Below are 210,639 nucleotides of genomic sequence, written 5' to 3' on the forward strand. Positions count from 1 at the left end.
GAAATCTTGTTTTTATTATTTGTAGGCCGTAATTTTAGTAGCCTGATTTTTAGCGCCACCGAACGAGGTGGCGCATGGTTAGCACACTGTACTCGTATTCTGGAGGACGACGGTTCAAACCCACGGTGGGTACGAAAACGATTAAAGTCGCAATTGTGTGGGACAGGTATAACAGCGTTAGATGTTGAGTGATCATTGTGAAGGACATGGAGATACCGCGTACGCGTATGATGCAGCGCTATCTGCACCTGACAGTTTCAGGGAGGCTTAAGCATGGGTCTCCTCTGGGCCGGCTGGTCGGATCGAGCAGTATCCAGAGTTTTGGAGCATCCGGATGTGCCAGTGACCCGGTGTTGGGCTGTATGGGAACGTGACTTCAGGCATACTCGTCGCCATTGTTTCGGCACGTCTGACCTCAAGGAATTATCACCGTATTGTGCACCAAGCACAATGTAACTACACTACTGACCATCAAAATTGCTACACCAAGAAGAAATGCGACGATAAACGGGTATTCATTGCACAAATATGTTATAATAGAACTGACTTGTGATTACATTTTCACGTGATTTGAATATATAGAACCTGAGAAATCAGTACCAAGAACAACCAACTCTGGCCGTAACAACGGCTTTGATACGCCTTGGCATTGAGTCACACAGAGCTTAGATGGCGTGTGAATGTACAGCTGCCCATGCAGCTTCAATACAATACCCGAGTTCATCAAGAGTAGTGACTGGCGTATTGTGACGAACCAGTTGCTCGGCCACCATTGAGCAGACGTTCTCAATTGGTGAGAGATCTGGAGAACGTGCTGGCCAGGGCAGCAGTCGAACATTTTATGTATCCAGAAAGGCCCGTACAGGACCTGCAACATGCGGTTGTGCATTATCTTGCTGAGATGTAGGGTTTCGCGGGGATCGAATGAAGGTTAGAGGCACATCGGTGTTACTGCTGGGGTCAAGGTATGACTTCAGGTCACAGCTGTTAATGACTGAGGGAACTCTGACGACACAACCGTATATTACGGACATCTTGTTTCCTCACACGTTTCGTGGAACCATTTTTTACAGGAAGACGCTCTTCCATAAATGGCACGCGCCTCTATGAAATGTCTGCGTGATGTTGAGGTAGTTCTGTGGCTAGCAAGCTTCCCAGATTTGTCCCCAATATAAGATGTGTGCGACCAGCTCGGACGTCAACTGCATCCCATTCCTTATACCGACGATGTCAAAGACCAGTTACAACAATTGTGGTCCAGTTAGCGTCAGGAGAGGATACAACGGCTTTGTGAAACCCTTCCCAAACAAATCACTGCATGTGTCCAGGCCACAGGGGACGCATCATCATACTGATAAGAGGGCTCGTATTTCATGGTCTTTTTAAATTTGATTCGATTTCTAATCAACGATATAACGTCACATACCGTTTCAACCGGTGACATTTCATTTCGGTTCTTCTTTTCCTTCTGTGTTCTTCACTGTTTTGGAAACCTGACTAAAGAACTCCCCCACCCCCCTCCCTTCTAACAGTAGTTTATAATGGATTGTTGGAGCAACGAAGTGTTCCAAGCGAATGAGAAAAGGTGCAGGTCCTCCCTGTTTTCATTAAGGATCATCAGACACATTCACATAATTATGTGCCTATGTCGCTAACGCCAATCTGGACATCTTGAGACCTCATGTGTTACATCTCATGCTATAGTTTTGTGGTGTCGTTTTTCAGCAGAACAAAGCTCGTCCACAAATGGCACGTATCTCTATAAACTTCTGGTGTGATACTGAGATAGCCCAGCTGCCAGGAAGATGGCCATCTCTATCCCCAACAGAGCATGAGTGGCACAAGCTCGATCGTCGACTTCAGTATCATTTCTAAAAACCCTGAATACGAAGAACCAATTACAAAAATTGTGGGCGAGTTTGCCTCAGGAGGCGATATAACGGCTTATCACATTCTTCCCAACCGAATCAGTGCATGCATCCAGGCTAGGAGGTGAAACATCATACCGATAAATCGGTATGATGTTCATCTGCGACTTAAACGTACGCACAAAGCGTTTAGCTACGCCGTTCGACTGGGGGTGGAACGGGGCTGAGGTCAGGTGGCGAATGCCATTAGCAAGAAAGAACGCTTCAAACTCTGAGGACACAGCTTGGGGGCCATTATTGGAGACAATAACTTCAGGAAGGCCATCAATGCAGAAAATAGATGTCAAAGCCCGAATAGTACTGGTAAAAAATGGTTCAAATGGCTCTGAGCACTATGGGACTTAACTTCTTAGGTCATCAGTCACCTAGAACTTAGAACTACTTAAACCTAACTAACCTAAGGATATCACACACATCCATGCCCGAGGCAGGATTCGAACCTGAGGCCTTAGTGGTAGCTAGGTTCCAGACTGTAGCGCCTGGAACTGCTCGGCCACCCCCGGCCGGCTAATCGCCGAAATAAGATAACATATCCTCTCAACATGTGAAGTTTTATTTAATACGTCAGAGATTCGCCTCAGTTGCAAAAAGGTACTGGTCTTTACCCAGGTTTCAGCTAGAGTAATCTACCCTTCTTCAGAAGCATAAAATAAACTTCTGCTTCTGAAGAAGTCTAGATTACTGTAGCTGAAACCTGGGTAAAGACCAGTAACTTTTCGCAACTGAGGCGGATCTTTGACGTATTAATTTATCACAGTTGATGACAGAGCTGCAGCGTGTTAAAAATTCTTGAAATTTTATTTCGTTTCCTCCGCCGCTTCTGGATGCTTCACTTTTTTGTGAGGCAGTGCAAATTTAACGAAAGAACTTTCTTCCATCGCAGGAGTAGACGACTGGGGCAACGAAGTGTTCCAAGCGACTGAGAAAAGACGCAGATCTTTCCTGTTTTCATTAAGGATCATCGGACAGATTCACATAATAATGAGCCTATGTCACTAATTTCAGTCTGTAGAATTATGTAACTCATTTTACAGCTACGTTTAGGTGCCTCTTTAGTAAATGAAAATCTCATCTATACGAACCAACAACGATTCCAGAAATAGAAATCTTGTGATCCAGAAGTTGGCAGATAGCGGCTACTAGATCAATGTCGTGTCCTTTGACTTCCGGAAGGCTTTCAGTTGAGTCCTGCCCTGTCACATAGCTAGCAGCTTGTGGAATATTGCACAAGCTTTGTGTCTACATTCAAGAGTTCCTAGCACAACATGTTCTTATCAACGACGCGAAATTGTCAGGCCCAAAAGTAATTTCGAGAGACTGCAAAGAGAGTGTTGTAGAGACGTTAGTGTTCACGCTGTATATAAATGATCTTGTGGATGACGTCAGGAGCTCCGAGCAGCTATTCACGGAAGATGTTGTGAATAGGCTGTCGCAAAAATAAAGTATCAAAATGCAGGGAAACTTGCGAAGGGTCGACACTAGATGCGGAGACTGGGAGTTGACTCTCAACATAAAGAAATGTGGCGTATTGCTTGCAAATAGACACAAAGGCCTTTTATTTTCCGATTACACTATTGCCGATAAATCACTGGAAACAATAAGAGCAGTAAAATATCTGAGAGTACTCGTCCGTAGCACTAAGGTGGAACGACCACATAAAACAAGCTGTAGCAAAAGCAGATGTCAGAACGAGATGAATTGTAAAATTCCCAAGGAAACATAATTAATCTACGAAAGAAGTAACTTACAAAACCCTCGTTCGAACGATTCTTGAGTACTGCTCGTCAGTCTAGGAAAGTCGCGAAAATGCTCATCGAGCTCCAGTGCCTGTTGCTGTAACAGAGGCGTTGCGCTCAACGAGGGTTAATTTACTTTGAAAAGTGTCCAAGAAGTGTCAGGAAACACGTTACTCCCTAACACACATATCGCGAGAATGACCGTGGCAGAAAAATTAGAGATTATACGTTGTACCGAGGACTTCGGACAGCTAGTCTTCCCACCCAAACACATTTGTGATTGGAACGGGAAAGAATTAAGTCGTAGTGGTAATAGACTAACCGTGCACTAAATTCCTAAAGGTCACTTGCGGGAGATAAATGTACCTGTAGAACAACACTAACTCATTACACGAAAGGATTAAGGTGAGAGTCGTAGGACATGTTGAAAAATCGTGCTGGCGTCAACCTGCCCTAATTTAGGAACAATCTAAATCATTGCACACAAGTCGATATTTCACTTCAAATGCTGTCGAAGGCAAGACCAGATTTCTAGTGCTAAGCAAATACATAAGAAGAAGTGTCTCAAAATGAGCATTTGCCACAAGAGTTACATATGTTTTTAAACGGCAAACTTGATCTCATGCTCCCATTTTTTACTTAAGCTCTTTTGATTATCTGTTGTTTATATCTCCGTCATTTATTTCGGAAGCTAATACTGCAATAATCACGGCGTACATAACAGAAACGTTCGCATTAGCAAATCCAAATCTCTTCGAGTTACGTATTTAACCAACAGATTTTCCAAGCAAAAAGTACAGCCAGGTGCACCGACAGGAACAAATGTTGTACATGACTCATCATTCAAAGACCCTGAATATCACTTACATTAATTTAGTAGTTCGGTACATGGCCGTTTTTTACGCTGTGGGACGCAGGAATCTGTCAGAGAATCGGTGAAAGGTTTTGTCCAATCACATAGTTGTATTTAGACCTATTTTTTGTTTTAGTCCAGTTACCATTGTTTGAAACGGACTTTAGGTTCTCCATTGCAGAAATAACATGTATACCTGCCTATCACCTATTAGTAAAATTTTCTACGAATAAGAAAAGTTTTCAGCCAGGTATAGTTTCAATTTATTTCTAAAATCACTTTATTTATATCCGTTTGATGTTTCAGAACTATGAGTTAAATTGTTAACGATTTTTAACCCGAGCGGTGTGGCGCAACCTTTAAGCAATGGACCCTCATCCGGGAGGAATGTTGTTAAGATTCCCGTATGCCTACCCAGAGCTACATTTTACGTATTTACCATAAATTACATAAGGGAAAAGTAACAATAGTTCTTTTGAAAAGGCTACAGCAATTGGCTGTCTCGTCCTTGTCTAGCGCGAAATGTTCTCTATGTCTAATGAACTCGTCTTCGAGAGGGCATTGACGCCTAATCTTCTTCTCTCTGTGTTCAGCGCTTTAGTGAGAATCAGTGGTGGATAGTGTAGGTAATTTTTACGTACTGTTGTTTTCGAATGGTGATTGGTTGGTGAGGGGACATTATAAGGTAGTAAATCTACGTAGGCAGATATTAGTATTCCCAGAAGTGTAAATAATGTTCTACATTTGATTCTGAGATGGTTCAAAAATGGCTCTGAGCACTATGGGACTTAACATCGATGGTCATAAGTCCCCTAGAACTTAGAACTACTGAAACCTAACTAACCTAAGGACATCACACAACACCCAGCTATCACGAGGCAGAGAAAATCCCCGCCGGGAATCGAATCCGGGAACCCCGGCGTGGGAAGCGAGAACGCTACCGCACGACCACGAGATGCGGGCTATTCTGAGATAGAAGCCACATATTAGACTACCTTATTCCAACCAATGAATAGTTTTTTTTTCCTCAGCCAAGAATATTCCGTTGTTGTAAAACAAAATTTGAAAGTAAAAGGACAAAATAATCTCAGTTTTTGTTAATCTCCAAAGTCTGTTATTAGATGCCATAGAGCTTAAGGGTTACAGAATACGTAGCACTTGTCAACGTGGCCTATCCGAGGGGAGTGTACATTTGGACGTTGATGTTAGCCTGTGAGACCAATTGAAACAATGTGATCTGGAGGACCACAGAGGAAAGGGAAAGTCATAGGGGAGTGTACATTTGAACGTCGATGTCAACTTGAAATATTAAATCACTTGTGGCTATGGTAAGTGAACTCGAGTACCACAGAGGGAACTGAGAGTCATGCTTAAAGCATAGGGGAGTGTACATCTGGACTCTGATGTCAACTTGTAAGATTAAATCTCTTGTCGTTATGTGAAGTGATTTGGAGGACCTCAGAGGAAATGACGAGTCGAGTTTAGAAACACGGCTAATAAAACGATTAGGTACCTGGTGGTTCCTAATTGAGATTACGCCAGAAAACTGGCAATTCTCGACTTACGCAATGTGCGTGGTGAGCAGTTTTATTGAGAGAAAAAATGGCGATTCAAAATTTTTCAAAATTTTTCATTTTGGTTTCTTTCGTATGACACGAGGTACTGCCTCTTTGACAAGACAGCGGCTGAACGTGGACTGGCATGGTAGCGAATGTTTTGCATAACACCCACGCTCCACATGAACATCGTCCCACTGTGGTACCGCTGACAATGGACGCGGCGTTTGAGTACCGCCGAAGGAAGGGCCCCCACTTAAGCACGTTCTGTCGGCCAATGGGATGACTGGGGGAGCGGTCACGTAGGCCGCGCGGTACGGGTTGGTGAGAATGCGTCGGTATTCGGAACGCGCTCTTGCCTGCTAGCTCGGACCGCGACCAGATGTGTCCACTAGTTCCTCCCTTTGGGGGCGCAATGCCTGTCAGTTTAACTGTGGCAGCCTCCTGTTGCCGTAGCGAGTTTGAGTTTGGTGTACCCTTTAGATGTATGAATTTTGGAGAAATAAAGCCTCCACCAGTTACTGGAATCAGTCTTTTCCTTCGAAGGTTTTCTACCAACACCACCGAACGCGCCACTTTTGCTCATTTCCGATCACGAGCAAGTCCACCACGTACAAAGTGGTGTCAGCTGAAATGGGATGAGCTCACCTCTACGTCCGGGTGACACGTTTCCGTCTGCGAATTGTTGCCGCTTCAATCTGATGGATACAAGCTGGCACAGCCTGTTGGCCTGGTAGTTCGTATATAACCTGGGCCATGGTAGGAAACTTCGACACTCTGTTTGCGCCTGAATGCGCACACTGGGCACTCGCCGCGTGTCAGCGCGTGCCGAACGTACCGTTAATGCATTAGGCCGTAGACGACGTCTTTGCAGCGTGGGCGTGCTCTCCCGGACCGCGCCACGCTTCTGCCGCAGTCTGCATCGGTGCGAGCGTACAGTCTGACGCACGCCAACGACCACGCCGCTCCTGCATACTGTCGTGTGTCTCCTCGTCGCTCCGCCGAGGGTCTATGCAGTCTCGCCGCCGCAAGCAGATGTCGCCGCCGCAGCCGCTGCCGCTTCCCCCGTCATCTCGACGTCCGTCGCTGCCTTGCCGCTAGTCCGCCAACACCATCGCCTTCGCCGCTGCCTCCGTCGATACACGACGTTGATGTAAGTGTCGCTGTAACGCGTCCTTACTTCTCTCCACTGTCTGCGCTGCGAGCTTCAGCCGCGGGAACTTAGTATAGGTTACTATCGAGACCCCTCTTATGTAACGTTGTCGATCTACACAAATCTTGGCCCTAATACTGTAACCGTGTCTGATACACGTTCGCGTACTTTGCCAGAGCGGCCAGAAACGGCTTCTGCAGAGACTGTTGCTTCAAATAATGAGATAGACTGTCTCAAGCTCCACAACTTAATCAAATATAACTTGACAAACAAACTATTATCGTCACATACAGATAAATATACGACATAGCAGCAAATCACAGGACTGCAACAATACTACAAGTAATATCTACATGAAATTTAGAGATACGTCAGAAATAACAAATAAAATAACGATTTTCCTGTTTGTACAAAGGAATACAAGTAATTCTCTAGCATTTTGGACAATTATTTTCGAACATGTAATTGTGTAATACGTAAAATATATGGGATGCAAACTGTAAAACATGTGAATTTTGTAATATTCCACATAAACATACATATGCAGTATCATAAGACTTAATTACACAATCACGAACGCTCGACACCGATGAGATATGCCTTTCGGTGAGACGGGGCTCGAAGTCACCCTTCCGAGGCTCCCCTTTCGCTTATGGCGTGGTCAAATGGAGGAAGTAATTGTAGTAACAAATAGTACTGTTTAATCTCACACACAAGCCAGGCAGAGCTAATCTCATGAAATACATACATAAAATAGTAACCATAGCAGAACAGAACATGCTACTTCAGATGAGACAGGCCGGAAGTGTTTACCGAAGCCCTGCCACTTGAAATAGCCAGGTAAAGGGACCTCTTTTATTATCTAAAGCTTTCCTTTCTTCTGTTATTTCTTCTTAAGAATATACCGGGTGATCAAAAAGTCAGTATAAATTTGAAAACTGAATAAATCACGGAATAATGTAGCTAGAGAGGTACAAATTGACACACATGCTTAGAATGACATGGGGTTTTATTAGAACAAAAGAAAATACAACAGTTCACAAAATGTCCGACAGATGACGCTTCATCTGATCAGAGTAGCAATAATTAGCATAACAAAGTAAGACAAAGCAAAGCTGATGTTCTTTACAGGAAATGCTCGATATGTCCATCATCATTCCTCAACAATAGCTGTAGTCGAGGAATAATGTTGTGAGCGGCACTGTAAAGTATGTCCCGAGTTATGGTGAGACATTAGCGTCGGATGTTGTCTTTCAGCATCCCCAGAGATGTCGGTCGATCATGATACACTTGCGGCTTCAGGTAACCCCAAAGCCAATAATCGCACGGACTGAGGTCTGGGGACCTGGGAGGCCAAGCATGACGAAAGTGGCGGCTGAACACACGATCATCACCAAACGACGCGCGCAAGAGGTCTTTCACGCGTATAGCAAATTTTTTTCGGTTCCAATAAAACACCATGCCATTCCAAGCATGTGTGTCAATTTTTACCTCTCTATCTACATTATTCCGTGGTTTTTTAAGTTTTCAAATTTATACTGACTTTTTGATCACCCGGTAGTTAAAAATTTTCCTTTCCCTAAATGTACTTCATGTACCACATTTTTCTTTAATTAATAATGTAACTATGTAAAAGGAAAGAAAAACACGAGCAACACCACTGAGAGAGCTGTAGAAAATGATAAAGAGTTTGTCTCTGCAACTTGTTGCTAAATTTTAATAGCAAACGACCCACCATAATAACCAAGGCGGTGGGTCACTCTATAATGTTAATAAGTAAATAAATAACTAAATAATAACTTGACAAATTAGAGTTACAGAGAATCTCGATGAAGCTTTACGTAAGCCCCACAGTGAAACCAGGCGCGCGTCGATACGGACAGCTGCGAGCTCCTCCAGAACTCCTGCAGTGGATCCCATCTTACGTGTGCCTAATGTTGCCAGTTTCCTGCCTGTAGTTACTTCTGTACCTTCATTTTATGGAAAACTGGGTCAAAATACGAACTGACGCATGGTGCAAGGAATGGCAATTGAATCTCAATGTAGACAAGTGTAATGTGCTACGAATACATAGAATGAAAGATCCCTTAACGTTTAGCTACAATATAGCAAGTCAGCAACTGGAAGCAGTTAATTCCATAAATTATCTGGGAGTAGGCATTAGGAGTGATTTAAAATGGAATGATCATATAAAGTTGTCGCCGGTAAAGCAGATGCCAGACTGAGATTCATTGGAAGAATCCTAAGGAAACGCAATCCGAAAACAAAGGAAATAGGTTACAGTACACTTGCTCGCCCACTGCTTGAATATTGCTCACCAGTGTGGGATCCATACCAGATAGGGTAGACAGAAGAGATAGAGAAAATCCAACGGAGAGTAGCGCGCTTCGTTACAGGATCATTTAGTAATCGCGAAAGCGTTACGAAGATGCTAGATAAACTCTAGTGGAAGACTCTGCAGGAGAGACGCTCAGTAGCTCGGTACGGGCTTTTGTTGAAGTTTCGAGAACATACCTTCACCGAGGAGTCAAGCAGTATATTGCTCCCTCTTACGTATATCTCGCGAAGAGACCATGATGATAAAATCAGAGAGATTAGAGCCCACACAGAGGCATACCGACAATCTTTCTTTCCACGAACAATACGAGACTCGAATAGTAGGGAGTACCGATAGAGGTACCCAGAGTATCCTCCGCCACACACAGTCGGGTGGCTTGTGGAGTATGGATGTAGATGTAGATGTAGAAATCTCATCACATTCCTCCAAAATGTCCGTGATACAAGGCGGACATGTTCTTTGCCTGACAGCTTTCTTTTGAACATACCAAAATTAAAACTTTCTGGTGATGCACGCAGGTATGTGGAATCAGTTGATATGTTGCGTGACGCAGTCACTTTCGAAGTCCTGCCCAATGGGTTAGCTACTCCGACGAACGAGGTGTAAGTTATTACCGAGATCGGTTTTCGACACTTCGACAGAAGAAAGGAGAGGAGTTCGAAGCGTTCGATGATCGCTTTAGAACGGTATCTTGCGGCGCTTATGCCTAAGGGAAGGATCAAACCTGTAGTTATGTGCCATTCGAAGAGACAGAAGCGAGAGCGATTGATGTGTTCATACGGGGAATTAACCCACAGATTGAGAGATAAAAGTAGCTTCCCCCACTTCTTTGCATGAGACAGTGCGATTGGCGTTAATATTCCAAGAAGTAGGATGACTCGTTGCGACCGCTCCATGAAGTAATGAACTGCGCCGAGTTTTTGTCAATAACACCGTTTGTCAGCGGTGTGGAAAGCCAAACAACATCGCAAAGCGTCGTCGCGCTCCTTGTTGCACAAAATGCCTCACTACAGGGCATCCAAGCGATAATTGTCCACAGCACAATAGACGATGTTTTCCACAGAGGGCTTCTCTATAACCAGCGTGGAACAATACTCAATGGAGTGAGAGGCAGACCCTGCCACTCACTCTCGCCCCCAGCCAGAACTATGAACCTTGTTAAGAGAGGAAGGATTAATGATGTGTGAAAGTTAATATTCGAAAGTAAACTCAGAGGAAAGAGTGTCCGTATGTTGGTACATACAGGAGCACAAACTAGTATTTTATTTGTGCCCTAACATGAAAAACGTGCGCTTAAGCCGTCGTGGTACGATATAAATGACTTAGGCGAGAAGGTAATAATAAAGGCTGGGACTGCAGATCAACGGGAAAAAATACGGGTTTGACATAGAAGTAGTGAGGAGAGAGAAACGAGATTTTGATGCCATTTTAGGGAATGATATCCTGCACCGTTTTCAGGCGGTGATAGGTCACAAGCCACAAACTATTCAATTCACTGAGGCAACCCACTGTTTTGGCAGTAAGTCGCGAGGAATTTGGGGTATGAGGCGTCTTCCTAAAGTTCCGCGAGAACCACGTACATGGGTATTAAACCTCCCAAATCTGACAGAATCAGAGGAAGTATGTGAAAAGTTCCCAGAATGAGATTTTCACTCTGCAGCGGAGTGTGCGCTGATATGAAACTTCCTGGCAGATTAAAACTGTGTGCCCGACCGAGACTCGAACTCGGGACCTTTGCCTTTCGCGGGCAAGTGCTCTACCATCTGAGCTACCGAAGCACGACTCACGCCCCCTACTCAAAGCTTTACTTCTACCAGTATCCGTCTCCTACCTTCCAAACTTTACAGAAGCTCTCCTGCGAACCTTGCAGAACTAGCACTTTCTTGCAGACGTTCACCTATTATCGAAATATCACAATAACAATAACCATTAATGAAATGAAGGTAAGGTAGGAGACGAGATACTGGCGGAAGTAAAGCTGTGAGTACCGGGCGTGAGTCGTGCTTCGGTAGCTCAGATGGTAGAGCACTTGCCCGCGAAAGGCAAAGGTCCCGAGTTCGAGTCTCGGTCGGGCACACAGTTTTACTCTGCCAGGAAATTTCATATCAGCGAACACTCCGCTGCAGAGTGAAAATCTCATTCTGGAAACATCCCCCAGGCTGTGGCTAAGCCATGTCTCCGCAATATCCTTTCTTTCAGGAGTGCTAGTTCTGCAAGGTTCGCAGGAGAGCTTCTGTAAAGTTTGGAAGGTAGGAGACGGATACTGGCAGAAGTAAAGCTGTGAGTACCGGGCGTGAGTCGTGCTTCGGTAGCTCAGATGGTAGAGCACTTGCCCGCGAAAGGCAAAGGTCCCGAGTTCGAGTCTCGGTCGGGCACACAGTTTTAATCTGCCAGGAAGTTTCATGTGAAAAGTTCTCTGGATTTGTGTGAAAACTCGAAAACTGCCGAGATCTGACTTTCTGGTCAATATGCACAGCCAGAAGGCCGTTCTTAACCGGTTGCAAATCCTTGTGAGAGAAGCATAAGTAAATCAGAACTTTTAGGAAGGAAGTTTAGAGTACCAGTTTGCACTGACAATTTCAGTCAACGAGATATCGATATTCCACGTGGAACAATATTGGTAGGTGGAGAACAGATTACAGATACAGAAGTTCACTATGAAAACAGTTTAAGCAACGTAGGAAGAAAAATTTGCCAGTGAGAAAGGTTTGTAAAATTATGCTATTGTTAAGGAATCAGTTACGAGACAAGTTGGCACATTTGCCTAAGTCAGATCAGAATCTTTTGTACTCAGTTCTAGAGGAATATGTATGGCTATTCGAGGAATGGTAGTATTTGCCAGCAAATGACCTTGTAAAGCACGAAATTCCCACGGGAGATGTTAGACCGACCGCTCAGAAACCGTAGAGACTATAATATCATTTACAATAGGCTGCTGAAGAAACTATTCAACAGCAGCTGGCTGCAGAGATAATTGAACTCTCTACAGGCCCATAGTCATTACTCATCGTCTTGGTCCCAAAGAAAACATTAAATGGAGGAAAATCCCATCGTCTATGTGTCTATATGAGGGCAGTAAGCAGACTCACCACCCCTAAAACTTATCATGTACCCTATTTCGACGAAACATTGGACACATTAGGGAATTGTAAGCATTTAACCACCCTTGACATGCACTCTGGGTAACACCAAATTCCGATTGCGCCACAAGATCGACCCAAAATCGCTTTTGTAATTATGTTTCTCTGTATGCCTTTTAATCTAAGAAATATGCCTGCCACTTTTCGAAGGTTCGCTGACGTACTATTGAGAAGTTTGAAGCTTACTATGTGTCTTGAATATGTGGATGATATGATAATTTTTTGAAGGACGACTGAGAAATACGTAGAGAGATTAAGGCGTGTGTTGTCTAGATTGCAAAGTGCATACCTAAGATTGAAGACAGAGAAATATTCATTTGCTAAGTCACAGGTCCAGTACCTGGAAAATATTGTTAGTTCAGATGGCGTTAAGCGAAACCCTAGGCTGACAGAAGCTGTAGACAATTTTCCGTTATGTGCAAACGTTAAAGGGTTGCAATCGTTTTTCGGCGTTGTAAATTATCATCGCTGTTTTATGAGGGACTGTGCTATGATAGCAAATCCGTTGACGAAGTTGTTAAAGAAAGTTGTTGAATTCGCGTCGACCGAGAAGTGTGAGATAGCTATGAACAAAATTAAGAACGTTTTAACGAGTTCACCTTTGTTAATCTTCCGATATTTTTAAAAACCATTTATTATTTCCACAGATGCATCTGATTACGCCATGGGCACAATTCTTTCCCAGGAATACAATGGTGAGGAAGGGCCTATAGATTACACCTCTCGGCAGATTAATTCAGCTGAGATTAAATATACACTGGTGTCCAAAATCAAAGCAACAAACCGAAATTTTGCAAGGTTGCGTTTATTTTGTCACGAAACAGCATAAACAGGTGATAGTAAAGTAGAAATAACGTAAAGAATACAGAACGTAAACAACTGAAACATGAATAACGGTAGACAAGTATGTTCTTCGTTTTTTCAACCTAACGGATTTGCACACACATTCCGACAACTGGTTAATGTGCTCAGTATGGGGTATGACCACTTCTGGCAGCAATACAGGCCTCACAACGACTTATCATGCAGTGAATGGTGTCATCGATCTCATGTTGAGGCAATAACGCCCATTCTTCCTGCAGAGCTGTTCGCAGTCTTGGAGAGTGGTAGGTGGAAGCTGACGTGATGCAACCCGCCTCCCTAGTGCATCCGAGACATGCCCCATGGGATTCAAATCTGGAGAGTGAGCAGGCCACGCCATGCGTGCAATATCTTCCGTATCCAAGAAAACATCAACCACCCGTGCTCTATGAGGTCGAGCGTTATTGTCTATTAGTATGAAGCCTGGGGCCACAGCACCTCGCAAAAACCGCTTCTGATGTCCCAAGATCTCGTCACGATACCAGTTAAACCTTGCCGATTCACCTTTACAATATCACGAAGAGGAGTTTGAGTGGTAAACATAATCCTGCCCACACTGTTAGAGATCATCCTACATATCGGTCTCTTTCCACAAATCGTGGTCCACGTTCGCTCCAGATGCGAATCCATCGAGAACCACTCTCCAGACTAAATTGGGACTCATCTGTGAAAACAACATTGGCTCACTGTTCGACCGTCCAGGTGGCATGTAAATGTTCCCTTTTGTGAAGACGCATCAGAGATTGACATAGAGCAGGTCTCCGACAGTAAAGGCCACTCCGCCGAAGCCTTCTGTACACCGTTCGCCTCGATACAACACGTCCAGTGGATGCTGCGAGGTCACATGCCAGTGGGGGTACTGTTGTGCCCTTACAGCCAAATAACGGTCCTCTCTTCTTATGTCACACGTGTTCGGCCCTGTCCTGGTCTTCAGTACATAGTTTCGACCTCTATAAACTGTGGCTGCATCCGAGAAACAACAGAACGATTCACATTAAGCCATCGGGCCACATCAGTTTGAAACTGTTCTGCTTCCTTTCTTTCTATAGACCTCCACCGCAGGATCTGATAGGCATCTCCTTTGTGTCATACTGCACCATCTGTGGCTGTGTACGCAGGGATTTTGGACGTGGGGCTATTCGGCAAACACTACCTCGTTTCATGGGTGCCCTGACGTCATCGTTGGCATGGTTGTCCGTTTACCGGAGTGCCATCTTCCGTGCAGAACACGATCGAGCGGATATCGGTTGTCAGTTTGTATGATTGTATCATGAATTAGACACAGGGGTGGGAAATAGCGGTTTGCTGCTTAATTTTGGGAGCCAGTTTAGTACTACCAAGAAACAGCTTTTAGTCCCTATGTTTGGAGTTACTTATTTTATACGCTACCTATATAGACGCAGTTGCACTGTGGTCACTGACCACTACGCTCTTGTATGGTGTTAAGTTTAAAAGAACCTCGTACTCACGTAATTCGCTGGGATCGAAGTTGGCAAAGTATGAATACACAGTAAGTAACAAGTCCCGCTTAGGTAACAGAGTGGTAATATCTAAACAATTACAGTAGCTGTTACGGCACAACGCCATGGCAGTTTACAGGCCTGCCATAATGGGGGACGTGCAACGAATGCTAGGAAAGGCTCTCGCTTTTGGTGGAAAGAAAGACAAGCAGAGGTACGGAAATATTCTACATCTACATTTATACTCACCAAGCCACCAAACGGTGTGTGGCGGTGGGCACTTTACGTGCCACTGTCATAACCTCCCTTTCCTGTTCCAGTCGCGTATGGTTCGCGGGAAGAACGACTGCCGTAAAGCCTCCGCGCGCGCTCGAATCTCTCTAATTTTACATTCGTGATGTCCTCGGGAGGTATAAGCAAAGGGAAGCAATATATTCGAAACATCATCCAGAAACGCACACTCTAGAAACCTGGAAATCAAGCTACACCGCGATGCACAGCACCTCTTTGCAGAGTCTGCCACTTGAGTTTGCTTAACATCTCCGTAATGCTATCACGCTTACCAAATAACCCTGTGACGAAACGCGCCGCTCTTCTTTGGATCTTCTCAATCTCCTCTGTCAAGCCGACCTGGTACGGATCCCACACTGATGAGGAACACGTCGAACGAGTGTTTTGTAAGCCACCTCCTTTGTTGGTGGACTACATTTTCTAAGGACTCTCCCAATGAATCTTTACCTGGCACCCGACTTGCCAACAATTAATTTTATATGATCATTCCATTTCAAATCATTCCGTGCGCATACTCCCAGATATTTTACAGAAGTAACTGCTACCAGTGTTTGTTCCGCTATTATGTAATCATACAATAAAGGATCCTTCTTTCTATGTATTCGCAATACATTACACTTGTCTATGATAAAGGTCAGTTGCCACTCCCTGCACCAAGTGCCTATCCACTGCAGATCTTCCTGTATTTCGCTACAATTTTCTAATGCTGCAACTTCTCTGTATACGTACTACACCACCATCCGCGAATAGCCGCATGGAACTTCCGATACTATCTACTAGTCATTTATATATACTGTGAAAAGCAATGGTCCCATAACACTCCCCTGTGGCACGCCAGAAGTTACTTTAACGTCTGTAGACGTCTCTCCGTTGAGAACAACATGTTGTGTTCTGTTTGCTAAAAACTCTTCAATTCAGCCACACAGCTGGTCTGATATTTCGTAGGCTCTTACTTTGTTTATCAGGCGACAGTGCGGAACTGTATAGAGCGCCTTCCGGAAGTCAAGTAAAATGGCATCTACCTGGAAGCCTGTATCTAATGTTTTCTGAGTCTCATGAACAAATAAACCGAGTTGGGTCTCACACGATCGCCGTCTCCGGAATCCTTGTTGATTCCTACAGAGTACATTCTGGGTTTCCAGAAATGACATGAGACGCGAGCAAAAAACATGTTCTAAAATTCTACAACAGATCGATGTCAGAGATATAGGACTATAGTTCTGCGCATCTGCTCGACGACCCTTCTTGAAGACTGGGACTACCTGTGCCCTTTTCCAATCATTTGGAACCTTCCGTTCCTCTAGAGACTTGCGGTACACGGCTGTTTGAAGAGGGGGCAAGTTGTTTCGCGTACTCTGTGTAGAATCGAGTTGGTATCCCGTCAGGTCCAGTGTACTTTCCTCTGTTGAGTGTTTTCAGTTTCTTTCCTATTCCTTGGACACTTATATCGATGTCAGCCATTTTTTCGTTCCTGCGAGGATTTAGAGAAGGAACTGCAGTGCCGCCTTCCTCTGTGAAACAGCTTTGGAAAATGGCGTTTAGTATTTCAGCTTTACGCGTGTCATCCTCTGTTTCAATGCCATTATCATCCCAGGGTGTCTGGATATGCTGTTTCGATCCACTTAGTTTCTATATTAGTCAAATGTAGTTGGTACTCCGGAGAATTATTGATTCTTACCTTTATCTACGATAATAATGTAGGCCAAAGCAATGAATTAAAATTTTTAGCAGCACCGCGCCTGCTTAAGATGGTTCAAATGGCTCTGAGCACTATGGGACTTAACATCTATGGTCACCAGTCCCCTAGAACTTAGAACTACTTAAAGCTAAGTACTCTAAGGACATCACACAACACCCAGTCATCGCCTGCTTCAGAGGCGGATGAACTATCCATTACATCATACTGCCACTACAGGTACCACACCTGCATGGACCACCCTAGTACGTCTCCCTCACCAATATAAATTGCAGCTCATGCCGCATCCCATTGCTACACTATGTGAGCAAAAGTGTCCGGACACTCCCAAAAACATACGTTTCTCATATTAGGTGCATTGTGCTGCCACCTACTGCCACGTACTCTATGTCAACGACCTCAGTAGTCTGAAACGTCGTGGGAGAGCAGCATGGGGCGCTCTGCGGAACTCACGAACTTCGAACGTGGTCAAGTGATTGGGTGTCACTTGTGTCATACGTCTGTACGCGAGATTTCCACCCTCCTAAACATCCCTAGCTCCACTGTTTCCGATGACATAGTGAAGTGGAAACGTGAAGGGACATATACAGCACAAAAGCGTACAGGCCGACTTCATCTGTTGATTGACAGGGACGCCGAGGGTCGTAATGTGTAATGGGCAGGCCTCTAACCAGACTATCACACAGGAATTCCAAACTGCATCAGGATCCATTGCAAGTACTATGACAGTTAGGCGGGACGTGAGAAAACTTGGATTTAATAGTCGAACGGCTGCTCATAAACCACACATCACGCCGGTAAATGCCAAACGACGCCTTGCTTGGTGTGAGGAGCGTAAACATTGGACGATTGAACAGTCGAGAAACGTTGTGTGGAGTGACGAATCACGGTACACATTGTGGCGATCAGATGGCAGGATGTGGGTTTGGCGAATGCCCGGTGAACGTTATCTGTCAGCGTATGCAGTGCCAATAGTAAAATTCGGTGGCTGTGGTGTTATGGTGTGGTTGTGTTTTTCATGGAGGGGCTTGGACCCTTTGTTGTTTTGCGAGGCACTATCACAGCACAGGCCTACATTGATGCTTAAATCACCTTCTTGCTTCCCACTGTTGAAGAGCAATTCGAGGATGACGATTGCATCTCTCAGCAAGATCGAGCACCGGTTCATAATGCATGGCCTATGGTGGAATGAATACACGACAATAACATCCCTGCAATGGACTGGCGTGCACAGAGTCCTGACCTGAAGCCCATAGAACACCTCTGGGGTGTTTTGGAACGCCGACTTCGTGCCAGGCCTCACCGACCGACATCGATACCTCTCCTCAGAGCAGCACTCCGTGAAGAATGGGCTGCCATTCCCCATGAAACCTTCCAGCACCTGACTAAACGTATACCTGCGAGAGTGGAAGCTGTCATCAAGATTAAGGGTGAGCCAACACAATACTGAATTCCAGCATTACTGATAGAGGGTGCTACGAACTTGTAAGTCATTTTCAGCCAGGACCGGATACTTTTGATCACATAGTGTATTACCCTTCAATATTGCCAAGGCTCTCCGTTATTGGTATAGCGCCTTAGCAATGAGTGAAATGGGATTAATCCTGCCTGCACCTCAAGCGTAGGTGATGTAGTAATAACATATAGTTGATATTTCTTAATATGCTTACTCCTGCACATCCTAGAATACCTACATCGGACTTAGTGGCAGAAAGCACCACTCTGAAGAGTTTTTACAAACTCTGAGCTTGTAGCTAGCCTGTCCCCTACGCGTCAGAATTATGAAGCCCCTGCTGGACAAACATGTCGGACTTAATCAAACTTTTGAAGAAAAGAACAGTAGTACAAGACACCGGAATAACGCCTTTGGGTACATGATCGTCATTTAGTGATCAGTCACAGTGCCAAAGCTATTGCAGGTTTTTGACAGTTAATACTGTAATCAACCACAATGGAGATATTCTTTTGCATTTCTACATTCTGTCCTATTATATTGTACATTATGACATTTGAGTACTCAGGCAACTACTGCCAACAGGACGATACATCACATGTCAGATCACTTCTAGTAAACCCTATAGTGAAAAACTAATTGTTAATTTACCACTAGTGCCATATACACCCTACACTTGAAGACGAACTAGATACCGTACTCATAAGCCAATTTTTTTTGTTTATTCGCTTAAATGCAGACGCAACTTACATATTTCGTACCGAGTCAGTCCAGTGCTACTTTAAGAAGACATACTGCATATTACGATTATTACTGAGCTCTCATTATTCATCGCATTAATATGAAACTTCTCATCTACACAGGTGGGTTTGTCACCGAAGAACTACCGACGCCGCCTACGAGAGTCACTGATCCAGCGTGGATGAGCTGAGCACAAGTAAATGAAGTACGAAAACGCATGAGGATTCGCAATTGGAACAGAGGTGTGCTGATTCACTAACATTAACGACGTTGGGAAGTCCCATAAGGAAACACATAAGAGTGCAAGTAACAGTTTAAACAGATACAAGGAAACAGTTTTTTTTTTTTTGTAACAAGGGTCAAGAAGCAATGATAACATGAGATGTAAAGATGAAGAAGTGCCCTCAGAGGAGGCAAATACTTTTAAAGTACCTTCACAAGTTCCAGAGTTTGCGAAATAAAAGATAGGAGGAAGCTGCATCAGAATTAATTATGGGAAGAGTCGACTACGTCCACTACTGGTCTAGCTACTAATAATGTTTATTGTGTTTAGAGTAAGGTTCTTGAGTTATGCCTCGCTATTTGTGCATTTTTGAGTATTAGATATTATGTATTTTGGTGTATAAAGAGTGACAGTTTTCCACTCCCTCTGAGCTTGGTCATAGACGTAAATGCATTTTTATCATCTGAATACAGACAATTAATTAAAGGTACTGCCGTAATGCAGCTAGATACGCCTCAGCATGAGCGAACATGTGTTGATAAAAGTAGATAGAGTGCGGCAATTCTTATTTGTTCAGTTGTAAACACTATAGTTAGGGAAAACCTTCCCTCTAACTTTAAAGTTACTCCTCCCGTTGTGAATGATTCAGTGATTCATTAGTCCCCATTGGGAAAGCTCATACCCTGTTAGGGTGTTTGATTTGAAATGGAACATGTGCACTTTTATGCGAACTGCCACATCACCCATTGATTTGGATTACGGCAGCAATTCTAATCAGGCATGGGGTAGAGTAGGTTATTTCCATAATAACTAACAGCAGAAGTAGTAGGAGAAGTAACTAACTGCGTCAAGGGGAGTTTATGATGGTTCATTCTACTAATAACACAACAAAATTGCTCTAGAGGCACCAGTTGGGATAATATCAACTTACCATAACTTCACTGGGTAACAATGACGCTTGATACTGATGGAATGGTTAATTTTAGTGACACGGCATTTGCTGGAATGAACTACTGGTAATAAGGTTCCTTACGCTACTGGCGGGGCTCGGTGTGCGTGTATCCGTTCTGCCAATGAAAGTCTGCTGACTAATACCCGTAATCGCCACAGTTATTTTTTGATTCCACCGCAGTGTTTCGTACCCTAAAGCCACGTTACCAACTTTATTCTGTACTTCCTTCTTCTGTAGAGGTTAATCTGGACCGAGTCTCTCCTACAGTACCAAATCCATCTCATTTTTACCATTCAGCAGCAACGAGGTATTGCTCCTCCCTTGCTGCAGTATTCCATGCTTAGTTTCAACCTGGTTTCCCGTAAGGCATCGGTGTTTCGGATTGTCAGCCAAGCAGACGGCCGGTGTTTTGGGCGAAACAACGTATTGATGATCAGTCAGTAGTGTTTGGGCAATTCTAGGGAAAAGCCCTTTCATCTTGGCCTACACTAGGTCTCCAACACATCTTTCCCTACCTACACTTCCGGCTTCCCTACTTTCTACCGACGTTACTTTGGCACCCTACCTTTTGATCATCATAATTACGCATGAATGTCTGTCATAGATCTCTGCTTTTCCCGTCAGTCATTTTTATTTTGAGGGAAACTGAGTGACCTACCCAGTTGTTGTACCCTTGTACATCTCTTGTAGACCCTACTCATCCTGACCTACACGTGCTGAGAAAGTATCCTCTCAACACTTCAAGAATATACACAAAGAGCAATAACAAACACGATAAAATAACAAATTAATGTCATGTGCACGAGGGCAGTTTTAGTTGTTTTCTGGTTACTCCTCCCTTTCTGAGGTGAACTCTGATCTCGTCTATGCATTGGCGGAGTGTTTGCAACTTAATCCTCTATCACTTCCTCTAGGTGGTGGCTGCGCAAATGCGTACCGATATTCCCAGTTCCTCTGAGACTTCTTGTTACCTCTGTACCTCAGTGGGACCTCTAAGTCTACTGTCAACAGCTTTACTTAGCTCTTGAGAAACCGAGTAAAATGCGAGCGTTTATAGCAACAAAACAACTTTAAGGATAGCCGACGTTTGGGAATCCTACTACTTTTACATGCAGGAAACTAATAGACTGAAGTACCTTGGGGCTAGTAATAAGAATTTCGTACACGGTAATTCAACGTAATGAAACACCGCATACCCAGTAGGCTTTAGTGTTGCAAACTCTCTTTCTACACTTTTGTTCGCGCCTCTGGTCTTCGTAACCTCCTGTGGACATAAATACTGCTCATTGATCACTGACATGATACGTTTATTCAACACATCTGTGTGAACTTTGGTTACGTCTATTATATAATTTGCAAGCGTTGAGCAATCACACTCAGTCACGAAGTACATTACCTTGTGTACCATCTTATTTCAGTTCCTCCCTAGTCGGTTACGCAGCCATTGTTTCCAGGCACATGAATCACTAGCCTGGGACTTTCAAACGAGAAAATGTCCGAAAGCAGCGTAATCTTCTCTCAAGGTAATATCTGTTGTATTTAGTCATGTATGATTGTAAATACACTTTTGGAATCAAGGAAGATGCAAGCACACCACGGCCTATGCTGTTCTCCACTCGAGTACCTATATACCCTATGGAAATGTCGTTTACCTGACCCATCAGGTAGCAACTATTTCTGTTACTTCACATGTGTACATCTCTAGTAGTCCTTACTTACTGAACTGCGACCTACGTGTACTACGAAAATATCTCCTCAAAACTTCAAGAATTTACCCAAGGAGCAATAACTAACGTGGCGAAGTAACAGATGAATGTCATGCCCGCAAAGGCAGTGTTATCTGTTTGCAGTTGCACCGACTTTTCTGAAGTGACCTCTCCTCTCGTCTATACCCTTGCGGAGTGTTGTCAACTTTATCCTGCATCACTATCACCATATGGTGGCTGCGCATATGTGTAACGACGTTCCCAGTTTCCAGAATATTTCCACTTATGTCTATACCGCGGTGAGACCTCTAGGTCTAGCGTCGAAGCTCTTAAGAAACCGAGTGAAGTATGAGTGTTCACAGCAACAAAACAACTTTAAGGTCAGCCTCAACTAACTTGTGTATCGAACGACATTTGATGGCAGCAAACTAACAAAGTGAAGTACCTTGGAGCTAGCAATATGCATTTCGTACACGCTGTTTCGACATAATGAAACACCACTTATCGCGGGGGGTTTACTGCTGCAGTCCCTATTTCTACATGTGTGTTCGCGTCCCTGGTGTCCTTCATCATCTACAGACGTTTCTCCTGCCCATAGATCACTAACGTGAGACATTGGTTTAACACACCTTCATGGCCTTTTGTTACGTCTCTTATACAGGGTGTTACAAAAAGGTACGGCCAAACTTTCAAGAAACATTCCTCATACACAAAGAAAGAAAATATGTTATGTGGACATGAGTCCGGAAACGCTTACCTTCCATGTTAGAGCTCATTTTATTACTTCTCTTCAAATCACATTAATCATGGAATGGAAACACACAGCAACAGAACTTCAAACACTTTGTTACAGGAACTGTTCAAAATGTCCTCCGTTATCGAGGATACATGCATCCACCCTCCGTCGCATGGAATCCCTGATGCGCTGATGCAGCCCTGGAGAATGGCGTATTGTATCACAGCCGTCCACAATACGAGCACGAAGAGTCTCTACATTTGGTACCGGGGTTGCATAAACAAGAGCTTTCAAATGCCCCCATTAATGAGAGTCAAGAGGGTTGAGGTCAGGAGAGCGTGGAGGCCATGTAATTGGTCCGCCTCTACCAATCCATCGGTCACCGAATCTGTTGTTGAGAAACGTACGAACACTTCGACTGAAATGTGCAGGAGTTCCATCGTGCATGAACCACATGTTGTGTCGTACTTGTAAAGGCACATGTTCTAGCAGCACAGGTAGAGTATCCCGTATGAAATCGTGATAACTTTCTCCATTGTGCGTAGGTGGAAGAACAAACTAAAATGAGCTCTAACATGGAAATTAAGCGTTTCCAGACACATGTCCACTTAACATCTTTTCTTTATTTGTGTGTGAGGAATGTTTCCTGAAAGTTTGGCCGTACCTTTTTGTAACACCCTGTATGTGAAGGGCTTATTTCAACAGTGGTACAATTCCATTTTTGTTCGTTTTGAGATACAGAGTCCTTAAGTTAAATGAGTGCTGAAAAATCTGCAGTTGAGATACCATAAATATTCAAGAATATGGTTTCTTGCTAGAGATGAACCTTTTTTTCTGTCTGTTTGGATCATTAATTTCATAAGCATTATAGGCAGAAAAGTGGAGATAATAGACTTATACCGCTATTGAAATAAGCCCTTAATATTTTTTAGGTTTTGAATGACAGTCCCCGGTCACTGCGTTCGTTACCTTGTATACCGACGTACACTACTGGCCATTAAAATTGCTACACCAAGAAGAAATGCAGATGATAAACGGGTATTCATTAACGGCCTTGATACGCATGGGCATTGAGTCAAACAGAGCCTTGATGGCACGTACAGGTACAGCTGACCAAGCAGCTTCAACACGATACCACAGTTCATCAACAGTAGTGACTGGCGTATTGTGACGAGCCAGTTGCTCGGCCACCATTGACCAGACGTTTTAAATTGGAGAGAGATCTGGAGAATGTGCTGGCCAGGGCAGCAGTCGAACATTTTCTGTATCCAGAAAGGCCCGTACAGGACCTGCAACATGCGGTCGTGCATTATCCTGCTGAAATGTAGAGTTTCTCAGTCATCGAATGAAGGGTAGAGCCAAGCGTCGTAACACATCCGAAATGTAACGTCCACTGTTCAAAGTGCCGTCAATGCGAACAAAAGGTGACCGAGACCTGTAACCAATGGCACTCCAATACCATTACGCCGGGTGGTACGCCAGTATGGCGATGACGAATACACGCTTCCAATGTGCGTTCACCGCGATGTCACCAAATATGGATGCGACCATCATGATGCTGTAAACAGAACCTGGATTCATCCGAAAAAAATGACGTTTTGCCATTCGTGCACCCAGGTTCGTCGTTGAGTACACCATCGCAGGCTCTCCTGTCTGTGATGCAGCGTCAAGGGTAACCGCAGACATGGTCTCCGAGCTAACAGTCCATGCTGCTGCAAACGTCGTCGAACTGTTCGTGCAGATGGTTGTTATCTTGCAAACGTTCCCATGTGTTGACTCAAGGATCGAGACGTGGCTGCACGATCCGTTACAGCCATGCGGATAAGATGCCTGTCATCTCGACTGCTAGTGATACGATGCCGTTGGGATCCATCACGGCGTTCCGTATTACCCTCCTGAACCCACCGATTCCATATTATGCTAACAGTCATTGGATCTCGACCAACGCGAGCAGCAATGTCGCAATACGATAAACCGCAATCGCGCTAGGCTACAATCCGACCTTTATCAAAGTTGGAAATGTGATGGTACGCATTTCTCCTCCTTAAACGAGGCATCACAACAACGTTTCACCAGGCAACGCCGGTCAACTGCTGTTTGTGTATGAGAAATCGGTTTGAAACTTTCCTCATGTTGGCACGTTGTAGGTGTCGCCACCGGCGCCAACCTTGTGTGAATGCTCTGAAAAGCTAATCATTTGCATATCACAGCATCTTCTTCCTGTCGGTTAAATTTCGCGTCTGTAGCTCGTCATCTTCGTGGTGTAGCAATTTTAATGGCCAGTAGCGTATTTCAGTTTCTCCCTAGCTGGGTATGCAGGCGTTGATTCTAGACATAGGAAGCACTAGGAAGCGGCTCTGAAACGGGAGTGTAGTATTTGTTTTATTTACTCATTGCTGATCGTATATACACTTCCGGAATCGAGTAAGATGCAAGGCCGCATAAAACGTCATACTCTGCTACCTGTTCTATTCTTCACTCGAATAACTATTACGTTGGTGCAAAAGCTTGTAGCATTTATGTCTTGCATGTCCTATTGGTTTATTTGTCGTAAGTCATTTTTTATTTGTTGTTCACTGTGGCTACTGGAGTTTACATGTTGTGATTTTGTCATTTTGGGATGGTGAGTGGAGCTGTGGATGCAAGAAAGTGGAGTGCCAAGTGAATAAATCGGAACATTTTCGACATATTCCTGTGTTTGAGTTCAACAGAAGGGTGACAATAGCGGAGCCAGCCAGAAACATTTGGCCCTGTATGGCGATGATGCCACTGGACAGAGCACTGCAAAAAAATGGTTTTCTCGTTTTAACGAGGATCGTTTTGACATCAGTGACTCTCCACGTTCAGGAAGATCTTCGGGGTTTGATGAAGATCATTTAAACGCATTAATCCACAATGAACCACGTCAGTCAACAAGAGAATTGGAAAATATGATGAACTGCGATCATTCCACGATCGTGTGACATTTGCATTCAATGAGGAACGTTCAAAAATCGGGTCTGTGGGTAACACATGCCCTAAGGCAAAATCACAAAAATCAGCGGATGGTCTTATGTGCTCTCTGCTTGCTCGTCATCGACTGGCTCGTGAACAACGTCGATCATTCTTATCCCGTATCATTACTGGTGACAATAAATGGTGTCTTTATGCTAACATGAGGACCAGAAAGGTATGGCTGAGCCCAAACAAAGTAGCAACTCCCCGTACAAAGACTTGTGTGCATCGCCGCTCGGGATTAGCCGAGCGGTCTTCGGCGCTGTAGTCATGGACTGTGCGGCTGGTCCCAGCGGAGGTTCGAGTCCTCCCTCGGGCATGGGTGTTCGTCTGTTTGTCCTTAGGATAATTTAAGTTAAGTAGTGTGTAAGCTTAGGGACTGATGACCATAGCAGTTAAGTCCCATAAGATTTCACATACATTTGAACATTTTTGAACCTGTGTGCATCCACAAAAGATAAAAGCTATGCATCTGATGGAACTACGACAGTATGGTGTACTACAAATTGCTTCCCCGAGGCTGACATTTATTGTCATCAACTGAGACATCTACCAGTCGCAATCCAAGAACAACGACCAGGAAGACTGAGTGAAGTGACGCTACTTCATGATAACGCCCATCTGCATTCTGCTAGACCGACAAAAAACACTAGACGGAAGTTGGATTGGGAAGTCATTCCGCAACCACCTTACTCACCTGATCTTGCACACTCAGATTTTCACTTTTCCAGCTCTGTATAGAACAGCATTCAAGGAACATTCTTTCCAAATGAAAAACCTCTCCGAACATGACTCGACGAGTTCTTCGCCTCAAAATCACGTGATTTCTACAGTCGCGGAATCGAAAAGTTAAAGCAGCGTTGGTAGACTGTTGTAAATAGTGAAGGAGAACATACAATGGATGACTAAAGTCGCTGTTATGTGTATCTGTTGTGTTTATTAAACTTGTGGAAAAACGCTGCCAACTTATGCACCAACCCAATATATTCCGTAGGGAGATGTTGTTTTCCCGACCTATTTGACAACTACTACTTTTATTATTCCGCACCTGTACTTCTCTCGTAGGCGCTACTCACTCTTGAGAGCGCGTAATAGAATTGTGACCTACACGTACTAGGAAAATATCCCATCAAAACTTCAAGAATTTACACAAAGAGCAACAATGAACACGACAAAGTAACAGATGAATGTAATGGGTACGAGGGCTGTTGTATTTGTTTTGCGGTTACTCCGCCTTTACTGAGGCGACCTCTCATCTCGTCTATGCCTTTGCGGATTGTTCCCAACTTTATCCTGTACCACTTTCATTAGGTGGTGTCTGCGCATTTGTGTCAGGATATTCCCAGTTCCTCTGACACTACCAGTTAACTCTATACCTCGATGGGACCTTTAGTTCTACTGTCTACAGTTTAACTTAGCTCTTGAGAAACCGAGTAAAGTGCGAGCGTTCACAACAACAAAGCAACTTTAAGGACAGCCGTTGCTCGGATATCTACGACTTTTACACGCAGCGAAGTAAATTACCCTGGCGGCAATAATAAGCACGGAAGTGTGACTGTGGCTGCGTGTGGTTGTTCCTAACTGACATACAAATTACGACCAGAGAGTAGCTCTGATGCCGGCCGTGGTGGCCGAGCGGTTCTAGGCGCTTGAGTCCGAAACCGCGTGACTGCTACGGTCGCAGGTTCGAATCCTGCCTCGGGCATGTATGTGTGTCATGTCATTAGGTTAGTTAGGTTTAGGTAGTTCTAAGTTCTAGGGGACTGGTGACCTCAGAAATTAAGTGCCATAGTGCTCAGAGCCATTTGAACCATTTGAACAGTCGCAAGGTGGAAGAAGAAATGATTAGAAAAAAGGATGACATTCGTCACCCACGCAAATTATTTCCCGTACATGCGGTACAGTGCACCCGATCACTGATTTTCATAGCCAAGTATGTCCATCACATATTAAAGGCAATTTGCATATATAGAGAATCAAACATTATAAGGGGAGATGGACTGATGTGATTAGTGTGATTGCCATGTGTGGAAAGGCCAGAAGGCCTCCCATCTTACGATTACCCCACACTCACATTAATTTTTTTGCGCTGTATGTGCCTCACTTAGGGAAACAAATGGTAGTGTGGTACAATACAAGGAAAAATCTGAATAACATAATGCGTCAAAGCAAACATGATGGAACGAAAAGCCCCAAAAATTTTTAAACTTTGCCAGCTCTCTGTCAATATACACTCCTGGAAATGGAAAAAAGAACACATTGACACCGGTGTGTCAGACCCACCATACTTGCTCCGGACACTGCGAGAGGGCTGTACAAGCAATGATCACACGCACGGCACAGCGGACACACCAGGAACCGCGGTGTTGGCCGTCGAATGGCGCTAGCTGCACAGCATTTGTGCACCGCCGCCGTCAGTGTCAGCCAGTTTGCCGTGGCATACGGAGCTCCATCGCAGTCTTTAACACTGGTAGCATGCCGCGACAACGTGGACGTGAACCGTATGTGCAGTTGACGGACTTTGAGCGAGGGCGTATAGTGGGCAAGCGGGAAGCCAGGTGGACGTACCGCCGAATTGCTCAACACGTGGGGAGTGAGGTCTCCACAGTACATCGATGTTGTCACCAGTGGTCGGCGGAAGGTGCACGTGCCCGTCGACCTGGGACCGGACAGCAGCGACGCACGGATGCACGCCAAGACCGTAGGATCCTACGCAGTGCCGTAGGGGACCGCACCGCCACTTCCCAGCAAATTAGGGACACTGTTGCTCCTGGGGTATCGGCGAGGACCATTCGCAACCGTATCCATGAAGCTGGGCTACGGTCCCGCACACCATTAGGCCGTCTTCCGCTCACGCCCCAACATCGTGCAGCCCGCCTCCAGTGGTGTCGCGACAGGCGTGAATGGAGGGACGAATGGAGACGTGTCGTCTTCAGCGATGAGAGTCGCTTCTGCCTTGGTGCCAATGATGGTCGTATGCGTGTTTGGCGCTGTGCAGGTGAGCGCCACAATCAGGACTGCATACTACCGAGGCACACTGGGCCAACACCAGGCATCATGGTGTGGGGAGCGATCTCCTACACTGGCTGTACACCTCTGGTGATCGTCGAGGGGACACTGAATAGTGCACAGTACATCCAAACCGTCATCGAACCCATCGTTCTACCATTCCTAGACCGACAAGGGAACTTGCTGTTCCAACAGGACAATGCACGTCCGCATGTATGCCGTGCCACCCAACGTGCTCTAGAAGGTGTAAGTCAACTACCCTGGCCATCAAGATCTCCGGATCTGTCCCCCATTGAGCACGTTTGGGACTGTATGAAGCGTCTTCTCACGCGGTCTGCACGTCCAGCACGAACGCTGGTCCAACTGAGGCGCCAGGTGGAAATGGCATGGCAAGCCGTTCCACAGGACTACATCCAGCATCTCTACGATCGTCTCCATGGGAGAATAGCAGCCTGCATTGCTGCGAAAGGTAGATATACACTGTACTAGTGCCGACATTGTGCATGCTCTGTTGCCTGTGTCTATGTGCCTGTGGTTCTGTCAGTGTGGTCATGTGATGTATCTGACCCCAGGAATGTGTCAATAAAGTTTCCCCTTCCTGGGACAATGAATTCACGGTGTTCTTATTTCAATTTCCAGGAGTGTATTTAAGTTTACTGACAACACAGATCCATCCTCTGGATCACCAACAGACATCCACACATCCTCTGACACACATGCACGAATACTGGGCACCAGGCCCAGGGCCAGTTGTATGCCACAAATGGAAGTTATTGGTTTTTGCGATCCTTATCATTTCTCACACAAAAGAATGCCACAATGGAGAAACAATGATGTGTGCCCAGTGCAACCACGCATGTTAACAATACAAAAAAGGCCATATCTCATCAAGATCGTACAGCCAGCTGAACGAATTTACCACACTCATTCTACGACCCAGTACAAAAATTACAGATTCTATGGAGATGACCTAAATACCAAACAGCATCATTCACAATGAAATTTTCGCTGTGCAGTGGAGGGTGTGCTTAAATGAAACTTCCTGAGTGATTTAAACTGTGTGGCGGATGAAGACTCAAACTCTAAACTTTTGCCTTTTGCAGGCAAGTGCTCTACCAACTGAGATACCCGAATACAACTGTCGACCAGCCCTCACAGCTTTACTCCCATCAGTACCTCATCTCGTTGGAAGGTGGGGGACGAGCTACTCTTCGTAGGTGGCCGTGAGTTTTGTTTGGGTAGCTTGGCTGGTGGAGCATTTGCCCGCAAAAGGCGAAGGTCCCGAATTCGGGTCTCGGTCCGCCACACAGTTTTAATATGTCAGGAAGTTTAACATCATTCATGCTTAGAACACGTAATAAGCAACCTTTTTCCACACTCACGTACGTGTTAAGGACAAAACGATAGTTATGAATTACAGATCTGTTGAAAACATGACAATTCAATGTAACAATTGTAATCAAAATTGAACATATCAGATAAGGTCGACAATATACATTTACGTTAATGGTAGTTAATGTGAGGATCAAGAAATAAGATAATAAAGTTTACAGTAGTGATGGACTGTCACTGTCCTGAGGGGTGTGAACCCTAAATAAGAAATTACATTTCAAGTGTGTGTGAAATCTTATGGGACTTAACTGCTACGGTCATCAGTCCCGAAGCTTACACACTACTTAACATGAATTATCCTAAGGACAAACACACACACCCATGTCCGAGGGAGGACTCGAACCTCCACCGGGACCAGCCGCACAGCCCACGACTGCAGCGCCTAATTACATTTCCATAAACTCAAATAAACACTAGAACAATTTAATGAAGATAATAAGTAAGAGTCTGATAAATAAGAAGGTATACGCCAAAGAACGTACCAAAACTGCGAAAATAAATACAGTAATGACTCTATCAAGTTAATGTTATATCTGACGTAGGCGTTTACTTGGACGTATTTGAAAATGTCATACGAGTGACTGTTGTAAACAAACTTGGCGTCAAGGAAAATCAATATTTAGATACTAATATATTATCACAAAAAATAATTATGAATCAGAATTTGAAATCAACTAAAATACAGGAAAATGAGTATAGTGACATGTTAAACCAGAATTTATGTATGACATACGAACCTTTGCCACAAAAACTACAGAGGCAATTACTAAAAAAATGTAAATGCTGTGCACATAATACGGCGTGTTCAAAAAGTCTCTCCGCAACGCCATATGATTGTTAGCCGAGCGTGCCGTATGATTGTTCGCCTGCCTGGGCTACTTCCATTCAAGTGGGGAACACTTTCAACGGCTAACAATCATACAGCACTGCGGAGAGACTTTTTGAACACCCCGTATATTTGACAATAGTGAAAGCATAAAATATGTAGTTTCTACCAAGATGGGGTCGTGGAATATGTACCTTTGTGTCCGTAACATTATGTTTCTAAAAAGAAAATAGTCTGCTCGCACAATCCTAACATTACTCACATTCCTCACACGCAACGTCTCCTTTTGTGTTGCAAGTTCAATGGGTGTGACGAAGGTATGGTAAGAGATGAGATGGTGCAGAGAATGGACAGTTACATGGGCCCTAGCTGCAAGGGAGAATGAGGGTGTGTTGCAGCTGTAGCATGTGTAGGCTCTCATGCAGCAGCTCTTCGGTGTTGAATCGGTGTCGGAGCCAGATGACCCATCATTCTGAAGTCAGTAGACGTCTGCACAGCAAAAAGGTAGGGCTGCGCCATAGTGGCTCCCCAGTAGTAATGTGCATGTCACGGTAGGGGAGGCGTCCGATGAGTCGGCGTCCTTGTAGACGCCCAGTTTGTCCGTTGACCCCATGTTTGGGAAGTGCCCCACAGCAGGCGGACAGGTTGACAGATACCTCATGCCCCGCCCTCAGGCTAGCATGGCTAGGCGGCTGCTCTCAGCAGCCTCACCACAGAAGGCGTGTTGAACCTGGGCTTTGGCGCAGCCCAGATGCCATGGTGTGGCTCGGTTTGAGTCGAGCACAGACCCCCTGCCGGTGTGGGAAGCGCCCCCTCAGCGACGGCGAGAATAAGTTGGCCCCGGCGGCGGTCGGGACGGGGCTCCCTCTATCTTCGGCCGGCTCGCCTGCAGGTCACGCAGCAATGCGCCCACTCCAGCTCGCCACTCCCAGCTGCGTGGTGGAGGACAGCTCCCCCAAGTCTGCTGCAGCACCCTTGAGTGCTGTTCACTGTGCGCATTCGCAAATGATTCTGCCTCTCGACCTCCGTTGTCTCCACAGTACTAGGGCTCAAATTCGTCTATGCAATGACCACAACCCTTACAATACGTTTACCTAAAGTGTTATCAGTAGCATCCATCGTTAGCTCAATCACTTAAAAAATTAATTTTAAGGATTATAAAACAGTCTAATGTTCCTCATTCTTGTGAAGTGACCCTAAGTGAATATCTAAATATAATCAAAATTTATAATGGTAATGTGTTTAATGTCGTTTACAAAGGAATATTCAAACATAAGATGAAATGTAGCAAAGAAAATATTTTATCGTCTATCTTAAGGATACTTAAATTGCACAGCTAAAGCGAATTGTTTGTGTCGTATATCCCCTCACTGACTATTTTAAGATTACTGATTATTGCTAATAAAAACTGATACATATGGCTACCCTCCACTAACAACTTCTTCATATTATAGAGATTAGATTAGATTTACTTTCATTCCAATTGATCCGTAGTGAGGAGGGCCACCAGGATGTAGAACATGTCAGAAAAACAACAATACATGACAAATATTTACAACTCAAACAAGTAAGCTAATGTCTCATTCCGCAGGTCCCAAGTGGAATGATCGTAATTTTTTAATAAACACTATATGAAAGAATCATTTTACAAATACTAATACACTGAATTTAAAAAAAAAGAAGTTTATTTATTTATTTATAAGGTAATAAACGTCTAATACAACTACTATAATACTTATTTACAATGAACACATTACTGCACTGAAATGGCGCAGAAGTTAAATTGCACTTACACACACACACACACACACACACACACACACACACACACACACACACACACACATACACACTTATTTGCAATGAACTCATTACTGCACTGAAATTGTACAGAATATATATATATGATCTAACATGCAAGATAAGGTCAAAATGGCTCTGAGCACTATGGGACTCAACTTCTAAGGTCATCATTCCCCTAGAACTTAGAACTACTTAAACCTAACTAACATAAGACATCACACTCATCCATGCCCGTGGCAGGATTCGAACCTGCGACCGTAGCGGTTGCGCGGTTCCAGACTCTAGCGCCTAGAACCGCTCGGCTACCCCGACCGGCCAAAATAAGGAAATCAATAAAACTAACTTGATAAAACTAGAAAGGAAAGTAAGATGTGAATAACTATGAAATTTGAGACCTAAAAAACTGTTATCTAGTCTGCATTAGCGCACTGTCCAGGCATATTCAGGCTCTCTCCAATGTATTTTGTGGGTGCAGCTGCTGTGAACATATTGAAAACATACTCTCACCTAAGAAAAGAATAATTCCTTAGTAGTCACATCAGACAAAATATATGGTATGACATCTACAAGATTATGAAAAACATTGTCGTAATGCGTATTGAGATCTAAAAGAACAGGATGGTAGGATAGATTATACCTCTCTAGCGTCTTCATTACGCTAATTGGTGAGGCCACAGATCTTAGCACCAAAGTGAGGTATAGCACCATATGGTGACGTGCCGTCGACAGGGTCCGTCAGATTGTGTGCGAGTCTTCTTGCATATTCGTTGTTACTCAGTATGCTCTCTCCTGAAACTTTTCAGTGCACACAAACAGTTGTTCCAGATTGATTGTACTGCTGCATAGGAGTTAAGAGTGAAATTCCATTCACAAACAATTACATCCTGAATGTAAGACGTAAGAAATTATCACATGGCCGACATCTATTCAAATGGTTCAAATGGCTCTGAGCACTATGGGACTAAAATATCTGAGGTCATCAGTCCCCTAGAACTTAGAACTACTTAAACCTAACTAACCTAAGGACATCACACACATCCGTGCCCGAGGCAGGATTCGAACCTGCTACCGTAGCAGTCACGCGGTTCCGGACTGAGCGCCTTAACCGCAAGACCACCGCGGCCGGCGCGGACATTTATTCTAGGCACTGTTTTATTTGGCAAATGTAGTGGAATCCAACTGATTTTTTTGTCCTCGGCGATTCATGCTTTGCCGCGTTTGATATTGACAATCCCCGGCACTCGAAACGGCCCGTCGCATACGAAAAACAATTTAAGACATTTCTGCTTTGACTTCCTTCTCGACAACACGGAACTTGCTTCTGCTGTTTTCGCTAGTTATGTTGGCTGCGAATCCTGTTGAGTGCACATTCAAGCTCTTTCTTGTGCGCCTCACGCTACCTCAGTGGGAAGACTACAAGATTCCTAATTACGTCTTCTCTTTACCAGAGTTGAACATTACAGCTGCTTCGTTTTTGATGCAAAATCTCTTCATACTGGTGTAAACTGTTCCCTGTCTCGGCATTCCACACCGCAGACCTCTGTGTTTCATTGGCTAGAGTGCTTGGGTCAATCTATATGTGTGCTACTGAAGATACTAAAAGTCTCTGTTGTTAGTAGATTTGGCACAGGCACTGGTAAATGAGCTCTGAAAGCTCATTCGAGCACATTCGAATACAGAGATTGGTTCTTCAATGTTTCTACGTTTTTGATAGTTATGTTGGGTGCAAAAGAAGAAGTATTGTTCCTGAAGCACATGTTACGTATATTGATGATCTTATTGATACTGGTATCATTGTCAATAACCACTTCATTGTCTTCCTTAGAATTTTTCCGACTTTTGTCCCCCGAAAATTGTAAGGGATACTAGCGATTCCTAAGTTATGATTCTGACTTGTGCTCTTTGAAAATTTAAAGGTCTGTTGAAGAGATGTGAGATAAGAGATGTATTTCCCATTTGTTTCCTCAGGTTTTCTACCTGTAACGCTGTTTTGATTGCTCAGTGTGAGGTGTTCCCTGTTTTGGTTGGTTGGTGGTGGTAGTGGTGGTAGTTAGTGTTTAACGTCCCGTCGACAACGAGCTCATTAGAGACGCAGCGCAAGCTCGGGTTAGGGAAGGATTGGGAAGGAAATCGGCCGTGCCCTTTCAGAGGAACCATCCCGCCATTTGCCTGAAACGATTTAGGGAAATCACGGACAACCTAAATCAGGATGGCCGGAGACGGGATTGAACCGTCGTGGATGCGAGTCCAGTGTGCTAACCACTGCGCCACCTCGCTCGATTGGTTGGTTGTTTGGTTGTTTGGGGGAAGAGACCATACAGCGAGGTCATCCGTCTCATCAAGGATGGGGAAGGAAGTCGGCCGTGCCCTTTCAAAGGAACCATCCCAGCATTTGCCTCGAGTGATTTAGGGAACTCATGGAAAACCTAAATCAGGATGGCCGGACGCGGGATTGAACCGCAGTCCTTCCGAACGCGAGTCCAGTGTGCTACCACTGCGCCACCTCGCTCGGGGCATGTCTTGGCATTGCACACCGCAGTCCTCTGCGTTACGTCGGCTAGAGTGTTTGAATCAAACAGTATGTGTGCTACTGAAAATACTGAAAAGTCTCTGTTGTTAGCAGATTTACCACAGGCACTGGTAAATGAGCACTGAAAGCGGTTTTGGGTTGAATTCGACATCTTTCCTTTAGCACACTCGAATACAGAGTTTTATCCCTCAACGTTTCTGCTGTTTAGCTGATTATGTTAGCTGTGAAAGCAGAAGTATTGTTTCTGAAGTACATGTTACATATATTCATGATCTTATTGATGCTGGTATCATTGCCAACAACCTCTTCAATGTCTTTCTCTGAATTTTGTAGAGTTCGTCCTCCCACAATTGTGTGGGACACTAGCGATTCCTACGTTATAATTCTGGCTTGTGCTCTTCGAAGCTTTGAAGGTCTGTTGAAGAGGTGAGATCAGAGATGTATTTCCCATTTGCTTCCCCAGGTTTTCTTCCTGTAACGCTGTTTTGATTGCTCAGTGTGAACTGTTCCCTGTCTCGGCATTCCACAGCGCAGCCATCTGTGTTACAATGGCTAGAGTGTTTGAATCAAACAGTATGTGTGCTACTGAAAATACTGAAAAGTCTCTGTTGTTTGCAGATTTACCACAGGCACTGGTAAATGAGCACTGAAAGCTGTTTTTATTTGTATTCGACAGCTTTCCTTCAGCACATTCGAAAACAGAGTCCTGTTCTGCAACGTTTCTGCTGTTTTCGTTAGTTATGTTGGCTGTGAGAGAAGAAGTATTGTTTCTGAAGTACATGTTATGTATTTTCATGGTCTTATTGATGCTGGTATCACTAGCAATAACCACTTCATTGTCTTCCTTTGAATTTTGCAGACTTTTCTCCTTCGAAAGTTGTAAGGGACACTAGCGATTCCTACATTACGATTCTGGCTTGTGCTCTTCGAAGATTTGAAGGTCTGTTGAAGAAGTGAGATCAGAGATGTATTTCCCATTTGTTTCCTCAGGTTTCCTTTCTGTTACGCTGTTTTGATTGCTCAGTATGAACTGCTCCCTGTCTCGGCATTTCATACCGCATACCTGTGTGTTACATTGGCTAGAGTGTTTGAATCAATCTGTATGTGTGCTACCGAAGATAATGAAAAGTCTCTGTTGTTAGCAGATTTGGCACAGGCACTGGTAAAGGAGCTCTGAAAGCTGATACGAGTACATTCGAATACAGAGTTTTGTTATTCAACGTTTCTGTTGTTTTCGCTAGTTAAGTTGGCTGTGAAAGAAGAAGTATTGTTTCTGAAGTACATGTTACGAATATTGATGATCTTATTGATACTGGTATCAGTGTCAATAACCGCTTCATTGGCTTCCTTTGAATTTTGCAGACTTTTGTCCTTCGGAAATTGTAAGGGACACTAGCGATTCCTACGTTATGATTCTGGCTTGTGCTCTTCGAAGCTTTGAAGGTCTGTTGAAGAGGTGAGATCAGTGATGAATTTCCCATTTGTTTCCTCAGGTTTTCTTCCTGTAACGCTGTTTTGATTGCTCAGTGCGAACTGTTCCCTGTCTCGGCATTCCACACCGCAGCCATCTGTGTTACAATGGCTAGAGTGTTTGAATCAAGCAGTATGTGTGCTACTGAAAATACTGAAAAGTCTCTGTTGTTAGCAGATTTACCACAGGCACTGGTAAATGAGCACTGAAAGCTGTTTTGACTTGAATTCGTCAGCTTTCCTTTAGTACATTCGAATACAGAGTTTTGTTCTTCAACGTTTATTCTGTTTTCGCTAGTTATGTTGGCTGTGAAAGAAGAAGTATTGTTTCTGAAGTACGTGTTACTTATATTCATGATCTTATTGATGCTGGTATCATTGCCAATAACCGCTTCATTGTCTTTCTCTGTATTTTGCAGGCTGATGTCCTCCGAGGATTGTAAGGAACCCTAGCGTTTCCTACGCTTTGATTCTGGCCTGTGCTCTTCGAGGGTTTGACGGTCTGTTGAAGAGTTGAGATCAGAGATGTATTTCCCATTTTGTTTCCCCGGGTTTTCTTCCTGTAACGCTGAGTAAAGAAATCAATGACGATCTTGAACGTATGTCATGTGACGTCCGCCCGGATCTAACGCAACGAACAATACCGAATGAAAAGTGGCAACGTGTTGGAGATTTTCTCCGCTCATGGACTGTCTGTTGTGTTGTCTTGAATGTCACCGACGTGGAGGTTACCCAATGTGGCGTCATCTGTAATAGGACTTGCAGCCTGGCGAGCGGACTTTCTAGGATGGGGTCTCCTGGCTAGTAATGGCAGACTGCTATTTATTTTTTTCCCCACGTTTTGTTTGTGAAAAATCTTCTCCAGAGCAACCTGGCATAATTATTTTCTTGTTATTCACAGGCTCTGTTGTAATCTATCATTAGAATTGTTTCCCTGTGAATGTGCTGACAGCTCACTTTCCTTAATGGGCCTTTTGCTCTGCACGTTTTTTTCACTTGTTTTTTCTTCCGTGTATAATGAATTCCTTGCTTGTCTTTCGGTCCCTTGTACTTCTGATAGTCCTTCCCTCTGTGGATGACTGATATTATGATTATGCGTGGTTATCATTTCTGGGAACTCTCCTTGAGCGCTAGCCACAGAATTATTATCTGTTGACTACTCTGAAGCAGAATATAGTGTTTCAGTTTTAGTTTTTGTTCCTAAAAAAGATTTCTCTGAATTTTTATCACTGGATTCCATCTTCTGCTGGTATGTCAGTTTTTTCTGTGCCCTTTTTCGACAAATTGTCAGCAGAGTTCAGTATTCATTTTCCAGTGAATGGTGCTATACATATGTCGACTTTGTAGAATGTGGCAGTTGGACTAGCAACATAGTCCTTCTCTGTTTTCATGCTCGCCTCTACAGGCACCTTAATCATTTTCTCTTCCTTTTTATAAACATTACCACCGTTACCGATCGATCGACTAGCCCTTTTTCATCTTGACCTTGAGTGCAGCAAAGCTTCAGGCTATCAGGCAGCAACTTTGCCCCTATTGCTTATTCGTCATACTTAAGTACAATTTCGGTCTCCTTGTCTAAGGTGACCACTCCTCTACTCAGGTCGAGAATCACCTGTTACTCCCTCAAGAATTTCATTCCAAAAATCCGCTTGGTCTGGCTTGGTTTGGTCCTAGACGGAGCCGTTGACACGAAAACTCGATTATCGTCTGCAGGTTGACTACTATGTCCTTTCCCGCAATTGCACCTCTGATCTTCGTCTTTTTCATAGTGAGTGCTGGACAGTTCCTGTTTCTGTACTGCGCTGGGATGTCTCTTTGGGAACGGCCATTATGAGGCTACCGCTGTCCACAATGCCACGAACGTAAACTCGCCTACAGCAACCGAAATTGCAGGGTGCAGATCCTCACTGAATGCTTCTTCTTTATTTCTCTAAATATCTCATGGATGTGTTCGTACCCGATTACACGAATCGGGTCCTTTCCGGAAGTGTTAGTGGAGCAGCTGTGGACCGCCTACGCTCGCCTCTGACGCCAGCTACGGCTAGGGCTTAGGTTTCACGGTCCTTGAGACGGGTTTGGGACACCGGTTCTCAATTCTTTCACCGTCCTGTTGATTTCGGTTAGGTCCACACCAACCGCTCCCTTCGTGTTGATTGTGTCCCTTATCTCGCCAAGTTCGGTAAAATCCTCGGGCGTTATCTTGTTTGTACTGTAGGTTTCCTTTTTTTTTTTTTTTTTTCCTCACTGCCCTACTGTTTTCCCTGGTGCTCTAGGATGCCTGTTCCTTTCGTTTCTCGTCGTTCTGGCAGAGTTACTGATTGTTCCCCTCATTAACTCATTTTTGTCCCTGGCGTTCTGTTTTTCATATATCAGCTCTAACTCTAAGGTCTTGAATGTCTCTGTACAGTGCCCACATTTCCCTACTAACGCTTTTTAAAACTGTGTTGGGAGCATTGAAACACAGAACCAAATTATTTCTGATGCGCTGCAAGGCGTGTCTAGGAACTGATCCTTCCGCAATAAAGCCTCAAACATCCTGACGATTGAAAGTGCGGCCACATCACTATCTCCTGTTTGGTCTGTGTCGTGACCAATAAGCGGCGAGAAACGCCTCCTTGGACTGATCATATGATTGACAACTTGCCGCCACATCGCTCATCCTTTTGGAGGCTGTTCCTTCCACATGCGTCACAAATAAACTCTAATTTTGCGCTGGTGGGCCATGAAGTTGGAAGCGCCCTACTAAACTGCCTGATTTAAATTTTGGAGTGCAGCTTATTCCCGGTTTCCTTGAAATGTCGAAAATTTTGTGGTGACAAAGTGGTTTGTTTCTCGCACATGAGGATCTCATGGAATCAGATATGTGAATTTGTGCGTTTTTTGCGTTAGTTCATGCCGTCTGTTACCGTTATAAAGGCCTGAATCAGCGCTAAATGTATAAGGAGTTGTTTCTGTTCTAAGTTAATCCTCGAGTGCGCACTCGTCATGTCGCCGCACGTATTTTGCATTGAGCTACTGGATGTAGAACCCGTTGGCATCATTCACGCCGTCGGGAACCAACAGTTTTGTGCCGGATCGGATGCATTTATGTCTGAGTTACCAGTCCTGAGCGTTATCTCAGTCGTCCAATTTTGTTAATTTGTTGAGTTCAGCTCGACCGCATTCTGTCTGTCCCACTCGTGTGGTCAAGGCCGTAACATTTTTGTTCGTTGTGTATTTCGTGAGTTTTGCTCGGCTGTCCGCAACAAGAGCCATTTTCTTTGCCCTTGCTGCCTCTATCCCACGTTGGAGCGCGCCTCTTTTAGCGTCAAGCGCCATTGTCTCGCTTCCGCACTCACTTGTGCCATCTCCGCTACTCTCCCCCCGAATTCGTCAGTGTGGTGGATAACTTCTTTTTGTAGTTCTTTGGAGCTCTCCTCTTTTCTTTTCTCAGCGTCCTGAATTTGCTTTCTAATTTCTACTATACTCTCTTTCCTCCTTTTGTCTATCTCTTCAAGAAGAGCAATTACCTGATCTTCTGGTAGTTCGTCAGCCATACCGATAACTGTTGAAGTGACTCGCGATTCCGAAAAGCTGCTGAAATGGCAACGACTGAGCGATCTGTCTTTGATATGTCGTCTACCGTCTGTCGTGTCCAATACCTCGTTAGCTTCAAGTGTCCATGCTTTCTGTCCATGATCTACCTCTGACGCGTGGTAATCATCCACATGTCGCCCTGACTGCTCTGTGGTACCGTACGTTAATTCTCCCCGGTTACATTCTCGTCGCTGCCGGCAAAGGGCTCCATCACGATACACTGTTCTGCACGATCTTCGTCTCTTAATAATCGTGCTGTACTCCGCATCAGAGTTCATGCGTAAATGACATTACCCGAACAACAACTGTTTAAAACTAAAACTGACCTAAACATTTACTCCTCTTTACATGCAGAATTTGACGTAGAAAAATACCCGTCCAAAAACAAAAAAAGGCACAAAACATAAACAGGTTATCGACGCTGGTGACAATACCGATATGTGAGACAGAACCCACAGAACCATGAATTATCACCGAAGGTAACCCGCTAACTAAAGAAAAAGAACAACCATTAATACAAACGCGCCAGGTCTTAAAAGCTACCATTGCACTAATGTTGAAAAGACAAGAAAAATAATCTATGGGTGAGGGTTGTGGAAAACCAGGAGGATCGATCCTAGGGCACTGGTCGCCAGTCATGAAAGTTAGCTCGTGGCTACATGTGGATGTCACTAACTGGCATGTAAATTAGGATCAGAGATTTGCAAAATGATTTTGTCCATCGCAAAGTAAAGCCAATTTTCAATTATGCAGAATCAAACGTAATAATGGAAGACAGACTGGCGTGATGAGTCTTACTACCATTTGTGGGAGGGCCAAGAGGCTTGCCTTCTTACAAGCATTTCGTACATGGTAATTCGTCGTAATGAAACACCACATGCCCCAGAGGGCTTACAGGTGCAATCCCTCTTTCTAAAAGGAGTTCCAGTCTCTGGTATATTTCGTCAGCTACAGACGTCACTGCTACCCGTTGATCACTAACATGATGCAGTAGTTTAACACATTTCTATGATCTTCTCTAAAGTGTATCATATATTTTACAAATATTGAATGATTCTCTCTCTCCCCCCCCCCCCCCCAGTCGCAACGTACAGTCTTGGACATAAAAACTGACCGCAGGCCGGCCGCCAAAGAGACTAAGTCTGCGTCGTTCACTTAAGGTGGCCAATAAAACCGACCGCCCCTCACAACGCTGAGGCCATCTGCACAATCTGGCAACACTGTTAGATGCGGAAGTGTCAGGAGGAAGTGTAATCTACTTCCGAGAGGTCGTTGTGTTGGGTGAGCCTGTGGTCTGGTGGTAATAGTCGCGTGTTCGCGTACAACTCTTTTTTTTTTTTTTTAACCTCATCTAAAGTTGAGAGTCTGATTGAACATCGAAGATAACTGGCTTCACATTCTACCCACCAGTAATAAGGAATAATTCCAGAAACAATTACGCACAACAGCTCGTGGCTGCGTCGCGATCACAGCAGCTTACACTCAATTATTTTCTCGCGCTGCAGCGGCTATCGGCTACCGACCAGAGGCCACCCACCGCCTGAAATTGAGTGCCGCCCAGGTGAACGTGACGCGACGCTGCCAGTGTATGTATCAACTGCCATTTTCGAATTTGCAGTTCTAGTTATCATCTTGCAGGTAAGCATTGGATTTTGCATACTTGAAAACCATGAACTACGGTTAAGCATTGTAAAATAGGGTCGCAAGTGGAAAAACGTATAACATCTGCAACACAATATTCACTTTTGGTATAATAGAGGGGTGAATGAAGAGGAAGCAACTCAAAAGATTTCAGCTGTGTGTGGAGTGAGTGCTTTTCGGAAAAATACGACAGCAAAAGATATTCTTGTTTCAACAAAGATTGTTCTGGCCTGAATCATTTTCCACGTTAAGGAAGGCTCGACTACTGATATAAGTGATGCATTACCATTTAACTGTCATGCGACACTTACATTCAACAAACGAGGTCCAGAAGGTGTAGGTGTATGCATGCACTAATTCGAAACAACAAAAAACAGCGTAGTGACTATTATTGCAGTTTTGTTTGAACGTCATCAGGTCGCTCTTACGCAATACTGTTACTGGTGACGAGTTATGATACCCTTATCGTTAACTTCGTAAGTAGAAATGAAAGGCTGAGCCCTACCAAAAGACGTAAACGCAAGCAAAGAGTAATGTGAACACAATATTTTCCATCTGATAGCTCCAAATGTGTGTTTTGTTCAAATGTGTGTGAAATCTTATGGGACTTAACTGCAAACGTCATCAGACCCTAAGCTTACACACTACTTAACCTAAATTATCCTAAGGACTAACACACACACACACCCATGCCCGAGGGAGGACTGGAACCTCCGCCAGGACCAGACGTGTGTGTCTTGCACTACGAATTCTTCCCCAAGGGTTTGTCCATCACAGCTGGAATTTGTTGCTAACAACTGAGACGCCTTTCGGTCGCAATGTAAAAAAAAAAAAAAACGACCAACAAAACTACATCATGTGCGCTACTGCATGATAACGTACTCTGTTGATTTGAGAAACAAAGCTATCCAGCAGCTTGATAGGGAAGTCATCTTTCAGGCACTTGTATTGGTAGGGAAGTCATTTCTCGGGCACTTGTCCCTCTTATCGTTTACTCGTAACCTTTTACGTTTCCCGCTCTTGATCGATCAACCGTCAAGGCGATTCATTTCTAGACGAAAATGCTCTTCAAACTACACTGGTTTAATGACATCGTTAAATTCAGTAGGTTTCTACAGGCGTAGAAATGATAAACTACTTTAGCATTGCCAGATTGTTATACACATTGTGGAAGAATATACTGTTGCTGATTAATTTCTCTTTGATGATTACTGTTGTGTTCACTAATCTGTTGGATTCGCAATTAAAATTTTCACTATACTGATACAAATTAAATTCGACATACTACAGAAACATCACGACGGCAATCTACCTCGATAAAGCATTAAGTGCCCGTAACACGACTGTGCCTATTTTAATACGAATTGGTAGGATATTACCAACTTTTGAGTCCGATAAGGTATGTATTTACTTCGTGTCCTAAATTATACTCAAGTATTATGAAAATGTGGCAGTTCATAGATAAAATTACGTATTCACAACAACAAAAAATATGTCGGCAGAAAACAAAAGTGGCATTACGAATATTTGCAGCACCATAAGGTTTGCGCTCTGACACTTACGGGGTACTGAAAGTAGGAAGACGACTTTGCTCCAGCGTTGTCTTACGACTGCCTTATTGAGTTTCTACCTGCCTGCTTGTAGCTCTCCTACAAAAATAATTAAAAACCTGGCTTTCAGAGAATCTCGAAAGGCGAACGAAAGCAACTTGCACCTGGTAGGCAAGCACTTCACCTCGGACCTAGCGGGAAGGTACGGCATATGTGTCTTACTTAATTACCCAGTAGTCTCTCTGACAGATAAATCGCAACACAAGAGACGAGAGTAGTATTTCCCGTGTGGAACAACGTTCGCGGACTCAAAAGCATTAACTGATGTCCTTTTATCACATCTCAAGATAAAATCACTCACATTATTCAATTCAAATGACATGATAATATCAAGTGAATTTAACAGGATAGTTCTGTACCATCAAGGAATTAACTCGTCGGTCACAGAGAAGCCATACATATTCTGTGTAGTTGCAGTGTTTCAGTTAAACTAGCAGGAAGGATACCAGCTGATGTGTTCTGCGAGTGACCTCGGAAGTGACTACAGCTTCATTTCAATGCTGCAGGTGGCAAGGTCCGGAATATCCTCATTATATGTCAAGGAGTCTTATTCGCATTTCTCTAACTAGGTTTAGCGGATAGAGTGTAATTACTTGTAACACGTCGATGCACTGAGTGCAAACGAAACATCATAAAGTAATAACTGCGAAATTATTTATGTTTTACTGTCTTAAGCGGACCTGAAACTTGCAAGCGTATCCACCAGACACGATTCACAAGAATGGAGCTTCTCCAGTGGTTGAGTCGGTAACGTATCTTTGCTATACAATGTTGTTATTGAAATCACTGTCACTGACACACCCTCCAGAAGAGAGGCATGACCTGGCTTCTTGTTGTCAGCTTTTCTGACGAATATTCTTCCGTTGCTAGAAATCTAAAGACTTAAATTGAATTCGAATATTCCATATAGTGAAAATCTGATGTTTCTATTCTTCCAGCACCAACATTCAAAAGATAGTTACAATAAGCGGCAGAAGAACGCTTGTGAACAAACAATTAATAAAGCTGTCATAATTAGTGGAATCTGAAGAGCACCATCTAAATTTTGGTAACTGTGAAAAACTACTTTTTTCGTCTGCACAACACAGCATTATATACGTAAGGGTTTCGTAGGATTCCTACACTTAATTACGTTGTGATCGTTTTCAATTACAGTAGAGGAGGAGCAAAATCATCTTACTTGAAATATACTTTTCCAGCGGGATTTGGATCTTTGGCTTCAGTTGCAGGACTACAGTGTTAATCAGTTAAATGTCGAAAGAAGGCTGTCCAGGCTGCCACAGGGCGTTAAAATTACAGCTACGGCGGCAGACGAAAATTTGTGCCTGACCAGGATCGAACCTGGATTCGTGGTGTCTTTTCTTCCGGACATGTCCGAAAGAACAGATACCACACACATATATACATATACAGGATGTTTCAGAAAGAATAGTAGATATTTTAGCAGGTGGAGAAATAGACGAAATGTATAAAAATTCCATATAAATGTGTCCAATTTTTATTGAGTGCGAAGATACTGCTGTTAGTACGTAACCCTAAAAAACTCAAAGTAAAGGCAAATGAGGACGTTGAAAGTCTATTTTGAAAAATTTATTTCTGAATAGAGACATATTCAAGTATCTTCACTGCTCTAGGGCAAATCGTCTTTGTTGCATTTTTCCACACCGTAATTATCACAATAACGTAAGGCTCATTCTGCAGAAGAACTTGATGCCCTCAAGTCCTTAAATAAGAATCTGCTAGCGGTAGTAATGCATGAAAGGAAATAGAATGTAGGACAAACGGCTGGAGAGCTACCTGCAATTTGCGGTTCCATTCGGCCTACGATAAGAATCTGCTGTCATATTATGCTTCAGAACCCTAAACTGTCTCTTTTTCACTTCATACTAAAACAAAAGCTATGCCATGAGAAGAGGAAATGACTTAATGCTTTTCCGAAACTTATTTTTTTTGTGTTTATTTTCTCACGTCATACTAAAACAAGGGCGTTGATATGAGAGGAGGAAATGAAGTATACGCTTCAAGACATAATATTTCTTTTGTGCTACTAATGCGTGCATGAATGCTCTGCAGTTAATTTTTCGTGTGTTGGATAAATTTTGATATCACCGCACATTACTTTGAGAGATGGTTCCTATTTTCTTGGGATTCAAATAGAGTGGACACTTCATCGCTGGTTAATATTCTGATGACTAATGACGTGACACCCTTTCCATTTGTTCCATGGCGCCTCAGAGTACAGTCTCACGTTGGTTACTATAAGAACATGCAGGCAGTGAAGCCCGCTCACTGCAGACAGAGCCAAGGTGATTTCTTTCTGTTCATGGCGAAGCGTCTGCTGCAGTTTTCATGCTCAGCCAACATAAACAAATCGCGGCGGCATTGGGCACTGCTAATCGCTGCACGTGTCGCGAGCCGCGGCAACAAGAGCGCACTGTCTCTGCTAACGAAATTATAAAAATGGTTCAAATGGCTCTGAGGACTATGGGACATAACGTCTCAGGTCATCAGATACCATATCCCTCATCTGTGAGTTTTGGCCCAAGGATTTTTCTGATGATTTTTCTTTCAGCTTTCTTGATGTTGTGGAGGTCTCCTTTGTAAATGATGCTTGGGGTTTCACTGGCGTAGAGTGTTTCAGGTTTGATAACAGTCGTGTGGTGTCGATTTTTGGTTTTGATGTTCATGCATTTCTTATTGTAGATGCCTACGATTTTTCCATATGCTTTCCACAATTTGAGTTCGTGTGTTTTTTGTGCTAATCTTTCTGTACCTGTGGGTTCAATGATTTCGACTAAGTATTTAAAGTATTGACCTTGTTTACCTTGCCGTATTTTGTAATCAAATTTTGTGATTTGATGTGTTTTGTGACCATAAATTTGGTTTTTGAGAAAGAAATTTAGAGTAAAACTTTCTCAGCACATTCTTTGAGGATCTCATGAATTGCTGTACGTGCAACTACGGAAAGGATAGCAAGATCGTCAGCAAAGGCTAGGCCTTCCTGTGCTATGCTGTTGTCTTCCTAGATTGATGGGCCTCCAGACGTTTCTGTTTCTCATATCTTTTTCCCATTCTTTAATGACTTTATCGAGGCCGATGTTAAAAGAGTAATGGGGAGAGGCCATCGCCCTGCCGGATGCCAGTCTTGATGGAGAAGGGTTGTGAGATTTCTCCGTTGAATTACACTTTGGAAGTTGTGTCTTTTAGTGTTTGTTGGATGCGCCGTCGTGTTTTAGGTGGTGTTGGTTAGTGTTTAACGTCCCGTCGACAACGAGGTCATTAGAGACGGAGCGCAAGCTCGGGTTAGGGAAGGATTGGGAAGGAAATCGGCCGTGCCCTTTTCAAAGGAACCATCCCGGCATTTGCCTGAAACGATTTAGGGAAATCACGGAAAACCTAAATCAGGATGGCCGGAGACGGGATTGAACCGTCGTCCTCCCGAATGCGAGTCCAGTGTGCTAACCACTGCGCCACCTCGCTCGCTCGTGTTTTAGGGTTGAGATCGCTTTCTTCGAGTATATAAAAAGGAACTGCCGGTCGATGGAATCGTAGATTTCCTGAAGTCGACGAATGTGCAGACGGTTGGGAGATTTCTTACGGCTTGTGTTTTCAGTGTGTACTTCATGTTGAAAATCTGTCCGGTGCCAAGTCTGTGTGGTCTAAATCCTGCTTGGTATTCACCAATTAGGTGTTCGACTTGTTCTTGTGCGCGTTGAAAGAGTCCCGCGGAGATGATTATTTAGGAGACTGAAAGGAGGGAAATTCCTCTGTAGTTATTCACATCAGATTTGTCTCCTTTTTTGCGTAGTGCGTGGATCAGTGCACATTTCCAGTCGTCATGGAGTTTTTCACTTCGCCAGGTTTCCTGAATGTTCTGTGTGGATTCATGTAGTGATCGTGGTCCAAGATTTTTCAGTGGTTTTGCGACGATTCCGTCTCCTCCTGACGACTTTCCGTTGTCAGTTTTTTGATGTGGTGCTGGATCGGCATCGGGTTTTTTGTATCTTGGTGACGTGTGTGGGAATTGTTCGGCAGGTTCGGGTCAATTAAGGACATAGGAAATGTAGTGTGCCAACTCTTCAAAGGTTTCTTGGTTGGTGGGGGCGAGTTTTCCATTATGTTTCTTGAAGGTCAAATCTTGTGATGAGTAGACTAACCTTTAATTTTGTTTGCGAAAGTTCTGTAGAAATTCCTGCTGTTGTAGTTTCTGAAGTTGTCCTCACTCGATTTCAGCTGTTCGGTGATGTAGTTTGCGTTTGGTTTTTATGATAGTTCTCTTTGTCTGTTTGCAGGTGTCGAGGAAGTGTTGTAGGTTTCCTGTCTATTTGTTACTGTAGTATTTTCTTAAGGCAAGTCGACGATTGATGATAGCCTGATAGCAGTTGGAGTCCCATCATGGGTGTTCCGACTTTTTTTAAAGTGGGATTAATTCTGTGGCTTTTCTCATAACTTTACTGCAGAATTCAGTCCAGTTGTTCCTTGGTCCTTTCTCACATTCCACTGTGATATTGGTTTCTTAAAGTTGGGATGTAGCGATTTTTTCGATACAGAGATTTTTGAGCTGAACTCTATTTGGAGAGAATTTCGCTTCGACTCGTGTGAGGTAGCGGTTTGACTCAATGTTCGGACTTGAATTTCGTCGATAATTCCGTAGTGGGCGTAGGAGATGACAACTTGGTCGATCTGGTATTCACCAAGATGCTCGATCGAGGATCGCCATGTTTTCTTTTTTTTCTGTTTTTTTCTAAAGTGGGTAGACATCATTATGAGGTTGAGTTGTTGACAAATGTCAATCAGACGCGTGCTGTTTGTGTTAGTGCTTTGGAGTGCTGTATTTTTAACGATGATTTTTCTATAGGTTCCAAATTGAGCGTTGAAGTCTCCCATTAGGGGTTTCACGCCCTCTTGGTGAATTTTGCTTGTGGTTTTTTAGAATGTGTTCCAGAATTTTTCAACATTTTCGGGGTTTTTCTTATTTTCGATTTTGGGTTAGGGCATGTGCAATGATGAGTGTGTGTTTCTTTTTGGTGCTCCGAATGCGCATAATCGTAAGTCGATTGTTGATGGGTGTGATTTCTTTGACAGAGTTGATCATGGATCTGTGTAGGAGAAATGCCATGCAGTAGATTGGTGCGCCTTTCGCTACCTTCTGTTGCGTTTTGCTTTTGAAGATGCGATAGTTTCCGTAATGCAAGGCTTCATTGTCAGTTACTCATGTTTCTTGAAGAGCAAGGATGAGAAATTTTTGTTGGTCGATTTCTTATGTGAGATTATGTAGTTTTCCTTTTTGGATCAATGTATTGATATTTAGTGTTCCAATGCATGTTTCCTGCTTGTAGGGAAGTTTACAAGAGACCTCCCATATTCTCTGCTGTGCTAGACAGGACTCCCCAGAATCCGAAAGACCAGTTGCCTTCTGTCGAGGGGGGGTTGTCTACCACATGGGGTAAAGCTGAATTTACCTGTACAGATCATGTTTGCTTGTGTTTCATTGGTTTGGTCTGGATGATACCAGGACTTGGTAGGACCAGAAGTTGCTAAAGTCCTTGGAACCAAATATTTTCAGCAGAGCTCATTGCGCTAACAGAAGCTGACCAGAGTACCGGCGTTTTTCACTCAGACGTGTCTGGTTTTTGGGTTCAACAGGTTCAATAGCCGTTGAGGATTGTGTTAGTATTTGTCCCAGCCCAAGTATTTGATTTCCGCGGTACCACCTGTATCTAGAAGTCTTTTCCCTTATCCGCGTCCTGCGCAGGCGCCCGATGGAGAGTTTAACAACCTCACACGGGACTATTATTATTATTGCTATTATTATTTTTATTATGTCATCAGCAAATCCGATATGGTGTATTTTTCTACCACTGAAATAGATGTGTATTGTTCGATTCAATATTTGCATCACGTAAATATAGGTTATAATGACGTTACATTGCTGCTAGTTAACATATTTCTCACTTTTTCTTAGCCATTGCTACCTGTTACTCTATCAAAGGAATTTATGTGTGCAGCTTGGTTGCAATATAGACGTTCAAATTATCCGATTTCTGCAGTTTCAGTTCGATACCAGATCGTTCTAATCGAATACAACCGGCAGTCTTAACGTGGATTTCCGACCACGACTCTCATCGAATGATAGACTCGGTAAACCATTCCTAATCAGACTGTTGAATCTAGATCAATTACCCATGACAGAGTTTGAATTCTTAAACACTGTGGAAAATACTAATACAATGTGCTTTTTACAAATACGTTATTTAAATGTAAATATATGAAGTAACGAGATAGCAATTTATTTACAAGACCACAGTCTCATTCGTCAGAGAACAGCAGTGCAGGATTGGTTTCAGGGCCAAGAGAGGATAAAGCTGTTCAACGATCACCGGGCCTCAACCCGATAGCGATTATGTGGGCAGAGATAACGAGCCCATTGCCATGTGGACCTACAAATGCAAGCGACCTTTAGACAAACATAGAAAACGTATGATGGGAAGTAAAGCATCAAGCTATCGAGGACCTTAGTGAAATCAATGCCCCGACGCCTTTGTGAAATCTTACGTAATGATGGTCGGTGAGATAGTTACTAAAAGTATAATCGTCCACCAAACCCTTGTAAAGAATCATTTGATAATAATCACTCAAGATTTGCTTTGTCGCAGCTGTTTAGCATACAAGCCCTTTTACTTTCAGTATCCTCCTTACAATTCTTACAGTGCAAGGTAACTGAAAAATCTCATCCACTCGACGCCAACTAAGGAACTGATGGGTGCATGTGTTGTTCAACAGACATCAGTCGTCACAATAACTCTATGTGTGTGTGTGTGTATGTGTGTGTGTGTGTGTGTGTGTGTGTGTGTGTGTGTGAGTGAGTGTGTTTGTGTTCACGCACAATCTGAATTAATACTACTAATATGCTAGACACAAGCAACAACGAAAATTGCATCAAATATAACTGTAAAATATTTTAATGTGATGGAAAGTTACAAACTGAATTTTTATCCAACCCATGTCCTGCATATTACGTTAAGTAAGTATAATCTATTAACTCTATAATTTCGTTGCCGGCCGGAGTAACCGGGCGGTTCCAGGCGCTACAGTCTGGAAACGCGGGATCGCTACGGTCGCAGGATCGAATCCTGCCTTAGGCATGGTTGTGTGTGATGTACTTAGGTTATTTAGGTTTAAGTAGTTGTAAGTTCTGGGGGACTGATGACCTGAGAAGTTAAGTCCCACAGTTCTCAGAGCCATTTGAACCATTTTTATAATTTCGTTAGCAGAGACAGTGCGCTCTTGTTGCCGCGGCTCGCAACAAGTGCTGAGATTCGCAGTGCCCAATGCCGCCGCGATTTGTTTATGTTGGCTGAGCATGAAAACTGCAGCAGACGCTTCGCCATAAACAGAAAGAAATCACCTTGGCTCTGAGTGCAGTGAGCGGGCTTCACTGCCTGCTTGTTCTTATTGTAACCAACGTGAGACTGTACTCTCAGGCACCATGGAACAAATGGAAAGGGTATCATGTCATTAGTCATCAGAATATTAACCAGCTATGAAATGTGCACTCTATTTGAATCCTAAGAAAATAGGAACCTTCTCTCAAAGTAATGTGAGGCGATATCAAAATTTATCCAACACACGAAAAATTAACTGCAGAGCATTCATGCACGCATTTGTAGCACAAAAGAAATATTTTGTCTTGAAACGTATACTTCATTTCCTCCTCTCATATCAACGCCCTTGTTTTTGTATGACGTGAGAAAATAAACATAAAAAACTAAAGCTTTGGAAAAGCATATAAGTCATTTCTTCTTCTCATGTCATAGCTCTTGTTATAGTATGAAGTGAAAAATAGACAGTTTAGGGTTCTGAAGCATAATATGACGGCAGATTCTTATCGTAGGCCGAATGGAACCGCAAAAAGCAGACAGCTCTCCATCCTTTTGTCCAACATTGTTTCCTTTCATGCATTACTATCACTCGCAGGTTCTTATTTAAGTACTTCAGGGATGAAGTTCTTCTGCAGAATGAGCCCTACGTTATTGTGATAATTACGGTGTGGAAAATGCAACAAAGACGATTTGCCCCAGCGCAGTGAAGATACTTGAACATGTCTGTATTCAGAAATGACTGCGTGCTGCCACAACACTTTATACACTCCTGGAAATTGAAATAAGAACACCGTGAATTCATTGTCCCAGGAAGGGGAAACTATATTGACACATTCCTGGGGTCAGATACATCACATGATCACACTGACAGAACCACAGGCACATAGACACAGGCAACAGAGCATCCACAATGTCGGCACTAGTACAGTGTATATCCACCTTTCGCAGCAATGCAGGCTGCTATTCTCCCATGGAGACGATCGTAGAGATGCTGGATGTAGTCCTATGGAATGGCTTACCATGCCATTTCCACCTGGCGCCTCAGTTGCACCAGCGTTCGTGCTGGACGTGCAGACCGTGTGAGACGACGCTTCATCCAGTCCCAAACATGCTCAATGGGGGACAGATCCGGACATCTTGCTGACCAGGGTAGTTGACTTACACCTTCTAGAGTACGTTGGGTGGCACGGGATACATGCGGACGTGCATTGTCCTGTTGGAACAGCAAGTTCCCTTGCCGGTCTAGGAATGGTAGAACGATGGGTTCGATGACGGTTTGGATGTACCGTGCACTATTCAGTGTCCCCTCGACGATCACCAGAGGTGTACGGCCAGTGTAGGAGATCGCTCCCCACACCATGATGCCGGGTGTTGGCCCTGTGTGCCTCATTCGTATACAGTCCTGATTGTGGCGCTCACCTGCACGGCGCCAAACACGCATACGACCATCATTGGCACCAAGGCAGAAGCGACTCTCATCGCTGAAGACGACACGTCTCCATTCGTCCCTCCATTCACGCCTGTCGCGACACCACTGGAGGCGGGCTGCACGATGTTGGGGCGTGAGCGGAAGACGGCCTAACGGTGTGCGGGACCGTAGCCCAGCTTCATGGAGACGGTTGCGAATGGTCCTCGCCGATACCCCAGGAGCAACAGTGTCCCTAATTTTCTGGGAAGTGGCGGTGCGGTCCCCTACGGCACTGCGTAGGATCCTATGGTCTTGGCGTGCATCCGTGCGTCGCTGCGGTCCGGTCCCAGGTCGACGGGCACGTGCACTTTCCGCCGACCACTGGCGACAACATCGATGTACTGTGGATACCTCACGCCCCACGTGTTGAGCAATTTGGCGGTACGTCCACCCGGCCTCCCGCATGCCCACTATACGCCCTCGCTCAAAGTCCGTCAACTGCACATACGGTTCACGTCCACGCTGTCGCGGCATGCTACCAGTGTTAAAGACTGCGATGGAGCTCCGTATGCCACGGCAAACTGGCTGACACTGACGGCGGCGGTGCACAAATGCTGCGCAGCTAGCGCCATTCGACGGCCAACACCGCGGTTCCTGGTGTGTCCGCTGTGCCGTGCGTGTGATCATTTCTTGTACAGCCCTCTCGCAGTGTCCGGGGCAAGTATGGTGGGTCTGACACACCGGTGTCAATGTGTTCTTTTTTCCATTTCCAGGAGTGTATAATTCACGCGTCAGGTAAAAACTGTGGTGCACTTCAATCAGTAAGTCGTGCACTTCTGTGCACTGTGCACTGTGCACTGTGGTGCACTTCAATCAGTAAGTCGTCAGGAGACGGACGGAAACGTCAAATTAACGTCGCTTTCCCAGTCATTTTCAATCCAAAATGCTGTGATATTAACATAGCAATAACAGTTTGATAATGCCCATCTGAGTATTCCGATAGCCAAAAGAACCAGCTAGTGTGAAACCACCGGGAACTAGATTGCTATGCAACTGCAAGAACTCGAGACAATACGTGGGCTCTTCCCTTCGCTGGGTAATCTCTTACTGTTATTTACGATTCTTTCTGTCCTAGGCGTGATGCAAATGGAAATTCACATTCATGACGCGCTTTCCTCTATTCTTGACAAACATCAGCAACTTGTAATCACTGCGAGTAACAACTGTGTGATGATAATGGTACAGGTTGTCAGTGGGTGTTGTGGCGTTATGCTGTCAAACTGCTTACAATAACGTTAATGATGGCGCACATAATCTAGCTGAATGCGTAAGTAAAGATAGTGAGGTGGTGTCGTCGCTCCTCTTTATTTGGTATCAGCTTGAGTAATCTGATTTAACGAACACAGTGCTCCACTCACGAGCTGCTAATGATACAGTATGACTACTGAGATCATTGTGCGGGCGTTTCATAAGCTCTGCAGTGGATTGCTTGACAAGCATTACCGTCGGCTATGCAGCTGAAATGGCTCACTACACTGGTAGTCTACGTTGCACTTGGTTAAACGATCAGCTCGCTGCAATCCTGCTTCTACTGTTCATAAATACTTGTATAATGACCATTCGTTATTCGACTAAATATGCGCTAGAATCCGATTCGCATGTATATGACATGGGTTAGCGCTTTCACAAAGCAATGAGTAAGGAAGGGATGTCGTTGAAGTCCCGTTATATTGATGCCAAGATAAATGTTCGCAAATCACCCGTATTGCCTCAGTAAACAGTTTCATCTTAAATATCGAAAGACAGACGGCCACATTGTCACAGGACGTTGAAATACAGTAACGGCAGCAGAAGTAAATTTGTGCCCGTCTGGTGTTCAAACCTGGACATCCTGCTTACTAGGCGGACGCGCTGACTATTGCAATATCGGGACACAACAGCCAACCTGCCTGCAGGTCCCATCTACACACGCCTCCAGTCAGACGCAAATTCCCATCTTTGCCGCATACCACACACGCGGTACACCGCCGTCCATTATTCCACTGTCTCGCAGCCACACTGTATTCCCGGGGGGAGTATGGACGATGACGTGCGTCTAGCACTAAAAACTTTCGATGGTCCATCGAGACCTGAATAATGGTACAGAATGTTTCAGGAGGAATGTTTAATGTGGTGGGAGGTGGTAGTATAGACAAACTGCTAAAACAATGCCATAAACGTGTGTCCAATTTTTATTGAGTACATACAGCTGGGTTCAATGCATTTTCGTTTCGTTTGTTGGTCCTTACAGGACTCTGTTGTCTACACTTCCTTGAAAATGAGCTTCCAACATTATTGGAAGACGTTCCTTTGGCTACAAGAAAGCGTATGTTCCTTCAGCATGACGGGTCTCCTGCACATTCTAGTCGTCAAGATTTCGCGGAAGATGGAGCAGTAGAGATGGATATTTTTCTTAGCCACCAAGATCTCCGGACCTTATCCCTTTGGAATATTACCTGTGTAGGCGGTTGAAAGGCGAAGTCTGCAAAGAAAACGTAAATGTAATAGCCGATTTAATTGTTCGGGCTATGAATAGTGCAACCCTCATAAAAGAACGCAAAGAGCTACACGTAGTGTTATAAAGGGGTATTGAAGTTGGGGCAGGAATTTTTGAAAATAAACTTTGAACGTCCTCATTTGCCTTTACTTTGAGTTTTTTAGGGTTACGTACTAACAGCAGTATCTTGGCACTCAATAAAAATTGGACACATTTATACGGAATTTTTATACATTTCGTCTATTTCTCTACCTGCTAAAATATCTACTGTTCTTTCTGAAACATCCTGTATATGTATACACACTCCTGGAAATGGAAAAAAGAACACATTGACACCGGTGTGTCAGACCCACCATACTTGCTCCGGACACTGCGAGAGGGCTGTACAAGCAATGATCACAAGCACGACACAGCGGACAGACCAGGAACCGCGGTGTTGGCCGTCGAATGGCGCTAGCTGCGCAGCATTTGTGCACCGCCGCCGTCAGTGTCAGCCAGTTTGCCGTGGCATACGGAGCTCCATCGCAGTCTTTAACACTGGTAGCACGCCGCGACAGCGTGGACGTGAACCGTATGTGCAGTTGAAGGACTTTGAGCGAGGGCGTATAGTGGGCATGCGGGAGGCCGGGTGGACGTACCGCCGAATTGCTCAACACGTGGGGCGTGAGGTCTCCACAGTACATCGATGTTGTCGCCAGTGGTCGGCGGAAGGTGCACGTGCCCGTCGACCTGGGACCGGACCGCAGCGACGCACGGATGCACGCCAAGACCATAGGATCCTACGCAGTGCCGTAGGGGACCGCACCGCCACTTCCCAGCAAATTAGGGACACTGTTGCTCCTGGGGTATCGGCGAGGACCATTCGCAACCGTCTCCATGAAGCTGGGCTACGGTCCCGCACACCGTTAGGCCGTCTTCCGCTCACGCCCCAACATCGTGCAGCCCGCCTCCAGTGGTGTCGCGACAGGCGTGAATGGAGGGACGAATGGAGACGTGTCGTCTTCAGCGATGAGAGTCGCTTCTGCCTTGGTGCCAATGATGGTCGTATGCGTGTTTGGCGCCGTGCAGGTGAGCGCTACAATCAGGACTGCATACGACTGAGGCACACAGGGCCAACACCCGGCATCATGGTGTGGGGAGCGATCTCCTACACTGGCCGTACACCTCTGGTGACCGTCGAGGGGACACTGAATAGTGCACGGTACATCCAAACCGTCGTCGAACCCATCGTTCTACCATTCCTAGACAGGTAAGGGAACTTGCTGTTCCAACAGGACAATGCACGTCCGCATGTATCCCGTGCCACCCAACGTGCTCTAGAAGGTGTAAGTCAACTACCCTGGCCAGCAAGATCTCCGGATCTGTGCCCCATTGAGCATGTTTGGGACTGGATGAAGCGTTGTCTCACGCGGTCTGCACGTCAAGCACGAACGCTGGTCCAACTGAGGCGCCAGGTGGAAATGGCATGGCAAGCCGTTCCACAGGACTACATCCAGCATCTATACGATCGTCTCCATTGGAGAATAGCAGCCTGCATTGCTGCGAAAGGTGGATATACACTGTACTAGTGCCGACATTGTGCATGCTCTGTTGCCTGTGTCTATGTGCCTGTGGTTCTGTCAGTGTGATCATGTGATGTATCTGACCCCAGGAATGTGTCAATAAAGTTTCCCCTTCCTGGGACAATGAATTTACGGTGTTCTTATTTCAATTTCCAGGAGTGTATGTGTGGTATCTGTTCATACGGACATGTCCGAAAGAAAAGACACCACGAATCCGGGTTCGAACCTGGTCAGGCACAAATTTTCATCTGCCGCCGTAGCTGTAATTTTAACGCCCTGTGGCAGCCTGGACAGCCTTCTTTCGACATTTAACTGATTAACACTGTACTCCTGCAACTCTAACCAAGGATCCAAATACCGCTGGAAAAGTATATTTCAAGTGAGATGTTTTTGCTCCTCCTCAGCTGTAATTGAAAACGATAACAACGAAATTAAGCGTAGGAATCCTACGAAACCCTTAAGTTCATACTGCGGTGCTGTGCAGACGAAAAGAGAAGTTTTTCACAGTTACCAGAATTCAGATGGTGTTCGTCAGATTCCACTAATTATGACTGCTTTATTAATTGTTGGTTCACAGGCACTGTTCTGCCGCTTATTGTAACTATCTTTTGAATGTTAGAGCTGTAAGAATAGAAACATAAGATTTTCACTATATGGAATATTCGAATTCAATTTAAGTCTTCGCATTTCGAGCAACGGCAGAATATCCGTCAGAAAAGCTGACAACAAGAAGCCAGGTCATGCCTGTCTTCTGGAGGGTGTGCCAATGACAGTGATCTCAATAACAACATTGTATAGCAAAGATACGTTACCGACTCAACCACTGGAGAAGCTCCATTCTTGTGAATCGTGTCTGGTGAATACGCTTATATGGCTTCTCAGTGACCGACGAGTTAATTCCTTGATGGTACAGAACCTTTCCAAGACCATGCATAGTCATCGGGTTTAATGTTTCAGCGGTTGGACATTGCGCTGTACGACCCCCCCCCCCCCCCCCCCCCCAAGTCAATATAGTGGCTGTGCAGAAATTGTCAATTTTAAAAGAAGAAAAAGAAGTAGCTTCACAACAGATTGCCACTTGATTAATTGCTGCGAAGGTCGGGCCAAAGCAGAATACATCGTACCTTACGGGACGTTCAAGAGGTGCTTATCACCATCCAGGAACAAACGTATTTCGGACGCCGTGCCGCTGCAACGAACCAAGCGAACTGGGTTCAACGCAGGCGACGCTGTGCTGATAATAATATTAGGCACCCCCGATCAAGCGGATGCTGATTGTTGGGATAAAACCCTTCGACAAGTTAGTTTTTTTTACTTCCCAAAACCTTGAAATCTTCGTACGCCGGCATGTGCGACTGGCATATAGCGAACGCTATCTCCTGTCTACCACCAAACAAATGATTAGTGTAGCCACTGAACTAATACAATATGACGAACTGAGGGATTCAGTCAACATGAATTAGTTACTATGCATAAGGACTGTCAAACCTAACCGCTACCCTGGAAGTAATTAAGGCACTACAAACTCTATTCTATAACACCTCCAATCCAATTACATGTTACTACGCAGCCTGCTATTATTCAGCTAGGCATACAACAAAACTTCCGCTCTAATCTATTACCCGCTGAACTGTTCTTCCAAACAGTAATATCTCTTTTCATTTACTTTCGTCAATGCAGACTGTTTATCCTACATGGGAATCTGCAGTATTACTGTTCCGTTGCCGAGGTGAACTTATTACGATTGGTAGACGTTTTACGGGCACTAACATTGCTGTCTTTCACTTGTGTATTCGAGTATTACCGTCTACACTCTTTTCCAGTTGCCTGGCCAGTCAGTCCTCTGACAAAGTCAGCATCTCCTGATCCTTTGTAAAGATCGTCAAATACATGCGGTGATATCTCTTAATGTTTGTATTTATGTACGCAATTATTACATTTGTTCTACGCCATCATTTAATACTAGGTTACGGAACTGTGAAATCGCATTGTTCTTAGAAGAGATTGAAACCTCTCCCTGCCCTCGTATCATCCTTAAGATAAATGAACCTTGGTTCGTCCCTGTCGGAAACAGTTTTGCTATACTCTGTGTCACAACCTATCTAAATAGTTCTGATCAGTCTACGCCATTGTCTCAGACTAGTCAAGTCGTCATATGTGGACTCCTGTTTAACATTTGTTCTTGCGACATAGTTACACCCACTGTTAAGTTCCCTTTTCATTCAACCTACTCCCACTATGCTAGTCTTCAGCCCTTTATGCTATACGTTCCTGAAGTACCTATTGCGTTACGACACCCAGACAGTTTTCCGGTGTTATCCAATATTCTGATTCTATTTTTAGACTTTATTAACAAATTATTAACTAAAGAACATGGACAAATCACTCCTGATCGTGCAGATGTGCGTATCATTGAATGGAACGCCAAAGACTACGTGCACCAAGTGATTATTCCCAGTGCTACGTCTATCCGTGTAACTCTAGTCGTCTTTTGCTTTATTGTATAGATCTTGCTTGCCCATGGCATTCGTAAATGTTTTAAACCACGACGCCAAGCAATACACGAGCAACAGCCATCAGTCGAATATCGTGTTTAATACCTAGTAGTCCGCAGCTCGTGGTCGTGCGGTAGCGTTCTCGCTTCCCACGCCCGGCTTCCCGGGTTCGATTCCCGGCGGGGTCAGGGATTTTCTCTGCCTCGTTATGACTGGGTGTTGTGTGATGTCCTTAGGTTAGTTAGGTTTAAGTAGTTCTAAGTTCTAGGGGACTGATGACCATAGATGTTAAGTCCCATAGTGCTCAGAGCCATTTGAACCATTAATACCTAGTCATACTTCAGGCATGGCCCTCCTTTATGTTAAGATGTAGAGATTAGTGGTCTGTATTCATGCTCCTTTTAAATTGTCAAATTTTGTATCTTGGCACGGGATTACGCAGAATCACTTAAGCGAATAATTGTGTGTCAAGGATTATTTGTATTTGAACTTTAAAAGTCCTGCAATTCTGCAACTTTTATTAAGAAACGTAGATAATTAGTCATTTTGTATAAACCACAGTAACGGAGAATGTCTAATTGTCTTTATCTGCCGAACGAGGTCCTTTATGTGGCATTTATGTTAATAACAACTGTGTTATTGTTACTTGCCCCCCCCCCCCCCCCCCCCCCCATGAACCATGGACCTAGCCGTTGGTGGGGAGGCTTGCGTGCCTCAGCGATACAGATAGGCGTACCGTAGGTACAACCACAACGGAGGGGTATCTGTTGAGAGGCCAGACAAACGTGTGGTTCCTGAAGAGGGGCAGCAGCCTTTTCAGTAGTTGCAAGGGCAACAGTCTGGATGATTGACTGATCTGGCCTTGTAACAATAACCAAAACGGCCTTGCTGTGTTGGTACTGCGAACGGCTGAAAGCAAGGGGAAACTACGGCCGTAATTTTTCCCGAGGATATGCAGCTTTACTGTATGATTAAATGATGGTGGCGTCCTCTTGGGTAAAATATTCCGGAGGTAAAATAGTCCCCCATTCGGATCTCCAGGCGGGGACTACTCAAGAGGATGTCGTTATCAGCAGAAAGAAAACTGGCGTACTACGGATCGGAGCGTGGAATGTCAGATCCCTTAATCGGGCAGGTAGGTTAGAAAATTTAAAAAGTGAATTGGATAGGTTAAAGTTAGATATAGTGAGAATTAGTGAAGTTCGGTGGCAGGAGGAACAAGACTTTTGGTCAGGTGAATACAGGGTTATAAACACAAAATCAAAAAGGGGTAATGCAGGAGTAGGTTTAATAATGAATAGGAAAATAGGAATGAGGGTAAGCTACTACAAACAGCATAGCGAACGCATTATTGTGGCCAAGATAGATACGAAGCCCACACCTACCTAATGCAGGAGCAGGTTTAATAATGGATAGGAAAATAGGAATGAGAGTAAGCTACTACAAACAGCATAGTCAACGCATTATTGTGGCCAAGATAGATACGAAGCCCACACCTACTACAGTAGTACAAGTTTATATGCCAACTAGCTCTGCAGATGACGAAGAAATTGAAGAAATGTATGATGAAATAAAAGAAATTATTCAGGTAGTGAAGGGAGACGAAAATTTAATAGTCATGGGCGACTGGAATTCGAGTGTAGGAAAAGGGAGAGAAGGAAACGTAGTAGGTGAATATGGATTGGGGCTAAGAAATGAAAGAGGAAGCCGCCTCGTAGAATTTTGCACAGAGCACAATTTAGTCATAGCTAACACTTGGTTTAAGAACCATGAAAGAAGGTTGTATACATGGAAGAACCCTGGAGATACTAAAAGGTATCAGATAGATTATATAATGGTAAGATAGAGATTTAGGAACCAGGTTTTAAATTGTAAGACATTTCCAGGGGCAGATGTGGACTCTGACCACAATCTATTGGTTATGACCTGTAGATTAAAACTGAAGAAACTGCAAAAATGTGGGAATTTAAGGAGATGGGACCTGGACAAACTGAAAGAACCAGTGGTTGTCCAGAGTTTCAGGGAGAGCATAAGGGAACAATTGACAGGAATGGGGGAAAGAAATACAGTAGAAGAAGAATGGGTAGCTCTGAGGGATGAAGTAGTGAAGGCAGCAGAGGATCAAGTAGGTAAAAAAACGAGGGCTAGTAGAATTCCTTGGTTAACAGAAGAAATTGATGAATTTAATTGATGAAAGGAGAAAATATAAAAATGCAGTAAATGAAGCAGGCAAAAAGGAATACAAACGTCTCAAAAATGAGATAGACAGGAAATGCAAAATGGCTAAGCAATGATGGCTGGAGGACAAATGTAAGGATGTAGAGGCTTATCTCAGAAGAAAGAAGGGAAAGCAGAAAGGTGGAAGGAGTATATAGAGGGTCTATACAAGGGTGATGTACCTGAGGACAATATTATGGAAATGGAAGAGGATGTAGATGAAGATGAAATGGGAGATACGATATTGCGTGAAGAGTTTGACAGAGCATTGAAAGACCTAAGTCGAAACAAGGCCCCAGGAGTAGACAACATTCCATTAGAACTACTGACAGCCTTGGGAGAGCCAGTGGTGACAAAACTCTACCATCTGGTGAGCAAGATGTATGAGACAGGCGAAATACCCTCAGACTTCAAGAAGAATATAATAATTCCAATCCCAAAGAAAGCAGGTGTTGACAGATGTGAAAATTACTGAAATATCAGTTTAATAAGTCACAGCTGCAAAATACGAACACGAATTCTTTACAGACGAATGGAAAAACTAGTAGAAGCCGACCTCGGGGAAGATCAGTTTGGATTCCGTAGAAATACTGGAACACGTGAGGCAATACTGACCTTACGACTTATCTTAGAGGAAAGATTAAGGAAAGGCAAACCTACGTTCTTAGCATTTGTAGACTTAGAGAAAGCTTTTGACAATGTTGACTGGAATACTCTCTTTCAAATTCTAAAGGTGGCAGGGGTAAAATACAGGGAGCGAAAGGCTATTTACAATTTGTACAGAAACCAGATGGCAGCTATAAGAGTCGAGGGGCATGAAAGGGAAGCAGCGGTTGCGAACGGAGTGAGACAGGGTTGTAGCCTGTCCCCGATGTTATTCAAACTGTATATTGAGCAAGCAGTAAAGGAAACAAAAGAAAAATTCGGTGTGGGTATTATAGTCCAGGGAGAAGAAATAAATACTTAGAGGTTCACCAATGACATTGTAATTCTGTCAGAGACAGCTAAGGACTTGGAAGAGCAATTGAACGGAATGGACAGTGTCTTGAAAGAAGGATATAAGATGAACATCAACAAAAGCAAAACGAGGATAATGGAATGTAGTCAAATTAAGTCAGGTGATGCTGAGGGAATTATATTAGGAAATGAGACGCTTAAAGTAGTAAAGGAGTTTTGCTATTTGGGAAGCAAAATAACTGATGCTGGTCGAAGTAGAGAGGATATAAAATGTAGACTGGCAATGGCAAGGAAAGCGTTTCTCAAGAAGAGAAATTTGTTAACATCGAGTATAGATTTAAGTGTCAGGAAGTCGTTTCTGAAAGTATTTGTATGGAGTGTAGCCATGTATGGAAGTGAAACATGGACGATAATTAGTTTGGACAAGAAGAGAATAGAAGCTTTCGAAATGTGGTGCTACAGAAGAATGCTGAAGATTAGATGGGTAGATCACATAACTAATGAGGAAATGTTGAACAGGGTTGGGGAGAAGAGAAGTTTGTGGCACAACTTGACCAGAAGAAGGGATCGGTTGGTAGGACATGTTCTGAGGCATCAAGGGATCACCAATTTAGTATTGGAGGGCAGTGTGGAGGGCAAAAATCGTAGAGGGAGACCAAGAGATGAATACACTAAGCAGATTCAGAAGGATGTAGGTTGCAGTAGGTACTGGGAGATGAAGAAGCTTGCACAGGATAGAGTAGCATGGAGAGCTGCATCAAACCAGTCTCGGGACTGAAGACCATAACAACAACAACATTGTTACTTGTAAGAGGCCCCATACACCGCTGGGCCCTCCACTGATGCAGCTCCATCCTCGAGTGTTACAGTCGCCTGTGATCTGTGAAGCCTGCTCACCGAGCCGGCCCATCACCCGACGACAACACCAGCCCTGTCGGTTTCTACCGCAGCCCTACGTCGCGGCGCCCAAGCCCTGCCGCGCACCGCTCAGGGGCTGTCTGGCTGACAGCTCCGGCCTTCGTCGTTCTCCTGACGACGCCCTCACTCCGACGGCTTCGCATCAGCAAGCCCACATCAACACCCAACTTACGAGGCCACTTCCCTGTAATTTTGTTTAATTTTGAAACAAGTTCTACGTGGTCATTCTACACTTGAATTTCACGAATGTCAAATGTAAATTAATTAATTTAAATAATTGTAAGGAATGATTTGTACAACATGCTCCTTATTAAACTATTTTGTACATTTCAACCCCCTACCCAGTATTTGTGAGGCCCCATCCTATCATAAATGTCGGCATAACTTTCTGCGGGAACCATTTAAATTTGCATTCAGTTTTATAACTTGCAACTCATTTTTCGGATCCTTAAACTGCTGACATAGAATAGGGAGGAAATGTACATGGTGAGCAGTTTTATTGAAAATAGTTTTTCAAATTTTTCATCTTGATTGTCTTTCATATGATATACAGTACTGAGTCTTTGACAAGACAGTGGCTGGGTCTGTATCGGCGTAATTACCGGATGTTTTGCATAACACCCACGCTCAGCCCACGTCAACATTATTCCACAGTAGTACTGCTGAAACGGGTCGCAATTCTTGAGTACCGCTGATGGAGCGACGCTCACTGAAGCACCCGCTGCCCACTAATGGGAGGACTGGGGGAAAGCCACGTGGGTTCGCACCGGACGTGTTGGTAAGAGTGTGCCGGTATTCGGGACACTTTGGTGCCTGCCAGCTCGGTCCGCGACCACGTGTGTCCACTAGTTCCTCCATTTGAGGGTGAAATTCCTCTCAGTTTAACTGTGATAGCCTCTTGTTCCTGTAGCGAGTTTGAGGTACAGGTACTTCTTAGGTGTAGCTTTTGTCGAAATAAAACTTTCACTCGTGACTGGAATAAGTCTCTTCTTTCGAAGATTTTCTCCCAGCACCACTGGACGCCCCGCTTTCCGATCATTTCCCATCCTGGCCAAGTTCAGCACATACATCGATGACTTGATTTCATAGAGTTCTATATAGACATTTTTAGCGCAGGCTGTTCAGATAAGTGTATCCCTTTAGCAGCACACAGCCAGTCGACGTCTTGAAACAGTCTCTCGTACTAACTTGTATAGATGGTTCGGCAGAATTCATGTGAAAGTCACGAAGGATAGACTGTATATTACACTGAGACTGTCTGGGCAAGGGATGAGTCATGTCTTTGTCCAAGAAACCATTCCCGTATTTTTATGAAGTTATTTAGGGTAGGCACGGGCATTTATATCACGGCAGCTTTACAGAAAATTCAAACTTGTTGGTTTCACATGTGGCCAAAAGAGGTGGCACAATAGTTACACAGATAGGTGGAGCAAGGCTCAGTCCCCGCCTGGCCATTCAGACTGAGGTATTCTGAGGTTTCCCTAAATCACTTAAGACGAATACCTAAAGGATTTCTTCGAAAAGGCTGCAGCCGGTTTTCTGATCTAGCCCTGTTTAATTCGAATTTGTCATTACATCCCCCGTATCCTCGTCATTGAGTGGACACCAAATCACAATTTTTTTTCTTATTTTTGAATACGTTTGAAGTGTAGTAAGGAGAGAACGAGCGGAAAATGTGTCGTTGATGACTTCATCGATGACATCACCGATCACGTCATCGATGAGTCATGGGTTACCCCACCCTCACGCCTTCTCCCGCCTGACAAAGACCAGTTGCCCTTTGTATAAAATGCAGGAAATTCAAATTTAAAATTGAAACGTCCCCTTAGAAAAATTATACATGACTCTGCTTAAACTGACAGACAATATTTTTAGCGCAACGCAATCTGACTTTCAAAAATGCCTACAAAAGAATGGGCCTGACTAGCATTAACCTATACGCTTCACAAATCACTTACCTCTCAAAAATCTTCGTTACTCTAACTACTGCAATAAAGCGAGCGCCACTACAGCCAGCTAAATAAAAGATTCAAACTACTGAAGGCACTAACTACTGATAGGCATAGTTAGCAAATGAAAGATTTTGATAGAGAGCAAACAATGTATTACCTTAATAGTGTTCAAAAGTCATAATATATATAGCAGTTCATGACATCCAGTCTTACAAATGTACTGTCTCTGATGGAAACACATCCAGATCATCGGCTCTCAAATTTCCGCCATCTCTCTCCTCACATCCACCACCGCTGGCGGCTCACCTCCAACTGCGCAACGCCACTCGCTGTTAACAGCCAACTGCCCAACACTACAATGCAAACCAACCACAGCCTGCACACAGTACAGTAAGTGATTTTCATATAGAGCGCTACATGGCGCTACCAACATAAAAACCTAAACAGCCTACTTACATAGCCCCCATGCACAGCACAAAAATATTTTGCAAATGGTTTTAGGCAGTGGCCAATACAGCTTTGAAAAAAAATTTTCATAATTACAATAACAAAGAAATCAAATGCACACACTTATTGATACAATGTTGGTCAAAGCTAAAATTTTCTCACAGTCCATAAAGACAGTCCTGATCATTCATCGCAGCAAAATTACAGTGTTTTTTTTTTTCTCTCAAAGTCTGAGCAGTAAAAGAAAATGCACACGGAAGTAGTGCATTTCCATGCAATCTTGAAGAAGTAGTGTTGTCCTTCTAATGGAAAAACAATGCTGACTCTTGACATGCAGACAGGTAATGGGCCACAACAGAGAAAACCCACAGCAGAGTCAGTCGAAGTTTTGAAGAATATTGGTAGGTAGATCATCACAGAGCAGACCGACTGTAGTTCTAGAAGAGATTATGGTATTGGTGGGCCACCAGAGGTGCAGACCCACTGCAGTCCTTGCAGAGATAATGGTATTGGTGAGTCATCAAAGGTGTAGACCTACTGTAATCCTTGTAGAGATGGCTAGCAGCTCTGTTGCGACTGTGCAGGTGCACAATCACCATCGAAGAGTCTTGTGGACAATATAGCAAGTCCATGAACCACCACTTGTGCACTCACAATTTTTTTTTTTTTTGAAATGTCCTTAGAACCAGCAATGCTGTTAACCAGTCCCTTGCTGAATTATTAATACACATGCAAGCACTAACAGTCCCAACTTCTCACATACTGTGCATGTATTATGACCAACAGAAACGTGTGCAGTGAAATCATACTTAATTTGAAGAACTGGTGTCTCTACAATTATAAATTTACAACATAAGAATATAATTACAAAGGTACAAAATACATCATTAAAGAATATAACAATACAGATAATATTTGTAGTAGCACAAGCTTCTCAAAAGAATAGAAATAAACAGATACAACAGTGTTACAGGAATTATGACATAAGTACATACATAAAAGATGTGAGCCCGCATCTCGTGGTCGTGCGGTAGCGTTCTCGCTTCCCGCGCCGGGGTTCCCAGGTTCGATTCCCGGCGGGGTCAGGGATTTTCTCTGCCTCGTGATGGCTGGGTGTTGTGTGTTGTCCTTAGGTTAGTTAGGTTTAAGTAGTTCTAAGATCTAGGGTACTAATGACCATCGATGTTAAGTCCCATAGTGATCAGAGCCATTTGAACCATTTCAAAAGATGAGAATAACTTTCGAAACATCAACTTCACACATGAGCATTGAAAAAAAAAAAAACAGAATAAATAATGTCTAAACATCTTTTCAAAGTAAATAACATATTATAAATCCAAATTATATTTGAGGATAACAGTATTCCTCATCATAGTGAATGTAGCTGAGCATTAGAAAAAGTCTACAACATAAATCTTATTAGCTAAAAACATAAAGACAGGAAGAACACAAATACACAAGGGTATAGAAACACATAGCGGAATAATATGAAAGGACAGGAAAGGGTTTGATTTCAGTGTAACATTTGGTACTGCAGTCCAACCCAAAACTTCATTCCATAGATCTTTCGTCTTATTTCAACATTTCTTTCCATCAAAAAAATCCTATCCAAGCATACTTTCTGTATTTATATGTTCACATATTTCTTACCTCATTATTTATTTTCCATTATCTTACCTCATCACTTATTTCCAAGAAAATCCTACCTAAACCTGTTGTCCTTAAACCCTACTTTTTTGTTACAAATGTACTGTCTCTGACGGACACACGTCCAGATCATGGGCTTTCAAATTTCCTCCATCTCTCTCCCTACATTCACCACTGCTGGCGGCTCACCTCCAACTGCGCAACGCTACGCGCTGTTAACAGCAAACTGCCCAACACTACAATGGTGAATATTACTCCAACAATGTAAACCAACCAGAGCCTGCACACAGCACAGTAAGCGATTTTCATATGGAGCGCTACATGGCGTTACCAACATAAAAACCTAAACAGGCTACTTACAAAATTGTCGGGAAATTCAGAAAATAGCCCAGTTGTGCTAGTGTGTTTTCTATAGAAGCAGGGTTGTTATCGTGTGTATAAACTAGTGGGAAATTCAGAATTGTCATGCAGGTTGACTTGGAATAGTGGGACAGGTTCTATGCCATCACGGTGCAGTTGAGACCTGTTGGGCTATTTCTAACAGTGCAGAACTCAGGTATACTGCCTCGCAGCTGGAATACTGGCACCGGCTCTATGACGTCACAATCCAGTTCATAGCTGTGGGGATATTTATAACATGAATAATTCAGCTCTGATCTTACTGGGACTGGTTCTACGACCCGAGGTCTGCAATACTGGCTCTATGACGTCTGAGATAAAGGATGTTTTGTGCAGATCCAGGCCTGCCTGATGACCTACTTCACATGTTTTTCCCTCCAACCTCTGCGTCTATATTTAAACAAACACTATGGGAGGGTCAACGTCGTCCCCACCATCCACGCCGCTCTGTAACGTGCAGGGTGCACGAGGCCACCCTTCACGGGCCGCCGCCGGAAACTGGACTGTTAGTACCACAATGAGCGGGGGAACCGGCATCTCACCTGTGACTCGATCTGCAGAGCTATCGATAAGTCCACTGCACTGTCTGACTGACGTTTAGTTATAGATGTTCATATTTTAACAGTTTTAATGCATCCCTTCTTATACACTACTGGGCATTAAAATTGCTACACCAGGAAGAAGTGCAGATGGTAAACGGGTATTCATTGGGCAAACACACTCCTGGAAATTGAAATAAGAACACCATGAATTCATTGTCCCAGGAAGGGGAAACTTTATTGACACATTCCTGGGGTCAGATACATCACATGATCACACTGACAGAACCACAGGCACATAGACACAGGCAACAGAGCATGCACAATGTCGGCACTAGTACAGTGTATATTCAAATTTCGCAGCAATGCAGGCTGCTATTCTCCCATGGAGACGATCGTAGAGATGCTGGATGTAGTCCTGTGGAACGGCTTGCCATGCCATTTCCACCTGGCGCCTCAGTTGGACCAGCGTTCGTGCTGGACGTGCAGACCGCGTGAGACGACGCTTCATCCAGTCCCAAACATGCTCAATGGGGGACAGATCCGGAGATATTGCTGACCAGGGTAGTTGACTTACACCTTCTAGAGCACGTTGGGTGGCACGGGATACATGCGGACGTGCATTGTCCTGTTGGAACAGCAAGTTCCCTTGCCGGTCTAGGAATGTTAGAACGATGGGTTCGATGACGGTTTGGATGTACCATGCACTATTCAATGTCCCCTCGACGATCACCACAGGTGTACGGCCAGTGTAGGAGATCGCTCCCCACACCATGATGCCGGGTGTTGGCCCTCTGAGCCTCAGTCGTATGCAGTCCTGATTGTGGCGCTCACCTGCACGGCGCCAAACACGCATACGACCACCATTGCACCAAGGCAGAAGCGACTCTCGTCGCAGAAGACGACACGTCTCCATTCGTCCCTCCATTCACGCCTGTCGCGACACCACTGGAGGCGGGCTGCACGATGCTGGGGCGTGAGCGGAAGACGGCCTAACGGTGTGCAGGACCGTAGCCCAGCTTCATGGAGACGGTTGCGAATGGTCCTCGCCGATACCCCAGGAGCAACAGTGTCCGTAATTTGCTGGGAATTGGCGGTGCGGTTCCCTACGGCACTGCGTAGGATCCTACGGTCTTGGCGTGCATCCGTGCGTCGCTCCGGTCTGGTACCAGGTCGACGGGCACGTGCACCTTCCGCCGACCACTGGCGACAACATCGATGTACTGTGGAGACCTCAAGCCCCACGTGTTGAGCAATTCGGCGGTACGTCCACCCGGCCTCCCGCATGCCCACTATACGCCCTCGCTCAAAGTCCGTCAACTGCACATACGGTTCACGTCCACGCTGTCGCGGCATGCTACCAGTGTTAAAGACTGCGATGGAGCTCCGAATGCCACGGAAAACTGGCTGACACTGACGGTGGCGGTGCACAAATGCTGCGCAGCTAGCGCCATTCGATGGCCAACACCGCGGTTCCTGGTGTGTCCACTGAGCCATGCGTGTGATCATTGCTTGTACAGCCCTCTCGCAGTGCCCGGAGCAAGTATGGTGGGTCTGACACACCGGTGTCAATGTGTTCTTTTTTCCATTTCCAGGAGTGTATATTATACTAGAACTGACATGTGATTACATTTTCACGCAACCACCTCTGATGCGCCTGGGCATTGAGTGAAACAGAGCTTGGATGGTGTGTATAGGTACAGCGGCCAATGCAGCTTCAACACGATACCACAATTCATCAAGAGTAGTGACTGCCGTATTGTGACGAGCCACTTGCTCGGCCACCATTGACCAGACGCTTTCAGTTGGTAAGAGATCTGGAGAATGTGCTGGCCAGGGCAGCGCTCGAACATTTTCTGTATCCAGAAAGGCCCGTACAGGACCTGCAACATGCGGTCGTGCACTATCCTGCTGAAATGTAGGGTTTCGCAGGGATCGAATGAAGGGTAGAGCCACGGGTCGTAACACATCTGAAATATAACGTCCACTGTTCAAAGTGCCGTCAATACAGACAAGAGGTGACCGAGACGTGTAACCAATGGCACCCCATACCATCACGTCGTGTGATACGCCAGTATGGCGATGACGAATACACACTTCCAATGTGCGTTCACCGCGATGTCGCCAATCACGGATGCGACTATCATGATACTGTAAACAGAACCTGGATTCATCCGAAAAAAATGACGTTTTGCCTTTCGTGCACCCAGGTTCGTCGTTTGAGTACACCATCGCAGGCGCTCCTGTCTGTGATGCAGCGTCAAGGGTAACCGCAGCCGTGATCTCCGAGCTGATAGTCCATGCTGCTGCAAACGTCGTCAAACTGTTCGTGCAGATGGTTGTTGTCTTGCGAACGTCCCCATCTGTTGACTCAGGGATCGAGACGTGGCTGCACGATCCATTACAGCTATGCGGATAAAATGCCTGTCATTTCGACTGCTAGTCATACGAGGCCATTGGGATCCAGCACGGCGTTCCGTATTACCCACCTGAACCCACCGATTTCATATTCTGCTAACAGTCACTGGATCTCGACCAACGTGAGCAGCAATGTCGCGATAAGATAAACCGCAATCGCGATAGGCTACAACCTGACCTTTATTAAAGTCGGAAACGTGATGGTACGCATTTCTCCTCCTTACACTAGGCATCACAGCGACATTTCACGAGGCAACGCCGGTCAACTGCTGTTTGTGTATGAGAAATCGGTTGGAAACTTTCCTCATGTTAGCACGTTGTGGGTGTCGCCACCGGCGCCAGCCTTATGTGAATGCTATGAATAGCTAATCATTGACATATCACAGCATCTTCTTCCTGACGGTTAAATTTCGCGTCTCTAGCACGTCATCTTCGTGGTGTAGCAATTTTAATGGGCAGTAATGTAGAAAGGACACGTGCAGTAGAGATGTCTCCACCCATTGTAAGACAATTTGAACACGTGATGCAGTTGTCTCTGCTTAAATTGAAATGTAAATGTGCCATTTCTTATAGAAAGAACACGTGAAATGCTGATACAACTGCATATTGTAAACAATTATATACATATGACAGGCCAGAATGAAAGAAAATGAATGACTAGGGTTTAACAAATACATTTAATTGTTCATCAGAATAGATGACAGAGTATTTTAATATAAAAATATGTCCCACATTTTGGGCTATTTGATTTGTTTCAGATAATAATATATTTATTCGAAACACAGACAACAATACGATGAAAATAAAGTACATATAATATGCTTACTTACATAAAAAAGTTTTGAAATATTTTCAGCATAGATAAACGATATGCCTCACAATTAGATATTACAAAAATAAACTGTATATAATATTTAGTGAACCAATTTAACAATTTATAGGAATATATACACAAAAATATGTCTCACTCGTTAGATTTTCACACACAGTTTACAAACAGTTGATGGACTTTTATTCTTCCTACAACTTGATATACTTATATCACATAGACTTACACGATTTAACCAAACTTGACATAATAGAAATACTCGGAAGCCTGCCAGTGTGGCCGAGCGGCTCTAGGCGCTTCAGTCTGGAACCGCGCGACCGATACGGTCGCGGGTTCGAATCCTTCCTCGGGGATGGATGTGTGTGATGTCCTTAGGTTTAAGTAGTTCTAAGTTCTAGGGGACTGATGACCTCATATTTTAAGTCCCAGAGTGCTTAGAGCCATTCGAACCATTTGAATACTCGTGGCTCAGTTGATAGACAACTATATTTTAGCAAGACTTTGGTGTGGAATTTTGATTTACAGCTCTCCTGGAAGGAAGGAAGACTGAGTTTACCATCCCGTTGGCATTGGGGTCAGTAGAGACGGAGCACATGCTCAGATGGTGTCAAGGATGGGGAAGTAAATCGGACGCGCCGTTTCAAAGGAACCCTGTCGGCGTTTGTCTGGAGAGATTTAAGGAAATCAGGGACAACCTAGATCTCGATGGTCGGACAAGGGTTTGAACCGTCGTCGTCCCGAATGCGAGTCCAATGTGCTAACCACTGCGCCACTTCGCTCAGTCGGCTCGCTCCTTTGAGAAATGACACTAAACTAAATGTGCTCTCTTTTGGTGTGGGCTGCAGTAGTTAAACGTGGCCTAATGTATAGTTAATACACACATGGTGTGCAGAAAAAATAACTGGGACACACGGTTTGCAGGAAACAATATACCTCGCACCAGTGGCGGACACAGAAAAACCTCAAGGTGGGGGCGCTAAAGATATCCGGAGCTACCTTTAATTTTACTGTAATAAAAAATAACCAAGTTAAATGCAAAGTTTGAGCAAGTTTTATTTAAACTGATTATACACATATACAAGACAATACCATCTTATGATATAAAAAAAAGTTACAATTGTGGTTCTGTTCCTTAAATGATGAATTCTATGCGCCTATTCTTCCTGGTAAATCGGTTAATTATATCGTCAATAGGACAGTCAATGTCAGGGGAGTAGCGTGGGTGGAAATGTGGGCGGAAACGTGGGCGGTCCCGCAAGGGGGGGGAGGGGGGGGCACGCCCCGCGTGCCCCTCATTAACGTCATCCAACGACGAGACACATTGTTAAAGTTTAGCCGCCGGTTGCTGGAATTTACGTACGTACAGGGTGATTCCGTGATGATATTACAAAATTTCATGGATGATGGAGAAAGATAAATGTATTAACTTGAAGTAAGGGTCCCTGTACCGAAAACAAACGAATCTAAAGCTGCAATCGAAAACCGTTCTGATACCTCTGACGGTGGAATACATGTACCGGTACTGTTGTTGCTAAGATTGTATTGTGAGCAACTTTCAGAGATGGTAGTGTGGACCAATATAAGAAAAAATGTCCAGTAAACATGGGCTCTAATATGCATATCTTAAGAGCTATGAGCAATTATCGATAGAGGAGACGTGTTTCGCACTATCGAAGATGAACAAGTGCTCATAGCTCCTTCGATATGCATTTTAGAGTGCATTTTTACAAGACATTTTTTCTTGTTTTGGTTCATACTACCACCTCTGAAATTTACATACCTTACGTCCTTATCAACAACAGTACCAGTACATGTATTCCACTGCCAGAGGTATCAGAATGATTATCACTTGAAATTTTCGACTCGTTCGTTTCCGAACCAGTGAGTCTTACCTCAAATTGATACATTTACCCATCTCCATCATCCTTGAAATTCTGAACCATCATCACGGAATTACCCTAGACATCTATACGTTTACTAGTACCGGTGCCTGTAACTATGACGCTTTATAGTGTCATTGGATGAAGTTTGTTGACATAGTTTCCCGTTCAAGGTATTATGTACACACTCGCCTCTTCATGTCGTAGAAGTCTGTAACGGCAATTTCCAAATAGGCTGTATGCAGGGTGCTCTAAATTCCCCGTACAAACTTCCAGGACTTGTAAAAGGGACTGAATAGACAATATTTTGAAATTGTAACCCATGTCCGGAAACGTGCTTTTTCCGTGCTACAGCCGTTTCAAAACAGGTTTGCTGGGTAGAGAGGGAACAGGGTAGCCATGGTAAGGGGAGTCCGCAGCTCGTGGTCTCGCGGTCGCGTTCTCGCTTCTCGAGCACGGGGTCCCGGGCTCGATTCCTGGCGGGGTCAGGGAGTTTCACCTGCCTCGAGATGACTGGGTGTTTGTGTTGTCCTCATCATTTCATCATCATTTATGAAAGTGGCGAGATTGCACTGAGCAAAGGCGCTGATGACCAGGCAGTTGAGCGCCCCACAAACCAAACTTCAGCATCATGGTTGAGGGGAGGGGTGCTTACGTCAGATCGGCTGATATCATTTGACGTCTGACCTGGTTCGAGCCTCATTCACATGTCTGGAAGTGCTAGAGCAACGTGGCTGAGTACACGTTTACAGAATACACTGGCATGATCCTTCTGTATGGAGAAGCTCATGGTAATGGAACAGCTGCTCGTCGCCTTTATCAAGATCGTTGTCCACAACGTCCCATACAAACGGCTTCGAGAAAGGGCTACCTTCACCGTCGGCAGGCGTGACTGTGGTGCTCCCGGGAAACACCACACACTGTTCTCATTCATCACATCGAACCCTACTTTGCAACGTGTAATAATAAATATATATCTGAGTTATATTTACATAAAGAAAAATATTGTCTTTTGAATAACCTTGGAATCGTGTTATACCGAGTCTTCTATATGAATTAGTGAATTTACTCATGGCACCTTTGTTGCCCTATGCAAGTAATCACTTTCAGAAGTGAAATTAGTAATCAACTTAACTGATTTAATAATATTGATCCTTAAATTGTTAGTGTATTCACGTATCACCACAATGAAAACAGTGAATAGTAGAGGGAGAATAAATGAGAACAGTGGCGTATTTAATTTACAAAATAATGAAAGATTTTATTGAACTTTTAGTAACTACATCTTTCTGGAGAGCCTGTTGATAAATCTTGCACAAAAATGTCAAACACAAATCAGTTAAGGAATGATGTTTGATAGGCAAAGCATACACTGGGATGGAAGCTATACGAATTCTCCCCTGAATTACTTGAGAACAGGAAGCTGTGAATATCATTTAACTATCCTACACCAGTGCTGCAGAACTTTACCCTTTCACCTTGATGCAAGTGGCTGCAGAAAACGGCGAGGTGTGGGCCAGGAGCGGTCGCTGCGACAACTGTAATGTTCTGACGTGTCCATGAAAATATGTAAACTACGCGGTCGGGTGTTCTAATTAACAGAACGCGGGAAACGTCCCTTCAGAGTCCTGAAATCCCTGTAGATTTCAGTGTGAGGTAGACCCGTTCGCTGTTCTGGCCAAACCCATTTGACTCACAGGGACGACGGTGCATACTGGAATTGTCAAACGTTAGACGGCCGATTCAGGACGAATAAGTTCACACTAGTGACACACGATATGTCCGAGGTGATATGAAGTTCACCTGTCGGTACACTTGGAAGCTGCCACAGACTCGTAGTCCACCACAAGAAAAAGACCACAAGTGTCACCCACTAGGGAATGAAAAAAAAAAATGGTGCAAATGGCTCTGAGCACTATGGGACTTAACTTCTGGGGTCATCAGTCCCCTAGAACTTAGAACTACTTAAACATAACTAACCTAAGGACATCATACACACCCATGCCCGAGGCAGGATTCGAACCTGCGACAGTAGCGGTCGCGCGGTTCCAGATGTAGCGCCTAGAACCGCTTGGCCACCCGGCCTAGGGAATGACCTGAAGAAGTTCTCTCCCAAAGGAGGACCAGGAGACGAAGTCCTCAAACTACTTTCCATCACGCCTCAGTAAGGCAGCCGAATTAGCAAAACGAAACCGCCTTCACATTGCACACACCAACTAAACTGTATTCTACTCATTAAATCTTCCCTCTTGGCTGTTCTCTTGGCCTTGTAGTCAATCCAGACACAGCACCAGGGTTCCCACCCTGGGGGGAGGGCAATCCTCTCCTTCGTGTATACTGAGAGGAGCATATCAGCGCCTCCAAATCTCTCTTGTACGAAAATAGAAGACTTTATACCAGGTAAGCGCCGTTCTCACGGTAAGCATAGCCATGTTTCGGCAAAAAACGTCTACCTAGACGGGACTACAGTCGCTCGTTTACAGAGTGGTCTAATCTTTCTGGGCTGACCATTTCCAATTTATGAAAGAAGGCTGTTAACCTTCCCAAACAGTCGTGCCCTTGAAGTATATGTTTTCGAAGCTCACTAAAAGAACCTGGCGTCAAGACGGGGAGGGTGGGGGGGTTACAGTCCTACTTCCATCAGACACATATTTCAGCCACCCTGTCTGTATCATCCCAACTTCTAAGGTGAGTATGCATGGAGTTTTACGACCTTCCCACTGTTTGCACAAAAGCTCAGTTTAAAGCACTCTCTCTTAACCCTTTCGCGGCTACGGGCGTGCATGTATGCTCGGCAAGTACAAAGGCCAGACGGCTACGGCTGTGGATGCAAGCATAGTGGGCGGGAAGTCCAGACAACTACGGGCTTATATACGCCCGGCAGGGGGAAAGTCCAGGTGACTAATGGCATTCACATTCCCCCGAGCACGGGAGCAGGTAAACGTACACAGTAGAACGACTACTCGCTGGTGTCGGCATTTCTGATGACAGTGTCATTATCTCGTCTTCTTTGTAATGTAGGAAAGAGCTTTAGTTTTCACCTCCCTGCATCCTGTCTGCTTACGAGTCTAACATTCGGCCAGTCCTCTTTTTCACTTCTAGTGAGACGACACCGTTCGTTGCGCAATCGCGCTGATAAGGCCGCTCGCTCGCTGCGCGGCGACCGGAAGTTGTTAGATAATACAATTATTTCTGTAATTTCCGAGCTTAGGGAAAGATGCATCCTCGATTAATAATCGTGGTAAATCAGCAGACATGACTTTCCCAAGTACGCCGGTTATAATTCGTCATTTCGATGACGTATGGCACGCGGATCTCATAGATTTGAGACAATATTCACGAACGAATAATGTTTTCAAATGCATTTTAATAGTCATTCAATTTGTTTGGGCTCTGTCTGTGAAAACAAAGGCGGGGAGGGCTGTTGCGTGAGTGTTTGAACAACTATTACAAGCAGAAACTAACCGCACCGCAAACAGTCTACAAACAGATCACGGTGGTGAGTTCTGGATATTTCAACCTGGTAATGGAATACATCACTACTCGACGTTATCTTGACTGAAAGTGCCTATTGTGGAGTGTGTGAACCGAAGAATAAAAGAGCAATTGTGGATCGATTTAATATTCGCAGTTCTTTCAAATGAATTGATATCCTCCCACAAACCAGCAACATGTACAGCTGATGTGTTCACTGGACAATAAAAGTCAAGCAAATTGACGTACATGATAATGAGCTTCTAAATACCGTTTACAGTCCAGCAAACAAAACTATGACCACTGCCCACCGCAAGATTTAATGCTGCCTGATAGCGCTGCGGCGATGTGACGCTGTAAGGAACGTGTATAAACGGACCATAGGTGAATGGGGAATCATTCTAGCGACAATATGGGCCTCAAATTGGGAAATCGGCTCACATAAGCGACTTTGACAAAGCACAGATTATTATGGCCTGGCGCCTGGAAACGAGCATTTCAGAAACGGCGAATTTCGTCCGCTGTTCACGTGCTGCTGACGTGAGCGTCTATAACAAGCAGTTGAAGGACGATGAAGCCACGAGTATGGGACACTGTGTTGGAAGTCTACGCCTCAGCACAGGACGTGGAATGCGGAGGCTTTCCGTCTCTATGAAGCAGGTATGTGACGATCTGCGGCGGATTTGCCGACAGAGTACAATTCTGATGCAGTCACAAGTGTTTCAGAGCATACCGTTCGGTACTCATTGTTAAACATGGGGCATTGTAGCAGCGTCCACATCATGTTCCCATGTTGATCTAACAACATTGTCAATTGAGATTGGAGTGGCCAATGGGATCATTGAGTTTGAGCCGTGGAGCAATGAAATCGTGTCGGTTAGTTCGATTTATCGCGTTTCTTGTTACACTAGCTCGATGGTCGTGTCCGGATAGGCCATTATTCGGGCTAATGGCTACTGGAAACGTGCACTATGCCAGGGACAGAGGCCGGTGGGGGCATTATTACACTATGAGTGACATTCACATTGGCTTCAGTAGGGGCTGGGCGGTAACAGAAGTAACTATGACAGCTGTGGAGTATGTGAACATTATTGCCGACACTTATGTCACTTCATGCTTGATGTCATCTGCCAAGTGGATGGCATCTTCCAGCAGGATAACTGTAACGTAACAAGACTCGAATCATATTGCAGTGGTTTGAGGAGCATGACAGTAAACTCACGTTGATGTCTTGTCCACCAAATTCTCTTGATCAGAACCCGATGCAACACATGTGGAACTGTATCGAACACCAGCTCCGCGGTCACAAACCATCGGTCTGTAATTTACTGGAATTGCGTGATTTGTGTGTAGAAATTCAATACCACATACCTCCGCAAAGATGGTCTTAATGTATTTGCGCTACAGTGTATTTCAGAACCAAGACAATATCTGAGAAATAATACCCCTCCCTCCCCCCTCCCCCCTCACCAAAAAAACAGCTCAACGGAGATATTTACAGTTTCCAAGGTGCAATGAACAAAATCTGTAACTTACATCTTAAAAGACAGCAGAGGTAGTGAAATTGTCAGTAGTTTTTACGCAGAAGAATTACAGAGGAGCAGTGAACTATACGTCTTTCTCGTAGAATGTCTCATAAGGCTACGGGAGATTGTTGTGATACTTCGGAGCTTTCTTCCGACAATGAGTTGGATGCGTCTGAACGTATTGCTGTATCCTCGACATCACGAACAGAAGATTCTTCCTCTGAGGACGGAAAAGAAGATGAAGCAAGTGAAACTTCGCCAGGAAAAAGAAAGTATGACTGGATGGAGAATCATCCAGTGACGAAACGACACCGTTTTCTGAACACATTTGGCGGTTTAAAAGTGGACTTCGAAGAGTCAGCAAGTCATTTAGTTTTTGTTTTTTTTTGTATTTCTTGTTCATGGAATTCGTTTCTGCCATCTGTACACAGATCAATAATTATTATAAATTTATCACTGAAAAAATGACGACAGTGCCCCGAAGATTAGCATGCTGGAAGCATACAGAGCCAGCAAAATTTTATTGCTTCCTAGCGTTCCTAGAAGTAAAAAGTTAGAAATGAATGAATATTGGTCGACAGATTCTTTACTTCAAACACCAGTATTTTCTAACATAATGGCCAGGGACCGGTACAAGTTGATCCTACGTTTATTTCACGTCAATGACAGTTCCACCGCATTTCAAGATACTCTTGTAAAAATACGTCTTATTGTAGATCACGCAAAAAATAAATACCGCGAGGCAGTAGTGCCCTTTGAGAACCCAGTGACCGACGAAAGTCTGCTACTTTTCAAAGGAAGGCTCTGATTTAAGCAGTGTATACCAAATAACGTAGCCGTTTTGGCATTAAAAGTGTCGTCCTTTGTGACATACAAACCAATTATATTTTGGATTATGCTGTCTACACTGGTGCCGTCACGGAAATAAACTCTTGAAATGCTAATTGGGGAAAATCAGACTATGCTGTTGTGAGTTTGTTATTGCCATTCCTCGACAAAGGTCATACCATTTATTTACAAATTGGTATTCGAGGCCCGAATTTTTCTTGTGATTTCATGATAAATGTACAAACGCCGTCGGAACAGCGCGCGAAAACAGGAAACTTCTATCGCCGTTGCCAGACAAGCTGAAAAATGGGGGAGTACAGTTCAAGTCCTGTGGAACATTAATGTCAATAAAACGGACGGACAAGAAAGAAGTCTGGATGCTTTCCACCGTAAATTGATCAGAGTTTGTGGAGACAGAGAACAAAGAACACAGAACAGGCCAAAACAAATTGAAACCTGCCTGTGTTGTCAGCTATAATAAACCAATGGATGCAGTCGATAAGACAGACATGCTGTTATCTTCTGTACAGTGCATCCGAAAGACAATGAAGTGGTACAAGAAAATATTCTTTCATTTGACTGACCTGTGTATGCTTAATGCATAAACTATTTTTGAAATACAAAAGCAACAGAAGATACCACCAACGAATTACCATTTGGAAAAAGTCCGTCAGGTGCTTGTTCGTAGTCAAACGTGCAAAAGTGCGATCACACGTACAACCAAAGAAGAAAGCCCTTGCCGACTGCAGAATAAAAAGGAACGTTATCCAGGGTTCCTCGTAGTAACGGAGAAAAAGGAGATTCCCCAGGAGAAATGACAAGCATAAAATGCAAAAACTGTTATGTAAGTCTCTGCATGGTGCTATATTTCGAAAAATATCAGACACTAAAGATATATTAGGATGTTTTAGTAACTTTGTACGTTTCAAGTAATGGAAAGTAGAAAACAAAAATAAAAAAGTAAATAAAAGTAAAAAATAATTGTTTTTAACTCAGCCAGCGGTAGTCCAAAGCCTGCGTCAAAAATGAGGATGGGAAACCACTAAAGTTAACCGTACGAGAAGAAGGTAGACGTTTACTACCCGATTTCTTACTGTGGAGAATCGACTTTAGGCTTTCATTACAAACGAAGCCATGGGCCTATCGCAAAATGAGTTATCCAGATATATTCTTTGTTTAGTTCTGAGTCCAGATACATGACACAATTTGGTTTTAAATTTCTGTAATTATTTTTTATTTAAGATAGTAGCAAGAATTGTCCGAGACCTGAGCCTTTCTCCTACGCAATACTCACTTTAAAACTATATATCTTGGAACACATTCCTTAGATGTTAATGAAATTTTAATATATTGTAGACGCACACATCTACGGTGTAAATCTCAAGGTGCTACTATTAACACAGTTCTCATCAGTTTTCTAAACCAACTGTTTTTCTGCCCATAATAAACATATAACTGAAAGCGTTGGTTAGTTCCGAAATTCTCTTTCGTGGTTATCAGAAACTATAGCCACTATGACCACACAGGGTATACTGTTTTTAGGAAGAACAGTGGTTCTGAGCGAGCCGGAACGTGCGGGAAGCCAACAGTGGCCGTAGCCTACAGCGGCTACAGGCATCACCCCCTGTAAAATAGGGGGTGCTGCTACCTGGCCACCCGCCGGCCAGGCGCACACTGCGTTTCCTACCGTCAGCCAGCCGGGCAGCCAGGACGCTCGGCTCTTGTAACCGCGTAAGGGTTTAATGGCTTCTCTACCCACTTACAGCCATCTGCTGGCCATATTCCGTGATGGACTGGCTCCTGACCCAGATTAAATGTTTTGCGAACTGGCTCCCTCCTGTCGGAGCCTAAGTGGAAGGAGGAGAGAGCTTTGGCCGCAAGTCCCTCTGCAGGTAAGAATCTCTGACCACTGTTTCCCAGAATCACTAGCAATGCCAGGTCGCTGCACTTGGCATTTATGGCCCCCAATTCATCTCGCTCCCTGTTCTTGGTCGTCTCCATTATGTCCCCCTGTCCCCCTTCTCCACAGATACAATCTCTCTACAGATTACACATGCAGTTACAAGAGCATTCTGCCCACAGTTAACTCATGTAGAAAAAGCCATTAACCATACGTAGCAAATGTTGCACTGGGGAACCTTAGCCACCTCTAGAGCAACGAAATCTTAGGTGAAGATTGCGGCTCATTTAAAATTTGGCCTGGCAATACAATCTGCTGCGCCAAAACGCCCCTTCCAGCTGGTAGCAAAATGAATTTCGCGATGTTCGCTGATATTTTCCATTGTTTGGCCGAAAACTGCATTGCTCATAAGTTCGTAAAAATCTTTCTCAAATGTACACATCACGAGAGTCCTCTTTTCAGTGCTTAAATGTATGTATTCCTTCAGCCAGGGACGCTGCCTTCAGGAAACAGCGCGAATGACTCTTTTCTGTTTCAGTCTCAACTTGAGACGTTGCTGTAGATTACGGTATTGTAGTATGTACCCTATTCTTCCTATCAGCGTTGTCATTAGCTTGTGGTGGGGATCGATTTTTGGAACTCAGTGCTCTGGACACAGTGGGAAATTACCATGCCCATCATTCAGACTAATAGGGTATGTTAAAGCTACCTCAAAACCCTTTCAGGATCTGACTGTACAATTTTGATGTTTTTACCCAATCTGGTGCATTGCTTATAAGACAGCCACCGAAAACTTTCATTTGGTTGAGGTTGTTATATGGTTTGCCCATATAAGTTGCTTACATCTAAGTACATGATGCACTGAACTGTTCATGCATTCAAGTGTTGTTTGCCTTCAAATGTGTATGGACATACTGAAAAAGACCAAAGCAAATCCCTCGTTCGAAAAACAACAGCATGTCAACATCAGTCAAGAGTTCAATGTTGACACATGTGCTTTTCAACATAGCATCCCACGAAAGTCCTGGTACAGTGTAGAAGTAAGCAAAACCCAGTTTGCATGTGTCTATGCATACACTTTCTTCGAAAGTATCTACAACCATGTCGATATTAAGTTTCGTATATTCCTTTAAATTGGGGATGTCGAACTCATGCCATGCACTTGCTGCATTTCTATATTCCGCATCTAGTATGGTAGTGCCTGGAAGTTTGCTGTAGAATGCGGTTGTCAGGCAGTGCGGTTTTGTTGAGTTTCTCCCAGGAATCCAAATATTTATACGGAGAAAACCCCTTGTTCGTTACTAGCTGAAACTTCCAATTAACAGGAAATGCAGCTCGAGTGAAGTGTAAGTCTTCCTGATGCATCGTTTCAGCAAGTTTCTGTCGTGGTACCTGCCTGAATCTCAGAGAGTCGAGAAACTACTGTGTAGCATTCTTGGAGATTTTCATCGAAAATTAAATGTATCTCTCAGTGCTGTCAGGTAGGACACTAACCTGGTCTTTGCTCGTTCCGTAATCAGCCAAGGCCTCGACTAGGAAGTGAGCATCATACCTGATTAAGTTCTGGATGAAAATGGGTATGTGTCCTGGGGGTTGGTAATTCAAGTTGCGAGCATTGTGCAGCACTGTGGAATTTGCTGGCTACATGCGTTTCCGCTTCTTTGTGTAAAGCTGCCCACAAATATAACAGTCAGCTGCATACTTGTACAGTAATTTATCCTCCTGCGTTTTGGTCATGCGAATAATGTTGCCATAAATACCTTCAACTTTCCTTGCCAACCTTCCAAGTTCAGAGAGCAGCCAATCCACACGCTTATCCCCAACGTACGAATCAAAATGATTAAGACTTGAATCATACGAGCATACAACTTGATGAGCAGCTGCGAAAGATACGTGCAATTCTGTGTGAGTGTTATGAAAGGCAGTAGGATTACCCATATAGCCTGCCACGGGAGCGAGAAGACATTCCTTTTACAGAAAATTATTAAACTCTAAGATGTTATTCTCCTCAGTAGGCCTTACAACACTACCTTGGTAGAGCAATCTACCTGAAGCTTTGTTAACCCTCACTTATTTGAAACGAGTTCAGTCATCTAAGGCAAAATTTCTGGTTACCATTATGCTTCGACATTTGGGTGGAGGGAAGATTGGACTTGCTTCTGATCTAACAGTATTATTGTCTGTCTCTCTCAGAGATTAACAATAAAGCTACATGTTTCAGTCGCAGAACAGTAACTTAAGAAAAGTAAATGGGTGTAACGACCATGTGTGTAACAACTCCATCATCTGACTGGTATTTCCTCAGAGCACAACATGAATAGATATATGGGAATTCTGCCTCTCAGATTTATCAATATCCTGAGGACTCATGTTCAATTTAATATTATTGTCTTTATAACATCCACTAATATCCAAATGCTACTTTCCACGTAGCTTTGCATATCTCTTATAACTGCATTTGTATGCCTAAAGTGACCACCGAAAGAAGTACTGATCGTTATTTTCGACATTAATAATGCCCTGTTTTCTAGCTATATCCTCTGAAAAGTGGATATGTGAGGATCATAAAAATGTAAGTGAGCACCCAAATACAGAACTTTACAGAGAGCTTTACCCGAATCTCTTTGTTGGAAATGAGAGAGCTGGTCCAGTATAGGCTTCAGGGTACAATCAACAACAATTTAGTGATTGACATGCTCTGCATTATCTCGCTACTATTACCTTGATTATGTATGACTACATTTTTCAGATTTTTCAGTACACACCCCATAAGTGGAAGAGTGAACTCGCAGCATATCGTAGTGAAGAAGTTAATGACTACATACAGCGGAAACTTTAAGAAGATGGAAAGAATCTGGTCTTGATACCTGACCATGTTACTGATGCGCAAGGAGGATTCCATCTCAGGGTGAATGTCGAATCACTAAAAATGGTCATTCTGTGTGACATACCTGAACATCCTCATCGTCACTGTCAGAATGGGTGTAGGGATTGCTGCTGGCCGATAGCTGATCGCTACTATCACTACCGAGAACCCATCTTGATGGTCCAGGTGTTAGTGAAGGTGATGTCGCTCACGAGGATGTGATTCTCGGCACAGGTGTGGCTCCTCGTGACGAGCTGGCCACCGCTGCTGCTGTCACTACCAGCCGAGGCCAGGGCGCTAAGCAGATAGGACCGCTCGTCGCGCTCCAGCTGCTATCGGTGATGATGCAGGTGTTAATGGTGCCGCTGACAGGGATGGCAGCTCCAGCACATTGAAGAACTCCGAAATATCACAGAAAAACAGTCTATCAGTGTCAGATAAAAATTACACATTTACACTGCCAAGCAGTTCCATAAATATCCGAAAATTTACGCACACACATAGAGATACTAACTTAGGAATTGTGCCTTGCCCGACTGATGCAGGGCTGCATATCGCCCCATCTAGCCTCTCCTTCAACTCCCTCAAGAGCTGATTATTACTCGGAACTGGAGGTTGCCTCATTGAGAGGGCACCTCAAGGTCATTGAGCATTTCTGTGAAACAACAATAAAACAGCCCATGGGTATCAGAAGACACACACACACACACACACACACACACACACACACACACACACACACACACACACAAGTAGATACATACATAAAAATTTATCATCATCATCTTTTTCATCAACATCATCATCACCACCATTATCTGAAACGTGGTTTGCAGGAATCATCTCGCCTCACACATAGCGTATGCCTTGCTCCATCTAGCTCACTAGAACAACAATGTTTTTGTTAAGTACACATAAAAGCTATGATATCTGACATGTATACGCACATATATGGAGAAAATGTCAAGAACGTTTCACTGATTAAGTAATAACAGACAAATACGAGATATGAAACTTCCTGGCAGATTAAAACTGTGTGCCCGACCGATAATCGAACTAGGGACCTTTGCCTTTCGCGGGCAAGTGCTCTACCATTTTTTTTAAATCTCATTTTGCTCGTTATTGTTCGTGGCGGACGTCACCTGACGCCAGTTGAAGTTCTTTATTGATCAATTCACTCAGTTTTTTTTTTTTTTTATTACAGAGGGCAGCTAACCCTCTGACCGAACACGCTGTGCTGCCGTGACGGCATTACCATCTGAGCCACCGAAGCACGACTCATGCCCGGTCCTCACAGCTTTACTTCTGCTAGTATCTCGTCTCCTACCTTCCAAACTTTACAGAAGCTCTCCTGCGAACCTTGCAGAACTAGCACTCCTGAAAAAAAAAAGGATACTGCGGAGACATGGCTTAGCCACAGCCTGGGGGATGTTTCCAGAATGAGATTTTCACTCTCGCAAGAGAGCTTCTGTAAAGTTTGGAAGGTAGGAGACGAGATACTGGCAGAAGTAAAGCCGTGAGGACCGGGCGTGAGTCGTGCTTCGGTAGCTCAAATGGTTAGAGCACTTGCCCGCGAAAGGCAAAGGTCCCGAGTTCGATTATCGGTCGGTAACACAGTTTTAATCTGCCAGGAAGTTTCATATCAGCACACTCCGCTGCAGAGTGAAAATCTCATTCTGGAAATAAGAGACACTTACATGGGGAATCGGTTCTGTCATCTTCAAGCTGTCACTATACGGCACTAGCCTTAAGATCTCATGAGAGGCCTCTGGTGGCGTGACCAGCATCTAAATACAAAGGGTTATGTACACGCACCACCCTTCAGATGCTGATGATGCTGGAAACTGGCTAGGGCTCGGTACATTAACCATTTCTGAAACAGTAAGTAACAAAATGGCTAGGTAAAAAATATAGTTACGAAAACACACACATGCTACTGTCGCAGGTTCGAATCCTGCCTCGGGCATGGATGTGTGTGATGCCCTCAGGTTAGTTAGGTTTAAGTAGTTCTAAGTTCTAGGGGACTGATGGCCTCAGATGTTAAGTCCCATAGTGCTCAGTGCCAAAACACACACATACACACACGCGCGCGCGCGCGTACACGCACACATACTCAGGTAAAAGATATACTTAGGTAATAATTGAACATCATGTCTACACCACCCTGTGACAGAATAACGTTCGCATATCAACATTGAGGTGCTGAAAATAGCCTAGGACTTGGAACATTAATTGGAGTCGCCTTTAAACTGGCGCCATTCATCAGCCTTAGAACAACAATATAAAAATCCCTAAGTATTGAAAATACAGACAGACACAAACAAGCAAATATTCAAAAATAGAACTTACGTTCAAGATTTTCATCTTCCCCAACACAGAACACTGAAGCAGCAAAAGCCTCATCATTGAAGTGGTTCGATGGGACACTGTCATTGCCGAAAATCTCCTCAAAACGAGGATGCCTGCTGCTGCTGCAGGCGATGTTGCTGTTGCTGGATGAGCTGGTTCAAATGGTTCAAATGGCTCTGAGAACTAAGGGACTTAACATCTGTGGTCATAAGTCCCCTAGAACTTAGAACTACTTAAACCTAACTAACCTAAGGACATCACACACATCCATGCCCGAGGCAGGATTCGAACGTGCGACCGTAGCAGTCACGCGGTTCCGGACTGAGATCCTTAACCGCGAGACCACCGCGGCCGGCGCTGGATGAGCTCTTCATGACTATGGTGAATTCTACTATTAGAGACAGAGAGATACACATGACGCTATAATCAAATTGAGGAGAAACAATGCCTGCTGAGTCATCTTCTATAGTGTTGGTCGGTTGAGAGGTGGTGTGGAGATGTCGGAGAGATGGTGGGGGTAAAATGCTTGCAACTTTCACCAGGAGTGGTTGCATGTCATCATAGCTCCATCGACGGAGGGTGTTTGCGAAATAAGAAGACTTAAGAGCTAGTTTTAAAATACACTCCTGGAAATTGAAATAAGAACACCGTGAATTCATTGTCCCAGGAAGGGGAAACTTTATTGACACATTCCTGGGGTCAGATACATCACATGATCACACTGACAGAACCACAGGCACATAGACACGGGCAACAGAGCATGCACAATGTTGGCACTAGTACAGTGTATATCCACCTTTCGCAGCAATGCAGGCTGCTATTCTCCCATGGAGACGATCGTAGAGATGCTGGATGTAGTCCTGTGGAACGGCTTGCCATGCCATTTCCACCTGGCGCCTCAGTTGGACCAGCGTTCGTGCTGGACGTGCAGACCGCGTGAGACGACGCTTCATCCAGTCCCAAACATGCTCAATGGGGGACAGATCCGGAGATCTTGCTGGCCAGCGTAGTTGACTTACACCTTCTAGAGGACGTTGGGTGGCACGGCATACATGCGGACGTGCATTGTCCTGTTGGAACAGCAAGTTCCCTTGCCGGTCTAGGAATGGTAGAACGATGGGTTCGATGACGGTTTGGATGTACCGTGCACTATTCAGTGTCCCCTCGACGATCACCAGAGGTGTACGGCCAGTGTAGGAGATCGCTCCCCACACCATGATGCCGGGTGTTGGCCCTGTGTGCCTCGGTCGTATGCAGTCCTGATTGTGGCGCTCACCTGCACGGCGCCAAACACGCATACAACCATCATTGGCACCAAGGCAGAAGCGACTCTCATCGCTGAAGACGACACGTCTCCATTCGTCCCTCCATTCACGCCTGTCGCGACACCACTGGAGGCGGGCTGCACGATGTTGGGGCGTGAGCGGAAGACGGCCTAACGGTGTGCGGGACCGTAGCCCAGCTTCATGGAGACGGTTGCGAATGGTCCTCGCCGATACCCCAGGAGCAACAGTGTCCCTAATTTGCTGGGAAGTGGCGGTGCGGTCCCCTACGGCACTGCGTAGGATCCTACGGTCTTGGCGTGCATCCGTGAGTCGCTGCGGTCCGGTCCCAGGTCGACGGGCACGTGCACCTTCCGCCGACCACTGGCGACAACATCGATGTACTGTGGAGACCTCACGCCCCACGTGTTGAGCAATTCGGCGGTACGTCCACCCGGCCTCCCGCATGCCCACTATACGCCCTCGCTCAAAGTCCGTCAACTGCACATACGGTTCACGTCCACGCTGTCGCGGCATGCTACCAGTGTTAAAGACTGCGATGGAGCTCCGTATGCCACGGCAAACTGGCTGACACTGACGGCGGCGGTGCACAAATGCTGCGCAGCTAGCGCCATTCGACGGCCAACACCGCGGTTCCTGGTGTGTCCGCTGTGCCGTGCGTGTGATCATTGCTTGTACAGCCCTCTCGCAGTGCCCGGAGCAAGTATGGTTGGTCTGACACACCGGTGTCAATGTGTTCTTTTTTCCATTTCCAGGAGTGTAGTTTATTTATAATCTAATTAAATAGTAATTCTACATTATCCATTGTACATCGAGAGTGTCAATTATTGAACTATGCGACATAAAATCATCATCACTTCTAAACAGTTTGCGTTAGGACGTTGAAACTGGACTATTGGTCGTGGGGCATGATGCGAATTGATATGCGCATGCCCACGCGCCTCTTTGTTGTCGGCCATTTGCACGTGAAGGCCTACTACGCGAGCAATAACAGCCCAACTACGGCTCAAAGGAAGTTTGCGATCGAGTTCAAGCTGAAGAAATCCGGTCCAAGTGTGCTAACAAGAATTTGATTCTCATGTTTGAAAGAACGGATAGTGTTCGTGATGACATTTTTGGCAACGTCTGTCGTCCAAAAAGGGTGAAAACGCCGGAAAACGTCGAGAAAATACGCGCTGCGTTTCAAGTCAGCAACAGGAAATCGATCAGACGAGCTGCACAATAGGTGGGGATCAACCAGAAGACACTGCGAAAAATTGTTGTTGAAGACCATTAGCTTTTTCCATACAAAGCTGAAACCCATTAGCCATTAAGCCTCAGGGCCATGGAACGGTGGTTGTGTTTCGCCAACACTATTGTCCACAGAATTGACGAACAAGACTTTGATGAGAATACGGCCTGGTTTAACGACGAAGCCCACTTTCATTTGGATGGGTTCCTCAATAAACAAAATTGGCGCATTTGGGGGACTGAGAATCCGCGTCTCGCGATCAAGAAGTCTCTTGTGACTGTGAGGTGTGCAATGTCCAGTCTAGGAATAATTGTTGCGATATTCCTTGATGGCACGGTGACTACCGAACGGTACGTGAAGGTTTTGGAAGTTGATTGCATCACCATTATCCAAAGTGACCCCGATTTCGAGAAGATGTGATTGATGCAAGACAGAGCTAGACCCCATCGAAGCAGGAGAGTGTTTGATGTACTGGAGGAGCACTTTAGGGACCGTATTCTGCCTCTGGGGTACCAGAGGCCTCCGGCATGGGTCTCGATTGCCCACCATATTTTCCGGATCTGAAGACATGCTACTCGTTTTTGTGGAGCTATAATAAAGACATGGCGTACAGCGTTAATCCCAAAACAATTGCTGAGCTGGAAACAGCCATTCTGGAGGCCATCGACGCACTGATGTTCCGACACTTCAGCGGGTCATACAGAATTTCGCTATTCGGCTGCACCACATCACCGCTAATGATGGCAGGCATATCGAACCTTCATAACCTAAATCCGATTATCTGTAGTGACGTTTGCGTATTGAATACAGCATGTGTAGGTCTTAGTAACTAATTTACGTTTTTTCATATAGTCCAACAATTGTCAGCCTGCACATAATAATTCTGCCTCATCTCCAGTCTACGACGATGCAGTGGAGTAATTCATATCTTTGTAGGTCTACAACACAGGTGTCTTTGAAAATATCACGTATCCATAAAAACTTCTCACTACCTTTCACGTAAACAGTTGAGTCTGTATGATAGAAATTTCGAAGTAATGTCGCCAGACCTTCTTTCCAGTATATGCCATGATAACATCGGCTCAACCATGACACATTTTTATCAGCTTTGAGGCAGTTGAGGTCTTTGAAAGGTTTACTTCGAGCCACAATCGTCGGATATGTTGTGGTAACTCGCCCCTATTTCGTAAATGCGAAAAATGCAACATCTTTATCGTATTCACCGACAAAGCTTTGGCCTTCGATTAGAATGTTAGCAGTTTGAGATGGCGTTGTGAAATAGTTTAGTTGCTGTGTGACACCTATTATTTATAAAGTCTCTGCACAATTCCGGTGAGTGTGTTGTAACTGATGATCTTATCAGTTAGTATTAATGTGATTGCTGCTGTGTTTTCTGGGAAATTTTTAGTGGTTTCAAATTCGATATAACCTCAATAGGACCATCCTTCGCTGATTCATTGTTTGGAGCAGTCTATAACGACGACTGGAGCTATCTCTTCAAACTCCTTTGTACCGTGCAGGCAACCTGCATTCACTTCACTCTCGTAGTATGCAGAACGGAACCTAGCATACGTATCAAAAATCAGGTTGTCTACACTGTTAGATCAATCTTGCTGTGAGTTGTCATACGAGTAAAATTCAACGTTTAAGTATACTCGAGTGTTTGTTAAACCACAATTGTCACATTCACTTGGATCACATTTGAGGTTCGCTTTCCTGTCGGTTTAAAGTGCGAGCATGATAAATCGAGGTGTCTTCGTTTGGGGTGCGGTCATTACGGTCCATGCTTGACAGTATGAGCTTGTGAGTAGAAAATATTCAAACAGCTTCCATCATCTAAAATTTAGAGGTAGGTGAGTCCCAGATCGAAGTACTTTCAAAAATTTCAAAGATATTCCATCGCTTACAGAGGTATGAGGCACGTTCCAAATAAATGTCTCAAACACAATCTCGTTCTCCTCTCCGTTGGCACCCTCGTTATATACATTACCGTCTGTTTCACTTGTTACTAATATCAGCTGCAGCTTCACATTTCCTAGAATCCTCGCCATTTTCTCAAAGTGCCCAATAAAGATTATGAGATTTGTCTATGCATTAAATTGCTTATACAAGTTTGCTGATTGGGGTTTATCTACACTACTGGCCATTAAAATTGCTACACCACGAAGATGACGTGCTACAGACGCGAAATTTAACCGACAGGAAAAAGATTCTGTGATATGCATATGATTAGCTTTTCAGAGCATTCACACAAGGTTGGCACTGGTGGCGACACCTACAACGTGCTGACATGAGGAAAGTTTCCAACCGATTTCTCATACACAAAGAGCAGTTGACCGGCGTTGCCTGGTGAAACGTTGTTGTGATGCCCCGTGCAAGGAGGAGAAATGCGTACCATCAAGTTTCCGGCTTTGATAAAGGTCGGATTGTAGCCTATCGCGATTGCGGTTTATCGTATCGCGACATTGCTGCTCGCGTTGGTCGAGATCCAATGACTATTAGCAGAGTGGGTTCAGGAGGGTAATACGGAACGCCGTGTTGGATCCCAACGGCCTCGTATCACTAGCAGTCGAGATGACAGACATTTTATCCGCATGGCTGTAATGGATCGTGCAACAACGTCTCGATCCCTGAGTCAACTGATGGGGACGTTTGCAACACAACAACCATCTGCACGAACAGTTTGACGACGTTTGCAGCAGCATGGACTATCAGCTGGGAGACCATGGCTGCGGTTACCCTTGACGCTGCATCACAGACAGGAGCGCCAGCGATGGTGTACTCAACGACGGACATGGGTGCACGAATGGCAAAACGTCATTTTTTCGGATGAATCCAGGATCTTTTTACAGCATCATGATGGTCGCATCCGTGTTTGGCGACATCGCGGTGAACGCACATTGGAAGCGTGTATTCGTCATCGCCATACTGTCGTATCACCCTGCGTGATGGTATGGGGTGCCATTGGTTACACGTATCGGTCACCTCTTGTTCGCATTGACGACAATTTAAACAGTGGACGTAACTTTTCAGATGTGTTACGACCCGTGGCTGTAACGTTCATTCCATCTCTGCGAAACCCTACATTTTAGCAGGAAATGCACGAGCGCATGTTGCAGGTCCTGTACGGGCCTTTCTGGACACAGGAAATGTTCGGCTGCTGCCCTGGCCAGCACATTCTCCAGATATCTTACCAACTGAAAGCGTCCGGTCAATGGTGGCCGAGCAACTGGCTCGTCACAATACGCCAGTCACTACTCTTAATAAACTGTGGTGTCATGTTGAAGCTGCATGGGCAGCTGTACCTGTACACGCCACCCAAGCTCTGTTTGACTCAATGCCCAGGTGTATCATGGCCGTTATTATGGCCAGAGGTGGTTGTTCTGGGTACTGATTTCTCAGGATCTATGCACCCAAATTGCGTGAAAATGTAATTACATGTCAGTTCTAGTATAATATATTTGTCCAATGAATACCCGTTTGTCGTTTGCATTTCTTCTTGGTGTAGCAATTTTAATGGCCAGTAGTGCATAAACCATCTTGCATTTTCTTAATCTTTCATTTACGGTTTTGACGCTGAAATGTATGTTTTTGAGGTTGATGTGACACGTACATTTCTATTGCGATCAGTTTCCACACCATCTAGCTCGTATCTTATCTCATGAAACAAGAATGCAAATGCACTAAGCGTTAAGATGCAATGTTGTAATGGGAGTACCATCCTTCTTCGCGAATTTACCTTCCAAGTATAGGAAACTCCTGCTTGGAATTGTCAGAGCATCCTGGTGTTGGTTCACAATGAGAATTTCATCATTGCTCTCAAATGTTGCTCATGCAAACGGCTTGTGGGAGAAGTATCCTTCGCGAATGATTCGTTAATCACAATTGACTTGAGCGGTTATGTTGAGTGATTACATCATTATTACGTGGTTTTAAGCCTAGCAATTTAAGAAACCGACGATTCTTCGTCGTTAATACATTGTATTTCTGTTGTATAGTGATGTGCTGTTGACGTGTATACAGGTTTCATAACGTATGTACATCCTGTTGGAATGAAGACATATCACGATCTCTTCACAGTGAAAATAGACGAGACGATCGTTCTGATCCACAGTCCTCATCTCTGAGAGGTAACTTGCGTTACTCGTGTCTCCACGATTTTGTGCGTAGACCTACTGTAAGGAGACCCCCGTAGATGCAATGAATCTTTTTGTCGTTAAGAAATGAATTCGTTGCAATATTTCACTCTACTCGAATTGTGTTAACTGGTAGTATATCTACTGAATGAGTTGACCTGTAAATTTTTTTCAGATCTTTTGGCAGGATTTGATAAGTTGAGAAACCCAGTAACGATCCAAATGCATTTTTCTCTGTAAAGTCTATTATGTGCTTGGTTTTTCTGATTTCGGTTTTAAATGTGTTGACAATCACTCATAACTCGAAACCTGGTACTGCCTGTTTCAAATTTTCGTTTAAATCACCAATGCCGTATGCACGAAGGGGTACTTGCAAAACTTCACCATTTCCCAAATGCAGATTGCAGTTTGATGCAGTGGTGTTTGGAACCTTATTGTACCTTCACGTGTTTGTATCTTTTCTGTTGCTGCCAGGATGAAGATGAGACATAGGTGTCCGCAGAGGTATGCATTGAACTTTTGGTAGCGTTGAAAATGATAATACATATGGTTACCGGAAAAGTCGCGGAGTAATTTCTCTGTGGGACGCAAATCGTCAAATGAGTTGAAATAATAAATACTATTTTGCGTTCCTCTTCTAACATATGTTACCCAGTGAGTTCTACGTCCTCCTGCAACGTGTATTTAGAATTCCACCTTCATTAGGTTTTCAAATATTTTAGAGTAATGTATTCTGCATGAACGGCCGACGAAATCTTGGGATAGAGAACTTTTTGACAAATTAATCATATCGATGTTTGTAAATGGTATGCCAGTAGTATAACTAATTTTTTTTTAATTGAACAATCCAATCCCTTTCCTGTGAGCTTTTAAATATAATCCTTTCCCAGTAGAAACAGAGTCCATGAATCTATTATGCCTTTTGTCTCCGTCATGTTGTTGCTGTGCGTTTTCCGCATTGTTCGCTGTTCTAAAGATAACTGCTACACCCCCATTCACGGAACCAACCGCTGAAAGGCCCGTCAAGCCTGGAATTGGGAAACGAAGGAATCCACCAGATGTGTTTGGTGGTGGTAGAACTCTGGGCGTTTTAATCAGTTTTCCTTTAGAGGCTCTTTTATCTGCAGCCAATAATAACTGAATACTCTTTTTGAACAACCTGACTTGCCGTTTTGCTTCTGCTTTTTCTTCTTATTCTTCGGCGGGTAATGATCTGTGTTTGCAACTCGACTGAAATGTAGCCTCATACCTAATTTAAGTTTTGCACGCATTGCCTTATCTACTAAAAGTGTGGCGGTACGCTGACCAGTAGCCATATCGTGCCTTGAACGTATTTGCTTGGCTTGGTCGGCTAATATTCTATCTGCAACGTGACGTCCTGGGAGATCCTTATTTACTGCTTACGCAATAATACGTTATTTACAGGCTTCGTCTAAAATATTGATTCCCTAATCACCATGCACGGGTCGTTTATCAAGCATAGTTGTAGGTCCACAGAAGTTATATGTAGAGATATAAAGTTCTATTGGCAGAGTATCGAAGGTACCGCTAACTCTTCCTACCAGGCATATTACGCTACTATGCTGTCTGAGGTTCGTGCGCCTTCTTATATAGCAAATCATCGTCATCCACCGAACTGTTATAAGGTTGAAGGGTATCTTAACCATTTAACAAGGGCCCTTTTCTCCCGTCGCCTTATGAGACATTCTACGAGAAAGACGTATAGTTCACTGCTCCTCTGTAATTCTTCTGCGTAAAAACTACTGACAATTTCACTACCTCTGCTGTCTTTTAAGATGTAAGTTACAGATTTTGTTCATTGCACCTTGGAAACTGTAAATATCTCCGTTGAGCTGTTTTTTTGGTGAGGGGGGAGGGGGGAGGGAGGGGTATTATTTCTTAGATATTGTCTTGGTTCTGAAATACACTGTAGCGCAAATACATTAAGACCATCTTTGCGGAGGTATGTGGTATTGAATTTCTACACACAAGTCACGCAATTCCAGTAAATTACAGACCGATGGTTTGTGACCGCGGAGCTGGTGTTCGATACAGTTCCACATGTGTTGCATCGGGTTCCGATCAAGAGAATTTGGTGGACAAGACATCAACGTGAGTTTACTGTCATGCTCCTCAAACCACTGCAATATGATTCGAGTCTTGTTACGTTACAGTTATCCTGCTGGAAGATGCCATCCACTTGGCAGATGTCATCAAGCATGAAGTGACATAAGTGTCGGCAATAATGTTCACATACTCCACAGCTGTCATAGTTACTTCTGTTACCGCCCAGCCCCTACTGAAGCCTATGTGAATGTCCCTCATAGTGTAATAATGCCCCCACCGGCCTCTGTCCCTGGCATAGTGCACGTTTCCAGTAGCCATTAGCCCGAATAATGGCCTATCCGGACACGACCATCGAGCTAGTGTAAGAAGAAACACGATTAATCGGACTAGCCGACACGATTTCATTGCTCCACGGCTCAGACTCAATGATCCCATTGGCCACTCCAATCGCAACTGACGATGTTGTTAGGCCAACATGGGAACATGATGTGGACGCTGCTGCAATGCCCCATGTTTAACAATGAGCACCGAACGGTATGCTCTGAAACACTTGTGACTGCATCAGAATTGTACTCTGTCGGCAAATCCGCCGCAGATCGTCACATACCTGCTTCATAGAGACGGAAAGCCTCCACATTCCACGTCCTGTGCTGAGGCGTAGACTTCCAACACAGTGTCCCATACTCGTGGCTTCATCGTCCTTCAACTGCTTGTTATAGACGCTCACGTCAGCAGCACGTGAACAGCGGACGAAATTCGCCGTTTCTGAAATGCTCGTTTCCAGGCGCCAGGCCATAATAATCTGTGCTTTGTCAAAGTCGCTTATGTGAGCCGATTTCCCAATTTGAGGCCCATATCGTCGCTAGAATGATTCCCCATTCACCTACGGTCCGTTTATACACGTTCCTTACAGCGTCACATTGCCACAGCGCTATCAGGCAGCATTAAATCTTGCGGTGGGCAGTGGTCATAGTTTTGTTTGCTTGACTGTAAACGGTATTTAGAAGCTCATTATCATGTACGTCAATTTGCTTGACTTTTATTGTCCAGTGAACACATCAGCTGTACATGTTGCTGGTTTGTGGGAGGATATTAATTCATTTGAAAGAACTGCGAATATTAAATCGATCCACAATTGCCCTTTTATTCTTCGGTTCACACACTCCAGAATAGGCACTTTCAGTCAAGATAACGTCGAGTAGTGATGTATTCCATTACCAGGTTGAAATATCCAGAACTCACCACCGTGATCTGTTTGTAGACTGTTTGCGGTGTGGTTAGTTTCTGCTTGTAATAGTTGTTCAAACACTCACGCAACAGCCCTCCCCGCCTTTGTTTTCACAGACAGAGCCCAGACAAATTGAATGACTATTAAAATGCATTTGAAAACATTATTCGTTCGTGAATATTGTCTCAAATCTATGAGATCCGCGTGCCATACGTCATCGAAATGACGAATTATAACCGGTCCACTTGGGAAAGTCATGTATGCTGATTTACCACGATTATTAATCGAGGTTGCATCTTTCCCTAAGCTCGGAAATTACAGAAATAATTGCATTATCTAACAACTTCCAGTCGCCGCGCAGCGAGCGAGCGGCCTTATCAGCGCGATTGCGCAACCGGAAGTGAATTTTTCTGCAACCCGTGTTGCGCGGCAGCCTCGTCCAGCGGCTTAGTCCCGTTCAAGGTCACCCGCCTAGCGAGCAAACCAGGAAAAAAAAAAAAAATCACCAGCGTTCTGGTGCGACCCATAACCACCTCAATCAATCTTTTTTTTTTTCAGAAAGGAAATAAGGAAAGGAAATAAGGATTTTTATTGTCTATAATATATCATACAATCTCCATTGATCTTCATTTTACAAATACCATTACCAACTTTGGCCCATATAAAAAGGTACTCATCAGTATTTAATTTCTTCTTTTTTCTCGTACTCAAAACAAATGGCATGCTTGGAACAAGAGTACCATAAGGCTGTTTAGCCAACAGTCCTGTAGTCTCGGAAATACTCCATGTCTTCCAAGTCAGAATGTTAGCATCAGGAAAAGCAATCTGCTTGATTGCCCCATACAACAGCCAGTGTGAGCCAAGTACTACCTCCAAACACTGCTTGTACATCACAAGTAAAGTTCAGATGGAGTCCACGAAAAACATGCGGACCTCCAATCAATTGCTGTTTATTTAATTGACCAGCAAGGTCAATATCAATAGCTTTCAAACTGATCTGATCAAGCGCAGTCATTCAACAGTTTCGTTAGGGCTTCGTAATAGGTGACTGAGATTATCTGTTGTTAATTTTCTTATTGTGGATGTTTATAATGTCACTGTCAGATACATCTTCTAACGCATGTTTAATAACATTTATGTATTTCGATCTGTTGGTACATTTAGCCCCTACTCAGTTGGCTTTGTCGTATACCCCATCATACGTAATAGTAGCACTACGTCGTCAGGCCACGAGTGGCTTACCGGGACCATCCGCGGATGCGGATAGGAGGGGCGTGGGGTCAGCACACCGCGTTCCCTGTCGTAATGATGGTATTCTTGACCGAAGGCGCTTCTATTGGGTCGAGAAGCTCCTCAATTGGCATCACGAGGCTGAGTGCACCCCTAAAAATGGCAACAGCGCATGGCGGCTGGATGGTCACCCATCCAAGTGCCGTCCACGCCCAACAGCACTTAACTTCGGTGATTTCACGAGGACCGGTGTATCCACTGCGCCAAGGCCGTACGTAATATTTGACCATAAATTTCAATATCTTCCGATGAATAGCTGTCTTGTTTTGGTTTTAAAGTTTGTAAGAACGTTAGATGCAGTAAATCTGGTGTTCTTCCGAATTTTCTGTCTCCGATCTCTAGTGCATTCATAGTTAAACTTGAGTTGAGTACCCAGCATATATGGTTTTTCCTTGCTTACATCATAAGTTCTATCTACACGACTATCGCTGTAATCTTTAATTAAATCATCAATACCAACTGCTTCAGCCTCTTCTTTAACCTTCGTGGGCCATCTGAGGGATTCTGTGACAGGCCTAATCCTGTCTCTGAGTAATTGGTCCCTTTCAAAATGCCCTAACCCGAGCAATCGAAATTTCTCTCGAATAGCCTTACGTCCTTCAATTACTTCTGTCGACATGTTGTTATACGCTAAGCAGACTTTGGAATGGCACAGAGCTCCCGTCTGCCTTGTTTTCAACTACATCAACCTGTGCAGTTAACTTGCTTATCTTCTTATTAATTACCTCAAACCTTACAAATAATTCATTGCAATCAATTAGAATGGTTTAACAATAAGTATTTAAGTCCGTGATAATTTTGTTGGTAGTTTTAAGTTTAGTATCATGACGTTTAATCCTGTCGTTGAGCGTCTGAATTTTCATCTCAATGTACAGACGAATGTTCTGCCTACTGCTCTCAGACTGATTATGAGTGGATGATTTCATGCACATATCCATGCTATGAAGTATAATGACGCAACTACCCTATAGTTTCACGATATTTACATATACACCTTCATGTTTAAAAAACATTCTGAAAGTTGCTGCAGTATCGCCATACGTCAACTGTTCTGTTTTATCGATTACTACATAGCTATGCTGTGAATTAACACAGCAATTATATAAACTTATAAATTAATCGAATGTCATTCGCATGTGCATGATAAATATGTTTGAAATTCATGTTATCCTGTTTGAAGGCAATAATAAAGTTTGCATTATCTCTTATCGGTTGTTTTGGGATCCCTGAACATGTCTGGCTTGGATAAAAGATATCAAGACATCTCTGATGAGAAACAGAAGTATTTGGGTATTTGACCCTGATTTTCCACTATGAAATCGTCGAATATGAGTACAGTAATCGATTTTACTTTTTTAGATGCTGAGACCCCCTCACTTTGGGTGGAAGTCTTGTATGTAATACTACCAGCATCTGAAAGTATTTCCTGAAGTAGCTAGTACTTGGACTGAAAAAGTGTATTTGAAAAAATATATATATTCTCGAAGCGAACACCATCTGGATGCGTTAGCAGGGACCTTAAGACGTTCGTTTTCCCACAAGACGATAGACTGCAATAACTGCTCTAATGTTACTGGGCAGTGATGTTTCATTCTTCTTATTCTGTTTTTCCGAAGGATTTCCAGATCAATTAGTTACAATGAAATCCTTGTGGAAAAATGCTTTGCCCATCTGTTCATGTTGAATGTTATATACCTACACCATACAAGGTATTTCACAGGATAAAATAAGACGATAGATATCATACATATGCTTAATCTATTTCTAAAGATAGCTGAGTATATACACATACTCAAATAAGATCGTAGTTATATGCGTACTATAAGTATTGTGAACTCATACATAGTGACGTGCAACATCCATCGAAATATTGAGCTACATCTTCTCCGTAAGATTCGGAGTTTGCCACAGAAGTTCCTGTTAACTGGCCCATAATGTTTCGTAGAAGCTGTAAACGTAAGGCTGCCACCTCAATCTCTGGCCGAATGCGTGCCGCATGACAAAACTGCTGTACATTAATTTCTAAGAAGTTTTTTCCTGCAAGTAAGTCGATCCCGTTTCATAAAAAAAAAAAAAATATATTGTTCGTGGGAAGTCACTGGCATTGATCTTGCAGTCACTTAATGTCACTGTAGATGTTGTCTGAGTATTTCAAGTAAATGTGCCTGCAATAGCTATTGAGCTGTCATGCAGCCTGTACCACTCTGTAGGAGTTAATATTACTTTAGTACCATAATAACGATGATTTTCAAAGATCACTGCTAAGTTGAATTCACGATCAGAGAGCATTCAAACACTAACGCGTTTACATCTACTTGAATTTAGGATGAAAGGCGTATTGAAAGTGGATATGTACTCCTGCCCAGACGTTATCGTAAGAGAGTACTCCACAACATCATCTGGAAATAGAAAAATAAAACGAGTTAAACCACAGACCCAAAGTACGCCACAGAGTATTGTGTATTAAACCGGGGACATAGAAACGACGGAGAGGCTTCGCCCTCAGTGGTTCACAACCCTACAACAGGCCACAGCAGACCACCCACCCCACCGCCGCCCCACACCGAACCCAGAGTTATTGTGCGGTTCGGCCCCCAGTGGACCCCCCCCCCCCCCCCGCCCCCCTCCTGCCTCCCCGGGAACGTCTCATACCAGAGGAGTGTAACCCATAATGTTTGCGTGATAATTATGGTGTACGCGTATGTGGAGACAGTGTTTGCGCAGCAATCACCGACATAGCGTAACTTAGGCGGAATAAGGGAAACCAGCCTGCATCTGCCGAGGCAGATGGAAAACCGCCTTAAAAACCATTCACAGACTGTCCGGCACACCGGACCTCGACACTAATCCACCGAGCGGATTCGTGCTGGGCACCGGCACGTCTTCCCACATTGAAGGTATTTACATGATGTAAGTTTAAGTTGAAGCCTGGCGTTTCGTGATGGTAATCTTACCTCGCCGATTGCACATGGCAAACTGAAACCATTATTTATCGATGGTATATATATTTATTTCGGAACGCAGTGTTGGTAACTTCATGAAAAATGTGAGTGATCGATGTATTGCTGCTGTATGTAAGGCGCAGGGACATAAAGTTAAAATCTTTGCGAGGATAGAACATTGCGCGCGTGTCTTGAATGAACATGTTACCACGACTCTGTGTGGAATCTACGACTAAACCAGTTGCGTTACACCGATCGCACGACTTAAATCGGGAGTCAGGTATTTAAATTGTTTTATCCAGCTTCCCACGACTTATTGGTGTGGCGTGATCCCAGTCTGTTCAATCACAGACAACCGCTTTTGGCGCGCTATTGGTTTAATGTTGACAATGAACGATGAAACTTGGTCCTTTGCATTGACTTTGCCGCACCATGACTATTTAAAAAGTAAAAAAAAAGCCTGTGAGTACTCAGCTCTCATTGATATTTTGTGCTTTGTGGTAGAACACAGCGATTTTTAAAGCCATTGTAATACTTTAATGCTTCAACTTCTTTAACAGATCACCTGAAGATCCAGCTCCACTGATGCGAAGCTGGTTGTGAAGTTAATAAAAGTGTCTTTACACCCAGGGCAGAAGATTATATTCGTCACGTGTATTTTTGGCTGCGGTTGCCTGTCCTCTAAAATAATAAGGTAAAGCTGCCCATTCACAAGCCGGCCAACAACCCTCCCCTCAACCCCCACTAAGCGGGTCACCGATCCGTCTGATCAGACGGCACGGTAGCTCAGCTTGTTCGGTCAGAGGGTAACGTGCCCTCTGTAATAATAATAATAATAATAATAATAATAAAAACTGAGTTAACGGATCAACAACGAACTTAAATGGATGTCTTACGACGTCCGCCCCGAACAGATGCAACTAACTAAAGCGAACAAAATGAAAATTAAAAAAAATAAAATAGAAAGACTGCAAGCGTTCACTGCGACTGCGTAGCGGACTCTTAACTTCCCTGTCGCCTGACAGTTCTCGCCATGCCAAACCAGAAGGAGAAAGGACTGAATGTGGATGGATGGTAGATGTGATGGCTATCAGGTAGCAGTGCGCCGGTAGAGGTGATGCACCCAGACGCTAGACCCAAAACGCTATAAAATCGTATACCACAAATATGAACGTGTGGGGGCAGACGAGTTCGGCAGAGGCGGTTTGCTGAGTGGCCGACCCGTGGATAGGCAGCTTAGCGCCACGTGCCACGTCAGTAACGTGAGTCACGTCGGGCAAGCATGGGCAGCTTAAAAGCGGAATGTGTAAACCTCTGGAGCTAGCAGCCAAGTGCCTGGCGGCGGCCCGGGCAGGGCGGCCTCGTGTTCCCCGCGCGTTACAGAGCGGAGCGGATAGTGGGGGCGACCTGTACCCCCCCCCCCCCCCCATTTAAATAAAGAAGCAAGTGGAAACATCCAACCATTGAGTTAGCAGTGACCATACACTTCTGACTGACAAGGGGAGGCCACGACGTTTGGAACGCGGATTTACTGCAAACTTCGTACACCCATAGTACTCAATGAGGACAACAAAATGTGTAAGCAGTAGCGTGTACTTCTCAAGCGTTATTGAGAAAGTCGCAAGATAATTTCGGTCGTCAAATATATACCTGCGCGTGGCTGTTTTTACCATGAAGCTGCGGCATCCGAGTGGTCAGCGTTCAAGCACCGAAATCGCTGTATCGAGTCCCGATCGTCCCTTTTTTATTTTCAACACAGTCATTTTCTTTACTATTTCTATGACAATTGATACAATGGGAAAAATACGTGTAATCGGATGAACTTTTATTAAATTTACAATCTTATTTGGCAGTTTACATGATTTGACGAAAAATACCGTCCCGCAACTTATAATGTCGAAAGCGACGATTAATTGTACATATTTCGAAAGCCGTGTGTGCCGCTCAAAACCTGCAAGTAATAGGTAGTTTCGGGCTCCTTCCAGGTATAAGGGATTTCTCAAATCACGGACAAGCATCCATTTTCAGTATCACTTTATGCGTTTGGTCGTTTACTAGTCGATAGCTATGAATCTTATATAAAACGTTGTAGACAGCCAAATAACGTCGTAAATTTAATAAAAGTTCATCCGATTACACGTATTTTCCCCCTATTATATCGATTGCAATATAAAAAGTAAAGAAAATGACTGTGTTGAAAAAAAAACTGACCAACGGAACTCGATCCATCGATCCAGCGATTACGGAGCTTGAACACTAACCACGCGGATGCCGCCGCTTCCTGGTAAAAATGGCCACGAGCAAGTATGTATTTGACGACCTAAATTATTTTGCGATTTTCTCAATAACGCTTGAGAAGTACACGCTACTGCTTACACATTTTGTTGTCCTCATTGAGTACTACGAGTGTACGAAGTTTGCAGTAAATCCGCGTTCCAAACGTCGTGGCCTCCCCTTGTGAGTAGTAGCTTGGAAGGAAAAACACCTCAGGCAGGTCAGCAGGCAGGCCTGGACCTACACAAAGCAACCTTTACCTCAGGCGTCATAGAGCCAGTATTGCAGACCTCGGGTCGTAGAACCAGTCCCAGTAAACCCAGAGCTGAATTCTTCATGTTATAAATAGCCCCACAGGCCTGAGCTGGAGTGTGCCAGTACTCCAGCTGTCAGGCAGTATACCTGAGTTCTACACTCTTAAAAATAGCCCAACAGATCTGAACTGAATTGTGGTACCAAAGAGCCTGTCGCAGTATTCCAAATCAGCCAGCCATCAGCATGGCAATGAACCATTTTGAAATTCCCGCCAGTATACACTTAGGACAACCGCTCTGCTTCCAAAGGAGACACACTAGTGCAAGTGGGCTATTTTTCTAATTTCCAGACAATTTTAAATTTTGCTCCAAACTTTGAATCCCCACCCTTTTATACATAGGACAATTAGCCTTTGTCAGAGGGAGAGGCGGTGAGGGAAACTCATGAATCATCGGTAACGCCATCGGTGAAACATTTTCCGCTCGTTCTCCCCTCTACGTGTCTCTCCTTTTAACAAATCCCCTCGTCAGACTCATATGTAGGTGCATCAGTCCTATATTTCGTAAGACACTCCATAATTCCGTCACAGGCGATTCATTTGTGTCGAATTCAATGACTGAGTTTTTTTCCTCCTAGTCAAAAAAAAAAAAAAAATGTTCAAATGTGTGTGAAATCTTATGGGACTTAACTGCTAAGGTCATCAGTCCCTAAGCTTACACATTACTTAACCTAAGTTATACTAAGGACAAACACACACACCCATGCCCGAGGGAGGACTAGAACCTCCGCCGGGATCAGCCACACAGTCCATGACTGCAGCGCACCGACCGCTCGGCTAATCCCGTGCGGCTTTCTCCTAGTCGTCCCAACATATTCGTAGTGGTTGCGTCCTGACTATTGAACCAATACAGCTGCACATTAAAATTGCAGCACCATAAACATGACATATAACCAGTCCCAGTTTGGCGTGAAAGATACTATCATTAGCATTTCAAAGCAACTGAAGAAAGTAGGTAGGAGTGGTGCCATTCACATTTTTACTATAGGGCAAGAGTACATGGTAGGTTTCTTGCTTAGAAATCACATTTGAATGTTGGTTGTTTTTGAGGAGATAATGTTACACCATGCTGCAGAAGGAGAAACGTCTACCAGCACATGTCGAGATTCGACAGTTGGACAAGATTGCGATCCATGGAGACTGTGGTTTATCGTCGCGCAATACCCAGGAGTCATGCGAATATGAATCAAAGGGGTCAGGAGGACCATACTCAGAACCATGCAGTATAACAGCGGCCCCGTGCAAGGGCTCTCATACAATAGTTTGTTGTGTGGAACCAAACCGGAGGGGAGGGGGGGGAGGGGATGAAGTATTTTTAATATTTTGGAAGACGAATGGCGGCTTGTAAGTAGCCGTAAAAAAGTTTCAGTTATGACCCAGCTAAAAAATCTGTGAAATACCGTCCATTAAGCCCGCCCGGTTAGTCGTGCGGTCTAACGCACTGCTTTCCGGGCGGGACGGCATACCGGTCCCCAGCACGGATCCGTCCGGAGGATTAGTGTCGAGGTTCGGTGTGCTGACCAGTCTGTGGATGGTTTTTAAGGCGGTTTTCCATCTGCCTCGGCCAATGCGGGCTGTGTCTCCTTATTCCACCTCAGTTACACTATGTCGGCGATTGTTGCGCAAACACTTTCTCCACGTACGCATATACAATAATTACTCTACTACGCAAACATTGGGGTTACACATGTCTGGTGTGAGACGACGTTCCCTGGAGGGGGGGGGGGGTGAGGGGGGGTGCTCCACTGGGGCCGAACTGCACCATAAGCCTGGGTTCGGTGTGGGACGACGGTGGGGTGAGTGGACTGCTGTAGCCTGTTGTGGGGTAGTGAACTACTGATGGCTACGGCGGAGACGAAGCCTCTCCATCGTTTCTAGGTCCCCAGTTCCATACAATACAATACCGTCTGGTACATCATTTTCTTGAAAGAAAATCGCCTGACCACAGTACATTTTTTTCCTTTCCCTGAGGGCTAGGGGAGGTTCCCGTGCGAGCAGCGCCAGAGAGGATAGACTTGTTTGCTCAGCTGTGTGGGTCGTACAGCCACGTCACTTACCTTAAATCAGCAAACGGATTTGTCGGTAGCAAAACAAGTATCCCTTCAGACAGTGAGACGATGTGTGGAGCACCACGGACTGTCAGAATGGTGACCGTAGTTGCGGTTTCCTTTGATGCGGTAACTGATAGGGGTCTGCCATTAGAGATGTGCCAAATGACAATGTTGGACACAGGAGTGACAAAACTTCCTTCCGCTTCCGTGCACAGCATCTCAGTGGACGCATCTGTGTGTGGGGGATCTGAGGAAAACGAACATTTCCAAACTGTATTCATCATAGTAACACGGGCCCAGCATGTGGCATTATGGTATGGAATCCTATTGCATCTCTAAGGTGGTCATGTCATTTTCATTTCTGTAAGTTATAGATGTGCACGTCAGAGAGTGAGAGCAAGCTGTGTTGCTGTTAAGCAATCTTTGGTATTGTTGTGGCACAGTATTTGCCTCTACACAGTCTGATACATTCTTAGTTGGTTGAAATGTGGTAGGTGATGCAAGCATCCATTAGGACGTTATTGACTTGTGATTGTATCTGTTAGATGAAGAAAGATATACTGTAAAGGATAGCAAGGATGAATACGAGGTATATATTGAAAGGCGAAAAGAATATAAATTTTGAACAATCTTATTATTTTCGAAGAAAAGAAGTTTCAGGTAAAATTGCAGCACTGCGCAGCTAATTTCTTACAATAATTATTGTCAGCTAGTTAACTTGCTCAGAGCTGAGAGAAAGTCCACCCAACTCCCCTAATCATGATATCAAGATATCGACTGATTAAACTGCTTGGTTTTCATATAAATTTTCCGTTAACAATGTGCCCCTTTCAAACCATTGTTCACTTTGTTAAGCATAGTACTGTTCACACCAATGTTACGTGCGAAGATCATGCGAAATTTTACTCTGTCTTTTTGAATACATATTTCATTCTAAAATCGTTGTCTTGGAATATCATTTCATAGGAAAGCCGGCCGCTGTGGCCGAGCAGTTGTAGGCGCTTCAGTCCAGAACCACGCTGCTGCTACTGCCGCATGTTCGAATCCTGCCTCGGGCATGGATGTGTGTGATGTCTTTAGGTTAGTTAGGTTTAAGTAGTTCTAAGTCTAGGAGACATGACCTCAGATGTAAAGTCCCATAGTGCTTAGAGCCATTTGAACCATTTTTTCATAGGAAAGTTACTCTTCCAATCCCACTGCTTAAAGAAGGTTTATCATTACGCATTACCACTTTGCGCTATGTAATATGCAACAGTTTGAATATTTATTTAGAAATAGAAATCTAGCTTAGCAGCTGTCTGCTTGCTGTTTGCTATCGTGCTTTCGAGAAATCTTCAACAATATTGACAAGATGTGAGGTAAGTGGAAATTTTTATTAGGGGGAGATAATTGTTTTACTTCAGTTGTGCATTGAATATAAAGACAAGTTATATCCAGACCGGTTACAGTTCTTTTCAAATTAGGGTCTGTTTAGCCAAAGATTAGCATACGAGTTTAAGTTGGAGAACAGTTTGTGGGTACATGGTTTAAGTAGTATGTACATTTTTTTTTTTTTAGAATGGGAAGTGAGTTTGGGCTAAATTTCGTACAGAAACCTATATTGCGCAGGATACATATCATCACCTCTGGTTATCAAAGTCGGTGATCTGGACACCAGCCACATATTTCTGACTTGTCAAGGCCGACGTCCGTACCCTATTTTCGAGGTCTTCATGACCTTAATTTTCAACAAGGTTACACAACCGTGCATGTTGCCTGTGCTGTCCTGACCTACCTCGATACAAGAGGCGTTCGACTGTTGCCCTGGCCAGCACGTTCTGCAGATTTCCTACCTGGGTCTGTCATTCCAAGCTCAGCTGAGACAGTATTTACTGCTGCCAGAGTTGGCAGCTCTGTGTTCTAAATTTCTTACCTTCTATACCCGCAAATCACCAGCAAAAATTTCATTATTTATTCTTCCTACTATACTGCATTCGCAATATGATCAACATTTCGTTATCTGCTATCTGTGCTGGTGTTGCAATTTTAATGACCAGTTGTGACCAGTAGTTTGACACCGTCCCGCATTGCCATGTAATGAAAAAATTGTGAGCTTACGGAGTATCAGAGCAGACTTGCGATTGCATCGAAGACTTTCTTGCAGATCGAATTCAACACGTCTCTCTTAACGGAACAAATTCGACACATGTAAAGGCAATGTCTGGAGTACCACAGGGAAGTGTGATAGGACCGTTGCTGTTTACAATATATATAAATGCTCTAGTAGAGAGAGTGAGATGCAGTTGTCTATACCAAAGTAGCAACGCCAGAAGATTGTAAGAATTTGCAGAACGACCTGCAGAGAATTGATTGGTGCAGGCTCTGGCAGTTGATCCTGTACGTAAGGAAATTTAACATGTTACGCATACATAAAAGAAATCCACTAATGAACAGCTACATTTTTGATGACAAACAGCTGGAGACAGTGTCTGTCATAAAATATCTAGATGTAACTAACCAGAGCGATCTTAAGTGGAATGACCATATAAAACAGATAGTGGGAAAAGCAGACACCAAACTCAGATTCATTTGAAGAATAATAAGGAAACGTAACTCATCCACGAAATAAGTGGATTCTTGAGTATTTTTCATCTATCTGGGAGCTCATCAGGTAGGCCTGATAGAGGAGATAGAGTCGATCAACGAAGAGGGCGCGTTTCGTCACGGGATCGTTTAGCTGGCGAGAGAGCACTATAGAGATGCTAAACAAACTCCACTGGCAGACGTTACAAGAGAGGCGTTGAGTTTAACGGAGAGTTTTACTACTAAAGTTTCGGGACAGTTTTCATTCGGTTGTTCCCGCCACTACATGGAGGCGATCGTGGACGTGCTCGTGGCGAGAGGAGGAAGATTGGTACGGTGAGGGGGAGGAAGGGCAGAAGGGTTATGTTCCTGTGATCTGCGCAACAGGTCTCATCCGCCAGTAGGACGGCCTTCTCTGTATATGAACGCTTGTGCTCCCACCACGCTTTGTCCACTGTCAGCGCCACATCATTCGAATGAGGTACCTCACACGTTCCCTGAACTTGCACTTTAAATGCTCATTAATCTCTTCGAATCCATGTCACTAAGGAGCAAAGTAGTGTTTTCTAGCCAGCATGACCATGCACCGTATTATACTGTACCGAAACCAAATCGCCCCAAGGATATCAGCCTGAAGCACACGTTAATCCCTATGTAGTGGGTGATCACCTAATGTTTTTGAAAAGTGTACGTGGCTGCAGTCCCAGAGCATCGATTCGCTATAGTAAGCCTCGTATCTTCTACAGCACCATACACTGGTGCAAAGAAAGTGCCCACGAGAAAAAATTTAGCACTCCGAATAAAAAGTTCATTTACAATGATAATTCCTCCTTGCCATTTAAGGTCTTCTCTCGAGCTTCCGACTTGCGACCCTATCATGTTATACACTGAGGTGACAATACTCATGGTATACCTGTATAGTGCAGCAACTCTACGTGGAATGGATTCAAAAAGGCATTAGAAATCCTCTGCAGAAATATTGAGACATGTCGCCTCTATAGCCGTCCATAACTGCGAAAGTGTCGCCTGTGCAGGAGTTTGTGTACGAAACGACCTCTCGATTATGTTCCACAAATGTTCGATTGATGTCGGCTGATCTGGGTGGCCAAATCATTCACTCGAATTGTCCAGAATGTTGTTCAAACCAATTACGGAGAAATGTAGCCCAGTGACATGGCGTATTTGCTTCCATAAAAATTCCATTGCTCTTTGGGAACATGATGTCGAGCCCACTACAAATGGCAGCTCCGCCAATGCACTGCCCATTTGTACCTTCTGTACGTGATACTACAACTTTCTGCATCGCATAACCTTTGTCACCCGTCTACTTGAAAGGAAACAAGTTACTCAGATTGTTGTTACAAGCAGACTTCCATGCAATTATCGAAAATTTAGAACTTCTTACCAAGCTGTACATGAAAGAAAAGGGCTAATTTTTTTGTTCGAAATAACACGAAGCTATTTATCCAGAAATCCAGTTGCACAGTTTTTTTGCTGGTATGTTATAATTTTCTTTTATAAAATTAACATAACTTGGTCTTGGAAATTGTAACAAGCTAAATTTTAGGGTACTTTTGTGTTTTGCCGCGCAAGGCTGCGCAGTCGTAAGACACTAGACTCACATTAGGCAGGACAGCGTTTCAGACCAACGTCTGGCCTTCCATACGTAGGTTTTATATGATTTTATTAGTCGTTGGAGAGAAATTTTTGGATGGTTCCTTTCAAAAGTACAAAGCCGATTTCCTCTCCGACGCTTCATCAATCCGATGTTGGGCAACGTCTTTAACGATCTCATCGTCGAAAGCATGTTATATCGATCTTGTTTATTTTTCTTACTGTTTATTCCAGAGTCATTTAGTTGCTTGCCATAGAGCCACCTTCTATTAAAATACTACACGAAAACTGTATTTAGTGAAAACTGCAAATTTTAAATTTTGAAAGCGTTAAAAATGAAATGAAACTATTCCAATCGATATGCCGTTAGTTTCGATTAATAGCGATGTAGCATAATTTAATTGTAGTTTCAAACTAGTGCAACAATACATTAGATCATGATCTTCTTCCTATCCATTTCAGTTAATGTCTCAGATAAAAGTATCCTAGAATCAACAAACAGCTTGGTTGTTCGTGCTAATGAGAACAAAGATGCTTGTCCACAGGTCAGTTACATTAATGTGACCACCTCCTCCATTCGATGTCAAGGTGCAATAACTACTCACACACAGCAGCTTTAGTAGTGGAGGGTATACAACGGATGTTGGAAGGATGCGGGAAACAGTGCAGTCTTTGTCGTAATGTGTACAGGAGTGAATGATGGCTGCGGAGATGTGTACGGGCGAATGGATATGCAACTGTCGAGCAGCTCACCGCCCAGATCAGATTGCGCATGTTATACCCCTTACTCAACCCAGCGACGACCCTGCCCACGCACTGTGGCATAACTCTGTACCTGACACTAATCAGGCCAGTGTCGGAGTACGCTGCTATGGTGTGGGGCAACGCGGTCAACTCGTCAATCGCAAAGCTGCAGATGGTCTATAACAAGGCGCTTAGGTTATAGCTTCACCTGCCACGTGATTTCAGCACCGGAGAAACTCACAGCATAGCGGGAGTCCCGCTGCTTACACACCGATTCCGGAAAGCGGCGCATCGTTTTTATGCGGCCGCGCAGATGTCGGACAACCAAGTGCACTGGCGCCCGACCACAAGGTGGCCAGACCTCTTGCTGGTGTAAAGGAACGCCGCAACATTAGCAAGAAGATCCACTAGCAGCAACGCAACCGTAAGGACGATTCAGATGAGAAGACAACACTCAACACACCCAGGAAAAGTAGGAAAGGCGTGATCCGCTCATCCTACAACTCACCGGAGCATGAAGCTCCGTGAAATAGCGAAGCGAAGCTCACCGCCCAGATCAACCAAGAGGCTACCAACAGTAGCACCTCCTCAACTACTGTGCAGCGACAATTGCTGCTTATGGGTCTCCGCAGCAGCACCTGGTTCGTTAACCCATACCGACCGCTGTGCATCAGCAGCGTTGGCAGGTACTTACAGGTCAGTACCGCAACTGGACGTCCACCGAGTGGCGACAGGTGGCCTTTTCGGGTGAATAATGTTTTATGGTCCACTGGACCGATGGCCGTTGACGTGTACGGCGTGAAACGTCTGAAAGCAAACGCCCTGCAACAACTGTCGGAAGGCACCAGGCCAGAAGAAGGAGCGTAATGGTCTGGAGAATTATTTCATGGCATTCCCTGGGTTATCTTGTCATTCTGGAAAGCACAATGAAGCAACACAAGTATGGATCTATCCTTGAGAGCCCACGACCACCCTTACATGCACTTTGTTCTTCCTCGGCACGATGACATCTAGCAGTAGGACAATGCAACCTGTCACGGTGTACCAGGATGGGTTTACTGTCCTCCACCGGCGACAAGTCTCCCCGGATTTAAAACCAAACGAGAATGTGCGGCACCACCTCGTCGGGCTGTTTGGGCCATCGATTCTCAGTCGAGAAACCTAGCGCAGCTGGCTGCGGCACTGGCTTCGGCATAACTCCACATCCCAGTCACTGCCTTTCAGAACCCCACTGACTCTCTTCCTGCGTCTCGCAGTGGTCCGTCTAGCGAAAGGCGGTTATTCGGTATAACCACCATCAATTTATATAATTTTCCATAAAGTGCTTGTCTACAGCGTGGCGCTCGGTAACAGGATAATTTGTTCAAATGGCTCTAAGCACTATGGGATTTAACTGCTGAGGCCATCAGTCCCCTAGAACTTAAAACTACTTAAACCTAACTAACCTAAGGACATCACACACATCCATGCCTGAGGCAGGATGCGAACCTGCGACCGTAGCGATCGCGCGGTACCAGACTGTAGCGCCTAGAACCGCTCGGCCACCCCGGCCGGCAGAATAATTTGTCTTAATGTTGTGTCAATAAACAGAATGGTGATGGTGATGTATTTATTGTGTTATTCCTAGTTATAACACAGTAGAAGGTAGACAACTTCCCATGAATTTCTCCAAATTCGAAACAGTCCATAGTACAAGGTGTACAACTTTGCTTTCTCCGTTTTTTCCCCAATATTTTAGGCTTTAATTAAACAAATTGGTTACACATGTATCATTCAAAGTATTTTCCATTGCTGGCCATCTCATCTTTTCTCTCATCTTTTGAAGCGTTCCACGAATCGATCCAATTTGTGACTTCTTCATGAGATCGGAAGTGTTGGTCTGCCAGGTGATAGGCAGAGGGAGCAATGTCTGGAGAATACGGTGGGTAGGGTGAAACTTCTCATGTTAACGTTTCCAAGTACTTTTGACCTCTTTTGCAACCATGGGTCGAGCGTTTTCGTGCTGCAAAATCAGTTTATCGTGCCTCTCGCTGTATTGCGGTCGTTTGCCTTTTAATGCTCTGCTCAAACGCATTAATTGCGTTCGATAACGAGCACCTGTGATTGTTTCACTTGGCTTTAACACCTCATAGTACGCGACACCGAGCTGGTCCCACCAAATGCAGAGCATGATCTTGGAGCCGTGAATATTCGGTTTGGCCGTCGACGTGGAAGCATAGCCGGGATATCCCCAGGATTTTTTCGTTATCTTAATGAACCCATTTTTCGTCCGCGGTCACAATGCGATGCAGGAATCCCTTCCATTTTTAACTCTGAAGCAACGACTCACAAACACACAAACGCCGTTCAACGTCTCTTGATTTCAGCTCACGCGGGACCCAAGTTCCTTCTTTCTGAATCATGCACATGGCCTTGAGACGTTTTGAAATGGCCTGCTGTGTCACTCCCACTAATCGTGCCATTTCTTCTTGAGTTTGTCGCTATTCTTCATTCAGCAATTTCTCCAATTCTGCATCTTCGAAAACGTTCTCTCTCCCACCAATATGCCGGTCTACGACGTTAAAATAACCGTTCTTGAAGCGTTGAAACCACTCACGACACGTTCTTTCACTAATAGCGTCCTTACCATATGTACTTGAGAGCATTCCATGAGACTCAGCTGCTGTTTTCTTCATATTGAAACAAAACAGTTAGACCTCCCGCAAATGACGAGAATTAGGCTCGTAAACTGACTTTTTCCATCAAGATCAACTTTATGATGCAGACGCAAATCGCCTAATGTTTGAATGAGGTTATGTTGAGTGAGGTCCAAGCTAACTGCCTGACATCTCCGATCTGTTTCTATCGACCGCTGCTTACCGTTGTGGCCGCCTATCGGCAAACGGCGGAAGCTAAGTTCTACACCTTGTAACTTATACAGAAACAAAGGTAAAAAAAAAAAAAAAAAAACGGAGAGATTTTTCCCCTTTCTCTTGATTATATTTTTATTTAACCTTTTCAACTTACAGTAGCAGTGGATGAAGGGGAGTACAGGGGCAGGTTGCATTATGGCCAGATTTTCCCCTCCCCCTCTAGGTAACCACGACGAGAAAATTCGAGAAATTAGCGCCAATGTAGAGGCTTACCGACAGCCTTCCCACGTGCCATTTGCGAGTGGAACAGGGTAGCGGGAACAGTTAGTGGTACCAGTAACACCGATGTGCCTAAAAAAAATGGTTCAAATGGCTCTGAGCACTATGGGACTTAACTGCTAAGGTCATCAGTCCCCGAGAACTTAGAACTACTTAAACCTAACTAACCTAAGGACATCACACACAGCCATGCCCGATGCACGATTCGAACCTGCGACCGTAGCGGTCGCGCTGTTCCAGACTGTAGCGCCTAGAACCGCTCGGCCACCCTGGTCGCAGTGGTACCAGAAGTACCCTTCATGACACACCATTAGGTGGCTTGTGGAGTATGATGTAGATGTAGATGTAGGTCACCCTCTTCATCTTCCCACACAGAGTTACCAGATTTCCCTCCCCCCCCCCCCCCCCCCCTTCCACCATCCTGCAAACCACTCCTCTCCTCCCCTTCTCCCTCACCTCACGCAGTGCTACATAAAATCCTACCTGCCGGATCTAGCCCACTTGTGCTTCATGATAAATAGGTCGGTTAAAACAGCGTGTTGGAGATAGCCTACTTGCGTTACTTAGTTAGTTATTTTCATGTTCCACAGATCATTTTGCATAATGAATCGTCATTATGTGGAACGAAATTAATTTTTACATCTATTTGTATCCTAAATATCACCGTATAATAATAATAATAATAATAATAATAATAATTATTATTATTATTATTATTATTATTATTATTATTATTGGCATAACTCTACAGGTTGGTCAGAAATAGGCTGAAAAGCTTATGAGGGTATTTCAAGGGAGACAGTGCTGAGAAATAACAGTTAAAAAAAAAGTGAAAATGTTGCTCCGTTTCCGAGTGTTTTAGTATTGAAGTTACCCATCCAGGCTGTTGAATGCGCAAATTCAGGCAGCCTGCCAGATGCAGTTAGTGTCAGTTGTTGTTATAGCGTAGATGATAGCGCATGAGACTGCTCAGCATTTGGATTGGGTTTAGTCCTTACTACCATCCCATGTCCTATTTTTATATCACTCTTTTGTTCGGATTTAGGAAGCCAAGCGAAGTACACATTTGGCGACACTGTCTCTGGCAGCCCGCTTGAATTTCTATGCGCAATAGTCTAACTTCAATGCTTATCAACACAGAAACGGCCCAAAATATCGATTTTGTTCTTAATAATTATGTCTCAGTACTACGTAGCCTGCAACACCCTTACAAACTTTTCGAGTTGTTTTGGCCGCCCAGTGTAATGTGATTAACTTTTATTTTTATTACATTATTATCATTACATATTTTTGCCCTTAAGACAGTGTTTTCACTTGAATGTTACGTGATTATTAAACTTTTCTTGATTTCATCGTCTTTTCCTCTTCCCAATATCTTTTCATTCTTTGACAGCGTCTCTGTTTCCTTTGCTCTGACCGTATTTTCCATGTTTTCTTCATTCCTTTTATTCCCAATTTCGTGTTCATGATTTTGTTTCTGAATTTCCCTCTTTCATTTATCATTTCCCTATTGATCCCTGCTCATTTTAAGTCTTCTTCAATTTTTTGAAGCCAATTGGTTTATTTGATTGAGCTCTTTACTATATCAAAAGTCCTCTTCGTGACTCTGTTATTCATTCTTTGTATGTGTCCATAGAATTTTCTCCAGCATTTTCTGATCATGCCTCTGACTGTCTGTGCGTTTGTATTATGCTTTGGTTGTTGTCTTCATCCATATTCCACCTCTGTGTATTCCTCCAGAAATATTTCTGAGATGTTTTCGTTCTATTTTTTTCTGTTTTTGTGATGCCTCATTCTCTTATTGTGATCTTTCTGTATTATAGTGGCTAAATCAGGCCTGCCTTTATACATTTCTTGTATTATAGTACGTCCCTGTGAGTTTGTGCACATGCCGAAGCTTCTCTGTTCTTCCTATGTTTGATGCCTCGTTTGATCCCCTAGTTGCATATATTCGTCTATATACTTGAATTTTTCCACTCTTTTAACCTTTATGTATCTTCTGTGCGTGGTTTGTGTATTGTTGTCCTTTCTTGCCACATATTGCGTTTTCTCATATGATATATGTAGACTCTCGAATGTGATTCCAGTGTGCTAAAGACTGCGCCACCTTGCTCGGTCATCTCAGCGATGGTGCCATCTTCTCCTGGGGCTATGTTTTTTAACTTATTCATAATATCCTCTTGCTTTGTGATCGTGGGCGGTTTCGAATATGAATTTCGTATCATTTTCGTGAACTTTGATTTTTCTTTAGGTTTCTTGCATGCCGAGTTTACCAACACCTTTAAAGAATTTTGCAATTTTCTCTAGTATTTTCACTTTTTAATAATTATTTAAATATTTTTAATGATAGCATCATGGTTTAGTTATACTTTTTCTCACAGAAACTATTTTAAAAAGTCTAAGTGATAACTTTAGCTCCATACAAGTGGTGAAGCAGTTTATTATTATACTGAAGAACGTCAGTGGCATACAGATAAAAAATAAAATATCATGCAAGTAGCACATATCAGCTAAGTTAAAACGGTTGAACTGAATTCAGTCGTTGGGGGCTAGGTTTGTAGTCACATATGGAACAGTATTTCCTAAGGCAGCCATGGTAGTAGCTTCCTCGTCAAATGGGTACATACATTCAGAGTTAAAGAACAGACAATAGTCTCTTTACAGTTTTAGAAACAATACTGCAAATTACACACTCTTGCTCCATTTCCTCCTGAAACAGATGTAGAAGTTCAGTCATTTCATCACAATACAGATAATCGTTGACCAAGCTATCAAACTGACAACTGATTGTAGTGAAACATTGCAGAAATTTTTATTTAAAACGTAGCCTTTGAAATAGACGGTATAATGGTGGACTGTCGGAAACATGTAATTACTCACTAAATAACAAAATAATGAGTTTTAGTGTTGATACTTAACTCCTTGTTCCTCATCATAATGGCAACTACTTAGAAAGTTTGGAGTTAATCGCAGAATACCACTCTTTCCTGATTCTCATTATGGTACTAGAAGCTGAAAATGGTCCCCTTGGTCGTTTTCCACAATTTGTGAAGGAGTAACCAAAATAATGTGCTTAGCATCTCTGTGCTACTTACACTATGCTTCATTTTTTATCTCAATGCCATTGATATTCTTCAGCATAATAATAAACTTACATCCACTTTTATGGTTCTACACTTATCACGTAGATTAAAAAAAAGAGTCCTTGTGGGAAGGAATATAACCAAATCATGATGTTATTATTAAAAATTGAAATAAATATTAAAAAGTTATAATTTTGTAGAAATGCGGGTAGTTCAGTACCCTCTTCTGACCCTTTATTCAGCCCAAGATGTGTGTTGCACTGGGCAAAGAAATGTAATGCTTGGTTACGTTTTAACGTCAGATAGTAAGGTGATAAACCGTTTTCATGAGTTCACGCTAGTAACAAGTCTCTCTGTACGATCGCTTACCGCTGGGATTTTGACCTTCGGTATACATTACTCTGACATAAAAATCCTGAGCTGTAGACGTCATTTCAATGCAGCAAATAGATCACTTTCTTACGACGATCTTGAATTGCATATTACTAATATGTAATAAGCTAAGATACCACATTTCATGTGCAGTTTGGTTGAATTATATGCTACAGAAAACCATCTAAGACACTTACTTGTTAAAAGGCATATAAAAAGAAGGTATTTACAGCAGGATTTTGGACTTGGAACGCGTGGGTTCAAATTTCCGCCCTGCCATCCATATTTATACAGGTTGGGACATCTAAAAGTGGTCCGGACGATTGGCTACGATTGGACGTGAATTTGCGGCAGCATTAAAGGAGGAGGAAAAGACCTACAGTTAATTCCAACATTTTGGAGCAACTGCCCATACAGTGGGCCGAACCTTGCAGCACATTTACACCATCTCCACGCCTGACAGTGTTGTTAGCAGAGGTCAGACGGTCGCAGCCCTACCTAGACACCCAAGTCACCTGACCTGCCAATGTGTGGGAAGCCCTTAAGTTGTAAAGTGTATCGCAACAATCCTCACAGTCTTCAAGAACTCTGTCAGAGCATTTAGGATGAGACTGTACCAATTCCAGCAGTTCAGCTTCGATCCGTCCTCAGCAACTTGCTCACCAGGGCCCAAAAGTGCCAAGAGATGAATGGTGGTCACTTTCAACATCTGTTGTAGTCAGGTTAGTACTGTATTCCATTCCTTCTGTTGCGTTTCTTTGTAGCCTGGAACTCTGTTCTCTGGACCACGTTTATTTGCCCCACCCTGTATATATTACTGATTAAATCGAATACTGGGACAGTTTCTTTGAAAAGGACACGGACGAATTCCTTCCCTATTCTTGTCCTATCCAACATTGTGTTCCATCTCAGATAACTTTGCTGTGGACAGGACGTTAAAGGCCAATCTTAATTCTTCATGTAGTTCTAAAGTAAGTAAGGCTGGTCCCGCGGGGTAGCCGCGCGGTCTAGGGCGTCTCACCACGGTTCGCTGGGCTCCTCCCGTCGGAGGTTCGAGTCCTCCCTCGGGCATGGGTGTGTGTGTTTCCCTTAATGTAATTTAGTTTAGGTTAGGTTAACTAATGTGTAAGCCTAGGGACCAATGACCTCGCCGTTTTGTTCCATAGGAAATTACCACAAATTTCCAAGATAAGCTGTTCTCAGCTGGAGCGCTGGGTTGAACACTACGGGGTTTTATTAGTGAAGATCTTATTGCAGGTCAAGATAAAATTGAAAATGGTGTACCAGAGTCTCTTCCTATCTTTGAACACACTTAACCAGCCAGTTATGCTGGACAAATTATGTCAGCAAATCCTCACAAAAGAAATGAAACTGCAGACTGTCATCGAGGTTCTGAAAGCATCTTGACTTTTCAGAATTGAGACAGAAATGATCAATAACTGTGGAATAAAGGAAAACGAAAAAGAAAAATAATCCGCCGTCTATCTATAAAACAAGGCGTTTGCGTACGAGAAAAAATCTCTATGATGATAACTAAGAGGAATCTGTGTTTCATGGTAGAAAAAAGAAATACATTTAAACTTACTCAACAAAACTGAACAATTTCTATACATAACTTTCTCGTAGTAAACGCTGGCAACAAGATTCATTATCTGTTTCTGCTCCTTCTTGCTATCCCAATGTAACTGGACACTAAAATTAAGGAAACTCTCAAAGATTTGAAGAGATTTATTCCGAGGGCATTGGAGAGGAACTATACGTTGAAGGTCACGAGAAAGTCTTCTGTCGCAGTCAGGTGAACTCATTTTAGAATTTATAGTGCAATGAACATTTCCAGATGTCATGAGAACATTAGGAAATTACAGATGTCTTTTTTTCGGGAATACTTCTGCGGAGCAAAACTAAGTTGTCTGAAAATTTATCAATGTTCTTCGGTGACACTTCAAAGCTCGTTACTGCGGTCATTGAAAACGGTGGCCTAGAGGAAGTCAACTTAAAGGACATATTAAAAGACTTTATGGGGAAAAAATTGAGGTGAAACAATGTTTAATAGCAATAACTCATTAAAAATAGTTTCTTTACGGTTATTTGCTAATATCACGTAATATTTTAATAGCACTTTCAATTTATTTCTGTAAGAAAATAATTTATTATTGATGTTGATTTTATTCAAGAAAAATTGTCTATTGGCCATATTTTTTTCGAAAAATTGAGACCATTATTAGGAGAAGGGGGCTCCTGATTCCGGTAGCCTAGGGGCCTCCATATGGTTCAGCCCAGCACCGCCTGCTGTGCTCTGTTGGAGAAATTGCTTTCACTTCCTTTGGCTGCTACAGCCAAAGCTGTTAAAAAGATTGCTTCTGATCCACCAGAAGCCATTTACGAATACGAGCTATGGACTACTTGGAACCTAGCTAAGTTATTGTGAGTACTCTGTGAATTTTCGTAATCGCTTTACCTGATGAGCTGTTCAGGGCAATATTTTCTGTTTCTTCCTCTCAGTTACCAACAGTCACAAATCTGGCCTTATAGAACATGCTACGTGATGTATATTTCGTCTATAGAGTATATCATAAAAACGGCGAAATTTGACCAAACATGCAACATTGTAAAAAGACATTAAATAGTTTGTTCGAGAAACTAGGAGGAATATACAGTCTTACATACCTCGGTGTCTGCATTCATAACTGTCCATTGTGGTATGAGAAAAAGGAAGCTTGCGTTATGTCTGTTTGACAATTGTCTTAACACTGGCACAGCAGCAAATGTACAAGGGGCATTCACCAAGTAATGCAACTCATTTTTTTCTTCTGAAAGATGGTTGGTTTTATTCAGGATTCCAATACACCATATCATTCTCCTCTCTTTTGACTACTATACCCTATTTTTCAACATAATCTCCGTTCAATGCGACGGCCCTACGTCACCTTAGTGGGAGGGTCTGAATGTCCGCATGGTACCACTCTACTGCTCGACATCAAAGCTGATATCTTGCTGCATCATAACTTCCCCGTCGCCCACATACTGCTTCCGCGAAGCAGTTGGACAGAACTGGAAGTGTGGAGGTGCGAGATCCCGAGTGTAGGGTGGATGAGGAAGAACATTTCAGTGAAATCTTTTGAGCTCCTGACGGGTGCAGGGACTTGCGTGAGACCTCGCATTATGAAGCAGAAGTTCGTTTGTAATTTTGTGGTGACGAACACGGTGAAGTTCCAATATTTCAGGAGTCACAGCTGTGCGCGGCCCGCCGGCATGCGAGACATGGGGCGGATTTGTGCGACGTTGTTGCGATGATGACAGATGAGTCGCCTACTAACAAACCGAGCTCTTGTTCACTGCCAGATATCCATAGGCATTCTGCAAGCGCCTGGTTTTCCGCCAAAGGAAATTGAATGACAGTTCTCTGCTTGGAGCACGTCTTTATTACAGACACCATTTTGAAGGCCACGTACAGAAAATTTTGTTCAAAATGGTCCATAATTATTTCAGCCAACAGTGTACCAAGAGGGGAACCCATAGCTAAGCCATCTAATTGTTTATAAAGAGTCCCTTGGAACTGGAAATAGTGCTGTGCGAGACATGTCTGTGTGGCCAGCCTCAAGTCATTCAGTTCCACAGGATTGACATTAGACTGACAGAGCTGATGCACAAGTTTTCTAAAAACAGAACCTTTGAGTGCAAACATCAAATACTGGTTTATATATGTAGATGATGTCCTGTCTATGTGGACTGGTACTACAAGACAACTCAACACATTCTTGAAAAACCTAAACAGTCAACATAAAAATATTCAGTTCACTATGGAGATTGGCAACAAATCCATAAACTTCTTAGATCTCACCATTGACACCAGTACACACACACACACACACATTGTTTCAAAATTTACAGAAAAACAACAACTACAGACACAGTAATACCTTCTTGCTCACAACACCTCATAGCTCACAAACATACAGCTTTCCAATCAATGGTACATATCTATCCCCGTGTCCAGAGATGATTTTAAAGCTGAGTTAGATACAATAAAATTTATTGCCACAGCCAATGGCTACAATCCAGTTCTTATTGACCACATCTTGCACAGGAAACAAAAGCGGAAAATTATACCCCTACTCTATGCCCCACCTGCTTCCCCATCCACTGCCTGCAAGAAATGGTGTACACTACCATTTCTAGGTCAGGTATCACAGATTGTAGCCAAAGCAATGAAATCCTGCAAGTATAGGCTTTCCTATAATGTCAGGAACACGACATCCCAATAGCAAAGACAAGATCCAGTTATTAGCCAACAGTGGGGTATACAAAATCACCTGTTCTGATTGTGACAAATTTTACATTCGTCAGTCAGGCAGATACATATCAACTAGGCTGGTTGAACATGAACGCAGCTGAAGGTTGCAGAATTCAGACTCTGCATTTGCTGAGCATGTACTGAGTGAAAGTCACAACTACCAGCCAGTGTCCCATGTACTTCACTCAGCAAACAAAGGCCGTAAACTCAACCTGCTGGAAGCCCTGGGAATTAACAAACATCTTGCTCACAGTCCAGATCTCATCCTAAATGACCAGACACAGCTCAACACTTCCCCTCTCCTAAACTCTCTCCCACACTCTCTCTCCCTACAAATTCCCATTTTCCTGTAATCATTAAGTTGTTTAGTTGAAGTTGTCTTTGTATTCCACAGACTGTAGTTTCAATAGTTAAGGCTTTCTTTTAACAGGTACTTGTATTACTGTCCATGTTTAACACCCCTTTTAGTTGTCTCATCAAATACTGTTCACATTTTACTTTGTTCATTTATTTAATGAAAACTGGTAGACAGCCACTGCTTTGATTATAATGTTAATGTTAAAATGCAGTACCGCCACACTCTCAAACTGGAGGTTCCCTCAAACACCTTCAATTTCCTGCATTTATTTATTTCTGTTTATTTTATTGATATTGCTTAAGTTCCTTATGTATTCTGTATTTACATTGACAACTGTTTCTTCTTTTAATTGGTTGTGTATCACTCTCCATGTTTCATATCTCCTGATGCAGCCTTGTCTAGTTCTAATTTTATTTTATCTTATTAGTTTTGTTTATTAATAGAAACTGTTATGTAGGCATACTATTCCTATTTTGTGCTAAGGCTTTTCCTGTCTACTCCATTGTTATTTATGTACTATTCAGTTTGTACTTTTTCGTTGCAAAAATGTTACTTACTGCATGTTTCTACTTCAGTTTATATGTGTTACTTCTCTTCCAATGTTGTCTGCTCATATTTGACTTCTTTGGTGATAATACTCAGTAAATGTCTGAAGATGGCCTTGTAAGCCGAAAACCGGTTAACAATAAAAGTAATACTGTAGAACAAAAGCAAACTTGTGCTTTTCATTTATTACAGTTTTGCATTACTTAATGAACGCCACTCGTATCAGAGCTGCTGCCGTATGACCTTTTCTTCTAGCGGATGCTTGCCGTTTGTGATCTCATTAATCGTTGATAGGCCTGCTTTTCCATTCCTTACTCGTAGGCCATTATCGGTGTTACTGCACGTGCTTTGAAGGCCGGCCGCGGTGGCCGTGCGGTTCTGGCGCTGCAGTCAGGAACCGCGGGTTCGAATCCTGCCTCGGGCATGGGTGTGTGTGATGTCCTTAGGTTAGTTAGGTTTAAGTAGTTCTAAGTTCTAGGGGACTTATGACCTAAGATGTTGAGTCCCATAGAGCTCAGAGCCATTTGAACCATTTTTTTGCACGTGCTACCCACAGCCTACCTCATTCATAGAGCGTCATTCCTAGACTGCTGATAGTAGTAGTCCCATCCAAAGATTAATGGAAATGAAAAAAACGTATACACACAAAATCTGTGAACTGCAGCCTAAAATCTGTCACATATTCTGTAAGAAATTAACTGCACCTTATACGGCCAGAGAAATGTTTTCCATATAATACGTATTGAAAAATTCTATCCACTTACTCATGTCCCTTACCCACATTCACACCTGCAAGTTTGTTGACAGGACCCGCATTCGCGGATACTCAAATTTAGAAAACCACTTTAATCCTTTCCGCTCTCCGGAACTCAAACGGTGGACTTGCGTTTGGCCTGAATATTCGTCTGCTGAAATCGGACCTTGAAATTTACATTTCACTTACTGTGAACGTAGATGTCGAACAGAACCATATTTTATTGCTAAATACTCTTTCATGTTCTTCATGCATTCCGTAAGTTATAGGATTCTTTCGTAATTGCTGGAACGACTTTTTGTGACATTTCCTGCGGAACATTTTTACAACATTGGAGAGTCAAATGAAGTCGTGCTACTAGTGGCCGTCATGTAATCCACAGTGTCAAATATTTGTATTGTAGTTCGTTTATCCAACGTACACTAGAAAGCACATAAAGTAGCAGCGACAAATCGCAATCAAAGACTGGTACATTGTCGTGAATGAAATGCAGCATGTCATTTTTCCCTATTACTCTGAGAACACGAAGCATAGGGAACATTACATGAAATTTAAATCAAAAATGGTCGGCCGGCATTCTAGATGTATTCCAAGAAGATGCAAGATGGTTCAAATGGCTCTGAGCACTATGGGACTCAACATCTTAGGTCATAAGTCCCCTAGAACTTAGAACTACTTAAACCTAACTAACCTAAGTCCATCACAAACATCCATGCCCGAGCCAGGATTCGAACGTGCGACCGTAGCAGTCCCGCGGTTCCGGACTGCAGCGCCAGAACCGCACGGCCACCGCGGCCGGCAAGATGTAAGAGCTTTTCTGCAAATAAAAAACCCTATTATTAGCTGCAGATACATTATATACACCCACTGACAAATGGAAAGTTCTTACCGGTTCTTACGATAGAAGAATAGTTTATCTATAGGCTTTCCATGTAAAGGGACAAATGTTTGATATCATGTTAAGAAGCAATCGTTTTTTTTTTCTTTTTCTTCCTTACCCTGAAAGAATCGTATGATATGGGAAACATTTCTCTGGCTGCAGAAAGTGCAGTTAATTTTTTACAGCATATGTGACAGATTTTAGGCTGTAGTTCACCGACGGTCACTTGTGGAGACAAGTTTGATAAAACTAGCAGCAACATTTGTTTTTAGCCCACCTATATGGGATTGCTTTGATTTCTGCAATAATATTATTATTAATAATAATAACCCCTCGTGGGGTTGTTAGATCCCCATCGGGCGCCTCGCCAGGTGACAGAAGACAATTCAGAATGAAATGCATTGGGGTCAACCTCCTACGAAACGAAAAGATAGATAGCGGAACGAAAGGCGTAATCAGGCCACTGAACGTAGAATCCAAGCCTCGAACAAATTTAGCAGTAACAGAACAACAGACACATTGCAGAATTTCCACAAAGTGCAGAAACAATCCTCGAAAGATATAAGAGTGAAAAGGACATAGACAAAAGTAGACTAAAGGAGATTGAGGAAGATTTCAGGAGAACTAAAGCGAGAAATTTCTACAAAATATTCAGGGAAAATATAAAGGTTTATCAGGCTCCAAATATCTGCTTCAAAAGAACAGACGGATCTCTGGAATAAATACGAAAGAAAACTGCAAAATTCTTCAAAAAATATCTTGATTAACTCCTCAATTGCGATAAGCCTAAAGAAAAATTGCACTTCACGAAAACAATACCAAACCCAGATTCGGAACCGTATACAATAACGGGGGTAGAGGAGACTATACAAAAAACTAAAAAACAACAGAGCCCCGGAGAAAACGGAATTATTTGCGAGATCTGGAAACTCAAAGACCAAAAAATTACAAAGAAATTCCATAAAATTCTCACAGAAATAAGGAGCACAGGGAACTTCCACAGGACTGGAATGTGCGTTGATTCACCCGTTCCCCAACGAGGACGACGAGACAGACCCTAATAAATACAGCGGTGTCTCATTGTTAGCGATCACCTACAAAATTCTCTCCAAGGCATTACCCGACAAACTAGAAGCTGATACAAAGATAAGCGAATACCAAGCAAGTATCGGGAACGGAAGATCCTGTACTGAACAGATTTGGTACCTGCGAATGCCCTTAAGGTCATACAGACGAACAACACCATAGTCACATTCGTGGACTCCGTAGAGGCGGACTCTCTTTGACACAGTGGAGGAATATGGAACAGACAGAAAAACTAGGACGTTCATACAACAGACACTTTCAGAAACCACAACGAAAATAAAATTTATGGGAGAAATCTCAGACCCATTTGAGATACATACAGTGGTCAGACAAGCAGACGGTCTCTCTCCATTTTTATTGAGCATGGTTGGACAAAACTGGCAAGAAAAAGTAAAAGTAAATCAGTTAGGAAGAACATGTGCAAACAAGATTATCGTAAAATGTCTGGGATTTGCAGATAACCTGGCCGTACTCAGCAGCAATAGACAGGAAACACTGGAATACTTACATGAAGTCTCTGCCAAAACAGGTGTAGGTCTACAGATATCATATGAGAAAATGCACTACATGGGAAGAAATAACAACCACAACCAAACTATGTACACAATATACAGAAAGGTTAACAGAGTGGAAAAATTCAAATATTTTGTGGAATACATATGCAAATAGGAGGCTCAAACAAGACATCCAACATAGAAAGAACAGAAAAATTTCAGGTAGGATACAAACTGACATTGATGCACTACAATAAAATAAATATTTCGAGACAGGACAAACTCAGGGACTACAGCACAGTTACACTACCTGAAGCACTCTACACATCAGAAACGACCATAATCGGTGCATGAGGCATCACAGAGATAGAAAAAATAGATCTTAAAATGCTCAGCAAAATTTTTGAAGCAGTGCACTGATATGGTATATGGATGAAGAGACCACCAAAGAATTATACGAACGCACAGACATGCTCACAGACATGATCAGAAAACGCCAACTAACATTCTATGGACACATATGTAGAATGAACAACAACAGACTTACAAAGAGGATTTTTGATGTAGTAAACACTTCAATTAAAAAACCAGTTGGTTTCAAGAAGTAGAAAAAGACCTAAAATAAGTGGGGGTCGGTATTGAAATGATCAATGAAGGAGACAAATTCAGAAACAAAATTTTGAACACAAAACCTGAAATAAAAGGAGGGAAGAAAACCGGAAAAATATGGACAGTGCAGAGAAAACAGGAATACAGTCAAACAATGAAGAGATTTTGCGAAGAGAAAAAGAAGAAGGAAACAAGAAAAAATGAATAATCATGAACATTCAAGTTGCCCACTGTCCTGGGGGCAAAAGTGCGTAATAATAATAATAATAATGTAACAGCACCACGAACATTGAGGTTTACTTATTATTACATTACGAAATTCTGGCAAGGGAAGTCTACACCCGACGACAAACCGATTTCGATGCGCTTTAACGCTTTGGTTGGGGACCACTCAATAGTAACTTTTGTAAAAGGGTTCAGGTCACTAGACCTAAGTTTTCAAAAAAATAAATAATTTTAATGCATATGGTATCGAATTATCGACTGGGTAGTCTCTTCAAGATCTTCGTCTTGACAGTACATTGAGTGAAGTCATAAAATCATTCAGAACACACAGATTTTCCGTGCCACGTCTGTTTCATAAAAGGAGCTCTGCACATGCACATTTCTTTTGCCAAATAGTCGCCGGAAAATAAAATTAGATCGTATTCACGAAAACACATCTGTGCGTAGTTACCTAATGATAAGGGATTGCCTAAATGATTATACGAAACGATATGTGGTACAATTATCTAAAACTTCATATTATATTATTCTTCGTTATATTATATTCTTCTGCAATTACTGTACCATTTTATTAAATATTTTTAACCTGCATCGGGAAAAATAAAAGATGTAATTGGGGAGATTTAAAGATACGACGTACTGCTTCATAAGTAAGAGTTGACTCTTCAGTCGAAAGTATGAAAGTGCTCAAACGTAATGACTTTTGACTTCGATTTCTTTCCTAAAACTATGGCCTATAGACTTAAGACTCTGTATGGACACGTTTAGAGCAACTAAGCTGCTTAACTTTCTTGTAGAATCACCTTATCCGGAGGTGAACGTAATATTGGAGTATTTTATTGCGTTACACAGCATCCTGCTATATGGTGGCAGTGTTCTGTTGTAGCGAATAACAGTTTAACACAGCGGTCTGTGATTGCACTATTCGTTGCATAATAGCCGATGACAGTACACGAGGAGGAGGAGGTTAGTATTTGACGTCCCGCCGACAACGATGTCATTAGAGACGCAGCACAAGCTCGTGGTAGGGAAGGATGGAGAAAGAAATGGGCCGTGCCATTTCGAAGGAACCATCCCCTCATTTCTCATTTTCCTTATGCGATTGACGGAAATCACGGAAAACCGTAATCAAACTGCCTGGACGCAACTAAGCTGCGAGTCCAGTGTGCTATGTGTCACCCTACTCGGTGACAGTACGCGATTCGTCAGATCCCTGAGTCATCTCGCTTTGCGTCCAGCCATTTTATACGTGGGCCATGCTTCGTCATCGGCAGACGTCATAGTGGAGGAACGGAATTTACGTCGAAGGATGGGGAACGGCTGCACTGCGCAATGATAGACAAAACGATATGGCAAGGCTGAATAATCCAGTAGGCGTGTAGGAACTGGCCGTTGCCATCAACTCTACTGATTAGCGTTCGCCAAGGAAAATATCTATCGTGGCTGGCGGAGCGCAATGTTTTCCAACGAATCAATATTTTACACAGCAAATAATGGTCTAGTACGAGTGTATGGACAGCGTGGTGTCCATTTCGGTCCCAAATACATCCGCGAATCGTCTCGCAGCGCCGAGTATCTGTGAACAACTTATGCATGGATATAAGCTATAGTCATGGACTTGGGTAGCCTCACAGTATGCACGGCTAACTTGATAATGCTGCCCATTACACTCATACTATGTGAGGAAAAAAATCAGTACATCCCTTTAGAGGTTCCCAATTCAATTGAGATTTATTGTTGTGACGGTGCGTATGGAGTACATGAAATGATTACATTTACAGATCAGTAGCACAAATGGTTCTGAGGTACTATACTACTGGCCATTAAAATTGCTACACCAAGAAGATGACACGATACAGACGCGAAATTTAACCGACAGGAAGAAGATGCTGTGATATGCAAATGATTAGCTTTTCAGAGCATTCACACAAACTTGGCTCCGGTGGCGACACCTACAACGTACTGACATGAGGGAAGTACCCAATCGATTTCTGATACACAAACAGCAGTTGACAGGCGCTGCCTGGTGAAAGGTTGTTGCGATGCCTGGTGTAAGGAGGAGAAATGCGTACCATCACGTTTCCGCTTTTGATAAAGGTCAGATTGTAACCTATGGCGATTGCGGTTTATCGTATCGCGACATTGCTGCTCGCGTTGGTCGAGATTCAATGACTGTTAACACAATACGGAATGGGTGGGTTCAGGAGGGTAATACGGAACGCCGTACTGGATCCCAACGGCCTCGTATCACTAGCAGTCGAGATGACAGGCATCTTATCCGCATGGCTGTAACGGATCGTGCAGCCACGTCTCGATTCCTGAGTCAACAGATGGGGACGTTTGCAAGACAACAACCATCTGCACGAACAGTTTGACGACGTTTGCAGCAGCATGGACTATCAGCTCGGAGACCATGGCTGCGGTTACCCTTGACGCTGCATCACAGACAGGAGCGCCTGCGATGGTATACTCAACGACGAACCTGGGTGCACGAATGGCACAACGTCATTTTTTCGGATGAATCCAGGTTCTGTGTACAGCATCATGATGGTCGCATCCGTGTTTGGCGACATCGCGGTGAATGCACATTGGAAGGGTGTATTCGTGATCGCCATACTGGCGTATCACCCGGCGTGATATTATGAGGTGCCATTGGTTACAGTTCTCGATCACCTCTTGTTCTCATTGACGGCATTTTGAACAGTGGACGTTACATTTCAGATGTGTTACGACCCGTGGCTTTACCCTTCATCCGATCCCTGCGAAACCCTACATTTCAGCAAGATAATGCACGACCGCATGTTGCAGGTCCTGTACGGGCCTTTCTGGATACAGAAAATGTTCGACTGCTGCCCTGGCCAGCACATTCTCCAGATCTCTCTCCAATTGAAAACGTCTGATCAATGGTGACCGAGCAACTGGCTCGTCACAATACTCCATTCACTACTCTTGGTGAACTGTGATATCGTGTTGAAGCTGCATAGGCAACTGTACCAGTACATCCATCCAAGCTCTGTTTGACTCAATGCCCAAACGTATCAAGGCCGCTACTACGGCCAGAGGTGGTTGTTTTGGGTACTGATTTCTCAGGATCGATGTACCCAAATTGCGTGAAAATATAGTCACATGTCAGTTCTAGTATAATATATTTGTCCAATGAATACCCGTTTATCATCTGCATTTCTTCTCGGTGTGGCAATTTTAATGGCCAGTAGTGTAGATATTGACTAATGCAGAAACACCGACGTTAGTATGTGTTGCAACCTCCACAGGCGGCAATGCAGGCACTGATTCAGGTATCCAGTCGATCGTACAGTTGGCGAATACTGTCCTGGGATACATTACTCCACGCCTGCTCGACCTGTCCACATATTTCTGTAAGAGCTGTTGGCTAAAGAGTTGCGCGCGTCACTTCTCTCCCCATCATATCCCACATACCCTCGACTGGAGACGAGTACGGAGATCACCCTGGCCAGGGAAGTTGCTCCACGTCTTGCAGAGCACTTTGAGTTCCAGAGGCAATGTGTGTACGAGTATTATCCAGTCGGAACAACACGTCACATTCTTGTTGCAAGAGCGGCAAAAGATCGGATCTGCCGGCAGCTGTGGCCGAGCAGTTCTAGGCGCTTCAGTCCGGAACCGCGCGACCGCTGGTTCGAATCCTGCCTCGGGTATGGATGTGTGTGATGTCCTTAGGCTAGTTAGGCTTAAGTAGTTCTAAGTTCTAGGGGACTGATGACCTCAGATGTTAAGTCCCGCCGGCCGTGGTGGTCTAGCGGTTCTAGGCTCGTAGTCCGGAACCGCGCGATTGCTACGGCCGCAGGTTCGAATCCTGCCTCGGGCATGGATGTGTGTGATTTCCTTAGGTTAGTTAGGTTTAAGTAGTTCTAAGTTCTAGGGGACTGATGACCACAGATGTTGAGTCCCATAGTGCTCAGAGCCATTTGATCTATTTTTTTGTTAAGTCCCATAGTGCTCAGAGCCATTTGAACCATTTTAGAACGGGTCTAACAACATTCTGCATGTACTGTCCCATTCAGAAACACCAAAGGTGGAAGAGAGTTGTATCTTCTCGCACCCAGACCATAAAGCCTGGTGTCGGGACAGTGTCTCTTGAATGAGTCTACTCTACGAGACATCGCTCACCAGAATAGAATAGAATCTTTGTTTGCCTTTCAATACGTTTTCCATACAATTGGCATCGTCAGTGTGTTCAATACATTTTTTTTAAATTGCAATAATTATTATTGTACATAATTGTACCTGTGCCGGGCAAGCAGATACCATGCTAAAGTAATATTGATAATACCACAATTATTCATTCACAATAGTAATAATAACAATAATAATAATAGTAATAATAATAATAATAATAATAATAATAATAATAATAATAATAATAGATCATAACAGTTAAATATACAATAGTATCAAGATATATTTATGGTACATCTTACGTAACCATGTAAAAAGTCTTTGCTGGTACATTACTGTCACAAACATATATGTAGAATTCACATGGCAGTTTTTTGTTTCATGTAGCATATCTCTTTTGTGTCACTGTTTAGAAACCCGTACATTTGAGCTACACTTCTATTGTCTGCTTAAAGTTATTGATCGGTAGTTCGCTCACAGCTTTTGGGAGTTTGTTATAAAATTTTAAGCTAAGGTGTTTATGGCTCTTTTGTGCATGGTAGGTCTATGTTACTATTATTTCGAGTATTATGAACATGCACTTCAGATCTTAAGTTAAAGTTCTTTACATTCTCTTTAGCATATATTAAACAATTATAAATGTATATACTAGGTTGTGTCATTATCTTTAGTTCTTGAAAATGATTTTTGCAACTTTGTCTTGGTACTAGTCCTAAAATGCACCTGACTGCTTTCTTCTGCCACTTGAAGAAGGTACGTGAACCCAAAAAAAGCAAAGTATGTGGAGATTAGCAGATTTTTACTGATGATGTGTCTCAGCTTGTGTAACAGAAAGAGAGTTCGAGTAAGTTTGCCACATAGATAATTTGTGTGCCTGTCCCATGTAAGTTTTTGATCTATATGTAATCCTAGTAACTTGACATTTTTTTGTATTCTGTTCAATTGGTTTCAGGTTGAAGTAAATTTCTTCAGTTTTCAATTTGTTTATTGATAAAAGATTGAATCTGCACCAGTCACTCTTATTGCAGTTACTACTTTGTTGTATTCCATGACATCTTGCAGATTTTCTCCATCTATTATTAGTGTCATATCATCAGCATACATTACATTGTTGCATGGCATATAATTTGAGAAGTCATTGATGTAAACAATGAACAGGAAAGGGCCAAGCAGTGAGCCTTGTGGAATTCCTCTCTTTACTTTCATGGGTGTTGACTTTTGATAACTTGCTTTTACTAATTGTACCCTATTGCTTAAGTATGATTGAAAATATTGTAATGGTTTATCTACGATACCATAATGTTCTAGTTTTTAATCATTATTTCATGTGTGACTGAGTTGAAGGCTTTTGTTAAATCTAACAGTGTAGCACAAGTGAGTTTCTTATTTTCATATCCTTCATATATATTATTTCGGAGGCATTCAACTGCTTTGGTTGTTGATAGTTCTGATCGAAAGCCAAACTGGTTCTTGCTCAATAATTTATTACTTTCAAAATAATTGTAAATTTGCATGTGTATGCAGTTTTCTATTACTTTTGATATAATGGGAACTATTGATATAGGTCTTTAATTATTTAGCATTTTCTGTCACCTTTCTTATAGATTGGCAGTGTAACTGTCATTTTCAGACATTCAGGGAATACTCCTTCTTCTAGTATGTGATTCGTCAGATATGTTAGTGGCATTAAGATTGCAGTGGCTGTGTGTTTCACAATAATGTTACTAAGTTTTTAGTCCTCTGCTGTTGAGATTTTAAGTTTCTTTATAAATTTGATAATGTGGCCGGAGGTGATTTTTGACCAAGAGAATTTCTTGGTTGCTGGTGCTTGTTGTTTAAGAAGGGTTACAGCAGCTGAAATATTATCGGAATTGTTTTTACCAAAAGAAGAAGAAGGAGAGGTGGCACAATTTATAAAATACTCGTTAAGGATGTTGTAATCTATAGGCACTGTGGCTTCCTGTTTACTCATATTGATTTCAATTTTTATTATATTTCAAGCTGCTTGACAGGCATTTTTTGAGCCTGCAATATATTCATCATTTTCTTTACATTTAGCTGATTTTATTTCATATTTGTACAACTTCTTAAGGGTCACATAGTGTTTCCTGGTTTCCTCATTTTTATCACTATTATTTTTAGTATAAGTAGGAGTGTCCTCATTTGCTTGAGCTCTGGAGTGTGTCACTTGTTAAGAGTGCTGAGGTTTTTTTTCTGTTGTTAGGGGCGCATCTTTTTGTTATAAGTGGACAGTGACTATCTGCTGCATTTTTAATGATATATAAAACATAGAGAAACATTCATCAAGACTTTTTATATTTTGTAGTATATTTGGCCAATCTACCACCTTCAGTTCATGTTTCAATTGTACAATATTACTCTCTGTTCGTATTCTGAAAGTGACTAACTGTTTAGTTCTCTCCGGGTTCATACTGTCTATTCTGACCCATATCCCGTCATGATCAGATAGCTCTAACTTAATCACATCGTGCTTTAGTTGATCCTGATTTGCATTACTAATTACATTGTCAAGGAATGCATCTAGTCTAGTAGGTTTATCATTTATACAGCAGCAGTTTAGTGCCTTTAGGCTGTTAACCATGTCATTTACACTTTTTCTACTTTCCCTTATATCTATATTGAAGTCACCTGCAATAAAAATTTTGTGATTTTTGTGTTTAGTGATTAATTTGATTAGTGAATTTAGTTTATCTATAAGAACTTCCTTATCAGAGGCTGGTGTGCGGTACACAGAAGCAATGATAATTTTTTATGTATGCAGTACTATGGCTGATACTTCAAATACACCTACAATGCAATGTTTCTGTAGGTCTATCACTGAATGCTGCAGATTTACGTTTTATTTGATATAGATTGCAGCTCCACCATGTGCACCAGGTCTACGTTGAACACGTGAACGACCATCACTTGTGTGCAGGCAGAATCTGCTTTCATCGCCGAAGACCACTGGTGTTCCGTTCCTTCTTCCAAATAATTCTCTGACAGCACCAGTTGAGCCATGCACGTTGATACTGTGGCCTGAGTGGAAGACGGGCTAGAGCTGTGCATGCACGAAGTCTCACTGCTGATAACCAGTTTGCAAGATTTTGTGTTGACACATCTGGGCTCATAAGTCCTCTTACCTGTGATGTGGCAGTTGTACGATCTGCGACTGCTGCCCTTACAATACGACGATCCTGGCGGGCGTCTGTGCTGCCTGGGCATCCAGAACATCATCTATGAGTGTGAATGTTCGCGTGACCACTAATATGAGCATCGTTGCACAACTGACGCAGCAAAAGTTGAACTTGTGTGTAATTCTCCGAACGGACCATCCTGCCACTCTACAGGTCATAGGCCTACACATCAGAAACATTATAGTAGACCATGAAGAACACAACGATGTTGTACCATATTTTAAACTATGTACACAAACAGGTGGGGGATCATAGGAGCCATGATTCCCCAAAAAGCATAAGCACTCTGTTGACCACTGATCTACCTAGGCGCTTGTATCATGTTAAATGTAGATGAAAACATAAGTTTCACTGGCGAGGGGGGTGGGGGGTGGGGGGGGGGGAGAGCAGTAAAATACCGTGTCACTCCAAAACAGAGCCCTGGATCCGCCCCCCTACCCAAATGCATCAGTCGGGGAAAAATAATGACGTTTGCGGTGCAAGAATAAGAAAAACAGCCGTCGAAATTTTCTTCAAACTTGAAAAGGTGTAATATTCAGCAGCTGGCGCCTTCGCAGTGTTGATGAAATGGTAACATTGCCACAAGAAGCGACTATAGAATCACAAATCCTGCATGGTAACATTTCACAATAGTAAGATATGGGTAATGTTGGTTCAATCCAAAACCATACAATATGTCCATTAAGGTGATCAGATGTGCATGATTATAAGCATACAAGTAAAATAAAGTCGGAAGAAATATTAGGGTTTTACATTCCATCTAATAGATTAAAAGATCATTAGAGATGAAACACATAGGAGAATGATGAGAAAAGAAATTAGCCATGTACTTTAAAAGGAAATTTCCCTACATTCACCTTCATTGATTTCAAGAAAAGCGTGGAGGCCCATTCCAAATATCAGTGCAGGGTTTAACTGGTCTGTCACCTCATTCAAAGCAAACAAATTGTTATAGTGACACAAATGTTGAATAAGCATTTTCAATGTTTGTTACCCTGTTCCTTCACATTCATTTTTTTCTGTTTCCAATTCTGAAATTTTGTTGTCAGCCTAACATTTTAGTATATGGATAGAAATATCTTTTGTGAATATTTCCTACCTTTATTTCCTACCTTGTTGATGATTTTGTTCTATGCTTTGCAGATTTAATCATATGAGGCTATAGTTTCAGATTATTAAGTCAAAAAGGTGTCAGGACTAAACAATTAAATAACATGGTTGCGTGGTAGATACGGGGCAGGGCACCAAACAGTCAGGTCATCAGTCCCATTGGATTATGGAAAGATGGGGAAGTAAGTTGGCCTTGCCCTTCCAAAAGAACCATCTGGGCATTCGCCTGAAGCAATTTAGGGGGTTGGGTTGAGGTTGTTTGGGGGAAAGAGACCAAACTGCGAGGTCATCGGATTAGGGAAGGACGGAGAGGGAAGTCGGCCGTACCCTTTCAAAGGAACCATCCCGGCATTTACCTGGAGCGATTTAGGGAAATCACGGAAAACCTAAATCAGGATGGCCGAACGCGGGATTGAACCGTCGTTCTGCTGAACACGATTCCAGTGTGCTAACCAAATAACATGAAATGATTAATTTAGCACATATATCATACCTACCTTCAGTGTGTTATGTAGGCAACCAACAAAAACATGGGTAATTATCAGTTGTTTAGAATTTAACAACTTCTGTGTGGCTGTTGCAAAATTTGCTTGTTGGAGCTTGACATGTTTTCAAACTCATCAACTTAATTGTACAAAAAATGGCAGTTTTCTAATCTTGTCACTTTTTGAGTGACTGTCTGTAGATATCTATGCACTCCACTATCTCTGGATACATAAAATGGATAACCATTGTATGCCATGACGTCCCTTTTCTCTCTGTCACCAGTCTACATTTTTATTTGTACTAATTAATCCCAGATGGACCATATTTATCTCTTTATGTCTCCCAAGGAGTTCACCTTTGTTTTCTAGAGCAACATTTGATGGTCACTGTGAAGTGGTATTACATTCATGAGTACTGTTGTGTGCTATTCAGTTAGAGCAGTGAAGGAGACACATGGGTGGAACAAAAAAGTACTGAACAAATCCAGCAGGCTCTTTGAAGACACTCTCATGGACACAGGTTTTTACCTTACTGTAACAATACTGTATATTACCTGCAAAATATGACATTACCAATAAATTGGAGAGAGCATTTAATTATATATTAGTGAGATTAAGGGAATCGGTCTCGGTAGTTCACGATGTCCAATCCACATATATTCATACCTTGCAATTGTTAGTACCCATAAGGTATTTGCTTGCAGCATATCCAGTCTAGTCAAAGAGATGCCGTCTTTCAGATCATGAGGACTCTGGATACATCCTTGATAGACACGGACTTTCAGATATCCCCACAACCAGAAGGTAAATGAATTTAGGTCAGTAGATCTGGAAGGTCACATTGTGGTATCGATAACTACGATGCCACGACGTACGTACAAGTTCTTAGGTTGGCACTACGACACCGACACAGCGTCCTCTAGCCAGCGCTGTGCAGCTCTACGAGCGCCGCTCCATATCAGCCATTTGATAAAGAGCAGACGACCAAGCAACTTATCTTCTACTTCATAGGGGCTAGCCATGACAGACTTTGCCTTTGTTACTTCAATGATAGTTTGTCCAAATGCGCTGAACCGCCGATCCTGACGCAGCAACGATGTCTGCAGCAAGGGAAAGAAAGGCAATCTGCAAACCAACAGGCTTCACAACAGCCTAACCGTGTACCCAATACCGACGGTCCGCCGCAAATCAAATTATCTTTTCCCAGTTACTTGAAAAATCCATAAAGAAAAACATTAAGCTGTAGCAGATTCAACCTAGAAGATAAGGATAGACGCAGTAAAATTCACCAGTCCCTGTTGTAGACAAGTTCTATCGTAAAAACATTTTTTTGACAGTTCAACAAAGTCACAGAGTTTCTATATATTCGTTGTTCGGTCTGACACTTCTTGATATCCTTGCCAGAATAAATTGAAATTCTCCTGATTTGTCCTCAGGTAACTAATTAATGTCACTAAAGAATCAATCCTGTTCTCATTCAACGAAATTTTTCCACTTTAAAACCGATCCTCCCGACCACAATCGCCGATAAAGTTTCAAACCAGAATCCTAACACATTTCACAGTATAGATTATTTTCAAAATATCAATACGTGTCGACCTCCCACCAATAAAACTTCAAACCAGTCAACCATTGAAGATCGTCCACACTCTCGACAAAACCATGCCAGAACTTCTTCAAGAAGTCTGAATTTTAATAAAACTTGCAAATCACACACATAAGTAATATTTACGATGCATGTCGTAACAACAGAGTCAACTGACTGTTTCAACTTCCAACTCGATGTTCATTTAACAGTTGATAACCAATTGACATCCAATTACAAACTTTATCCTTCCACATTCAACATTGAACTTTCTTTCCTTTTTATAAAAAAACATAAAACATATTTTAATCATGGTCAGCATGATGTTTCAACGGATCTTCCAGCCGCCGGCCATCGACCACGATGCAATAGTGGTTAGCTCTCGTCGTCCGCTGCGTCTGGAGTCCCCACTGGATCATCTTGCTGCCACGCTCGACATGAAAGAAAAGAAACAAAATCTCTTTAAATAACAAGACTGCACTTAACATAATACATACTGTATATCACCTGGCGTCGCTCAAGCGGTAAAGAAACGCGATGTTTCCTGATTAGACTTTTGAAATACCACACAACTACCCGTAACTGTTAGCTTTGATACATGAACGGCTTTGCACCTACGCGCTCATCTGTATGCAAAGTAATACTATAATTTGTATATGTTCATACAACAGTAAAAGAGCTTTAACCTATACACAGTACCGAAGTACTTCACCTTTTCCTGCTCCTACTTGCGTCCTTCACTCTCGGCCTAGTTTCCAGAAGCAGTTCACAGGTGCAGATCCACGCGTTCCTATCCAGGCGGGATACACAAAAATGGCGACGAGCACGGACTAAAATTTTTTTTCCTCTCCTCTTATCTGTTTGTTGCTCGGTATTGCTTTCTTTTCGTGCTAGCCCAGTGTGACTGCGTGTGCGAGAGCTTCCACCCCTTGCTCTAAGACTTTCATTTGTATCACCCATGGCTTCGCCACAGGAACAGGCTTCGCTGTCCGATCTTTTACGTTTTCAGGCTCAGCAAATGACGCAGCTGCTTGCTGCCATAAATTGACTGGTCACACTACAAATTACAGCTACTACGGCGCCTCCAGCGCCGCCATTTCGTGCCTTCAATCCTGACGTTGAACGCTGGCCAGAATACATAGCCCAGTTCGAGGCACACTTTGCAGCAAACAACATAGCAGGTACAGAGGAGCTTGCCTTTTTCATTGCCAACGCGGGTGCTGTGTTGTACTGTGTGCTCGTAAAATTGTTTCCCGTCACCTACCCAGAAACTAAAACTTACAACGAAGTGACTGATGCCTTGAACTCCCACTTCCGTGACAGTGTAAATGTAGTAGTTGCACGCTACAAATTCTTTCGTCTCCGACGTGGCCCTACTCAGTCCAATAAATCTTGGTTAGCGGACCTTCAGGGACTAACATCTGATTGTGACTTTAATTGCTCATGTTGACGCTCATATGCGGATATAATGATTAGAGATGCTATTGCGCGGAATGTGGCGGATCACCACATCCACGAGAAATTCCTCAAATTTAAAAACCCGTCTTTGCAGGAAGTGGTGGACTTGCTAGACAGACAAGATACATTAGACATGGCTACTTCCGCGTTCGACGTGACCCCGGGTGTGTATACTGTTAGTGCTGCACAACACGTGCCCACCCGCCCGGCCACAGCACAGCATGCTACGCCGCGCCGCTCGCGTGCAAGTTAGTTTCAAACCAGTCACCTACTAAGAAACTGAAATCTTGTCTGAACTGCTTTCATGCCCACCCAAAGGACAGTTGTCCATCCCGTCAAGCACAGCGTTACTTTTGTTATAAGAAAGGACATGTGCAAGCCGTGTGTAATAAGAGAAACTCTAATTCACAACTTGTCTCCTGTTCACGTGACTCGCGTGTGCGTCAACGCAACGGAAACCGCCGTGATCATGATTCCCACCAGCCTATGGTCGTTAATGCCATTTATTCACAGCCTTCTGCTTCATGTGATTCTACACCTCGTCGTGTGAATCAAGTTTTGCCAGACACTTCCTCTCACATTCAGCGCGACGCGAGGAAACTTTTTGTGACTTTGAACATTTGTGGACATTCTGTTCGCATGCAGCTGGACACTGGTGTATCAATTTTCTACTGAACAAATCAATGTATGACTTGCTTCGTTCGCCTCCGCTTCGCTGTTCGCATTCCACGCCGACTTCATTTACTGGACAGGAAATCTCAGTGCTCGGCATGTGTAGTTTGCAAGCCACGTATGGTCCAACGACATGTACAGTGTCTTTCCATGTGCTCCACTCTAGTAATGCTACGAAAATTTTTGTCATGGACGCATTTGAACATTTTGGCCTAGCAATTTAGGACATATGATTAAAGAACGGGGTATCGACCTCTCGCAGTCACATCTCAGTGCGATTAGAGACTTGCCAGCACCCAGGAACTTGAAAGAACTTCAGTCTGTGTTGGGCAAAATTACATATTATATTCGGTTTATACCAAATACAGCGCAGATTGCAGCGCCTTTGAATCCCCTTCGGTGTAAGAATGTTTCTTTTGTTTGGTCTTCGGAATGTGACACTGCTTTCCACAAGCTCAAATCTGCTTTTTTGAGTGATCGCTGTTTGATTCCTTTTGATCCCTCCAAACCAGTTGTTTCGGCTGTCTGTGCATCTTCTCACGGCATCGGAGAGGTTCTCTCGCATCACATTAATTCTGTCGATCGCCCGATCGCTTTTGCGTCTAAGTTGCGCTATTCTGCCCAGCAAAACTATTCTCAAATCGATAAAGAAGCTTTAGCTATTGTATATGGAGTGACAAAGTTTAATGATTTTTTTGTATGGTACCAAGTTCTATGTGGTCACCGACCATAAGCCTTAGACGTCGTTGTTTCACCCGTCGAAGCCAGTTCCGGCCCATACTGCATAAAAGTTGCGACTTTGGTCCTTGTTTTTGTCTAACTACAATTACGAAATTTTGTTTCGGCCTACGGCCCAGCATGGCAATGCTGATGCTTTGTCTCGTTTGCCTATCGGTCCTGATGAAGTGTTTGATTCTTCAGAATTGTCCTGCCTGTTTATTGATTCGCAAGACAAGGAATTAGCTGACGGTTTTCCGGTGGATTTTTGTCGCGTTGCTTCCACGACAGCCGCCGATGCTTCTTTGCAGACTCTTTTGCAGTATAGTCGCATTCAATGGCCTTTATCTGCTACGCAGATTCGTGATCCACTTGTTCGACGTTACTTTGCGCAACGTCACAACGTGTCTGTACGCCACGGTGTTATTTTGTTACGAACTGATAATGACCAGTCTCGTGTGGTTGTACCTCGTTCGTTGAAGTCGAAAATCCTCTGATTACTGCACGCTGGCCACTGGGGTATTGTGCGGACAAAGCAATTACTGCGTCGTTACTGCACTTGGGTCAACGTTGACAAACAAATGGAGAATTTGCTCGCTAATCGTCGCTCTTGTGCAGAGCATCAATCTGCTGCCCGCCAGCGCTTCTTTGCGTGTCCGACTTCTACTGCGCCTTGGCAGTGCGTTCATATTGATTTTGCAGGTTATTTCTAGGACACCCACTAGTTGATAGTTATTAATGTGTACAGCAACTTTCCCTTTGTTGTACCTATGTCTTCTAATAAATCTGCCAGTAGTATTGCCGGCCGGAGTGGGCGAGCAGTTCTAGGCGCTACAGTCTGGAACCGCGCGACCGCTACGGTCGCAGGTTCCAATCCTGCCTAGGGCATGTATTGTGTGATGTCCTTAGGTTAGTTAAGTTTAAGTAGTTCTAAGTTCTAGGGGACTGATGACCTAAGAAGTTAAGTCCCATAGTGCTCAGAGCCATTTGAACCATTTTTTACCAGTACTATTCGGGCTTTGACATCTATTTTCTGCATTGATGGCCTTCCTGAAGTTATTGTCTCCAATAATGGCCCCCAAGCTGTGTCCTCAGAGTTTGAAGCGTTCTTTCTTGCTAATGGCATTCGCCACCTGACCTCAGCCCCGTTCCACCCCCAGTCGAACGGCGAGGCTGAACGTTTTGTGCGTACGTTTAAGTCGCAGATGAGCAGGTTGCGCGCCACTCACTCTCGCGAGCACGCACTATGGACTTTCCTTGCTTCATATCGCTCCTAGCCACGTGGCACCCGTTCCCCAGCGGAATTGCTACATGTCCGCGCCCATCGGTCGCTGATGCAGCTGTTGCACCCACCGCCGCGAGCTCCCGCTGCTTCGCCTCGTTCTGGCTTGGCGCCGCATGATTTGGTGTTCTGTTGTGTTTTTTTTTTTTCTGGCAGGCACCGCTTGGAGAAGGGGCGTGTAGTGTCCCTTTTGCAATATTCACCATTATCGAGGTGAAACATAAATAAAAATGACTATGTGACTCAAAATGAACCGCAAACATCGATTTACCTGCGAAAGGTGATAACACTAACTGTAAAAATATACAATATAGATCGATAGATGCAGAAGAGACATTATTTTTATTGTATGAGATTATAATGTGTAAGTAATTAAATGAAGAAGTATTATCTTTGTAAGAGTTTAAAACACAATGCAATGCTCATTCTTCTGTCTAGTCTGTTTTGTTCTGTTCGTTCTGGTGTTAGCTGGAATAAGGTACGCAAGCTATTGTGTTGCGCTAGCATTTGTTTCCGTCGTAAAGTATCTGCAAATATTTAATAGTGTAAACTGTGTCCTAAACTGTGTCCTAGTAAGATTATATTAGTATAAAGTGATCTCCGTGTGTTATTTCAAGAACGTACGCCACATTTATCCTATGAAAAGAATATTTAATGAAAATTATTTAGCATGTTTGCAGCTTCTGCGGAGCGCGTAACAGTCATCTGACTGTTAACAATTAGCCGCCATTACGCGGTAAATTTAAAAGTATTTTTTCACAGCACAATGTCTGATAGCTGGAGCGGAAGAAATTATGTAAAAATATTCAGTGAGATTAATTGAAGGAATCCAGTGAAATAATTTTATTAAAACTTGTCTATTTTCTGTGATAGTAATAATTCCAGATCAGTGAACTCGAGGTGAATAATACTACGCTATTGCATTTACAGTAATTTGAACGGAGCCTGGCGCTCGATAAAACCAGATATAATACGTTAATTGGCAACCTACGAAATTCATTATTTTGCTTATTATATCTCTTTTGTATTTTTTTGAAAGCTAAACGTAAAAACTAACTTCACTAAAAATCAGTAACAGATCACGATAAATCAAAGTAAAAACAAATTTACTAGGAGTTTCCTCTAAAATAAATAGTTACACATTATTTTTTAAGAGATATAATAGGCGCATTCTTCGCCAGCTTGGCCGCGGCTTATTTGTCATTTCTGGTCCCTCCGGCATTGTAAAGCAACACCGGAACCAGATCCGTTTATGCCGCCCTCGGTTTTCTGCCGCTGGTTCTTTTCCGGCAGAACTGCATGCTTCGCGGCTTCCGCCGCCTCAGGCCAAGACTCCACCGATGGCGCCTCCGCCGCTGGTGCTCCTGCCGCCACCGTCGCCGGTCTGGTCTCCTGCGCCGGGCGGACGCCTCTCGCCGCTGCATCGGCCCCACCTGCGGCCACCGCCGTGTTCCCCCGCGGTGCCGGAACCGATGGACGCTGACGCTGCCGTCACACCGTCGCCCATAGAGGTTGTTGCTCCGCCTCATCCGAGCACACTCAGTGGCGGTGCGCGTCCTGGGGAGGTTTTCCACGGGGCGTTTTCCTCCCCCCTCCTGAGCAATTCGGAGACACGAGTGGGCAGCATGCCCTGGCGGGTGTGCTGTCTGCCCCCACAGTTGCATCGCCCCCAGGTCCCTCCACCTGCCGTAGGTAGCCCTACTCAACGACGGTGCACCATTTCATTTCAGGGGGGAGGGGTGTGGTATTGATAGCTACAATGCCATGGCGTAGGTACAAGTTCTTAGGTTGGCACTACGACGCCAACACTGATGACAGCGGCCTCTAGCCATCACTGTGTAGCTCTACGTGCGCCGCTCCAAATCAGCCATTTGATCAAGAAGAGACGACCAAGCAACTTAGCTTCTACTTCATAGGGGGCTAGACATGACAGACTTTGCCTTTGTTGCTTCAATGATAGCTTGTCCAACTACTCGTAACTGTTAGCTTTGATACATGAACAGCTTCGCACTTACACGCTCATCTCTATGCAAAGTTAAGTAATGCTATAATTTCTATATGTTCATACACCAGTAAAAGAGCTTTAACCTATACACAGTACCGAAGTAATTCACCTTTCCTGCTCCTACTCTCATCTTTCACTCTCGGCCTACTTTGCAGAAGCAGTTCACAGGAGCAGATCTACATGCTGCCTATCCAGGAGCAATACACAAAACACATATCTTCAAATTGCCTAGAGATGATGTGGTCATTACTGAAGGTTTCTTGAAGCAAATATTTCACCTGATGAGCAACATATGATGTCGCCCCATCTTGCATGAAAGTAAAGTGTTATGGGCACAGTTTAGTTCTTCCAAAGTGGGAATCACATGTTGCTCAAGGAGGTCCTTATAACGTGCTAATGCCACTGAACATCTAACACGTCCTCAAAAGAAAATGGATCGAGAATAAAGGAGCTAGTGAAACCACATCATGCAGTCATATACATTATGTACAGTGGTGTTCCTGTACAGTATATAATGGTGTAGAGCCCTATATGTGTATTTTCTGTGCATTTACTGCACCCTGCAGAGTAAATTGTAGTTCATTCATGTAAAAAATATGCCCTGGCCACATGTCATCCATTTCCATGCATGTTAAAACATGAGAGGCAATGTCATGGTGTTGTAGCCTGTCTTGGGGCTTCAAATGGTGCACCTTCTGAATCTTGTATGGATGCCATTGTAAATTGTGCCACAAAATCTTTTGAAATTTTGACCAAGGGAAAGATAATTCCTGTGACACAGTTGGAGCACTAGCTGCAGAATTTTGAGCAGTTGACTATAGCTACAGCAATTTTGTCAATAACGCCTTGGGAATGGGCTTCCTCCCTCTCCCTGCTGCTCATTTAACTGTTTCTTCAAATTTCTTGATCAGATTCCTTAGCCCATTTATATACATGGGATCTTTTTGCAGCTGTCTCCATCAGTGATATTCCCACAATGCAACACTGCTATTGCTGTGTTTCTGATAAAACAACTTTACCAGCAGTGCATAAGTCTTTCTTCTTAGTAGCCATTGTGTTCCATACAGAAAACTTCAAACTTCTTCCCCTTTACACCATCAATCATTTTACAAAAGAAATCAACATGTGTCTCAAAGTGACAAATACCATACTGACATCAAAACAGAAATTTCACATTCTGACTACTTACACTGCCATATTTTCACTTGGTGGCATAAAGTGTAACTATTATTTTTTCAGCATTCTCTGTGAACACATTGATTAATGAACATGCCTACCATGCTTCACTGTTCTGTGATGTATACAGCCTACACTGCAGCACTTGGAACACTGCCAGTTTAATTATAATGATCTGGTATTTTATGGATAACTCTAAAGGGAATAAATATGGTGGCTGTTCATCAAACTGCATGGTAGAATGGTGAGTCATGGTCTGCTGTCTTCTTGATTGGAATGACTTAAGAGTCACACAGAAATTGAATGACTGCTTAACAGTTAAATTTACCTCAGACTTGAAGATTCTGCTAGCATGTGGTGTACGGATACAAAAATCTTAGATTTAAAAGTGTGCAGGTCTGGGCTGAGATTGCTCTTAACATAGACCTTGTGAAGTTTCATTGTTCACATGTCTTCCTGAACTACTTAGACCTTGGTAGGCTAGCATGCCGTGCATGCAGTTGTTGAAGCTCCTACTGCCACAAGCAGATCCTTTGGGGTGCTAGTTTTCTGACCTAAGTGAAAGAACATTTGGAATGGTGGGTTAAGGGAATTTAGGCAAGGACTCTAAGTTATGGGATATGCCAAACACCATCTGCATCTTGCTACATGAAGTTGGCTAAAAAGCAATGAATTTGACTGTAGAAGTACACCTATATCTACCACTTTTTTCTGAGGGACAATAGTAAGGAGAATTTTAGGATCTGAAGATAGGTGAGTTATATAAAACAGGGAATAACGAACATAATTAACAGCTACAGCTGTATGGCAGAAATTAAGTTAACTAAAACCCAGATAAATGTTTTATACAATGGAACAGAGCAAGGAGAAAATGCTGGGGTAAAATTTAGCATTAACTAGTACATTATCCTGAAGAATCACAGACACAATGAAAAACAAACAAAATATTTCTGTAGAGTAATTCAGTTCTATATACCTACCAACTTGTCTACATTTTGGTTAAGAGTAAAATATTAGTACGAATAATTACAGAAACCAATAAATCACAGTAAATTCCACTATAACTTAATAATGAAACATTTTCATGTGTGCAAAGTAGTCATACAGTTGTAATTATTACTCCCAAAAGAATCAAGCTGTGAGCATGAAACTTGGTGATGGTATTATTTCTTCTCCACAAATTCAACCTTAAATGCTACACATTCTCCAATAGATGATTACTTGGAGACACAGTTGTAGAAATCTGAATCTCAGCTGTTTACGAAACTTTCCAACTCACATATCACTTCATTGTAATTCTGTAAGTGCCTATCATGTAATGGTTTCTGTATCCAAGGAAAGAGAAATAAGTCACTGCATGGCATATCAGGAGAATATTGAGGATGAGACAAAATGTGATAGCCTAAAAAATCAGCATGTGTAACTGTGTCCTGGGCACAATGGGGTTGGGTGTTGTTGTGGAGCAAAATCATCCCCTCGTATAGCCACCCATGATGCTTTGTCTTGACAACCAATCAGAAGATTTTAGTAGTATGCTCCTGTGAGGATTTGCCCTTACCAGCATACCACATCATGGTAGTGACAAGTCACTCAGCATCACTGTCCACAATGGTGGTAGGGTCTTCACAGTTTTCTGGTTGTAGTGAATCCATATGTTTCCACTGCTTGCTTTGGTTCCCCATTTCAGAACCATCTGCCACATTCAGTGCTGACTAAAGAAATCATCTGGATTGGCTTGACACAGCTGTAACATTTTTGCTGTCCCTCATTTTGGCAGGCTTTTCGAGTGGGTGTGAGCAGTCATGGAACCCAGCAGGTGGCAACTTTTATCATTTTTAGGATGATTCACTGATTGATTTATTGGTCTCTTACATAGTCTCAATAGTTACAAACTGATATTGGACAAGTTAATTTTTGTGAGATGGTGAGATGAGACAACGTGAATTTATGTGATTATGAATTGCATATCTACTGCAACATGAATAAGTTTACATACATAAAACTGTAATAAATGTATACATACAGATTGATGTCTTCATGCTCTTCTCAAGAACTTATATCAATTTTCTAGTTAAAACACAAGATAATTTTTACATTATTGTGTTGATCATAGCTTACTTTTCTGTGAAAGGAAACAAATTTGCATTAAATCAAGAGACTTTCCTTAAGAATGGACAAAAGCTACTCTGAAAAACTATAAAAACAGAGTAGTTTTCCAATTTTTGTGGCATCTCTATGATTGTAGTTTACAGCATTTGCATTTGTATAAATGGCACAAATTTAAAGATTAGAAAATATTTAAAATTTATATGACATAAACTAATGCTGAGTATGTTACTGACACATTCTACAGGACCTCATCCAGATTTTAGAAATAAAGCCAGCTTCGCTAACTTCTATATATGTAAATATTGTATGTATTCATCAATACTATAATAAAGTTTATTGAAAGATGCAATTTAGAGCCATTTTGAAAGTCCTTAGATTTTTCTGTCCTAATGTTCTGGAGGATGTTGGAAACTGCCCCACGACTGATTTTACTTTTTCCATCCCCTTAATTATGATACCCTGGTATTTGAGAAAGAGAATCTTCACTTCTTTTGCAGTTTCCAGTTCTTCACAGATAGGAAGTTTGCCATTTTGTTCTTTGGCATTCAGACTTGTTTGGGCATACTGATCACATGTGCTCTACCTAACCAGTGCCACAAGGTGGTGCAAGTTGCTGTACATTTCCACCAACTCAGCATGGATTGTTGCAGTGTTGCTCCCCTTTAAATATTTAAAACAAATTGCTGCAAGCTACTCCACTCTATCAATGCACTGTGCTATTTTGGTTTTGTTCCTCTGATTTGTACCTGCAACTGAGGTGGTAATTAAAATTTTATAACTACCATTGCAAAATTAGGATGAAAACTAAATAAGTTTTTCAGTGGGAAACTTGGGGTACACAACAGTCGAAATGAATGTCATGCATTAGCAGAATTTCTGGGAACAACAACATTGTTATCCTTAACACATTGTTGGAAAAGGAAAATGTTAGAAAATAACTTGAATCAAATCAAACACCACTCACAAATTAAGCCTTAGAGCTGTTCCAATTGTCTGACTGTTGCCTACAAGACAGTACAAGGAATGATCTATGACTGAGGGATACATTATCAACAAATTTCCAAAGCCTCCAGTGTTTATTACTAGTAGATGAATCCTGACAATTCCACTGCTTCTTCATTCCAGCAGCTCCTCATTTTGCTTCACGAGGCTAAGTGGATACTGTTCCTGATCTCCGTTCCTCAGAAAAAAAACTGAGATGCTACCAAGATTAGAACGTGGGTCCTTCGACACTGAAGGCAGTGTCACTGACCATTCAGCTATATTTTATCAATCAATTAAGGAAAGTACAGGGTGTGATGATTATAAGTAACTTTTGACTTAGTGATGATGAAACAGTAAGAATGAAAGCAGTCATCTAAACTATTTGGCTACCTGAGCACACCTCCAGACTTGGCTCTTTCCATTATCACTGACGGTTCCACCTATGATTACAGAATGCTACTCTCAGAGGTTCTTGCAAAAGATATTCATTTCATTTTAGTGCAGTTAATTCATTTCATAAATGTCCCTAGTGGCAAAGTATGCTATGGATTTCCACTGACTGTGTTCCCCAGTAGTGTTATTCCCACACACTAGATGGGAGAACCTCTGGTAGCAGTGTTCAGAAATGATTGGAGAAAGCATCCTGGTGGGTTACTCAGATAGCATAATGGTTAAGGAGACTACTTGCATGAAGCAGGAAATCCAGGTTTGAGTCCTTGTCTGGTGTAAATGTCTAACTGTCACTAATATTCATTTCTCTGAGCATTCAGTATACCTAAACAGTGTCAACTGACATTATTTCATATAATTACATTTTCATTGATTGCATCCCTACTGCTTCATTAATTTTGTTTCAGAGCAATTAATACATTTCTGAAATGTAGATTATGATAATTTATTTAAGATTACGCACATATGCCAGATTAAATTAAACAACAAGCTCCCTGTGTTGAGAAATTGAGATCCTGCAGAAATAAATGAGACAGTTGTTCAGCAAAGGCAAACAAAGTTGTTGCATGTGTAAATAAGGCAAATGTTGACTGGAAAAAGGCAACTTTTAAAGAGATGGCAAGATATTCAATAATGGCAGTAGAAATATGATATAATATGTTGAGGGCATGCAGCATTACTGTATGGTTAAATGATGATGGTGCCCTCTTGGGTAAAATATTCTCGAGGTAAGAGTCACCCATTTAGATCTCTGGGCAGGGACTACTCAGGAGGACGTCGTTATCAGGAGAAAGAAAACTGGCATTCTATGGATCGGAGGGTGGAACGTCAGATCCCTTAATCGGGCAGGTAGCTTAGAAACTTTAAAAAGGGAAATGGAAAGGTTAAAGTTAGATATAGTGGGAGTTAGTGAAGTTCGGTGGCAGGAGGAACAAGACTTCTGGTCAGGTGAATACAGGGTTATAAATACAAAATCAAATAGGGGTAATACACAAGTAGGTTTAATAATGAATAAAGAAATATGAACACGAGTAAGCTACTATGAACAGCATAGTGAATGCGTTATTGTAGCCAAGATAGACATGAAGCCTATACATACCACAGTAGTACAAGTTTATAGGCCAACTAGCTCTGCAGATGATGAAGAGATTGAAGAAGTGTACTATGAGATAAAAGAAATTATGCAGGTAGTGAGGGGAGACGAAAATTTAATAGTTATGGGGGACTGGAATTGGAGAGTAGGAAAAGGAAGAGAAGGAAAGATAGTGGGTGAATATGGAATAGTGGTAAGGAATGAATGAGGAAGCTGCCTGGTAGAATTTTGCATAGGGCATAACTTAATCACAGCTAACACTTGGTTTAAGAATCATGAAAGAAGGTTATATATGTGGAAGAGGTCTGGAGACACTGGAAGGTTTCAGATAGATTATATAATCGTAAGACAGAGATTTAGGAACCAAGTTTTAAATTGTAAGACATTTCTAGGGGCAGATGTGGACTCTGATCACAATCTGTTGGTTTTGAGCTGTAGATTAAAACTGAAGAAACTGCAAAAAGATAGGAATTAAAGTCGATGGGATCTGTATAAACTGAAAGAACTAGAGATTGTAGAGAGTTTCAGAGAGAGCATTAGTGAACAACTGACAAATATGGGGGAAAGAAATACAGCAGCAGAAGAATGGTTAACTTTGAGACATGAAATAGTGAAGGCAGCAGAGAATCAAGTAGGTAAAAAGATGATGGTTAGTAGAAATCCTTGGGTAACAGAGGAGATATTGATTTTAATTGATGAAAGGAGAAAATATAAAAATGCAGTAAAGAAACAGGCAAAAAGGAGTACAAACATCTCAGATGAGATGGTGTACATTTAAACTCTCTGTTGCTCCAAGAAGCTACAACAGGTACAGATGCATGCCCTCATCTAGTAGTTCAGGATCGCCCCACAATGTCCACACTCCGTGGCCATGGTCAGTCGTCAATTGCACTGTCCACAGTGGCAAGATGTGGTCTCATGAGTATGGTGGTAGCTGCAGCCCTAGTAGTGCCAAGGCCTTGTGTGGCTGGCATATTTCAACAATGCTGTGTCAGATCTGATGACCATTATGTGGTTGTTACACTACTGGTGGAGCAGCTGTGCCGTATCCAGTTGAGCAAGTGTTGGGCACTGACAAATGACTAGGAAAGTATCAGTTTGACACTTGCCACATATGGCAGTGGTTTACAGCAGGAAGAACATTGACTGCTACACAACACAAGCCTAAACACAGCTGCGTCAGTATCCCAGCCAGGTGAGGTGACCACCTTTCATATAAGACAAGGCTGTTCTTATTGTAGTTGTGGTTATGCACATGACATGCCAAGGGCCATTGAAATGTGTCAAAAACTGGTTATTACCCCTGGGATGCTGTGCTTGTTGGTACCGGCAAACATTCTGATTTCAGCATTGGGCCATATTCTGCCTGTGGCACTACACAGATGCCTTTTTGCTTCTTTAATATAATACATTAAAGATTCATTTAAAATTCTTTGTTTATTGAGTATGTTGTTAGAAATGTATATGGGAAAGACAAGATGAATGTGCTGTAGGATTTGTTTGGTTTTCAGACTCTACACTCTGATAAACCCATGAAGTCATGTTAGTAAGAAGGGTCCAAAAGTTTGTTTTGCTTATGTGGACTGCAAAATATCTTTCATAAATATTGTGCAGCTACTTCACATTTGGTAATTCTGCAGTATTGCAGAGAAACTGCAACAAAAATTCCAAAGACAAAATGATCAGCAAATACAGTAATGTTACACAATCTGGAACATTAGCTGAGGAAAGCAGTACAAAACATAAAAGTAAAAAGTCTGCAGGCATATATGAGCTGCCAGATACTGTAGTGGAGGACTATATGGGTGGTGCACAGGCTGTACTAACCACTAAAATTTCAGCTCAGGCAACTTTTCAGAGTCTGTAAAATAGATCAGTAAGATCTATACTATAGGAGAATACTCCATAATAAAAAGAACACAGATCGAAAACCAGTTTTAAGGAAAGAAGGGAAAGCAGAAAGTTGGAAGGAGTATATGGAGGGTCTATACAAGGGCAATGTACTCGAGGCCAATATTATGGAAATGGAAGAGGACATAGGTGAAGATGAAATGAGAGATATAATATTGTGTGAAGAGTTTGACAGAGCACTGAAAGACCTAAGTCAAAACAAGTCCCCAGGAGTAAACAACATGCCATTAGAGCTACTGATAGCATTGGGAGAGCCATCCATGACAAAACTCTTCCATATGGTGAGCAAGATGTATGAGACAGGCGAAATACCTTCAGATTTCAAGAAGAATATAATAATTCCAATCCCAAAGAAAGCAGGTGTTTACAGGTGTCAAAATTACCAAACTATCAGTTTAATAAGTCATGGCTGCAAAATACTAACATGAATTCTTTACAGATGAATGGAAAAACTGGTAGCAGCTTACCTCAGGGAAGATCAGTTTGGATTCTGTAGGAACATGTGAGGCAATAATCACCCTGTGACTTATCATAGAAGATAGGTTAAGGAAAGACAAACCTACATTTCTAGCATTTGTAGACCTAGACAAAGATTTTGAAAATGTTGACTGGAATACTCTTTCAAATTCTGAAGGTGGCAGGGGTGAAACACAATGGGTGAAAGGCTATTTACAATTTGTACAGAATCCAGATGGTAGTTATATGAGTTGAGTGGCATGAAAGGGAAGCAGTGATTGGAAGGGAGTGAGACAGGGTTATAGCCTATCCCGAATGTTATTAAATCTGTATACTGAACAAGCAGTAAAGGAAACAAAAGAAAAATTTGGGGGAGGAATTAAAATCCACAGAGAAGAAATAAAAACTTTGAGGTTTGCCAATGACATTGTAATTCTGTGAGAGACAGCTAAGGACCTGCAAGAGCAGTTCACCAGAATGGACAGTGCCTTGAAATGTGGATATAAGATGAACATCAACAAAAACAAAATGAGGATAATGGAAAGTAGTCTAATTAAATCAGGTGATGCTGAGGGAGTGAGATTAGGAAATGAGACACTTAAAGTAGTAGATGACTTTTGCTATTTGGGAGTAAAATAACTGATGATGGTCAAGGTAGAGAGGATATAAAATGTAGACTGGCAATTGCAAGAAAAGTGTTTCTGAAGAAGAGAAATTTGTTAACATTGAGTGTAGATTAAAATGTCAGGAAGTCTTTTCTGAGAGTATATGTATGGATTATAGCCCTGTATGGAAGTGAAACATGGACGATGAATAGTTTAGACAAGAAGAGAATAAAAACTTTTAAAATGTGGTGCTGCAGAAGAATGCTGAAGATTAGATGGGTAGATCACATAACTAATGAGGAGGTACTGAATAGAATTGGGAAGAAGAGAAACTTGTGGCACATCTTGACTAGAAGATGGGAGCAGTTGACAGGAAACATTGAATACCAAACTAAGCTTCCGTCAGAATGTTATGTTTATATAGACAAAACATTACCCTGTTTTTCACAGTTGATATTATAATTTTTTAACCATACTAGCAGGGAAAAGGCTCATAGTTTTCTGGATATTATGGAGTATTCTCCTGTAGTATAGATCTTACAGTGAATGAATGAATGAATGGATTAATGAATGAATGTGAGTGACATCATCTGTTCTAATAATGAGTGTAAAAGTTTTTAAAAGAGATCAGACATGCTACAAAGTCATGATCCAATGTTTGCAGTATAAGTAAACAAACAGAAGTGCTGTGTAACAAAAGACACAAGAACCTAAGTAACTCCACATACACAAGTAAAATTATTGACTACTTTACAAAATGTTGCAGAATGGATATATCACAAGAAAGTAGTTAGACTTAACATTGGAAGAGTACATTTAACACTGAGCGAAGTGGAGCAGTGGTTAGACACTGGACTTACATTCAGGAGGACGACAGTTCTATCCCGTGTCCGGCCATCCTGATTTAGGTTTTCTGTGATTTCCCTAAATTGCTCCAGGCAAATGCCGGGATGGTTCCTTTCAAAGCTCACGGCCGATTTCCTTCCCTGTCCTTCCCTAATCCAATGAGACCGATGACCTCACTGTCTGGTCTCCTTCCACAAAAACAACCAACAACCAGTACATTTAACAATCCTGGTTTGAGTCTCAGTCCAGCACATAACAGAAATTAGTCTTATGTAAGGCAAGCCAATGTGAGGAAACAGTCCACCAAAGAGATGAAGGGCTATTGCAGAAAAAATCCTTTTGCTTGGTATGCACTACTTGCAATTTATGCTTACAATTATGGGAGCTAGTTCCACAGCATCACAGGGAAGCCAACATAGGGCCATGAATCTAGGTGACCCTACTCAGGATTGAAAGAGATTCACTGTATTGAGGGTGGCAGCTCCGTAGACATTGTTAAAGACTGAGTACGTGAATGATTACTGAGCTAATTATTAACTTTTACTCAAAGCTAATTCTTCTGCTGCTTTTACAGCCTCATTGTACTTCTACAGTCAATCTTTTTCTGGTCACCTTATTCAATAAGTTCTCTTTCTCAATGCAGTGCACTTGATTGAAGGACTGGATATTCAGTTGTAAAGACAAACTTAAGTTTCTTGTGTGTCAATATGTACATATGTATATGTAATTTAATTTCATGATATGTGTGCATTAGCCATGTGCTAGATAAATAATTTGTAATAAGCTCAAATATCTAATACCATTGTAAAACTAATGTATGTACAAATAAACAAAAACTGATTATATTTGCATATGGCATAAGTAAATAATCAAATAACTGAGTTGATAGATGTTACATGCCCTAGGTATCAGTTAAATATACACATTATTGTTTGAACAATCCATTATATTTTCCACATGGCTACGGAGCCATGAAACTCAGTAAAATGAGATGTTTATGGTATAAGCTTTCAATATCTTCTCTACCACATTTTTCTAATGTTATATTGTCACAAATCTAGTTTGTTCATGATATTCTGACTGAGTTTTCAGATGGGTGCTGGTAGTACAGGAAATGAGCTCCACCTACCAATGTTCAACACTTGGACTAACAGTGTTATAATGGTGGTATGGGGAAACAAGCTGCACTTTCCTCAAGCAGTGCTACCACTATACTTGTGTGTACTGCTTCAGTGTGGTACAGTGTGGATGAATCATGCAGAACAATATCTGTCAGAGGGGTACGGCACCTTAGGTGGAACAGCTCAAAGGACTGACGGCATGTTCATGCCTGTGACAGACTCCAATGTACATGCATACATGTATCGAATTTTCTCATTGTAAACCTGTAAACCAGTGTGGCAGATGTATGGCATACACAAACGATGAGTATGTGGATATACTTCTGGTCTTTAGTGCATCTGACAACTGGGCTGGTGTTGCCACTCATGAATATGCTGGTAGAAATCCTCATCAACGCCATCCAGATCAAAATGTTTCATCGTCTGGAGCTGCGCCTTCGGGAGTCAAGTTCTCTCCTTCCACCACTGCGTGACAGAGGTTGTCCATGGACTCACCATACTCCAAAGCTATTCTGGAGGTCATACACCAAAAACTTCAGTGAAGCACAGCAGCTGCATGTTTTGCGTGCTGCACGAGCATGGACTGCACCCCTATCATTATGCTTTCACATAACACCTGCATCTCACAGATTGCTAACAGTGGATGCAATTCTGTGAATGGTTCCAACAACAACAGGAAGCCAACTATGAATTTGTGAACACTGTAATATGAAGCAGCATTCACTCATGAGGATGTCTTCAATTTGCACTATGCCCACCACTGGTGTGAGTTTAACCTGCACATCACCCACAATCTTGGATATCAAGTTCGCTTTGGTATCAATGTCTGGGTTGGAATACTGGGCGACAGGGGTTTGGGCTCCTCCATGTTGCCTGACCTGCTGGTTGCATGAAGGTATCATGCATTCTTCTTAAACTATCTGCCTGATGTGCTGGTAGATGTTCCACTATATGTCTGGCAGAGGATATGGTTCCAACATGATGGTGCACCTCCACACTCTGGAATTAATGTGCAACAGTATTTGGACAGAACATTTCCAGGGAAATGGCTCAGATGTGGAGGTCCAGTTGTATGGCCACAGCATTCATCTGACCTAAATTTCCTCGATTTATTCCTGTGGGGACATCTGAAGAGGCACATGTACTCTACTCCACTGACGAATGTTGAAGAATTGGTAGCGCATGTTCATGCTGCTATTGTTACTGTGGATGCAACTCTGCTATGAAGCAACCAGAGCTGTATGATATGATGGGTTGCAAAATATTTGGACATGCAGGGAGCTCTCTTTGAGTATCTGTTGTTCTGAGGACAATGTATTCTGTTGTGAAGGTCATGCAGGCATTAATACGGACATTATTATTGTCACTGGCTGCTAATGTGTGACTTTGAGCACTCATATTATATGTGGTATAAATTAAAAGTAGATGTTGTGTTATTGTACAGTGCTATCATCTTTAGAATCTTGAAACTGATATTGCTTTTGTAGTTATTCTGTCCTATGACACGTCATTCTTTTCAACTGTCTATTTCTTATTTGTCTAACCATGTATTTGTTATGTTCAGCTTTACAAAATGTTGTAAACTGAGGATACATGTGACCTAAGAAACGGTGTATATTGCAGTATGAAATGTCAGAAGGAAACTAGCAAATAAAAAAAAAAAAAAATAAAAAAAAGTGCGCCCCAACCCAGGATCGAACCATTGATCTCTTGCATGCTAACCCAAAACTCTATCCACTGAACCAACAGTACAGCACTACTAACTCTCCTGACTCAGGTATTTACCATACCTGTGCTTACAGTGTTGCCAGATTGCCATTCTTAAACGTCCTTTTTCTGCCAGATGTACTTTCCGGATGAAATTTTGTGACAGAACTTCTTTTATCGCTGGGATGTGAGGAGTCGCACTGCAAAGCCCGAGTGCACAAATTATACTTCACCCTGTATATTACTCAACCAAGCATTCTCTGCATCCCAGTGTTCCATTTCATTGTCTATATATTCACCAACAATTTCACATCCTGGTATTCCTTAGAAGTGTTTCACTTTTTATAGGCATTACATACTGTAATTATTGTACCATCTGTTAGCAGCTTTCTTAACTATTTCAAAAGTTCTGTATAACTTCTGTATATAATTCTTATGAATTTTACAATAAACATACCATATGTTGCTCTCATATATTGATATTAATTTCTGAACTATTTAATTTTGAAATCTGGCACTCCTTCAGTGGACACCCTGTACAAATTTATAATGGGAAAAATCTCCATAACAAATTCCTACACTCATTTCTTGGGTGGTGGTTCTCTCTTAGGTTCTGTAGTAACAGTGTCTACATACCTACTGCAGCATCATTTGTTCACAATATCTTGAATGAAGGCTTCCAACCCTGTATTGGAAGAAGCCAGCAGAAACCAGTTGAGTTAAGGGCATGAGTGTTTTGCATTCAGGCCTTAAGGATGTGATGTGATTTCTGAAATTACTTAATGTTTTGAAAATTGGCTAGATCAGATTTTGCTATTTTTATGGCCTATGTGACTTTACTATTATCTGGTTTATGAAAATGTTTATGGTGAATAGATCGTAAAAGTACACGGAATATTATTATGCTCCTGCAATCTTAAATCCTCTACTTATGAGTATGGCATCCATCCTGAACTCAATCTTCTATGATTATAAATTATTCCAAATCCTAATTAGTAACTTAATTAATTAATAATTATGATTATAAATTATTCCAAATCCTAATTAGTAACTTAATTAATTAATAATTAGTGTTATATGATGTGGAAAAAATACAATAACAAAAACCCAGTGCCTAAATCTAGCATAACTGGTATTTAAAATAATGGGTGTCCACACTTTAAGTTCTAATTATCTCAAAGGTTAATTAGTTTCAAGTAATTTTAACTATGTTCTTGTAACTGTATAGATAAAAAATCTACTCAAGTGGCCACAGGAGAACACAGACACGCAAAAAGATTTTCCAGGCTTTCGGAGCTAATGGCTCCTTCTTCCAGCAGAAGGGTTGAAGGGGAAGAAAGAGGAGTCAAAGGAAAGGAACTGGAGAGGTTTAGGAAAAGGAGTAGAGCTTCGGAAAGTCACCCAGAACGTCAGGTCAGGGGAGACTTACCGGACAGAATAGAAAGGAAACACTTCAGAAAAGACTTCCTAACACTTAAATCTATATTTTATGTTAACAAATTTCTCATCTTTTCTTGTCCTTGCCAGTCTACACTTTTATATCCTCTCTGCTTTGACATCATCATTTATTTTGCTGCCCAAATAGAAAAACGCATATACTGCTTTAAGTATCTCATTTCCTAATATAATACCTTCAGCATCGCCTGATTTAATTTGACTACTTCCATTATCCTTGTCTTGCTTTTATTGATGTTCATCTTATGTCCTCCTTCCAAGACACTATCAATTCCATTTAACTGCTCTCATAAATCCACTGCTGTCTCTGACAGAATTACAATGTCATTGGCAAATCTTAAAGTTTTAATTTCTTCTCCCTGTACTTTAATACCTACCCCAAATTTTTCTTTAGTTTCCTTTACTGCTTGCTCAATGTACAGATTGAATAGCAGTTACAACCTTGTGTCACTCCGTTCTCAAGCATTGCTCACCTTCCACATCCGTTGACTCTTACAGCTGCCATCTGGTTTCTGCACAAGTTGTAAATAGCCAGTGGTGGCTGCTGTGTAAGAGCACAAGGGCATGTGAACACCCTTACTTTTGTTACCTTGTGAATTTATTGGTTATTTTTCTTTGAATGCTGTTAATCGTAACATAGATGCTGCAACCTGAAAGAAACGGCACTTAAATCTACTGCGCTACTGCTCCTATACACTCCGTGAAACTTGACATCAGGGTCACGAGCACACCTTTAGTTGTGTGTGTTTTAGTGAGCTTTTGTGTGAGTGCACCTCACTTGATGTAATTGCCTTACAGGCCAAATGCATACGGATTTGATAAACAATGTGCATTGATCATTGCCACTCAACTATAAGTTTACTTCAGTGCCACCAGGTGGGAGTACACTGCAGCATACTTTTACATAAATACTGCTACATGACAGCACACTCCTCAGATACGCTAATTCACTCATTATATACTGTAGTAAAATTAGATCGGACGTTGGTATATGTTAAAGTTGTACTGACAGTAAACCTATTTTGTGGGTTTCTGAATGAGTTATAGTATATTAAGTTATGAATTTTGTCACACAGTAATCCATTTGGGACACTGAGGTCATACAGGCCTAAAGCACATAACGATTGATTGTGACACTATAGCATTTATTCATGATTCTGAAGTCTGTGTCATTGGTTTCTCTAATATTCACTGAAATGTGGGACTGATGAAGGTGTGCTTGTAGGCCCTTATAGTTCACAGTGCCTCATTTGCATTCTAGTCAAGTGACCGTGTTGGACATTACTATTTGAGTTTAATCATTTCCACGAACAGCACTTTGTGTTTGGTGTTGGCTGTTTACTGTTTGGGAATCAGCTTTTATGTGCAGTGTACACATGAACTATGTTGAATCTATTTTAAATGATAACAGAAAAGTAAAGCTATGAGAATGGGTCGTGAGTCATGCTTGGGTAACTCAGTTGCCCATGAAAGGCAAAGGTGCCAAGTTTGAGTCTCATTCTGGCACATAGCTTTAATCTTCCAGGAAGTTTCATATCAGTGCACATCCCATTGCAGAGCGAAAATCTCATTCTGGAAACACAAAAGTAAATTACTAGGAGAAGTTAGTCGCAAAGGAACTAGGGCCATCAAGAACAAATCCTTTGATTGACACAGTGATGAAATCAAATAAACATGACTGCAATGAACATTTAAGAAGGAAGTGTGCAACTAGCACAAGTTGTTGTGTGGGTGAATCATAAGAAAGCTGATTTTCAGCTGAAAATGAATTTGTGAAGTGATACATCTGTTAGGCATCTTGTAAATATGTCCAAAAATGGAGAAGCATGAAAACTCCCACTTGCTCAATAATACAAAATGGAGAGTCATAAAAACTTACACATTATTTTGTTGTTGCCCTAAACTGTACTTAATTACGTACAAAATAGCAAAATTCCAGAAAAACAATTCTTTCTTTTGTCGGGTAAGTTATGCATCTTATTATTATTATCATTATTTTTACTGTGGTTATTATTATCGGCAGTGGCTGTAGTTGTATAAACTTGTTTATAAGTGTAACTTTATACAGCAGATTCTATGAAGTTCACATTCTCAAATTTATCTGAAGCTAAAAATTTTTGAACTCTCAGAATGTATATTCATGAGCTGCCACTGTAAATAGCCTTTCACTCCTGGTATTTTACCACTGCTACCTTCAGAATTTCAAAGGGGGTTTTCCAGTCAAACATTGTCAAAACCTTTCTCTAAGTCTACAAATGCTGTAAATGTAGGATTGCCTTTCCTTAACCTTTCCTCTGAAGTGAGTCGTAGGGTCAGTAGTGTTTTGAGTGTTCCTGCATTTCTCCAAAATCCAAACTGATTTTCTCCGAGGTTGGCTTCTACGAGTTTTTTTCACTTTTCTGTAAAGAATTCATGCAAGTATTTATGACTTGTTAAACTGATAGTTGGACAATTTTCACACATATCAGCACCTGCTTTCTTTGGAACTACAGTTGTTACATTCATCTCGAAGCGTTAGGGTGTGGGTATTCTGGCTATAGCAACTAACTGCACACAGAAAACTCCAACTTGTTACAATCAGACACTTTTATTAAGGTTTGCATAGTTAAAAAAAAACACAAAGCAAACAATACAGAGAATCCCAACATGAACATCATAAAGCAACTCTCCTAGAACAAGCCAAAGAATCACGAGTCTCACAAATCACTTACTCTGGACATTGCAGGTGGCAGCTACTGGTGGTTGATGGTCACCACAGAGTGGCGCACCGCCCCCCCCCCCCCCCCCATGGGAGTTCTGAGCACTGGGGGAAGGATGTGGTTGTCTTCCTGTGTAGTAGTGTTGTGGGATGCTCGCTGGTTCATAGAGTTATGTGTGAAGAGTCCATGCTGTCTGTGCATGGTGGACTAGTGCTGGTGCTTGTATAGTCTGCCATCCAGTGGGGAAGGGGGGGGGGGGGGAGACGGACAGACTGGTCGACCTGCACGTGTGAACTGGATTGGCACGGGAGATGTTGGCATTGCAGTACAAGCGGAGAGGGAGATGCGAATCTTGAGCAAGCCGTCAGTGCTGAATGTTGTAGCCACCCCGTTTGGGACAGGGACTGTGCACAGGATGGTGATATGTGACGTGGGTGTGGACTCACATGAAGTGTCTCCTATGCGGAGGACGAAGATGGATCCCTTGTGGAGCTGCAAGGAAAGCTCGTTACGTGAACTGTTAGAGGCATTGATTGAGATGAAAATAGAGGGCACTAGGGGGGTTGAGGGGAAAAATAACGTAGTTCAGAAGAAACACTAAAACACTGAGTGGGAGCGTTGGGTGCCAACACTTGCGACAGGGTAATGTCACACACAGCATTTGGTTGGGCCTGAGGTTGTGGATTGCTACATGCTGTGCCTGAGTGAAATGAGGGTAGTGTATCACCACACGCAACAGCTGAGCTGCCCACAGGTGTAGGCTCGGTGCACATATGATCACGGTGGGGCACAGGGGAATGGGTGGTCTATGTGAGATCGGGGTCATTTACATCTACATCTACGTGGATACTCTGCAAATCACATTTAAGTGCCTGGCAGAGGGTTCATCGAACAACCTTCACCATTCTCCATTATTCCAATCTCGTATGGTGCGCGGAAAGAATGAACACCTATATCTTTATGTACGAGCTCTGATTTCCCGTATTTTATTTTCGTGATCGTTCCTCCCTATGTAGGTCGCGGTCAACAAAATATTTTCTCATTTGGAGGAGAGAGTTAGTGACGGGAATTTCGTGAGAAGATTCCGTCGCAACGAAAACGCCTTTCTTTTAATGATGTCCAGCCCAAATCCTGTATTATTTCTGTGACACTCTCTCCCATATATCGCCATATACAAAACGTGCTGCCTTTCTTTGAACTTTTTCGATGCACTCCGTCAGTCCTATATAACAAGGATCCCACACCGCGCAGCAGTATTCTAAAAGAGGATGGACAAGCATAGTGTAAGCAGTCTCCTTAGTAGGTCTGTTACATTTTCGAAGTGTCCTGCCAATAAAACGCAGTCATTGGTTAACCTTCCCCACAACATTTTCTATGTGTTCCTTACAATTGAAGTTGTTCGTAATTGTAATACCTAGGTATTTATAGTTGAATTTACAGCTTTATAAATAGTCTGATTTATCGTGTAACCGAAGTTTAACGAGTTCCTTTTAGCACTCATGTAGATGACCTCACACTTTTCGTAATTTAAGGGTCAACTGCCACTTTTCGCACCATTCAGATATGTTTTCTAAATCGTTTTGGAGTTTGTTTTGCTCTTCTGATGACTTTATTAGTCGATAAACGACAGCGTCATCTGCAAACAACCGAAGACGGCTGCTTAGATTGGCTCCAAAATCGTTTATATAGATAAGGAACAGCAAAGAGCCCAAAACACTACCTTGGGGAACGCCTGAAATCACTTCTGTTCTACTCGATGACTACGAACTATGACCTCTCTGACAGGGAATCGCAAATCCAGTCACATAACTGAGACGATATTCCATAAGCACGCAATTTTACTATGAGCCGCTTGTGTGGTACAGTGTCAAAAGCCTTCCGGAAATCCAGAAATACGGAATCGATCTGAAATCCCTTGTCAATAGCACTCAACACTTCATATGAATAAAGAGATATTTGTGTTTCACGGGAACGCTGTTTTCTAAACCCATGTTGACTGTGTCTCAATAAACCTTTTTCTTCGAGGTAATTCATAATGTTCGAACACAATATATGTTATAAATCCTGGAGCATATCGACTTTAACGATATGGGCCTGTAATTTATGAGGATTACTCCTACTACTTTTCTTGAATATTGGTGTGACCTGTGCAACTTTCCAGTGTTTGGGTACGGATCTTTCGTCGAGCGAACGGTTGTATATGATTGTTAAGTATGGAGCTAACGCATCAGCATACTCCGAAAGGAACCTAATTGGTATACGGTCTGGACCAGAAGACTTGCTTTTATTAAGTGATTTAAGTTGTTTCACTACTCCGAGGATATTTACTTCTACGTTACTCATGTTGGCAGCTGTTCTCGATTCGAATTCTGGAATATTTACTTCATCTTTTGTGAAGGAATTTCGGAAGGCTGTGTTTAGTAACTCTGCTTTGGCACGCACTGTCTTAGATAGTATCTCCATTGCTATTGTGCAGGGAAAGCATTGATTGTTTCTTGCCGCTAACATACCGGGTGATCAATAAGTCACTATAAATTTGAAAACTGAATAAATCACGGAATAATGCAGATAGAGAGGTACAAATTGACACACATGCTTGGAATGACATGGGGTTTTATTAGAACCAAAAAAATACAAAAGTTCAAAAAATGCCAGACAGATGGCGCTTCAGCTGATCAGAATAGCAATAATTAGCATAACAAAGTAAGACAAAGCAAAGATGATGTTCTTTACAGGACATGCTCAATATGTCCACCATTATTCCTCAACAATAGCTGTAGTCGAGGAATAATGTTGTGAACGGCACTGTAAAGCATGTCCGGAGTTATGGTGAGGCATTGGCATTGGATGTTGTCTTTCAGCATCCCTAGAGATGTCAGTCTATCACAATACACATGCGACGTCAGGTAACCCCAAAGCCAATAATCCCACAGACTGAGGTCTGGGGACCTGGCAGGCAAAGCATGACGAAAGTGGCGGCTGAGCACACGATCATCACCAAACGACGTGCGCAAGAGATCTTTCACGTGTCTAGCAATATGGGGTGAAGCGGCATGCTGCATAAATATCGTACGTTCCAGCAGGTGTTTATCAGACAGGCTGTTGATGATGCGATGCTGTAAGTTATCGGCGTACCTCTCACCCGTCACGGTAGCAGTTACATATCCAGAATCACGCATTTACTCGAGGGAAAAAGGCCCGATAATGGTAGATGTGGTAAATCCAACCATACCGTGACTTTCTCGTCGTGCAATGGAGTTTCCACTACAGTTCTAGGATTTTCGGTAGCCCAAATTCTGCAGTTGTGAGCATTGACAGACCCTCGGAGCGTGAAATAAGCTTCGTTGGTCCACAACACGTTACTCAACCAATCGTCATCTTCCGCCATCTTTTGAAACGCCAACACCGCAAATGCCCTCCGCTTCACTACATCGCTGGGTCACAGTTCGTGACGCCGATGGATTTTGGACGCCTCTGTGCCAACCAAACAGTAGCGTATGGAATGCCGATGCGACTGCATGAGTGCTGACTTCCACGTGCATAGACGAACCCTCTACAGTCTCCATTTCTTCCTGAACTGTCTCAGTAACATTACGCCTTGAGCTCGGTCGGCCACTAAGGGGTCTATGGTCTAAACAACCCGTGGCTTCGAGCATCGAAATTATTCTCGCCACAGCTGCATTTGTCAACGGACCTTTACCCGTTCTAATCCCCTTCCTATGGCAATAGGATTGTAATGCTGAACTAGCACGTCCCCCATTCTGATAATACAGCTCACTAAAAGAGCCTTTTCAGGTAACATCAACATGCTGCGACTGCTGACACCTCTGTTTCTCTCTCTCATTACAGCTCCTTTTATACTCGATTGTCATGCGCAGTCACTGACGTTTTGCTGTCCAGCGCTATCTGTCGGACATTTTGTGAACTTTTTTTGTTCTAAATAAACCCATGTCATTCCAAGCATGTGTGTCAATTTTGACTTCTCTATCTACATTATTGCGTTGTTTATTAAGTTTTCTAATTTATACTGACTTTTTGATTACCCGGTACTTCATATATGACCAGAATTTCTTTGGATTTTCTGCCAGGTTTCGAGACAGTTACGTTGTGGAAACTGTTATAGGCATTTCGCATTGAAGTCCGCTCTAAATTTCGAGCTTCTGTAAAAGATCGCCAATCTAGGGGATTTCGTGTCTGTTTAAATTTGGCATGTTTGTTTCATTTTTTCTGCAACAGTGTTCTAACCCGTTTTGTGTACCAAGGAGGATCAGCTCCGTCGTTTGTTAATTTATTTGGTAGCCTATAAATCTCTTAATTGCTGCCGATACTATTTTTTTTTTTTTAATTTAAGCCCCATCTGGTCTACACTTATATTATTAATTTGGAATGAGTGGAGATTGTCTCTCACGAAGGTGTCAAGTGAATTTTTATCTGCTTTTTTGAATAGGTATATTTGTCGCTTATTTTTCAAGGATTTGGGGATTACAGTGTTCAATCTCGAACGACAACCCTGTGTTCACTAATCCCTGAATCGGTTATTTGTTGCTAAGAGGTCAAGTGTGTTTTCACAACCGTTTACTATGCTCGTGGTCTCATGGACTAATTGCTAGAAATAATTTTCAGAGAATGCGTTTAGCACAATTTCGGATGATATTTTAAGCGTACCTCCGGAATTAAACATGTATTTTCGCCAACATATCGACGGTAAATTAAAGTCACTACCAACTACACTCCTGGAAATGGAAAAAAGAACACATTGACACCGGTGTGTCAGACCCACCATACTTGCTCCGGACACTGCGAGAGGGCTGTACAAGCAATGATCACACGCACGGCACAGCGGACACACCAGGAACCGCGGTGTTGGCCGTCTAATGGCGCTAGCTGCGCAGCATTTGTGCACCGCCGCCGTCAATGTCAGCCAGTTTGCCGTGGCATACGGAGCTCCATCGCAGTCTTTAACACTGGTAGCATGCCGCGACAGCGTGGACATGAACCGTATGTGCAGTTGACGGACTTTGAGCGAGGGCGTATAGTGGGCATGCGGGAGGCCGGGTGGACGTACCGCCGAATTGCTCAACACGTGGGGCGTGAGGTCTCCACAGTACATCGATGTTGTCGCCAGTGGTCGGCGGAAGGTGCACGTGCCTCTCGACCTGGGACCGGACCGCAGCGACGCACGGATGCACGCCAAGACCATAGGATCTACGCAGTGCCGTAGGGGACCGCACCGCCACTTCCCAGCAAATTAGGGACACTGTTGCTCCTGGGGTATCGGCGAGGACCATTCGCAACCGTCTTCATGAAGCTGGGCTACGGTCCCGCACACCGTTAGGCCGTCTTCCGCTCACGCCCCAACATCGTGCAGCCCGCCTCCAGTGGTGTCGCGACAGGCGTGAATGGAGGGACGAATGGAGACGTGTCGTCTTCAGCGATGAGAGTCGCTTCTGCCTTGGTGCCAATGATGGTCGTATGCGTGTTTGGCGCCGTGCAGGTGAGCGCCACAATCAGGACTGCATACGACCGAGGCACACAGGGCCAACACCCGGCATCATGGTGTGGGGAGCGATCTCCTACACTGGCCGTACACCTGTGGTGATCGTCGAGGGGACACTGAATAGTGCACGGTACATCCAAACCGTCATCGAACCCATCGTTCTACCATTCCTAGACCGGCAAGGGAACTTGCTGTTCCAACAGGACAATGCACGTCCGCATGTATCCCGTGCCACCCAACGTGCTCTAGGAGGTGTAAGTCAACTACCCTGGCCAGCAAGATCTCCGGATCTGTCCCCCATTGAGCATGTTTGGGACTGGATGAAGCGTCGTCTCACGCGGTCTGCACGTCCAGCACGAACGCTGGTCCAACTGAGGCGCCAGGTGGAAATGGCATGGCAAGCCGTTCCACAGGACTACATCCAGCATCTCTACGATCGTCTCCATGGGAGAATAGCAGCCTGCATTGCTGCGAAAGGTGGATATACACTGTACTAGTGCCGACATTGTGCATGCTCTGTTGCCTGTGTCTATGTGCCTGTGGTTCTGTCAGTGTGATCATGTGATGTATCTGACCCCAGGAATGTGTCAATAAAGTTTCCCCTTCCTGGGACAATGAATTCACGGTGTTCTTATTTCAATTTCCAGGAGTGTATTATTGTATGAGTCGGTTACGTGTTTGAAATCAGACTCAGGTTTTCTTTGAACCTTTCAGCAACTGTATTATCTGAATTAGGAGGTCGGTAAAAGGATCCAATTATTATTTTATTCTGGTTGACAACAATGACCTCTGCCCATACTAACTCACAGGAAGTATCTACTTCAATTTCGCGACAAGTTAAACTACTTCTGACAGTAACAAACACGCCACCGCAAACCGTGTTTAGCCTATCCTTTCGGAGCACTGTTAGGTTCTTGGCAATAATTTTGGATGAGCTTACACCCGGATTTAGCCAGCCTTCAGTGCCTATAACGATTTGAGCATCAGTGCTTTCTATTAGCGCTTGGAACTCTGGTACTTTCCTAACACAGCTAGGACAATTTACAACTGTTACACCAATGATTCCTGTATCTACGTTCTTCCTGTGTTCAGCCTGCACCCTTTGTGACTGAAGCCCTTCTTGTGTTTTCCCAAGACCCTCTAACCTAAAAAAAACTGCCCAGTCCACGCCACATAGCCCCTGCTACCCCTGTAGTCGCCTACTGCTTATAGAGGACACCTGACCTATTCTGCAGAACCCGAAACCCAACCACCCTTTAGCGCAAGTCAAGGAATCTGCAACCTACATAGTCGCAGAACTATCTGAGCCTCTGATTCAGACCCTCCGTACCAGAGGTCTGCAATCGGTCCTGTTGACTCTGCTGCAAATGGTCAGCTCTGCTTTCATCTTGCAAGCAAGACTGGCAGCCTTTGCCACTTCTGTTAGCTGCTCTAAACCAGAGAGAATCTCTTCTGATCCAAAGTGACACACATCATTGGTACCGGCTTGAGCAACCACCTGCAGTTGGCTGCACCCTGTGCTCTTCATGGCATACGAGAGGACCCTTTCCACACCTGGAATGACTCCACCAGGTATACACACGGAGTGAACATTGGTTTTATTACCATTCTTGTGAGCCAAGTACCTAAGGGGCCCCACAACGTTCCTAACGTTGGAGCTCCCAACTACCAACAATCCCACCTTCTGCAAGTCCCCGGAACTTGCAGGCTGAGTGGTTTCCTCTGAAACAGGACAGGCGACAGCATCTTGCTCAGTGACAGTGTCAGCCACAGACAGCACATGGAACCTGTTTGTCAGACAAACCAGGGAGGCATTATGTGCGCCCACCTGGAAGTCTTTCGCCATCTGCTTCGCCCCAGGGCGACCAACCATTCGACCACAGGTGAGGGGTGATGGATGTAGGGCAGACAAATCAAGCTATCCAGAAGGATACAAATGCACGTGTTACAGAATCTGCTTTGACGTCCTGCAGCGGTATTGCATCCACCCAATGTATAACGAGGTCAATGACAGACAGGATGTACGTGAAACCATCAGACATGGGTAATGGTCCTACGAGATCCAGATGCACATGTCAGAAGCAGCCTTTCGAGATGCTGAATTTGCCTAGATGGAGTTATGTGGGCCTGCCGACTTTGCTGCACTGGCACTGTAAACAAACATAAGTCCACGTATGACAATCCCTCTTCACACCAGACCACACAAAGCATTCTGTAACAAGGCACAGAGTAGCCTTAGCACAAGGATGTGAAACGTGGATACTTGGTGATGCAGCACATGGGAAACAACAGGCCAGGTTGTGCCAATGGACGTATCGCACCACAATGGCCTGACTGAGCCTGGTAGTTTGCAGGAGATGACCTGGAGGGACGTATCTGGGTCCTGTCAGAGGTTGTGCAACTTGGTATCATTGTCCTGTAAGCCTGCCAATTTATCAAAATTAATAGGGGATGAAATTGCATTGATGCGTGATAGGTAGTCAGCCACCACATTTTCTGAACATTGGATGTAATGGATGTCTGTTGTATATTGGCAAATGAATTCCATCTGCCAAAACCTACATGAGTTGAGGTCAACAGTGGGGTTACGGATAGCCCCCATGAGGGGGCGATGATTTGTGAAAATTGTTATGTTTCTTCCTTTGATGTCTGTGCAGAAATATTTTACAGCTTCATAAACCACAAAATGCTGGCCATTTACGTTGAGCCGTGGATATTTTTTTGGGGGAAAAATGGAGTGGCTGAGTCGTATCACTGACGTGCTGTTGGAGAACAGCACCGATTGCAAAATTGCTTGCATTTTCTGTAACAGAGATGCAGGCATCTGGCAAAGGGTGGGCAAGACTGACACCACATGCTAACGCTCATTTAAGGTCTTTGAAAGCTGTCACCATTTTCTCAGACCACTGTACCTGGCAATTGCCTGAAGTTTGTTTCCCCGCCAATAAGTCAGTCAGAGGGGCTTCAATTGCTGCCGCCATTGGCAGGTTACAAAGATAGAAATTGATAGTTCCTAAAAACGGGCATAATTCACGAAATGACACTGGAGGAGGTAGATTACGAATGCAGTCAACCCAGTTCGGAGCGGGGCATATACCTTCAGAGGAGACAATGAAAGGCTTCAGACTGATTGGACTGCACATGTGCACATGGTAAAGTGAGCATTCATGATCAAGGAAAGATGTAAGCAGAACACGGATTAAAGGGTCGGTGGAAGGAAGGTTGGGGCATGGAGGCGTACAATATAAGAGCAGAAGACAGGAATATCTTTGTTTGATTGTGGAACTACACCCCAGAAAATACCCTCTATATGTTTTGATGGCTATCAATGTCAACACTAAAGGTAAATTTGGATATCATCTTATAATGATTGATATTGGCAGTCATTAGGTGTAGTATGATGGTCTTTGTGATACTAGCCTGCTCTGTGATTTTGGAATCAGCTGAAGGCATTTTTCCTTCTACACTTGTTTTGTACTATACAAACAATGTTTTTATCCTCATGATTATTGTTGAATTGTTGAGTGCGTTTGCATATTCAGCAAAGCATGACATTGTTTATAATGTTTGAATTCTTTGCAGTGTTAGGCATGTAATATATGTATTGGATATGTATGCAAATTCCCGGTTGGAAGTAAGTTTGCTATTAATTCAGATAGAACACTACTGTATAAATTGGGATCGTGCCTATGACATGTAGTCCATAGTCTTGTCATAATGCTGTGACAGAATCTCTTCTGGATTTGTATTTATTACGACTCAAAACCACCCCCCTGCCCCCTTGCCACCACCATTTAGTCACTATTTATTTTACTTATACCCTTGACCATACCTCCTCATCTTCCCATTGCTCTTTCACAATCCACCCCCCCCCCTCCCACCAAACAAACTTTCTGTATATGAAATTAGGTCAAATCTGTTGAAGAAATCATCAGCCAAGTCATGAGGACAAAGGCACAGCATGACTTCCATTTTGTGGTGCAATGGGTAAGTTACAGTGTAAACGGGCAAGGAATCAGATGAGTCTTTCTGCCACCAAAGAAAATTAAGGAAAGGTTGTGACCTGACAAACATACTCTCAGGCTCGGTGTACCAGGGATTTATAATATTCCTTGGGAGTATGGTATCAGTTATGGGGGACAGCCTATACAAACTACTGCTAATTACTGTGTTGATCATCACCTCAAGCATGAAAAAATGAAAATCCGCAGTTTCTGAGAACTGTTTAGTGAGTAAATGCAAGATAGCCATAAAGCAGATGAGAATCTGGCCCATATTTCTAGCTGTTGGGTCTCTGTAATTATGGAAGCAGCTGAAATTAGACTGTATGATAACAACAATACACACACTGGCTATGTAATTATCAGTTTATTTATTTGCTATTTTTTAATACAAGAACAGACCACAATATTTTTACACAATTTCAAATTAATTAGTGTAATTAAGCAATGCATGGAAGCATGGACTTCAGAAAGAAAAATTACAGAGAAAAACTTCACATAGTTCACCACCTATTACAAGTGATGGCACTGCAAGCTATGCTAGACAACTTGCAAAAATGTGACCTATGGATGCAGCGGGTGTTGCTTTAGCATATGCTTTCTCCATGATGTAATTTAGCCAACTGCATTGTGTCCACTGGGCATAAGTGTGAACCTAATTAATTTTATGACAGTCAGATTTGGCCCCTGACAGTAGTGATGGAGGCAGTAATCATAAGCATGGGATTCTATTCAGATTTGATGTGGAATCTTATGAGAGAACTTTTTATCCATGTGAGTAAGATTATTGTGTAAAAGTGATAGTTTGACATCTTACAGAAGCCTCCTCATTGTCCTTGAGTTTTACACTCTCGTGTCAATATATTAACGCCCTAATTTTATTTGGTGTTCGTAAAAAGTGTGAATTTAGGATTATTTGTGAAATTAAATGCCATAATACTTGCACAGACTGTTTCTCTGCCTTAGATTCAGAATAGAAATTTACATTCTGGTGCAAAATCGGAATTTTATCTGTGATGGATGGTGCTGATCTCCATGACTGTTCCTTTATTTAACTCCTTGTAGTCTAACAGGTTGCTGGCAGGCATCAGGCAGAAAACTGAAAACCCCAAATATTAAATACACGTAAATACTTCTGAAACAGTGATTTACTGCCATATGGAGTTCTGCTCCACAGAAAGACACTGCCAATGGGCCTGAAGATGACCACATAAGTGGTCGAAACCAATGACCACAAATAAATTCAAATTGTGATCGAGAATGATTTAAAGTAAATTATCCAAAATAAATATAAATTAAAAGGTATCTCATTAGCCTCCTCTCCTATAATTAATCATAATGTTTGGACTCAAGGATGCATGTATTGGATAACAGTAATGTTCGTATTAAACAGATATTCAACTTTACAGTTATATGAACAGCTGATGGTGCTCTCTAAAAATTATAAAACTATTAGAGGAAACAACAGTTGAGTAAAAAAAACTATTTCTAGCTTTATGTACTCGTAGTTCCTTCCTCTGGGAAGATGAATACACTTGGGAGGACTGGGAATGAGGGGAGTGTTGTTCAGACCAAAAGTTGAGAGAAACCCACCTGTATTGAACACTGATGCAATTCATTCTGGAGTACCACTTGAATTTCTGTGATCCCCAGTCAGTTTAAGGAAGAAACCAAGCAGTCCAGAATTGGGCTTCTAGATTTCTTACTGGTAGGCTCAATCAACATGCAAGTGTTATGGAGATGCTTCATGAACTCAAATGAGAAAACCTTGAACAAAAATGTTCTTTACATGGAACACTATTGAAAAAATTTAGAGAAATGTCATACAAGGTACCCATCACCACACACCGTATTGTAGCTAGGAGACTAGGCCATATGTTTGTAACATAGAATATGGAAAAGTACTATGACTGAATGTCTAATACATTAAAACATACGGTATGAGTCTGAAACTTTGTGATTTATTTCAAATGTTTTGTTACACATTTCACTGTAAATGATAAACTGTGATTACCAGTGACCTACATCTATAACTGTCTCACGATTTGGAGATGTAAGTATTGTCTAGACCTATTAATCTATTAATAATTCCTCATTCAACATTGTTTATCACAATGCCATATGAACATAACCCGGATTCTGAAAAACTACATAAGGTATAGGAAGATGCAGTTCGTGCATAACACTGACATATAGTTCTTTGTTTACATAACAACGACCAAAATTGAAGCATAACATATACTTTGCCAGGAGAACAAAATTGGGATCCCCCCCGCCCTGGAAATCTATTCTATGGACTTCTCTATGATGTTATCTGAGTCCTAGGTTGGTTGAAGGATGATAATTGCGTTAGCTGTGGAACTCTTAAAGTTTGAGTGCGGGATAATTGTTGTGGTGACAAACGGACATTTAGCATTGCCTAATTTTTACGTTTGCGTTATATTTGAAGGTACCATATTTATCGCATTCTCGCAAGAAAACCTAAAAGAACAAAGTAAAATAGGAAAAAATAGTTAACGGATAAGCATTCTAAGAATATTTTGATACATAATATGAACAATATGATACATAAACTGCAGAAAATGCAAGGAATATGTATGTAACTTTAACATATACACTCCTGGAAATGGAAAAAAGAACACATTGACACCGGTGTGTCAGACCCAGCATACTTGCTCCGGACACTGCGAGAGGGCTGTACAAGCAATGATCACACGCACGGCACAGCGGACACACCAGGAACCGCGGTGTTGGCCGTCGAATGGCGCTAGCTGCGCAGCATTTGTGCACCGCCGCCGTCAGTGTCAGCCAGTTTGTCGTGGCATACGGAGCTCCATCGCAGTCTTTAACACTGGTAGCATGCCGCGACAGCGTGGACGTGAACCGTATGTGCAGTTGACGGACTTTGAGCGAGGGCGTATAGTGGGCATGCGGGAGGCCGGGTGGACGTACCGCCGAATTGCTCAACACGTGGGGCGTGAGGTCTCCACAGTACATCGATGTTGTCGCCAGTGGTCGGCGGAAGGTGCACGTGCCCGTCGACCTGGGACCGGACCGCAGCGACGCACGGCTGCACGCCAAGACCGTAGGATCCTACACAGTGCCGTAGGGGACCGCACCGCCACTTCCCAGCAAATTAGGGACACTGTTGCTCCTGGGGTATCGGCGAGGACCATTCGCAACCGTCTCCATGAAGCTGAGCTACGGTCCCGCACACCGTTAGGCCGTCTTCTGCTCACGCCCCAACATCGTGCAGCCCGCCTCCAGTGGTGTCGCGACAGGCGTGAATGGAGGGACGAATGGAGACGTGTCGTCTTCAGCGATGAGAGTCGCTTCTGCCTTGGTGCCAATGATGGTCGTATGCGTGTTTGGCGCCGTGCAGGTGAGCGCCACAATCAGGGCTGCATACGACCGAGGCACACAGGGCCAACACCCGGCATCATGGTGTGGGGAGCGATCTCCTACACTGGCCGTACACCTCTGGTGATCGTCGAGGGGACACTGAATAGTGCACGGTACATCCAAACCGTCATCGAACCCATCGTTCTACCATTCCTAGACCGGCAAGGGAACTTGCTGTTCCAACAGGACAATGCACGTCCGCATGTATCCCGTGCCACCCAACGTGCTCTAGAAGGTGTAAGTCAACTACCCTGGCCAGAAAGATCTCCGGATCTGTCCCCCATTGAGCATGTTTGGGACTGGATGAAGCGTCGTCTCACGCGGTCTGCACGTCCAGCACGAACGCTGGTCCAACTGAGGCGCCAGGTGGAAATGGCATGGCAAGCCGTTCCACAGGACTACATCCAGCATCTCTACGATCGTCTCCATGGGAGAATAGCAGCCTGCATTGCTGCGAAAGGTGGATATACACTGTACTAGTGCCGACATTGTGCATGCTCTGTTGCCTGTGTCTATGTGCCTGTGATTCTGTCAGTGTGATCATGTGATGTATCTGACCCCAGGAATGTGTCAATAAAGTTTCCCCTTCCTGGGACAATGAATTCACGGTGTTCTTATTTCAATTTCCAGGAGTGTATTTAGCCCGCTTTTCCGCATTTGCCACAGCTGCAACCGGGTTAGTCTGTCACAGCATTTGCAATTATTCGCATTCGAACCAGGTTTGTACATTTAATTCCCATAAGTTAAGCTCCATTGAATAATCTGGACTCATTTTACGTTACAAAATGACAGCTGTGTGCAGATCTACATGTAATTGCTTTTTAAACAATAAGTGAGCGATGTCGCTAATGTTAATAGAGCTCATTACCCTTATTGTCATCAGGCGGCACTGCTATACACGTTCTATCTCCCTGGTGACGTCATGAGCCTCAACCAATCAGCAGATCCAATCCCTTGGCGTCCCCTAGACGCAAGTTTAGTCAGTAGTCAGTAGTCACTGTTTGCTGTTGGTTTGGCGCAAATATTTTGTCTACAGCGAAGTAATTGTGTGCATGAGTTTCTTAGTCCACTTGAAAGCAATGGGAAGAATTAAGAAGTTCGGTGCTAAAAAACTTAAATTTTATGGAAATCGCTTAACCAAATGGATTAACTCTGTTAATACTGAAATACAACGTGATACAACACTTCAGTCAGTTTCAACTACTCAAAGCGCTTCAAAGCGGAAACTGAAATATTTGGACAGTGGGCTTGAAAGTATTAATGCTGATAATATAGAGACGCAAACTGTTGGCTCAGATTGTTTTAGTGTTGAACACTCTGCTATATCTGAACTAATAAATAAAGCTCTCTGGTGGTGTAGGGATTGTGGCAATAGTGGCGTGAATGTAGTTGAGGAGACACATGCTAGAAGAGGTAGTGCATCAAAACGAAGAATTCTTTGTAATCTTTGTGATTTAAGCGAATGTGATTGTACTTGTGGCATAACTAAACGGAGAGTGTATAACACATTAAACTTGCTTATGCCATGACGTGCACAAATTTTCTGTGCTCTTATGGACTTCTCTTTGCCTAAAGGACTTGATAGGTGCAAAAAATTATTCTACAGACTTTAGAAGAAGTAGCAAATGATAGTATTAAGTGTGCTGTTTAGGGAAGTGTAGACATGAATGAAGCAATAGATGTACACTCCTGGAAATGGAAAAAAGAACACATTGACACCGGTGTGTCAGACCCACCATACTTTCTCCGGACACTGCGAGAGGACTGTACAAGCAATGATCACACGCACGGCACAGCGGACACACCAGGAACCGCGGTGTTGGCCGTCGAATGGCGCTAGCTGCGCAGCATTTGTGCACCGCCACCGTCAGTGTCAGCCAGTTTGCCGTGGCATACGGAGCTCCATCGCAGTCTTTAACACTGGTAGCATGCCGCGACAGCGTGGACGTGAACCGTATGGGACTTTGAGTGAGGGCGTATAGTGGGCATGCGGGAGGCCGGGTGGACGTACCGCCGTAATGCTCAACACATGGGGCGTGAGGTCTCAACAGTACATCGATGTTGTCGCCAGTGGTCAGCGGAAGGTGCACGTGCCCGTCGACCTGGGACCGGACCGCAGCGACGCACGGATGCACGCCAAGACCGTAGGATCCTACACAGTGCCGTAGGGGACCGCACCGCCACTTCCCAGCAAATTAGGGACACTGTTGCTCCTGGGGTATCGGCGAGGACCATTCGCAACCGTCTCCATGAAGCTGGGCTACGGTCCCGCACACCGTTAGGCCGTCTTCCGATCACGCCCCAACATCGTGCAGCCCGCCTCCAGTGATGTCGCAACAGGCGTGAATGGAGGGACGAATGGAGACGTGTCGTCTTCAGCGATGAGAGTCGCTTCTGCTTTGGTGCCAATGATGGTCGTATGCGTGTTTGGCGCCGTGCAGGTGAGCGCCACAATCAGGGCTGCATACGACCGAGGCACACAGGGTCAACACCCGGCATCATGGTGTGGGGAGCGATCTCCTACACTGGCCGTACACCTCTGGTGATCGTCGAGGGGACACTGAATAGTGCACGGTACATCCAAACCGTCATCAAACCCATCGTTCTACCATTCCTAGACCGGCAAGGGAACTTGCTGTTCCAACAGGACAATGCACGTCCGCATGTATTCCGTGCCACCCAACGTGCTCTAGAAGGTGTAAGTCAACTACCCTGGCCAGCAAGATCTCCGGATCTGTCCCCCATTGAGCATGTTTGGGACTGGGTGAAGCATCGTCTCACGCGGTCTGCACGTCCAGCACGAACGCTGGTCCAACTGAGGCGCCAGGTGGAAATGGCATGGCAAGACGTTCCACAGGACTACATCCAGCATCTTACGATCGTCTCCATGGGAGAATGGCAGCCTGCATTGCTGCGAAAGGTGGATATACACTGTACTAGTGCCGACATTGTGCGTGCTCTGTTGCCTGTGTCAATGTGCCTGTGGTTCTGTCAGTGTGATCATGTGATGTATCTGACCCCAGGAATGTGTCAATAAAGTTTCCCCGTCCTGGGACAATGAATTCACGGTGTTCTTATTTCAATTTCCAGGAGTGTATGTCTGCAGCCCTGGATGCATCCTGGCAGTGAAGAGGCCATAGTTTGCTAAATGGTGTAGTGACAGCTACCTCCTTGGGGAATGATTAAGTCATTGATGTGGAAAGTATTAGCAAGTACTGTGAGTCTTTACTAGTGGAACTAGAAATCATAAATGTTTGATTAGCTCTAGTGGTTATATTGGAGGGATGGAATCTAAAGGTTTTGTGGTGACATTTCACAGGTCAGTGGAGAAACATGGTGTGATGTATTTTTGCCTTGGAGATGGAGATTCAAAAGGATACTAAAAAAGTTTGTGAATCCATCCTAATGCCGACACAAAAACTTAAGTAATGGAATGTGTGGGATATGTCCAGAAAAGGACAGGTACAAGTGTGAGGAACTTGAAGAGTAATTTGAACTGAAAGAAATTAGCTGATGGTAAGTGCATTAGTGGATGTGGTTGGCCCAACAGACGAAGAAACAGACAGGTTGCAGTGTTATTATGGACAAACCACATGACAAAATAAAAGTGACCTTGAGGAATGAAAAGGCAGTATGGGCTACCTTCTTTCACAGATCGTCCACAGATGACAACCCATGTCCTGCACTCTGCCCACCAGCCAGTGTTTCAATGTGTGGCTACCAGAGGGCTGTTTGTTACTCAAGGTATGACCTACAACTATAAACATTCTTTCTTCTTTGCCATTTGCTATAATGGAAGTTATAAAACCTGTACATCGGGATCTTAGTGACACAAGATTATTAGAGAAATGTTTGGATGGTAGCACTCAAAATTCAAATGAAAATTTCAACATTTGTATATGGGAATGGATACCAAAACTGTTCCAGTAGGGCCAAATACTTTGAAAATAGGTGTTCTAGATGCTGTTCTATGTTTCATTGACAGTGCAGTGTCAAAGCTTAATGTTATGGAACTGATGGGAGTGTCTGGTGTATGCATAGAGCTCTAATAGCTATTAATCAAATGACACTCTTTGAAGCAGAAAAATCAGGCCACCAAAGAGGCAATAATAAGAAGAAGAGGTGTGAAAAGGAGAAGGCAGGAAGAACAACATGGGACACACGATGAATATGGACCTGGGATACATTAGTGTCATGCAAGTTCAATAGAAAAAAAATTAATTCGTGTTTATTTTTTTATTTACTCGTCAAGTTCCGTAGGACCAAATTGAGGAGCAAATCTCCAAGGTCATGGAACGTGGTGCATGAAATTACAACACAACGTAATATCAGATAAAAATAAATTTTCGTGAATCTTAAAAAAAAGTCAGTCCATAAGTTTAAGTAAACGCTATCAGCAATACAAAAAAATCAGCTTAATTTTTCAAGGAACTCCTCGACAGAATAGGAGGAGTGACCCATAAGGAAACTCTTCAGTTTCGATTTGAAAGCGCGTGAATTAATGCTAAGTTTTTTGAATTCGAGTGGCAGCTTATTGAAAGTGGGTGCAGCAGTATACTGCACACCTTTTTGCACAAGGGTTAAAGAAGTCCGATCCAAATGCAGGTTTGATTTCTGCCGAGTATTAACTGAGTGAAAGCTACTGTCTTAACACCTAGAAATTTGAACTGTTCAGTTTCACTAATCATATGCCCATTCTGTGAAATTAAAACGTCAGGCTTTGTTGAATTGTGTGTTAGAAATTGTAAAAACGGAGTCTTACTGTGATTTAGCATTAGTTTATTTTCTACAAGCCGTGAACTGAGGTCATGTACTGCACTATTTGAAACCGAGCCAATGTTGTACACAACATCCTTTACTACCAAGCCAGTGTCATCAGCAAACAGAAATATTTGAGAGTTACTCGTAATACTAGAGGGCATATCAGTTATATAAATAAGGAACAGGAGTGGCTCCAACACTCATCCCTTGGGCACCCCCCACTTGTGAGTAACCCACTTAGACCCCACATCACAGCTGTTATCAACATTATGAATAATGACCTTTTGCTGCCTGTTGCTAAAGTACGAGACGAACCAATACTCCCCATATTCCGTAATGGTCCAACTTCTGGAGCAATATTTTGTGATCAACACAATCAAATGCCTTAGTTAAATAAAAAAAAAAATATGCTAGACGTTCGAAACCTTTTGTTTAACCCATCCAGTACCTCACAGAGGAAAGAGAATATAGCATTTTCAGTTGTTAAACGACTTTCAAAGCCGAACTGTACATTTGATCGCAAATCGTGTGATATAAAATGACCAATTACCCTTACATACATAGCCTTTTCAATAACTTTTGCTAACTCTGATGGCATAGAAATAGATCTAAAATTATCTACATTATCCCTTTCTCCATTTGTATAAAGTGGCTTTACTACTGAGTACTTTAATTGCTCAGGAAACTGATCATTCCTAAAGGAAAAAATACAAATATGGCTAAATACAGGGCTAACATGTGCAACACAGTTCTTTAATATTCTGCTAGACACTCCATCATAGCCCTGAGAGTCCTTAGTCTTCAGTGATTTAATTATTGATCTATCTCGCTCATGTCTGTATCACAGAGGTGTATTTCAGACATCAATCTCGGAAAGGCATTTGCCAAGAAAGTTATATGATTTCCTGAAGAAACTAAATTTTTATTTAATTCACCACCAATGCTCAGAAAATGATTGTTAAATACTGTACATATATCTGATTTATCAGTAACAGAGATATTTTTACTGTGTACTGACTTTATATTGTCGACCTTGTGCTGCTGACCAGACACTTCCTTCACAACTGACCATATGGTTTTAATTTTATCCTGTGAATTAGCTATTCTATTCGCAAACCACATACTCTTTGCCTTCCTGATAACATTTTTAAGCACCTTACAATACTGTTTGTAATGGGCTACTGTAGCTTGATTGTGACTACTTCTAACATTTTGATATGATTACCACTTTGTTCTACATTATATTCATATCCCACTAGTCAGCCACCTGGGCTGCCCATTACTGCTAGTACCCCATTTAGAACGTTCTAATGGAAAGCAACTCTAAAAGAGAATGAGAAATGTGTTAAGGAAAGCATTGTATTTATCATGTATGTTATCAGCACTATAAACATCCTGCCACTCTTGTTCCTTGAGAAGGTTTAAAAAACTCTCTATTGCTGTTGGATTAACTTTCCTACATAGTTTGTAATTAAATATGACACAATGTTCTGGTACACTTTGGCTAAAAACTATTACCCCTTAGTTGGTAACATGTGAAAAATTGTCGTTTACCGTAACATCTGTCTGGGAGACTAAGATGACAAAATTTTTCAAAGAATTTCCACTGTAGTGAATATCGTGGAAATGAAACTATGACGCCCACACAGTAGCAAGTTCAACTCACGAATAAAGGATAGCTGAAATATCAGATCCATGTAAAAATGCACGTATGTCAACAATACATTGAGTGAGTAATGTTATACCTGCCTAAGAGATGGATGTTACCAACTGAGGGTTAAAAATAGAGAGCTGACATTTTGTATACTGTCTTAAAACATGCTTAAGTAAAAAGTAGACTACTCTTGTCATTTAAATTTGAAAATAAAACGCGTTTTTAAAGAAAAGCCATGAATTAATTTCCAAAAGTTTTGATAATCCCAATATCCTTCCTCCAATCATTTTCAAAAATTCTAGAAAAATTAATGAAAACCAGACTCATAAATTACTTAGATGCTCACAAACTTCTATCAGCTATCCATGCCTATACCAAAGAGATTGTCAGGAGTCTCGACACTAAAAAATGTGTAGTGGGAATTAACTTAGATTTATCTAAAGCTTTTGATACAGTAAATCACAAAATTCTGGCAATAGGTGTAAGGGGAGTTGTGAAGCAGTGGTTTGAATCTTACCTTCAAGATAGAACTCAGGTGGTAGAAATCATAGCATAACATAAAAATCAGAAAATCAAGTGGGTCTCAGATGCAAAGAAATTTAAAATAGGGGTCCCATAGGGCAGTCTCCTTGGTCCCTTATTATTCCTGCTTTATATAAATGACATAAAAAATCCTAATATTTCTACCAAAATAATGTTGTTTGCAGATGACACTAGCATAATTATAAGTGATGATAAAAAATCATTAACCACCATAACTGATATAGTCCTGAAATATATTCAACACTGGTTTAATGCTAATGAGTTAACACTTAATCTAAATAAAACACATTATATACAGTATGGCAAAGCAACTCAAGATATGGACCTCCAGTTAAAACTAATGGATAAGAATATAGAGAGTGTACAATCTACAAAGTTTTTGGGCATGCACATTGATCAAAACTTAAGCTGGAAAGACCATCTCAAGTACTTATCCCACAGGCTCAATTCAGTATGTTTTGCATTGAGGATATTATCTAGAGTATGCAGCACAGTCTGTACTAGACTAGTGTATTTTGCTTACTTTCAGTCCATCGTGTCTTACGGCATAGTGTTCTGGGGTAAAACAAAATCAAGCTTAACAGATATCTTCAAACTTCAGAAAAGAGCTATACGAATCATAACACATAACTCTCCAAGAACTCATTGTAGGCCCCTTTTCAAAGAACTGCAAATACTCACAATGCCATCACTGTATATTTTTAAAAGCATTCTGTGTACAAGAGCTCATATGAAAAATCTACGTACAAATGAGGACTGCTATAATTATAATACCAGAACTCGTAAGAATTTGTATGTAGAAAGGGTAAGGACAACACAAACCGAAAAGCACGTAAGTTATTTTGGAATAAAACTTTACAGTGTTCTGCCAGTGTACATGAAGGAAATAATAGATGAAGTAAAATTTAAGACTGAGCTTAAAAATTACCTTTTAAGCAAAACTTTCTCTGACATAGATGAGTACTTTGATTGTGTGTAAATTTATTGCCAAAAATTTTAATTTATATGACTAAATTTGCACTTTTAAAAAATGCCTTGAAAGTGATACTCCATTATTATGTCTGGAGTACTTGTACTAGTATGATAACTTTGTTGTGACAATTCCTACATCATGTAAATGATTTACAGGAAGATAATAAAATGAAAATCAAACTTAAATTTTTTGTACCACCATTTATGACAGCGCCATCTTTTCAATAGTCTGCTTTAAAAGATTATAGTGCGCAGAACTTAAAGGAAAAAATATAAATCTTCTACTTTGTTTGTATTTTGAATAATGTGTACCTATGATGTACATAAATAATTAGCATGGTTTACTTCATTTGCAAACAGAAAAAATACAATTAAAAATGTGTGAGAGCTAAATCTGTGGTTCATACATTAAAATGTTCTGAAAGATGACTTAAAAGATAGTAAGCATTATATGGGCTTACAAATCTTGTTCTTTGGGTTACACTGTTTATAAAATTGACAATTTTTTCAAGGTTTCTCCTGGTATTCATGGATCAGTCCCCTTAAATTGAATATCTCCCATATTAACTGAGGATTTACACTAGACATGGTGTTTTAACCTATTTCACCCTCTGCTGCCTTCACTATATCATCTCTTAAAGCTACCCATTCATCTCTTACAATGTTCCTTCCCCCCGTTCTAGTCATCCATTGCCTACCGTTCCCTCTGAACCTTTCAACAGCCTCTCACGCTTTAAACTTATCCAGGTCCTATCTCCTTAATTTCCTACCTTTTTGTAGTTTTTGAGCAATAATCTACAGCTCATAATGAATACATTGTACTCAGAGTCCATAGATGTACCTAGAAATATCTTACAATTTAAAATCTGGTTCCAATAATCTCTGTCTTAGGGTTATATAATCAGTCTGAAGCCTTTCATTGTCTCGACATCTTTTCCATGTAGATGATTCTTAAACTAAGTGTTTGTTATGATTATATTATGCACTGTACAAAGTTCTAGAGGCAGCTTCCTCTTTCATTCCTTTCCCCCACTCCATATCAGCCTACTATTTTTCATCCTTTTCCCCACTATAATTCCAGTTCCCCATCACAATTAAATTTTCATCTCCCTTAACTATTTGAATAATTTCTTGTACCTCCGCAGACATTTTGGCAATGTCTTAATCACATGCAGGTCTAGTGGTCATATAAACTTGTAATAGTGCTGTGGGTGTTGGCTTTGTGTGTATGTTGGTTACAATAATGTGTCCACTATGCTGTTCATAGTAGCTTACCTGCATTCCTATTTTTTATTTTGTATTCATTATTAGTCCTACTCAGGCAGTACCCCAAGTTGATTTTATTTTTATAACCTTGTATTTACCTGACCAGAAGTCCTGTTCCTACTGCCACTGAACTTCACTAATTCCTACTATATCTAACTACAGCCTATCTATTTTCATTTTAATTTTCTAATCTACTTGCATAATTAAAGGATCTAACATTTTACACTCTGATCTGTAGTGTGCCAGTTTTGTTTCTCCTGATGACAACATCCATCTGAGAATTCACGTCTGGAGATCTGAATGGGGGAATATTTTATCTCAGAAATATTTCATCCAAGAGGACATCAGCATCATTTAACCATATAATAGAGCTGCATGCCCTCAGGGAAAATTACGGCTGCTGCTTCCCCTTGCTTACAGCTGTTGACAGTACCAGCCCAGCTAGGCATTTCAGTTGATGTTATAAGACCCGATCAGTCATTATCCAAACTGTTGACCTTGCAACTACTGAAAAGGCTGATGCACCTCTTCAGAAACCACATGTACGCCTGGTCCCTCAACAGATACACCTCTGTTGTCATTGCACCTATGGTATGACACCGAAACCAATGGTAAGATACATGGTTCAGGGAAGGGAAAGGGGAGGGGTTATTTGCATACTAAAAATTATTAAAACGTGTATTACATTTGAATTGTATTAAAATGTTAATTATTAGACAAAAGCTAAAGGGTGTCCAGCAAAGCAGTGCCTGATTTGAGCATTAAATATCTTGGAAACTAAGGTCAATAGACAACAACAACAACAAAAGGATTGTTTATCGTGAACACTGTAAGAATTTTATACAGGTATTATATAGAAGTTTAAAAATAGTTTGAAAAGCTACTAACAGATGGTGCTGTGCAGCCCATACAGTTTCAGCATGCATAGTTAAACTAATTCTGTGCAAGTAGTCTTTGCAATCACATAATGAACTTATTGAAATGTCCACCAACAGCAGTACAGAGGCTACACAAATGAACAACGAAACTTGCCGTCACATCCTGCAGCGTATCAATGGAAATGGATTCAGGTGCCATACAGATCACCAATTAAAGTATATCCAGCATGGCTGGATGTTTCTGGTAATCAATGTCTGTCAATGTGCCCCACAAGAAGTAATCAGAAGGAGTCAGATTGGGTGAATGTAGAAGGCAATCCATTGACGTGCCAGTAAATTTGCTATATGCCATCACAGTCACTGTGTTCCCATATTCATATTCATATTTATTCACCTTTAAACATTTTACATGTAATCAGTGTCATATAATAAAAGTTATATATATATATATATATATATATATATATATATATATATATATATATATATATATATATATATGACAAGACAAATTGCCTGCATAATGTTATATTTTTTATTTTGTAATATATACCCCCTTCACAAAATGTACTATCAAAATCCAATATCATTTATTGCACTCTCTTGAAATTCTTGAGCTGTATGAAATACTTTTTATCCATTTTGCTACTTTTACTTTAAATTTATCCATGGGCATAGAATGTGCACTTTTGGGTAATTTGTTAAAAAATGTGGGTGCTTGATACTTATAACTGCAGTGAGTCTTTGATAGTCTGGTAAACAGGATGTCTATTTCTTGTATTATGTGGATGCATTGCCATTCTAAAGTCAAAGTTATTTAAATTTTCTTTGACATATATCAGGCACCTATAAATATACAAGCCACGGACTGTCATTATATTTAATTATTTAAAATGCTGCTTACACGAGTCTCTGGGTGGTAGTCCTACAAGGCAGCTGAATGCTCTCTCTCTCTCTGTCTCTCTCTCTCTCTCTCTCTCTTTTAAACACAGTCTTTGAAATTGGGAAGGTTCCCCATAGTATGCCTATAGTAGGAGTGTTCTACTACTAGAGCCTCTCTATTTATGTAACAAGAAGATTACACCTGAGAGTTTTTTGCATAGCATGTCTGTGTGAGTTTCCCAGTCAAGTTTTTGGTTGATATGGAACCCTAGTAGTTTTACAGATTTGTTTTCATGTTTGGGGGCATTCAAATTAAAATCAATTTCTTCTGTCTTATTCTTATTGATCTGTAATGAATTTGCCTGAAACTGGCTGGTGCATCTGTCCATTGCTATTGTTACATTATTCTGTAATTCATCCAAGTTGTTTCCCTGAGTAATTAGCATTTTATTGTCTGTATACAGTGCTGTGTCACAAGGTAATGAAGAAGGCAAATCATTTATGTAGACTACATAAATAAAAGGTCTACGTACGGAGCCCTATGGCACTCCTTTGGTAACAGGCATGAAACTGGATGTTTTATCATTTATAGCCAGTGTTTGTTTTCTATTGCATAAGTAAGATTGTAATAGTTAGAGAGCACTCTACCCTATTCCATAATACTGTAGTTTTCTTGAAATAATATTGTGGGATACAGTATTGAATGCTTTCTTAAGGTCCAACAGTCTCAGACTAATTATGGATTTATTCTCAAAGGAGTCGTATACTTTAGTGACAATGCTCTCTGCTGCCTTCACAGTTGAGAGACCAGTTCTAAACCCATGCTATGTGCAACATAGCAGATTATTCGATTCAAAATACTGGCTCATTTGCTGGTGGATATAGTATTCTATTATTTTTTGAAATTATGGGAACTAGTGAGAGGGGTCGGTAATTGTCAGGTAAACCTTTGCCACCTTTCTTATACACAGGTATGATAAACAATATGGGTAAACACTTTCATTTAGTATCTTATTTATTACCCTTGTTAAGGGGATTATTATTTCTTCTTTTATATTTTTTATAACATAATTAGATAAGCCACAATAGTCTTCAGCTCTGGAGTTACTGAGCTTGGCTATTGATTCACTGACCTGTCTATGAGTTACTAATGCCCATTCAAATTTATCACTCAGCTGTCTGTGTATTGTAGGTAGCACTGCTTGTGCCTTTCTCACATCTTCCTCTATCTTAATGTCAGAGACAGGATTGGCAGAATGTGCATTTAATATATGTGGAGGAATTTGTATACTGTTTTCTTTCTTTTGGCAGTTTATTTCTGTTTTAATGTCTTTCCATGGTGCTTTGCATTTATTTGTGGAATTGATTATGAATGTGTCATTGGCTTTGTATTTTGCTGTCTTGATTCCAGACCTATAGTATTTTCTGGCTAATTTGTAGGTATTTTTATCTGTTTCACTATGGTGAGACCTGGCACGATACATGAGCATAACTGTTCTTAAATTGTTTATTTGTGGTGTGTACCATTCTTTTGGTTTAGAGGTGGGTGTTACTCTTGTGAGTTCTTTGGTGCTGTTTAGGGCATGTTTCTTCAAATATTTTAACTAGTACATCTAGGAATTTAATGGTTGACTCATTAGCTTTCTTAGCTTCTGTGATTACTTCATCCCAGTCTATTTGTTTTAACCTGGATTTTAAATAGATAGTTCTTTTTCATTTAGTCTCCTTATTGTTCTACCTGGCTCATCTGAATATCTTCCTATTTTATTGTGTAGTGGAAATTTAAGCCAAAGTCCATCATGATCTGAAATGCCTAATTTAATTAAGTTGCTCTGACTTTCATTTATTTGAAAATTACTGATTACGTTGTCAAGACATGCATTCTGTCTCATGGGCGTACAATTTATGCAATAAAAGTTAAGTGCTCTTAATGTGTTAAGTAGATAGTTTACAGTTGTGCTTTTAATTATAATGTCTATATTTATATCACTGAATATCAAAATCTCTAATGTCTATATTTATATCACCAAATATCAAAATACTATGAGTTTTTCAAGACTGTGTATAAACAAGTCCTCATATTGATTAGGATTGCAATACACAGTGACAACTAATATACCAATACTTAGAAACAATACAGCTGCTGCTTCAAAATATGTTTCAGTACAGAAACTACTTATATCCATAGCTTCATATATCAATTTCAGTCTCTTACAAATATATTTGGCTACACCACCATGCATCATGTTAGTTCTAAAGTATCCTGTAGCCAGTTCATAACCATTAGGTGCACTCAAATCTATTTCTGTATGAGATAGCCAATGTTCAATTACCAAAAGCACAGTACAATGAAGTATTTCCAATCAATATTGCTGTTCCAAGAGCTTATTTTTCGTTGACTGGATATTAATATGCAAAAAGAGTAGACAATTTCCATTGACAGTTGGCACTGACTGACTATGGGTTTGACAATTCTCCCTGTTTTATGACGCATCACTTACCTTAGGCAACTTCTTCTGTCTGTTTTTCTTCTGGTTTTCCTCCCTATTCTGCTTCCAATTAAAAAATCCCTCAGATGAGTGGGAGGCACTGTTTTCCGTTTTTTCACTGCTTCTTATTGTAGACACTGTCATTGATGTACATTCTAATATTGCTGTTGCTGGAGCTATTGTTGATGCTGCTGTTGCAGCTATTGTCACTGATGTTGGTGCTACAGTTGTTACTGTTGACATTATGTTTGATCTGCTGGTTGAACTTCTGCTATTGCTGCTATGAGAGATGGTGCAGCTGACCTTGCTGCTATTGTTTTTGAAGGTGGTGTTGCTGCCATCATTGGTGAAGATGGTGCTTCAGGTGCTACTAAATTTTGATATGATGATGTTTCCACAGTTGATGTAGCACTATATTGATTGACTGGGTCAATTAAGTGCCAGTTTCTTCTAGATGTTTTATTCTATTTTTCTGAAACAGTATTAGCTATTTGTTTGGCTACTACCTGCTTTCCCAACTTGTTTAGATGTTCTGTATAATATCTACAACTAATATTGTTTGTCAATAATTTGCACATTTCTGAAATGTTTGCAAATGCTTGTATATTGTTTATTTGCCACTGTGATTTCACTATTAACACAGGACCGTTGAGGCAGACCGTGCCTGTGTGGTAAATTGCAAACTATTACATTTGTATGAGTAAGGTGGCTCAGGTATCTTTTCAGATTCTGTGTAGCCTCCTTAGTTTCATTTTTATTTGCATCATTTGATCTCCCTAACAGAACAACAAAATCATTTTGAATGAGCTTTGCACACTCAGCAGATTTTGCTACCTTCCCTACTTCTGACAGTGAGGCATTTGGCTTAATAAAACTGGTTGCTTTTAACTGTTTACACTGATTCACAATATCTGCTAGTTCATGCCCATCACTGTCCGCCAACATAATAATTTTGCTTACATTATTTACCATTTTTTTCGTACCAAGTTCTCTGATTTGTTTAGGACTGCATTTGTTAATTGTAGTATTTTGCTCTTTGAGGCAATCACTTTGTTCTTCAGGTGCTTTTGTCTTTTCTGTTCTAATAATAATACACATTGATGCTTTAAATTATGTATTTCTTGGATTAACACAGATATAATTTCAGATTTCTCAAGAAGGCAAAACACTTCTTTGATGTGAAGTCCTCTGGTCCCATCTTTCATGAACCATGCAGTGCCTTGTCAGTCCTCCAATATTAACTGTGTTGCAACAATTTTTTTCAAAATTGAAAAGTGATATGCATTGGTAATCTTTTCTTGCAAGAAAAAGGGCCAATAATGCCTTTGATGCAGTCCAAACAGTGACTTCAGGAGAATACAGTGGTTTTACTTCACACAAATGGTGATTTTTGGAACCACAAAATCGCCAGTTTTGTTTATTCACAACTCCATTCAGATGACAGCATGCTTCCTCTGTGAACCATATGCAGTCAACATCAAATTATTTTTTTGTCAATCATTGTGAGAATATGGTTTGCAAAGTCAGCCCTCTGTCACACAACTCGTACAGGTACATACGGGTGGCTTTGGATTTTGAATGAAAACACATGTAGGCTCTGTATAAATATTTTCTGAATGATGGCGTGTTTCAACCCAGTCTCTGTCGCAATTCTTCAGACAAATTGCATTGGCTTTTGCTGAATAATTCAAGAAGCTGTTGTGACATTTTCAGGACTAAGAACATCTTCCCTGGGGCCAACATTCCCTACTAGATCAGCCACACTTCCTCTCCACTGAAATTCATGTAGTGTTTGCAAATGATTCTTTTCTCTCATCAAATGAAGCATCTACTTCTTCTTGAGCCTTGCTGGCTTTTATGCCTTTTGAGTACAAAGTCATGCCATCTGCAAACTGCAAGAACTGTCCATGAGAGATTAAGTAATTTATGAAAACTATGAACAGGAAGGGCCCCATTACAGGTCCCAGCAACAAGCCATATTCCAACTTTCATTCACATAATTCCTTGGTCTGATACGATCTGCCATCAATTTTCCACGTAATATTTGAGGAGTGCCGGAACAGTGCCTTCAACTCTATACTGACTCTGCTTCTTTGGAAGGACCTTTTGAGGAATGCATTGATGTGCTTTACTAAGGTCACAAAGAATCAGTACCAAAGCTTATTTTTCATCAAAACTGTGCTTTATTCTAATAAACAGATCTAGTGCTGCTGTTGTTGTAGATTTGTCTTCATGGGAACTTGCTATGCCTCTGAGAAGAATTAATTAATTTCAAAGTAATAAGACAACTGATCTTTCATTTTAGTGTCCATGACTAGCAAAGACTGGAATTACTGAGATTGGACTGAAGCCTGCTATCATGCCGTGGTCCCCCTTTTTATAAATTGGTACTGTTTATGCAAATTTAAGGAAGTCCGGAAATACACCAGCAGAAAGACATTTATTGATTACCATAGTTCATGGTTCCACAATTTCATAGATCATTCTGTTGATAATATTAGTGGACATCCCTTATATATACTGATTTTACAATTTTTATTTTTATTATTTTTATTTTTTTAAGTTTCCTTCACTTCATCATGGTGCACCTTTTGTCATTTCTTACAGGATCTGCAGGTCTATATTCAAGTCAGGGATTGCACTTATAGCATTTCTCACAACATCAATAAAACAACTGTGGAAGTTATCCAGCTTAAAGGAGAGATGGGATTTTTCCTGTGTTTATTCCTTAAGTCACAGGGTACCTTGAATGAGTTGTAAGTTCCTCCAATGAAACTATCATTGCGTTTCTTTTTGGCTTCTTCTACATCCTTTTTATAAAATTTTTTGCTTGTAAATATTTACCATGTTTTTCCTTTCACTACATTTTGCCTATGTTGTGACATGTTTGCAGGACTTTTTTGTTCTTCTGTGGATAGACAGAGTCAAATTTGGTTTTGATGGTCGGAAAGAACTCTTTAAATGCGTCAGTTGCTGCGATGTCCTGTAATCCAGGCTGCCACTATACTTCAGATAGTGCTGTCTGAAAAGCACTCAGTGTTTCCTTATTTATGGTCCTTTTTGTGAATACATGACTAGAATTCCAGGAAACAGCTGGTTGATTATTAGCTCTTGGTGTGAATGAATGTCAGACTGAAAGAGAGTGTGAATCCATAATTAGTGATATGGATGTAAATGGGGTGCTAACAGAAGAATCTGAAGTGAGTAAGGTTGAAATGACGTGTGTGCAGATAATGAATGAAACTGTTGTTGCAGTAAATGATATTGAGCAGGAAGTTAATGTCAGAGGAGACTGTGAGTCACTAGTAATTAGTAGTGGTGTAAATGAGTAATAGTCTGTTGCAACTAAGGTAGATTTTGTAACATAGTGCTTACTAATAGTAAATGAAATTGCCAGCCAGGGTGATGAGTTTAACAAGGAAGAGGCGAGTGTGAAGCATTGCCAATTAACAGCAATATAAATGAGTTACTGAAGACTGAATGGAAGCAGGAGAGACTGACCAACAGTGTACTGATGTATGTGAAACAGTGAGTAAATATGATACTAGTATGAATGGTTGAGATTGATCAGAAAGTTGTTGATGTGAATGATCTTGTATTTGGTAAATTGGCACTGAATTATATCATGGCATGAATAACTCAGAACTCCTTGGAAATATCAAGATACAGTCTGATACTTGGTACTACCTGCTCTACAAACTTGCTTGCTTTTCATCATAACAATGGACTAACTGAATGAAAAAAGAGTACACGTAGACAGTTTGGAGCATTCTAAAGCTCATCTTTCTGGGCTCAATACTGATTTATAAAAATTTAAATTGAGTGTAATACAATAAATTAAAGAGACATATGATTAGTCATACTTTTGGCCCAGATTTTGTTACAAGCAAAATTTTACAACTTCTTGACAGACATGTCATAATCATCATCATATCACACCAAAATAAATAACCACAAAAAATTAGATTGCATCACTGACCTGCTCAACAGAGGCAATGGAGCACCCAAATCACTGGCAGCAACAATGAAGACATTAATCACACAGTAGGCTAGATCTGTCACATGACCAACAAGGGTACACCACACCATCTATCTAGAAAAATACTGAGAACTTTATGTGCTCCTTTGAAGAACACAAAATAGTCATAAGGGGATATGGAACATAGCATAGACTGAGCGGCCTGATGGGTTCTAATGTTATTCAGGCAGCCTTGACGTTTATAACATGTATTATGCATCCAAAAGGAAAGTTAATTACTTTTACAGTGAGTCAAACAATAGATCACATTTTACTCAAGTGTTATAATGTCATACAGTTACTAAATACTCATGAAGCCTTTTAAGGCAGACATTTGCATATAGGTGGTGGTAGGTCTTTGACTTTGTGCAGGGATACAAAGATCTCATGAAGGCCTACAAGTTCACTTCAACCCCACAGAGACCAGGCACACTTGACTGTATTGGGTTCCCTCAGATCAGTCTTATATATTTATCCTTGTGTTTCAGTTGAGATGTGGAAGGTCACAGATGATTTTTTTTTGTAGTGCTAATCCAGGAATCATATGTTAGTGATGTATCGCTTCCATGCTTTGTGACACACTCTGCTGCATTAGTTTGGCAAAGGAATATCAAAACAGTAATTAGAATTTATATATTAGATTTCTTGTCAACAAAATTGTATCACTGTGTGATGAACATGTTGTTATGGCACGTAGATGTGTCATCGAAATACAATATGGCGCCGAGTGAGGATCGCGAGTGTGTAAAGTCCGGAAAAAAGTGTAAAAATAACGAGGAAAAGTGTTTATCGTGCAGTATAGTCAGTGTGTATAGTGAAAACTTGTGCATGTCATGCTACATAATAAAAAAAGTCGCAGAAAAAAACTGTGGAACCACAAGAAGTAATAAGGAGAATTACACATGTGGAGCATCTACATCGTCTTTCGGGGAAACAAGTGTAATATTAAGTTCGGATCCCTGCCACTGCAAGAAACGTGCGGTTAAAGGTGTAATGTGCACAATATGTAAAACTGTGTTTCATTGTTCATGTGTTAACGTAAATCCTAAACGTAAGATTTGATTCTGCGCAAAATGTAGCAGAGAAGATCCTGTGCAAAAACTTAATAAGGTGGATTACACAAACAATATCATTGCAGTGTTAGTGGAAGAGATACGCGGGTATCCCCACAGCTGAACACAACGGGCGTTAATAAATCGCACAGTGAACTCCACTCAGAAACCATTAACTATAGTAGCAAAAATATGTCATAACTTGTGTAAAAAGTACGGGGGAGTAGGCAGTAATGGCATATGCGAAACAAAGTTCCGTTCTTGGTGTGCAAAAGTTGATCCGTCGCCGAAAAAACACGAAAATTCATCGTCAGAAAGGAAATATGATAGCAATGTCTACAGGGCCAGACTAAATCCACCTATTGAATTACGAAACAGATATGAAGTGCTAAGCGAAATAAGTGATGATAGTGCTTCAGAAAATATTTTTGAAAATACGCAGGTACATGTTTCAGCTGTTGGTGCTCCCCTGAATAGGCCTACGTGCAATTCATGTCAACATATGCCTATGTCACAGCAAAAAGTACATAATCACATGGGAAAAGTGCACATTCTAGCTGATAGCCACGGGCGCGGAATAGCCTCTCTTGTTAATGAGGCATCAGTTGTGAAATCTACGAGTTATGTCAAGCCTGAGGTAATTAAGCATGTTTACACTGATGAAATTATCAAGTTGACTTCAAAAGACTTTGTAGCTTTGTTTGGTGGCTCTAACGATGTATATAAAAATGAAACCTCTAAAGCCTACTCAGAATTGAAAAAGCATCTGGCTCTTTTGTCTCATACAAACATTCTCTTTGTCAACATTCCACATCGCTATGATCTGCCACGCTGGTCTTGTGTGAACAAAGAGATTAGTGCTGCTAATGAGAGTTTTTCGAGTATATGCAGTCAATTCGACAATGTGTGTGTTGTTGATATTAGTGGCATTGGTCGGAGATTCCACACTTCTCATGGCCTTCACTTGAATGGCCTAGGGAAGAAAATTGTAGCACAAAAAGTATTGGATGAAATAAAAAGGCACCAGCAAACACCTGCAGCACCATCAACGACAGTAACAGTAACACCACAAAAATGAATAACAGCAGGTTCATCACAAGTAGCAACAACAACAGAAGCAACAGCAACAACAAAATCATCACCATTAGCAGCAGTAAAATTACCACAAATGGTCAAACCACAGTCAGTAACTGCAACTAAACCGTTGGCGGAAACAACAGCAAAACCAACAGATACTACAACAACAGGTCCACCATCAACAGAAATAGTGCCAATAAAAAATCAAAAGCAGTAACAGCACGAAGAATCCTGTCAGCACCATCACCACAACCACTACCACCACCACCACCTCTGGCCACAAAAACAGCAGCAGCAACAACAACAGTAGCAACAGAACCAACAACAACAGTAGCAGCAGCAACAAAACCATCAACAACAGTTGCAGCAACACAACACTGCCTACGGAGGAGTCAAAGACAAGGTACATCTAAATCATTAAATAAGGATTTTTTATGGCTTCAGACAAAGGAAAGGAAAAGATTGTGACAAATCAGTAAGAAAATTTGCAGATAAGTCACAACTGCTATGGAAAAAGCAGCACATTACCAGGTAATGACAAAAGAAAAAATACTTGCAAAACAGTCAGGACAATGTGTCAGAATATTCAGTGCCTCAGAAACAAAGTACTAGATCTAGAAAAAGCTTTAAATAATCTTGCTGATGTCTCTTGTATTTGTTTATCTGAACACTGGTGCAAGGCTAGTGAATTAAGTCTCATAAATATAAGCAAGGTTAATTTAGCGTCACATTATTGCCGAAGTGTTTTTAAAAATGGTGGGGTATGCAATTACTCTAGAGTAGGACTGCAGTTCAAAGTGAAAACAGAATTGGACCATCTAAATATAGAAAAACCTTTTCAATCATGTGCCATAGAGTTAAAAACTGAGGAGAAGAGTGAAAAACTAGTTGTAATTACAATATATAGATCTCCACTGGGTGACAAAAATATATTCTTCAAAAAAATAGAAGCAGCATTCAACACTTTTTACAGTAATGAAGTGAAATTATTTTTATGTGGAGATGTTAATATTAACCTGTTAACTGAAAGTGATGAAAAAAGACAGCTTTTGAGTATACTCAGCAGCTTCCACATGAAACCACTCTTTACAGATGCCACCAGAATAACAGAACTATCATCTTCTCTTTTAGACAATATTTTCACAAATATGGAGAATGGTATCACTGAGCCACTGAATGTAAACTTAGGTCTTTCGGATCACAATACACTATTAAAATACATAAATTACTCTATTCCCAAGGCAGTAAAATATAAGTGGGGATACAAAACGCACTTCTATACAGAAAAAGTGAATACTTTCATATAGTTGTTAGCTAATGAAACCTAGGAAGATGTATTTGCACAAACAACAACTGAGGAACCTTTGAGTGCTTTTTCTAGTACATTCATGTCCGTATTTGAGATGTGTTTCCTTAAAAAAGCTCACAAAGATCAATGTCATGCCTAGGAACACAAGCCAGTGGATAACACCTGCTATTAGAGTATCTAGGCACACAGTAAAACATATCAGTCAACTCAAAAAAGATAACAAAGATGAACACTTCACAGATTATGTTAAGACATACAAGAAAATTTACAGGAAGGTGATCAAAAAAGCCAAGAGATTTCACAATGACAGTGTAATTGCTGAGTCAGCAAACAAATCGAAAGCTATATGGAATGTAGTAAAAAAAGAAATAGGCTCAAGCAAAAGTGTTAGAAATCCAGATGACTTTGTTTTAAAACATGATCAAGGTGTGCAAGTCAGAAATCTTACTTTAGCAAATTACATTAATGACTACTTCATAAATAGTCCAATCAATCTGAGTAAAAATTGTTCTAAGATTAGTAGAACATCAATCCCAGAAGAACAAAGTGTTAATTCCTTATTGCTACCTCCCACGAACAAATTGGAAGTTAATCGAATAATAAAAACAATGAAGAATAAAATGTCCTCAGGGATTGACGAGATACCTTGCTCAGTCATGATGAGATGTGCTAGTGTCATATCAGACCCACTCTCACACATCATAAACATATCATTTTCAGAAGGTGGCTTTCCACAACGATTAAAAATTGCAATAGTAAAACCATTGTATAAAGAGGGCAATATACATGAAGTGGGAAACTATAGACCAATAGCTTTATTATAGGTATTTTCAAAAGTAATAGAGACAGTCATGAAAAACAGAATTACAAATTACATCGAGAAATTCAATCTATTGTCTGTAAACCAACACGGCTTACGCAAAGGAATGAGTACAGAGTCAGCCATCACCCAATTCATTGAAAATATTGTAACGGGGCTAGATAAGAACAACAGTACAATAGGAATAAATTTGGATCTCTCAAAGGCATTTGATACTGTCCAACATGATGTCCTGCTAGACAAATTAGAATGTGTTGGTATACAAGGAGTAGCTAAAAAGTGGTTTCAGTCATATCTCCATAATAGGAAACAGGTAGTAGAAATTGCAACAACAAACAGTAAAATCCAAAGTATTGTTTACAGATCGGATATTCAGACTGTGCCAATTGGGGTACCACAGGGGAGTGTTCTAGGGCCTCTATTTCTTCTTTACATAAATATCAAGATTCCAGTAAATGGTACTCATATAACCCTGTTTGCGGATGACACAAACATTTGTAGTAACTGACATAAACTGGGTATTGCCAACATCTGCAACCAGAGTTATTGAATATTTGCAAAATTGGTTTGAAGTGAACAAATTAACCATAAATATCTCTAAAACTAATTATATCCATTACAGGAAAGCAAAGTCACACTCTGATCTAGATCTCAGAATACAAAATAAAGAAATTGTGAGAGTTGCTTCCACAAAATTCTTAGGTGTACATATAGACAAAAATTTAGACTGGAAATCCCATATCCTGTATCTCTCGCATAAGTTATGCTCTGCTTGCTTTGCTTTACGTGTTATTAGCTTTGTATGTAGTAGGGAATGTAGCAAAGCTGTTTACTTTGCTTATATACAGTCTGCTATTACCTATGGCCTCACCTTCTGGGGTCATAGTAAGAAAAATCTCAAAACCATCTTCACTCTACAAAAACGAGCTGTTAGAATAATTACCAACAGTTAAAGGCTAACTCCTTCAAAGTAATTATTTAAACAGCTGAATATTCTACCCCTACTATGCCTCTATATACAGAAAAGTGTAATTAATGTAAAAAGAAATATTAACAATTTCCAGTCCAACTCGGATCTACATACTTAAAACACAAGAAAGTGCAATGACATTCATATAAAAAGAGTTAACAAGGCTTTGGTGCAGAAACAAACATACAAGGAAGCAGATTGTATAACAAACTACCGGTAAAGATAAAAGAAATAAAAAAATTTCTTCATTTAAAGAAGCAGTATTCATATTTTTAATGACCAACTGCTATTATCGTGTAAAAGAATACCTGGAATAGCTTCATACTAAACAATTATATTTATGTACTCTGTGCCAGAAGTAATTTTTATTTGACTGTTGCTATGATCTAAATAAATAATATGTACAAAAGTACTATAATTGTATGTGTTATATCTAAATATCAACTGTGTATTCCATGTAAAAAGTCTTTCTCATACATAAATGTAAAAAATCAAAGTTGTAAGTGCTATTTCAATGTGGTCTGATGTTTTGTATGGTACTGTTCACCCAATATATATATATATATATATATATATATATATATATATATATATATATATATATATATATATATATATATATATATTTTGACGAAATCCGTGCAATGTACTTTGTCTCTGGATGAATAAACTACTACTACTACTACTACTACTACTACATCACTATGGTAAACAAATTAAGACCCTTAACAGTGTGTGGTCAAAGTGCATGTCAGTTGAAGGAGGGTAGTGTAATATTAACTCAGTGTCCTATGACAGCAGAATGCTATTTCTAAGAACTTAAAGGTGTGTCTCTGCTTAAGTTTCACAACAGTGTGAAAACTGGACTTTTGAAAATACAAAAAACAGACACATTCACACAAGCACAAATCACAGCTGGCCATTTTCTCCAGATGATGGGATGTGGGGTGTGACTGTGAACTGTGACTGCTCACCATTCCCCCCACCCCCAGGCTGCTGTGTGTGTGTGTGTGTGTGTATCATACTTAGCTAGCATCTATTGAAAATCCATGTACTGTTAATCTCAACTAATGCTCCAATGAACATGCATTTAAAAAATTAAGGTCAAGTTAACAGTTTTGTGATATTTACATCAATGACAATTAGTGACTCACTGTGTGCAGTAATGTTTGTTTCAGACTGCATAGGGCTAGTGTCATATTAATTTCTATACGGTGAACAACAGGACATGCTTGTGCAGATGATAATAATGTTTTGTATTATTTTGATGGACTGTGACTCGAAAGAGAAGTAGCCCACTGTCACCAAATGTTGAACTTATCTTAGTGGGCTATTATAGTTACGCTGTTGGGAGTGAATTCAATACTCTGTAAGGTAGCGATGTGTACAAATAAACTGTGTAATGATGACATGAATTGACTCTGTATGTATGCTATCAGAAGACATTATTGCTGCTTATAATGTCAAAAAGTTATGTTGCTTTACATGGTTGCTTACTGACATCAATGGATAAAACTAGCAAGACAGATGTTGCTAAATTCACTAGAGAAATAATACTTAAAGAACTTTCAAATGATAGAGGCTGGTCAACACTCCAATGAAAATGTTTGTTTGAAACAAATATAGAATAGTGAAAAATTTAAGTCATGTGTTATTTTTGACACTGAACTACATGAAAGCTGACTAAAGCTATTCCAGAGGATGAGACTTCAGTTCTGTGCGTGCCACCAGGGAACGCCAACTACAACCAGGTAACTAAACAATACAACTGGAATTAGCTTAGATGATTCCAATACATCAGGGAAAGTACCTGCGTGAGGAGAGCAGCCACATAAGTGGTTGGAGATTTAAGTGTTTTTGTTTCTTTTGATACTTCATCTTGTGTGACAGTTCTGATCCACATTGATGTACTACATGTTGTGATGTTCCTCTTATCTGTTGATGCACTTGGTTCCATGTGTCTTGAAGTCTTGTGTTTTGATCCTCTGAACTAATACGCTGAAAACTGATTCTGTAAAGGATAGAACCAAACAATATAGACCTTACAATAATGGATTCATCCATTTTTATGACTTCCTTAGAGCTTTTGGTGGGCTTTTGAAAACCTATGTACACAGAAACTACAATTTTGCCATTTTCTAAATACACAGCTCATAGTGAAAGAGGCTTGGTCCTCATCGGTTGTATGTTTCCATTTTTTAATTTTCCTGTCTTTTCTGATAATAATCGAAATGTAATGGCTGTGTATTTGAGGATTATATGATTTAGGTATTACACCCGTCTGTGAGGAGGTATGGTGCCACAGTCAGTTTTCATTATCCAATCATCATGCAGTTGGTTAAAGTGTATGTTTCCTTTGAGGCACTCCATTGTCAAATTTCAAAATGTAGAAGGTGTCTTATTAGTGAATAAATTACAGACTGTGGAAAATGTAAACCACTCAGCCTATAAAAGTTCTGAACATTAGTATGGTTTGCCACTAGTTATTATGTAGTTTGTTAACTTGGTTTGAATATTTAGACTTTTGCGTATGATAAAGACCAGATAAGAAATGCAGATTACAAATAAAAATGAAGGGATGGAAATTAATTACTCCAGTGTGGCGCATGTTATTTGATATATGTTCACCAGATCCTCTAACAGCATTAAGACAACCATAATTAAGCAACTATGAGGCTACTGAAGGCTTAATACCAGGTGAGCAAACTTACAAACTTTTAATGAAAATGTAGGTTTACATAAAGTAGAGTTTTCAATTTACTTAACTTCTTGGAAAGGAATACAGTTTTTTAAGTACCAATGAAGCAGCTTTCCCCACAAACAATGGAAATTGCCAGGGTAGGATGCTCTGTGTGTCAAATGATACAAATTGCTACCATGCAAATGGGACCACATTGTAGAGTATCCTGTTCAAGGGACAGAGTAACAAATATGGTTTTTGAAGAAAGGTAGCAGTCTTTTCATTAGTTGCAGGAGCTACAGTTTAGATGATTGACTAATCCAGTGCTGTAACACAGCCAACATGGCCTTGTTATGTTGATACTGTGAATGGCTGAAAGGTATAGGAAACTTCAGCTGCTGTTTTATGAAGTCATGGAGCTCTACTGTATGGTATAATAATTAACTTAAGTAAAATATTCTCTTGGTAAGATAGACCCCATTTGGATGTCAAAGTGGAGGCCACCCAGGAGTATTGTCACCACAAAAGCAAATCTGACATTCTACAGGTCAGAGTGAGGAGTGTTAGATCATTTAATAAGGAAATTGATATGTTGAAATCACATGTAGGGGAAGTTAGTGAAGTGTGGTGGCAGCAGAATAGAACTTTTGGTCAGGTGAATACATGTTAATCAAATTTGAAGTTTGCATCAGGAGGACTAATAATGAATAAGAAAATAGGATGCATGTCAGTTACTATGAACAACCTAGTGAGCACATAACCATTGTCAATACAAACACAACACCACCACCCACCACAGTAGTACATGTTTATAAGATTGTTAGCTCCACTAATGATGAAGAGATAGAGGTAATGCATGGCAAAGTAAAAAATGTATGGCAAAGTAAAACAGACTTATCAGACCATTAATGGAGATGAAAATTTAATTGGTATGAGCTATCGAAATTTGATAGTACAAAAAGGAAGAAAAGGAAAACTAGTAGGGGAGCAGGGACTGTGGTAAAGGTATTACATATACACGGAGTACAGTTTAATCATACTAACACTTTGTTTAGGAATCATGAAAGAATGTTATATACACTGCTGGAAATTGAAATAAGAACACCGTGAATTCATTGTCCCAGGAAGGGGAAACTTTATTGACACATTCCTGGGGTCAGATACATCACATGATCACACTGACAGAACCACAGGAACATAGACACAGGCAACAGAGCATGCACAATGTCGGCACTAGTACAGTGTATATCCACCTTTCGCAGCAATGCAGGCTGCTATTGTCCCATGGAGACGATCATAGAGATGCTGGATGTAGTCCTGTGGAACGGCTTGCCATGCCATTTCCACCTGGCGCCTCAGTTGGACCAGCGTTCGTGCTGGACGTGCAGACCGCGTGAGACGACGCTTCATCCAGTCCCAAACATGCTCAATGGGGGACAGATTCGGAGATCTTGCTGGCCATGGTAGTTGACTTGCACCTTCTAGAGCACGTTGGGTGGCACGGGACACATGCGGACGTGCATTGTCCTGTTGGAACAGCAAGTTCCCTTGCCGGTCTAGGAATGGTAGAACGATGGGTTCGATGACGGTTTGGATGTACCGTGCACTATTCAGTGTCCCCTCGACGATCACCAGAGGTGTACGGCCAGTGTAGGAGATCGCTCCCCACACCATGATGCCGGGTGTTGGCCCTGTGTACCTCGGTCGTATGCAGTCCTGATTGTGGCGCTCACCTGCACGGCGCCAAACACGCATACGACCATCATTGGCACCAAGGCAGAAGCGACTCTCATCGCTGAAGACGACACGTCTCCATTCGTCCCTCCATTCACGCCTGTCGCGACACCACTGGAGGTGGGCTGCACAGTGTTGGGGCGTGAGCGGAAGACGGCCTAACGGTGTGCGGGACCGTATCCCAGCTTCATGGAGATGGTTGCGAATGGTCCTCGCCGATACCCCAGGAGCAACAGTGTCCCTAATTTGCTAGGAAGTGGCGGTGCGGTCCCCTACGGCACTGCGTAGGATCCTACGGTCTTGGCGTGCATCCGTGCGTCGCTGCGGTCCGGTCCCAGGTCGACGGGCACGTGCACCTTCCGCCGACCACTGGCGACAACATCGATGTACTGTGGAGACCTCACGCCCCACGTGTTGAGCAATTCGGCGGTACGTCCACCCGGCCTCCCACATGCCCACTTTACGCCCTCTCTCAAAGTCCGTCAACTGCACATACGGTTCACGTCCACGCTGTCGCGGCATGCTACCAGTGTTAAAGACTGCGATGGAGCTCCGTATGCCACGGCAAACAGGCTGACTCTGACGGCGGCGGTGCACAAATGCTGCGCAGCTAGCGCCATTCGACGGCCAACACCGCGGTTCCTGGTGTGTCCGCTGTGCCGTGCGTGTGATCATTGCTTGTACAGCACTCTCGCAGTGTCCGGAGCAAGTATGGTGGGTCTGACACACCGGTGTCAATGTGTTCTTTTTTCCATTTCCAGTAGTGTATGTGGAAGGAACCAAAATTTTTCAGAAGATTATGTAATGGTAAGACAGATGTTTGGAAACTAGATTTTAAACCGTAAATTATTTCTAAGGGTAGACGCGGACTCTGAGCATAATTTATTGGATATGAATGGTAGATTACAACTGAGGAAATTGCAGCAAGGTAGAAAGTTAAGGAAATGGACCTCAACAAATTGAAACAACCAGAGGTTGTCAGTAGTTGTTAAGGGATCAGTAGGTGATGACTAACTGAAACAAGTGAAACAAATACAACAGTAAATGAATGGGTAGGTTTGAGAGATGAAATAATGATGGCTGCAGAGGAACAACTGTCCACAGTAACTTGGAAAAAACAGTAATATATTGAATTTAACTGATTAAAGAAGAAAATATAAAAATGGAGTATTTAAAGTAGGCAAAAGTGAATACAGATGTATAAACATGACATTGAAAGAAAGTGACAAATTTTCAAAATGTAGAAATGGCTAGAAGAGAAATGCAAACTATAGAAGTATGCATGACGAAGGCAAAAGTAAATGCTGCTTGTAGAAGAACTAGAGACCTTTGGAGAAAACAGAAGTAGTTGTTTTAATATTTAGAGCTCAGATGGTAAGCAATACCAGGCAAAGAAGGAAAGGTGAAAACAATATAGAAAGGCACTGTACAAGGGAAATAAACCTGAAGGCAGTGTTACATACAGGGAAGTGGAAGTATATGAAGATGAGATGTGACACATGATACTGTGAGAAGAATTTGACAGAGCAGGAGTCAGTGACATTCCATCAGAGTAATTGAGATCTTTGGGAGAGCCAGCCATTACACACTTATTCTGTCTAGTGTGCGAGATATATAAGACAGGTAAAATATCCTCAGACTTCAAGAAAAATGTTATAACACCAACTTCAAAGAAGGCAGTTGCCAATAGTTGAGGATATTACTGAACCATCTGTTCAACAAGACATGGATGTAAGATAATAACATGGATGTAATCACTCCAATTCTAAAGAAGGCAGATGCTGCGTTTAAATCCCTCTTAGTGTGCTGTAATTAACTTTATATTGTCCTCACAATACCTGTGTGAGTGACATGTACGAGGTTATAGTATATTCCTAAAGTCATTTGTTGAAGCTGTTTCTTGGGACTTTGTAGGTAGGCTTTCTCATGAGAGTTTGTGCCTATTTTCAAGTGTCTGCCAGCTTCATTTCTTCAGCACCCCTCTGACAATCTCCCATGGGTCAGTCAAACCTGTGACCATTCATACTACCCTTCTCTATGTACGTTCAATACCCTCTGTGAGACCCATTTGGTAAGCATCCAAGACTCTTCAGCAATATTCTAGTGTGTGTTGCATGAGCAATCTTCTTTGTAGACTGATTGCATTTCCGTAGTATTCTACCAATGAACCAAAGTGTGCTCTCTGCTTTACCCATTGCTGTACCATCTGAAAAAGATACAGCTAGGGCAAAAGCTCCACTGGCGCAAAGATGTGAGCTGGTGCCAATGCCATAGAGACTTGCCACTTGCACAGGCGGCTCTGAGGATTAAGATATCGACTTCGCCTCAGCCAATAGCCGGCTTAGTACATCTGCCAGTGACTGAACAACAACAGACAGAATCCTAATCGGAAGAAAGAAGAGTAGCTCTCACCCACTTGGTTATAGATCATTGGCCAGGGCTGACGTAAACAGGGAACATCATTTAGTGAATTCCTGGAAGTGGACAGACAGTTCTGTAAATTGCATTTGCTATGTACTGTGAAGTTTACCTGCGATTATTTGCACTTAGCCATTGAGGGCCTTTTTTATGTTATATTACATGCAGTGTTGCAGACTCTATTATTTGATAGTTCACAAAGATAAGTAAACATGTTGAACTCATTTGTGAGACTCTGTTCCTAATTTGTTGGAGTGTTGTAGAACTTTCGTTCTCTTATCCTGTTACCTGACCCTGGGGCATGGCTGTGTAACAGTGGCAGGGAGAAACTGTCTTAGTGGTGTATTGCCCAGAAGCCGTTTCACGAACTCACAAACTCAGCCTACTATAACAACAGTGGCAACTTGGCCTCCATAGCTGTAGCAATTAAGCCTTTAGAAAACTGGCAATGAGGGTTTACAAAACCCATGACTGAGCCGATGAGATCATTCCATTTCATATCACTACAGAATGTTACTTCCAGGTACTTTTATGAGTTCATCAATTCCAATTGCAACTCATTGATATTGAAACAGGATTCTATGTTTTTTCATTTTATGAAGTCCACAATTTTAGATTTCTGAACATTTTTACAGCAAGTCTCCACTCTTTGCACCACCAGGAAATCTTGTCAAGATCTGACTGAAGTGCACCTTTTTTCATACAGTACTTTACTATATATAACTGCATCATCTGCGTAAAGTCTGAGTTTACTGTTCATATTGTGTGCAAGGTCATTAATACACATGAACAGCAAGGGTCCTAACATACATCCCTTGCATACACCTGAAGGTAGTACTACATTCGTCAATGACTATCCACACAAGGTAACATACTGCATCCTTCCTATCAAGAAATCCTCAATCCATTCAGACATTATGGTTGACATCCCACCTGATGGTGCCTTTGATAACAGGTGTAGGTGTGCTACTGAGTCAAATGCTTTTTGGAAATTGAGAAATATTGCTCCTACCTGACTACCTTGATTCATGTATTTTAGAATGACATGTGAGAAAAGTGAGAGTTGTGTTTCGAATGATTGGTGTTTTTGAAATATATGCTGATTGGTATGGAGGAGGTTATTCTGTTTGAGATACCTAATTTTGTTTGAGCTCAGAATATATTCTGAGACTCTACAACGATTAGATGTCAAGGACAATTGCCAGTAGTACTGTGGATCACTTGTAGGTGAGTGTGACCCATGCTTTCTTCAAACTACAGGGCACAGGTTTGTGATTGAGGGATTTATGGTATATTTTGATTGAAAGCTGGCCTAACTCGGATGCAAATTTTGTACAGTGTCTGATAGGGATTTCACTGAGTGCTGAAGCTTTGACAATTTTAGCAATTTCAGTACTTAATACCTAAATTACTCATGAAACAACCTATCTTGAAGGATACACTGGAGAACAATAAACCTACATTTACGGAATTTGTGGATTTAGTAAAAGCTCTTGGCAATTTGACAGGAATAGACTGTTTGAAATGTTGTAAATAGTGAGGATAAAATGCACGGAGCAAAAGTTTACCTATTACTTGTACAGAAACCAGAATGCAATGACAAGTCAAAAGACATGAAAAGGAAGCAGTAGTTGAGAAGGGAGTGAGATAACTTTGCAGCCTATCTCCCATGTTATTAAGTCTGTGCCCTGAGCAAGTGGTAAACGAAATCAAGGAGAAATTTAGTAAAGAAATTACAGTCCAGGGAGAAAACATACAAATCTTAAAGTTTTCCTGCGATATTGTAATTCTGTCACATCAGTTGAATAGAATGGATAGTGGCCTAAAGAGAGGTTAAGAGGTGAACATGAACAAAAGTAAACAAGTATAATGAATTGTGGGTGACTTAAGTCAAGTGATACTGAGGAACTTAGATAAGGAGACGCTAATACTAGTAGATGAGTTACAATAACTGGACAACAAAGCAACTGATGATCGCTGAAGTTAAGAAGAGATAAATAGTAGACTGGCAATAGCAAGAAAAATGTTTCTAGAGACAATAAATTTTTAACACCAAATAAATGTATAAGTGTTATGAAGTATTTTTCTGAAAGCATTTGTCTCAATGTAGCCTTATATGGAAGCAAAATGTGGGCAGTAAGCAGTATCAACAAGAGGAAAGTGGGAGCATTTGAAATGTCATATTACAGAAGTTTGCTTAAGAGTAGATACACAGAATAATTAACCAGAGAAGAGGAAGTAAGCTGAATTGGAGGGGAAAGAGCTTTACAGCGGGACACATCCTGAAGCATCAAGGAATAGTTGATTTGGTATTGGAGGGATGTGTGGGGAAAAACTGTAGAGAGAAAACTAGACGACTACAATAAGGAGGTTAAAGTGGATGCAGGTTGCAGGTATGCATACATATGTGAAGAGGCATTCACTGTGTCTTAAGCATGGCATGCTGCATCAAACCAGTCTTTGGACTGCAGACTGTGACAGCAAACTGCACATAATAACAACTACTGTATTAATTACGAACTATTCAGTAGTGTCTTCTTTTATTAATTGTGTTACACTGACTACTTATCATTACTTATGAACCTTAAGAATACATCCTGAACACAAAATGCTAATTACCTCAGTCATATTGCACTAACGAGGTCCTTCTTTTACTTCCTTATAACTTAACATTCTAAATGTTAAATGCTTGGCAGTAAAGCAATGCCTTGCAGCATTAATAAATATTTAAAGAATAAATTAAAATTTTTATTGTCATATTTCACTTGTCACGTTCTCCTGGTTTCGCATAGTAGCTGCTTTCACTTTTCTTTTTTTCTCCCTTAAGAGTTTGGTTTTTATCTTCTGCCAACAGCACAATGACTTCCACGAGACCCAATATATCTGAATGTACAAAATTGAAGAAAGGCAGAGCAAGGAAAAGTCTTCACTGTTTCCTTGAATATGTAACATCTCTTACACATTTTTTTCATTTCTGTAGGAAGATAGATGCTGTAGAATATTACACTCATTTCTTCACAATATGAAGCAGCTTTTATCCAAATACAAATAATTTATTTGTCTAGTGTTTATTGTAATTCTTTTCAAAAGTGTTCATATTAGTATCTGTAAATCATATAGAAAGTATGTGTGGTAGGATGGGTATTATGTTTGAACAAAAGCCTAACCAAAGTCTTCTTTCAGCTCTTTCCTGTGCTGAGAATATCCTTTGTGAATAGAAGGGGATACCCCAGAATAATATAACATAGAACACAATAAAATGAAAATCAAAAATGTAAAGTATGATTTGCATTTCATAGTCTGAGATAGTGGAAGTAGCAGTACTCAGATTGTGCATAAGAACCAAAATGTAAAACTTCAAACAAAGTTGTCCATCTACGTTCAGCCACAGAAATTTAAAATGTCATGTCTTTTTTTCTCAATAGTTTTTTGATAAAAAAAGATTCTTAAGCATGAGTCCCTTGTGAGAAACCATATGCACTGTGTTTTGGTGCAGTTAACCAACAACCTATTTGACCCCATAAGCCACATATTGATCTTATTAGTTAGTTACTTGTTCAACAGATCAAATTTAAGATAAATGTTATGATAGGATTATGTCAACACCACAAACACAGAACAGTTACACACAACTTTATAAGAAGGAAGAACCAATATTTATTGGCTACATGTGGGCTATTTACACGTATATTAATATGACAGAAAACCATACTGGTATGATTTTTTTCTTTGGGTAGATAAGATTCGTTTTGATTGGACTGTGACAAAGAATCAGTGGAAGTCCATTTGAAATTAGTTTTACAAGGATGGAAGGAGACTCTGATGGAACACGTGGCACAATCTTGGACAGCTGATAGATTTGTGTCTTTTTAAAGTTAGCAGTGTTGTTGTGAAAGGCAAAGGAAATCAAGTTGGTCCAAAAACTAATTGTTTTAACCACATTTCAAGTTAGAGTTCGTACCAGTTTTATTTGTTGGAAGGACTGGAGCTTAGCAGAAATAGACAGCGTTCATATCTAACATCTCTGGTGAGAACTAAAATGGGAATTCAGTGAGTGTCCTAGTAATCAGTATTCTTTGCCAGTTAACCTACTTGGCAAGGAACTTATTTCGAATACATTGTGTTAATGTAGGTCTCTTACAAAATCAGTGTTCCTTTCCCCATTTATCTAAAAACCTGCAGCAGAATAAACTGACTATTATTAATATGATTAATGTTTTTTATGTGTACAGTAGACCTATTGAGTTTCTTAATGATCAGCAGATGCTATGAAAAAAGTAAACTACCATCTTGCATGCTACATTCCTCATTTATTAATTTTGAGACAGAAGCAGTTGGATAGTGGATGAAGAATACATTGTGGTTATGGCAAACAGTATAACACAAATGACATAAAAATTACCATACCAACCTTTCCACTTGATACTCATGCTTCTGGTTTACATCTGTAGTTGAATATCAAGGCTGGGAACCCAAAATCTAGAAAAAAGTGAATCAGAGAAGTTATCCAGGCAATAACATGGAATACACTATCTAAAGTAAAGTTTCTGGACATCTGTTATTATACATTAATGTGGGAAGTGTCCACCCTTCAGCTTTATGACTGTTTGAACTCTGCAGGAGACACTTTCATTGAGATGTTGGGATATCTGTAGAGGAATGGCAACCCAATATTCTTCTAGAGCTGAACCAGAGACAGTCAATGTTCCAACTCATCTCAAAGTTGTTCCCTTAACAGTCATTGGACCAATGGGTTTTTTTCATACCATTGAGTGTCTGGCACTTCTGCAGGGCTACTGACTCTCAGTCAGCATTTTTGTAAAAGAGCTTTACCAGCATGATCCTTCAAGGAGCCAGTCATGATGGGCGCTTTGGATACAGACTGAGAAACAGCTGTGTGCCACATGTCTGTTGGGATGCATATTCTGATGCCTTTAGTGCCATCTATTGGTAAAATCATTTGTTTCTGCGATGTTTTCCTCTGCATCAGCAATATGATTTTCGTGTTTGACGTCATTCTAAACAGGGGTTCCCTTTCTATAGTGTTTAAAACTGGAAGTTTAATTATGGACACCCTATATTTTAAATTTCCTGCTATCCAGTTTAAGTATAATAGAAGCTATGAACAGAAAAAAATGCCCATTTGTCAGTTTGCTGTAATTAGGTGTATTTAATGTGGTGATCATTATTCGAATTCAGACCCATTCCCAGAGGACTCGGAAGCCATGGAGTTTCTAGTGTATGCTTCTCTTCTCAGTAAGGGCTTCTTTGGTGCAATTTGAGCAGGCGCGAAAAACAGCTCTGAGGGAGGAGTGTATTGTGATGTTAGTGCCATACTGTAAATTGCATGTGTGCGTTTTCTGTAAGACATTTATCAAGAATGACTATGTATGTGTTTAAAATTCAACTGACCACCCATATCCACATGTCAATACTCACTGCACTTGCAAACATTACAACAGTTTATGGGCACCTATGGTGTGAGCGTATTTGAGTTCAACGAAAAAAGAACACGAGGTACAAGAACTGATGAAGACGACGTATCTGACATTCTACCTTTGCTGAGGATGAAGGAAAGAATTCAGAATGACAGAATCATCTGTGAAGATTGATCGCCTGTGCAGCAGCAACTACACTGAAGAGCCAAAGAAACTGATACACCTGCCTTATATCATTTAGGGCCCGAGCGAGCACGCAGAAGTGCCGCAACATGACGTGGCATGGACTCAACCAATGTCTGAAGTAGTGCTGGAGGGAACTGACACCATGAATCCAGCAGGGCTGTCCATAAGACCATAAGAACAGGAGGGGGTGGAGATGCCAGCACATTGCAAGGCACCCGAGATATGGTCAATAATGGTCATGTCTGGGGAGTTTGGTGGCAAGTGGAAGTGTTTATACTCAGAAAAGTGTTCCTGGACCCACTCTGTAGCAATTCTGGATGTGTGGGGTATCGCATTATCCCGCTGGAACTGCCCAAGTACGTCAGAATGCACAATGGACAGGAATGGATGCAGGTGACCAGACAGTATGCTTACATATATGTCACCTGCCCGAGTCATGTCTACACGCACCAGGGGTCCCATATCACTCCATCTGCACACACTCCACACCATTACAGAGCCCCCACCAGCTTGAACAGTCCCCAGCTGACATGCAGGGTCCATGGATTCACGCGGTTGTCTCCATACCCCTACACATCCATCCACTCGATACAATTTGAAACGGGACTCGTCTGATCAGGCAACATGTTTCCAGTCATCAACCATCAAATGTTGTGGTTGACGATTCTAGACAAGGCGTAAAGCTTTGTGTTGTGCAGTCATCAAGGGTACACAAGTGGACCTTCAGCTTCAAAAGCAGCCCTTATCAATGATGTTTCTTTTGAATGGTTCGCATGCTGACACTTGTTGATGGTCTAGCACTGAAATTTGCAGCAATTTGTGGAAGGGTTGCACTTCTATCACGGTGAACAATTCTCGTCAGCTGTCATTGGTCCTGTTGTTGCAGGATCATTTTCCAGCTACAGCGATGTCAGAAATTTGATGTTCTATGAGCTTCCTCGTATTCAAGATACACTCGTGAAATGGTCTTACAGAAAAATCCCCACTTCATTGCTACTTCCTATCGCTTGTGCGCCGACTATAACGTTCACTTTCAAACTCACTTAAATCTTGATAACCTGGCATTTTAGCAGCAGTAACCGATCTAACAAGTGTGCCAGACACTTGTTGTCTTATATAGGCATTGCCGACTACAGCGCCATTTTCTAATTGTTTACTATTTGAATATGCATGTCTATACCAGTTTCTTCGGCGCTTCAGTGTATTTCGCCTGGTCAGTTCATGTTCGTTCACTGACACAACATCTTGAGGCATGGGATGCCATAGTGTCTAGATTTGGAACAAGTTATGGTCAGTTGGACATGGAGAAAAAGAAGAAAAATGAGAGAGCCTTGTCCGTTATCATAATGTAGGCTGCTGCCTAGAGAAGACTTGCACTCTAAAACTAGCGAAGGAAGCATGGGAGAGGCTGTAAAAAATATACTGCAACAATGGCCCACTTAATACTAAATCCAAGATGAGGAACTTGGTATATATGAAGAAAGAAGATGACATGACTATTGACGACTATACAACGGAGATCCTGGTTGCCAGTAGGGTGCTTTACTTTGAGGAGAAAACAGACGCAGGCTTCATGCTTGTAGGACTGCCTCTGGAGAAGTATGAAGGCCTCGTTAGAAGCTTAGAAAGAGACAAAGCCAGACTGATCACAGGCCTTGTCATCAACAGACTAGAATTAGAGAAGAAGTGTCCGGAACCAGATTCGAAGTCCACTAAGAGCCAAGAAGAAGTCAAAGCATATGCAGCATAAGGCGGGCATAAACAACACCATAAACAAAATCAAGAAGATGAGAAGAACACAGCCACCAGAAATAGACTATGTTTCTCCTATGGCAAAGCAGATCACACTGCCAAGGAGTGCCTACGTTTTTGTGGAAAAGAAGGGGATGCACCAAGCAAGCAGAATGTTCCAAAGGGCAAGTGGGTGTAAGCTCAAAACTGCTAAAAGTAATCCAAACAGTGAAAACACAAATTCAAGTGCAAAGGAAGACGATGAAATTATGGCCATGGCAGTGACCAGAGGTGGAGGAGGTGCCGACAGAAGCGTGTTGCGTCTGGCTTCACGAGCATCAAATCATATGACTTGTCACCAATGGATACTACAGGAATTAGTGATAGGTAACTTTAGAGAAGTGAAACTAGCTGATGATAAAAGTTGCTAAAGCGACTGGTACGGTAAGTGTTGTCATGAAAGCAGAAAAGTCAGTTGGGTGGTGTAAATTGATCCAACTAACAGAAGCACTTCTGGTGAAAGAAATGGATGGGAATTTGCTGTCTGTTAAACTGCGGGACAAGTAAGGACTATGCATTTGGTTCAAAAACCGTGGTCTTAATGTGTCTGTTGGTTAGGAGAAAATATTGAGAGGAAGATCATCAGACAGTGATGTCTATTTAGTGGACTCTGAATATTACAAAGTGAATAATAATACAGTGGTGTCCGACAGCGACAAAACACCTCAGCTACTGGAAAATGAAGCAACAGCGAGATGCGCAGAAATTTTGTGGCACCAAAGACTTGAAGACAGAGAAGCTTTACCCAGAGTATGTGGAGTCACTACGTACAAAGAAAAATGTGCAGTGTGTCTGTGCAACCAAGCCAGACTACTGCTGAAAATGTTTTAGAACTGGTACATAGTGATGTGGTGGAGCACATTACTATGCCATTTACCTGGATGATCACTCAAGATATTCAGTAGTGAATGTGCTTAAGCACAAAAGTGATGTGCAGAGTGTGAGACAGGGAGAAAACCGCAAAGTTTCCAATCAGACAATGGAACTGAGTACATCAACAGCAAATTTGAACAGTTCAAGAAATAGGGCATATTACACCAGGACAGCACAGTTTACTCTCCGCTGTCCAACGGAAAATCAGAGCACCTGAATCAAAGACTTTTATCCATTGTGGGTTGTCTACTATTCGAAGATGGTTTCCTCAAGCACTTTTGGGGAGAAGCTCTGAAGTTGACCTAATACATCCGAAATAGATGCCCATCAAGATCCCTTGTCAAGAAAATCCCGTATGAAGTCTGGAAGCAGAATGAACTTATTAAAAAGGCTTGAAAACACTCAAAGTAGAAACAGGATCAAAAGGTTATTGTCTGTGGACCCTAGGAGAAGGAAAAATCCTTTAGAGATGAGATGCCATCACCATCACTTATGAGAGATTATTCCCTCTGAAGGCTACAGCAGACAAAGAACTGTGTCCTGCAGGGAAAGTAATCACATAGCAGATGGCAACAGCAGATGCAAACAGCAGTGAGGTGGCAGTATACGATGCCAATACAATGTGGTTGAACTTTCTTGATCTATCAGCTGATGATGACAACACACCACCAAGGAGTGCAGAACCTGTTGGAGATGATGCAGTTGAGCTAACAGCTGTTTGAGGAGATGTGAGCCAATCCAGGGTTGGAGAAGAAGACGGATACGGTACTGAAGGCAGTGTAGTTACCAGCAGTTAAGATAGTGAGGAGTGTGATACCAGGTTGGAAAGTGAAATTTCTACTGCATATAGTGAAGTAGGGTTATGGCGATCATCATGTCT

General features: G+C 42.3%; 1 long non-coding RNA gene across 1 annotated transcript; it reads left to right on the top strand.

Moving 5' to 3' along the window:
• The first annotated feature begins 6,447 nt into the window (after nucleotides 1-6,447).
• LOC126299081 (uncharacterized) lies at nucleotides 6,448-142,020 on the top strand. Its single transcript, XR_007552719.1, has 3 exons — nucleotides 6,448-7,226; nucleotides 137,373-137,483; nucleotides 141,725-142,020. It is a non-coding gene; the product is annotated as an uncharacterized LOC126299081 (long non-coding RNA).
• The last annotated feature ends 68,619 nt before the right edge of the window (nucleotides 142,021-210,639 follow it).

This window comes from Schistocerca gregaria, chromosome X (genome assembly GCF_023897955.1).
Source record: "Schistocerca gregaria isolate iqSchGreg1 chromosome X, iqSchGreg1.2, whole genome shotgun sequence".
Lineage (NCBI taxonomy): Eukaryota > Metazoa > Arthropoda > Insecta > Orthoptera > Acrididae > Schistocerca > Schistocerca gregaria.